The sequence below is a fragment of the Pelophylax lessonae genome (genome assembly GCF_965119305.1).
Source record: "Pelophylax lessonae genome assembly, chromosome: 9".
NCBI classification, from domain to species: Eukaryota; Metazoa; Chordata; class Amphibia; order Anura; family Ranidae; genus Pelophylax; species Pelophylax lessonae.
In genome coordinates this window covers 91646687-91900227 of record NC_138776.1, presented here as the reverse complement: position 1 = coordinate 91900227, position 253541 = coordinate 91646687, and the positions used below count along the sequence as shown (strand labels likewise).

At 41.7% G+C, this 253541-nt stretch overlaps 1 protein-coding gene across 1 annotated transcript; it reads left to right on the top strand.

Annotated features, from left to right (window-relative positions):
• The first annotated feature begins 65512 nt into the window (after positions 1 to 65512).
• Positions 65513 to 238538, top strand: GABRP (gamma-aminobutyric acid type A receptor subunit pi). Its single transcript, XM_082267513.1, has 10 exons — positions 65513 to 65738; positions 93871 to 93953; positions 131760 to 131872; positions 178079 to 178146; positions 181256 to 181473; positions 185411 to 185493; positions 207237 to 207374; positions 231333 to 231485; positions 232703 to 232896; positions 237944 to 238538. Exons 2-10 carry the CDS (start codon positions 93910 to 93912, stop codon positions 238211 to 238213), a joined length of 1281 nt encoding a protein of 426 aa, XP_082123639.1. The 5' UTR covers positions 65513 to 65738; positions 93871 to 93909; the 3' UTR covers positions 238214 to 238538.
• Positions 238539 to 253541: the final 15003 nt, after the last annotated feature.

Here is a 253541-nt window from a genome sequence, read left to right as displayed (position 1 = left end):
AAAGACACTGGCAGGGAAGGGGTTAACTTTATTAGTGATCAAGGGGTTAAGTGTGTCCCTAGGGGCGTGATTCTAACTGTAAAGGGGCGTGGCTTGTGATGTAACAACAGAGACATACGATCCTACATAACAGAATTGTACAGTCTCTGCTGTTACACCAGGGAGAATGACAGGCGGCTGTGTTTACATCAGCCGTCTGCCTTTCTCCCTCTCCAGCGGGAGATCGCGAGTGGCCGGCGGACATCGGAGCCGCAGGTCACTCGCGCGGGGATGTAAAGTGACGGAGCGGGAGCGTGCCTCCGGCGGCGTGCGCTCGCCCCCTACAGGCTCCTGGGCGAGTGACGTAGTACTACGTCGCTTTGCCCAGGAGGGGCTGACTGCCGCAGTAAATATACTGTGGGCGGTCGGGAAGCGGTTAATGAGGGTTTATGTGCATTGAAGTTTTTTTTTTTTTTAGCCCAAACATTTCTCTTCTGAAAGCGCAAGTGATGTTTTTTTTTTTCTGCCTCTATGGGACCCCTGGCTCTAAATTCCTATAAATGCCTACGTGTGCATGGGCACGTAGGATAACATAGTGGGGAATTTAGAGGCAGAATAAAAAAGTCAAATGCCCATACAAGCAACGCTTTTGATGCCCTGCGTGCATGAGGCCTAAATATAACTTTAATATAATGGCTTTAGATAAGCTTTAAATAAAAACTATGCAGACAACGTAGCCCTTTATAAGTTAAAAAATACAACTTTTTTTTTGTAAAACAATCTTACTTTGCGTGGCGTCTCCATAACTCTGTTTAATTGTTTATACTTTAGTAAGGCCACTTCTCCTTTTATTAACATTTAGGCTCTGTTCACATATTGGCCTCTTTCCCTGGGGGCACTGCTGTGTGCTCGCTCCTGAGCCCCTGCTCTATGCATCTATAAGACACATGGAGCAGTGTCTCAGCTGCAGCTTGGCCCCGCCCCCGCTCTTTCATTATTGGCTCACTGGCTGTGATTGACAGCAGTGGGTGCCAATGAGCGCCCGCTGCTGTCTCAGCTAACGAGGAGAGGGAGTCCCGGGATAGCCGAGTCTCTCCGATGTCCACCATTGCTGGATAGAAAGGAGGCTCAGGTGAGTAATAGGGGGGCAATGGGGGGAGCAGCACACAAAAGGTTTTTTTTTACCTTCATGCATTGAATGCACAAAGGTAAAAACCTTCAGCCTTTACAAGCACTTTAAGGCACTCCCTGTAAGCATCTTAAGATTTTATGTTCCAATATGACTAGAGTTCTCCATATTTTATTTACTTAATGAAACCTCACATTTTTAAATATCATAAATTTATGGATATAAAGCATACATTTTCAAATGTGCATTTTTAATGGTCATCATTTTTTAAACTGCTTTTGTTCCTTTCACTTAGGATACACCTACAATTAAAAATAAATACAAAAGCAAGCTCTGTCTGGCCTGAGCTTTGATTATGCAAACGTAAGCTGGCATCTAGCTTGATGGACTATGGAAAGAAGTGCGTTTTTCTTTTAGAATGGAACTGAAAGAAGAAAAGCGCTTTCAATTCAGATGTATGTAGCCAGAAGCTATATCCAGAGCTAGACATAGTTCATCAATTACAGGACAAGTCAAGGGATGTCATATGCAAGAATGTCAAATCTACACAATTTCACAACCAATCACTTATACACATTGAGGAGGAAGTATCCAAGCAAATGATTGGCAAAATAATTTTTTACATTATGTGTGACAGCATAAATTTATAGACAGGCAAGCTAAGTGTTGCCTTAAAATGTCCTTTAGGCATTAACTGGTTCTGGTTCATTATATTATATGTGAGTAGAGAAACAAAGCATACTTTAACTCTGCACAACGAAACCTACTGGCCAGTGCGGAGTTCCCCCAAAATTGTCATTTTGTACATTGCTAAAATACCAACTACCTACTGCCAGGTGATAAATAACAAATGTGTGTTCTTCAGTGAATTGAATGTATCTCTTTTTTTATGGTATTTACCTCACATTCAATATTTTACTTTGGTGAATTGACTCTCTTATTATCTCATGCGATATTTCTGAATAATTTGTTATGTGACCTTCATATTGCATTCAGAATCCTTTATTGAATTTACCCCATTTATACTGTGTCTGTCTATCTGTCTATCTATCTAGTCTGTCTGTCTATTTTGTCTGTCTGTCTAGCTTGTCTGCCTGTCCGTCTGTCTGTCTGTCTATCTATCTATCTATCTAGTCTGTCTGTCTTTCTAGCTTGTATGTCTGTCTATCCTGTCTGTCTATCTTGTCTGTCTATCGTGTCTATCTATCTTGTCTGTCTGTATATTCTGTCTGTATACCCTGTCTGTCTGTCTGTCTATCTTGTCTGTCTATCCTGTCTGTTTGTCTATCTTGTCTGTCTATCCTGTCTGTCTATCCTGTCTGTCTATCGTATCTGTCTATCCTGTCTGTCTATCGTGTCTGTCTATCTTGTCTGTCTGTATATCCTGTCTGTCTGTCTATCTTGTCTGTCTGTATATCCTGTCTGTCTATCCTGTCTGTCTGTATATCCTGTCTGTCTATCGTGTCTGTCTATCCTGTCTGTCTATCGTATCTGTCTATCCTGTCTGTCTATCGTGTCTATCTATCTTGTCTGTCTGTATATCCTGTCTGTCTTTCTATCTTGTATGTCTGTATATCTTGTCTGTCTATCCTGTCTGTCTATCCTGTCTGTCTATCCTGTCTGTCTGTCTATCCTGTCTGTCTATCCTGTCTGTCTATCCTGTCTGTCTATCTTGTCTGTCTGTATATCCTGTCTGTCTGTCTATCGTATCTGTCTATCCTGTCTGTCTATCGTGTCTGTCTATCTTGTCTGTCTGTATATCCTGTCTGTCTGTCTATCTTGTCTGTCTGTATATCCTGTCTGTCTATCGTGTCTGTCTGTCTTGTCTGTCTATCTTGTCTGTCTATCTTGTCTGTCTATCCTGTCTGTCTATCGTGTCTATCTATCTTGTCTGTCTGTATATCCTGTCTGTCTATCTATCTTGTATGTCTGTATATCTTGTCTGTCTATCCTGTCTGTCTATCCTGTCTGTCTGTATATCCTGTCTGTCTATCCTGTCTGTCTATCCTGTCTGTCTATCTTGTCTGTCTGTATATCCTGTCTGTCTGTCTATCTTGTCTGTCTGTATATCGTGTCTGTCTGTCTTGTCTGTCTATCTTGTCTGTCTATCTTGTCTGTCTATCTTGTCTGTCTATCTTGTCTGTCTATCCTGTCTGTCTATCCTGTCTGTCTATCCTGTCTATCTATCTTGTATGTCTGTATATCTTGTCTGTCTATCTTGTCTGTCTATCCTGTCTGTCTATCCTGTCTGTCTATCCTGTCTGTCTATCCTGTCTGTCTATCCTGTCTGTCTGTCTATCCTGTCTGTCTATCCTGTCTGTCTATCCTGTCTGTCTATCTTGTCTGTCTATCGTGTCTATCTATCTTGTCTGTCTGTATATTCTGTCTGTATACCCTGTCTGTCTGTCTGTCTATCTTGTCTGTCTATCCTGTCTGTCTGTCTATCTTGTCTGTCTATCCTGTCTGTCTATCCTGTCTGTCTGTATATCCTGTCTGTCTATCGTGTCTGTCTATCCTGTCTGTCTATCGTATCTGTCTATCCTGTCTGTCTATCGTGTCTGTCTATCTTGTCTGTCTGTATATCCTGTCTGTCTGTCTATCTTGTCTGTCTGTATATCCTGTCTGTCTATCGTGTCTGTCTGTCTTGTCTGTCTATCTTGTCTGTCTATCTTGTCTGTCTATCTTGTCTGTCTATCCTGTCTGTCTATCGTGTCTATCTATCTTGTCTGTCTGTATATCCTGTCTGTCTATCTATCTTGTATGTCTGTATATCTTGTCTGTCTATCCTGTCTGTCTATCCTGTCTGTCTATCCTGTCTGTCTGTCTATCCTGTCTGTCTATCCTGTCTGTCTATCTTGTCTGTCTGTATATCCTGTCTGTCTGTCTATCGTATCTGTCTATCCTGTCTGTCTATCGTGTCTGTCTATCTTGTCTGTCTGTATAACCTGTCTGTCTGTCTATCTTGTCTGTCTGTATATCCTGTCTGTCTATCGTGTCTGTCTGTCTTGTCTGTCTATCTTGTCTGTCTATCTTGTCTGTCTATCTTGTCTGTCTATCCTGTCTGTCTATCGTGTCTATCTATCTTGTCTGTCTGTATATCCTGTCTGTCTATCTATCTTGTATGTCTGTATATCTTGTCTGTCTATCCTGTCTGTCTATCCTGTCTGTCTGTATATCCTGTCTGTCTATCCTGTCTGTCTATCCTGTCTGTCTATCCTGTCTGTCTATCTTGTCTGTCTGTATATCCTGTCTGTCTGTCTATCTTGTCTGTCTGTATATCGTGTCTGTCTGTCTTGTCTGTCTATCTTGTCTGTCTATCTTGTCTGTCTATCTTGTCTGTCTATCCTGTCTGTCTATCCTGTCTGTCTATCGTGTCTATCTATCTTGTATGTCTGTATATCTTGTCTGTCTATCTTGTCTGTCTATCCTGTCTGTCTATCCTGTCTGTCTATCCTGTCTGTCTATCCTGTCTGTCTATCCTGTCTGTCTGTCTATCCTGTCTGTCTATCCTGTCTGTCTATCCTGTCTGTCTATCTTGTCTGTCTATCGTGTCTATCTATCTTGTCTGTCTGTATATTCTGTCTGTATACCCTGTCTGTCTGTCTGTCTATCTTGTCTGTCTATCCTGTCTGTCTGTCTATCTTGTCTGTCTATCCTGTCTGTCTATCCTGTCTGTCTGTATATCCTGTCTGTCTATCGTGTCTGTCTATCCTGTCTGTCTATCGTATCTGTCTATCCTGTCTGTCTATCGTGTCTGTCTATCTTGTCTGTCTGTATATCCTGTCTGTCTGTCTATCTTGTCTGTCTGTATATCCTGTCTGTCTATCGTGTCTGTCTGTCTTGTCTGTCTATCTTGTCTGTCTATCTTGTCTGTCTATCTTGTCTGTCTATCCTGTCTGTCTATCGTGTCTATCTATCTTGTCTGTCTGTATATCCTGTCTGTCTATCTATCTTGTATGTCTGTATATCTTGTCTGTCTATCCTGTCTGTCTATCCTGTCTGTCTGTCTATCCTGTCTGTCTATCCTGTCTGTCTATCCTGTCTGTCTATCCTGTCTGTCTGTCTATCCTGTCTGTCTATCCTGTCTGTCTATCCTGTCTGTCTATCTTGTCTGTCTGTATATCCTGTCTGTCTGTCTATCGTATCTGTCTATCCTGTCTGTCTATCGTGTCTGTCTATCTTGTCTGTCTATCTTGTCTGTCTGTATAACCTGTCTGTCTGTCTATCTTGTCTGTCTGTATATCCTGTCTGTCTATCGTGTCTGTCTGTCTTGTCTGTCTATCTTGTCTGTCTATCTTGTCTGTCTATCCTGTCTGTCTATCGTGTCTATCTATCTTGTCTGTCTGTATATCCTGTCTGTCTATCTATCTTGTATGTCTGTATATTTTGTCTGTCTATCCTGTCTGTCTATCCTGTCTGTCTGTATATCCTGTCTGTCTATCCTGTCTGTCTATCCTGTCTGTCTATCTTGTCTGTCTGTATATCCTGTCTGTCTGTCTATCTTGTCTGTCTGTATATCGTGTCTGTCTGTCTTGTCTGTCTATCTTGTCTGTCTATCTTGTCTGTCTATCTTGTCTGTCTATCCTGTCTGTCTATCCTGTCTGTCTATCGTGTCTATCTATCTTGTATGTCTGTATATCTTGTCTGTCTATCTTGTCTGTCTATCCTGTCTGTCTATCCTGTCTGTCTATCCTGTCTGTCTGTCTATCCTGTCTGTCTATCCTGTCTGTCTATCTTGTCTGTCTGTATATCCTGTCTGTCTGTCTATCGTATCTGTCTATCCTGTCTGTCTATCGTGTCTGTCTATCTTGTCTGTCTGTATATCCTGTCTGTCTGTCTATCTTGTCTGTCTGTATATCCTGTCTGTCTATCGTGTCTGTCTGTCTTGTCTGTCTATCTTGTCTGTCTATCTTGTCTGTCTATCCTGTCTGTCTATCGTGTCTATCTATCTTGTCTGTCTGTATATCCTGTCTGTCTATCTTGTATGTCTGTATATCTTGTCTGTCTATCCTGTCTGTCTATCCTGTCTGTCTATCCTGTCTGTCTGTATATCCTGTCTGTCTATCCTGTCTGTCTATCCTGTCTGTCTGTATATCCTGTCTGTCTATCCTGTCTGTCTATCCTGTCTGTCTATCTTGTCTGTCTGTATATCCTGTCTGTCTGTCTATCTTGTCTGTCTGTATATCGTGTCTGTCTGTCTTGTCTGTCTATCTTGTCTGTCTATCTTGTCTGTCTATCTTGTCTGTCTATCTTGTCTGTCTATCCTGTCTGTCTATCCTGTCTGTCTATCCTGTCTATCTATCTTGTATGTCTGTATATCTTGTCTGTCTATCTTGTCTGTCTATCCTGTCTGTCTATCCTGTCTGTCTATCCTGTCTGTCTATCCTGTCTGTCTATCCTGTCTGTCTGTCTATCCTGTCTGTCTATCCTGTCTGTCTATCCTGTCTGTCTATCTTGTCTGTCTATCGTGTCTATCTATCTTGTCTGTCTGTATATTCTGTCTGTATACCCTGTCTGTCTGTCTGTCTATCTTGTCTGTCTATCCTGTCTGTCTGTCTATCTTGTCTGTCTATCCTGTCTGTCTATCCTGTCTGTCTGTATATCCTGTCTGTCTATCGTGTCTGTCTATCCTGTCTGTCTATCGTATCTGTCTATCCTGTCTGTCTATCGTGTCTGTCTATCTTGTCTGTCTGTATATCCTGTCTGTCTGTCTATCTTGTCTGTCTGTATATCCTGTCTGTCTATCGTGTCTGTCTGTCTTGTCTGTCTATCTTGTCTGTCTATCTTGTCTGTCTATCTTGTCTGTCTATCCTGTCTGTCTATCGTGTCTATCTATCTTGTCTGTCTGTATATCCTGTCTGTCTATCTATCTTGTATGTCTGTATATCTTGTCTGTCTATCCTGTCTGTCTATCCTGTCTGTCTATCCTGTCTGTCTGTCTATCCTGTCTGTCTATCCTGTCTGTCTATCTTGTCTGTCTGTATATCCTGTCTGTCTGTCTATCGTATCTGTCTATCCTGTCTGTCTATCGTGTCTGTCTATCTTGTCTGTCTGTATAACCTGTCTGTCTGTCTATCTTGTCTGTCTGTATATCCTGTCTGTCTATCGTGTCTGTCTGTCTTGTCTGTCTATCTTGTCTGTCTATCTTGTCTGTCTATCTTGTCTGTCTATCCTGTCTGTCTATCGTGTCTATCTATCTTGTCTGTCTGTATATCCTGTCTGTCTATCTATCTTGTATGTCTGTATATCTTGTCTGTCTATCCTGTCTGTCTATCCTGTCTGTCTGTATATCCTGTCTGTCTATCCTGTCTGTCTATCCTGTCTGTCTATCCTGTCTGTCTATCTTGTCTGTCTGTATATCCTGTCTGTCTGTCTATCTTGTCTGTCTGTATATCGTGTCTGTCTGTCTTGTCTGTCTATCTTGTCTGTCTATCTTGTCTGTCTATCTTGTCTGTCTATCCTGTCTGTCTATCCTGTCTGTCTATCGTGTCTATCTATCTTGTATGTCTGTATATCTTGTCTGTCTATCTTGTCTGTCTATCCTGTCTGTCTATCCTGTCTGTCTATCCTGTCTGTCTATCCTGTCTGTCTATCCTGTCTGTCTGTCTATCCTGTCTGTCTATCCTGTCTGTCTATCCTGTCTGTCTATCTTGTCTGTCTATCGTGTCTATCTATCTTGTCTGTCTGTATATTCTGTCTGTATACCCTGTCTGTCTGTCTGTCTATCTTGTCTGTCTATCCTGTCTGTCTGTCTATCTTGTCTGTCTATCCTGTCTGTCTATCCTGTCTGTCTGTATATCCTGTCTGTCTATCGTGTCTGTCTATCCTGTCTGTCTATCGTATCTGTCTATCCTGTCTGTCTATCGTGTCTGTCTATCTTGTCTGTCTGTATATCCTGTCTGTCTGTCTATCTTGTCTGTCTGTATATCCTGTCTGTCTATCGTGTCTGTCTGTCTTGTCTGTCTATCTTGTCTGTCTATCTTGTCTGTCTATCTTGTCTGTCTATCCTGTCTGTCTATCGTGTCTATCTATCTTGTCTGTCTGTATATCCTGTCTGTCTATCTATCTTGTATGTCTGTATATCTTGTCTGTCTATCCTGTCTGTCTATCCTGTCTGTCTGTCTATCCTGTCTGTCTATCCTGTCTGTCTATCCTGTCTGTCTATCCTGTCTGTCTGTCTATCCTGTCTGTCTATCCTGTCTGTCTATCCTGTCTGTCTATCTTGTCTGTCTGTATATCCTGTCTGTCTGTCTATCGTATCTGTCTATCCTGTCTGTCTATCGTGTCTGTCTATCTTGTCTGTCTATCTTGTCTGTCTGTATAACCTGTCTGTCTGTCTATCTTGTCTGTCTGTATATCCTGTCTGTCTATCGTGTCTGTCTGTCTTGTCTGTCTATCTTGTCTGTCTATCTTGTCTGTCTATCCTGTCTGTCTATCGTGTCTATCTATCTTGTCTGTCTGTATATCCTGTCTGTCTATCTATCTTGTATGTCTGTATATTTTGTCTGTCTATCCTGTCTGTCTATCCTGTCTGTCTGTATATCCTGTCTGTCTATCCTGTCTGTCTATCCTGTCTGTCTATCTTGTCTGTCTGTATATCCTGTCTGTCTGTCTATCTTGTCTGTCTGTATATCGTGTCTGTCTGTCTTGTCTGTCTATCTTGTCTGTCTATCTTGTCTGTCTATCTTGTCTGTCTATCCTGTCTGTCTATCCTGTCTGTCTATCGTGTCTATCTATCTTGTATGTCTGTATATCTTGTCTGTCTATCTTGTCTGTCTATCCTGTCTGTCTATCCTGTCTGTCTATCCTGTCTGTCTGTCTATCCTGTCTGTCTATCCTGTCTGTCTATCTTGTCTGTCTGTATATCCTGTCTGTCTGTCTATCGTATCTGTCTATCCTGTCTGTCTATCGTGTCTGTCTATCTTGTCTGTCTGTATATCCTGTCTGTCTGTCTATCTTGTCTGTCTGTATATCCTGTCTGTCTATCGTGTCTGTCTGTCTTGTCTGTCTATCTTGTCTGTCTATCTTGTCTGTCTATCCTGTCTGTCTATCGTGTCTATCTATCTTGTCTGTCTGTATATCCTGTCTGTCTATCTTGTATGTCTGTATATCTTGTCTGTCTATCCTGTCTGTCTATCCTGTCTGTCTATCCTGTCTGTCTGTATATCCTGTCTGTCTATCCTGTCTGTCTATCCTGTCTGTCTGTATATCCTGTCTGTCTATCCTGTCTGTCTATCCTGTCTGTCTATCTTGTCTGTCTGTATATCCTGTCTGTCTGTATATTCTGTCTGTCTATCTTGTCTGTCTGTATATTCTGTCTGTATATCCTGTCTGTCTGTCTATCGTGTCTGTCTGTCTATCTTGTCTGTCTATCCCGTCTGTCTATCCTGTCTGTCTATCGTGTCTGTCTGTATATTCTGTCTGTCTATCTTGTCTGTCTGTCTATCCTGTCTGTCTATCCTGTCTGTCTATCCTGTCTGTCTGTCTATCCTGTCTGTCTATCTTGTCTATCTGTCCATCTGTCTATATTGTCTGTCTATGCTGTCTGTCTATCCTGTCTGTCTGTCTATCCTGTCTGTTTACGCTATCTGTCTATTCTGTCTGTCTGTCTGTCTATACACTACTGTGCAAAAGTTTTAGGCAGGTGTAAAAAAAAGTTGTAAATTAACCACTTGACCTTCGGAAGATTTACCCCCCCCCCCCTTCATGAACATGCCCTTTTTTTGAGATACAGCACTGTGTTACTTTAGCTGACAATTGTTCAGTCAGGCAACGCCTTACCCAAATCCAATTTATGTCATTTTTTTCCCCCCACAAATAGAGATTTCTTTTGGTGGTATTTGATTACCACTGCGTTTTTTTAATTTTTTTGTGCTATAATTCAAGAAATACAGATGATTTTAAGAAAAAAACAACAATATGTTTTACTTTCTGCTAAAAAACATATCTAATATAAAAAAATGTAAAAAAAGTCTAATTTCATCATAAATTTAGGCCAATATGTATTTTGCTACAAATTTTTAGTAATAAAAAATCCCAATAAGTGTATATTGATTGGTTTGTGCAAAAGTTATATCGCCTACAAACTAGGTATACATACTGGAATTTGTATTTATTTTTTGTACTAATAATAGCTGCAATCGGTGACTTAAAGCGGGACTGCGATATTGCGGCAGACAATCTGACACTAGTTTACATTTTTGACACTTTGTTGGAATCAGTGACACAAATACAGTGATCAGTAATTATATATATATATATATATATATATATATATATATATATATATATATATCACAGAATAGGAGCCAACCACTTCGGAAGGTAAGCCATAGGCATACAGAAACCGCACAGACCCAAAAATATCACTGCAACCATATATAGAAAAAAGGGAGGTGTAAAACACATAAATAAGGACATAAAGATCTATGAATAGCTGCGCTAACCAATACATGAACTATGTTTACCCAAATGTTTACCCTCAGTAATCTCCTCCAGTTAGTCCCCCGATCACTTGTTCTCCAGCCATTTCAAGTCAGCACTGCTCTAAATTGAATTGTCAAATCTCTCTTGAATAGTTGGGATAATTGAGCAATATTGCATTCCCTCTCTCTCAGAGGAAGGAGGATGTTTTTCCTCCCTTTCCAATCAAAGGGGAGCAAGATGGCACCTGTCATTGCAGTTCCTGGCATTCCGGAAGACTGCATGTGTACCATAATGAGGTCACATGCAGAGACGCCACTTTCAGTCCCAGAAAACATCTTAAAATATGAAAATAGCACGTGTACAGATAGCAGTGCAGGCATTGCCATTGGTGGACTGGACAACATTGTATAGTATTTTAACTCACTTTTCAATTGCTTTTTATTATTTTCAGAAAGTCTTGTATGGGGGACCTTAAATATTGCTGTTCTTCCCTATCTTGCTTCTTCCCTGATGGGGAAGGAAAGACAGTCCATCTTCCCCTGAGAGGGTAGGATTGCAATATTGCCTAATTATAGCAACTATTTAACATTGATTGCACAATTCAGGTTAGAGCATTGCTGACTTGGTATGACTGGAGACAAGTGATTGGGAGACTAACTGGAGGAGATTCCTGAAGGCTGACACCTTTTTGATGATCCCTGTAGAATTATTAAGGCTGCCATCATTTGAATTATCCCAGTCAGTACCAGTCAGGCTTTTGTAAGTTTCAGGCTGGGTTCACATGAAAGTGTTACAACTTCCGACCTGACTTTTCCCCGGCAAAATCGGTCAGACATTGGTCAGACTTTAATGAACAGGATCCAACTTGAGATGAGTGCAACTTGGGTCTGGTATGGATTTGTGGTTTTTTTTTTTTTCAATACATTTTGCAGTGCTAACATTACCTTTGAGCACAAGTCGCATGTCAAAAGTCGGATCAGTTAAGATGCTGATCCGACTTAGATACAACTTCAATGATATTTAATGGGCTGTAATCAGACCAAAGTCAGACCACAGTAGTGCAGGAACCTTTTCCAAAGTAGGACCGACACAAGTCAAACCACTTAAGATGGATCTCATAGGGAGATGAGACATGTGCTCTTAAAGCGTATGTCGCACCAGTGTAAACCGGGCCTGAAGGAACCATGAAATATGTCAACATCCACGAGAAGGAAAACATTATATCTGGGCAACCTAAACGTCAAAAGATATACATGTGGAACAGAATCCTTTACTATGGTGTTGATACTTTAGGGAAAATGGTCTTTTTGGGTAGTAAATAGCATTTGTAAATAGGGGGGTTATTTACTAAAGGCAAATCCACTGTGCACTACAAGTGCTTGGAAGTGCAGTCGCTTTAGATCTGAGAGGAAAGGAAAATAAAAAAAACAGCATTTTTGCTTGCACATGATTAGATGATAGAAATCAACAGAGCTTTTTGTATAGTTTTCCACACAGAGGGGGTATGGGGTTGCCTTCATCCCTAATTTCTAGTAGCTAGTTGAGACCCTCTTTTGTTTGGGACTATAATGGAAACTATCTGATTAATATTAGTACAAGTGAGGCCAAAAAGGTATATTCTTAAATAACGTACCACTGGCTGCAACTTTGCATGTAGCACGGATAAGTTTATATGTATCTGCACAAATTAATTGATGTGATGTCATTTTTCTTGTACTCTTCATAAATTGTAAGATTTTGTGGTATTTTTTTAAATAAGATGTTAAAAACATTTTAAGGGAACAACGTACCACTGGCTGCAACTTTGCATGTACCGCGAATACGTTTATATGTATCTACACAAATGAATTGATGTGATGTAATTTTTCTTGTATTCTTCGTAAATTGGAAGATTTTATGGTGTTTTGCTAAATAGAATGTTACATTTTTTTTTAAGAAAAGACCTTTTTGACCTCACTTGTACTTATATTAATCAGATAGTTGCCATTATATTCCCAAACAAAAGAGGGTCTCAACTAGCTACTAGAAATCAGCAGAGCTTCCCCTCATTTCAGATCTTCCCCTCATTTCAGATCTTCCTCTCAAATCTATAACAACTGCACTTCCAAGTGCACTTGTGGATTTTCCTTTAGTAAATCAACCCCAATTTCTTTTTGGCTAGTAAATAGAAATTATATTTTAACTGATGCCATGCAAGATTTTTTTGTCTGCTTTTTGTCAACTCAGCGTGAAAGCCAAAGCATTATTCTATTTCTTGTCAGGATAGGTTGTTTTTTTATATGTGAAATTTTTAAATAAGAAAATAAAAAATATGTCTGTGTTTTTTGCTGAATTATTGAGTTAGCCACCTCTATAAAAAATCTACAGATGTTAAAATCTGGGCAATCGGTGAACTAACACAGTATGCAAACACTGTCACTAACATACCTTTAAACTGACATAAATCAATCCTTGCTGCTTGCAATGTTTCTTAAGTAGTGTGATAGCAATTTTGTGTCTACCTATAGCACACTACTAATAGAGGAATTTTGCAATTACAGGTAGTTAATAATGATGACATTACGACATTGAGAATAGCTATAATGTACTGTGACTTTTGGTGGCATTAGGCAGTACTAAGAGGAAGTGTCCAGACTCAGTGCACTCAGAAAATGTCAACCACCATGCTAACGATCACACAACGTCCTCTGTCTGTAGGAGCTTACAAAGATCACCAGCAGGGGAATATCTACAGATCACGAAGCCCCATAGAAAAAATTCTGATGCTGCCCCCTGGCAACCTCCCTCTATGGCACCTAGCAATGCCAATTATAACAATACTGTCCCATATCCTAACATTCTACATGGACCTTTCTCTGAGCCTGTCTAATTACTGATAACCTCTCTGCTCTCTTATGAATGGCCCCCCAACACATGATATTTATATGCATTAAGAACGCCACACTTCCGACCCGACTAGAGAGTAAATACCTCTATGGCTAAGCCCCAGTTGGTGATGCATTATAGTTATATAATACATCTTTACCAAATGGCCACCAAATCTCAGGGGCAATCTTGTGTCTTTAAAAGACACAGGCTTATCCTAGGTGGCCACCTGGAGCCATTTTTCTGCAGGAATCTCTCTAGTGCTCAGAGTAGATATGACCACTCTGCTCCCTGTGTAACGAGCAATAGTCCCACCTGGCATCACCTGGTATTGTATCTCGGGGGTGAGATAGGGGTTATAATGCACTAAAAAGTGCCGTACTGGAACCCACCTTCCCCTGATATAAGTTTATCATATCTCATATCTCGGGGACTTGCAAATTCTAAGTTCTTCCATTCACAATTACAACCATCAGTTGCTGAAAGAGGTAGTCTAATAGTCACTGCCCTCAGGAAGCTTACAATCGAAGGTTAATCTCACATACATACTAGTGGCATTTTAGTCAGAAGTCAAATAACCACCATGTCTTTGGATTGTGGAAGGAAACCAGGGTATCCGAAGAAAACATTCAAACTCCATAGGGATTGACTTACTAAAACTGGAGAGTGCAAAGTCTGGTGCAGCTGTGCATTTTAGCCAATCGGCTTCCAACTTCAGCTTGTTCAATTAAGCTTTGACAAGAAAACCTGGAAGATGACTGGTTTCTATGCAGAGCTGCAGCACATTTCTCTCCAATTTTAGTAAATTAACCTCATAATGTTCTGGCCAGGATTCAAACAAGGCAAGGCAAGGCAGAAATGCAAACCACAAAGCCACTGTGCTGCCCCATAACCCAAATACACATTCCTCTTTTTTTTTTTTTTTTGCAGAATTACAAACCTCAGTTGCCTTAGGAGATTTTATTAACTTTTTGCCTATAAAATATACAATATTTTTCTTTCTATCTGAGATGAGGGTGAAGGTTCTGTACATTGCCCACTACAAACCACATTCAGACAAAAATATATACCACTATAATGAATTTGGGAGGTATTAAAGTAACTACCCAGTAAATAAAAACCTACAGCAACTTAATTTCAGACTCCCTTACAAAACCATTTCTTTTATATAAAAATTCAGATGAACTGCAATGTATCTGCATGATGACAATATTATCCATACAAAGCACAGAAAAACATAACCCACCAGAGGATAGAGACAATAAACACATAATGGTACGAAATTGCATTGTTGTCTCTCCTGTAACATAATGTCAAATAATTTAATTCAAGATAATTAAAGCCATTTTTCAATGTTTAGTAACAAACAAGTGTGAATGAATATTTAGGGAGTCCGATTATCACTCTCCAAATAGCTCTTACAACTGTTATTCTTTTTAAACAATAAAAGAAGATTAAAAACATTTCCTTTAGGTATTCCTTGAGAATGTTCCAATCAGACGCATGGATTCTAATGGAAATTGCTACTTAATTTGCAGGAAGTGGTATTCATTAGCTGGTGGGTGTAGAACGGTGTTAGCTTGACATTGATGAAATATACCTGTTGCGTGTTCTTTCTGTATAAACTGCCATCAGAATATTTATGCCTGTACTCAGGGGTGGCTGCACATTCAGATTTTTATTTTGGATGTTCAAATCTGCACATTCACATCATTCAGACATTCAGACATTCAGGTCTTCAGATCTGCCAATACTGACTGTTGCTAGAAAGTCAACTATTTGACTTGCCTCCTACATCCAATTATTAGTTCATGGGACTGCACATAGCATTAGAGACCCAATAGGGAGGCAGCAAAGGCTCCCTTTCCTTAGTAATATTGTCTGTTCTGTTAAGGTTCCAGGGGGAAACTCAAAGGAAACTGGAGGTGAGAGAAAATGGTGACTTCCATTACTGACCTCTCCCTCTGAAACGGTTGATTCAGTGCATTTGCTATTTTCTCAGGCACTGCCCTGTAATAGGGAAGATCAAACTTTTGAAAAGTTCGGTTCGACCAGAACACCCGAACTTCCCGAAAGTTAGGGTCCGGATTCCAGAACCCCATTGAAATCAATGGGACCCGAACTTTGGTAATCAAAAAACACCATTTTGAAGCCCTAAAACCCAATAAATGCCCCTAAAAAGTGCCTAGGGTTCTGGGTCATGCCCCAGGGACTATTATCACACACACAAAATCATATCACACAAAAAAAGTTCTTAAAAATTGTCATTTTTGATAGAGAGCCAATTATTGAAAAAATTATTGGAAAAAAAAAAGAGATTTCTTTGGATTTAGTGTCTGATGGGTCTCAAAAGTGTACATGTGAAGTTTCAGCTCTGTAGCATGTCCAGAACCAGAAAAAAAAGATAATTTTTCTTAGAATTTTTATTAGCGCAGGGATGTGGCTCCGCTCCTATCACACCTATATGTGTGTATGTGTATATATACATATATGTGTGTGTATGTATATACCCCTATAGAGAAGTTCAGATGTTATGCCTGCCTCCAAAGACGCCAAAAAAATGCCCAAAAAAACGTCTGCAACAACACACCAGGGCGTTTTTGTTGCAGGCGTTTTTTGGGCATTTTTTGGGCGTCTTTGGAGGCAAGCATAACATCTGAACTTTACACCCACCTAGATGCACTTGACTAACACATTGAAGCTGAACTCGATCTAACACTTTATAAGCAGTTACAGTAAACATGTTTCCCTCTGGGATAAAAGTGTTGCATAATGTTATAAAAGCTGACCATTGTAAGCCCCCTGGACAGCTTGGTCTGTTAAAGTAAGTTGAAAAATATCAGATATACTGGATGGACCACCAGATGAAAATAAAGGAAAAAGCCTAAAAAGATAGACCTAATGCAGCCACCATATCTGAGAATTGGAAAGATTAAATTTAATACATTGTTGGTTTTGGGTTTAATATCGCTTTAATTGTTGCATGTGTAATTAACAAATTCTTGGTTGCAGCTAGCTTGCTTCCACATTTCTTAGATCTCCATACATGTTACAATTTTACTGTACAATGTTTTTGTACAATTAACTTTAGATTTTCCAAAGATATGTCATTTGAGGACATTCATAAAGCATTTTGTATCAGACAAGTCCTTGTATTACAAAGTTGTTGGTAGAACTATTGGGGATTTTGCAGTCAGATTTTAATGTGTTTGGTAAGCGTTACATGTGACTCTCTCTCATCTGTATAACTCCTTCCCTTGCCACAGGAATAACCTAAGGCTCACACATGGGAGCTACTGCGGAACTCAAACTTTACTTAGCTTTCTCCTCAACTGTCTATTATTCAACAGAGGAGCAAAGTGGCCTTTAACATGTGAAGATGCTGTCATCTTGGTAGCACTTATTCCTTTCCTTTTCAGATGGCATTGGAGCTCATAAATCACTCAGGTGGTACCTGGCACTCATGCGAGTTTCCCAGTGAATGGCTTATCTTCTGTCCAAACTAAAACTTAAAGTGTATTTCCACTTTTGCAGCAAAATTAGGTTATCCCTTCTTCATACTTGCTACTTGTTATCATTCACATAGTATATTAAAAACATAATAATTGCTGCTTTTGATTTTAGATGCTCTGTTATGAAAATTTCAGAACTAAAAAATCCTATATTTGTTTTTGATGGGGCTGGGGAACTATGTTTGCCACAATTAACCCTGTGCTGTCCTGACAGATCTCATTATCAGCTGTAAATTGGATTTTAACACTGTCTGTCTGAACAAAAGGTTAAAGATTTAGAAACTGGCCTTCTGTAATGGTAACACCCTGGTCTGTCTTGTGCTTTTCTTTTGGGGCAGACTCATTCTGAACTTATTCAGAAATGCTTGCAGTCTGCCATGACTAATGTAGAGATCTGCTGCAGTCTAAAGTCTGTAAATGGCTATTCTACAGAATTATGTATAATTATGTATCAGCACTTTTAGTCTCTGAGAGGTTGAAGAAACCCCACATGTTTGTTTCATTGAAAATCTGCTGCTAAACCAGACCAGAAGGAATTAATAGGCAAGTGCTTCTATGTTTGATAGTTTATTATTAAACATTTTTTAGTCAGAATATAGCATCAAGTCAATAAAATCCCTGGGATACTGATCTGGTCAGTTAAGTAGCAGAGGAGGTTGTTTATCAGTTTCAGCTGCATTGGTGTTAATGACAATAATAACATGTGCACTAGATGGGCAACAATGAGACAACCTCCAAAACAGGAATGGTTTTACACATGGAGGCCACTGACATTTATTTTCCCTACTCATTTTTTCTGACTGTTTTGCACTATTTTTGCATTTGGCTAGGGTCAGTGTCACTACTAGTAGCATGAGGCCACACCTGGACCCTGTAAAGGTTGCACAGGCAGTTCAACTCCAGGATGGCACATCAATACGTGCCATTGTCAGAAGGTTTGCTGTGTCTCCCAGCACAGTCTCAAGAGCATGGAGGAGATTCCAGAGGACAGACAGTTACTCTAGGCGAGCTGGACAAGGCCATAGAAGGTCCTTAACCCATCAGCAGGACTAGTATCAGCTATTTGTGCAAGGAGGAACAGGATGAGCACTGCCAGAGCCCTACAAAATGACATCCAGCAGGCCACTGGTGTGAATATTTCTGACCAAACAATCAGAAACAGACTTTATGAGGGTGGCCTGAAGGGCCGAATGTCCTTTAGTGGGCCCTGTGCTCACTGCCCCGCACCGTGGAGCTCGATCGGCATTTGCCATTGAACACCAGAATTGGCAGGTCCTGCCAAAGGCTCCTAGCACCTATGGTTCTGGAGATACAGGGCTCCTTGCGCAGCCTGTCAGAAGCTACCTACAGTGCGGCCAGTTTAAATACAAGTTGACACACGCTGTTTGCAGCAGACTGAGAGGATGAGATCACACTGCCTCTGACTTAATGTCAGAGGCACTGAGCTTAATGGACAGCTTGGAGCCTTGGACCAATGGTAAAGCATCATTGGTCCAAGCTGTCCAATAAAAATGCTACAGTGGAAGCTGTCCTTTCACTGCAGTGTCATAAAAGGGGGCATGTGTCTAAAAGACAATTGCTCCCTTCCAGCTCAGCGCTCTTAACTACAAGGAAAAACAAGGGTTTATGGGTATAAGGTTTACCGATAATCCCATGTTTTTCTCACACAGTTAAAGTGATTGTAGGGTCTCGTATTTTATTTTTATTTTTTTAATAACAAACATTTTATACTTACCTGCTCTATTCAGTCGGTTTTGCACAGAGCAGCCTGGATCCTCCTCTTCCCGGTTCCCTCTTTGGCTCTCCTGGCCCCTTCCTCCTGTTGAGTGCCCCCACAGCCAACAGCTTGTTATGGGGGCACCCGAGCCGAGTCACAGCTCCGTGTCTATTCAGACACGGAGCTGCGACCTGCTCCTGTCCCCTCTCTCTCCTGATTGGCTGAATGATTTTGATTGAAAGCAGCTGAAGACAATCACGCCATGCTGCTGTCTCAGCCAATAAGAAGGGGAGTCCCAAGCTCTTCCCATGGTCTGGCTCCTGCTGTGTCTAATCACAGCGGGAGCGTGTGCCGCCGAATCCACGTGCACATGATCATGCAGATCTATGGGATTATGCGCAGCCGAGCCGCCCTGCCGCAGTAAATCTTCCTGGGGCGGTCAGTAAGTGGTTAAAATAAAAGGGAAACATAACCACTGACTGACTCCTATTCATCTGCAAGCTCCTGATTGGCCAGGAGAAAGCATGAAGCGATTTCCTCTCAGAGAAGTCCAACAATTGTTGACAGGTCATAGAAAGTCTTTAGCATTCTCAAGAGTTATTCTGTTTAGAAAATATAAAGTTCACCCCATTTGCCTCTTACATCTGTTACAAATATATCCCTCTGGTATCAAATGATCCCGGCACTTCTCTGTTGTCTTCTTAGCCATCAGAAAGTCTAGCGCCAGACTGCATATTAGCGGCTTACCCTTTGCATGAAAAGCAGGCAAAAGTCTTACTTGGTTACGCTGTATTTAGCAATTTCATTTTTTTTTAACTCATTTCATTTTTGTTTGTGTAAAACTATGGTCTAATTAAAACTTTTAATGATAATAATAATAACAAAAGAATGAAAGCCGCCAAAGTACAATTAGTTTGCCAAAAGGGTGTCAACTTGCCCTGACTAGGGAAGCATCCTATAATTTGTACAGATTTAACCTACGGCATCAGTCAGCAAGCCAGAAAGTTTAATGAAAGGATTCTACCTTATGACAGTAACGTGTTCTAACAGCTTGAACAGATGGAAGGCTCTGCAGGGATGTCTTAGACGTCAGCTCATCAGTGTATTAGTCATGGCTTAACTGTGATGCAGCACAAGTGTTACTTTCACAAAGAGTTTAGGGCTTTTTATTGTTTTTTTTTTTATTATTTTGAAAATGTCATTTGTTTGAAAAGGTGCAGTATATGTGAGACTGGAGAAGATATAATCACTAAGGTCAGACAGGTCTCATCTGATTATCTAGAACACCATACTGGTCCAACCATAAACTATGTACATTGACCATTGCCTCGTCTGCCTTTTTTAGGGTTTAAAATGCATCCCGAACACAAAGGAATTAACGATGTTACATAGTTACATAGTAGTTGAGGTTGAATAAAGATAATAGTCCCTCCAGTTCAACCTGTGTAGGTGTGTGTGGCCGTAATCATTTTACATACCCGTCAATGTTTTGATCCTTGAGATGTATGTCCAAGAGTCTTTTAAAAGTAGCCATACTGCCCGCAGTTACTACCATTTGTGGTAGAGAATTCCACAATCTTGTAGCCCTTACTGTAAAGAACCCCCTGCGTAGCCTGAGGTTAAAACGCTTCTCCTCTAATCGCATTGTATATGTGTTTCAACTTTAGATATGTGAATGTGGTCATGTGTTATTTTTTATTTCTTTTGTCGTCCTCCTAATAAACTGTGGGTATAGTATTGTTTACTATACCTGCGCCCCCTTCCTGCCCCTGCCATGCCACCCCCCTTCCGGAAGAAGACAATGGTTCGGCAGGAGGGATTCCCGGCATCAACACTGTCTGTGTTGATGGGGGAATCAAGCAGATTTCTTTACTGCAACCTGTGGTTGCAGGAAAGAAATTTGCTCTGTGTATGGCCAGCCTTAGTAGCATGCAGAGAAGCTAATGACATACCAATGACTTACATACAGTAAGTTAATTCAGCTGAGTTTGTCATCTTTTTCGCAGGTGGCTATTCAAGGTTCAGTTTGGAAAGGCCCATTTTCTTGTTCTTACACTTTTTCTGAGCAGGTTACCTTTGGTGTTTAACATAGTTTTTTCCTTGGGTCTTCCTGCCCTGCCTATCCTCTACTGGGTGGTCCTTGCACTTCTGACATGTGAGCCTCATCATTCCTTTTTCAATTCAGTCACTTTATTTGAAAAATTAACAAAGTAGGACATTTTGAGTAGTAAAACATGCCCTAGAGCAATGGGGTACAATGGCATTGCTTTCATAAATGACAAAAGGTATGAAAGTACACCAAGAACACCAAGATATCTTTGTTGCATGCACCATCCTAATAAAATCAACTGGGCAGGGGGAAAAAATATAAAGGGAAACAACAGTGTTAAAAAAAAAAAAAAAAGGAAAACAGAAAAAAGGGAACAAGATAGAAGGGAGGAGAGTCCAAGGTTTGGTGGAGCCAGACATCTCCAATATTAGCATTCATTGGGATAATAGAGATGAAGAAGTCATTAACTGTTCATGGGGAAATAAAGCTGGGACAAAGGGGACCAGATATTTTCATAAAGCAATTTATCATTTAAAACAGTCATCATTTAATCAATGGACATCATCCAGGAAACTCGGTTCTTAAAGTGTTTGTTACCCCAACATTTCATATTCCTGATAAGTACAAACAGCAAAAGATTCCTCTTAATTCAGCGCTGGGAGGTAATGGCTACAAACCACTTGAGGCAAAACTCAGAAAAGTCATAAAAATGTCTATAAATAAACAAAATGTATTGCGCTAGAGAGTGAAAATTAAGGTGATGAAATCCAATAAGGAGAAAAGTACAAATAGCGTGATACCGTAATAAAATATCAATTTATTTAAAAGATTGCACTTACTAAAAACAAATGAGCAAGCAGGCAGGGAACAATATTGCAGTACACATGTATCCAAATAGCGGCGTCCCGCGTGTAACAGTAAGAGATCTCCGCCGCTATTTGGATACATGTGTACTGGAATATTGTTCCCTGCCTGCTTGCTCATTTGTTTTTAGTAAGTGCAATCTTTTAAATAAATTAATCTTTTATTACGGTATCACGCTATGTGTACTTTTCTCCTTATTGGATTACTTCCCATAGACTTTACCCTTCATATGTGAGGATTGGCATCTCAATATCTGCTCCAGCCCTTTCTGGATCTGCTATTAAGGGAGTGCCCTGCGAGATTATTGGGATTGGCCCTTACAGATAAGTGCCTATGTGGTCTATCTATGAAAGTAGATGACCATATAAATCTGGTAAGCAGCCTATTTTATATCTTCCTTGGTCACAGGTGCCATTCAGCGGAAGCACTGTAGGATTTTCCACCACTGCTGGGACTTGTGGTTCCTCTCATCTGGGACTCACCACTTTTTCTTTTTCACCCAAAGACTTTTATGTTAATATAGTAAAGTTTTCATACATTATTATATATATTTTATATTTTTCACTTCACAGGTTGGAATTAAATATCCCCTCTCACTATGTGCCAGAAAGAGAAATCAGAATAGTTGCTGTCGTCACTTTCCATACCTGATGACGAATTTTCCCACGAACCGCTATCGCTCAGTTCTTCAAGTAACTCCGTTTCGCTGACACTGTTTTCCAGTTCGTCTAAAAGCGATTTTGCGCAAAAAGATGGTCGTTCAAAATTTTCCAGGCACAAAGCACTGGAAAAGCACAGGCAGGGCACTGGAAAAGTCACCAGGTGCAATCCTGTGCTGAAATTGCATGATACAGTGTGATCTGTTAGGATCACAGCTTTGTATCATGTCATTTGTGTTTTTACACTTTTGAATTTGCCGCCGGTTCCACTCCCCTGCATCGCAATGCTCGCAAGGAAGGGAACTGGAAGGCAAGTGCCGGCAATCGGCCGTGCACAGAGCGGGGAGAGACTGTCCGGATGCTGGGGAGGACAGTGGGGGAGCACAAGGAAGGTGAGTAACATTGCGGGGTAATCCCGAGTGTGGCTCGGGGTTACTGCTTTTGGTACTGAAAGTTAACCCCAAGCCATACTCGGGAATACCGCTAGGGGGGTTAAGAAGCTACCTGCCGTATGCCCAATCTTCAGCTTTGACCGTTCTTTTATAGGTAAGGGGCGGGGGCACCAGGCCATGTCACCCGGTGGCACAGCCCCCTTTTGATGTCACACAACATTAATATGACATCAGAAGGGGCAGTGTCTCTGGGTAATGTAACTCGTTGGCCCCGCCCCTTGCCTATAAAAGAACTGTCAAAGCTGAAGATCTGGCATACGGCGGGTAGCCTCTTAAGAGGCAAAGCATTTTTTTAAATTGATTTTGGGAAATATTGGTCAGCTTGACATGGTACTGCTCACAAACCATAGCTGACAGGGGCACCAAACTTGGGAACCCAGGACTACAACATATCCATACATTTTAAAAGTGGAGTATGCCTGTACACTACACTACACTAACTGCACTAAACTGACCAAACACACTATCCACTAACTACGTGCCCGATGTCACACACTATACACGACTGCCATGTTAGCAGCAGACTTATATAGTGTGGGGGGTGGACTAAGCCCCTGAGCCATAATTGCCTAAAGGCACCTTGCCTTTGGCCAATCATGGCTCTGACAGGACATTGTGCTGTTATGAGCCAAAGCATACAGGTCAGGTGCATGCTTTGGCCAAATAACAAGGACTTAATGCACTGCGATAGCGCAGTGCATTATGGGGCGCTCGTCGGTAGGCGCTCTTCCCACCAAGCACCACGGGTGTTTATGTTGAAAGAACACCCGATGTTCGATTCGAAAGTACGTTCGACTGGAACATAGAACCCATCCTTATTTACAATCACTTTAACATGTAAGGAATCTAACAGGGGAGTTTTCTATGCTTTCTTAATAGATTGTTTTGCGGCTATCAAAATATATGTCATTAGCTTAAACCAAGTGTGTGTAACAGCTGTATCTGGTTTCTTGAGAAGGAGCACCTCTATTGGGTTTACAGTTCATTATTCCTTTTTACACTTCAGTGTGATGTGGACACAATCATATGCAAAAGCGTGCCTTCTGTTTGGTCAGACTGTTATTTATTGGGCAACATGATGTTCCACCCTCACATTGTCCACTGTAGAGTTAGGTAGCTTGTGGCTGTGATTGTTTGATGATTTTTTTTGGATTGACTTTTGCTTCTCACTGTACCAACTCTGACCTCCATTTTACACCATCTGCTTTGATGTTTTGATTCAAGGTTTTGGTTACCCCTGGAAACGCCCTGGTGCTAAAGGTCTGACTATTTTACTCTATCTTCCTTTGCTAGTCATGCTCATCTTGATGAAACTGGCTTTCTGGAAGTTCTGTGCACCACATAGGAGACAGCTGTTTGATTGAGTAGGGGTGTCAAACACAATCTAAGACAGGCAGTTCAAAGCATTTGAAACTCTTTTCTGGTAGTTTGGTATCTTTACAAAGTCCTGCACCCTAAATTCATGAAAGCCTTGCAACCGTTTTGTAAAGAGTACCGACATGTGTGATAAAAGTAGTTTATATTTTGGGTGACATTCACAAAGGGTCACTATTGCTGCAATAAAAAATAAAAATGCCTCCCAATTCCTAGATAAGGAACCTTTTTAAAACCAACTCTAAACTGGCATACAGAAATAGGCAGAGTGCTCAGAGTGAGGCTCAGAGTGTATACATTTTTGCATGTGCCATCCTACATGTCCCCCCCACACCTGATACTGGTGGCTAGGACGATGTTGGCTACACAGCATCCCTGGTTGCTAAGACAAAGTCAGCTGTCAGATATGTGCTGGTCAGCCTGATCTGACATGGATATTAAAACTGGTAGATTAATGCACTGCTCATCTTCGGTCAAGGAAGATAGTAAAGGTTCACAAATGAATAGTAAACTGCATTAGCAAAGAATTTCCACAACAAACCCACAGCACACAAATATGAACTCTTCTGCTTGCAAAAAGAGTTTAAATAGGAGACTATTTAACCAGTTGCTGACCACCCCACATACATATACTGCGGGGCAGTGGCTTCTACAGGTGAAATCATGCACTGGTACGTGGCAACCAGCTCTCACTGTGATTGGACACAGCGGGATCCAATTAGTGGGTCCGGCAGACCCGATGTCCGCCGGGACCCTCCCATCCTTCCCGAAAGAGGCAGAACGTGGTCTGCCTATGTAAACAAGGCAGATCGCCGTTCTGTGACAAGGGAAGACAGCGATCCTGTGTTTATGCTAAGCAGGAACACAGATCTCTGTCTTCCCATAGTACAAGCACCTCCCCCACACAGTTAGCAAGCACTCCCTAGGGACACATTTAACCCTTTGATCCCCCCTGATGTTAACCTCTTCCCTGCCAGTGTCATTATTACAGTGTCAGTGCATATTTTTTAGCACTGATCACTGTATTAGTGTCACTGGTCCCCAAAAAGTGTCACTTAGTGTCTGATTTGTCAGCCACAAGGTCGCAGTCCCACTAGAAGCTTGTCGCCACTACTATTAAAAAAAAAAAAAAAATTCCATAAAAATATCTCATAGTTTGTAGACGCTATAACTTTTGCACAATCCAATCATAATATGCTTATTGGGATTTTTTTTAGCAAAAACATGTAGCAGATTTCATATTGGCCTAAACTGATGAAGAAATTAGATTTTTAAAAAAATTTTCTGTGTATTTTATAGCAAAAAGTAAAAAAATATTGTTTTTTTTTGATTATAGCACACAAAAAAAAAAAAAGCTGCAGGGGACCTGCAGGTGACCAAATACCGCCAAAATAAAGCTCTATTTGTGGAAAAAAAGGACATAAATTGAATTTGGGTACAGCATCTCACGACGCAATTGTCAGTTAAAGTAACGCAGTGCCATATCACAAAAAATTGCCAGGTCATGAAGGGGGGTAAACCTTGTAGAGCTGAAGTGGGTTAAAAGGGGAGCAGACACTCCCCAATACAATGGTGTTAGCACTGTGCCTACAAGTGTAGGTGCAAAGTATAAACTGCATGATGGTGGACAAGTCTATGAAAAACAAATCACTAGAAAACAATGTTTTTATGCATTTATCCATAAAAAAACATAATATTTAATCTCAGACACTGCATTTGTAATACCATTTACAATCACTTAGAATTCAATATAATTTATTCCTCATATTAATTAACTTGCTTTTTAATTGTTAATTTTAATCTCTTAGCCCACTAAATAGAACGATAAAACAGTTGTCTTTCGTGTTTCGCAAAATCCTCATTCCTACAACAACAAGGGATCAAAATGATTTGAAAGCTACCCGAAATCCTTTGCAGTAGTTATTTGCCACAGTACCAAGATTTGTACTTGTCCATTTGGTTTCCTTGCATCTGCATTTTGTCTTTATTCTTTCACATAAAGGAACAAAATCAGTCACATTGAGTCATCATACTCTGTGTGTGTGTGTGTCTGGGCAATAAAGATAATGCCGTCACGATACATAAAATTCATGATTAATATGAAGCTCATGCTTGACTGGTTAATAAACTCATCAGTCTTTTGATTTGGAAAAAAAGTAGAAGTCTGCTCATTTATTACTCTTGTACTTTCATAATTAGAGCCCATACTTTTCAATTATGACTTCAGTCGGGTTTTGTAATATTGATAGATGTGTAAATTGTAGACATTATATGAAAACTATCCTGTAATGCACCCGTATAACACGCTTAGACCTCAGATGAACTTGTGGGTATGAATTATACTAATGTGTGAGCAGAGATTAGTGGCAATGTTGCAGAATCATTCGTTAACCACAGCAGGGAAATAATTGCATATCGTTAGTCTTTGTTGTTCACTAATTGCATTTAAATATTTTAAATATATTGCTATAACGTCAGTTATTAATTAGCCTCAAGTAAAGCAACACTATTCAGAGTTTGTATCTAAATGTAAGATGTTCAAAATTTTCTTTAGCTGCCTTATTCAAAAAATAAACTCATGACTTTAACACAGAGAACATGACACTATGAGTTCAATTGAGCCAAAACTAAAAACTGAGCCTTCGGCAGAATATGACACATTAATGTCCACACATGAGTTTGTCTTCACTTTGAGACTTCACTGCCAAGATTCTGCACTTGGAGTTCCCAATCTGTTTCCACTGTGGCCATTACAGTTGTGTACAGATTGATGCAAGATGTTGAAGTCAGGATCTTACCACTTAATTCTCTAGCCATATGTGTAAAAAATGTACTAAGGAAGATTTTCACAAATCTTAAAAAGACGACCTGGCAACCCAGGGTGTGGGCTGTTCTTTGGAAAGGTACTATATCCAAACTGTCAAATTGGTAGTACCAAAAGTAACACCATAGCTGACTTTTAAGGTACCCACACATCACAGCATAAAGAATAAAAATTACTTTCAGTAAAGTTACTTACATACATACATACAATATGTTTAATTTATTTTTGCCCTAATAAGCCTTTGTACTTGTACATTGTCAGCGTCACCTGCAGGAGCAAGTGATGGGGATCACACCACAGAGGTTGTGATTGTGAACCCAACGGCTGACTGCTGAGGGTTGATGGTTCAGTGTAGTGATCGACCAATATGGTTTTTTGTTGCCAATGCATATCGGTATCGGCTGATATGGGCCGATATTTTTGTACATTTAAAAAATGTTTTTTTTGACAGGTCTAAAAGACCCCAAACCCCTCCTCTGCACTTAAAAGCATTCAAAACACCAAGTTTGGCTGTTCTGAATGCTGTCATTTTTTTGAATCTGGTGCCAGACAGTACCCGGAAGTGATGTCACTCATGACATCACTTTCCGGGTTTTTGCATGGAGACCTGATCAGAGCTGAATGCGGCTTTGATCGAGGCTTCGGCGGCCGTGCATAGTGGTTGCCCGGATCTCCTGGTGGGACGGGAGACCCGGGCGAGCCGCGGAAGGTGGCAGGAGCGGGGACGTCCCTTCCCGCTCCTTGTAGTGACAGCCGAGAGGCTTCTCAGTCACATCGGTTGTCATTACAAGACAGCCGACCGTCGGCTATGGACGCCGGTATCAGGGTGATGCCTCTAGCTGCAGGCATCCCTCCAATACAAGCAATTTCCCGAAATATCGGTAATATTGGTAACCTCTGGGGTTGATTCCGATATATCGGGAAAAGTGCATATCGGCTTTGCCGATAATCGGCCGATCCCTAGTTCAACCGGGGGTCCTAAGGAGGCTTGTAACTGTTTTTACTGTCTGCAGACTATGCCCTGCAGCTGATCATCGGGGGTAGAGGCACATCAGCCAGGTCCATGGCCCGAGCAAACTGTCAGCATCACCTGCAGGAGCAAGTGATGGGGAGCGCACCATGGAGGTTGTGAACCAATGGCTGACTGCTGAGGATTGGTGGTTAATAGAAGCAGCTACACAGGTTTGAAGCCAAGGTCCTGGACAGGGAACTAGAGCATAAGATTCCCCAGGGTGTGGAGTCTAAGAGCCATTAGGTTTTCACCAGAGCCTCTGATGGTGAGGATGGACTTGGCTGAAGCTCACTCCAGGTCGCGGCCCCCAGGGTCTCCCAGCTCACGATCGGCTCTGGTGGATGGAGAGGAAGCAGCAGTAAAGGGCCACAAGGGATAGTCAGGAGAACAAGCCAAAGGGGCAACAAGCAGACAGGGATGGTTAGAAGGACAACCCGAAGGTCGGGACAAAAAGGCAGACAGAGAACATCAGGTGAACAAGCCACAGTTGGCACACAGAGATCAGACATAGAGCACACGGAAAGAAACACTCAGGGAAGCCTTAACACAATTGTTGCTCGTGCAAAGATGGCTTGCAGTGTGTGGGTTAATATAGTGTTTCTTGTTAGAGGCTGGGGTGCAGCCATGCTGAGAGAAGATTACTTAAACACACAGGTGTGAGAGTACGGTCCCTAAAGCTGATACACAGACCAGAGAGGTAAGAAGACAGTCAGGCACATGAAACATTACTGCAGATTCATGACATACTTATTCTCCTTCAGGGCCAATTAGCTGTTTTGGTATTGGTAAGTTGAGTTTAGTGGTCCTACGACTCAATCCATCACTTTGTTATTAGAAATGTTAATGCGGCAGGGGAGGAGTGGCGATTTCTATTAACATGTTTCTTGGAAAATATTCAGCTTCTTTAGGAGCACAGTACAGGCTAATTCTTCATGCTTGTAATCTGCTTGTAACTGCAATATGGCCACTATAAAGACCCACTCAGGGCGAGTGCAAGGGCACATGAGAAGAGGAGCAAACCCAGCACAATGAGTTGATAGTAGACCCGAGTTCACCAGAGTATACAATGTGCCTGCCTATTGATTAGCTGTTATATGTAGATCCATAACCTCAGCAAGGGCTGTTTAACTCCTTCCTGCTGACCGACTCCTGGCCCTTTAAGGGTTCTAAAAGCTGGGAGGTGGAGGCGGAGGCGGGCATTCTGGTCATGTGACTGCTGTAAATGCCTGTCACAGCAGTCACATGATCGGAAAGGTCCTGATCGCTAGTATACATTGGGAGCTTTCCCGTAACAGCCGGCTACCATGCTGGAAGCACACACGGAGCGCGCTCTCAGCACGGTGAGTGGTTTACACAGGGCCGCATATATGCGGTTGCTCGTTGTATAGGCCTACACGCTTAAAGGCCCCATATATGTGTTCGGCCGGCGTGAAGAGGTTACACTTGAAGACAGGCATTTTTCTGAAATTTTTTGTTTACATTGAAAAATCTTTATATTTTGCTAGAAAATTATTTAAATCTCCAAAACATTATATATTTAAAGCAAGGGCCTTCAGAATAAAATAGTGGGTGTTGAAATTTGTTATGTCACATGATATTTGCGAAGCAGTTTTTCAAACGCAACTTTTTTGGAAAAAAAAACACTTTATTGAATTTTAATGCACAAAAACACAAAATAATACCCAATTGTTTGGCAAAATACAAAAGATTATGTTACACCAAGTAAATAGATACCAAACATGTCACACTTTAAAATTGAGTGTACCCGTGGAACGACAACAAACTACATACATTATATTATCCATAGGCGATGCTTTAAAAGCCTTTACTCAGTTTTGCACAGGAGGTCTGGTGCTAGAATTATTGCTCTCGATCTGACGTTCACATGATACATCACGTGTGGTGCGATCGCTGTTTACTTACCGACGCATGCATTCACCTTTGCGCATTAGCACGGGGGGTGGGGGCACTTACATTTTTTTTTTTTTTTTAATTTTTTACAATTTACCTTTACATTTTTTTTTTTGATCACTTTTATTGGTATCGCAAGGAATGTAAACATCCCTTGTGATAGCAATAGGTAATAATAGGTAATACTGAGACAACTGGGGTCTATAAGACCCAGATCTCTCCTCTGCCCTTAAAAGCTTTGACTCATACCAAGATCGTTATGATCCAATGCTTTTTGCATACCAGTAATGTTTTTTTACAATGGGTGAAACCGTTGTGAATACGCATCACTTATGGTTTCTTAGACCATAGTGATGATCAAGGCCGTTCAGAGCCCTGATCAGCTATATGGTCGGTTGGCAAAACCAACGGCTGCAGTCCTGGGTTCACGGGTGGAAAAAAAGAGACTGGGAGGCCAGTGGAAGGTGGATAAACCACTTTTAAACAGTAGTAAACTGCAGCAGTAAAAAAAAAAACAAAAAAAAAAACCACCTATACGTCAATTGCATAATGTGCTAGTATGCATCGCATACTAGCACACTATAAAATACTTACCTTAGAACCAAGCCCTCCAGCGGTGCACTGTCACCGCTGACAGGGCTTCCATCTTCCCTCCGGCTTTCTTATGGGTTTGCGGTCTTTGGCTGTATTAGTGGCCGGAGCCGCGATGACGACATTCCCGCACATGCGCGCGGGTTCGAACACAAAGCTCTAAAGGTCCAGCACAACATGCCTAACCTTCAGAGCGCATGTGCCGGTGATATTACCGGCTCCATCCAGGATGAATATCTCTTAAATGGTGCATGTTAAGGAGATATTTATTTTACCTACAGGTAAGCCTTATTATAGGCTTATCTGTAGGTAAAAAGCATAAAGTGGACTTTACTACGGCTTTTGTAAAACATTTTTAACTGCCCTAATTCAGTGAACTCTATTTTTTTTTTTTTGTCTGCATATATGACCTCGGAATATATACAAAGATAATCAAATTTGCATCAGTACTAGTGAAATGTAGTGATGAGCCGAACACTCCTCTAGCGAACATACGAACACGAAAAATCACAAGTCCTCATTTTAAAGACTTAAGTGTAAGTGACTATTAATCACCCACTGGCCAAGGATTCACACTCACAGCCTCTCACTTGCTAGCCTATCTATCAGCTATGCCACCGAGGCAGATGAGCAGCCTAAGAATCTCTCTGCCTAACAATTCTCTATCTGAGTTTGACAGCTCTTTTATAGGGCTCTGACATCACCAGCGCCCCATAACCCATTGCTCAGGTACAGTGAATAAAATACTGTCGTTACTTCAGAAGGGGCGGGACAATTAATAGGTTTTAATTAAAATCCATAATTCATTTTAATCACCCGCTGGCCTGGGGATTCAAAATCACAGCCTCTACGCTTACAAGCCTGTTGTTCTACCAGCTTAGCCACAAGCCAGCTGATTAACCTTTGACTCTCTCTGACTAACTAACTTCTATCTAAGTTTGACAGCTCTTTTATAGGGCTCTGACGTGGCCCCATAATCCATTGCTTTAGGTGCAGTGAATAAATTACTGACGTCAGTCATTTATTCACTGCACTTGAGCAGTGCATTGTGGGATGGCTTGTGACGTCAGGTCACTATATAAGAGCTGTCAAAATCAAAACTGCTCATTCTGCGGGAAGCGTCTGGAGAAGCAGGAGCTTTTTTTTCCATTTTTTGGGCAGACGGGCGACAGTATTTTTTTTTTTTTTAATAAAAGACTTTTCCAAAACTGGCTTTTGTCATTATCTTTTTTGTACACTTTTTTGGTGAATGGGTAGGGGTATAATGTACCGAATATCCATTCACATGGGGGGGGCCGGAATCTGGGGGTCCCCTTGTTAAAGTGGGCTTCCAGATTCCGATAAGCCTCCCTCCGTAGACCCCCACAACCACAGCCCAGGGTTGTGGGGAAGAGACCCCTGTCCCCATCAACATGGGGGCAAGGTGCATTGGGGTGGGGGGCTCTGCACCCATCCCCTCATGTTGAGGGCATGTGGCCTGGTTTGGTTCAGAAGGGGGGGGGGCGCTCGCTCGCCCCCACCCCCATCCTGGCCAGCCAGACTGTGTGCTCGGATAAGGGTCTGGTATGGATTTTAGGGGGAACCCCACGCCGGTTTTTTAGCAATACTGACATAAACTGATATAAACTGAAGTGCCTATATATATATATATATATATATATATAACTTTGAGCGCAACAAACTAAAAAGCAAAAATCTCTCTCCCTGCTAGCAATGTATTATTAATCATAGAAGTCCTCTCATAAATCACAAAGCCAAGGGATTCAATCTTACAACCATTGCAATTGCAAGTCTGGTATTCTATCAGCTACGCCACTGTCAAGTACAGTTAGATTAAATACACTTTCCCTGCTTGACTAACCAACTAACTAACTAACTAACTAACTAACTTCTATCTCACCCTACACATGGATGAGATAAAAGTTAGAGAGAGTGTATTCAGCCTAAGCAGGCTTGGTGGCCTAGCTGGTAGAATACCAGACTTGCAATAATGAGACCTGTGAGTTCAATTACCCCTGCCAGCCAGTGATTTATTTATTGGAAGTCAGAGAGTCCATGATAATGCGGGAACTCGAAGTTAGCACGAAGAAACCTATTTGTTCGTCATTCGACAAACGAGCGAACAGACAATGTTCGAGTCGAAATCGAAGCTCATCCCTAGTGAAATGCGGTATATTTGAAAATTGAATCACTTGCCGACCAGCTGCCATAGTTTTACTACGGCAGGTCAGCTCTATTATGTGAAACCACGTACCTGTATGTTCTTGCGTTTAATGCACAATTGTCAGTTAACGCAGTGCTGTATCGAAAAAAATGGCCTGTTCATTAGGGGGGTAAAACCTTCCGGTCCCTAGGTAGTTAAACAAAACCAGTTGCATGAACAGAAGCGAAAAAAGAAAATTGGTGGCTGCTGTTGCTGACATCCTTCTGAAGATGCAAGTTTCTTGACTCGTATTCTGACTCTTTGCTTTCAAAACATTTTAAGTCATGAAATCAGAACAGGTATGAAGATAGGGATGTCAGGAAAGTTATAGTCCCTCCTATGCCTTCTTATTTCAAGTTAGTGAAAATTTGCATAGCTCAGTAAATAGGGTGAAGATTTTTTAACTTTGAATATCCAATGTTGTGCAAGGGAACTTAACGTGTTACTAAACCCAAGAGTCTGCATTCACAATATCTGGTCTCCCACAGTACACAGAACATGAAAATTCAATTTTTTTTAGTAAATATAAATAGATAAATACCTTTTCTCATCAGCAGTATATAGCAGCCTTGTGACTTCTATCAGTTCTTAGTAAACCTTGTATGAAGAGTTTTCATTCTCCCCTGATCCTCTGTCTGGATAGGTCTGGACAGTGCTGATTGGCCCTGTGCTGATCACATGCACTCTCCCAAGAAAAAAAAAAAAACTCTCTAGTAATACACACTAAACTGAGCATGTGCAGCCTGCCCCCTGGCTCTGTAAAGACAGTGAAAGAGAGGAGGATAAGAGAGACATGATCAAACAGCCTTTAGACACAATGCAAAGAATTAACCCATTAGGTTTCACCATGAGTGTAACAAGCATGCTTTACTGCATATACAGTCTGATTTTACTGTTGAGGGTTAAGTAACACTTTAATCCTTAGCTGGCCAGGCCATTTTTGCAATTTTTCCATTGCTTTGTTATTTTTCCCTTACAGCTTTCAGAATTTGTTAAAGACCCCCCAAACTATATATTTTTTGAAAGAACATGACCATTAGAATACAAATAAGGTGCACAATTATATTTGCGTAAATCTTTATCAAAGTAATATTTTTGATAAAAAATACACTAAAATCATTATTAGCAGATAAAAACACAGCACAATATACAAAATTCCTACTAAATATAAAAGTTAACCGGTACCCTTCTCCTATCACAAACCCCTCCCCCCCTGTTTGGAGTCTTCACTCTTCATCTTTGTTTCTTCACTACCGTGCACATTGGGAACTCTATGTCCACTTTTGGACCATTATTCCCCCTTCACTCAAAAAAAGGAACTTTTTCATCTATCTAGGTCACACCTACACTTGATGTAGATGCTATCACTTATAGTTGTACGTTTATCCCTATCCAATCCATTTCATTTTCAGTTCATTCAAAAAAAAAATGAAAAAGAAAAAAAAACAAGCTAAAGTGTATTGATTTAATAAATAACCACTATTTGTAAATTTTAGATTGTGCCTTTTTGGGAACTGGTGAAAATCGAACATACGCAAAAATGGAAATGTCCAAATTTCTCAGAAAATCTAGAGGGTTTTATTGTTCTTTTACAGCTTTCAGAGTTTGTTTAAGACCCCCCAAAACCATATATTTTCTGAAAGCACATGACCTGTAGAATAAAAAGAAGGTGCTACTGATTTTAATGCCCTGCGATATTTGCGCAAATGTTTATCAAAACTATATATTCGCTAAAAATTCTCTAAATTCATTTTTAACAGCAAATTTCACAAAATTCCCACTAAATTCCTACTAAAAATAAAAGCTTAACCTGTACTGAGCTAATAAATAACAAAAATTTGTAATTTTTACATTACGCTTTTTTACAAAATGGTGAAAATTGAACATTTGCAAAAATGTAAATAACCACATTTCTCTAAAAATCTGGAGGTTTTTGATTTTAATTTTATGCTTTCAGAGTTTTTAAAAGACCCCCCAAACTATACATTTTCTGAAAGCAAAGGGCCAGTAGAATAAATGGAAGGTGCTACTGATTTTTAAGGCCCCGCGATATGTGCGTAAACAATATTTTCTCTAAAAATGCACTAAAATCTTTTTTAGCAGATACAAACACAGCAAAATTCCTGCTAAGTTCCTTCTAAATATAAAATCTAAACCTGTATTGAGTTAATAAATAACAAAAATTTGTACATTTTAAATTGCGCCTTTTTGAGAAATAGTGAATATTGGACGTACGCAAAAATGTCTCTAAAAATCTGGAGGTTTTCCTTTTTCACTTACAGCTTTCAGATTTTATAAAAGACCCTTCAAACCATATGTTTTCTGAAAGCACATGGCCAGTAGAATAGAAAAAAGCTGCTACTGATTTTTAAGGCACCGCAATATTTGCGCAAATGTTTATCAAACCAATATTTTCGCTAAAAATACACTAAAATTATTATTTCTAGTTTTATTTATTAGTATTATTATCAAAAGAAAATTCATACATCGCAAAAAGTACGAAATTCCTACTAAATATAAAAGTTCAAAACTGAGTTGAAAAATAACAAATATTTGAACAAATATTTGCACATTTTAATTTGCACCTTTTTGTAAAAATGGTGAAAACTGAAGGTACGCAAAACTGTAAATAAAAAAATTTACTCTAAAAATCCAGAGGTTACTATTTTTCACGTACAGCTTTCAGAATTTGTCCCCGCAGGCTCAGTTCACACTGGTGTGATGCGGAAAAACCCTGTGAATCCAGTGTGGGTTCCCGCATCGCACCTGAATCGCTGGCAGTTCACACTGCCCTCTTCAAACTGCTGTGAGTGTCAATACAAAGTTAATGACACCCCTAGATCGATTTGTAGATCACAGTGCGAACTGTGAATTCGGACAGTAATCAAATCCAATTCTGGTACAGACAAAAAAAGGGTCCTGCATGAGTTTGGTTCGAATGCGATGTAAATTCAGCCATACATTTTGTATGGCTGAATTCGCATCGCACAGATATCGCATGTGATCTGCACAGCAATGTGGTGTGAATCAAATGCAATGTCTGGCATTGCACAAGTCTGAATCGGCCCCCAAACCAGACATTTTCTGAAAGCACATGACCTGTAGAATAAAAAAAGTGCTGATGATTTTTTGGGCCCCGTAATAATTGTGCAAATGTTCATCATATTGCTATTTTCACTAAAAATACACTAAAATCAAATGTTCATGCAGTTGCTACATCCCAAATAACATCAATGGGACTGCCTGCACAGGGTTTAACTGACAGCAAAGAACTTAGTATTTGATGGCTAGAGGTACAGTAGGCATTCACAGGATACAGAAGTGTCGGCCTGTATAGGCCCCAAAAATTAGCTCACATGGGTTGAACTGACAGCAAAGAATGTAGTATTTGATGGCTAGAGGTACATTAGGCATTCACACAGTATACAGAAGTGTCGGCCTGTATAGGCTGCAAAAATTAGCTCACATGGGTTGAACTGACAGCAAAGAACGTAGTATTTGATGGCTAGAGGTACATTAGGCGTTCACAGGATACAGAAGTGTCGGCCTGTATAGGCCCCAAAAATTAGCTCACATGGGTTTAACTGACAGCAAAGAACATAGTATTTGATGGCTAGAGGTACATTAGGCATTCACAGTATACAGAAGTAAGTGTTGGCCTGTATAGGCCCCAAAAATTAGCCCACAAGGGTTTAACTGACAGCAAACAACGTAGTGTATTTGACGGCTGGAGGTACAGTAGGCCTTCACAGAGTACAGAAGTGTCGGCCTGTATAGGCCCCAAAAATTAGCTCACATGGGTTTAACTGACAGCGAAGAACGTAGTATTTGATGGCTGGAGGTACATTAGGCATTCACACAGTATACAGAAGTAAGTGTCGGCCTGTATAGGCTCCAAAAATTAGCTCGCATGGATTTAACTGACAGCAAAGAACGTAGTATTTGATGGCTGAAGGTACAGTAGGCATTCAGAGTATACAGAAGTAAGTGTCGGCCTGTATAGGCTGCAAAAAGTAGCTCACATGGGTTTAACTGACAGCAAAGAACTTAGTATTTGATGGCTAGAGGTACAGTAGGCGTTCACAGGATACAGAAGTGTCGGCCTGTATAGGCCCCAAAAATTAGCTCCCATGGGTTGAACTTACAGCAAAGAACGTAGTATTTGATGGCTAGAGGTACATTAGGCATTCACACAGTATACAGAAGTGTCGGCCTGTATAGGCCCCAAAAATAAGCTCACATGGGTTTAACCGACAGCAAAGAACGTAGTATTTGATGGCTGTAGGAAAATTAGGCATTCACACAGTATACAGAAGTAAGTGTCGGCCTGTATAGGCTCCAAAAATTAGCTCACATGAGTTTAACTGACAGCAAAGAACGTAGTGTATTTGATGGCTAGAGGTACATTAGGCGTTCACAGTATACAGAAGTAAGTGTTAGCCTGTATAGGCTCCAAAAATTAGCTCACATGGGTTTAACTGACAGCAAAGATTGTAGTGTATTTGATGGCTAGTGGTACATTAGGCGTTCACAGTATACAGAAGTAAGTGTCGGCCTGTATAGGCTCCAAAAATTAGCTCACATGGGTTTAACTGACAGCAAAGAACATAGTGTATTTGATGGCTAGAGGTACATTAGGCGTTCACAGTATACAGAAGTAAGTGTCGGCATGTATAGGCTCAAAAAATTAGCTCACATGGGTTTAACTGACAGCAAAGAACGTAGTGTATTTGATGGCTGGAGGTACATTAGGCATTCACAGTATACAGAACAGTAAGTGTCAGCCTATATAGGCCCCAAAAATTAGCCATTCAATGGACATGAAATGCCTTTTATGCTGCTGTATTGTAATGTTCCGGTACCTTTGGTACCCTAAATTACACTTTCCACAAGTGTATGCGCCCTACCATTTACTTTTGGAAAGGTGTGCATACACCTTTAAGACTGGAGCTGTCATCACTCAGCGCCGGACTAGATGGCTATTTAAGGCGTCGGTTCTCACTCACATGTGTTCGTTCAAACACCCTTATCTGGATGCTAACCTTGCTTGAAGCTTCCATGCTTGCAAGCTTACTTCGCTGACGGAACCTCGCTGCGCTGATCCCTGTATCCCGCTACTGGATCATCCGCCTCTCCTGAACCACCCTTCGGCTGTATCGCTAATAGTGCTAAGTACCCCACAGGGGAATTCTCTATAAACTTATACTAAGCTTACACTATCTAGCTCTGCATAGTAGAGACTGTTTATCACATCTGCATAAACTAGATTGCTAGCTCTTGAGACTACTGCTACTTTTCTGCACTGGGTTGATCTCTTTTGTATGTCCACCTGCTATTTTATCATCTGCTATCATACAACATTGCTAAACCTTCCTGCATCCAACTGCTACTGTCTCACCTTCAAGTGTCTATCACCTACCACCTCCACTCAACCTATCCCTCAAACTTCATCATTGTGTTACCACATGCATAAAGTCACTCTAAGAACCAGCTTGCTAATTGTGTGTATTTACTGGCTGAAATAAGACCTTCCACACATGATGAGTCATTGAGGTTGGGAATGGTATCTCAGCATATCTCTTACATGACTGCTGACGTGGAACTATTTCTGCAGCTGAAAATCCACACCATATAAAAACGCAGGAGCGTTACAGATTGAACGAACCCAAAAAATTGATTCAGCAGAAATAGTTCCAGAAATAACCACTCAGGTGACACAATTAAAACAGCAAGTATCTGCGTTAATACACGCACTTGCTGAATTAAAAGAAGACAATCAGGCTCTGTCGCAGCAGGTAATTAGACTGACACAACTTACCTCTGCTCAGTCCCCTGAACCCAAGATAAATCCCCCTTAGGTATTTACAGGCGATCGCAAAAAATTTCGCGAATTTAAAAACGCATGTGAGTTACTTTTTTTGCTAAAACCTCGTACCTACCTTACTGATCACATTAAGGTTTGTACTATTATTTCTTACCTATCAAGCGATCCTCGAGCCTGGGCAGATTCTCTTTTTGAGAAAAACGACCAGCTTCTCAACTCCTATGCCTTGTTCCTGGCAGAGCTCACTAGCCTATATGATGACCCCAATAGGCAGAGTACTGCTGATCTTCAGTTAAGATCCTTGAAACAAGGAAGGAGGCCTGTGGAAGACTTTGTCGCAGAGTTCAAGAGATGGACCCTTGATTCAGAATGGAATGATGCATCTCTGAAAACCCAATTTAGGCTTGGCCTATCAGAAGCCGTTAAGGACGAGCTCGCCCGAGCGGATCTGCCAAAAACCCTGGATGCATTAATACAACTCAGTATTACCATAGATAGAAGACTACGAGAAAGAAAGGCTGAAAAGATGGGAATGCCATTATCCGTTTCCTCTCGGAGTCTGGCCGTTCCTATGGAGGTAGGAACCATACGCCCACCGCTATCAACTATGGAAAAAGCCAAAAGACGAAATGAAAATCTCTGCTTGTACTGTGCATCCCCGGATCACAAGATAAACGTCTGTCCCCTAGTCAACAAAAAGAAGGGTGAGTGTTCACATGTCTCTCTAGGAGGATTGACAACTTCATTCACTAACCCCTACATTTCTGTTTTTTTGACATTACAGTGGGACCAGAACAGGATTACTACTAAGGCCATGATTGACACAGGATCTTGTGGAAATTATATGGATATATGTTTTGCTGCTTTAAATAAAATTCCTATTATTTCTAAACTCAAACCTGTCTCAGTAAGTCTTATTACCGGTGTTCCGTTATCCTCCGGTCCGATCAGCGATCAGACACAAGCACTTCTAGTCACTATTAACGAGTCTCATAGGGAGACTTCTACCTTCGATTTAATACCATCACCCCACTTTCCCATTGTGTTGGGACTTCCCTGGTTGCACACACACCAACCAACCATAGATTGGAAGAAACGGTCCTTGACCTTCCCTTCTTGTTATTGCGAGGAAACGTGTAACCTCCCGTTTTCCGGGAAGATTCTGTCTGTGGTGACAGATGAGATTGCACCACTATGTTATCAGGATCTTTCTGAGGTTTTTCTTGAGAAAAATGCTCAAGCATTACCTCCTCATCGAGACTATGATTGTAGCATTGATCTACTCCCAAATAGCAAATTGCCGTTCGGTCATGTTTATCCTCTTTCACAGGATGAACTTGCCCATCTCAAAACCTATTTGGATGAGAACTTGGAAAAAGGTTTTATTAGACCTTCCACTTCTTCCACAGCAGCAGGACTCTTTTTTGTTCGCAATAAAGATTCAAGTCTCAGACCTATCATCGACTACAGGAAATTGAATGCTATCACAATAAAAGATCGCTATCCTCTACCGCTTATCCCTGAGCTCATTGAGCAGGTGCGTGGAGCTACCTATTTTTCAAAATTAGACCTAAAAGGAGCATACAATCTCATTCGAATCCGTGATGGACACGAGTGGAAGACTGCGTTCAGAACCAGATACGGATTGTTCGAATATCTCGTGATGCCATTCGGCCTATGCAATGCCCCTGCAGTTTTCCAACGATTTATAAACGATATTTTTAAAGACTTACTAGATGTCTGTGTTGTGGTATATCTGGACGATATACTTATATATTCACGGACCCTGTCTGAACACATAAGACATGTAAGACTAGTATTATCGAGATTGCTTGCACATAATCTTTATGTGAAGCTGAAGAAATGCTTGTTCCATAAAGATGAGGTACTCTTTCTAGGCTACATCATATCCAAAACAGGAATCGAGATGGACATGAGTAAAATATCCTGCATTCAGGATTGGCCTACACCAACTACACGCAAGGCGCTACAGCGATTCCTGGGATTTTCAAATTTCTACAGGAAGTTCATAAAAAACTTTTCTGCTATTGTGAGACCCCTCAAACAGCTCACTAGCATAAAAATACCATTTAAATGGTCAGAAGAAGCAAATAAGGCTTTCCACTTGTTAAAGACAAGGTTTACTTCCGCTCCCATATTACGCCATACAGACCCATCCCTCCAATACATTCTGGAGGTAGATGCGTCAAACCTGGCAGTAGGAGCAATACTCTCCCAACGACCTACCCCCACTTCACCACTTCATCCAGTCGCCTTTTTTTCTAAATCCCTGAGCAGTCCCGAGATAAATTACCCCGTGGGTGAGAAGGAACTGCTTGCTATAAAATTGGCTCTGGAGAATTGGCGACATTTACTCGAAGGCACCCAATTACCAATAATTATATGCACGGACCATAAAAACCTCCAATATCTTCAGACTAGCAAAACTCTCTCGCATCGACAGGTACGATGGTCACTATTCTTTCTAAGGTTTAACTTCCTAGTGACCTACACACCTGCAGTTAAGAACAAAAAGGCGGATGCACTATCACGACTAACTGAAGAAAACTACTTTGAAATTCCTTCCGTTCCTATAATACCTCACAAACGCATTATTGGAGTTGTCCGTTCCTTGAAGGAAGAGGTTCTGCATGGTATAAGGTTGGATTCACCCCCACCACAACTAACTACCGATGCAGAAGGCTTCCTCTACTACAACGACAAACTTTACATACCACCTACCCTACGCACCAAGATCTAGGAATTATCGCATGATGTGCCTATGGCAGGACATATGGGTATGACAAAGACTTTCAATTTGATTTCTCGGCAATTCTGGTGGCCTGACATGAAAACATCTATACAAAAATTTGTCTCTTCATGCAATGTCTGTGCCAGGTCCAAAATTGACACTACGAGACCATCCGGTCTACTATGCAGTCTACCAATACCCCAAACTCCATGGGAGGTTCTGTCATTGGACTTCATCGTAGAATTGCCTCCTTCCAAAGGATTTAATACCATCTTGGTGTCAGTGGACCATCTGACAAAGATGGCACATTTCATTGCTATTCGCAGACTACCTTCGTCCAAACAAACGGCAGAACTCCTGATGAAACATGTCTTCAGATTACATGGTATCCCAAAAACTCTTTTGTCTGACCGTGGATCCCAATTTATTTCTAAATTCTGGCAAGAACTATGTCACATACTACGGATTGAGCGGAAGCTCACTTCTCCTTACCATCCGCAGACCAACGGACAGACTGAAAGAGTCAACCAATGCATCGAGCAGTATTTACGTTGTTACACTTCTTACCAACAGGATGATTGGTTGGATCTTCTCCCCCTGGCAGAATTTGCCTACAACAACGCAACTCACAGTACAACCAAGCAGAGTCCGTTCTACTTGAACTATGGGTTCCATCCCTCTATTCTCCCTCCACGCATCCTTCCTTCAAATAACCCAGTAGCCTCAGACTATCTTTCCCAAATAAAGGATTCTCTGGGTTTACTAAATACTACCATTGCACACGCTCACAGTCAACAAAAGAAGTACTATGATCTTCGTAGAAGACCTTCTCCACAGTATACTATCGGGGACCTCGTTTGGCTCTCAACAAAAAACTTGAGACTGAAGATCCCTAGCAAAAAGCTTGGACCTCTGTTCTTGGGACCTTTCCCAATCAAGAAACTTATTGGAAAAGCTGCAGTGCAGCTTACATTGCCAATGGACCTAAAAATCCATCCCATTTTCCATGTGTCGCTACTAAAACCCCATGTTCCGGACCAAGGAATAAGGCCTAATATTCCACCTCCCCCTCCTGTACAAGTTGAAGGTGGAGAAGAATACGAGATAAAAGAAATTCTGGATTCTCGTATCTACAGAAGAAGACTTCAGTACTTGGTTAGATGGAAGAACTATGGGCCCCAAGACGACACCTGGCTAAACACCTCTGACATACATGCCCCTAGATTAATCCGCAATTTTCATGCGAGATACCCAGACAAACCAGCTCCAGAGGCCTTCAGGAGCAGGCCTTAAGGGGGGGGGGTATTGTAATGTTCCGGTACCTTTGGTACCCTAAATTACACTTTCCACAAGTGTATGCGCCCTACCATTTACTTTTGGAAAGGTGCGCATACACCTTTAAGACTGGAGCTGTCATCACTCAGCGCCGGACTAGATGGCTATTTAAGGCGTCGGTTCTCACTCACATGTGTTCGTTCAAACACCCTTATCTGGATGCTAACCTTGCTTGAAGCTTCCATGCTTGCAAGCTTACTTCGCTGACGGAACCTCGCTGCGCTGATCCCTGTATCCCGCTACTGGATCATCCGCCTCTCCTGAACCACCCTTCGGCTGTATCGCTAATAGTGCTAAGTACCCCACAGGGGAATTCTCTATAAACTTATACTAAGCTTACACTATCTAGCTCTGCATAGTAGAGACTGTTTATCACATCTGCATAAACTAGATTGCTAGCTCTTGAGACTACTGCTACTTTTCTGCACTGGGTTGATCTCTTTTGTATGTCCACCTGCTATTCTATCATCTGCTATCATACAACATTGCTAAACCTTCCTGCATCCATCTGCTACTGTCTCACCTTCAAGTGTCTATCACCTACCACCTCCACTCAACCTATCCCTCAAACTTCATCATTGTGTTACCACATGCATAAAGTCACTCTAAGAACCAGCTTGCTAATTGTGTGTATTTACTGGCTGAAATAAGACCTTCCACACATGATGAGTCATTGAGGTTGGGAATGGTATCTCAGCATATCTCTTACATGACTGCTGACGTGGAACTATTTCTGCAGCTGAAAATCCACACCATATAAAAACGCAGGAGCGTTACATGTATTCAGCGAAGACAAGGACCAGGAATTGTTGTGGGTGGATGGCTGTCTGGCAGATATTTGTGGCCTGTGATGAGGAATTTCAATGAAACATGGTCTAATGGTCACATGTGTTGAATTCCTCAGAGATCCATGCCTCATTCATTTTTATAAATGTGAGGTAATCTACACTGTCATGAGCTAGGCGAGTGCGCCTATCGGTCACGATCCTCCCTGCTACGCTGAACGTCCTTTCGGACAGGACACTGGATGGGGGGCAAGCCAACAGTTCCATTGCACCTTTTTTTATGCTCCAACATTTGAGCCACAGAAGCCTTTTCCAGAACAACGTGACAACGGCATCATGGAAGGTGGAGTGTTGGACAACTGTGAGGAGACAGGAGAAGGAGAAGGAGAAGAGGCTGGACGGTGAGAGCCTGGAGTGTGGCTTTGTAGGTTCTGACGGTGTTGCTCCCACTGGGCTCGGTGATGGGATTTCAGGTGCCTTCTTAAGGCGGTGGTCCCTAGGTGAGTGTTGGGCTTACCGTGACTTATGCGTTGACTGCAAAGGCTGCAGATGGCAACACTGGTGTCAGCAACGGACACATTAAAAAAAGCCCACACTGCAGAGCCATTTGCCTGCGTCCTGGGAGCGCCAGATGTGACTGTACATGGTTGATGGCTCGCTCCTGATACATTTGCAGTCTGCTTTGTACCTCTTGTGTAATGCAAGTTCTGCCTGCCTCTCCTCCCTATGTGCCAGTCTGTCAGTCCGCCAGTTCTACAAATAATTGGCCAGTAACTGTTGTCACTGTGTGTAGCACAGTTAACACAGCAAAAGAGGCCAAATTTTTGCAGGACTAAAATACAATCTTAGAAAAGTATACTGTTAAATAACACCCCACTTCATTATGTGGTATTGGGGCCATTGGTATATCACACCAGTTCAAAAAATTGGCCAGTGAGTTTGGCACTGTGTGTACCAGACTTAACACAGCAAAAGAGGCAATATTGTTGCAGGACACAAATACACTTGTAAAAGTTTACTCAGATAACACCCCACTTTAACACGTGGTATTGGGGGGCCATTGGTGTATCACACCAGTTCAAAAAGTTGGTTAGTGAGTTTGGCACTGTGTGTACCAGACTTCACTCAGCAAAAGAGGCAATATTGTTGCAGGACACAAATACACTTGTAAAAGTATACTCGGATAACACCCCACTTCAATATGTGGTATTTGGGGGCCACAGGTTTATTGCACCAGTTCAACAAATAATTGGCCAGTAACTGTTTTCACTGTGTGTAGCACTGTTTACACAGCAAGTGGACAAACTTTTGCAGGACTAAAATACACTATTAGAAAATTATACTGTTAAATAACACCCCACTTCAATGTGTGGTATTGGGGGGGGGGGGGGCACAGGTTTATTACACCAGTTCTACAAATAATTGGCCAGTAACGGTTGTCACTGTGTGTAGCACTGTTTACACAGCAAGTGGCCAAATTTTTGCAGGACTAAAATACACTCTTAGAAAATTATACTGTTAATTAACACCCCACTTCAATATGTGGTATTGGGGGGCCACTGGTCTATCACAGCAGTTCAAATGTGGTATTGGGGGGCAATTGGTCTATCACACCAGTTATAATACATTATAAGTGCTTGTGTCACTGTGTGTAGTGTTGCTGCAGAAACGCTCAGTCACCACCACACCTGTCACAATGCTGCACAGTGCACAATAATACTACTAATCCACTATAATATGCTTTCTACAAAGTATATAATACTGTGGATTAACCGCAAGGCCATCTCTATTTACCAACAACCGTGGTATTTGTTGTAGAAGCAATCTGGGTGGCTTTAAAGGCTTTAAAGCCACTCAATCGCTTTTACAGGGTGGCAATGTGCAGCATGCTGCAATAATAAAGCCCGAATTTTCCATTAAAAGAGAACTATAGGGTTTGGCTTTTTTCCCCATTTATACTTACCTAGATGGACGCTGCATCAGTCCAATGCCGCATCTGTCCCCCAGCGCCTCTGAACTGAGAGATTGAACACTGCTGATCGTTTGGTTTTGACAGCTCCCTGTCAGTCAGCAGCTCTCTGCTCTGCCCCCTCATCGCTCATTGGAGCGCTGAGCTGTGGAGAGGCGGGGAACGGCCGGCTCAGGCTCTCAGCGGCCAGATTAGATCCTGACCCGGGTGTCACTCCAGGCACCTGAGGGATCCCGACTACGTGGTGCCTGGACTGACTTCTGTGACCAGGGCCGCCATCAGGGGGGTACAGGCAGTACTGGTGTAAGGGGCCCGAGCCTCTACAGGGGCCCGGGGACCGCTTCCCCTTTACACACTTTAAAAACAATGGCTCCCGATCTTCACCGCCGCAAGCCGACATCCCCCACACACGAGCGGGGGGGGGGGTCGAGCTGATATGTGCTATTGCTGTCTCTAGGGGCCCGGGCAGGGATCACTTCTCTGGGCACATTCCCCGCATATTCTCTGAGGACCGGGGCCGCTATGAACCCCTCTGTGACAGGTCCCGGCTGCTTATCACAACAGCACAACTAGCTGACGGAGTCTGGGCTCTTCCTCCATTCTGACCAGGGGCGAACTGAGGGTCCAGGGTAAGTGGAGGGATATACTTGCCACTGTGGGGACAGCAGCAGTGTTATTGCTTCTAAATACATACACTGTCTGCACCGGCGCTGTATGTATTTAGAATCTCCACAGCTCCTTTCTCTTCTCCACTCCCTTGTCTCCCGCACTGATCTTTGACTCAAACCCCTCCCCATCCCCCTCCTCCAATCAACAGTGCGGTATGCTGAAGAAGGGGCGGTGCTCACTGTAGCCACTGCTGGCTGGGATGGCTGCTCAAACTACAGGGAGAAGGTGACCACTGACCTGAAATTTTTCTTGGATGAAAAGCTGCCAAAGTTTCTGTTAGGATTTGTCTTGTAGGTATTGCAGGGATAAGGAGAGGAGGAGAATCAAGAAGAGACAGGGAGTGTGACAGATCTCTCCCAAGCTGGCACACAGCCCTATCTACATAAAAACATCCCCCAACCACTCAGTCCAGATAATGTGAAGGTAATGTATGATCGTTCATTTAACCCTTTGTTTATGTGGTTAGTTTACACTTCTGATTGTACAGACTCAGAACTTGGATAACACAGGGTTAAATGAATTGTCATAAATTCATTTGACATCATCTGGACATGAACAGAGTGCTGGAGGTGGATTACATAGCTATATATTTACAGCTTATAAAAGGAGGATTTTTTTTCTTTGGGTACCAATTTTGTATTATGTATTGTTGTTTGTATTATGTATTGTTGTATATTATTAGTGAGTGAGCACAATAGTTTATTTTTTTATTCTAAACACCACAATCTGACCACATTTCAGCCCCCTACTCCCCCCAGCTTGCATCACCCACATACCACTTCATACATCCAGCTGAAAGACACTTGGACCCTTATCTGCCCAACATCACTCCCTAGTCACCCCACAGACTGCCATTAAAATAAACTCTTCCCCATTCTGCCACTTTCATACCCTCCACACTCTTCTCTACCTACTGGAGGGATTACACTGGACTGGATCTGGGCTGTACTGACGGCGCAGAAGGGATAGAATGAACGACTACAGTGGGAGGACACTGAGAGAGGACTATCATAGAAGGGAGATGAGACTGGAGAAGGACGACATGGGATGGAGAAGGACATGGGGTGGAAGAGGAGGACATGGGATGGAGGAGGACATGGGATGGAGAAGGACATGGGATGGAAGAGGAGGACATGGGATGGAGGAGGACATGGGATGGAGGAGGACATGGGATGGAGAAGGACATGGGATGGAGGAGGACATGGGATGGAAGAGGAGGACATGGGATGGAAGAGGAGGACATGGGATGGAGGAGGAGGATGTGGGATGGAGGAGATGGGACTGGAGGAGCAGGAGGACATGGGATGGAGGAGATGGGACTGGGGAAAGAAGACATGGGATGGTGAAGATGGGACTGCAGAAGGAGGAGGATGTGGAAGATGGGACTGTAGGAGCAGGAGGACATGGGATGGAGGAGATGGGACTGGGGAAAGAAGACATGGGATGGTGAAGATGGGACTGCAGAAGGAGGAGGATGTGGAATATGGGACTGTAGGAGCAGGAAGACATGGGATGGAGGAGGAGGACATGGGATGGGGGAGATGGGACTGGAAGAGGAAAAGAAGCACATGGAATGGGGAAGGAGGAGGACATGGGATAGAGGATATATTAGGTTGTAAAAGTATTAAAATAAAAGTGGGTGCACTGAAGGACATGGTGGGATGGCCAGTGGGTGGATTTGGTGGGAGAGCCAGTGGGTGGGCCTTGAGGAATGTTTGTGGTCAGCCCCGGGGGGCCTAGACCTAAAGCTGTGTAAGGGGCCCCAAATTTTTTGATGGCTGCCCTGTCTGTGACATCAGCATAGAGCGGACTTCCGCACGCAATTGCAGACACAGTAGTACGGCAATTCGAGGTTTATATCAAGTGTGAGGAGAGGATACTGTGCCTGGTGATCTTTGACTTTTCCCATGTTTTTCAGGTAGATCTCCACCTGTGGTAAAACTAAAATTCAGCATCTACAAAAAGTGTAGCTGCTGCTCACCCCAGGCGGTCTCACCCGCTGTTTTTGGTTCCCGGCACCCCTCTGTGACAGCTCGCAGTTTCACAGCCAGGTACCCACTGCGCATGCGCGAGTCGCACTGTGCATTGTGAGTGGTGGATGCAGTCTTCTTGGACCTATCAGTGTCCCAGAAGACTGCAGGTGGGAGGGAGGAAGGAGAACTTCCCTTGCTGAGCGCCGCGGAACTTCCCCTTTTGGGTGGAGTCCCACTTTAAGGTTGCCTACTCCTGATGTAAATGGTGACTGAGTAAAACATATTAGCAGTGAGAGGAATAATTATTGTATATATAGTTACCTCTAAACTGATGAGCTGTTAAGGTTTTTAACCATTTCTGGACCGGAAAGGTTTTGCCCCCTTAATGACCAGGCCGTTTTTTGCGATTCGGCACTGCGTTATTTTAACTGACAATTGTGCGGTCGTGTGACGCTGTACCCAAATAAAATTGAAGTCCTTTTTTCCCCACAAACAGAGCTTTCTTTTGGTGGTATTTGATCACCTCTGCGATTTTTATTTTTGCGCTATAATCAAAAAAAGTGCGACAGTTCTGAAAAAAAACAATATTTTTTACTTTCTGCTATATAACATTCCCAATAAAAAAATTTAAAATCTAATTTTTTCATCATTTTAGTTCAATTTGTATTCTTTCTGCTACATATTTTTTGGTAAAAAAATCCCAATCAGTGTATATTGATTGGTTTGCACAAACGTTATCGTTTCTACAAACTAGAGGAAAGATTTATGTCATTTTTATTTATTTATTTTACTGAAAATGGAGGCAATCTGCAATTTTAGCGGGACTGCGACATTGCGGTGGACAGATCGAACACCTAACTGACATTTTTGACACTTTTGGGGGGACCAGTGACATTACTACAGTACTCAGAACTAAAAATATGCAACGTTACTGTAATAATGACATTGGCAGGGAAGGGGTTAACACCAGGGGCGATCAAAGGGTTAAATGTGTCCCTAGGGGGTGCTTAAGTTACACAGTGAGCATAACAAGCATGCTATTCTGCATCGGCAGACAGATTTTACTGTTGTGGGTTTAGTAACACCTTAAGGCCCCTTTCACACATCCGTTCAGTTAATCAGTTCAGTCACGTCAAAATGTATCAGTTTTTCATCCATTTTTGCATCTGTTTTTCATCCATTTTTCATCCATTTTTCATCCGTTTTTTTTACATTCACTACCAATGCAAAAATGGATGAATAACGGACCGTTTGTCTATTTACATCCGTTTTTCGTCCGACCTGTTTTTTTGACGGATGAAAAATAGGGCATTCATCCGGTCCAAAAAACGGACATTGACGAAAGCGGATGAAAACGGATGTTAACGGATGATCATCCGTTGTCATCCGTTTTTATATAGAGATGCATTGATGTCCATTTTTTATCCATCAACGGATGGATGAAAAACAGACAAACGGACCGTATGTGTGAAAGGGGCCTAAGTATGGTCTTTTTTTGCAATTGTTTGCAATTTTAATGGAATTGTAGGCCACACTCCCGCATAATCTCACTTAACTTAACTAGAATAATAACACTGACCCCAGTTTTGGCAAAGAAAAGGCCGCGGCACTCTTTATTGGTTTAAATAAATAAATTAAATCATAACAATTACTTGAATAGTTGAATCATTCAATTCAATTGAATCATCAATTACTTGCTTGTAAAAACACTCAAACTGAAATAACTTATAATTGCTCAGTTATAAAACAACTCGAGCAACAATAAACATAAAATACCATATGAAATACAATGTCCCCACCAGCCGGGCTTGAGCAACAAGGACGGCCCTACCCCACCACCGCGGCCCTTTCAATGCTACACTGCAGCCCTAGATTTAAAATATCAATCCCCACATCCGAAAGGTGAATGCCATCCTGGCGATAGAGCCCCTGGATGCCACCCTCCAGATCCACATGCCTATAGGACAAGCCGCCAATAGACGGCATAAACTTTTCCATTGCCCTATTTACCCTTTTCCTCATCCTCTCCATGACTTTCCTCTGCAATGAGGAAAGCCCAGGAAGCCGAGGAACTATTTCAGAAAATACCACCACTGTCCCTGGAGACGAGAGGGAAAATAAATGCAAATCTCTCTTAATCTTAAATAGTAAGTCCAAAGTTTTAATATCACCAAGGTCATTACCCCCAGCGTGAATAACCACGATGGACGGAGGAGACCAAACTTGGAACAATCTAGACAAATGAAAGTACAGCTGGTGCCACTGCAAGCCTCTAATTCCTTTCCAAAATAATTTAAACTCTGGAGGTAGTGCTAAATTTGTACTGTAAATACATTGTGAAGCTCTTTTCCTCGCCCAAAAAATGAATGAGTGGCCCAAGATCCAGACTGTTCGCTGAAAACCTGAAGGATTCAAATAAACAAGTTAGTCCTTACATACACTTTAAAACATTTCGATTTCCACCTTCCCATACTTTGCATTACCCTGTCTGAAAATCCCCTTCTAGCTGCCTCTGATGCTGCCCCTATCCTGAATGAATGTGAGGAAAACCTAAATTTTTTTAAGCCCAGCCGCTCTAAGCATTTCCGTAAAACAAAATCGAATTGATATTTTGTGAGTGGAGTGGAATCCATGTGGACCAAAAAACGCCCACCACCAACCGGTCTTACTTCCAAAAATTGATTGACCATGCCCAACGGGCAAACACCCTGATTATGCTGAGCCTTAATAGTAATTGCCACACCTCTGCCCAGAGTGTCCGACTTTTAGCGACGCAACCAAATCTGGACATCTTCCCTGCCTACCACTACCTGATCATATAAAAGGCCTCCCTCAGTCTTCTTTGACAAAGGTAGCAGCTCAGAGATGCGGAGCGCCTCAAAAAAGGTCAATACAAAAGCCATTCTGAACAACAGTGCTTCATAGTCAGAATTACACACTAATGAGGTCATACCGCAAATTTCCCCCAATAACTCAATAGAAATAAGTCTCCTGTCATCTGTTACCACCACCTTCCTCCTATAACCTTTCAATGCTTGCTGTACCGAAAAATAGGTCGTACAAGCCAGAAAACCTTTCAGGCGGCAGAAAAAAGAGATGCCCGCCAATCTCTTACGTAAATAACTATAAGACAGTTTCCGCTGCATCAAAGAACCCATAAACTCCAGAACCAGACATTCCTCCGGTCAACCCTCCATCTTGCCCTTTGCCTCCATGAAAGCCAATCAACTCCTCCAGGCAGCAGAATAACTCGCCCATGTTCTCGGGGCCACTGATCCCTCGATCAACCTCTCGACTAAATCCCAACAACTGTCCAAACTCGGCTCGGAATCTCGGTACCTTTTTCGTCCGCCTCCGGCAGCAGCTGGCGAAAACGGTCCATCTGAAACCGAGATAGAGCATCGGCCAGATTATTCAAGACACCCGATGTGTGTTTCGCCTTAAGCCATACATTGAGCTGTAAACACAAAAGGACAATCCTCCTGAGCACTCTAATCACACAAATGGACTTGGATGAGAGGCAGTTCACCGCGAACAAGACCCCTTTGTTGTCAGTTTCCACCAGAATCCTTCTATTCGCGAAACATGCACCCCACAGTTCCAACGCCACTAAGATCGGGAGCAGCTCCAACAAAACCACGTTTTTTGTCAGCTTTCCACTTTTCCATGACTCCGGCCAGCCTGCACAACACCAATGCGTCTGCCATATGGCCCCAAAGCCTCTAGAGCAAGCCGCATCTGTAAACAAACGAAAGTCAGGGGCAAAAATGAAATCCTCCTGAAAAAATGAACGACCATTAAACACCTTGAGAAATTCCGCCCAAACAGCCAAATCCTCCCGAAGGTCACTAGTCAATCTGATGTGGGAAAAGGGGGGCTTCAAGCCTGAAGTAGACAAGTAAAGGCGCCTTGAAAACACCCTACCCATGGGCATAATTCTGCATGCGAACGCTAACAAACCCAAGAAAGACTGCATCTCCTTCAATAGGACCTTCCTCCTCGACATAAACAACCGCACCAGAGATTTCAGCTTTGCCACCTTATCCACAGGTAAACAGAACTCCATACGATCCGTATCAATGTGAATGCCCAAAAAAAAATATTTTTGTAGTATTCAAGCAAGTTTTTTCCTCCGCCAGAGGAACCCCAAAATCTTCCGCCACTTCCCTAAAGATTTGCAACAAACTAAGACAATCCACAGAATCTGGTGGGCCCATGAACAAAAAATCGTCCAGGTAATGCAAAACTCCCACACTACCCGACTTAGCCGCTACCACCCAGTGCAAAAAAGAAGAGAACGCCTCAAAGTAGGCACATGACACAGAACATCTCATAGGGAGGCTTTTGTCAAAGAAGTACATACCTTCCAGCTTAAAGCCCAAAGAATTAAATGCCACAGGTGATATAGGCAAAAGACGAAACGCGGACTTTATGTCCGCCTTCGCTAACAATGCCCCTTGGCCAAACAGCCTTATCTTAGCAATGGCTTCTTCAAACGTGGCATATGACACTGAAGACAAATCTCCATCAATGTCGTCATTCAGTGAGCTTCCTTTCGGGTAAGAGAGGTGGTGTATGACACGGAATTCATTCAGCTCTTTTTTGGGGACCACTCCAAGCGGAGAAACACGAAAACTATCAAAAGGCGGATGCTCAAAAGGACCTGCCACCCTACCCAGCTCGGTTTCCTTAAAAATCTTGTATCTGTCCAACCACGGAAGCATTCTTTCCAGCCTCACAAGCGTGCAGGCTTTTTGGAAAAATATCCTTTGGAACTTGCTCCGACCCTACCGTAGCATTTTTTCAAAAGCACTTACTCACTGGATGTGGGCCAGAGCAAAATTAACATTTGTGCTTATAACGGCAAGCCGCATTCAACTACATTGACTTTCGTTGAATGCGAAACAACAACCTTTGCGATAAGCTGCATTCTGAGTGTTCACCACCGGCTGCCTAGCAGGATTCTGCGGGGACATCAAGTTCAGCCAAAGGCCGACATCCTTCATACCCCATCTTAAAGAGGGGTGGACTGACAGCTTCTGACGAAAAGATTTGTCGTAATAGTACCAGCCCAACCCCCCAAAGCTCTTGTAAGATTCCAAGATATAATCGAGGTGCCGAAATAGGCCCCCACACCTCTCAGGGTGCTTCTCAGCCATCACCCCCGCAAATATACAAAACGCCTGCAACCAGGTATGGAATGACCTAGGGGCCCCCCTGCACCGCTCCTCATCCTGTTTGTCGTCTCTTTTATCAGTCCTAACCGACAGCTCCTTATGAGCAGGTAACAGTGATAACAAGTTGACAAACTCGCCCTTCCATATTTTTTCCTTAACCCCAACACTCAAGTGGTAGCCCAGAGGTGACATCTCACATGGCATCGCGCCCTTCATACACACCTCAGGCACACCGCTACCTCCCAGCAATGGTGCATGCGCGGACAAAACATTATTTTCCTTAGATAAACTTTGCCTAATATTGCTATGAGCGAAATTATCACCATAAGGAATGGAGACAGTAGATACTGCAGGTGAGAAATTAAGTTCACAGCTTGGCTGCTGCTTTTTTAACAGACACAACAGGCTTAACAGGCACAGGAGAAACAGCAGGGGAGACACGAGAAAAAGATTGCACCAAAGAAGATAAAGAGTTAATTAATATAGACAGATTCTGTACATTGCTCAACTCACCAGCTGCTGGGGGGAGAACAGGCTGCTGCTCAGCTTCCTCCAGCACACTGTCAGATGCTCCTGTTGTCTCATGCTGCGCTGTAGCCACTCCCACAGCAGGTGTTCTTGAAACTACAGGGATAATTCTCTGTGGAGATGGCAGATGCCCTCTCTCCCTCTCTGGGTCCGCCTGGCAGTTTTCAGCCCGCCCTCCGCCGCCCCTTCTTGGAGACAGGGAGGCTCGTCTTCTTCTTTTAGATGCTCGGCGCTTGTGTGCCTGGGATGTCTTCACCGCCATGACACCGCATGGCGGCTCGCCTGCAGGTACACACGCCGGCTTCTCAGGCGTCTTCTCTCTCTCTGGGGGCCGTCTCCTGCCCTGGGCTAACTACCGGCCTCACTGCAGGCGCTTCTGCCTGTGAAGGAGCAGGGTGAACTTCAACCGCAACTTGCTCTGTAATTCCAGACATAGAGAGACAATGCCGCAGCCAGGCTTCTCCCCCCGCACTCTCTGCCTTCTCAATCAGCTGCTTCAACAAGGCCTCCATGACAGCAGGTAAGAAAAAACCTCCTGGACTACTTCTGCTGAACTTTCTTCTTTGTGCTCTTCGGTGCAAAAGGAAGCACCCCAGCCCAAACCAAGCTTATAAAGCCTCTGCCCCAGCTTGCTAGAACCTTCCCTGCACACCGATTGGCCGATACCGGCTGTATGCTCAGGTAAAATTAACCTCCTACTAGCCTAAACCTGTAAACCTATACCCCTATGCTTACCTGACAGAACTGCTAATGGTGGCCACAATCCCACACAAGTGGCCACATAATGTGCCCCCTTTTATAGGCTTGGCATATTTAGTATCTATTAACTCAAAACAGTCTCGTTTTAAAATTTTACCCCAAAAAATTGGAATTATTTTGAGCTTGTGTACTTAATTTTAGTGTATTTTATAATGAAAATATAGGTTTGCCATGGATAATCAAAAAAGAAAAAGGAATAAAAGAGAGTAAAATAAGAATAAATAAGATAAAGGGAAAAGAAAGTAAATAAGCAGGGGCAGGCTGTTTAATAGTGAGAGCTACTTTGTGGCAAATGGACTGTGCACTTTGCAAAGTGCAGTTGCTCCAGAGCTTAGTAACTGAGGTAAAGTTTCACTTTACAAAGAATACCCAATCACATGCAAGGAAAAAAAAAGCAGCATTTTTACTTGCACATGATTAGATAATGGAAGTCAGCAGAGCTTCTGTTCATTTACTAAGCTCTGGAGCAACTGCTCTAACAGAGTGCAACTTTGCTTACAAAGTGCACAGTCTGATCTTTTGTAAATCAACCCCATAGTCTACCTAAAGGGTTTGACAGGTTTATTTGTTATTATTTTTTCTTTCTTTTTCTATCATTATTGTATTGATTGGTTGTCTGTAAAATGGAAATCTTTAATAAAAAGAAAAGAAAAAAAGAAAAGAAAATAGAGGCTTGAAAAACAATTGTGTAAATTTGCAAGTATCATCTTTTTATTTTACAGGTTTTCATATGTATGTAAAAAATTAAATAAATAAAGAAATAAACAAATAAATAAATAAAAAAAACAGTTCTGACAGTGAAAGGGATACATGTTTTTTACTAGGCAATATAGGCAATGTCCAATGCAAATGTGTAATGGAACAAAAGAAGTAGTAAACAGTTTCCATGGAGCTGAAAATTTCTCTGAACTAATTATAGTATTAACTTAAATGAAAAAGGTTTTATTTGTCTGGGTGGACTATTTTTGATATATTGGGGTTAATTTTTTAAAGTAATAGCAACTGTTCCCTTAGAAAAGTGAAAATTAGTACATACGGTGAACCTGTGTTCACTTTGAATACCCAATCATATGCTGGAAAAAAAAAAAAATCTGTTTTTTGTAATTTCCCTTGCACATGATTGGATATTCAAAGTGTACGCATGTTCACCTTATTTACCAACATTCACTGAGCAGCCTTTGTTTAACTTAGTAAATCAACCCCAAGGCATGCCAATGATCACTCATGGTGATTTATGGTATTTTCCCCGAAAGTTGTTATTTCAAAGAATTAGGCAAGACAACTACATTGATTCCAGAAATGACCATTACAGATAAACTCTAGTTAAAAACTATTGTCTAATTTCAACACTTGTTCAATTATTTCTGTTTGATCAACATACATGTTTTGTAGTATAAAGACATAAATAAATTAATTAACAAATCATTCTGCATATAGAATTATATGTCTATTAGATGTATTCGTGATACTACCTCTCTTATTTCTAACTACGCGTATTACAGAACATTGTAGATTTTCTTTTGTTTATGCATTTTGCAGTACCAAGTTTTTATCCAGCTTATTTAGAAACCCATTCTTAAGCCCCGGTTCACACTAGGGCGACCTGTGAGGCGACCTGGTCGCCTCACAGGTCCCTGCAGGTCGCCTCCCATAGGAAAGCTGCGGACCCGTTCTAATAGGAGCGACACAAGTCGCTCCGACCTAGAAAAAGGGTCCGGAGCTTCTTTGGGGCGACCAGGAGGCGACCGCCATAGACTTCAATGTTATGAAGTCCGTGGCAGCCGCTCCGAGGTCGCGGCGCGCTGCTCGCACCGCGATCTCGGAGGTCGCCCCTGCAAGTAGCGTCGCTCATATGTGAACCGGCGCTAACTTATTTAATTATTTGTATTGTTGTGTATTTTTCAGTACATCGTCTTTACTGCATTATATAAATCTGTTTATAATATTGTTTCCTCTCCTTTTGAGATAATGTTATTGCAATCTATAAATTTTCTCTCTTGCCTTTTCTCTGCTCCCAAAAAATGTAAAAAAAGAAAACATACAAAAAAGGAAGCCAGCTGTTTGGAAAATCTCTGCTTTGTTATTTTGTTGTTACCAGAAAAGTGATACTATTATTAAAAGGGATGAGTAGAATGATTTCAGTAAAATTTTATGAAACTCAGTTTCACTCACTGAGCTGCTTAGGCAAAATTTCATGTTTCCGTAAAAAAAAATAATGAGGTTAATGATGGGCCGTTGTTTTTTTCAATATAATTGCATCCCTAAAAACCACACAAAAATGTACCATGGTTTTGCCTTTGTTTTGCCTTTGTTTGCTTTTGTTTGACTTGACTTTATTGCAATATGCAAAAATAAGAATTTTTACTTTTTTTTTCAGAGAAATAAAATCTGTCAAATTCATTCATCCCTACTTTTTAGGACTATGTGATCTGAGAAACGGGAGTTACGAGCTAATTTTATTTAGGCCCCTTTCACACACGGAGTCCGTTAGGCAGACTCCATTTTTCTCAGTAGGGGATCGATCCGCCGCAGCTGTCAAGTCCCCATGCATCTCTATGGGGGAATCAGATGGGAACAGACCATCTGTCCGTTCTCATCCTATCCAATCTGCCAGACGGATGGAAATAGGGTTTCCATCCGTTCGGTTTTGACGGATCTGATGTCAGCAGACATGTCTCCGCTGACATCCGATGCCCCATAGAGATGCATGGGGCGTCCATTCAGATCCGCCAAAAAAACTGACAGGCGGATCTGAACGGACTCCCTATGTGAAAGGGGCCTAACAGTGAGTAAAATCAGGCTATTCCTACTGGACCTATCAGTTCTAGCTCTATGTTTGCCTATAGCAGATATTATAGCTTCCACTCACTGATACTATTCTGCATTCAATCAGATTGTCCATTTCATTCTCTGTCACCAACCTCTACAATCACAGAGAACACATAGGCACAGCCACGTGATCTTGCTAGCAGCTACAGTAGGTTGTTAATTCAGGTCTAATATGTCTATTTAGATTATGCCCCATTTGCCCATATACCACTGAACACAGAATTATGAACAGATCTGTAATTTTATCATCCTACGTTATATATTATTATTTTTCAGGATTTATATAGCACCAGCAGTTTGTGCAGCGCTTTACAACATTCGAGTAGACAGTATAGTTACAATACAATTCAATACAGGAGGAATCAGAAATAATTTCCCCCTTTAAAAATTACACATGTTTGAGTCTAAACAGATCAGCTAATGCATGTTCACATAACATTCCACAAGGGGGGACAGACCATCAGAGTTACACAATTGCTCAATTGTTTTGCTGCATGTATAGAGGTACTTATGATGAAAGCAAGAATTGGCGTTGCTGCCAAAAATGCAAATGTTATGCACCTGGTTTTTGGGTGTATGTGGGTGTATGTGGGTGTATGTGGTGGCTAAACGTGCAGTAACGCACTGAAATATACAGCCTTAAACGAGCACTAACACACTGAAATATACTGCATTAAAGGTGGAGTAACGCACTGAAATATACTGCATTAAAGGTGCAGTAACGCACTAAAATATACTGCCTTAAACGTTCAGTAACGCACTTTAATGTGCAGTATTAAACGTGCAGTAACGCACTGAAAAATACATAGTCAAATGTGCAGTAATGCACTAAAATATAGTGTTAAACGTGCAGTAACACACTGAAATATACTGAATTAAACGCTCTGTAATATGCTGTGTTAAACATGCAGTAACGCACTGAAATATACTGAATTAAACTTGCAGTAACGCACTGAAATATACAGCAGGAAACCTGTCCTGACAAAATAAACTGACTCTAAAGTAAAAATGAATGGTCGCACTACACTCACACTGACTGAACTGTCACTAGATACATACTAAACTGATATTCTACACTGACAATAGAATCAGAATAGCACACTATAGAACACTAACTTGCTAGTAGCACTGAACAGAGCCCTGTTCTATCTTTCTTCAGGACAATATCACACTGGAAATAACCGCTTTGGGCAGAATATTTTTATAGTGTGGGGCGGGACTCAGAGCAATGAGCCATGATTGCATAGAGTCATCTATTTGCCCTGATTGGGCAAAACTTTCATTGCTTCAGCCAATCAGGCATTCCAATGCACTGTGTGGCAGGGCAGTGCATTGTGGTCAATCAGCAGGCTGAACAAACAGTCGAACGCCCTGATAATTTGTGTGTTCGTTGAATAGGCAAACAGCCATTGTTCAGTCCGAACTAATGTTTGGGCTGTACCTTTTGCCCAACTCTACCATTTACATATGTATGCAGGACCAACAAGTGTGTTCGCCTTTGCTGGCAAACATGGGAGGAGTGGGGCATTTTACATTTTTATTTATTTATTTTCATTTTTACACTGTCTGTTTACATTTTTTTGTTTGATCACTTTTATTGCTGTCACAAGGAATAGAAACATTTCTTGTGATACCAATGAGCAGTGACAGGTCCTCTTTATGGAGAGATCTGGGGTCTATTAGACTCAAGATGTCTCCTCTTCCCTTAAAAGCATCTGATCACACCAAGATCGTGTGATCAGATGCTTTCCCAATTTAAAAATGGCGCTGTTTACATCCAGTGAAACCGGAAGTAACTAAATACTTGTCGCTTATGGTTTCCTTTATCATAGAGATAATCAGGGACAATCTGGTTCCTGATCACCTCTATGGTAGATAGCCAGAGCAGGAGAGCCCAGAGAGGCAGCAGAAGGCGGAGGGGATGGGCAAACCCTCCGCCACTGCCTGTAAAAGCAATTCAGTGGCTAATTTGCTGCTAGGATTTCTTTCACAAGCAAAGAGAATCGCCTGATGAAAAAAACATTACCGGGATGATACCTGTAGCTGCTGGCATCATCCCAGTACACCTCTTGAAACTGCCAACGTAGCCAAGTCTTGGTTCTAGAGACCCATTACTGCCAGCCTGAGGCACAGTCATTCAACCCTTTGATTCTTCTCACATTTATCAAACAGTACCCTAAACGAGTCTTAGGGCCTCAGATGGAGATGTAGGCTCCAGTAGGGTTGAATCTGGTTCATAGTAAACTAGAAGCCAAACTACAAGCCCCAGCCCCCCAGTCTATGTTAACACATGCCTTGGTTACTCCCGGGATAATGGCACCAATACTTCAGTGAACACTACTGACCATAAATCCTATTAAATTCCTGTAAGAAAGTGTCTATATCACCATCTACAGTATGTCCATGATTAGGAACTTGAGCAGGGGAGTTTTTTTTTACTTTTTCCCTGTACTCCACAGAATTAGAAGGCCTCTATTGCTGCATCTGGAGTTAAGCTAGCTCCAGTTTGTATTGATGCTCCTCCTGTTGGTGGCAGAACTGTTTGTGCTGCTGAGCCCAGTAGCTGTAGGTCAGCCTTCAAGGATGTAATTTAGGGTTGCTACCTCATCCCTTTAAAACTGAATACATTCTGGGGCTAATTTAATTCGGGTAAGGCATAAAGCAAACCTAATTAACACCTAATCGGCCACAGAACCTGTGTAATTATTATGTGTTTGGTTTTAAAGGGATGAGGTGACAACCCTAATGGCATCCTATGGCGGGGAAAATCTTTTCCTGTGCGGTATTGTGGGTTGCATCCTGTGATGCCAAAGCATGAGCCTTTTCTGCCTGATCATGTTCATCCAGGGCACAGACCAAACGCTACTTCTTTAAGCCTCTGGTGGTCTGGATGCCTCTGACTTCACACAGGTAAATCGATCATTTCTGCTTTGCTTCTTCTAGCTGATCACTCACATTTTCCCAAAACAAGTGGGGGAGCATGTCTTTTACAAAAAAAAAAAAAAAAAAATTATGAACTGGATTTGGAATTTACTTTTGTAGGCCAGTTATTTTTTCCAACAAGCCCCAGGATTAGTACTTGGGTTATACCATGCACTAACATGCTAAGCAATAATCCTACTGCTGCCACTCAAAAAATGTCATGGATGATGGTACAGATATTACAGGGCCAAGGGAGGCAGGATGAAATCACTGTCTACCTTCATCATTGGAAATCAGCCAGCACACTAATAAATTATCACAAGAGTCCCTGCACAGACAAATGTTCTACTGCCCTCCCACACAAACACCACACACACACACAATTTAGGGTAGACTGCCACCACCTGTAGTTCGTCAACTGACTGGTCTGCTGGGCAACCAAAAACACACACACACACACAAGTCCCCTTTTCTGGCAATGAGACCTCTCTATCTATAGCAGATACATTAGCTTTGACACACTGACACTAATCTGCATGCAATTTTATTGGCTGCCTTGATCTCTGTCAGCCAACTGATGAAATTACACAGAACACAAGAGTGCGACCAAATGATGCAATCTTACATGAATTAGCAGCAGATTTACAACTAAGCATTTAAGCACTTGGAAATCCATCAGGAATGTCTCTTTAGAAGTTGTGAATTCTTTGCTTAGTACACAGAAGGACAATTTAATAATTTTATATTTATTATCCATAGGAAGGAAGTGCATAGAAATAAATACAGATGCAAAAATTACAGAAGACAAGAATGAAAACTCCATACAGAGACATTGGCTATTTGCTATACAATAAAAAGAGGAAAAAAACTGAAATAAACTATAGCATTTGGGCAGTATTCTTTCATCCTGTTGCAGGAAGCAAACGGGAAATTCAGTAACCACCTTGTTTCGAACAATCTCTAAAGTGTCCCAACAGGGCTCCTAAAACTTTTGTTAAAATAATAAAAAATGTAATTGTAAAATAAATAAATAAGTAAAATAAAATGGTAAAAACAACTGACGAGTAGTGGATCTACCAGGGTCACAAATGGCACACTTGCAACTGGGCCCTGGCGTACTGCCACGGGGCTTGGAGGGGAGGACTCCAGGCTCGGAGGGAAGAGCCCTTGCTGTGGGGCAGGGGGGCCATTCATGGTTTCTTGAACTAGGGCCCTGAAGGTTCTAGTTACACCTCTGGCAATTTGTAAGAATGACCACTGTGAGAATAATAGGAAGCAAAGGAAAAATAAGGTATTCAAAGTATTAAAAAGCCTGCGATGATTTTTAAAATGGAACTATAGGCAAATTTATTTTTTTCTTGTTTTGGATAGAGTGAGGGAGGGTATAACCCCTGTCAGATTTTCTTTCACCATCTGTGTCCCATTGCGGGAAATGTCCTTTCATTTCTTGACCCATAGCCAAACAGGAAGTAAGAAGAAATCCCTGCAAATTAAGGAAATTCCTTGTAGACCCCCAGGTTGCTACAACTAGTGTCCCCATTACTTTTCTGGGGACAGCCGGGAATTCGGTATTTTTTTTTACTTTCACTTTCAATGATAATGGTAAACAAGACAAATATAGAAGGCGAATCTCCTTAATAGGGGCCCAGACAGCAATACAAACTGACAAACGTTCTAATCCCTCTCCACTCTATCCAAAATTTAAAAAAAGTTTTGACTTTAGTTATACACTTTAAGTATCTGTTTGTAGATTGCCACTACCAAACATTTTGAAAGGTGCCTTTGTTGTAATTTTTTTATGATAAGGGGAAAGGTTTTCTTTAACCGTTTGGCGACCGTATAACATGGATATACAGCGGCAAGGCGGCTCTGCTGCTCCAGATACCGTACCTACTGTAGTACTCTGCTGACTCAGCTCCTCTGTGATTTTACACAAATGCCGATCAGCGGGTGCCGGCCAATGGATTACTGCCCTCACCCACTGATCGTCTGCAATACACACAGGACAGGGCTCAGACTACTAAAACAAGCAGAGCGGGGAAGTAACAGATTTACTTTCCCCGTAAAGCAGGGAATGAAATTGATTACTTCCCCTAGTAAAAGCACCACACACTGTACACATAAACACTGGCTAGGCACACATTTAACCCTATTATTGCCCTTGATGTTAAACCCCCTTCCCAGCCAGCGTCATTTGTACAGTGACAATGCATTTTTAAAGCACTGATCACTGTATTAGTGTCACTGGTTCCCAAAAAGTGCCAGTTAGTGTCAGAATGTCCACCGCAATATTGCAGTCCCACTATAAGTTGCTGATTGCCGCCATTACTAATAAAAATAAATGAATAAATAACCCATATTTTGTAAATGCTACAACTTTTGCGCAAACCAATCAATTTACGCTTATTGAGATTTTTTTTTTTACCAAAAACATGTAGCAGAATACATATTGCCCTAAAATTATGAAGAAATTTAGATTTTTTTCAAATTTTTTTATTGGATGTGTTTTATAGCAGTAAAAACATTTTTATAGAAGTAAAGAATATAGTTCATTTTTCAAAATTGTTTGTTTATAGTTCAAAAAACTAAAAACAAGATTTTTGTTTATAGTTCAAAAAACAAAAACAAAAAAATCAGTGGTGATCAAATACCACAAAAAAAAAAGCTCTATTTGTTGGAAATAATATATTTTGCATGTTATGAGAGATCAAACATATTCACATTGATCTTTGGAAAATGAGTGATGATTGCAGACAGTATGAAGCTCAGCAGTAATAGAGTCACATGCTAATTTCTTATAATTCAAAATCAATCTATCCCTACTGGGACTGTCAGTTATGCCTCTAGAAAGCTGGATGATGGTGGTGCACTCAATTCATCATAATGTAAGAGGAATAAATCATTGGTAGTTCCGCTACAAAAAAGAGGTATCTCTGTTCTGGCCTTCTGGAACCAGAAAATACACAAACTAGGGAAATCTTAAAGGCGAAGTTCTTACTGCTTCTATTTATACAACTGCCCTAGGTAACATCCATATATGATGCTTAGGGGTTGATTTACTACAGGCAAATCGACTGTGCACTCTACAATAGCAGTTTCTCCAGAGCTTAGTAAATGAGGTAAGGTTTCACTTTGCAAACAGTACCCAATCAGGGGCAAGGAAAACTAAAAAAACAGCCTTTTTGCTTCTACCTGATTGGATGATGGAAGTCAGCAGATCTGGAGCACTTGCTCTTGCAGAGTGCAACTGCACTTTGCAAAATGCACAGTTTATTTGTCTTTAGTAAATCAACCCCTGAGTGTCCAATCGGACAGCTGTTCAACTGGTAACCACAGGAAACCATACAGGAACCACGTTCCTCATGACTTCCTTCCCATTCTGCATTGCTGTTTCGGTGCAATGCCACCAAAACTGGGGAATACAGACTGTTTTTTGTGGCAACATATAAAGCGGACAGAGGTCCGCATCGGTCTATAGTCCTCGCTAATGAAGAAGGAGCGTCGCTGCATATGTCATCACAGCCTGCCAGCTCGGAAACGCGTTGCGCTTTTGTGACATCACTTCCTTCTCCAGCCCGGTGTTTGCGTTACAGGCCTCATTTTTGGCTTGTCCACCAACCAGCCAGCATTAGTCCAGAAGTCTCTGCACAGTCGGCCGTTACAACCTGGAGCACGGACCCCCTTTTCTGCAAACTGCCGTGGCCAGAGGACAAGTTGACGGTTCACACCGGACATCTTACAGGCCTTTTAACTTCTCAGATCTTGTGAGGGGTTTTAATGCGTATTTCCCAATAAATCTTGTATTATTACACTTAGAGGCGCCTCCTTTCTTCTCTTTTTCCTCTGCAGTATTTGGGACTTCTCTTCAGGTCCCCTTGGATGGCTGCCCTAATTTGTATGGACTTTTTGATTTATTGGACTCATTATCCACTGTTGCCTGTTATATTTTGCTCCTACATGTTCATGTTTGATGCTTTAGGGTTTGCATCATGGTCCTGAAATTGTGCTCTTTTCCTTGAGACTGCCGAGTGCCACCTACAGCGTGGAATATAGACTGCCGAGTGCCACCTACAGCGGGGAATACAGACTGCCAAGTGCCACCTACAGCGTGGAATACAGACTGCCGAGTGCCACCTACAGCATGGAATACAAGACTGCCGAGTGCCACCTACAGCGTGGAATATAGACTGCCGAGTGCCACCTACAGCGGGGAATACAGACTGCCAAGTGCCACCTACAACGTGGAATACAGATTGCCGAGTGCCACCTACAGCGGGGAATACAGACTGCCGAGTGCCACCTACAGCGGGGAATACAGACTGCCGAGTGCCACCTACTGTGGGGAATACAGACTGCCGTGTGCCACCTACAGCAGGGAATACAGACTGCCGAGTGCCACCTACAGCGGGGAATACAGACTGCCGAGTGCCACCTACAGCGGGGAATACAGACTGCCATGTGCCACCTACAGCGGGGAATACAGCCTGCTGTGTGCCACCTACAGCGGGGAATACAGACTGTCGTGTGCCACCTACAGCGGGGAATACAGCCTGCTGTGTGCCACCTACAGCGAGGAATAAAGCCTGTCGTGTGCCACTGACTTCGGGGAATACAGCCTGCCGTGTGCCACCTTCAGTGGGGAATACAGAATGCTGAGTGCCACCTACAGCGGGGAATACAGACTGCCGTGTGCCACCTACAGCGGGGAATACAGCCTGCTGTGTGCCACCGACAGCGGGGAATACAGCCTGCCATGTGCCACCTACAATGAGGAATACAGCCTGCTGTGTGCCACCTACTGTGGGGAATACAGAATGCTGAGTGCCACCTACAGCGGGGAATACAGCCTGCTGTGTGTCACCTACAGCGGGGAATACAGCCTGCCGTGTGTCACCTACAGCGGGGAATACAGACTGTCGAGTGCCACCTACAGCGGGGAATACAGCCTGCTGTGTGTCACCTACAGCGGGGAATACAGCCTGCCGTGTGAGCCATCAGAATTGAAAGCTGTATACTGCAAGTGCAGGGGTAATAAGTTTAGAAAAATGTTTACAGGGGATTTTTTTTTTGTTCATTGTGCTCAGTGTATTAAACTAAAAAAACTTTAAGGACTTAATACTACTTTAATAAAAAGAGAACTCTTCCAGCTATATAGAAGTGCAACCAGTGGTCACAAATGTAGCTAGGCTGGTATGAGATGTATTCTGCAAGATGTCTTTGCAGCTTTAGAAAATATTTAACAAAAGGAAAACTTATTCTAAGGCTCTGAAATTACAGTCATCTTAGTATTGCATTCTCAAAAACACAAGCCTGGAGCAAGAAACTACCTAGTGGGTCCTTATCCCATCATAGTTCTAGAGCACCACCCCTCCAGTCTGTCCTGTAGACTTCCATTGCTTCTATTATAGCACAGACTATCTCTTCTGACATAAGCCATCCCCCTTATCTCCTCCAGCTGTAAACCCTCCAGAGCCTGGCTCTTCTACACATCCAACACACTAACAACATGCACTGATCTGCACTAACCTCAGCAGACTGCCAGAATCTGGATCTCTATGTTACAACTTCTTACAAGATAAGCTTCTCAAGCATCCTCATCTCACTGCATCTGCCATGTAGAAGATATGTTTAAAATCTATTTCTTCTAGGTAACTATATGCCTATATGTTTATTGTCAGTTCTTTTTTTAATTTTTATTTTTACCGTCACTAATATTTAAACCTGCATGTGTAATATTCCGGAAAGATCTGCCTTTCCGCAGAGAATTTAGGTCAGTTTAGGATAGCAGGCAGAATCTGGACGAATTCTGAAGTCTGATTTATTTTCCAACAGACTTTTATTGCCACTGATAAGTCTATACTGTACATGCAAATCTGCGCAAGGAGACGGCAGATGGTTTGTCAGGGTAATGAACTATGGGACTGGGGGACATACATTTGTCTAATATCATGTTTTAGAAAATAAAAAAAATTTAATTAAACGGTTGTTCCCAATTTAAACAAGATTAAAATTGAAAAGAAATTTGATAGTAAACCTCGAGGGCAAGTTTAGGATACCTGGATCAAAGGACAAAAGGAGAAAAACTGGATCAAGGTAAAAAAGGAAACCCTTTACTATGCTTTGGTTTAATATTGTGGCAAATATCAAGTCAGTTTAGTTGCTTTGGGTAGCTGCATCACAATTATTTACTCCATTTTTCAGAAACCATACCTTCATTGCATTTGCAAGTAAAAATTACATTGTTGGGTATTGAATGAATTCTTTAGAAAGTTGCTCAAATACTAGGAAAATACACCTTCACATATGTTTTTTTATGTTCTTTTAAAAATGATGCACACAAAGATGATTTATGTTTTGTGCATCTATCTGTATTTGCAAAAAAAAAAAAAATATATATATATATATATATATATATACAGTATATATATTAAATGAACACATACATATATAATGAATAGATAGATAGATAGATAGATAGATAGATAGATAGATAGATAGATAGATAGATAGATAGATAGATAGATAGATAGATAGATAGATAGATAGATAAATAGATAGATATGGATATGGATATGGATCTAGATATTGATAGACATATATAAAAATAGAAAGAATATATATAGTTTTATCTTTAAAGGTATTCAGATTTGACAGCATTTAGAATCATTGCTGTAAATTATAAACATGTACATAGTGTAAAAAAAAAAATACCTTTAAACAATTAAATATAAAACATTTGTTCCTGATAATTGTTTTGCTGGTTAAATATTTTTTTGCCCCGACATTCAACAAATGTAGAAGAAAATAATTGTAGATAAGGAATACTTTTCACTTGTAATCTTGTAGTACAGTACGTGTGTAAACACCACACTATTCTTTGACCACTTTCTAATATTTATTGAAAAAAAATTAAAGTTACTGCATGTGACAGATCTGCTAAAAAAAAAAAAAAAAAAATCAAAAAGATTATTATAGCTGGAGAAAAAAAAAGGAGATATTTCATATTCTGGACCTTTCTGTGCAGACTGTTGTTCCAAGTTAGAGTGGATCTGTATGGTTAAAGGTGACAGTTCTGAGTAGCCTTGCATTGGATTGCTGGACAATAAGTCAGCTGTGTGGAGAAATGCGAATTTCTGCTGTTTTACCTTTATTTTCTATGTCCTAAGTTTTGATAAACTCCTGAAACGCATTGTCATCCGTGATCGCTGTTACAAAACTCTGTATGAACAGGTTGGTGGATTTGAATTGGGGGGTCACATGATCTGTCAACACACACATATATATATATATATACATCTATATATCTATCTATCTATCTATCTATCTATCTATCTATCTATCTATCTATCTATCTATCTATCTATCTATCTATCTATCTATCTATCTATCTATCTATCTATCTATCTATCTATCTATCTATCTATCTATCTATCTATCTATATATATATATATATATATAGATCTATCATTATATATATATATATATAATGCAGACCATATAAAACATTTGTTTATCATGCGCATTAATTAAATTAGACTAGCTATAGTGAAAAGCCTTGTTTAAGAATTTAAGATAAGCAGAAGGAAGATGATGTAGTTGGAGCTGACTTGTGCATGCTTTAAGTGCATTAGCTATTGCTGGTCTTCTTTTGAAAACACTACTTGCCTGGCCGTGTCTGACTTCAATACTCAGTCTCAAACATAATAAAAGTCAGGGAAAATTCTGAATTTCCTGCACATGTCTCAGGAAATTTACATTTTTCACCTATGACAACTGAACTTTTAGGGCTCATGCATACAGACACGTTCAGATGTACACTACTGTGCAAATGTTTTAGGCAGGTGTGAAAATGCTGTAAATTAAGATTGCTTTCAGAAATAGAAGTGTTAATAGTTTATTTTAATCAATGGAAAGTAAATGAACAGAAAAAAAAAAACGAAATCAAAAAATATTTGGTGTAATCACCCTTTTTCCTTCAAAACAGCATCAATTCCTCTAGGTACACTTGCACACAGTTTTTGAAGGAACTCGGCAGGTAGGTTGTTCCAAATATCTTGGAGAACTAACCACAGATCTTCTATGGATGTAGGCTGCCTCAAATCCTTCTGTCTCTTCATGTAATCCCAAACAGACTCCATGATGTTGAGATCAGGGCTCTGTGAGGGCCAAACCATCACTTCCAGGACTCCTTTGTTCTTTTTTACGCTGAAGATAGTTCCTAATGACATTGGCTGTATGTTTGAGGTCCTTGTCCTGCTGCAGATTAAATTTGGGGCCAATCACACACCTCCCTGATGGTATGTCATGATGGAAAAATATCTGCCTGCATTTATCAGCATTGAGGACACTATTGATCCTGGCCAAATGTCTTAGACTTGCTAGGAACCTCTACCATGCTTCACTGTTGCCTGCAGACACATATTATTGTACCGCTCTCCAGCACTTTGCGAACAAACTGCCTCCTGCTACAGCCAAATATTTAAGATTTTAACTCATCAGTCCGGAACATCTGCTGCCATTTTTTTGCTCCCCAGTTTCTATGTTTTCATGCATAGTTGAGTCACTTTCCACAACAGAGGTATGGCTTTTTGGCTGCAATTCTTCAATGAAGACCACTTCTGGCCAGATTTCTGCAGATAGTAGATGGGTGTAACTGGGTAGCACTGGTTTCTGCCAGTTTTGTGCTGATGGCACTGCTGGACATCTTCTGATGTCAAAGAGAAGTAAGCATGATGTGTCTTTCATCTGCTGCATTATCTTTCCATTGCTAACCACTATGTCTTTGTGCTTCTTCAAAAGAGTTTTAAGAGCACATCTTAAAACCCCAGGCATTGAAATCTTTGCCTGGGAGAGACATTGTTAATGCAGTATAACTACCTTGTGTCCTGTTGCTGTGCTCAGTCTTGCCATGGTGTATGACCAATGACATGAAACTGTCTTCAGCATCCTTACCTTAGGCTGGCCATACACTATACAATTTTCTTGTTCAACTTTCCTTTAGATTTACCAAAACCATATAATATAAGTTCAAACCTGAACACTTTCAATTTGTATGCAATCAGGCAGGCCCTTGCACTACATAGTTGAAGGTAAATCTAAAGGAAATTGAATAAGAAAATTGTATGGTGTATGGCCAGCCTTAGTATTAGAGTTTGGCTGTTCCTTACCCAATTTTAAACCTCCTACACAGCTGTTTCTGTTTCAGGTAATGACTTTGTTTCAGCCTCCATATAAATTTGATGATCATTAGCACCTGCTTGGTATAATTAATTAATCATACACCTTACTCTAATCCTACAAAATCCCTAGATTTGTGCAAGTGGACAAAGTATGCAAGTGTAAGAATGGATGTTGGTTTGAAGCCAAAGGGTAGTCACACCAAATATTAATTTGATTTAGATTTTCTTTTGTTTGCTCACTTTGCATTATGTACAGTATCTCACAAAAGTGAGTACACCCTTCACATTTTTGTAAATATTTTATTATGTCTTTTCATGTAACAACACTGAATAAATGACACTTTGGTACAATGTAAAGTAGTGAGTGTACAGCTTGACTAATAGTGTAAATTTGCTGTCCCCTCAAAATAACTCAACACACAGCCATTAATGTCCAAACTGCTGGCAACAAAAGTGAGTACACCCCTAAGTTAAAATGTCCAAATTGAGTCCAAAGTGTCAATATTTTGTGAGGCCACCATTATTTTCCAGCATTGCCTTAACCCTTTTGGGCTTGGAGTTTACCAGAGCTTCACAGGTTGCCACTGGAGTCCTCTTTCACTCCTCCATGATGACATCACGGAGCTGGTGGATGTTAGAGACTTTGGACTCCTCCACCTTCTGTTTGAGGATGCCCCACAGATGCTCAATAGGGTTTAGGTCTGTAGACATGCTTGGCCAGTCCATCACCTTTACCATCGCAAGGCAGTAGTCATCTTGGAGGTGTGTTTGAGGTCGTTATCATGTTGGAATACTGCCCTGTGGCCCAGTCTCAGAAGGGAGGGGATCATGCTCTGCTTCAGTATGTCACAGTACATGTTGGTATTCATGGTTCCCTCAATGATTTGTAGCTCCCCAGTGCCGGCAGCACTCATGCAGCTCCAGACCATGACACTCCCACTACCATGCTTGACTGTAGGCAAGACTCACTTGTCTTTGTACTCTTCTACCTGGTTGCAGCCACACACGCTTGACACCATCTGAACCAAATAAGTTTATATTGGTCTCATTAGACCACAGGACATGGTTCCAGTAATCCATGTCCTTAGTCTGCTTGTCTTCAGCAAACTGTTTGCAGGCTTTCTTGTGCATCATCTTTGAAGAGGTTTCCTTCTGGGACGACAGCCATGGAGACCGACTTGATGCAGTGTACGGTGTATGGTCTGAACACTGACAGGTTGACGCCCCACCCCTTCAACCTCTGCAGGAATGCTGGCAGCACTCATACCTCTATTTCCCAAAGACAACCTCTGGATATGATGCTGCACTCAACGTCTTTGGTCGACCAGTTCTGAGTGGAACCTGTCCTGTTAAACTGCTGTATGGTCTATGCTCAGTTTCAGGGTCCTAGCAATCTTCTTATAGCCTAGGCCATCTTTATGTAGAGCAACAGTTTTTTTTTTTAGATCCCCAGAGAGTTCTTTGCCATGAGGTGCCATGTTGAACTTCCAGTGACCAGTGTGAGAGAGTGACAGCGATAACACCAAGTTTAACACCTGCTCCCCATTCACACCTGAGACCTTGTAACATTCTTGTAAACGAGTCACATGACACCGGGGAGGGAAATAGTCTAATTGTGCCCAATTTGGACAATTTAACTTAGGGGTGTACTCACTTTTGTTACCAGTGGTTTAGACATTAATGGATGTGTGTCGAGTTATTTTGAGGGGACAGCAAATTTACACTGTTATACAAGCTGTACACTCACTACTTTACATTATAGCAAATTGTCATTTCTTCATTAGTCACATGAAAAGATATAATAAAATATTTACAAAAATGTGAGGGGTGTACTCACTTTTGTGAGATACTGTATATCAATTATATATAAACAATTAATATATATATATATATATATATCTTAAAGAATTCTTACTTTACATAATTTCTTCACATCTCCCTAAAATGTTTGCACAGTACAGTACAAAAATTCCATGTATTTCCGTGTCTTGGAGTCACAGGTGTTTGTGTACAGCTGCTGTATAAATCAATGACAGGCTGTCAGATGCCACTGCTTTATGCCTGTATTCCCACCTCTGAGTGGTTACATGTGTACTGGGGTGAATGAGCATCCATGGATGTTAATAATTCACTTGATTCACATGAAAATATGCTAATTTCTTGCTCTGTATATTAAAATGCATCTGTTTGCAGGAGCCTTAAGGAACTTTTGTAATGGGACTGAAAATCCTAAAAATGGCCCACCTCTGTGACACTTAGATAAATGCAGACAGTGATTAACTGAGTGTAGTAACACTCAGATAAACTGAGTGTAGTAACACTCAGTTAAACCGCCCCCTCTGTGAATCAACACTGAGATAAACCCTCTGTTTCGTAACATTTAAAGCAAGCTATAGGCTCCTGCTGCTGTCAGTCAAACTCCTGTGACGAGGGAGTGGGGCATGGCCTTCTGGTGCTGTGTGTGTCTATGGCTACATATAGCCATGTTCAGAACTGAGCGTGCACGGGTGCTGTGTGTGTCTATGGCTACATATAGCCATGTTCAGAACTGAGCGCGCACGGGTGCTGTGTGTGTCTATGGCTACATATAGCCATGTTCAGAACTGAGCGTGCACGGGTGCTGTGTGTGTCTATGGCTACATATAGCCATGTTCAGAACTGAGCGCGCACGGGTGCTGTGTGTGTCTATGGCTACATATAGCCATGTTCAGAACTGAGCGTGCACGGGTGCTGTGTGTGTCTATGGCTACATATAGCCATGTTCAGAACTGAGCGTGCACGGGTGCCCCCATAGCGCACGACTTGCTAAGGGGGCACCCAGAGCAAGAAGGAACACACATTGCCATTTGCCAGTGGAAGACTACCAACGAAGAGACAAGGGATCAGGTGAGTATAAAAATATTTTTAGTACCACAAAAATGTAACCTTTAATATCACTTTAAAAACTCCCCTGTTTAGTAACTCACCTGTGTATTAAAAATCAAGCTCTTAATTCTGTGTAATTCCACTCAGATAACCACCTCTGTGTAGAAACACTCCCATTCCCCACCCCCCATCCCTCTGTAGTAACATTCAGTTGCCCCATCTGTGCAATAACACTCAGATGGCTCTCTGGGTAGTAGCACTTCAATGACCCCCTCTTTGTAGCAACACTCAGATGACCCATTTTATATAATAACACTTAGATAACACTATCTGTGTAGTAAAATGTTGATTCTTCCCTAATGTAATACTACTCAGATGACCCCCTTTGTGTAATAGAACTTAGATGACCTTCTATGTGTAGTAACACTGAGACTCTTATCTCTGTGGTGTCCGTTTATGAAACCGAGATGAGCAGCGATCCTGATGATCGCAGTTTATCTCAGATCATTATCGGTTCATGAAACAAAGATGATCGGGGGAGAGTACATGTTCTCTGCTGATCATTTCCACACACTGAGAATCTGTCATTGACTGACACAGAAACAGCCAGTTTATGAAGCCGCAATCTCAGCACTTTAATGGTAATCTGTGCCAGAATTTGCACTCCCCTCTCAGAGTCACCAGCTCAGAGATGGAGAATCGGGGAGAGAATCCCAGGATAACTGAGGGGGAAGAAGGAAAATTATGGACTTTCTTCTTTCTCGATCAGACCCCCCAAGACAGTAAACATGTCGCCATATGTATGTATAAATATATATATATATATATATATATATATATATATATATATATATAAAAACATGTGTGTGTATGTATACATATATATATATATATATATATATATATATATATATATATATATATATATATATTTTGTGTAGGGAGACTAATTATTTTATTAACATGAGGTGGGGGTCTCCTCTGAGAATGCCCGTACTCAGCAGTGGTAATTTACCGCTGCTTAATAACCAGGCCTTAGAGTGTTTCAGTGATTTTCTCCTACTGTAATCTTGCTATGTCTCATGAGATTACAGGCATCCCACCCACTTTTACATGGATCACAGTAGTTTTCAGAGGAAAAACTTCTCTGTTCTCCCTGTGAGAACCAAAGTTTTCCGCTTCATATACAGGGTGCCAGAGGAGATCATTTTCCTCTGAGAACTGCCAAGAAGTGAACTGAGAAACAATTTTGAGTTTCATACACCTCAGTAGTAACACTAAAATGCCCTCTCTGTGTAATAACACTCAGATGACTCCCTCTGTGTAGCAACACTGAGATGCCTCCTCTGTCTAGTGTAGCACCCTCCTAGTTAGGTAGGTGCTAGGTAAAAGCATCTGTTGCTCCTGCTGCTTATCAGGGGTGCCTGATCTATTAGTTTGCCTGTCACATGTTTCCAGGTGTGATTCACTGGGTCTGAGGGAGTGTCCAGACTGTATCCAATGAGGGAGCTTGTTGGACAGTGGAGGAAACCCTCCCAGTGACACATAGTGTTTTATGGCAGCCCCAGTGGGAGGGCATTCCTGCAATGCATCCTGGGATTGACCGTAAATATGGAGGGGGCATGTGACAGGGCATCTTTGGTGGGAAGCTGAGTCCCAGGAGGAGGCAGACAGTTGGCCTCTCCTCCTGCAGGTGTGAGGAAGGTGGTTCAGGCAGTCGGCCTAATGAACCAGGTGTGTAGCTGAGCTGCAGAGGATCCAGAGTGCTGACCAGTGGAGTTGGTGGCAGACTCTCTCAGGAAAAACAGTATTGTGAGTAGTCGGGGGTTTGCTACAGGGTCTGCCTAGGAGAGGGGACCAGTCCAGAGAAGTCAGGGGATCAAGGAGCCAGCTCACACAGGAAGTTTAACAGTAAAGGGGGTGCTGTGTAGTTGACCCTGAAGAATAGGTACAAAGGGGGTGCCAGGAAGGGCCCTTAAGATTGTTCTGCAGAACAGTACAGTTTACCTCAGACAGTTCATTCAATTCTACTTCACTGCTTATGACAAGGTGAAGCAGCGGCCCAGCAGTGACTAGCATTGTACAGTGCTACTCAGTGTTAATCAACATTAATCAGTCGCCCCAGCTAATTGTGCAGTGTATAAAGTTGGAGTATCCCACTCATTCCCTTCTCCCATCCAAGTTCTCAATAAAAACACAAAAACCAAAGCTCCTAGACTGTTTCCTGACTGAGCCAAAATCATTTGGAGAATGTTGAACTGTCGTGTTGTTGCTAATGGTAACCCAGGGAAACCCGTAACCAGCAGCTCCCAAGGGAGTAGTGCTACAGTATTAACAATCACATGACTCCTCATGTCGTAAAACTCAGATAACCCCTAGTAACAGTCAGATGACCCCCTCAGGGTACTTGAAGTAAAAGTCAGATTTCCCCCTGTGTAGTAACACTGAGATGCCCCCTCCGTGTAGTAACTCTCAAATACCCCCACCATGTAGTAACACTCAGACGACCCCCTATGTGTAGTAACACTTAGATGCCCCTCTCCCTCCCCCCTATTCTGAGTGTTACACTCAGGTAACCACCTTCTCTGTGTATGTGTAGCCATTTGTAGCCAATGCTGACATTTTCCATGAAAAAAAATGGAGGGACAAACACCAAAATTTTTATCGTCCATCCCCAGACGACCAATTTTCATTTAATGTGTATGCAGTACGTCCACGAAAAATCAGATACAAAAGACTGCGCATGATCTGAAGTTGCTGACGACCCGGAAGTCTAGGAACAAATCTCCCAAAAAAAAAAAAAAATCGGACAAGAAATTTTGTGAACATTTATGCACTGTCAACTAAAAACGGTTATGAACGCTGAGCAACAGAGAGAAAAATCAGAGGATATTTAGTCCGATTTCCGTCAAGTGTGTACGGGCCTTAACACCTTACACAACCTCTCCTCCTCACACTACACAGACCCGAAATCACATTAATTTACTCACAGCAATGATCTTCACAGGGTGTATCTGGCTACTGCATCTACACTACCGTTCTGACCAGGGAATTTCACAGGTCAGAATGGCAACATAGCAGCTAGCTACACCCTGTGGAGATTGTGCCTGTAAGTAACAGAATGTGATTTCAGCTCTGTGTAGTGTGGGGAGGAGAGGCTGCGTACGGTGTTGGGATGGGAAAGGAGCTCCACCAAGTGCCGTACCAGAGGTGATCCCTGTCCTCTGACTCTCCAGTGGTGATCCCTGTCCTCTGACTCTCCAGTGGTGATCCCTGTCCTCTGACTCTCCAGTGGTGATCCCTGTCCTCTGACTCTCCAGTGGTGATCCCTGTCCTCTGACTCTCCAGTGGTGATCCCTGTCCTCTAAATCTTCAGCCGTGATCCCTGTCCTCTGCCTCTGCAGCCATGATCCCTGTCCTCTGACTCTCCAGCTATGATCCCTGTCCTCTGACTCTCCAGCCATGATCCCTGTCCTCGGATTCTCCAGCTGTGATCACTGTCCTCTTCCTCTCCAGCCGTGATCTCTATCCTCTGACTCTCCAGAGATAATCCCTGTCCTCTAACTTTCCAGCGATTCCTGCCCTCTGCCTCTCCAGTGGTTATCCCTGTCCTCTGCCTCTCCAGCTGTGATCCCTCTGCCTCTTCAGCTATGATCCCTGTCCAATGACTCTGCAGCTGTGATCCCAGTCCTCTGCCTCTCCAGCATTGGTTCCTGTCCTCTGCCTCTTCAGCTGTGATCCCTGTCCTACGCCTTTCGAGTGGTGATCCCGGTTTTCTCCCTCTCCAGTCATGATCCCTGTCCTCTAACTCTCCAGCGGTGATGCCTGTCCTCTGCCTCTCCAGCAGGGATCCCTGTCCTCTTCCCTGCCAGTGGTGTTCCCTGTCCACTGCCTCTCCCGTGGTGACCCCTGTCCTCTGTCTTGCCAATGGTGGCCCCTGTCCTCTGTTTCTGCAGCAGTGACCCTGTCATCTGCCTCTCCGGGCAGGTTAAACCAACATTACAACTATTCTCAGACAAGACTCAGGCCAAATATGTCCATGGAATAAGTAACTGGTGACTGTGGCAGTTTTGTCTGATGCTTCCATGTCAACAAGCTAACTCTTCTCTGTATAAAATGTTGCATTATGGTTCTTGTTAGACGCAGATTAAATAATGTAACTGAGCCTTGCTTGGTTCTCCAGTTTAACAGAAAAGGTGCAGTTTGCCTACTTTTCATGATCACTACATTTCAGCTGATACATTTTCTCCTATATTATTTACTACGCACCTTGTTTTATCTTTGTGGTCATGCCTTTTAGATTTTAATGTGATCAAAGTTTCAGTTTTTAATTTTAATGTGTATCATGCTGTTTGGTTTGGAGACAATTGTATGCTGTTATGCTAAAGTAACCTTAATCTATGTGTATGTTTAGGTACTGCAACTCTTTTTAGATGTAGCTTCCTTCTATCTTCCATTGGTGTAGCTAATAACTGTTGGGCTGCAGTGAAAGCCTTTTACTGAGCCTGGTAATAGTGGCGATGAGAATACTTACAGTGCATTACATACACGCTGCATATTACATTGCAAAAGTCATATTTATACTGCACTATGCACAATTTCTTTAAAGTTTTTAGTGCATTGCTTAAGTAGCAGTAATGTTTTCTATTGATGCCCATGATGTAGAGAGACACAACTCTAGTCCATGTGTGTAAGCAGCCTCCATTGGATGCTGAAAGGTGCCACCCTGAAATAGGAGACCTGGGGCAGCTGTCCTGGCAACGGCTTAACTTGAGCATAGACAAAATTAAAGAAGCTGCATACTCAGTGAGTGATCAATTCAGCTGCATAAAGAACTTAAATATGGTACTAAACTGGCGAAGGAACAGCAATGCATACCTTTCTAATGTTTTGATACACACTCCAGGATGCTTAATTGAACTATGCAGAGCTTAGAACAAAAGAACCAAATTCATATAGTAGTCCAACAAAATTTTAATGATTCACAACAGAGACGATGTGTTTTGGGGACAAAACACATCTCCCCTTCATCAGAGTACAAGACCAACACAAATACAAATATGTAAACATATAAAAATACAAAAATAACTGTGCAAACAACAGCTCCTTCGTGGCTGCCGCCTTCCACCTTCAAAACCTACTACTGGCCCACAACTGTAGTGGGCAGTATGATAGAAGTCCCTGCAGCCTTATTGAAAGCTATATAACATTTTATGTTTACTTGAAATTCTCATTATCCACTGCACACCATTGCTTCTGCTTTCATAAGTATCTTTTGCTAAGGACATGCCACTACAGGCCTTGCAGAATCTCTGGAACGCGCAGATCCCGGTATCTTAGGGCAGTAGAAGACCCTGGGAGAGGCTACTTCATCCTTCACATGGGTTGTATAAATGTGTACGGCTATCAGAGCTTGTGTTTATCCACATGGGAATGCATAGGTGTTTAGTTCATTCCCATGCAGGCAGTCTCATTGATGGCAGTTGGGATGCAGAGGCTATATAGACACAGCGCTGCTCCCAATTTGACATCCATGTGAATGTGGGTGTATGTAAGTGCTTGTCCCCGATCTCCTACAGTGTGCATTTAGTGCCACATACCCGCACTCAAACAGATGCCAAATTGGTGCTCAAGGTGCACTGATTCAAGAATAGGGCCAACTGCATATGGTCTCCATTTCTGATCTAAAGGAGGACTCTGATGAGGACCATGATGTAAGGGGGAACTCTGATGAGGACCGTGATGTAAGAGTAGACTCTGATGGGGGGGCCTGATGTTAGTGTAGGACTCTGATGGGAATTGTTTCAGTCACGGACATTTTCTAAAATATATGACGTGGCACTCACTGTTTTAAAGGGTATAGCAGTGTGCAAAGGATTCATCTATTATTTTAAATGATGTGGCACTCGTACTGAAAAGTTTGGAGACCCCTGGTCTAAAGCGATATAAAAGTGAGGAATACCTTAATTATTCCTCCTTTCCCAGCAGCTAGTGCTTTTCTCTGCATCAGTCCCGAAATATAGACAGGATCTTAATTTCTTCATATGATGGGGACCAGGGGGGGGGGGGGGGGTTGTGGTTATGCTGGCATTATATTTGTGGTATTTCATTAGAAAATTAGGGGGAGAAAGTATAAGATTTGCTTGTCTGACCATCCAATGCTGCTTTTATTGGCTTGACTAATTTTGATCAAATCTTTTTTTGATTACCGTACCCTTTTTTCGTACAACAAATGTTATATTTCCTGATTATCTTTGACAAGTGCATTCACATAAGACTAGTTACAACTTTTCTCAGCTGGGAGCAAATTCTACAATTAGAAGTTTGCCTGTCCCCTTTAGATTCAAAAAACATTTTTCATTCCTGTCCTTTGATTTTTTTTTTTTGCTCGCTTGGTTGCAACCGATTGTCAAACTGTTCCCTTAACCCTCAGATAATCTAATGAACGTTTTGAAAACAACAATTTTCTAACAAAATTCTACAAGTCGAAGGAAAGGTTAAGGAAAGGTTAAGTCTACCTTTAAAGCCTTAATTGAGATAGACAGACTTGCTACCCAATAAGCAGGCCTCACAAAGCAAAAAAGCGAGACTAAGCTGAACTTTTACAGGAAAAGGTTAGAATTACTTATACCTTCCACTGCTTTCTGAATCTTACTGATTATTCTGACATGAGGTTTTCACTGAAGGTAACCTTTTTTAATGCATTTTTTTCATCATATACTCAGTTTGAATTGTCCAGGTTTGTGACAGGTTTACTGAGGCATATGTACTTACTTTAATGCCATGGGATATGTCACAAAGCACTCTCTGGAGATAACCTAGTGCAAAGAGCAAAGCCAAACCTTACTGTAGCACAGACCAAAAGAAACCAACAAATCTAATCAAAAACATTTAAAGAACATAAAAATAATTAAAGCAACATTTAGAATAAGGTGTATAAAAGCCAACAGATTAGAGAAATTCAAAAAAGAAATCCAAGAAAAACCCCTTAGGTTTAATTTTCCAGCTTCCAACCTCATCTCCTATTAAAAGCCATTATTTTAATTTACTACATGAAATAAACAATGGTACATAATAAAAAAGGCTTTATTAAAAGAGAAAATGCTACATATTCAGAATAAGGTGTGTAAAAGCCAATAGATTAGAGAAATCCAAAGTCGGAAAACCCCTTTAGGTTTAATTGTCCAGCTTCCATCTCCAATTAAAAGCCATTATTTTAATTTACTACATGAAATAAACAATGATACACAATAAAATAAGGCTTTATTAGAAGGGATTCTGCAGGAAGCAGCTGCTTCTATGACTGGATGCATGCCATCCAGATGTGCCCTGCACGGTTAGCATGTTAATCCCCCTTCCTAAGTGCTTTTTTGTAGACAGTAATGGAAGCACATTGTCGCATGTTGTCACATATGCTGCCTATAAGTAAATCAAATGCTAAATGGCACGGAACTCATGTTATTGTCGGGTATTAATGTTCTACTGCATCATAAAAATATAGCATCTATTAATGGGCTCATTTCACGATGGCTTCATTTGTTTTCACACCATGGTAGACAGATAAATATAAGAAAAAAATCAGATTATATTTATAGGATCTGTTATGCAGAATTATTTAACCAAGATTTGAACTCCATTAAATGCACTGCCCAGCCATGGCTAATAGCAGAGATTAGTCACTGATCTATGCTTATGGCATGGCTACATGTTTACCTGTTACAGTTATGCAGGATTAAGGGCTGAAGGGAAGGGGTCACTCTCCTGGTATTGAGAGAAGAACCCATAAATGGAACACATGCCAAGTCACTTGATCCCCCATGTCTCATAGACCCTTGATGTTCAGTTGGGCCTACAGAGCTTCAGCCGGTAACCATGTGTATAATGCAAAGCCCTGCATAAGAGTGTGTGTACAAGGCATGAAGAGGAGTTAACATGGAAATGGATCGGGGGTGGAGTGGAAATGGATCTTAAACAAGCCTTCTGTGAATGTGTGTGCAGACATGAAGACCAGTGTGAGCTTTGTGGCAGATACCGTACAAAGAAGGTTTTGCCCAAATAGCCCTGCCTATAGAAAGCTTGCATCTCATCACAATTTTTTATGTTAATAAAAAAACCCGTGACATTAACTTGAGCTGCAATTGAACATCTACCCAATTTAAAAAAATCAAGGCCCCCTAATTACCTCCTTTGCCAGAACAAGCCATTGTGCTGCTGCATAACTACACTTACAACTTTACAGTTCCCAGTGTAAGGCATGACCCCACCAGTGCATTCAGTTTTCGAAATGTGCAGCAAGACCCTCCAGTGTCTGTTGTACAGCAATATGCACCAGGACCCTCTTAGTGCCTAGAGTGGAGAAGGACCCACCATGTCTGGTGTACATCAGTACCCCACAATGTCCATTGTGCAACAGGAACCCCCTCCCAGTGCCAGTGTGCAGCATGACCCTAGTTCCTAGTGCATATCAGGATCCCCCAGTGTCCATCATGCGTCGGGAACCCTATTAGTGCCCTGTGTAATGCAGGTAACCCCCAAGTGCCCAGTGTGTAGCATAAAAACAAAAAGCAGAGCGCCTATAAGTGTTATCAGTTTAATTAAAAAGATAAGACAGGTACAGGAAAACTGCTAACATTTAAAGCAGTATAAAAAAGCTCATCTGTTAGGTGGTCTGCGGGAACACTGGGGTCCATGGCTGGACGTTGTGGCTCCAAAATGGTGGTGCAGGGGATGGTGAAGGAGGGAGAAGCCTGGTGTGCCAAAGGACCGTTTGGTAGGATGGCCGGCGGCTTCAGGAAGGTGCTCAGTTCCTCAGTTCATCCGGTGCGGGCAAACATCGGCCACCTAACAGATGAGCTTTTTTATACTGTTTTAAATGTGAGCAGTTTTCTTGCACCTGCCTTATCTTTTTAATTAAACTGATAACACTTAGAGGCTCTCTGCTTTTTGTTTTTATTCCCATATTTCAGAGTTGACTTCCCTCTGCAGCTGAGCTGGCCCTGAGGGTCATCCATCCCAGCTATTACCTACACCAGACTAATTACTATGCATGAACTGCATACCCTTTGATGCTATAGGTATGTGTTATGTGCCAACTCTTAGCCTGCTTGTTCAGTGTGTAGCAGGACCTCCTCTGTGCCTAGTGTGTGGCAAGACCCCTCTCTGTGCCAAGTATATGGTGGTACCACCTGTCCCCACGTGCAATGACCATGGTTTGGCAGGACCCCCCATTACATTCCAGTATCCAATGTGCAGGAGGACATCCTCTTTTCAGTTTAACTGAAATTCCACATTTGTATTCTGCATCAGTGACTCACTAAGTACTCAAGCCACATGATAGACATGGCAGTCACAGAACAAGCATTAACTGTTAGTAAATACATCACCCATATTTATTCTCAGGATTACTTCAATTAGCCAGTAGCTACAGAAGAGTAAAATATCGGTTTTGGGCAAAACTGGCTTATGTCTTGTACTCTAATTGCTCTCAGTGAAATATAGAAAGCATACACAACACTGGCCTCCCTCTTAGATGGATTCTCTCTTTTCTCCTCTCTGGAGCTATTGTGAATCAGCATCCAAGGTCAGTCAGGTGTGAAATTAAGTAAATTTGAATAGTTTTGTTTATTTACATCTAAGTGATACTGTATGTTGGGTTAGTGCCAGATCACCGAGCCGTAGTGAAGGGCCCAGGGCGCAATACATTTTACTTGGGAATGTGATTTAACAATTACTTACAATGGAAGGCACATTGCCATTTTTTTAATACAATGTATGCAGAAAAATTATTTTACTGTGTAAATTTAACATATTCAAACACTATTAATGCATGAAAAAGTGAGCTACTCCCATGAATATACAAAATATTGACTATAAATATGCATACATTTAATTTTGACATTAGCAAAATTGTTCTGTGATAAAAGACTTTATAATAAAGTATTTGTCTATTATTAGACCATTTATCTGCTTTAGATTTAAACATATTAGATTCTGTTTTAAAAGATGTGGATTCTGGTTTTTGATTCTTGTTTCTCTACTTTTATTTAAATTATGAGTTCAGCTTTACAAAAAAAAATACATGGTTGCTGCCCTATATAGGTATAGCATACTATACTTCAAATCTTCAGTACTTAAATAGGATCTTCACCCTAGGAACAAATAATGAAATCTCAGCAGCTATCAAAACTAAATACCTGCTAGCCCCTCAAAAAATGTAAATTGCCAAAAGTTGTAGAGGAAGGGGGAGGAGTTAGAAAGGCAGAACTTTCCCTTTTGGGTGATGTTTTGCTTTAAGAATGAGGGACACTTTGGGATGACTGACCTGCTATGCGCTGTGTGTGTGGCCAAACTGCTAACAGTGGGAGGGGCTTAAGCATAAACAAAACCATGGCCTCCTTGTACCAATATAAATAATGCTTTGGTTGATGTGCAACAAGCAAACATCTTACAGACACATATAAACCTCAGCACAATCAATACAAATAATATGATTTTGTGCACATTGAAAATAGTCAGAGAGCTAACACTTTATTTGAACCTACTTTAGATCTTCATCATAGGTGTGCCCAGCCTAATGCATTAGGTTTGCACCCCAAAGCCCAAACACATATATGTGCGAGTGCATGAGTATATATACTAACAGTGTCAGTAGAGCAAAGGACAGTGTCAGTAGGGCAGTAGACGGTGTCAGTAGTTTTTATTATTTTTTTACAAGTTTATTTTTTTATTGTTTTTTTTTTTTTTTTTTTTTACAATTCGTTTAGGAGCCCTATTAGGGGGTTTTGGTATAACATCAGGCATCTAAACAGGGTGTCTGCATCACACAGGGGGATAAGGGTGTGCCAAGGCACACCCTGTGTGGACACACCTATGATCTTCATTAAAATAGTCAGGGACTGCTTAGCAACCAGCACTTGTTAAAATGGTGCTATTAATGTAAAATGGTGCTATTAATGGTGCTATTAATGTAAAATATAGTGTATATAGTCCAGGAGTCAGTAAGGCAGTGTGTAGTTGTCCAGGGAATGCAATACAGGAGTACACTGTCAGTTAGTGTCAGGTTAAGGAGTACATAACATACAGAGAGCAGGGTCAGGAGTGTGCAATGCACAGTAGGCATTGGGAGTACAAAACAAAGAGAATACGGGAGTAAGAGTTGTGAAACACATAATGAGAGAGCAAATTGTTCCCTGCAAGGAATGCTTTGCAAACTTTACCTTTGCAGCAAAAATCTCAACTTCCCAACTCTGAAAAAAAAAAAAAAAAACCTGGGACTAATTTGTACAGTCACCTCTCTCAGCACAAAGTCTCCCCCAATTGCCCCCTCCCAACACAAATCACCCCTACTCCAATTTTCCCTCCCAGAACAAATCCTCTTGCAACCAATTCAAGCCTCCAAGCACAAATCTTCCCTCCCTAGTAGGGATGAGCTGAACACCCCCCTGTTTGATTCGCAGCAGAACTCCCGAACAGGGGAAATGTTCAAACCTGAACGGCCAACTCCATTGAAGTCTATGGGAGCCAAACAGGAAAAACCAAAAGTGCCCATTTTGAAGGCTTATATGCAAGTAATTGGCCTTAAAGGGGGTATGAGGGTCTGGGTACTGCCCTGGGGGACATGTATCAATAAATTATAAAGAAATAAACAATTGTTTTTTTTTTTTTTTGAGGAACAGTGATTTTAATTATGCTTAAAGTGCAACATAAAAAAAAAAATATCTTTAAATATATTGCCTGGGGGGTCCCCTTAATGTGCCTGCAAAATGGCGCATCTGGAGCATGCAAAAAACATGCTACAGCAAAAATGACATTTCTGAAGACATTTCTGAGGAAAAAATCATCTAATCCTATTTAAAATGACTTGCTCTTACAATTGCTGGCATCCGGCTTTTGAAAAAGGTAAAAAAAATGGCATGGTGTCTACCCTAAAATCCATACCAAACCCTTATCAGAGCATGCAGCCTGACAGGTTAGGAAAGGGGGGGGGGGGGGAGCCATACCAGACCACATGCCCTCAACATGGGTGAGTGCATTTTGGCAGGGGGGCTCAGTCCCCCCCATCCCAAAGAACCTTGTCGATGGCGACAAGGCCCCCCCCATGTGAATGGGTATTGGGTACATAGTACCCCTACCCATTCACCAAGAAAGTGTACAAAAGTAATAAACACAGTAGAGAGTTTTTGACAAACACTTTATTAAAAAATAAAAATGAAAGAATTAGAAATGCCTAGTCACTGTATGCACTACACGCATATACCACAGTCCTTCTACCCACAAAATATTCCCACTTACTATGTCACAGGTGACAGTCTCGCACATACACATAAACCTTAAAACAAAGGATCATTTGTAAAAAAATGTAATGTTTCCACCACATATGCTTTTCTACACACAGAACGTGATCACTTTATCTTTCCGAGCCTACCTTAAAGAAGAACTCAATAAAATCAGCAACTGTTAGGATAATAGACACTTTGGTCAGAACAATTTAAGATCCTACATATTGTATAGAGTGCAGGCGTAAGCAACACAAAAAACAACATATAGAATGCCCTCATCAGAGCCAAGCCCCCTGTTCACATCAGAGTCCCCCCTTACTTTCCTAAATCCCTATCCGAGTACCCGTTACATCAGAGTTCCCCCTCTACATCAGAGCCCCCCTTTTCATCAGGTTCCGCAGAGTCCCCCATACATCAGGGTCCCCAGAGTCACCCCCTTCACATCATGGTCAACAGAACATCCTCCTTACATTAGGGTCCCCAAATCCCCTTACTTACATCAATGTGCCCACAGTCCCTTATACTTACATCAGGGTCCCTACTTCCCCTTTCATCAGGGCCTCCATAGTTCCATAGTCACCCCCTTTATGTACATCAGGATTACCATAACTCCCCCCCCTTAGATCCGGATCCCCAGAGCCCCCTCCCTTACATGAGGGTCCCCCCGTTACATCAGGGTCCCTAGAACCACCTCCTTTACATCAAGGTCCCCAGAGACACCCCCTTACATCAGGGTCCACAAAGCCACCCCCCCCTTACATCAGGGTTCTCAGAGCCACCCCCTTACATCAGGGCTCCAAAAGCCACCCATATATTTTTTTTGAAAAGCTAAACTTCCACTTTTAAGTGTTACTAAAGTTTTTTTTTTTTAGTTAAAATAACAAACATGCCTACACTTACCTGCTCTGTGCAATGGTTTTGCACAGAGCAGCCCAGATCCTCTTCTTTTGGGGTCACCTACTTGCATTCCAGGCCCCTCCTCTACAGCAGGTGCCCTCATGAAAAGCTACTTTCCATGGAGGCATCCGAGCATGCTCGCTCCCGAGTCCCACTGCTGCATCCATTGACACAGACAGCGGGACCCAGTCCCGCGCCCTGTTCCTGTGTCACAGCATTTGATTGACAGCTGCTATAAATCTGTTCAACAAGGAAGGAGACAGCGGCAGGAGCCATTGCACTCGTGCACGTAGCTGGAACAGATCGGGCTCATGTAGGGAAAAAGGGAAGTGAAAAACCTTAAAGGAGTTGTAAAATCGCATAGTTTTTCACCCTAATCAATTCTATGCATTAAGGTGCTTCAGCTGCCCCCCTGAGCCCCCCTTTTTTATACCTGAACCCGATCATTGCAGAGACGAGCACGAGCCCAGCAGCTCCAGCCGTTTTCTCAGGTCCTCATTGGATAGATTGAGAGCAGCAGGAGCCGTTGGTTCCTGCTACTGTTAATCAAATCCAGTAACAGGGGAGCCAGGGGTGGGGCTTAGTCGTGCTGTCTGTGTCAATGGACACAGCAGCGGGACTTGTGAGCACGCTCGCACAGGGCTTCCCGTGGGGGCACCAAGTGAAGAGGAGGAGCCAGGAGTGATGCCAGCCCCCCCTCCCTAGAAGAGGAGGATCAGGGCTGCTCTGTGCAAAAACCCTTGCACAGAGTAGGTAAGTATAACATGTTTGGTATTTAAAGGAACCTTTACAATCACATTAAGGCTTTAGAACTACTTTGAGTGTATCAAAACCCTGGAACAAAAAAAATCATATATTGCAGCTTACTGGTTCTTAGACAGGGAGGTTGCATTCATTTCCTTTTCTCAGGATTTAATTCCCTACATTTTCACCTAGTGATTCTGCCAGCAACTCACTTCATATCCTTGAATGATAACAGATTCTCTGTACTGTATTTATAGGCGAGTAGCATCACAGATTGGCACTGCTCCAAGTCTCCCAGGTTGCAGTCTAGGTACCGCCACACACTGCATTCTACTGCAGTGTAAGGTAAATGAAAGACAGGTTTTAGTTCAAATCCCTGACCATCTGTCACACCCGTTATGTTTCACCCAGATTGGACTTAACTAGTTCCGCTCTTTGGACGTACTATGTACGTATTAGCCATCAGCCTGTGCCCGTTTTGTTCAGCCAACTCCCGGCTTGAAAGTGATGAAGTGGCTATATAGGAAATATAGTATAGTATAGTATAGTATAGTATAGTATATATACAAAATTGTAGCTATCATCTTTTTATTCCTCAGGGCTTTTGCTTTCAGTAAAGAAAGCTCAATGTGGGTGAAACATGTCAGAGAGTGCGTAACCAATGGGTGGGGATTTAAGCTGAAGCCTGTCTTTCATTTACCTTACACTGGAGTTGAATGCAGTTTGTGCTGGAACCTGTATTGGTATGGTATAGGGGAGTAGTGTTCTCACTCTAGGGCAGGATAACCAGGTATGTTAGGATTACAGTTTGTCCAGTGTCAGTAAGGACGCCCCCAGTCCTAGAAGGCAGCAAGGCCAGGAACAGTATCCTCTGAGGAGTTGACTATTATTCATATTAGAGCTAGGCTACCATACTTTTGCGCAAGAGTGTTTTTGTCATTGTATGTTAGGACTTCAATCTCTCCTCGTCTTCCCTTTAACATGGGGGATCTGTTTGGGCTTAGCCTCTTTCATAACATTGTTAGAGATAACACTTCAGTGTGCACAGGGCACAGGACAGTACTGGGACAATACTAGGTTTTTGAAATGATCAAGACATTTTTTAATTTTTTTGCCCTTTGGAATGGATATAACAAAACGCTGGGAACAGTGTAACTGATAACAGTCAACACAGGCAGAAAGTGCAAGAAGTTATCAGCTTACAAGCTTTCTGGCAGGCTCAATGGGTATTTTTTTTTAATTATTAAACAGATGGACTGTGAAGCTGGCCACAGTGGATATTGGGAATTGAAGTCTGGACAGTAAGGATTATTGCAGGCCATTATTACCTAATAGGTTATATCTCCCACAAGGAGTTGGGACCAGGGAGGAGAGAAAAACAATATTTTCCTTGGCTGTCCTTGAAAACGTGTGATCTTTTGCTGAGGGAAGCAGGAGTGAACACATCCCCTGAGTCAGAACTGCTTGTGGCTAGAGCTTAGGCCTCAGGCATACCACTGTGAGACTGCAGAGAAAGAGAGCATTAAAGAGCGTGGAGAGTGTGACTGTGTTACCACCGCAAAGAGCTTACACCTTAACTAAAGCGGTACCATCGGGTGAGCTAAGGTCAAGATCCACAATGAATGAGGATTCCTTTCCACACAGGGAGATTTCCATGCAGGCTCGCTGAGTTTAGTGAAAGGGCATTGGGACCATAACCTTAAGCCAATAGAGAGACTACGCACTTAGGAACAACTGTCCTATAGCCGGTTGCTTTCTGCAGGCCTTACTGTAACTGTTTTAATGAGCACCAATGGTATGATTGGGCCCCTACATTAGCTGGCTGAAAATCCAGGACTAAGGACTGCCCATTTACAGTTGTCACATAAGACCTTTGCTAGTTGATTAGTGCAGAGGTACTGTTCTGTTAAAAAATAACAGACTTACTGGCTAGAGCAACAGGTACACATAAAGGAAAGAAATACTAAAAAAGCTAATGCAGCCATCACATATAAGAAATTGTGAGCTGAAATAGAATAAATGTTTTGCTTTTTAAAACCACTTTAAAAAGCTGCAAGAATAGTGGCATCTAATTTTTTGGATGAAATTACACATTTTCAGTAAAAATAAATAAATAAATAGGACATCTGATCCTTTATATATTATTTTTTTTTTTTTATATAGAATCACAAGCGGTGTATTTAATATTTCCACAGTCAAAAAGAGATTATAAGTTCCCTACCTAAGCATCTAGCTACCTTACTTTGGAAATTATATAACTGCAATCAGTTTACCTTTGTTTTGCTTGTGTATTTTGTTCACTTAAAGGGAATTGTAGGAAGGTAGGGCATGCAGGGAATATTGAGGGAATGTTGGGAGGAGTCAGAAATTTCACTGTAGTGCAAGTTTCTTTTATTTACACCCAGCGATTCTGTCAGCAACACACTGTATTCTGTCCTAGGGTGAAAACATTTGATCATTATTCTGTACGTATGTAGGAGCAGCATTATCATCTGAAGAAATTAAATGGGGGGGAGGAGTTAATCCCCTTAATTGTGTCAGCCCACCCTGTAGGCACAGAGTACCTCCCCCATTGTATATCAGGGATGGCAAGTACTAGAGTGTAGAAAGAGTTTGAAAAAAGGCAAAGCAAGGAAGCTGTAGGAGCTAGAGAGAGTGGGGTAATCAGCTTGAGGCGGACAGCCTTGGGCCTGATCATGGGAGAAAATAAGCTTTGCACAAAGGATTTTAGAATGGATGAGTAAGTAGCACAATATTCTCTTGTTACACCCTAATGCCCCTCTCACACAGGTGGCCAGGAGACAATAAAAACAGGTGGCTGAGCCCCCCGTTTACCCACCAAAAGTGTAAAACACAGCCAGGGGAGGCTGGTCACATGCAACATGGCAAATTTATTTCAACATGCCCAAAGTACAGCCTGTCAAACTTTATTCAAATGAATGGGACCAAGCTTAATGCTTGGTTCACAGTAGCAGTGCATTAGTCCCACTCTAAACTGCTCTTGACAAAAAAAAAATCAGACATTCAGGAAGTGAATCACCTGTCAGGCATTTGTTTCCTGAATGCCTAACAGCAGCTGCTTAGCCACCCTCTGAAAAATGATACACTGCTTTTTAAAGTATTGGCTATTGTGAACCTAGCCTAACTGGGAACAATCACATGGACTGAGGGATTGCTGAGTTACAAATTGCTCTTTACCATGTTTATGGAACTACTGTATGTTGCTATACCAATTATGTGGACTGTTCATGTTATATCTCAGTTAAACAAGTTATTTTACTATGACTCATGTCCCTATGTGAGTTATGTCTCTGCCTTATACAGTATATACAGTATCTCACAAAAGTGAGTACACCAATCACATTTTTGTAAATATTTTATTCTATCTTTTCATGTGACAACACTGAAGAAATGACACTTTGCTACAATGTAAAGTAGTGAGTGTACAGCTTGTATAATTGTGTAAATTTGCTGTCCCCTCAAAATAACTCAACACACAGCCATAAATGTCAAAACCGCTGGCAACAAAAGTGAGTACACCCCTAAGTTAAAATGTCAATGCTGGGCTCACTTAGCATTTTTGCCTCCCCGGTGTCATGTGACTCGTCAGGCCCCTTTCACACAGGCGGACCTGAACGGATGCCCCATGCATCTCTATGGGGCATCGGATGTCAGCGAAGACATGTCCGCTGACATCCGATCCGATCCATCAAGTCTGGACGGATGGAAACCCTATTTCCACCCATCTAGCGGATCAGATAGGATAAGATGAGAACAGGCAGATGGTCCCTTTCCCGTCCGATTCCCCCATAGAGAACAGCGGGACCTGACAGCTGTGTCTCCGCACTCAGCACGGAGACACAGCTGCCATACGCCTGCTTCTTAGCAGGGGATCGGTGAATCGATCCCCCGCTGAGAAAAACAGAGTCCACTTGACGGACTCCCTGTGTGAAAGGGGCCTAAGTGTTACAAGATCTCAGGTGTCAATGGGGAGCAGGTGTGTTACATTTGGTGTTGTCGCTCTCACTCTCTCATACTAATCACTGGAAGTTCAATGTGGCACCTCATAGCAAAAAACTCTCTGAGGATAAGAAAAAAAAAATTGTTGGTCTACATAAAGATGGCCTAGGCTATACGAAGATTGCCAAGACCCTGAAACTGAGCTGCAGCACAGTGGCCAAGACCATAACAGGACAGGTTCCACTCAGAACTGGCCTTGCCATGGTAGACCAAAGAAGTTGAGTGCACGTGCTCAACGTCATATCCAGAGGTTGTCTTTGGGAAATAGACGTATAAGTGCTGCCAGCATTGCTGCAGAGGTTGATGGGGTGGGGGGTCAGCCTGTCAGAGCTTAGACCAGTGATGGCGAACCTTGGCACCCCAGATGTTTTGAAACTACATTTCCCATGATGCTCATGCACTCTGCTGTGTAGTTGAGCATCATGGGAAATGTAGTTTCAAAACATCTGGGGTGCCAAGGTTTGTCATCACTGCTGCAGACAAGCAGACTAGGGATATGTATTACTGGAACCATTTCCTGTGGTCTGATGAGACTAAGATAAATGTATTTGGTTCAAATAGTGTCAAGCGTGTGTGGCAGCAACCAGGTGAGGAGTACAAAGATAAGTGTGTCTTGCCTACAGTCAAGCATGGTGGTTGGAGTGTCATAGCCTGCATGAGTGCTGCTGGCACTGGGGAGCTACAGTTCATTGAGGGAATTATGAATGCCAACATGTGACATACTGAAGCAGAGCATGATCTCCTTCCTTCAGAGACTGGGCAGCAGGGCAGTATTCCAACATGATAACGACCCCAAACACACCTCCAAGACATCCACTGCTAAAGAAGCTGAGGGTAAAGGTGATGGAATGGGCAAGCATGTCTCTAGACCTAAACCCTATTGAGCATCTATGGGGCATCCTCAAACAGGAGGTGGAGGGCCGCAAGTTCTCTAAAATTCACCAGCTCCATGATGTCGTCATGGAGGAGTGAAAAGGACTGCAGTGGCAACCTGTGAAGCTCTGGTGAACTCCATGCCCAAGAGGCTTAAGACAGTGCTGGAAAATAATGGTGGCCACAAAAAATATTGACACTTTGGGCCCAAGTTGGACATTTTAAATTAGGGGTGTACTCACTTTTGTTGCCAGTGGTTTAGACATTAATGGCTGTGTGTTGAGTTATTTTGAGGGGACAGCAAATTTACACAGTTATACAAGCTGTACACTCACTACTTTACATTGTAGCAAAGTGTTTTTTTTCTTCAGTGTTGTCACATGAAAAGATATAATAAAATGTTTACAAAAATGTGAGGGGTGTATTCACTTTTGTGAGATACTGTATCAAGTAGATGCATCTACTGCAAGGCTGCAGGTCACTTATTAGTCAAGACGATCTAGAGCAGGGGTTTCAAACTATGGCCCTCCAGTTGTTCAGGAACTACAATTCCCATCATGCCTAGTCATGTCTGTAAATGTTAGAGTTTTACAATGTCTTATGGGATGTGTAGTTCTGTAACAGCCGGAGGGCCGTAGTTTGAGGATCCCTGATCTAGAGTGATTCAGGATTGGTATAGCCATTTATTCACCTACAGCCAATAGCAGCTGAGAAGAGAAAGGAGTGGTACAGGATTGATATAGCCATTTATTCACCTACAGCCAATAGTAAGGGAGAGGAGTAAGGAGTGGTACAGGATTGATATAGCCATTTATTCACCTACAGCCAATAGCAAGGGAGAGGAGTAAGGAGTGGTACGGGATTGGTATAGCCATTTATTCACCTACAACCAATAGCAGTGGAGAGGAGAAAGGAGTGGTACAGGATTAGTATAGCCATTTATTCACCTACAGCCAATAGCAGGGGAGAAGAGAAAGCAGCTGGTTCTGGGGCAGGAGTTTTAGTGGTGTAATGGTGAAGGGATTAGACTGAGATGGTGGACAGTAGTCTTCCTTTGTTGTACCTCCCTTGTCAATGAACCTTCGTGTAACATTGGACTCTATGAGGACGCAATTCACTGCAGCCTGGAGCCATGTGTATGCTGAGGCCTCAGATTAGGTGAAAATGTACTCCTGCCCAGGCTTTGAGCCATTAGAGAAGCATAACTGTATGTGTGCGGTAGAATAGGTGGGGTGACAAACCTTTGGATCTCATCCCTGCAATGCTTTGGGCCCACAATACAGGATAACTGCCTTAATGACACCAGTTACTGGGAGAGGATCTTTTGACCACCTCTTTTTTTCCTCCTGCAGCAGCTGAAAGTCGGCTTCTCCTCCTCTCCCTCCCACCAGCTTTTTTCTGCTGCAGGAGGAAAATACAGAGGGTCGGTTCCAGTAAATGCCACTCCTTCTGTCAAGTTTCCCCTTCCTTCTGCTGCCTGAGCCCCCCTGTGTACTCTCCCAGTCCACTCCCTCGCAGCGCTGCCTGCTTCCCCTCCTACCCTCTCCAGCCTGTTTCTGCTGGGGGATCATTTCAGGATGGAGAGCAACAGAAGGGACCAGTAAATATGTCATGTCAAAATAATTAAGAATAAAATAATAAAAATAAAAAATTACTGGCACAGTCAACTGCCGTACTGACACCATCCACTGACCTACTGACAAAGTCCACTGCTCTACTGACTGACATCATTCACTGCTCTACTGACTGACACCATCCACTGCCCTACTGACACCAACTTCTGCCCTACTGACATGTCCACTGTTTTAAGGGCAGCGTCCACTGCTCTACTGACACTGTCCACTGCCCTATTGACACAATCTACTGTTTTGCTGACATCATTAATTGCCCTCCTGACATCATCCACTGCCCTACTGACACTGTTCACCGCTTTACTGACACCACCCACTGCTCTAATGACACCATCTACTGTTCCACCTCCCACTCTACTGACCCAGTCTACTGACCCGGTCTACTGCTCTACTGACACCACCCACTGCCCTACTGACATGATCCACTGATCTGCTGACACCAACAGCTGCCCTACTGATGTGGTCCACTGCTCTGCTAACACCATCCACTGCTCTAATGACACCATCTACTGTTCCACCTCCCGCTCTACTGACCCGGTCTACTGACCCGGTCTACTGCTCTACTGACACCACCCACTGCCCTACTGACATGGTCCACTGATCTGCTGACACCATCCACTGCCCTACTGACACTGTTCACTGCTTTACTGACACCATCCACTGCTCTAATGACACCATCTACTGTTCCACATCCCGCTCTACTGACCCGGTCTACTGACCCGGTCTACTGCTCTGCTGACACCATCCACTGCTCTACTGACACTGTCCACTTTCTGTTGACTGACATTATCCACTTTTAAGGTAGGCTAAGTTTAAATTGTTACAGTAACATTTGTTTTATTATACTTTTCAAAGTTTTCTTTACTATTTAGTAAGGCCTTGCTAGGTAATTTCTCAAAAAAATAAAAAGGGGCGCCGAAACCCCGGTGATCTTTGATCTCTTTCATGTTGTTTAGGTAAATCTCCACCTCTCAAAGGTTACCTATCCCTGATTTAAGGCACCAAAATGTCCATATACATTTTATTGAAGTACCACCTTTGCAGAAGTCATGGACTGTCTCATCCAAGTTTGTACTCTTGCCAGCTACATAGTGACACAACCTCTTTAAACTGTCTGTGGAAAGGTTAGATGAATCAATCATTCGGCAGATCTGAATTTTAACAAGGTATAAGAATTATTTTTCTGTTTTTGTTTCCAAACATTGTGCAATCTGTTACTGAGACTGTGGTTTGCTGTCAGGATCTAAGAGAGCTGACGCTAAGATATTAATAACTTTTATTTATCATTGTAGGAAATACTGTCACCTCTGCTTCTATTTCCAGTCCTAAGAATGGATTTTCTGGAGATCAAAACACTCGTATCAATCTTATGCAGGTAAATTTTATTATGCTAGAAGCAGTACACTTCCAAAGAAATTGGAAGATTGTTTTGGAAATTTTAATAAATGGCAGATTTTTCACAACTGGTGCATATAAATGTCTGAGAAACCAGATTCCAAGTATATTAGTGACCCTTCATTGTTTCTTAAAACTGGTAGGTTGCAATGGGCAACAGGTACTCAATTTTGTACATTTCCCAGAAACATAAATATAAGCAGAAGTTGCCATAGTATGTATCATGTTTATTTACCAGATAAATAAAAAAGAGCATTAACCCCTTTACCCCCCAGTAACCCATATGTGCAGCAGCAAAAATCTGGGCTTTAACGCACACAAGCAGCACATATGCGTTGCTGGGCATGCAATGTTTATGTGCTGGGTGCGGTGGGTTAAAGCAACCCTTCACCCTAAATTAAATCTTGTGCTTCCCAGCCTCTTCCTCCTCCCTCTCTTACAATGGGCATTTATTTTAACAAATTACTTTATTTGTGCTTACTTTTCTCACCTAGGAGAGCTGTTCTCCCAGCCCTCTGTGCATGAGCAGATGTGCTGCAAGGTTTGGTGCAGCACATGTGCACATGTGGTTTCCCTGCGCACACACAAAGATCGGCAACAAGGCAGTTCTAAATCTTCTCTGACTTTGTGCAGAAACTCCCTGCGCATTCACAGTACCCGACGGCCTGTGGGCGCATCTGCTCATGCACAAAACTGGCAGTGCTGAAGGTAGGGGAGAACCTGGCTAGAGCTGAACTGAAGATAGATTTCAACCAACTATCCGTTAATAGGGCATATCTATATGCTATGAGTCTAAAGCAAATTCATTCACTGGCGCTTTTAATGTACAACAAAAGTGCAAATAATTGAAGTATTGTTTGTAAATAATTGATTTTTATTCAGTACAAAAGGATAAAAAGAAGCACCAAAAAGAAGTATACTATATATATACTGTAGAGCAGTGGTCTCCAAACTGTGGCCCCTTGCTTGCTTTTATCAGGCCCTAGGGAACTTTTCCTCCCACTGATACAAGACACTATTCCTCCCACTGACCCCAACAATGGGGCACAATTCTTGCTACTGACAACAACAACGGGGCACTATTTCTCTTATTAATACCTACAATGGGGCATTATTCCTAAAACTAACACCAATGATGGGGTGCTATTCCTCCCACTGATACCAATGAGGTAGCATTATTCCTCCCACTGATACCAATGATGGGACAATATTCCTCCCATTGATTCCAAGGATAGGATATTATTCCTCCCACTGATACTAATAATGGGTCACTAATCCTCCCATTGACACCAAAGAAGCGTTGTTTACTTCCACTGCCGCTAAGACAATTTGTTTTCCTAATGGCCACAGTCTGGCCACCCTAAAGTCTGAAGGACATTAAACTGGCCCTTTGTTTAGACCTCTACTGTAGAGCATAATAACCTATTATAAGTATTTACCTGTCACCAATGGGAAGTCTGTTCCCACTAAGGGCAGACTGGCTTATCAGAACTTGGTAGCAGCAGCTGGGGCTGGGTGATAGCATAGGCCACAGAAGAGACACAACATAGGGTCTAAAGAGCCGCTTGGTCTCAACCAGAGGACTTTGCAAGGAGTGATGGGTTTTGCTGCTAACGATTCCCAGGTTGTGGCCCAGGGACCCAGGCAGGCAGCTATACAGGGATGGGTTTCTTGCAGTACTGTGGTGTTAATAACAAGTAGGGGAGTAAAGAAAAAGAAAACCAAGTCTCTTAAAACACTGGGATACTGCCCAAAAGACAAGTGTAGATATACAAGTGAAAAGAGATTGGATGCAGGCTGGAGCACTCAGAGGATCATAAAGATAATGGTAACAAGTTTCTGGTTGCAACTAATATGCGAATACACAGGTCCTGGATGCAGGTAGCAGACTGGAATACACAGTGAGTCACAGAAAATCGCTGGAATCAGGAATTTTGGGAACACATGCAAATCACAGAGGAGGCATGCTCAGGGAGTCACTGGAAAACACAGAAAGCTTGGCAACTAGCATTGAATTCTGAACTGTGCATGCAAATGGCCCTTTAATAGTCTGGCCACAGGTTGGCTGATGTCACAGATTAGCTCCCTGTACAACGCTAATCGCTTTGTACAGGGAAGAAGACCTATTGCTGGAGTATGGAACAGTTGACTTTGTCCTTACCAGAATTATATTTCTGGACTATTATATGTTGTAGGTAAAAGGAAAGTTACAATACCTTTCATACATATTAGGTGTATTTATTAAAGGCTGGAGATCAAAGTGCTGTGGGGCCACTCACCCTGCATGCGGGGGTACCTTTCGCTCCCAGTGACAGAATGGGATCCCGCCATGCACCTAGCACAGCCCTTAACTCTTTCACTTCCGTACCATGTGGCTTGGCTATGGGCCTCCATAATGCAGGCGTTGTCCCGGTTGATTCAGGAAACTGAACGCGGGGGGCGCCAGATCACTGACCCCCTCACTACCGGAGGACCTGTTACCTACACCAGTTTGCATGCTTTATGACCGGCTTCAATGTATCTTGCACTAGTTCTTGGCTAACCGTAGCAACTGCAAGACTTCTGCTTCCCTTGCTGATTAAACCTTCTGCAGTGGCTTTGTTTCATACCCCACATGTGCTTTACTGACCCTAATTCTTTTATACGCCTTCAACAATTATGCACCTTTTTTTAATGACTTCATACCAGGCTTAGAACAATTGATGCAACTTTACTGAACATTTTGCGTTACAGTTCAACATGAGCAATTACATTGGCAAATCTTTGCCTCCATGGTGTCCTCTGACGGACAGCTGGACGCAGAAGTCCCTCCCAGTGTTCCATGACAGTCACAGCATCTTCTTGACTGGGCAAAATGAGCCCTGAACCCAACCTTACCCCATAATTTATATAACAGGGCAGATAGACAGGGTCCAAAAAGCCTAGGAACCGAGGTGAAGAACATTAGCCCCTTCCCCAGCCTGGATCAGCTACTGGCTTACTAACAAATTGTAGGCAACCTGCCTACAAGCATGTGCAATTGGAACTGTATTATCAACAATTATGATTTCAACAAATCTATGTTTCAAATATTTATGACTTCAATGCTCATTGTAAAAAACACTTCACATCATTTATTTAAAAAACAGCATTTTAATTTCAGCAGTGTATAAAATTTCAGAAAAAGTAGTTTGGTTTTGGGGTTGAAAGGAATAAAGAATGTTGTATGTTTGCTTTGTAGAACAAAAGGTGTAATTGTATAGTGGAGGTATCCTGTGTGACAGTGCTGCTGCTATGATTGGCTCCTGCTGTGGGAAGTGCTGGATGAACAGGAGTGATCCATGCAGAGCAACAGCATGAATACAAATGCCCTCTCAGCCAATTACATGGAGTGGTGACCCTAAGCATGCTGAGTGCTTGTATTTATATTTGGTGAGCACATGGCATCTGGGTCTTCCTCCAAAGAGAGAGGTCCAGTTGGGGAGGGGGCCTGCTGCCCCTCCTCAGCACAGGTGACCTGAGGACCTGAACACTGAATGCTGAAACCCAGGGTTCTCCTGAGAGCTGACTGAAGGAGGATGTCCATGGATCCTGTCTGGTATAACAGGGGAAGGTGACCTGCGACTAAGGCCTTGTGAGTACGGACCCCACAAGGGATCCTAGAGACTTGTGTTGCTAAATCCCCCCTCTACTGGATGTAGGCAAAAAGGGGGACACCAGCTGGTAGCTTCTACTAGCAAGAGGCGTTGCTCCTATTTGTATAGTCTGCTACACATTTCTACTGAGAAAGCTGTCCTCAGTTGTGTATAGTTCATTTGGAGTATCCTACTATACCCTCTCTTCTATGCAAATTCCTAAACTAAAATAAAACAAAAATAAAAAAAAAAAAACACTTCAGCCCCTAGACTGATCATTGGAGGAATAAGTGAAAGTTGTGCACTTGGCTGTGGAAAATACTGCGTGCCTGACTGTGGGGGCTGCAACAAGGGAAGGTCCAGGAATGTACTAGCGGCTCCTACAGGGGTAGCACTTTATAAAAACTTAGCAAAACAAGCAAAACGTATTTTTAATTTTTGGATAGAGTAAGTCCCTGTCAGTTTTTTTTTTTTTTTTTTGCCATCTGTGACCCATGGGGGAAATTTTGCTTCACATCTTGTCCCATAGCCAAAATGGGAAGCAAAATTAAATCTCTCCAAACTGAATTCCTGACAGTTACAAGCATACCAGAACTAATGTTCCCATTGGAAGATTTCCAATCTATTAATATTCTGCAGACTTTTACTATGGAAAAAGAAGAATCCCTGTCAGGGTTTTACTGCTACCCAGGGACCTGTTGGAGACATTTCCACTTTCTGTACTGGTGACAACAGTTTTATCACACAGGAGGTGATGGAAAATCTCCAAGAGCAAAGCAGGTGAAAATAAAATAATAAAGAAAAGAAACCCAGCACTTAAATTTGTGATACCAAAAGTGCAACTCTATATCAAATCAATATCAAATTAAACATGCAATCATATAAAATCATTCGCCTTAAATCCTTATAAGAATATATGTTCATCAGTATGTGCACAATCATTCAAAACAGTAACATACTGTATATATATATAACCAAATAGTATAGTGAGTTTCAGAAAACAAAAAATGTATCACCAATTCATAGGGGGAGATTTACTAAAACTGGAGCATGAAAAATCTGGTGCAGCTCTGCACAGAAACCAGCTAGTTAGAAGCTGATTGGCTACCATGCACAGCTGCACCAGATTCTGAGTGTTCTAATTTTAGAAAACCTCCCTTATAGTGTTCATAGGCGTCCATGAAATATTCCCAAAAAAGTGCTTTAATAATCTACTCCTGGTAATAGTTCAAGTTAGAAAGTTAACCCAACAATCCACTCCTTGTAGTGACCCTATATTAGACAGCCATCAGGCATTACCCCCCTCAGTGAATGCATAGGACTATTATCAGATTCACTTCACAGGACCACTATTAAAAAGATTTTACAGAGAGCATAGGGAGTTAAATCATCCAGGTTGTAGTTATGTCACCACACACATATCCTGGGAAGTGTTTTTTTGAGTACCCTTCCTCAAGCTTTAGAATTAATCTTTGTAGAACTCTTGTTTCATTTAGGACTCTGTTGACAGAACAATACTGCTACAACCTTAGGACACAGGACCCAGAAACAGAGCACTATAGGACCTGACTGCTGGCCCGGGTGCAGACACGTCACAATTTTACACAACCTGACACTATCAGCTTCCAAAGATCTCCAGGCGAGAGAAAGAGCTTCCGAAGCTGATGGTGTCATGCTGTGTAGAACCATGATGTGTCTGTGCTGGGAGCTGCAGTCAAGTCCCATAGTGCTCTTTTTCTGGGTCCTGTGTCCTAAGGTTGTGGCAGCATTGTTCTGTTAAAAAAAAGAAAAAAGCTTAAAAATAGCTTGGGTTTTACATATACTTTAAAACTGAAGTTTGATCTGCTTAAATCTTGCCTTCCCAGGTTCCCCTTTTCCTTCCTCATCGACTTTTGAACATTTTTAAACTCTTTACAAGATGGGAGGCTGCTCTAATCAGTTATGGATATTTATATACAACCGCCAGGAGGTTTGTTGTAAGTGGTGGAGGCTGAGGGGGGATACAAATATTTAGGGGACCATGGGAAGTCAGTCTACGCTGAGACCTCCTGCCTGGGGTAGGGATGTAAATGGCTGTCTAATCCTCTTAGACCTGAGGAGGGTGACTGTGTGCCTGGATAGGAGCTTAGGTTGGAGGCCTGGTATGTCGTTCAAAGGAACTGAAGCCCCATGGAGGAAAGTCAACCTGACTGGGGTATCTGAGAAGCTGGGTGAAGCATAGTCCTCAACTGAAGTGTGATTTCCTCTCCCAAGGAGTCGGCTGAACAAAATAGTATCTTACAGTCAGGAGCTGATTTCATGGAATTTCAGCTTGGCTTAAGGCAACTCTCTCTCTGTAAAGACTGTAAATACTTTTTGACCCACATATTAGAGTCCATAGGTATTCTGTGCTCTAACCCTCGCTCCCAGGAGTGTTAAGTGGGAGTCAATAAACTTCATTTCTTGCATCACAAAGTGACTGGCAGATATCTGTTCACATTGGTCCACTATTGCCAAGAATTAGACCTTGAGGTGGAAAGTTAGCCCACTCTGCCTCTAGGGTACTTCACAAGCTTTGAGGTTCAGGGGTGTATGTCTTATGCAAAATATAAATATAGATCCATAAAACAAGGAGGAAGACGGATGAATCTCTTGAAGAACCTATTTTCAAAGTTAGAAAGGCCACAGTATGTCAAAACTTCACTGACTAAAAATTGTAATCCAAAGAAAACACAATAGGTCCATGTTTGTCCAGTTGAGTAAACACTGGTAACATATATTCAAAAGACCATAAGACAATGATGACATTCCAGAGGAAAGCTGGGGTCTTGATGAAAGAATGTAGCTAAATTGCAGATACAGATTCATTGATGAGAGAACTTGCTTGAGGTTGCAGCTGGTTATCTTTGAGCAACTTTGTAGCATTTACTGAAGTAGATAGTGATCCATGGAAAATGGCTTAAAAATCATTGCTTTTATAGGAGTTTTGTGTTTTGCAGCTCAATGTTAATCTATGTGTTCATTCACATTAGGATGATTAGAGGCATATGTTAGGCTCAACGTTTAGAGGTAGGAAAGAAAACCTTCTGGCTTGCGTTTCTGAATGGAGCTTTCAGCTATAAAAAAGCTAAACTCTCCTAAACTTGTCTAAACGGTGTACAAAAATGCTCTATATAAGCATTATTTTTCTGCCAAGGGAACTGCCGTCTTTTTTAACCCCACTGTGCATGGAGCCTAAGAGTCATTAGCAACACAGTCAGTGAACCAGTGAACATAAGCATGGTTGTACAGGATCTCAGTAATAAAGTGATTGTAAAGTCTCATTTTTTTAAAATTAAAAATAACAGACATGTAATACTTGCCTGCTCTGTTGCAGTGGAATTGCACAAAGCAGCCTGGATGCTGGCAAGCAGCTTGCTATGGGGGCATAGTCACAGCTCTGTGTGTCCATTCAGACACTGAACTGCGGCATGGCTCGGCCCAGCCCAGCCCAGCCCAGCCCCCTTTCTATTCTCATTGGCTGACTGACTTTGATTGACAGAAGCAGGACCCAATGGTGCCGCACTGCTGTCTCAGCCAATAAGGAGGGGAGTCCCGGGCGGCCGAGACATTCCTACATTGCTGGAGCTAAAGGGACCTCAGGTAAGTATTAGAGGGGATGAGGGGGGCTGCTGCACACAGAAAGCTTTTTATCTTAATGCATAGAATGCATTAAGACAAAAAACCTTCTGACTTTACAACTCCTTTAAAGAGGAAGTAAACCCTCCTCTGACACTTTTACCTATAGGTAAGCCTATGATAAATAATAATAAAAAATTCAGCGCAACTGTACAAAACAATAATAGAAAGCTGCTATGCACTAAAGGATCAATAAACTAAAAGTCCCAATAACAAATATATAACAAAAAGTGCAGCGCTATCAAAAAATGGATTATGAAGATGATATCAAGGAGAGCAGTCCACAAGTGCAAATTATGGTGAAGCATGCACAAGATATAAACATTCAGTGCTCTTCAATGTGCTGGTAATCCTCCACCCAGTCTCATTAGCCTCTCACCTCACACTTAGCCCCTGTGTTACCAGACGGGCTAGTAAGACATAAACTTTCTCCAAGGATATCACCAATACAGATCAGATCAGTATTCCTCTTCATCAGAAAATAAGGCTCACAGGTAACAGATCACAGGTCCATAAAGCGGGTCACAGGTCCATAGGAAAACAAAGGTCCGGACATAGTGCATTACCGCAATAAATTACTTTATTGAACATAGCATAAAATCATAAAATTACCTTGTAAAGCACTAGGTAATTTTATGATTTTATGCTATGTTCAATAAAGTAATTTATTGCGGTAATGCACTATGTCCGGACCTTTGTTTTCCTATGGACCTGTGACCCGCTTTATGGACCTGTGATCTGTTACCTGTGAGCCTTATTTTCTGATGAAGAGGAATACTGATCTAATCTGTATTGGTGATATCCTTGGAGAAAGTTTATGTCTTACTAGCCCGTCTGGTGACACAGGGGCTAAGTGTGAGGTGAGAGGCTAATGAGACTGGGTGGAGGATTACCAGCACATTGAAGAGCACTGAATGTTTATATCTTGTGCATGCTTCACCATAATTTGCACCTGTGGACTGCTCTCCTTGATATCATCTTCATAATCCATTTTTTGATAGCGCTGCACTTTCTGTTATATATAAGCCTATGATAAGGCTTACCTATAGGTACTGTAAATATCTCCTAAACATGTACCGTTTAGGAGATATTTACCTTACATGCAGCCAGTGACATCACTGGCGCATGCGCTCTGAAGGAACGGCCGCTGGTGCCGTTCCTTCAAAGCCCCGTGCCGTGACTGTCAGCTCCCGCGCGCGTGCGCAGGAGTGACATCACCGCGATGCATACTAGCTCATTATGTGTTTCTCTTTCAGCATGTAAAAAAAAAATGTAACTGAGTTTACAACCTCTTTAATATATTCCTAGTCATCTAATCAAGATTTAGGCTAGTTGCTGTTGGTGACAGTCTGGAGTGTAGACTTACCAGAGTTATCACAAAGCTGTTCTTTAATGTAGCCTTTAAATTCCTTGTATGATAATTTTTATTGGAGTGCAAATCATCTGATGTTTGTATGAAGGGTGGGCCTTCATACAAACCAAACCTAGTCTTTTAGGAAAAGGATCGTTGTTACAGCCATTGTGCTGCTGGCAAACCTTGTGTACTCTCAGGATGTCTCTTCCCAGCAGAAGCATAATTTTGGTATTGTTGTCAAGTGGTGAGATACAGTCAGAAAATGGCTTAGATGAGGCTGGGAAAATGCTTCTAGTGTAGAGATTATCGCTATACCATTAGGTATTTGATTACACTTAATCAGTTTAGGAAGAGGAATCAGATCCGTTCTTTCCAAAGGTTCAATCATGAAATCATTAGAACAAAAGTTTTTTTCCAGAATTTTGCACTGAGACAGTTTAGAACTAAACATTTCCCTCTATGTCGAACAAGTTGAAGAATTCTGAATCTATAAGTGAATTATTGCTTTGTTCATCCAAGACAATGTGCATCTTAATTGCTTTGCTAGGTGGTTTGTAGATAAACACCTTAACAAGACAAATTTTTTGCACACATTTTTCTCAAAATTCCTTGATGGTGGCTCTCCCTGCCATAGTCTAATGAGGCAAGAGAAGGATCTGCAGGAGAAGGGTTGTGCTCAAGTGGATAAAGCACTTGAACCTACAGTTTACATTACATTTGATCACTGCCTTACAGTTTACATGTTCTGTAGATGCACAACACTTAAAAAATATCCTGAATTGTTTTAACAGTTCCTTGCAGAGGTTTGTTTTGGAACTCAATACATTTCTTGAGAGGATGTGGCTTCTTATGAATTGAACATTTGCAATGGGGATTTTCTATCTACTCATTCTAGTCACCTTTGTCAGTTTGTGTGTCAAGATTGTATAGCATATTTGTCTTTTCATGGCTTGTGTCAAGGCTTGGTAGTCTTTTTCTAGGGAACCCTAGAGTCTCTGAATTTACTGTAAGCATATTTGTCCTTGGGAAAGTGCTGAGCTCACTCTATATGAAGCTCGGGTCATTTTAGTTTTGTAATATTCCAGATGAAGTCACAGAAAAAGAAAAATGGCCGAAAGGAAACTTAAGTCTTTGTTTTATACCTATAGTTGACCACTTATCCAGAATGATGTATGGCAGCTTGGAAACAATTTGATTCACACCATGATTGGTGTCTAGATAGCTAAAGGCCTGGTAGGTGAGGATTGGCATTAGCAAAATCTATTCCAAGCAAAAGTTAATTCAGTTCCTGAAATATTGTATTATCCTTACCAGATAGCTTACCAGAAGACTGTGGGGATAGCCACGTTATCAACATATAGAATTCTTCAACAGGCAGGATACCAAGCCACTGAAGGTTGCCTTAAATGTTAGACTTCCACCCTCTTTAGTTCTCAAACTGGTCATCAAACCTTGTTGTGAATGCAATACTTGTAAGTATATGGCTTACCTTTTTTTTTTTTTTTTTTTTCGATGTCTATTGACATGTATTTTTGCTAAATACATGTCAGAGCTTAGCTTAGGGACGCGTGAAGTAGCAAAGGCGCCTAAACCAGGAAAATGTTTGTAGTCAATTGCTATGACAGGATTATATTCTGGAGTATTGTTGCTGTGAGTCAGTAGATCACTATCCTGAAGGGGTAGTAGTGGTTGGGCTTGAATGCTAACACCTTAGTTGATAGTATGCCTTCAATGTAGATAGTCCAATATAGCATGAGGGTTCAAAACAGGTGTGTAATAATAGTTACAGAAAGCTGATACTCTGAAGAAATGTTAGGATCATCAGGGTCGACGGAAAATCTGGTGCTCTGGTTTAAAACATAGTTCTTTTTGCCTGTTCTGTTTCCAATGCCACTTGGCATGCCTTTATATACTGGACAGTATGGTCACCTGCTGACTTGGCACCATCCACAGGCAGCTCAATTTTTCAAAGAGACACAGATGTTGAAGTTCAGATATTGCAGTTCAGAGAATGTTTTTCCAGTCTTTTGAAGTGTAAGAAAACAATGACTTTTCTGAGCCCTGTCTCTGTGAATAAATACCACAGACTGAGGGAACATGGAAAACGTGAGGAGGGTTTAGCTAGGACTAAACAAACTCACACCAAATAGGAGGGTAGGACAGAGAAAGATACCCAAATCAAATTAGTAAACAAGTTAAGGTGACTCCAAACCACTACTAGATAATGGCGTACTACAAAAAATGATAACCTCATGCAGTTTAATACAAGATATAAAAAATACATGAAAGTGAGGCAGAACAGTAAGCTCTATGGGATCTTGCATGGTTGCAAGACTGACACTATCAAATTCACTCACAGTAGCAGCTTGTTCTAAAACAGTTAGCTTAGCCATAGCTGCCATTTCCCCCATTTCTGTTTGAAGTTCTTCCAACTCTGCTTCTGCTATAGCCTGCATTGCCTGGGCCTCTGCCTGTGCTCATGCTCCAGCTATTTGTGCTTGTCTTGTGTGGCTTGTACATGGGCCTGTGTCTCTGTGACTTTTGCCCTAATGTCTGCTTTCCTCTTTATGCGGTGAGCTTACCCCTTGCTGCTTTTTTTTCTCTATGAGCCCTTATAAGATGTTTGCTAAGTGTGGAACACTTTGAGCGAGATGATCCTTAAGATAATTTCTCCCAACTTTTTGAGATGGGAACGAGGGACACCTATTAGCAAAAGTATGTAGGCATAGAACACACCCCCTGCCATGCCCCATTAAAGGAGAAATATACACAAAAAATGAATAGTTAAACCCACAAGTGCTTTTTTTCTTTATGCTGGCTTTTGAAATTTACAAAGGCAGCAATTTAGAAATTGGATGAAAGGTTTAGCACTGGAAAACACTTTTTGAACAATAACTAGTGAATTTTATATACAGATATAAGGATCAGACAAAAGTGAAGGCCAAATGAGGAGGAAAGAGGGACAGAAGGACTTTGTTCCAAATAAGGGATAGTTTTTTGAAATCAGGGGCAGTTTGGAGCTATGTTACGCTCTCTTATTGTGTCTGGTAGATGTAGAGTGGCGAGATGTACAGTAGTTTCATGCAATTCAGATATTTTGTCCCCTACTTGTAACGTGGCCACTAAAAACGTGATGTATACTTTCCTTTGTTAAGAGCCCTGAGGTTTTTTAGTTCTTGAACAGACTCCTCTATGTTAATATTTAATAGAAGAGAATATTTTAGGTTTCATAAAACGTTTTTAGATTGAGAGCGCACTGCTTAGTGGTGCTGCATCATTACATGTTTCATCAGCATCAGTTATTCATTCCATAGACCTTTTCCACAGATCAAATTATCAGACATTTCTGCCAAGTTTATTTTATTCAAGGGAGGCCTCTTGTGAGTCCTCATCTTGAGCAATAGAAGCTTGATGCCTCTCTATCTGTAGTAAATACACAGATTTACTGTGAGGGCACACCAGCCTAGGGCATTATCTTTGCAACAATTTATTATAAAAAAGAAATTCTGTACATTATCCTCACAAACGAGATGACTTGTTCAAGTGTGATAAAAAAAAAAATATATATATATCCATACAACATGATCTACTGGTTAGAAACAGTTGTGGGATGTAAATTTCCAAATGAAGTTGACGCGTTTCGAGGGTGACCCCTCTTCTTCGGAGTTGGAGCCAGCTTTGAAGAAGAGGGGTCACCCTTGAAACATGCCATCTTCATTTGGAGATTTGCATCCCACAACTGTTTCTAACTAGGGATGATCGAACTTTTGAAAAGTTCGGTTCGACCAGAACACCCGAACTTCACGAAAGTTCGGTTCGGATTTCAGAACCCCATTGAAATCAATGGGACCCGAACTTCTGTAATCAAAAAACACCATTTTTAAGCCCTAAAACCCAATAAATGCCCCTAAAAAGTGCCTAGGGTTCTGGGTCATGCCCCAGGGACTATTAATCACACAAAAAAAAGTTCTTAAAAATTGTCGTTTTTGATAGATAGCCAATTATTGAAAAAATTAAAAAAAAAAAAAAAAAAAGAGATTTCTTTGGATTTAGTGTCTGGGGGGTCTAAAAGTTGTACCTGTGAAGTTTCAGCTCTGTAGCATGTCCAGAACCAGAATTACAGCATACCAAACCTTCAAAAATGACTTTTTTGCTTAACCGCACCTTTCTTTTGCTCCTAATCAACGGCTCAGCCAATGTGTATGATGGGGACATAATGCAGTGCACTGGGAACAAGATTAGAGGTTTTTTTGGAAAAAGGTGCTGTCTCTTTAAATGTGCATATAATTAACGGGTGTATTTCCACAATGGGGCTTTTATTACCAAATGTTTCAAGAAGTCCAAAGATGTATGTAATTGCACTTTATTTCATGTAAAATGGTGTTTGGTGCACTTTAACATGAAATCTCACAAGAAACAGACATATATGCACGGATACATTGAGGGTTAGGGGTAGGGGCCACAATGTAGTGCAGAGTGAACAAGATTAGAGATGTTTTGGATGAATACTGTTGTCTCTTGACTTTGAATAGAAGTAAAGGATGCTTAAAAATTGGGCATTTGGTGGTGCGGACGATGCCTTGACACCATATCCCTATGAAAGTGCTGGTAATGAAAGCAATAATTGCCTTTGTAAGGAAAAAAATTACAATGATATGCATCTGTGTGACAGGTGCGCAAAAATTGTTGTTTGGGTGTTGGCGGAGCCATACCACTGTAAGCCCAAAGAGCTGGTGTTGAAGAAGGCGTAAAAATTATGAAGGTGTGCACCTGTGGAACAGGTGCGCAAACATGGTAGTTTTGGTGTTGGCGGAGCCTCCCCACCATAACCCCAAAGAGCTGGCTTTGAAGGAGGCCCAAAAATTGTAAAGGTGTGCACCTGTGGAACAGGTTCGCAAACATGGTAGTTTTTGTTTAGCATAGCCTCCCCACCTTAACCCCAAAGAGCTGGTGTTGAAGGAGGCCCAAAAATTGTAAAGGTGTGCACCTGTGGAACAGGTGCGCAAACATTGTAGTTTTTGTTTTAGCATAGCCTCCCCACCTTAACCCCAAAGAGCTGGCGTTGAAGGAGGCCCAAAAATTGTAAAGGTGTGCACCTGTGGAACAGGTGCGCAAACATTGTAGTTTTTGTTTTAGCATAGCCTCCCCACCTTAACCCCAAAGAGCTGGTGTTGAAGGAGGCCCAAAAATTGTAAAGGTGTGCACCTGTGGAACAGGTGCGCAAACATTGTCGTTTTTGTTTTAGCATAGCCTCCCCACCTTAACCCCAAAGAGCTGGCGTTGAAGGAGGCCCAAAAATTGTAAAGGTGTGCACCTGTGGAACAGGTGCGCAAACATTGTAGTTTTTGTTTTAGCATAGCCTCCCCACCTTAACCCCAAAGAGCTGGTGTTGAAGGAGGCCCAAAAATTGTAAAGGTGTGCACCTGTGGAACAGGTGCGCAAACATTGTCGTTTTTGTTTTAGCATAGCCTCCCCACCTTAACCCCAAAGAGCTGGTGTTGAAGGAGGCCCAAAAATTGTAAAGGTGTGCACCTGTGGAACAGGTTCGCAAACATGGTAGTTTTTGTTTAGCATAGCCTCCCCACCTTAACCCCAAAGAGCTGGTGTTGAAGGAGGCCCAAAAATTGTAAAGGTGTGCACCTGTGGAACAGGTGCGCAAACATTGTCGTTTTTGTTTTAGCATAGCCTCCCCACCTTAACCCCAAAGAGCTGGCGTTGAAGGAGGCCCAAAAATTGTAAAGGTGTGCACCTGTGGAACAGGTGCGCAAACATTGTCGTTTTTGTTTTAGTATAGCCTCCCCACCTTAACCCCAAAGAGCTGGTGTTGAAGGAGGCCCAAAAATTGTAAAGGTGTGCACCTGTGGAACAGGTGCGCAAACATTGTCGTTTTTGTCATAACCAAAATGAGGTTCTGTGAACGTAAAGAGAATGAGAGGAGGGTTTGAGGGTGGCACCATGGTCCAGGCTTAAACTGAGGCTCAACTGCCACATCACAACGATAGCCTAGTCTACAAGGTCTGCATCAGGTGCATCAAAGCTTGATATCCACGACTGATTCATCTTAATGAATGTCAAACGGTCGACTGAGTCGGTGGAGAGTCTAGTTCGATGGTCTGTGACGAATCCTCCTGCTGCGCTGAATGCCCGTTCCGATAGGACACTGGAAGCAGGGCAGGCCAACAACTCCATGGCATACTGGGCCAGTTCTGGCCAGTGGTCTAATCTTAAGACCCAGTATGCCAGTGGATCGGATTCGTCACATGAAAAGCCCTCTGTGTCACTTTGTGCCCTCACGTAATCGTCCACCATGTGATGCAGACGGTGTCGATGCGATGTGGCAGCTGAGAGGCCTGGGCGGTGAGGACTAAAAAAAGACCGAAAGGCATCCGTCAACCGCACGCCTTCTCCAACGCTCCTCTCGTGACCACCAGTAGAATCCATGGTAGGTTGTCCCCGCCCCTGCACCCTACGGGAGTCGGGGAACATGTTCACCAGATTCCTCTTGAGACTGTCCTCAAGGGATTTGATCCTGTGGACTCTATGGGTGGATGGGAAAAGCTCCGAGACTTTACACTTGTACCGGGGGTCAAGTAGGGTGGCCAACCAATAGTGGTTAGTCTCTTTAATGGCCTTGATTCTGGGGTCCTTTCGCAGGCTCTGGAGCATGATGTTTCCCATGCGTCGCAAATTAGCGAAGGCCTGAGAAGCTGACTCCTCGGGGTCACTCATAACGACATTATCTTCAACGGGCTCCTCCTCCTCCCAGCCACGTACTACTCCAAAGTGTCCCGAGGGAGTCAAACTAGGCCTTGCAGATTGCCGCATGTCTTCCTCCTCCTCCTCCTCAAACCCTGCAAAAGTTCCCGCAGAATCGTCCTCCTCCTCCTCTTCCACCCCTGGATCCTGCTCGGGCCTCTGGGAGCTAGGCATAATGGGGTCAGGATTCTCAGGATAAAGGGGGCCTTGAGAGGCAAGGAAGTCCTCCTCTTCCTCCTGCTGCTCTGCCTCCAGTGCCCTGTCCATAATGCCACGCAGAGTGTGCTCCAACAAAAACAGTACCGGTAGGGTGTCACTGATGCATGCGCTGTCCCGGCTGACCATCCTTGTGGCCTCCTCAAATGGCGAGAGGACAGCGCATGCATCCTTAATCAAAAGCCACTGCCGTGGTGAAAAGAAGCCCAGGCGCGCAGAGCCAGTGCTGGTGCCGTACTCGCATAGGTATTCATTGAGGGCCCTCTGCTGCGTGTACAGGCGCTGCAGCATAGCCAAGGTGGAGTTCCAGCGGGTGGGCATGTCACAGATGAGGCGGTGTACCGGCAGGTGAAACTCGCGCTGCACTTCGGCCAAACGTGCAGTGGCACTGTACGACCGCCTGAAGTGACTGCACACCCTTCTTGCCATCCTTAGCACATCCTGCATTCCCGGGTACGAGTTCAAAAACCGCTGTACCACGAGATTCAGGACATGCGCCAGGCATGGCACATGGGTTAACTTTCCCTGACGAAGGGCGGCCAGGAGGTTTGACCCATTATCAGTAACCACCATCCCTGGCTGCAGCTGGCGTGGTGTCAACCACCTCTGGGCCTGTGCCTGCAGAGCCCCAAGAATCTGAGGGGCAGTGTGCTGCCTGTCCCCTAGACACACAAGCTGCAGCACTGCGTGACACCTTTTGGCCTGAGACATAGAATAGCCCTTTGAACGTTTACGTGGTATCTCATCATATTCAAAGGACCATTCTGCAGAGGAGGGCATGGAGGAGGTAGAGGAGGAGGAGCAGGAGGGGGTAGAAGTGATCGATCTACCCGGATCAGCGACACCACCAGCTGTTTGCAGACGTGGGGGCAACACTGGCTGCAGCACCGAGCCCTGGCTACAATCCCTTCCACTGGCAAGCAGTGTCACCCAGTGAGCAGTGACAGAAATGTACCGTCCCTGCCCATGTTTGCTTGACCAAGTGTCAGCCGTCAAGTGTATCTTACGGCTGACTGACTTGGCCAGGGATGACACTACATTGCCTTCCACATGTTGGTATAGGGATGGCAGGGCCTTACGGGAAAAGTAATGCCGACTTGGCACCTGCCACTGTGGAACTGCACATTTTGCGAAGTCACGGAAGGGAGCAGACTCTACCAGGTTAAATGGTAATAGTTGCAGAGCCAGTAGTTTAGCCAAACTACTGTTTAGACGCTGGGCATGTGGGTGGCGGGGAGTATACATTTTTTTTCGTTCCAGCATGTGTGGAATCGAAATTTGGCGTCTAGATGATACAGCTGGTGGTGTGCTGGAGGTAGATGCGACACTGCCTGCTATATCATCATCCCTGCCAGTGGAGGCTGCCAACAGGTGACGAGTGACTATAGCAGGGCCAGGAACAGACTGATGTGCAGGTGGAGCAGGTGGAGCAGATGGAGCATGAGGAGGAGCGCGAGGAGAACTAGGAGGCCGACTGACCAATCTTTGGCCCTTTTGTGGGTTCTTTAAATGCTCCTGCCAACGGGCCGAGTGGTGGGTTGTCAAATGCCTGTTTAGGCAGCTTGTACCCAGGTGGTTGACATTTTTGCCACGTTTTATACCCTTCTTACAAATCTTGCAGATCGCAACTGTTTTATCTGCATGGGATGTCTCAAAAAAGGCCCAGCAAGATGAGGTGTGTATAGTGGCCCGGGAGACAACAGGTGCGGCCTTAGATGGAGTAGGCCGTCTGCTCTCCCCTCTTGCTTGCTCTGCCTCCTCCTCAACCTCAGACCCAACATCTGACTCCATCAAAGACTGAGCATCAGGCCTGGCCTGGGAGACAACAGGTGCGGCCTTAGATGGAGCGGGCCGTCTGCTCTCCCCTCTTGTTTGCTCTGCCTCCTCCTCAACCTCAGACCCAACATCTGATTCTATCAAAGACTGAGCATCAGGCCTGGCCTGGGAGACAACAGGTGCGGCCTTAGATGGAGCGGGCCGTCTGCTCTCCCCTCTTGTTTGCTCTGCCTCCTCCTCAAACTCAGACCCAACATCAGACTCCATAAAGGACTGAGCATCAGGCTGGAGTAGATGGCCGACACTGTGGTCAAACAGCTCAGCTGACTCCTCTGCCATGTCTGAAATTGGGTCTAAGGGAGGACATGAGGTGGACATGGACTCATCTGTATTTGTTCTGACAACTGCAGAAGACTGACCACTTTTCTCTGCCTGGGTCACTGTAGTTGCAGATGATGCCGATGATGAGGGTTTGTTCATATAGTCCACCACCTCCTGTACATACTGTGGACGTATAGCTTGGCCACTGCCGGAGAACAATCCAAATGGTGGCCTGGCTGAGGACTGACCACCACGTCCACCCCTGCCTCTAGACACCCTAGAAGCTGTGCCCCTTTCCGCAGCAGGGCCACGTATGCCTTTTCTTGGTCTACCAGGCATATTTCTCAATGATGCGTTGGCAACTGTGTGCGGTGAAAAACGCACACTGCTATGCGACCCACAGTTGTCGCTGGATACAGCACAGCAGTTGTGGTTCACGCACAGTAGCAAAGCCTTTTGCACAGTGGACCTAACGCTTTGAACAACAGGCGTTAGGTTGTCACTGATGCGTTGGCAACTGTGTGCGGTGAAAAACGCACACTGCTATGCGACCCACAGTTGTCGCTGGATACAGCACAGCAGTTGCGTGTCACGCACAGTTGCAAAGGCTTTTGTACAGTGCACCTAACGCTTTGAACAACAGGCGTTAAGTTGTCACTGATGCGTTGGCAACTGTGTGCGGTGAAAAACGCACACTGCTATGCGACCCACAGTTGTCGCTGGATACAGCACAGCAGTTGCAGTTCACGCACAGTAGCAAAGCCTTTTGCACAGTGGACCTAACGCTTTGAACAACAGGCGTTAGGTTGTCACTGATGCGTTGGCAACTGTGTGCGGTGAAAAACGCACACTGCTATGCGACCCACAGTTGTCGCTGGATACAGCACAGCAGTTGCGTGTCACGCACAGTTGCAAAGGCTTTTGTACAGTGCACCTAACGCTTTGAACAACAGGCGTTAAGTTGTCACTGATGCGTTGGCAACTGTGTGCGGTGAAAAACGCACACTGCTATGCGACCCACAGTTGTCGCTGGATACAGCACAGCAGTTGCGGTTCACGCACAGTAGCAAAGCCTTTTGCACAGTGGACCTAACGCTTTGAACAACAGGCGTTAGGTTGTCACTGATGCGTTGGCAACTGTGTGCGGTGAAAAACGCACACTGCTATGCGACCCACAGTTGTCGCTGGATACAGCACAGCAGTTGCGTGTCACGCACAGTTGCAAAGGCTTTTGTACAGTGCACCTAACGCTTTGAACAACAGGCGTTAAGTTGTCACTGTATTTTGCTGCCTAGCAAGCACGTATACCTGCTGTGATACAGCAGCACTGTGCCACGTGCTCACTAAACAGAACCCTCACACTTTCCCTACAGAAACTAAATTTTCAAATCTAACTAATGTAGTACAAAGTTCCCTAACTACACTAGATATCCCTTTCCACTAAATAGAAAGCTCCATACAGCAGAAGACTGACACTGTCCCTTAAGTTTTTTTTTTTTTTTTTTTTTTAACTCTAAGAACCAGCACAATCGCTGTATCTAACTACACTGGCTGTAAGCTAAATACAATTCTGCTATATGGAGCTTTAGAACCACTCGATATGTAGGAAATGTAGTGTAGCAAGCAGGAGTCAGACAGAACTGCTTCAACTCTCTTCAACAGGCTCTGGATAACTGTGCTAGGGGTTAGGCGGGGCCATCTTATATAGTGTGGGGCGTATTCACTCCTGATTGGCCTCTGGTCCCCGTAGTCACTCCAATCACGTTCCTAGGAGACTCCTGCCCCCTCATTGGCTTTTGCAGACGTTTCTGGGCCAATCACGGGCTTTTAAAGCCCAGTTCCTGTCCCAGTGCATTTTGGGCGGTTCTGGTGGCCGAATACTGAACTTTTGCCGCAAAAAGTTCGGTATTCGGCCAAATATCGAACATCCAATGTTCGGGTCGAACCGATGGTCGACCCGAACCGTTCGATCATCCCTATTTCTAACCAGTAGATCATGCTGTATGGACATTTGGTGCATATATATATATTTTTTTTTTTATCATGCTTGAACAAGTCATTTGTGAGTATGATGTACAGAATTTCTTTTTTTTTTTTTTATAATAAATTGTTGCAAAGGTAATGCACTAGGCTGGTGCACCCTCTGTATTATTTTAGTTTTTAGAGCCTCTTGGGGTTTTCTTGACCTGTTTGGAGTAGCAGCACAGCCGGAATAGTGGCTAAATGAGTGGAGTCGCTCTTTTATAGATCAAGCTGCATAGCAACTCTCAAGTGCAGGAGCATTTATTTCTTCTTTCTTGCTGGGACATATTTGTGTGTAGACATGAAACCAATGGGTTTATGCAGGGCTGACACAACACAACAGCTCCAGCAGCAGGGATAATTTTAGAAACAACAGTTCTTGTACTTCCACATATAATTTCAATACATACAAGATACAGAGCTTGACATTAAATAATAAACCAATTGATAATGTATCAATACATAAAGTGTAACATACATACATATAAAATGAAACGTTATAATAGTGCAAATATGCATATAAAGTTTATCAGTGATCTTTAGAGCTAAGTCCAAAATCATGTTCAAATCATAATAAGAATAAGAAAATCCCCAGGTGTTTCTTTCACGCTGGCAATGCCTCAAAATGGAGGGCTCTTTCCTACATATTTTCTGGGACTGCCCAGTGTTGGCCAACTTCTGGTCTAGTATCCAGATTTCCATTAAAGATTTGACAAGCTGTCAAGTCTCTTCCGAATAAGCCAGACGCCTACCCTTTGCAGGACACGCAAATATCATTAAAACATTATAAAAACTCACTTTTCTAATGCGAAGGCTTGCATACCTGTGTAACGCTCCTGCGTTTTCTGAACAATGTGGATTTGCAGCTGCAGAAATACTCCACTCAGTAGTCATGTAGAGAAACGCTGAGATACCAATCCCAACTCCCAAGACTCATCACTGTGGATAGTCTCTGATTCAGCATACAAATATACACACTCAATAAGATGTTCCTGGAGTGATCTATGTATATAGTAGTATAGTGGTGATAGGCTGAAGAGACAGGTTTAAGTAGAGACAATAGTTGACAGACACTTGAGAGGAATGTTCTTGAGAATGAGATGGTAACAGGTAGGATGCAGATAGGTTAGCAAACATGTATGGTAGTAGATGATAGGATAGCAGATGACATACAGGAGAGACTAACCCAGTGCAAGGATAGATGTTAGTAGGCTCAAGAGCTAGCAATCTAGATAGTGCAGATGATAGTAACAGTCCTTAGTATGCAGAGCTAGATAGAGTAAGCTTTAGTATGAAGGTTTATGGAGGATTCACCTGCGGGGTACTTATCACTAGTAGCAAGCAGTAGTAGAGAGGTTCGGTATGAGCGGGTGATCCGGTAGCGGGATACAGGGATCAGTAGCGAGGTTCCGACAGCGAGGTATGCTTGCAAGCATGTGAGCTTCAAGGCAGGTTATGCGGCGTTGAACGAACAATGTTAGTGAGACCGCCGGCGGTTGAAATAGCCGCTCCTGCGGCGCTCAATGATGACAGCATCGGTCTTAAAGGTGTATGCGCACCTTACCAAAAGAGAATGGTGGGGCGCATACACTAAGGAAAGTGGAATTAGGGTACCAAAGGTACCAGAACATTACAGTACCCCCCCCTTAAGGCCGGCTCCTGAAGGCCTCTGGAGCTGTTTTTTCCGGGTATTTCGCGTGAAAATTGCGAATTAGTCTAGGGGCATGTATGTCAGAGGTATTTAGCCAGGTGTCGTCTTGGGGCCCATAGTTCTTCCATCGGACTAGATATTGGAGTCTTCTTCTGTGGATACGAGAATCCAGAATCTCTTTTATCTCATATTCTTCTCCACCTTCAACTTGTACAGGAGGTGGAGGTGGGATAGTAGGCCTTATTCCTTGGTCAGGAACATGGGGCTTCAGTAGCGACACATGGAAGATGGGATGTATTTTGAGGTCTGTTGGTAATGTGAGCTGTACTGCAGCTTTTCCAATAAGTTTCCTGATTGGGAAAGGTCCCAAGAACAGAGGCCCAAGCTTTTTGCTAGGGATCTTTAATCTTAAGTTTTTTGTTGAGAGCCAAACGAGGTCCCCAATAGCATACTGAGGAGAAGGTCTTCTACGAAGATCATAGTACTTCTTTTGTTGACTATGAGCGTGTGAGATGGTAGTATTAAGTAAACCCAGAGAGTCCTTTATTTGGGTAAGATAGTCTGAGGCTACTGGGTTATTTGAAGGAAGGATGCGTGGTGGAAGAATAGTGGGATAAAACCCATAGTTCAAGTAGAACGGACTCTGTTTGGTCGTACTGTGGGTTGCGTTGTTGTAGGCAAATTCTGCCAGAGGGAGGAGATCCACCCAATCATCCTGTTGGTATGATGTGTAACAACGTAAATATTGCTCGATGCACTGGTTGACTCTTTCAGTCTGTCCGTTGGTCTGAGGATGGTAGGGAGAAGTGAGCTTCTGCTCAATTCGTAGTATGTGACATAGTTCTTGCCAGAACTTGGAGATGAATTGCGATCCACGGTCAGACAAAAGAGTTTTCGGAATACCATGTAACTTAAAGACATGTTTCATCAGTAGTTCCGCTGTTTGTTTGGACGAAGGTAGTCTGCGAATAGCAACGAAATGTGCCATTTTTGTCAGATGGTCCACTGACACCAAGATGGTATTAAATCCTTTGGAAGGAGGTAGTTCTACTATAAAGTCCAAGGACACAACTTCCCATGGAGTCTGGGGTATTGGTAGACTGCATAGTAGACCGGATGGTTTTGTAGTGTCTATTTTGGACCTGGCAAAGACGTTGCATGAAGAGACGAATTTCTGTATAGATGTCTTCATGTCAGGCCACCAGAACTGCCTGGTAAGCAAATTAAGAGTCTTTGTCATACCCATATGTCCTGCCATAGGCACATCATGCGACAATTCCAAGATCTTGGTGCGCATGGTAGGGGGTATGTAAAGTTTGTCGTTGTAGTAGAGGAAGCCTTCTGCATCAGTACTTAGTTGTGGTGGGGGTGAATCCAAACCTATACTGTGCAGAACCTCTTCCTTCAAGGAACGGACAACCCCAATAATACGCTTGTAGGGTATTATAGGAACGGAAGGGATTTCGAAGTTATTATCTTCAGTTAGTCGTGATAGTGCATCCGCTTTTTTATTCTTGTCTGCAGGTGTATAGGTCACTAGAAAGTTAAACCTTAGGAAGAATAGTGACCATCGTACCTGCCGGTGGGAGAGGGTTTTGTTAGTCTGAAGATATTGAAGATTTTTATGATCTGTATATATGAGTATTGGTAATCGGGTGCCTTCAAGTAGATGTCGCCAATTCTCCAGAGCCAGTTTTATAGCAAGCAGTTCCTTTTCACCCACTGGGTAATTTACCTCTGGACTGCTTAAAGATTTAGAGAAGAAGGCGACTGGATGGAGTGGTGAAGTATTAGTTGGTCGTTGGGAGAGTATTGCTCCTACTGCCATGTTTGACGCATCTACTTCCAGAATGTATTGGAGGGATGGGTCTGGATGGCGTAGTATGGGAGCAGAGGTAAAACTTGCCTTTAACAAGTGAAAAGCTTCATTTGCTTCAGCTGACCATTTGAATGGTCTCTTAATACTCGTGAGTTGTGTGAGGGGTCTCACAATGGCAGAGAAGTTCTTGATGAACTTCCTATAGAAGTTTGAAAATCCAAGGAATCGCTGTAGTGCTTTGCGGGTGGTTGGTATAGGCCAATCCTGAATACAGGATATCTTACTCATATCCATCTTGATTCCTGTTTTGGATATGATGTATCCTAGGAATAGTACTTCTTCTTTATGAAATAAGCATTTTTTTAGTTTCACGTATAGGTTGTGTGCAAGCAATCTGGATAACACAAGTCTTACATGTTTTATATGTTCAGACAAGGATCGTGAATAAATAAGTATATCGTCCAGATATACCACAACACAGACATCAAGTAAGTCTCTAAAGATATCGTTTATAAATCGTTGGAAGGCTGCGGGAGCGTTACATAGCCCGAATGGCATTACAAGATATTCGAACAAACCGTATCTGGTTCTGAATGCTGTCTTCCACTCATCTCCATCACGGATTCGGATGAGATTGTATGCCCCTTTCAGGTCCAATTTTGAAAAATAGGTAGCTCCACGCACTTGCTCAATGAGCTCAGGGATAAGCGGTAGAGGATAGCGATCTTTTATTGTAATGGCGTTCAATTGCCTATAGTCGATAATAGGCCTGAGACTTGAGTCCTTATTGCGGACAAAAAAGAGTCCTGCTGCTGTGGAAGAAGTGGAAGGTCTAATAAAACCTTTTGTCAAATTCTCATCCAAGTATTCCTTGAGATGGGAAAGTTCATCCTGCGAAAGAGGATAAACATGACTAAACGGCAATTTGCTATTTGGGAGTAGATCAATAGTACAATCATAATCCCTATGGGAAGGCAGTACTTGAGCATTTTTCTCAAGAAAAACCTCGGACAGTTCCTGATAGCATAGTGGTGCAATCTCATCTGACACCACAGACAGCATCTTTCCATAAGACGGGAGGTTACACGTACCCTCGCAATAGCAAGAGAGGAAGGCCAGGGTCCGTTTCTTCCAATCTATGGTTGGTTGATGTGTGTGTAACCAGGGAAGTCCCAAAACAATGGGAAAGTGGGGTGAAGGTATTAGGTCGAAGGTGGTGGTCTCCATATGAGACTCGTTAGTGGTGACTAGAAGTGCTTGTGTCTGATCAGTGATCGGGCCAGAAGATAAAGGAATACCGTTAATAAGACTCACTGAGACAGGTTTAGGTTTAGAAATAATAGGGACTTTATTTAAAACAGCAAAACGTATGTCGATATAATTTCCACAAGATCCTGTGTCGATCATGGCCTTAGTAGTAATCCTGGTCTGGTCCCACTGCAATGTCAAGCGAACAAAAAGGTAAGGGTTAGTAATTGAAGTTGTCAATCCCCCTAGGAGGACATATGAACACTCATCCTTTTTTTTGTAGACAAGGGGACAGACGTTTATCATGTGATCCGGGGATGCACAGTACAAGCAGAGATTACTAGATCGTCTCCTGGCTCTTTCAGTAGTTCATAGAGGTGGGCGTATGGTTCCTACCTCCATAGGAGTAGGGTCAACGGCAGAAATCCGAGAAGAACTGGATAATGGCATTCCCATTTTTTCAGCCTTTCTTTCTCGTAGCCTTCTATCTATGGTGATACTGAGTTGTATCAAAGCATCCAGGGTTTTCGGCAAATCCGCTCGGGCGAGCTCGTCTTTAACGGCCTCTGATAGGCCAAGTCTAAATTGAGTTCTCAGAGATGCATCATTCCACCCTGAATCAAGGGTCCATCTCTTGAACTCCGCCACAAAGTCTTCCACAGGTCTCCTACCTTGTTTTAAGGACCTCAATTGAAGATCGGCAGTACTCTGCCTATTGGGGTCATCATATAGACTAGCAAGTTCCGCTAGAAATAAAGCGTAGGAGTTGAGAAGCTGATCGTTTTTCTCAAAGAGAGAGTCTGCCCAGGCCCATGGATCGCCTGTTAGGTAAGAAATAATAGTGCAAACCTTGATATGATCAGTAAGGTAGGTATGAGGTTTTAGCAAGAAAAGTAACTCACATGCGTTTTTGAATTCACTAAATTTTTTGCGATCGCCTGTAAATACTAAAGGAGGATTTATTTTGGGTTCAGGGTGCTGAGCAGCGGCAAGTTGTGACAGCCTGGTTACCTGCTGCGTCAGAGCCTGATTGTCTTCTTTTAATTCAGTAAGTGCGTGTATTAACACAGTTACTTGTTGTTTTAATTGTGTCACCTGAGTGGTTAATTCTGCTGAATCCATTTTAAGGTTCGTTCAATCTGTAACGCTCCTGTGTTTTCTGAACAATGTGGATTTGCAGCTGCAGAAATACTCCACTCAGTAGTCATGTAGAGAAACGCTGAGATACCAATCCCAACTCCCAAGACTCATCCCTGTGGATAGTCTCTGATTCAGCATACAAATATACACACTCAATAAGATGTTCCTGGAGTGATCTATGTATATAGTAGTATAGTGGTGATAGGCTGAAGAGACAGGTTTAAGTAGAGACAATAGTTGACAGACACTTGAGAGGAATGTTCTTGAGAATGACATGGTAACAGGTAGGATGCAGATAGGTTAGCAATCATGTATGGTAGTAGATGATAGGATAGCAGATGACATACAGGAGAGACTAACCCAGTGCAAGGATAGATGTTAGTAGGCTCAAGAGCTAGCAATCTAGATAGTGCAGATGATAGTAACAGTCCTTAGTATGCAGAGCTAGATAGTGTAAGCTTTAGTATGAAGGTTTATGGAGGATTCCCCTTATCACTAGTAGCAAGCAGTAGTAGAGAGGTTCGGTATGAGCGGGTGATCCGGTAGCGGGATACAGGGATCAGTAGCGAGGTTCCGACAGCGAGGTATGCTTGCAAGCATGTGAGCTTCAAGGCAGGTTATGCGGCGTTGAACGAACAATGTTAGTGAGACCGCCGGCGGTTGAAATAGCCGCTCCTGCGGCACTCAATGATGACAGCATCGGTCTTAAAGGTGTATGCGCACCTTACCAAAAGAGAATGGTGGGGCGCATACACTAAGGAAAGTGGAATTAGGGTACCAAAGGTACCAGAACATTACAACCTGCTCTCTGGAAAAAAAACAGACACACCAACCTTAGCACATTGGCATACAAGAGTTTCTGAAATGTAACTAATGGAACAACCTACAGCATTTATTAAGAACAATATTGTAAAAGGTAACTGATGCTAAAAAACGTCAACCACCCGCCCGGCGCTAAAATATATATATAAATCAGTGTAAGGTATAAAGAAATAAATATATCTACTCAAATCATGAATCAATAGTAAATAAAATCATGTAGATAAAATCATGTAAAACATGTCACTCTGTGCATCCTTTTAATGCACTAGCTGCCACTGTAAACGTAAAACTTGCAAAATCAAATGTATAATAATAGCCCAATCTGTGCGTCTCAGTTCGTTATATCATACATTCAGCGGCGCTTCAGCACACACAATGTATGTGTGCAAGTATATTAGTCAGTTCCTGCAGTGCTTCAGAGCCTGCAATTGCAAACTAGTCCCAACTCCACAGGATGTGCAGTCACAGCCAGCAAAAAGATTTCTCCTCTGATGTTCAGCACCAGTGATTGTACACACAGTATCACTAATCCTTCACCACACCGACTGTGCACCCCTATGAAGTGGCCACTCACCGAATTGCCCTTGAAATATCGCCTTTATGCATAAGCTGCATGAGCCCTTGCTTCTAGTCGGTCTGTCGTCGCTTAGGCACGTCCAGATCCTATCCGTCCACCAGGGGTCACTATCAGGCTGTATATCTCCTCAGTGCAATTTGTAAGCAAACGACATGAAGCAAGAGAGTAGTGTAATACTGTTTCGACTTTATTAATTAAATAAAACTTCCCTCCCCTTCAGCGTATATGCTTACATTTCAATCACCCTTTGCACGCATATCATAAACACAGAGGCTTTGAAAGGTACCGCCGCTCGCCGACCGCGAGCTAGTCCCTGCTGTGGATTACAGCGCTCCTGCGGCTAACAGGCGAGATCCAGAACAACAGCGGTATCCTCCCTTCGTCTCCTCAGCAGCAGCGTACGTGCATCCTGACCGGTTTCGTCTGGTAGACTTCAACAGAGGACTAACGTGCGCTGCTGCAATCAAGATTAATGTATGCAGCCGGAGGACCTCCCTCCCATCATGATTGGTTTACACCACTGATGGGTTCAAACACCTCTTCATTGCCATTACCTGGCCTGAAGGAAATTCAATATGGACATACCATAGAATCATTTTCTAAATACCGGAAAAACAAGATTAATCGATACAAAACAAAGTTTAATACCGCTATCAACTCTCTTATTACTGCAACCAGTATCTGAATGGGTATTCCCCGGGTTTGAATCACACAGAACCCCAGTTTTTTTCAGATTGGCCATCTTTGCCCGATCTGAGCATGTATGTTCAAAATTTCCAAACCTATCGATTTGTAAAAATTGGTCATGGAGTTCTTTCTACCCCTAATTCTACATGCCATCTTGCCCTATCCGGATGCATACATCTTAAGTACTACTAATATTTAAAACGGTTATGCTAAAATCGATATAACCAAAATTTGACACAAAAATAAACCTACAGCACCTGGTATTCCCAGGTGGTCTCCCATACAGGTACTAACCAGGCCCGACCCTGCTTAGCTTCTGAGATCAGATGAGATCGGGCATGTTCAGGGTGATGTGGCCATAGGTAAAATGTAAAGTGCATTCTAATGGTGAAACCATCATGTATGACCACTATCCTCAAGATGTCATACTTATTACATAATTAGCACATGTCATGTAATTTCTGATATGTTTTAAAACCAGTAAATGTCAAATCTTAAATAAATCATTTCATAAATAGTAGATACATAATAAATACATTAACTTCATAAATAATAGGTACAATTCATATGTTGAGATTACAAGAAAATGTTGTTCATAGAGGCCAAATCGCAAATATAATATATAAAATTCGCTCTAAAATATCTTAGTCCATAACCAATGGTACTAAAGGTTAAAATATATAAAAAATAAAGGCGTGTTGCCATAAGGAATCAATGGTCGAGGCATAATCGTAAATTCGAGTAAAATTGGAGAAGGATAAAAGTATATATAAAATGGAATCCATAAAACGTCCTGTCTAAAAAATATACTTAATAGTTGCTTAAAAAACAGTTCAGGTCAAGTTCTATATTTAACCCGTTGGGCGCCAAGGAGTTTGTCTTGTAAATCCATTCAGTTTCCTTTTTGGACAGTTCTCTTACTCTATTGCACCCTCTCCAGTTGCTTGGCATCTTTTCTATACCCCAAAATTTCAGTGCTGAGGGGTCTTTATCATGCTTTTCCCTGAAATGTAGTGGGACACTGTGTTCCTTGAAGCCTGTTGTTATTTTATAAATGTGCTCAGAAATCCTGATGCCCAATTTTCTCTTTGTTCTTCCTATATACAACATACCGCAAGGGCACTCCATTCCGTATACCACGTGGGTCGTGATACACGTGATACACTCCTTTATTTCAAAGGTCTTCCCATTTGCTCCTGAAGTGAACTCCGTTAGACCCCGAAAGTGTGTATTCACTTGTCTGCAAGCCTTACACCTTCTGCATGCGTGAAATCCAGACAAGTCCCAGAACATCTTTGGTGGTCTGGGAGGGTCCAAAACTTTCCTCACCACTCTGTCTCCAATAGTGGGAGCCTTTTTGTATATAAATATTGGGTTATCCGGAATCACGGGGCCCAGAACCTTATCAAGCTTCAATATTCCCCAGTGCTTTTTCATGATAGATTCAAATTCCCTGAACTGGACATTATAATTTGTTATGAAGCCCCATTGGTGCAATTCATTTGGAATCTTATTAGTTGGAGCCAGGCAGGACTCATGTGAAACCGCCAGTACTTCTTTCACTGTCTCCTCCAGTACCTCCGGTCTGTATCCCTTATCGGTAAATTTGTCTGTTATCACGCGTGATTGTTCCAAAAAATCCTCCTCCAAGGTGCAATTCCTCCTTATCCTCAGCAATTGCCCCTTGGGGATGTTCCTTAGCCAGCACGGGTGATGGCCACTGTATACTGGAAGATAGCCGTTTCTATCTGTAGGCTTAAAATATGCCTTAGTGATGATCCGTCTGTTTTCGATCCGCACAGATACATCTAGATAGTTAATTTCTTTTTTGTCCCATGTACATTCTAATTTGATGTTGTGTTTATTTATATTTAAATGCTCAGTGAACTCTGCTAGCGATGTCTCTGTACCAGCCCAAATAAAAAATAGGTCGTCGATGTATCTTTTGTAGAAGACCAGCTGCTCTTTTCTGTGGGCATATATACTCCTATCTTCCCACTCGCCCATAAATAGGTTGGCGAGGCTGGGTGCATATTTTGCACCCATCGCCACACCTTTCTGCTGCGTGAAGAATTGTCCCCCATACCAGAAATAGTTGTGGGTTAAGCAAAAGTCCATAACTATCCCCAAGAATTTTTTCTGGGTATGTGGTATGTCCTCTCTCTTACTCATTGCCCAATTGAGGGCTAGTAATGCATCCTCGTGCTGGATAATCGTGTAGAGAGATGCTACATCAGCTGTTACAAGATATATCTCAGGGGCATCAGGCAGAGTTAGATTGTCCAACAAGGTTAAAAATTCCTTCGTATCTTTCAAATACGCTTTTAATTCAACCACACTTTTTTGAAGGAATACATCCAAGTATTCCCCAATTCTTGAGGTCACTGATCCGATACTGTTTACTATCGGTCTTGCTGGAGGGCAAGACTGATTTTTGTGGATCTTCGGGAGCGTATATATGGTAGGTACGCGATTAAAACTAGGGAATAAATATTTTTTCTCCTTCATAGTTAAAATGCGTTCATTAAAACCAAATTCAACCAAATTGCACAAATCCCTTCTATACATCAATGTGGGGTCCTTAGGTAAAATCCTGTTCGTGGTGACATCATTAAGCATGCCTATCAGTTGCTCGTGATAGAATTCTTTCTTTAAAATAACCACTCCCCCTCCTTTATCTGCTGGTCTGATCACGACCTCTTTTCTGTTTTCTAGGGCCTCAATGCCCTCTTGTATGTATTTAGGATTGGCATTCCTTATTGGTTTTATTTTCTCCAAGTCTGTCGTTATTAATTGTTTAAAAACCTCGATGTTGTGGTTGGACGTCTGTGGAGGATTAAAAAGCGAATTGTTTTTGAGTCCACTATTAACACTTGTTGTTGCCGATGGGACAATATTCTCCCGATTTTTACCTGGGTTTATATTCAAGAAATACTTCTTCATATTCAATTTTCGTGTGTATTTTTGAATATCCATGTAGACATCAAATTTGTTTAGCGACTTTTTAATACCGCATTTGAGTCCCGCATTTAATACGTTGATTTCTTTTTGGTTCAGCTCTATTTCAGCCAAATTATAAATCCCTTTTAATCCTGTCCCAGCCTTCTTTTTTTGGATTTTTCGTCCAGCTCGGCAGCCCCTACTTGTTGATTGTTTGTTGGCATATACTGGTTTGTTGGTTGTGGGCCATAGTCCCTCATGTCTCTGGGCGCTAAACAAATTTGATGTCTACATGGATATTCAAAAATACACACGAAAATTGAATATGAAGAAGTATTTCTTGAATATAAACCCAGGTAAAAATCGGGAGAATATTGTCCCATCGGCAACAACAAGTGTTAATAGTGGACTCAAAAACAATTCGCTTTTTAATCCTCCACAGACGTCCAACCACAACATCGAGGTTTTTAAACAATTAATAACGACAGACTTGGAGAAAATAAAACCAATAAGGAATGCCAATCCTAAATACATACAAGAGGGCATTGAGGCCCTAGAAAACAGAAAAGAGGTCGTGATCAGACCAGCAGATAAAGGAGGTGGTTATTTTAAAGAAAGAATTCTATCACGAGCAACTGATAGGCATGCTTAATGATGTCACCACGTACAGGATTTTACCTAAGGACCCCACATTGATGTATAGAAGGGATTTGTGCAATTTGGTTGAATTTGGTTTTAATGAACGCATTTTAACTATGAAGGAGAAAAAATATTTATTCCCTAGTTTTAATCGCGTACCTACCATATATACGCTCCCGAAGATCCACAAAAATCAGTCTTGCCCTCCAGCAAGACCGATAGTAAACAGTATCGGATCAGTGACCTCAAGAATTGGGGAATACTTGGATGTATTCCTTCAAAAAAGTGTGGTTGAATTAAAAGCGTATTTGAAAGATACGAAGGAATTTTTAACCTTGTTGGACAATCTAACTCTGCCTGATGCCCCTGAGATATATCTTGTAACAGCTGATGTAGCATCTCTCTACACGATTATCCAGCACGAGGATGCATTACTAGCCCTCAATTGGGCAATGAGTAAGAGAGAGGACATACCACATACCCAGAAAAAATTCTTGGGGATAGTTATGGACTTTTGCTTAACCCACAACTATTTCTGGTATGGGGGACAATTCTTCACGCAGCAGAAAGGTGTGGCGATGGGTGCAAAATATGCACCCAGCCTCGCCAACCTATTTATGGGCGAGTGGGAAGATAGGAGTATATATGCCCACAGAAAAGAGCAGCTGGTCTTCTACAAAAGATACATCGACGACCTATTTTTTATTTGGGCTGGTACAGAGACATCGCTAGCAGAGTTCACTGAGCATTTAAATATAAATAAACACAACATCAAATTAGAATGTACATGGGACAAAAAAGAAATTAACTATCTAGATGTATCTGTGCGGATCGAAAACAGACGGATCATCACTAAGGCATATTTTAAGCCTACAGATAGAAACGGCTATCTTCCAGTATACAGTGGCCATCACCCGTGCTGGCTAAGGAACATCCCCAAGGGGCAATTGCTGAGGATAAGGAGGAATTGCACCTTGGAGGAGGATTTTTTGGAACAATCACGCGTGATAACAGACAAATTTACCGATAAGGGATACAGACCGGAGGTACTGGAGGAGACAGTGAAAGAAGTACTGGCGGTTTCACATGAGTCCTGCCTGGCTCCAACTAATAAGATTCCAAATGAATCGCACCAATGGGGCTTCATAACAAATTATAATGTCCAGTTCAGGGAATTTGAATCTATCATGAAAAAGCACTGGGGAATATTGAAGCTTGATAAGGTTCTGGGCCCCGTGATTCCGGATAACCCAATATTTATATACAAAAAGGCTCCCACTATTGGAGACAGAGTGGTGAGGAAAGTTTTGGACCCTCCCAGACCACCAAAGATGTTCTGGGACTTGTCTGGATTTCACGCATGCAGAAGGTGTAAGGCTTGCAGACAAGTGAATACACACTTTCGGGGTCTAACGGAGTTCACTTCAGGAGCAAATGGGAAGACCTTTGAAATAAAGGAGTGTATCACGTGTATCACGACCCACGTGGTATACGGAATGGAGTGCCCTTGCGGTATGTTGTATATAGGAAGAACAAAGAGAAAATTGGGCATCAGGATTTCTGAGCACATTTATAAAATAACAACAGGCTTCAAGGAACACAGTGTCCCACTACATTTCAGGGAAAAGCATGATAAAGACCCCTCAGCACTGAAATTTTGGGGTATAGAAAAGATGCCAAGCAACTGGAGAGGGTGCAATAGAGTAAGAGAACTGTCCAAAAAGGAAACTGAATGGATTTACAAGACAAACTCCTTGGCGCCCAACGGGTTAAATATAGAACTTGACCTGAACTGTTTTTTAAGCAACTATTAAGTATATTTTTTAGACAGGACGTTTTATGGATTCCATTTTATATATACTTTTATCCTTCTCCAATTTTACTCGAATTTACGATTATGCCTCGACCATTGATTCCTTATGGCAACACGCCTTTATTTTTTATATATTTTAACCTTTAGTACCATTGGTTATGGACTAAGATATTTTAGAGCGAATTTTATATATTATATTTGCGATTTGGCCTCTATGAACAACATTTTCTTGTAATCTCAACATATGAATTGTACCTATTATTTATGAAGTTAATGTATTTATTATGTATCTACTATTTATGAAATGATTTATTTAAGATTTGACATTTACTGGTTTTAAAACATATCAGAAATTACATGACATGTGCTAATTATGTAATAAGTATGACATCTTGAGGATAGTGGTCATACATGATGGTTTCACCATTAGAATGCACTTTACATTTTACCTATGGCCACATCACCCTGAACATGCCCGATCTCATCTGATCTCAGAAGCTAAGCAGGGTCGGGCCTGGTTAGTACCTGTATGGGAGACCACCTGGGAATACCAGGTGCTGTAGGTTTATTTTTGTGTCAAATTTTGGTTATATCGATTTTAGCATAACCGTTTTAAATATTAGTAGTACTTAAGATGTATGCATCCGGATAGGGCAAGATGGCATGTAGAATTAGGGGTAGAAAGAACTCCATGACCAATTTTTACAAATCGATAGGTTTGGAAATTTTGAACATACATGCTCAGATCGGGCAAAGATGGCCAATCTGAAAAAAACTGGGGTTCTGTGTGATTCAAACCCGGGGAATACCCATTCAGATACTGGTTGCAGTAATAAGAGAGTTGATAGCGGTATTAAACTTTGTTTTGTATCGATTAATCTTGTTTTTCCGGTATTTAGAAAATGATTCTATGGTATGTCCATATTGAATTTCCTTCAGGCCAGGTAATGGCAATGAAGAGGTGTTTGAACCCATCAGTGGTGTAAACCAATCATGATGGGAGGGAGGTCCTCCGGCTGCATACATTAATCTTGATTGCAGCAGCGCACGTTAGTCCTCTGTTGAAGTCTACCAGACGAAACCGGTCAGGATGCACGTACGCTGCTGCTGAGGAGACGAAGGGAGGATACCGCTGTTGTTCTGGATCTCGCCTGTTAGCCGCAGGAGCGCTGTAATCCACAGCAGGGACTAGCTCGCGGTCGGCGAGCGGCGGTACCTTTCAAAGCCTCTGTGTTTATGATATGCGTGCAAAGGGTGATTGAAATGTAAGCATATACGCTGAAGGGGAGGGAAGTTTTATTTAATTAATAAAGTCGAAACAGTATTACACTACTCTCTTGCTTCATGTCGTTTGCTTACAAATTGCACTGAGGAGATATACAGCCTGATAGTGACCCCTGGTGGACGGATAGGATCTGGACGTGCCTAAGCGACGACAGACCGACTAGAAGCAAGGGCTCATGCAGCTTATGCATAAAGGCGATATTTCAAGGGCAATTCGGTGAGTGGCCACTTCATAGGGGTGCACAGTCGGTGTGGTGAAGGATTAGTGATACTGTGTGTACAATCACTGGTGCTGAACATCAGAGGAGAAATCTTTTTGCTGGCTGTGACTGCACATCCTGTGGAGTTGGGACTAGTTTGCAATTGCAGGCTCTGAAGCACTGCAGGAACTGACTAATATACTTGCACACATACATTGTGTGTGCTGAAGCGCCGCTGAATGTATGATATAACGAACTGAGACGCACAGATTGGGCTATTATTATACATTTGATTTTGCATTTATTAAGAACAAGTCTGACAAACATTTTAAAACTTGGACACCATGGTTACTGTATAGGAAATCACTCCAAAATCTGACAACTTTGATAATTACTTTTTCCCCTCTCACAATTTCATACTACATTATATTTATTTAAAATAAATAAAAGTAAAATATAAAAATACAATAGCTGAGTGCTTGCCCCATACCACTAAAGGATATACTATTCAGAGATATAGAAAACCCTGCACACCACACCGTCAGTCCTGTGTGTGTATTCACTACTGTATATAATAGTGATCTTATATAGTAGCCCCACTCAACGCATTTCATCATTGGCTGACTTTTTCAAGTACAGACTACTTTGTTTTAAATATAATTTTGAAATAAATACAATTTTGGTGAATAACGCTCTGGGAAGGGCTTGAGTGTGGGGAGTGTTTCTCCCTTGGATGGAGGTCTCATAGAGTGAAATTGCAAGCAAACAAGAAAATAAAAAAAAGGGTTTGAAATTACCTGGATTTATATGATGGTAAGATTGCACTATATGAAGGACTTTTATTATTTAATTTTCACATGATTTAAACAAACTTATTTTTTCGATGAACTTTGCACTGAAGATTACTGGTGCACTTTTTTGTGTATTTTTTTCACTATAATAACTTTGCACTGTTTCATATATGTGTCTTACACTTTATGTTTCGATAAGTTATCAATTGGTTTATTATTATTTAATAATACAGAGTGTTGTATCTTTTTGTATATATATATATATATATATATATATATACAGCTGCTGCACAGGCATGGTTTAGGGGGTGAAAAGAGCACAGACCTTTACTGGAATTATATTCAATACATAGGAAACTAAAATCTGTGCATAGCTTTCCAAACCCTAGGAAGATTTGCTTCTAATAAGTGTGAACAGACACGAAGATAATGCAGCAGACTTTAAACTGATCCTAGTTGCTAGAAACAGTGTTATTGTAAACATAGCTCAGTCTGTAATGTAGCCACATGCTCATTCTGAGTGCTGTGGAAAGACTATGTGCTTTTGGAGGCACAGTTATTTACAGAAGACAAAGGTGTTTAAAAGGCTTCTTCTGTCGCAACTGCCACTTTATGCACTGTCATACCTTCCGAAATCTTGATCTATCTGGATAATATGGCCACTTGCTGACTCATCAGAATTCACAGACAGCCTAACTCTTCAATAGGACACAAAATTTGAGTCCAGCACAATTTTTTTCTTTGCAAAGTACAGTACACAGGATGTTTTGTTTTTGCCGTTTTTTGAAGTCTCTGTAGAAACAGAGGGGAAAAAAGATCTTACAGGGTTTGGGGACCTTTGGTTTACAGTAACATTAAATGCATAGGATGTTTGTTAAATTAAAGTGAACACGTCTACAAGAGTGTTATAGTGTTCTCTGTGTTCGTGTTCACAGCATGGTCACTCTGTCCTACTTCCTGAAAACCTGTACAGTTTGCTCTTTATCATCTGCTAAGTTAAGATATAGTTTGTCTAGTTTTTTTTTATTAATTTTTAATATTTTTCTAGGAGGCCTCCTGATGGGCTTTGGTGAAATATCAGGGGTCTAAACATACCTCTGATGTTTTACCATTGAAACAGAGAAAGGAGATTGAGGACACAGTCCTTACTTTCCATCGATGCAGCCTCAGTTGCACAGAATTAATGGATATGAATTGCTCTGTACAGAGCTTCCCATTCATTCACAAACACAGTTTACTATGCTTTAGTTTTGAATGAACAAAGTGAGTGATTGGTACCAATCATTCACTGTGCTCATTCAGAAAAAGAAGGGGCCAGTAAATGACATATTTATCGGCCCCTTCCTCACCTCTCAATCATGAGACCTCCTTCACAGCAGCTGACAGGAGGGGGACCAGGGGAGTGCACATGGGCTCAGGTGCAGCAGGAAACAAGTAACCTGGATAGGGTGAGTGGCGGCATATAGAGGAACCAATGCCCTCCATTTCACTCCTGCTGCCGCTGAAAGCTAGTGGAAGGGAGTGGAGGAAAAGCTGGCTTTTAGTGGCTGCAGGAGGTAAATGGAGGGCACCGGTTCCTTTATATGCTGTCCCTTCTATCCAAAGTGAATCCATTGCTGCTGATTAGCTGCCGTCAAGTTGTTATACCATGTGGAGAACTGAATGATTCTAATATAGATTTGAGAAGTCACTGTTTTCTCTGAAACCATCCAAGTTGTGCTTAACCCTGATAAAGGGAGAGTTGTGGTGTCTGCTAAACACTTTGGCTGTTTTTATATGATTTATTCACCAACAATTAAAATTATATTAGACTCTCAGTTTTGCTCTAGTGCTCCTTTCTGTTTTTCTTTGATTTGAGCTACTGTTGGGTGCCCATTGAGGGAAGCCTTGCTGGGCGCGAGCCGCCTTCCCAGGTCTATTGAGTTTGAAGTTTTCCTTCATATGATACGCATGTTTGAAAGTTCCCAGTACCTCTGACTATTCTGTTCTAGTTATCGCAAGTGGCACAGATATACTGTAATGCTTTTGAAAGTTGTTTTAGCATGTGTATTGTAGGTTTAGGCAAAACAACAGTTCAAAAAATGTACCTCTTTCCTAATCACAAAACCTTTTTGTTACTAGTACTAACATTCCAATGTACTTATTTGTCTGGGTTTGATACTTGTGTCCATAGCATCAGTTTAACATTACTTTGACCTTCAGTTGACCTTCTGAACTGCATTTGACCTGCTTCAATTGGGTTTTGCATACCCATAGAACTGAATGGGAATGCAAAACCTGCTTAACCTGAAAGAAAGCTCTTCTAAACAGGCTCTAACAATTCTGATATTTGTAAATAGAAAACTGATTTGTTGATTACCATGGGAAACTGCACTTTGTGGTGTTTAAGTAAATACGTCTGTTTATGTTTGTATAGAAAATAATGTGTGCACCTTTTTCTTTTTTCTCATTGCCGCCAGCATCTTGTGCAGCTCCACTGTTAAAGGTGATGGAAAGGAAGGAGAGATTCTTCCCCCAACAATTCATAAACTAATGAAAGGATACAACAAATATCTGCGCCCTTTCTTCGACGGTGAGTATTGCATGTTATCCATAGTATGGTATACAGAGATGTGTTCACAGAATGCAGAGGGATTCCAAAGGCATTGACCAGTTGTGGCATCTCTTCTTCTGAATGAAAACCAACTTTTAGGTGTCCTTCTACTAAATTATGTTAAACTTACAATCACACTTCTCACATTTCAGTGAATTCAGCCCTTTAATAAACTTTATTTTGACTTGTGAAAAGATGTGAAGTCCACTGGTTTTCAAATTTATTTTATGCTCTGATATAGTGTGAGATTGCAATTTTGCTGTGGTAATAGAAAAGTGCTGTCCATGGTCCTAAAACACAAATCTGAGCACCTCTTTTTTAATGATATTGGATTAGTATTAGTATTTGTTTTCTTCTTTTACATTTATTTTATTTAAAAACTGTGCCATAAAAAATTCAAACATTTGAAAGGTCATTAATCCATAAGGTGCTGTGGATCCTTTGTGCCACAATTATTCCTTGGAAAGTGCAATCCGTGCAATGAAATATGGCAAAATTATGAAAGTTCTGTGCTCTCCTTTCTCTCTTGCCCTCACTCACCAGATTTCCATAATAATATCGCCTGTAGTGAAATCTTGTGTGACTCTATTATTGATTCTTCGTAATTCCTCACGTGTCCAACGATTGAGCATTATCATGAGGGAAGAGTTAAACATTCATAGCGTGATAATATTGTAAAAGGCTTTTATTATAGTAAAAAAAATTACACTCAAATTGTGCATTCTTGTTAAAAAGCATAGAATACAACTGTACCACGGTTTGCGTTCCAAATCCCTGAAATGACGTCTCCGGAAGTCCCTGTCACCTAATGCATTTCGCTCCACCCAGGAAGTATCATCAGAGGCTGGAGTCTTCCGGTGCCATGTGTGTCTTTTATATCAATAACCCCTCCCACTACACCTAATCTTAATTTCTGCCGCCCCATACGTGACCTCTATTCATAATAAGTAAACAATGTTCATTCATAGATCGATCATTATGTTTTACTATGCTAATAGTATATAAGTACAATAAAAGTATTGGGCCGGAGGATGTTAGGACTGGGTGTAGTAGGAGGATAAGATGAAGTACTGGAAGGTGTTACTGATATAAAAGAAACACATGGCACTGGAAGACTCTAGCCTCCGGTGACGCTTCCTGGGTGGAGCGAAATGTATTAGAAAATTCCAGTGACGTCATTTCCGGGATTTGGAATGCAAACCGAGCAACAGCTGTATTCTATGCTTTTCAACATGAATGCACGATGTGAGTTTAATTTTTTTTACTATAATAAAAGCCTTTTTAAATGTTATCACGCTATGAATGTTTAAATCTCCTCCCATGATAATGCTCAATCCTTGGACATGTGAGGAACTACCTAGGAATCACTAATTAGAGGCACACAAGTGTTTTCACTACAGGCAAAATCATTATGGAAACCTGGTGAGTGAGGGCACGGGAGGAAGGGAAGCAAAGCAAAGCACTTTCGCCATTTTGCCATATTTCATTGCAAAGATTGCACTTTCTAAGGAATAATTGTGGCACAAAGGATCCACAGCACCTTATGGATTTATGAAATTTTACTTTCAAATGTTTGAATTTTTTATGCATAAGTTTTTTATACATACGTTTTGTTAACACTATATTTTTTTAAATTTCTTTATTGAGAGCAAAGCACCGTACAAAAAGGCAATAGGAGGACGAGAACAAAGTCACTCCAACCAACAGAGAAAGTCAACAGTTAAATACAGCAACAGTCAGGCACGAAAGTGCACATGGAGGCGACAGGCACGTAGTGACAGTGTACAGACATATTCAGGTGCTATATAAGAACAATTTTCAAAAATATAGCAAAGGAAGGTACACACTGTGCATATGCATGCCAGGGGAGGCAAGGAGACGTGCCGCCAGCCCATATCCATGGGCACCTTACACAGCGCCTAGGGGAGGCGGATCCTGATACACAAATGATATACAGGCAACATAGCTGGCAACAAATATAAAGCATTGTGAAAACAAAGGGGGAGGTGGGAAGACATGGGGGGGGGGGGGGTCGAAGAGAGAAGTTTTTATGTTTAACTACTTTCACAATTTTTTGTCACAAATAATATGTTGAACACGGACAGCGCAGGGTTTCATCATTTAATTTTAAAGGAACATCTTTTACCTAGCAGCAGTCTGATTGGTAATTACCACACTAATATACCACAGCGCTGGGATATTTATATCATTTAGTTACTCTGGGTTTATTTGACACAGATTCCCCTTGCAGCTATGGATTTATTTGATTTGATCAAACACAAAATTATTAACACGCAAGAAATTTTCACTCACTATAGTAGCAATGCAGACACCGAGCAACAATTTAAGAAGAGACATTGTCTGATAAAGCAGAGGTAGCAGGTTTCAATCTAGGCCCTGACATCAACTGCAGGTCAGATGCACCAGTGCAAATAATTCTGAATGATCACAGAAGTATGTCAAACTGTTTTCACCATCAGAAAACCAAGCCCATTGACACAGGCCCTAATACACATTGTTTAGACCAGGCAGCTGAAAAAAACTCTAAGACCTCTTTCACATGGAGCGGAGCGTATTGTGATCCGCTCCGGCACTTTATTTTTTTATTTTTTTACGGACACGGATGACACGGTCCGTATGTCCGAGTATCATCCCATCCATTTGCGGATGATATACGGACATAATGTATGTCTATGGGATTGCGGATGTCAGTGGATGACACCGCTGACTTCCGATTTTGCGTCCTTTCCGTTTTTTACTTGGAAAAAAAATAGGGTTCCGTTCCAAAAAACGGAACAGAACTGAAAGGACGCAAATCCGATGTCAGCGGATGGTCATCCGCTGACATCCACAATCCCATTGACATGCATTATGTTTGTATATCACCCGCAAACGGCATACAGAGCGCCCGTGTGAAAGAGGCCTAAATGACTTCATAGAATTATAAACAAATAAATCAAAAGTTTTTGGGTAAGAAAGAACAAAGAGGTTTTATAAAGATGACCTTGTCCAGAAATACCTTTAATGAAGAATGAAATAACTTACCTCTCCTAGTGCCTGCACTGCCAAACGCTGCTGCCCCAGGTAAAGTCTTCTTCAGAAGCTGACAATTGAATTAGTGTTTTTTCCTGATTCCCCAGTGGTTGGGGGATCAACCCTGATGCACAGTGGTTCGTCCTGTCAACCTCTATATCACTACAGAACCTAGTAGTGATAGGGAGTTGATTGAAGGAACTGTTGGGTGTTGCAGGGGACCAAGGAGATTGACACCTGCAGACTTGTCTATTTCTGAAGAAGAGTTCACCTGGGCATTTTTTTTAGATTGAAATGGCGCTTGACAGCATGAGAGGCATGGGAGGTAAGTATTCTTCTTCTTGGTTCCTCATATAGCTGAATGGTGATTCCTATCATTCTCCTCGTCACTACGGATCCCAGTAATGATGGGAAGGTTGACAGGAGGCACCATTGAGAGTTGCAGGTGACCAAGGATATGGACCCTCCCAGAAGTGTCAGTTTCTAATGATGAGTTCACCTAGGGGTTTTGTTCACTTCGGAGTGTTGTTCAGCAGCATGGGAGGTAAGTATTTTTTCATTTTTATAGTTACAGCATTTCTAGGAATTTTTAGTTTCTACACAGGATCATTTCTTTAGAGGTAAACATATATTTTTTGTTACTAAAAAGCAAGTACAGTCAGACTGGGATTGAAATACAAACGCCTTTTCATATCCATACACAATTGTAGAGATACAAGAAGAGATATAAGACTGCACTGAAACAGTAAACTGTAACAGGTACACTACCAGAAAGCATGTGCGAAATAACAATATGGTTTTGAAGAACAAATGGGCAACGTGAATAGGACAGCATGTCTGATACACCCAATCGTAAGTAATAAATTATAAGAAGCAAACAAAAAATTGAAAAGGAAAGGGTGATAGGCCCGAGCTCTTATAAAAGCTTAAGAAAACAAAAAAGGCAGAACAAGCAAGTAGAGAGAAAAGAAATAGAAAAGTAATCAAGAGTGTTCCAAGGGACATGGGTGTACAAGAAGACATAAAATCCATAAAAGAAGAGATAGTACAACAAAGAAAGTGGAAAAAAACACTGAGGTGGGTGTGGTATGATCATTGGTTGGGACTGCCAAGTGTCAATTGTCCAACTGCAGGGAATCAAGATTGATAAGAGGTTGCGGAAGATGAATGGTTCGAGACAAAGGTCTTCAAAACATCCAAAGGAAGCAAAATGCATCCATACATATCAGAGCAGTTTGAATTTGTCAAATGTGTAATTTTCTAAGGCTAACATCTCCTCCATGCTCATGATGTCATTAACCGTAGATACCCACTGTGAAAGGGGCACTTCTTTAAACCATCCCGGACATGTTCTCGTGCAAAAAAGGCTCATTATTAGCCTCATTTTTTATGTATTGTATACATTTTGAATTATCAGAAGCTGATCATATGTATGTTTACTATAAATGTTGTATTCTGACAATTGCAAGGCTGTGCAGTGAAAAGGGCAGAATTGGGAATTTAGAGATATAGGCAAAGTGTAATAAAAGGCAAATATACAAGTGAAATGATATTTCCATCATTGCAATTATTCTTCAAGACCTTCTAAAGGCAGAAGTCCACTTTAAATGAATGTTCCACTGTTACCTGACTGCACAAAGGCTACAGAGGACCAGATGGCCTGCAGGACTCATTCAGGCTGAGTGCTGACCATACCTATCAACAACGATGTTCCTAAAACTCTGTTGAGAATACATAACTCAGCAGTTAGGGTTCATATTATAAAACAAAGCTTGGCAGCATTTGTTTTACATCAAGTAAAGAAAACGGTATTTGAAATGTATTAAAAATATAGACTTCTACAGTAGGTTTTCGCTACAGATTGCTGAAAATGTCTATAAAAATGAAATATGCTTTGATAGGCTGCATTAATATTTCATTGGACAGAATAATATTTACAAGACTCTTTATGTTGCCGTGATTCTACATTACAATTCTGAAGTGAACAGTGTGACTTATTGGTTGGCAGGATTTATGCAGTTGGATATAATGCACCCAGATACCTTTTGGCTGCAGGGCCTATTTGTTCCAACAAGCATAAAAGTGGAGCTGTCATTTCCTCACAAAACCCCATCACCGTTAACTGAAGAATTGTCAAGAGGAATGTGAGTAAAGTGTAGGAAACTTTATGTCTTAATATTTCTTCCTGTTGGTAGGGTCACAAGTATACTGTACCTTGTGATTTAATGTGTAGTTAAACCAGAACCTCTTTGGTAAGGGGTTAGAGCCCTTTGTCCGGTACTTCATTGCTACCTGTGTCCCTGTTTGGGACATTCACCCTCTTTTTTTGCCCTGGTGACCTTTGTCACTGAGACTGAAGGTGAGGAGAAATCTAAATTGTGGAGATGTCACTAGAACTTTTTGTTGTGCCTAAAGGACAGGAAATGAAAGAAAATATCCTCAATGGTACATAGATAGCAAAAACTAATGGCACTTTTCCACTGCAAGTACCGGCTCGGCTCTACTCGGCCCTGCTTGGCCCGGTTTGCTTTTCCACTGCTGGTGCCGCATGGTACGGTGTTGGAATGGTTCGGTACGGTACGGTATGGTTTGCTTTTCCACTAAAGTAGTACTAAAGTTAAGTGGGTGGGATAACAACGGGGTGGGTGGGATTCTCTGACCAATCAGTGGCTAGTAGTGACTGCATGCAAAGGATTGTGGGATATGGTACCGGGTATGGTACCTCTTGGAATCACAATCGAGGTGGTACTGTTTTTGAGAGCCGTACCGTTCGGTTCCATGCAGTGGAAAAGTGCCGCTGTACCTTACCGATCCGTTCCTACACTATACCATGCGGTACCAGCAGTGAAAAAGCACAAAAGCGTGCCGAACTGTTCGGTTCCATGCAGTGGAAAAGCGCCATAATAGAAGTTGTAACCCTTCCCTATTTATTCAGCTATCTACATTAGAAAAATGTTTTGGCTTCAGATATACAGTACTTTAAACAAAAGCTCTTATTTCATTAAATGGTATAACATAGTGCAGGGGTGTCAAACTCAATTTCATCACGGGCCGCATCAGCATTATGGTTGCCCTCAAAGGACCAGTTGTATTTGTAAGACTATATAAATGTATCTATTATTTATCATAATAAATAATTGCCTCTGCATTCCATAATACTGGTTTTAGTAATAACTTAAGACTTAAGCTGTGAAGGGCAGATACAGACGGGCATGGAGCCTACTCATACTCCTGTAGAAAATTATGCAAATTTTAAAAGAAGGGTCGCACAACGCTGGTATTAACCACATGAAACTTTACTAGAGACTTCCCAAACAGAACTTGGTTCTGCCATAGTGTTCTGCCTGAGCAGCCTCCAATAAAGTTTCTTGTGAATGATACCAGCGGTGTGTGACCCTTGGAATTGCATGGAATTGTATTATTCTCATAATAAATATAGGCAGATATCAAGAGTATTCCACCTCCCCACATCAGATGTCAGGAGCCCCCTCCCACCATCCGAAGTCAAGAGTCCCCCACCATCCCATACATAATAGCGCACCCCCTTACCTTGTGCTGCTGCTGGGAAGAAGCTGGAGGCAGGGCTTGGAAGCAGAAAGTGCAGAGTCTGGAGGAGGATCAGAGGAGGACTGGAGTCAGCTGTAATAGTCTGCTGAATGCTGACACCAGGTGATGCAGAGACAAGGGGTTGCTGCAACTTCACAGAGAGGCACAGGATCTGTTGGAGGAGTTCTGTCCGCCTCTTTGCTGCTGAGGTAGGGGGGTGGGGAAAGGGGCAGAGACAAGCCGCATTGTGGTTGCATGGAGAAGCGCAGAATCTAATGGAGGAGTACTGTTCTCTTCTCTGCTGCCAACTACTTAGGCAAGGTGGGGGCGGAAATGAGGTGGGTGATGCAGCTGTGGGAGAGGTGTAAGGACCATATGAAATGGCCTTGTTTTTGACACATGTGACATACAGTATATTATTGTTATGCAAACTATTTTGCAATTGTAAATGATTGCTTCAATGTTTCAATATACAGCCAACTATTAATTTTTTTTTCATTGTGCAAGGCACGGCAAAGATACATGTGAGTTTAATATTTTATTAATTTTTGTTTTAACACCAATAAAAAAGTATTACATTATCAGTCCTTCTTTTTGTCCCTGGTGGAGTTTTTCCCACATCTCCAGCCTTTCCCTGAGGGAGTATCAGAATAGAAGGGTGCTAACCCAGGAACCAATCTGTTTTTCCCACAAGCACATTTTGGCCTTCTGTAATGAGAGGTCAAACACCTTTGGTGAGTTGCCATCTACCATATGAGCACTCATGGAGAAGCATTGGGAAGACACATCTTTCCATAAACACTTTTGATACAACAAACTATTCATTTTTTTTGGTGTTGGGTATTGTCACATTGGACTTTTATTTTCTGTATTGCATTTCTTGTCACATTTTTGCATTATGCACATTTTTTTAAATATACAACGTGGTATATAGATAATACTTGTTTATCACTAAATTATTGCACAAGATTTTTGTATGTTCAAACATCACCCCACACTGTGAGCGCCAACGCCTTTACCCATTGTCTTTACTTGATAAGTGAGTCTTTCATTTTTAAAGGGGCAGCTATACATTTTCCTTACACTTTTACATAAAAGGGCACCACCACCAGTGTTTATGTCACAAACGTATCCTTTAACCATCTTCAGCCCGTAGCCTTGGAGTGAAGCCACCGTATACGTTGTAAGGTCTTGTACTCTGTGGTTCCAGGCCGGGTCTCTAAGACCAGTTCTATTCTGCAGCAGGCCATAAATTAGGAGCTCAAATGTTCAGGAGGGAAAAATCACAGTTATTAATCTACCCCTTCTATGGTACATCATTTTCCCGACCACTACCACTTCCACTCCTGAGTTGGCTGCTCCTCCTTCGCGTAACTTCACTCACATCATCAACACCCAAAAGGTTATTCTAAAATTGTAAACCTTGTTCCCCAGGTATATTCCCTGTGCATTCACGCTCTTCTTCCATGAACCAGGCCAGACATTGTAACTTAAACAGTAACTGCTTTACTTGTTATTTTGTATCCTGTACAGACAGTTTCCAAAGGCATTACAATATAATTACACAAACAATGGTGCAACATCAGTGATACAAAGCATCCCCTCCCTCCCCCTTGTTTAAGTGCTGTGGTGCTGTAAAGTGACCCGTTCAGTAGTGCCCCCAAAAAGGTATTGTAGAGAAAGTCCAGTCTTTGGACACATGCTAGAGTCCCATTAAGGCTACTCAACTATTAGAACAGTAATTACATCTCAGTGTGTATGGTCACATCTCCAACTTCCCAAAAAGCCACAAGGCCCATCTTCCTCTTATATTTATTACTCCATTAAAGACAGGAAGTGACACATGCAAGGGAAAGCATACCCCAATATACTACAGCACCCACTACTAACCCACCAGGCACCAACAGGAGTTCTGAAGAAATCACCCAAAGTGAGTGAGATTTTCTTCTTAGATAGTTGTCTTTAGAACAGATTTCCCCATTGGAAGATTTCCCATTATCTCCTGTTTTGAAAATAAATCGAACATTTTGGACTGTTGTTCATTTATTTTTTCTGTGAAAGTGGTCACCATGCAAAATGGGGGGTGAATCTCCCCAGCGACCAAATGGAAAGCAGTAATAATTTGACAAAGGGTCTAACCCTTTCCCATACTATCCAAAACAAAAAAAAGAGTTTATCTAGAAATACGTTTTAAGGATTTTTCTTCCTTTTACTTTTTAAGGAGCTATTACCTAAATTTGTATTACATTTTTTTATTTATTTTTTATCTTTTACTTTAAATGAAGAAAATTAGACCTATTACTTTAAATATAAACTATTAGAGCTATTGCTTTACTATTTTTTCTCATATTTACTTTGAATTTACTAAGTGCATATGTTTGTATTAAAAATATATTTAATCAATATTTCATGTTTGTGAGTCTTATTAAGCGGATGTGGATACATATTTCTTCTTGAAGTAAAGACAGGCTATTAATACTTGTCAAGGACTTTATTGTATTATGTTCCTTTTGTTATGATTACTTTTTTGTATTGTTTTTTTCTTTTCTTCATTTTGTTTGCAGTGCTGAAAATTCAATAAAATATTACTAATACAGAAGTATCACCAACTTTATATTCTTAGGCATTTAATATAAATTCACAAACCGAAGTCAGACATGGTTACAGAATTTGAAAAAACTCCAGTGTAAGCTAAGGCATTTACAAAAAGTTAACAGACATGAAAGTCCATCTTAAACTGCACCAAGAAATTAGTATACTTCATTATCGCTGATCAGTTTTGGATTTAGCTGCTGGCACTCACAAAGCAGAGATTATTATTATTATTTTCATAATACAGGATTTACATAGTGCCAACAGTTTACGCAGAGTTTTAAAACATAGGGGCAGACAGTACAAATACAATACAGTTTAATACAGGAGGAATCAGAGGGCCCTGCTCGATAGAGCTTATAATCTAAGAGATGGTCTACTAATGCGTTTATACTTTGCAGTCGATTTTTATATAATTGTAACAGAGTTCTAAAAAAACATTTAGAATTGTTTTTTTCAGATATCCATATATATTATCATTTAGAAAATGAACGTACTAGATTAGGGTATGTTAATGTTTAAAGTGGAGGGATCTGGGGGTATCTGGAGGTGTTATCATAGTGGAGGGATCTGGGGGTGTCTGGAGGCGTGATCAGAGTGGAGGGATCGGGGGTATCTGGAGGTGTTCGAGTGGAGGGATGAGGGGTATCTGGAGGTGTGATCAGAGTGGAGGGATGGGGGTATCTGGAGGTGTGATCAGAGTGGAGGGATGGGGGGGTATCTGGAGGTGTTATCAGAGTGGAGGGATGGGGGGTATCTGGAGGTGTTCGAGTGGAGGGATGAGGGGTATCTGGAGGTGTGATCAGAGTGGAGGGATGGGGGCATCTGGAGGTGTTATCAGAGTGGAGGGATGGGGGTATCTGGAGGTGTTCGAGTGGAGGGATGAGGGGTATCTGGAGGTGTGATCAGAGTGGAAGGATGGGGGTATCTGGAGGTGTTATCAGAGTGGAGGGATGAGGGGTATCTGGAGGTGTTATCATAGTGAAGGGATGAGGGGAATCTGGAGGTGTGATCAGAGTGGAGGAATGGGGGGTATCTGGAGGTGTTATCAGAGTGGAGGGATGAGGGGTATCTGGAGGTGTTATCAGAGTGAAGGGATGAGGGGAATCTGGAGGTATTATCAGAGTGGAAGGATCTGGGGTTATCTGGAGTTCTGATCAGAGTGGAAGGATCTGGGGTTATCTGGAGGTCTGATCAGAGTGGAGGGATCTGGCGGTATCTGGAGGTGTGATCAAAGTGAAGAGATGGGGGGTAGGTATCTGGAGGTGTGATTAAAGTGGAGGGATGGGGGAGGGGATCTGGGAATGTGATCAGAGTGGGGGGATCTGGTGGGAAATCGGGGGGTGTGATCAAAGTGGAGAGAATCTGGGGTGGAAATATCTGGGGGTGTAAACAGAGTGGGGGTCTCTGGGGTGTGTGTTTAGGATACGGGTACTTCAGAGGAGTGATCAGGTTAGGGGTATCTAGGGGTGTGTAATTAGAGTGGGGGGGTATGGGGGTGTAGATAAGAGTGGGGGTATCTGAGGGGTGTGGTCAGGATGCGGCTATCTGGTGATCAGGGTGAGGGTATCTGGGGGGTGTGATCAGGGTGGGGATATCTGGGGGTGTGCTCAGGTTGGGGGTATATGTAAGTCCAGTGGTTAGGAGGCCCAAATTACTTTCCTTCCCCCGAGTGCTGACAACCCAGGCTATGCTACTGAATACATTCATAAATGGAACCCTAAAGTGTATCATCTCCTTTTACATACAGTATGAGCAGTAACTCATTCTTTTCCATGTTACTATGACATGCAAAGTTCCATGAAATGCAGTGATGTACGGTATTTACATATTGTCACTCAGACTTGTACATTACAGAGTCACGCCTGAGCACACAGGATAAAACAAATTTAACCTCTAACAAATGTGATGATTGCAAATAATCAAGTAGAGCTACACCAGAGCATTCCAAGATATTGTCCCCTGGAGAGGTTTTCTCAGATTATGCTAAACCACATCAGACAGTTTGGTATTTTATATATTTGCGTATTTATATTTCCCTCTGGTTATGTGTTCAAATCTCATCATTCTAAGCCATATATAATTTAATGCCTTATTTACAATTCTTTATAATAAAATGCAGCTAGAAAAATGTTTATGTTGTAGATTTATTTACTAAAAATATAGGAGTCCCATACAAATGCCAGTGAGTTTACTGCCCAAGAGTTTTTCACTCTTTCAACCCTTAACATTGTGTACATCTGCCAGTGTTTCCTTTCTAGAATAGCTTTTCCTAAGCTGCATAGAGCTGCTGACGAAAAGTGCATCAGGAACCATGCTATGACAAACCAGCTATGACAGACATCAGGCCCGGTATTCCTCCCTCTCTCAAGCAAAACATAGTCTGTAATGATGATACACCTTAGCCATTGATTAGCACCATGTCTTTATTTGACCTGTTGATCATGAATGGACGTTATAAATCATCAAAACCTATTGATAACCCCCAGGTTAAGCTAGTTGATTTCCATCATTAACCACTTCCATACAGAGCAGTTACACCCCCTTCCTGCCCAGACCAATTTTCACTTTTCGGCACTCTCACACTTTGAATGATAATTACTCAGTCATACAACGCTGTACCCAATCAAATTTTTTATCATTTTTTCACACAAATAGAGCTTTCTTTTGGAAGTATTTAATCACCACTGGGTTTTTTATTTTTTGCGATATAAGTGAAAAAAGAGCAAACATTTTGAAAAAAACACATTTTGTTTTCGTTTCTATTATACAATTTTGCAAATAAGCAATTTTTTTTCATAAATTTGGGCCAAAATGTATACTTCTACATATCTTTGGTAAAAATAATCCAAATTAGTGGTTATTATTTTGTCTGTGTGAAAGTTATAGAGTCTACAAGTTATGATGCCAATCATTGAACATTGATCACACCTGATGTACCGACGGCCTAACTCATTTCTTGAGGCCCTGAAATGTCAGGACAGTAAAAATACCCCCCAAATGACCCCTTTTTGGAAATAGACATTCCAGGGTATTTAGTAAGAGACATGGTGAGTTTTTTTAAGTTTTAATTTTTTCCCATAATTCTTGGGAAAATGAAGAAATAATTTTATTTTATTTTTTTTACACAAAATTGTCATAATAACAAGTTATTTCTCACACAGTATATGCATACTTGCAATTACACCCCAAAATACATTCTGCTACTCTTCCTGAGTATGGCAATACCACATGTGTGAGACTTTTACACAGCCTGGCCACATACAGAGGCCCAACATTCAAGGAGCACCGTCAGGTGTTCTAGGAGCATAAATTACACATATAATTTCCTAGAAGGCCCTGGAGCACCAGGCAGAGATGTATAGTAACGAAGTAGAACTACTTAAGTACTGTACTTAAGTACCGAAATGCGGTATCTGTACTTTCCTAGAGTAGAATTTTTTTCTCCTACTTCTACTTTTACTTCACTACATTTTTTCGATGATTTCGATACTTCTACTCAAGTATTTTTTTTTTGTGCTGCATAGTTACTCGTTACTTTTAAAAAAATTATCACTGCCAGAACAGTAGATGGCAGGTTGCATAAAGCTCAAAGAAATGTGTATAATGTCATTTGTAAATCAGCGCATACGAAAATAAAGGCTGTGTATAATAAAAGCTGCTATACCAAATCTCTCCAATAAAAAGAAAATATGAAACAAACAAATAAATGGTGCTACAGCGCTTAAAGTGCATCAAGAAACTACTAACAAACACAGGTTAATCATTTGAATAAATCATTTGAAATAATAAAAAACAATATGATGTTCAAACTTTTGACTTCTTTCTTTAATAACTACATAACACAGTACTTGTACTTCTACTTTCAGTACTTGAGTAGAATTTTTTTTTCAAAACTACTGGTACTTTTTACTTTTAGTACTTAAGTAGCAAATTTTTTGAAAAAACTACTTGCAATACTTAAGTAAAAAAAATGTTGAATACTTTAGTACTTCTACTTAAGTAACTTTTTCTGCGAGCACTTCCACTTCTACTCAAGTCACTTTTTGATCGAGCACTTGTACTTTTACTCAAGTAGAAATTTCGAGTACTTTATACAAGTCTGGCACCAGGACAATGGAATTACCCACAAAATGACCCCATTTTGGAAAGCAAACACCCCAACGTATATTCTATGAGGCACAATGAGTCTTTTGAACATGTCATTTTTTTCCACAAGTTTTTGGAAAACGTGGAAAGAAAACGAAAACGCATTTTTTTTTACCAAAAGTTGTCAATTTATAAGAAATTTCTAACACATAGCATGTACGTAGCAAAAATTACACCCCAAAATACATTCTACTACTCATCCTGAGTATAGCGATACCACATATGTGGGACTTTGTCACAGCATAGCCACATGCAGAGGCCCAACATGCAAGGAGTACCGTCAGGTGTTCTAGGAGCATAAATTACACATATAATTTCATTACAACCAATCACACTTTTGAAGGCCTCCACAAAATGACCCCATTTTGAAAAGCAAACACATAATCTAGGAGGCATGGGCTGCAGATAGGTACTCAGGTACTCTGATGGACTGCAGACAGGTACTCAGGTACACTGATCAGCTTCAGAAAGGTACTCGGGTACTCTGATGAGCTTCAGAGAAGTACTTGGGTATTCTGATGGGCTAGAGACAGGCACTCGGGTAATCTGATGGGGTGCAGATAGGTACTCGGGCACTCAGATGACAGGTACTCAAAGTACCTGAGTACCTGTCATCAGAGTACCCGAGTACCTGTCACCGGAGTACCCGAGTACCTGTCCATCAGAGTACCAGAGTACCTGTCACCAGCCCATCAGAGTACCCGAGTACCTGTCATCAGAGTACCCGAGTACCTGTCATCAGAGTAACCGAGTACCCGAGCACCTGTCATCAGAGTACCCAAGTAGCTGTCACCAGCCGATCAGAGTACCCGAGTACCTGTCACCAGCCCATCAGAGTACCCGAGTACCTGTCATCAGAGTACCTGATGGGCTGGTGACAGGTACTTGGGTACTCCGATGACATGTACTTGGGTACTCTGATGACAGGTACACGGGTACTCTGATGACAGGTACTCAAAGTACCCGAATATCTGTCATCAGAGTACCCAAGTACCTGTCATCAGAGTACCCGAATACCTGTCACCAGCCCATCAGAGTACCCGAGTACCGGTCATCAGAGTACCTGATGGGCTGGTGACAGGTACTCGGGTACTCTGATGGGCTGGTGACAGGTACTTTAATGGGCTGGTGACAGGTCCTCTTCATTGGGGGGGGGCAATCAGTGTGTTTTGGGCTGCACTGTAATCAGTAAATAGCTGTTACCACAATCTCCTCCTCACACAGGATCAGTGTGTGAGGAGGAGAACACGGTAACAGCTTGTTACCGTGTTCTCTGTTGACATTCTGTGACTGGCTGTGATTGACAGCCGGTCACATGGTAAAAAGCCAATTTCATTGGCTCTTTACCTAAATCGGGGATAGGCTCTGTCCGAGGGACGAGCCTCGTCCCCGATCGTTGAGTCCTGTTGGGGGGGGGGGAATTTTTTTTAGCTCACCTGTAGGGCTTGCCAGATGACTTTTTAATACAGCAATGGATTAATTGTGATCACCTGGGTCTCTTGCAGATTCTCATTTTCCCTGAGGAAGAAATACAATCTTTTTGAAACGCATTGGGAATGAAGATAATTGTTTAAAAAGAAGTGTGAAGATTGGTGGTGGCGCTACCTCTGAAATAAAAGCAACCATATATAAAATACCCCTTGTGAAGTGTAAGGGGAAGTATACTGGTAAAAATAACCCACAAATGGTGCAATATCTAAAAATAATAATAAATAGAAATGGATAACAAAGATATATTCAAATCAAACAATAAATGCGAAGAAAATATATATATATAAACCGATGTCGTGACAAAAGACCCACAACCGAAGATATGTGAGTGATTTCCAAATGAATGTGCCACGTGATCTGTATCAGCGTGAGTGAAAAAAATAAAATAAAAGAAAGTGGATAAGTGAAATTCCACGAGTGGCCACTAGGTGGCGCAAATAGCTTGGTACAACCTGTATGTTGGATATGGAAAGGTTGGGAGACAAGGATTTCGGGCACTAAATTTTCATAAAATTGCTTTTTATTAAACAAACATTTTAAAAACATCTAATGATACAAGCAGATGAAAGAAATCTACATTGAACATGAGACCAGAAAACGGTCGACAGTATCAGATATAATCTTGCATGAGGTGCTAGACCTTCATATAGTATAGGAACAGTTGTGTACAGAACAAGTTGTATTATGCATACATCCAATGTAATATACTTCAAAGCAGACAGAAGCTGCCGGTGGACACCTCGATGCTCAGGGTGCCAGTCAGCAGGGTCGGCCGAAGTTTACAGTAAATATATGGTATACATTACTCATGACAGTTTGCTCAACATGTTTCGCCTTCTCGGTGAAAGCTTCGTCTGGAGCTTAATAATTGTTTTGTCTGTGTAAAAACATAAGTAATTTTAAGGAAACAGAATATATTATTTACTACATATTCCATAAATGAGAATAATGCATTTTATATGTGATATACAATGTCAATGTAAAAGAAAAGGCATTTCACACATATGGTATTACTGTTCTAGCCATCAGGGGGGAGGGGGCTCGGTGGGTAGGCAAGAGGATAGCCATTGGGACACATGTGGGGACACACACCGTATGAAATAGATAACACTATTTTTTAGGCATCAGTATATATAAATGATAAAGAAAACATATCTGTATAGGATATGAACATACCTGTACAGTGTATATTCTGAACTTTTTTGGTACTGTAACGAGGAGGACTAAAAGACGGTCACTGAGCTCATAAATGGGGGAGCCGATGTTCACAAGGAGTGTAAATACAAACGCTCCTATGTGTTTGTATCTGGGTTGGATATAGAAAGTGCGCTAATTATAATATGTCAAACCATTATCGGTAGAAAATAGCCACACCCGGTGCATGTTGATACACAGATAGGTGAGGATAGAGTTGTTTGTATATAAAAAAGGAAGAAACCCATTGAAGAAAGATGCATGGACATATACCAATCACAGGGAGGGAGCTTCTACTTTATGTCATCATATACCGCAATAGTTAGAGGTTTTTATGAGAAGAGTTCCAAAAGAGTAATTGCCCAGGTATAGGTCGCTTGTATGGTCCCAAGTCTCCATACAAGCAAAAACATAGGATACATTGATTCCCTCATATGAGGTGCAACATTATTCAGCCTTGAGTGTATAGTGGATTAGAAGAATTGCTTCTAGTACCGCATTACTTTCAATGAGCCCAGCGGTGGTAGTCCATGCATGTTTCAAGATAGTTGGAAAATCACCAATAGTTACATACGAGTGTATTGGGGGCTCACTAATAATTAAACATGCTCACCGATCCTGCAGAATACTTTGTTAAGATAGAGGTAAATTAAACCTGCCTTGTAAGTGGCAGACACTGTTGAATTGAGAAAGGATTAAAGACAAAGTTGTAAGTAAAATGGTGTGCATAATCCAAAAGATAGCGAAGATATAAGTTTGTCGGCTTACCCTGTTGAGCCAAATTCCGTCATAGATGTCCTCCCCGGATGGGGAACCGCCGCCATACTCGGACGCTTGTATGGCGCCCTTTTATGGCGTGGGTCCCGGGCGGTTCGTCAGAACGACGTCGCCACCCCGGCCACACCCCCCGGAAATGACGATGCGGCGTAGACGGAAGTGACTCCGCTACGGCCACTCGTAACGCTCCGAGAGGTTAGGTCAGACTCTCAGAGCTGACAGGCTCCAGAAAGTCTGATCTGGTGCCACAGGAAACGATGCTCCTAGGAGCGGAAGTCCACTGTGGCTTACCAGGCCGCACATATATCACCGGATTGGCTGAAAACTCTAGCGTCCCACAGCGCCCCCAGAGGTTACTAGCATGGCACACTTAGATACAAAGCATCTGCAAACACATAATAACAAGAATACATTAATCTGAGTAGTAATTACAGAAAAAAAAATATATATACATCAATAGTTAACAAAGAGTGATGAAAACAAGAAGAACCAAGAATATAATAATATATTATATTCTAAAAGAAGAGAAAAGAGAAAAAAAAAGAAAAAAGGATAAACAGAATATGTTAATAAGGGAAAAAAAAAAAAAAAAAAAAAAAGAAAAATAGTAATAATGGTGTATCTAGCACCCAGGCAATTTGGTGCTTAAAAAATGGAAGGATTAGAGCTGTTAGGCCCAAAAATTGAAGACACTACCCTCAATAGCTTTTAAACATATGAAGAGCTGAGTTTGGAAATTATGATTCTCATACATATCGAAGAGGCATAGGGTCAGCACATGGACATTCATTGGGTTTCATATGATGCGATAGTAATTCTTCTAATGATTAGTAAAAGACAATTAGGGGTAAAAAGACACAAAGGGGGGGGGCCGGGGCTAAAAAAGAAAAAGAAACAGGGGGTGGAAAGATGGTTACGCCAGGCAAGCCGACACCCATCCCACCCTCCACAGATGACAAATAGTAACGACGGCGGAAAAGAGTTTTATCTTAAATCATTAAGAAATGCATAATTTACAAAAATGATTTATAAGATTGGGTTTCATTCAAACCCGGTCTAACGGTGGCATTGAGACGTTCAATCCAGATGGTTTCCCTCTGGAGAATTCTTTTGTCCCAGTTGCCCCCTCGTGGGTCCTGGGGAATCACATCCAGGACATAGAAGCGTGCTTTTTTTGGGTTGAATCTGTGGTAGAGGTCTAGGTGCCTGCTCACGGGCGTGACCATCTTTCCTCCCTCTGATATGTATATATGGTCATTTATCCTCTGACGGAGCTCTCTAATTGTTTTCCCAACATAGAACATGCCACATGTACAGTGCATGAGATACACCAACCCACGAGTGTCACAGTTGGCACGAAAGGTAGGGGAAAAATCTTCCCCATTGGGTAGAACAAAATGGGAACCCTCCTTAACCCATGGACACATGGCACAACCACGGCATCTATACGTACCCCTATTAGTTGTTTTGGAATTTTTTATGGGTTGGTAGTGGCTAGCTGTTAATTGATCTCGTAATGATCTAGTACGTTTAAATACAATTTGTGGGTATGGTCCCACATATTTGCTCGTGATTGGATCATGACTGAGTAAATGCCAGTGTCGTTCAAGGATGGTTCGGAGTACATTCTGGTGGCTTGAAAACTTCGTTATGAGTTTCACCGTGGGTAGTGTATCTCGATCTTTAACTCTAAAAATCAGACTATTCCGATCTTGTGAGAAGGCTCTATTGTATGCTGTACGTAAAAGGCGTTTACTGTAGCCTTTTACAGTCCTTACCCATCCGGGGAGGACATCTATGACGGAATTTGGCTCAACAGGGTAAGCCGACAAACTTATATCTTCGCTATCTTTTGGATTATGCACACCATTTTACTTACAACTTTGTCTTTAATCCTTTCTCAATTCAACAGTGTCTGCCACTTACAAGGCAGGTTTAATTTACCTCTATCTTAACAAAGTATTCTGCAGGATCGGTGAGCATGTTTAATTATTAGTGAGCCCCCAATACACTCGTATGTAACTATTGGTGATTTTCCAACTATCTTGAAACATGCATGGACTACCACCGCTGGGCTCATTGAAAGTAATGCGGTACTAGAAGCAATTCTTCTAATCCACTATACACTCAAGGCTGAATAATGTTGCACCTCATATGAGGGAATCAATGTATCCTATGTTTTTGCTTGTATGGAGACTTGGGACCATACAAGCGACCTATACCTGGGCAATTACTCTTTTGGAACTCTTCTCATAAAAACCTCTAACTATTGCGGTATATGATGACATAAAGTAGAAGCTCCCTCCCTGTGATTGGTATATGTCCATGCATCTTTCTTCAATGGGTTTCTTCCTTTTTTATATACAAACAACTCTATCCTCACCTATCTGTGTATCAACATGCACCGGGTGTGGCTATTTTCTACCGATAATGGTTTGACATATTATAATTAGCGCACTTTCTATATCCAACCCAGATACAAACACATAGGAGCGTTTGTATTTACACTCCTTGTGAACATCGGCTCCCCCATTTATGAGCTCAGTGACCGTCTTTTAGTCCTCCTCGTTACAGTACCAAAAAAGTTCAGAATATACACTGTACAGGTATGTTCATATCCTATACAGATATGTTTTCTTTATCATTTATATATACTGATGCCTAAAAAATAGTGTTATCTATTTCATACGGTGTGTGTCCCCACATGTGTCCCAATGGCTATCCTCTTGCCTACCCACCGAGCCCCCTCCCCCCTGATGGCTAGAACAGTAATACCATATGTGTGAAATGCCTTTTCTTTTACATTGACATTGTATATCACATATAAAATGCATTATTCTCATTTATGGAATATGTAGTAAATAATATATTCTGTTTCCTTAAAATTACTTATGTTTTTACACAGACAAAACAATTATTAAGCTCCAGACGAAGCTTTCACCGAGAAGGCGAAACATGTTGAGCAAACTGTCATGAGTAATGTATACCATATATTTACTGTAAACTTCGGCCGACCCTGCTGACTGGCACCCTGAGCATCGAGGTGTCCGCCGGCAGCTTCTGTCTGCTTTGAAGTATATTACATTGGATGTATGCATAATACAACTTGTTCTGTACACAACTGTTCCTATACTATATGAAGGTCTAGCACCTCATGCAAGATTATATCTGATACTGTCGACCGTTTTCTGGTCTCATGTTCAATGTAGATTTCTTTCATCTGCTTGTATCATTAGATGTTTTTAAAATGTTTGTTTAATAAAAAGCAATTTTATGAAAATTTAGTGCCCGAAATCCTTGTCTCCCAACCTTTCCATATCCAATAATTCAAATGTAGGATAGGGCCCTCTTCAGATGATATATATAATGACCCAGACTGCTGCTGTCTGGTGAGTCATGTGTTTTTGGAAACAACCTGTATGTTGATGTATGGAGATGTTCCTTTTCGAGATGAACGAGCAGTCAGAGAAGTCAGCGGCGGGTGCCCTGAGTGCTCACATGAAAGGAAAAAAACCCCATGGTGAATAATAGTAACACACAGTTATACATAAGAGGCGTAGTAGACTCACTCGTACAGTAGATCAGGATCAGAATAGTCGTGTTCGCCGGGAGGCTTCCGCGTTCCACGGCCGACAACCGGAAGTGACGTTTGACGTCGGAGACTCCGCCCTACGCGTTTCGTCACAATGACGTCAACTGGAGCGGCGTCAACATAGCGTACTCCCGGAATATTTATAGCTGCCCGTATCCAGGTAACGGAGGGGACGGAACAAACACCGCCATCTTGCTACTCCCTCTCCGGAAGCCATATTACTCAGCCACTAGCTTCATTATGGATGTGCAGGGGAACGGCCATCTTATCTTCGGTTGTGGGTCTTTTGTCACGACATCGGTTTATATATATATATTTTCTTCGCATTTATTGTTTGATTTGAATATATCTTTGTTATCCATTTCTATTTATTATTATTTTTAGATATTGCACCATTTGTGGGTTATTTTTACCAGTATACTTCCACTTACACTTCACAAGGGGTATTTTATATATGGTTGCTTTTATTTCAGAGGTAGCGCCACCACCAATCTTCACACTTCTTTTTAAACACTTGCACCTTACACCTAAGGTCTGATTGGGGCAGCTTACACCTCTATCTAATATATTTCTCTCCCAAACATCTAGTCCGTAGCGCTGGTCATATTTCTTTATTACTATCTGTGTCTACCACCTTTGGGGGTATACAACCAGACCTAGCAGCAATGGATATATTTAAATATATGACTGGGAGAAATGTTAATGTGGAAGAGATTTTTGACCAAGTCACGATAATTCAAAGACAAGATATGGAGGGCTCCTTCAAACAATTAAAACAAAACATGGAGAAGCAATTAAGGGTCTGGTGGGATATCGCCACCCTAGAAAAATACAGCCGAGAGGGCATAACACCTAGGAGACTAAGGTGGGATATATCTCCCAATGACCACATTACAGACACCGCTTTGCTGGAGGAATGGTATCACTTCTTCAACAAATGTGAAAAGGAACTGTTAGGTATCATTATTAAGAGGAGACAATACAAATTAAAGAAAATAGAAGCCACCATTGTCCAATTGAAGGAACAACTAGCCCCCCACGCAGAAACAACTGAGTACAAAAATAAGGAGAAGAGTTTACAAGAATCTATATTAAAATATGATAAAACGATACAGGCTAAGAAGCAAAAGAAATATAAGAGATATTTTGGATTATAGAAACCAAAACGTTTATAAATGGCAATTGGATGAACTCTATAATGGACAAGGCAGCAGTGTGGATCCCATTGATTTAACATCCAGGGACCCCTCTGAAATGGGAGATGATGAGAACGATCCCTGGTTGGAAATAGGCACCCCCAGGACACCCAGGACTCCAGGAACCGAAATTGAAGATAATATGGATACAGACTGGGAACCAGAACCATCAACGTCTAACTCTAGGTCCAACACACACACCAACACCAGAGCAAATAGAACTCCAGGAACAAACCAAGCCCGTGTTAGCACATCCAATAGATTTGCCCCGTTAAGTTACCGTCCAGAAGTCCGATACGAGGATCAAGACCCCAGAGATGGAAGTTTTTTTCCAAGGGGCAACCGGGGAAGGCCCCCGAGAGGAGGGGCCCCACCAAGACATTACAACGACTGGAGGAACCACGGATGGCAACAGGAACAAGGAAGACAAAATGGATGGCAACAGGACCGTGGGAGAAACCATGGGTGGCAACAACCTTGGAGACGAGAAGGACAATGGGGAGTGCAAAGAGGATACCAGGGGCCACCCAATGGCCGACACACTCCATGGAGGGGGGAACAGAGAGGTCCAAGACCCCAAGGATATCGAGGAGAAACATGGAGACCAGAAGGGTTCAATTCCAACAGGAGGGAAGAACCACCGAGGTACTTCGAATACGGAAGAAACGAAAACCAAGGGGAAAACGAGGAGGGACAAAGAAAAAGAAGAAGGGTTTACTAGGAAAAGGAATATTCAATCTCAGTGGTATAACGTTTGATGAGGAGGAATTAAAAATCTTGGATTTAGGCCTAAAATATGCCCCTGACAAGAATTTGGACAAGTTTGAAGCCTATATCGATCTTCAAAAATATATCAGAAAGATTAACATAAAGAAATTCTTTGAGATTAAGAAAAACAAAACCACCCCCCCCAGCACCCACCAAATTCAAACACACTGCTTTAAAAAACAAATCGACCTTCAATCCCAAAAATCCACAAAACGAAAATCTGGAAGTGTTCAAACGAATGGTAGAGGATGAAATTAGGAACTTGAAAATTGAGAGGAGGAAAGAGAAGAATATTTGGGACACAATAAGAAAACTTGAAAAAAAGAAGGGGATTGTCATCAGACCCGCTGACAAAGGGGGTGGTTTGGTCATTTTAAACCAAAAAGAATATGAGGAGGAGTTGGAAAGGCTATTAAGCGCAGAAGACACGTACAAGAAACTTCGTGGAAACCCTAAGATGAGACTACAAAAAGTTTTAAAGGATTTTATTGAAAAAGGAAAGAGGATGGGCATTTTAAACAGTAAGGAAGCGGAATATCTCCAGTTGGAAGAAGCAAGAACTCCTGTTATTTATTTTTTACCCAAGATTCATAAAGATGAAAAAAAGCCCCCAGGACGCCCCATAGTGAGTGGCATTAATTCAGTGCACTCACGTCTAGGGGAGTATTTAGATAAATTCTTGCAGCCCCTGGTCCCCAAGGGGAGATCGTATCTTAGGGATAGTAAACAACTACTAAATGAAATTAAAAATTTAACTGTCACAGAAGAAGACCTTCTGGTAACTATTGATGTAAATTCCCTATATACTAACATCATACAGAGTGATGGGTTAGATAGTGTTGAATGGGCGCTGCACAAATACACTGACCTCAGACAAGCACAGATGCACTTTATTTTTGAGGGCCTGCAAATGGCAATGAATTCAAATTATTTTTGGATTAAGGGGAAGTATTACGAACAAACCAGGGGCGTCGCGATGGGAGCCAAATATGCACCTAGTGTTGCAAATATTTTTATGCAGAAATGGGAGGAAGAACAGATTTTTAGTGTAGAAAGACCCAACTTGCAATACTATAAGAGATATATAGATGATATTATCCTGATTTGGCGAGGGGATGCTGAAAGTTTACAGACTTTCTTTGACGAAATTAGTGGAAACAGATATGGATTATCATTCACAGGCAACTGGGACAAACAAAAAATATCCTATCTGGACCTAGAGCTGTTCAAACAGGATGGAAATATTTTTAGTAAGACATTTTTTAAAAAGACCGATAAGAACGGCTACATACCAAAGAGGAGCTGCCACCATCCTAAATGGCTGGGGAATATCCCCAAAGGACAGTTGTTACGTATACGTAGGAACTGTAGTAATGCCCGGGATTATGACATACAAGCTGATCTCCTTATAGAGAGATTTATTGAGAAGGGATATAACAAGAAGGAAATGAAAAAACCTTAAGGAAATAGTGAGAGATATGAATAGGGAGGAACTCATTAGGGATAAAGATAAAAAAGAAAAGAAGAACGACTATGAATTTGCCTTCATCACCGGTTTTAATAGACAGCATAAAGGGGTGGAGAGAATAATTAAAAAACATTGGCCCATCCTTGCAGCAGACAAGACACTTAAGAAAATTCTACCAAAGAAACCTACCTTCATATACAGAAGAGCCCCAACTCTAAGAGACAAACTGGTGAAAAATGTGATTAACCCTCCAAAACGGATCACTCTTCCGACTAGCCTTAATGGCTTTTTTAGATGTAAGAAATGTCTACCGTGTAGAACGAATAAAAAGCAGCCGAGAAAGATCACCAACTTTACTTCCAGCACCACAGGAGAGTTGTTCAGGATAAAAGATACTATCACGTGTACCAGCTCCTATGTGACATATGTCATTGAGTGCCCATGTCACTTACAGTACATCGGAAGAACTACCCGACAGTTGTACGTCAGGATACGTGAACATGTCAAAAACATTAGAAAGGGGTTTGAGAAACACACTCTTTCCAGGCACTTTAAAGAGGCACATGGTCAAGATCCCTCGGGCCTTATATTCTATGGGATAGACAAGATCAAAGACGATTGGAGAGGTAGTAATAAACGCAGAATGGTTTCACGCAATGAAACCAAGTGGATTTACTTGATGAGATCTCTCCGGCCCGAAGGACTAAATACTGACATAGACCTGAACTGCTTTATTACGGATACATAAACATCCAACTCTTTTATCCTCCCTATTTTATACAATTTTTATACACTTTTTAAACATTTTTTAAAAAAAATATTTTTATATAACCAGTCCTTTTATATAGTCTCACTTCCGGTTGTCGGCCGTGGAACGCGGAAGCCTCCCGGCGAACACGACTATTCTGATCCTGATCTACTGTACGAGTGAGTCTACTACGCCGCTTATGTATAACTGTGTGTTACTATTATTCACCATGGGGTTTTTTTCCTTTCATGCGAGCACTCAGGGCACCCGCCGCTGACTTCTCTGACTGCTCGTTCATCTCGAAAAGGAACATCTCCATACATCAGCATACAGGTTGTACCAAGCTATTTGCGCCACCTAGTGGCCACTCGTGGAATTTCACTTATCCACTTTCTTTTATTTTATTTTTTTCACTCACGCTGATACAGATCACGTGGCACATTCATTTGGAAATCACTCACATATCTTCGGTTGTGGGTCTTTTGTCACGACATCGGTTTATATATATATATTTTCTTCGCATTTATTGTTTGATTTGAATATATCTTTGTTATCCATTTCTATTTATTATTATTTTTAGATATTGCACCATTTGTGGGTTATTTTTACCAGTATACTTCCCCTTACACTTCACAAGGGGTATTTTATATATGGTTGCTTTTATTTCAGAGGTAGCGCCACCACCAATCTTCACACTTCTTTTTAAACACTTGCACCTTACACCTAAGGTCTGATTGGGGCAGCTTACACCTCTATCTAATATATTTCTCTCCCAAACATCTAGTCCGTAGCGCTGGTCATATTTCTTTATTACAATGAAGATAATTGTACCCAATATGTCTTGATCACAACTGTGCCTGTATTGTTTTTATGTTTTTTGTATTTTGAATATGTTTTTAATAAAACACATTGTATAGATTTGCATGCGTGAACATGTGGATTGCCTGAAAAGTTCCACCTAAACATGGAACTTTATACTTGAAGATATAGGGATGTTTGCATTCAAGTAAAGAGTGTAACCACTTGGTTATTGTTTCTACCAAGTTAAAGGTGACTTGCCTTTGATTAAAGAAACATGAAAGCTGCAATTGCTAACCTGTCTCCAAAAATGCTTGGTTCCAGGCTGTCTTTATAGCACAGGAACTTCCCAAGTTACTGACCTGGAACACACATGCAAAAATATGAGCCCAGCTCAGAGCAAATGTTTTTTAAAAGTGTGACCTCAGCCCTTGAACAAAAAAAAAAAAAAAAAAAAAAAAGTCATTCAGGCTGCAGTATTTATCTTCAATCCAGAGCTGTTCCCCGCAATGCATGTTTTCACCATAAGATGTCCTCATTCTTTTAGCTTAACCACTTCAGCTCGGAAAGGTTTAACCCTTCCTGACCAGACTATTTTTTGCAATACGGCACTGTCTTGGTTTAACCGACAATTGCGCTGTCGTGCGATGTTGTACCCAAATAAAATTATTGTCTTTTTTTTCCCCACAAATAGAGCTTTCTTTTGGTGGTATTTGATCACCTGTACGGTTTTTATCTTTTGCACTATAAACGAAAATATAGACCAACAATTTTGAAAAAAAAAAACAATATTTTTTTACTTTCTGCTATAAAACATATCCATTAAAAAAAACTTAAATTTGAAGCAAATTTGTGTTCTGCTACATATTTTTGGTAAAAAAAAATCCCAAAAAGCGTACATTGATTGGTTTGAGCAATAGTTATATAGTGTCTTCAAACTATGAGATAGATTTATGAACTTTTTGTTTTTTAAATATTCTTATTAGTAATGGCGGCGATGAGCGATTTTTAGCAGGACTGGAACATTGCAGCGGACAAATCTGACACTAAGTGACACTTTTTGGGGACCTGTGACACCAATACAGTGATCAGTGCTAAATAAAATGCACTGTCACTGTATAAATGACACTGGCAGGGAAGAGGTTACCATCTGGGGTAATCAAAGGGTTAAGTGTGTTCATAAGGAGTGCTTTCTAACTGTGTGGGGGGTGACCTGACTGCAAGAAGAGAGATATCTGTGTTCCTGATTAGTAGGAACACAATATGTCTCCCTTCCTGTCTGACAGAACGACGGTCTGCCTTGTTTACACAGGCAGACCGCCTTTCTGTCGTTCTTCCGAATGATCGCGGGTAGCCGGCGGCCATCGCGGACGCCAGACCCACTTATTGGCTCCCGCTGTTCCCAATCACAGCGAAATGCAGCTCTAGTGGTGCGCGCGCGCCCCCTAGAGCCTTTGACACCTAAGGACCGCCTTGCTGCAGTAAATGTATGTGTGGGCAGTCCTTAAGTGGTTAATGATGCCCATTGTCATTCAGCCCTGGAGATTGAGGACATACTCATTGATGCCCAGGCCCTTTGGTCATAGTGAATTGATTGAGGGAGCTCAAGCCTGAAACTTAACCTTTAACCATAATTAGCTCTTTTAGCTTAATTATCAAGTGCAGTGAACAGAGAGGAAGTTTATATAGCCCCTATAGCAGGGGTCTGCAAACTTTCTAAATAAAAAGCCAGTTTACTGTCCTTCAGACTTTAGGGGCTGGACTGTGGACAGTGGGAGTAGAAATTGTCCTGGTGTCAGTGGGAGTAAACAATGCATCTTTAGTACTAGGGGGAGGAATAGTGCCCCATCATTGGTGTCAGTGGGAGGATTAGTGCTCCATCATTGGTGTCAGTGGGAGGATTAGTGCTCCATCATTGGTGTCAGTGAGAGGAATAGTGCCCCATCATTGGTGTCAGTGGGAGGATTAGTGCTCCATCATTGGTGTCAGTGAGAGGAATTGTGCCCCATCGTTTGTGTCAGTGGGAGAAATAGTGTCCCATCATTGGTGTCAGTGGGAGAAATAGTGCCCAATCGTTGGTGTCAGTGGGAGGAATAGAGCCCCATCATTGGTGCCAGTGGGAGAAATAGTGCCCAATCGTTGGTGTCAGTGGGAGGAATAGAGCACCATCATTGGTGTCAGTGGGAGAAATAGTGTCCCATCATTAGTGTCAGTGGGAGAAATAATGCCCAATCGTTGGTGTCACTTTAAAGCCCAAATCCAGCCAAATGGTTTTGATTTTTAGTTTTCAAATCCTCTGCCAGGATTTTTTTTCAGCCCAACTGGGGAGACTTTCCCCCACTTCCTGTCTAAGTGACAGGACCAGGAAGAGATGGGACACAGAGATTGCATTTTTTTTAGTTGAGTGAGGGAGTCTTAAGGCTCGTACACACTGAGCGAACAATTTCGTTCAAAGAATTGTCGTACGATTTTCGTATAGTGTGTACACAACTTTAGACAGCCTATTCTGAATTTTCGTGCGAAAATTCTCGAAGAGACAAAACAGCAAAATTTTTCTTGTATGGGAAAAAATGAACAATTTTCGTTTAATGTGTTTTCATAGGATTTTTGTATAAGAAACATCAGGAAAAAAAAAGAATGCGCATGATCAGAAACAATAAACAACAAAAAATAAAGCCTTTGTCGTACGAGAATTTTTGTACAAATTTTCTTTCATCGGTTCCGATTTGCTGTGAAACGAGGAAAATCGGACAATCGTTCACCCGATTTTCTTATAGTATGTACCCCACTTTAGAACCTTGCTTAGGTGTTTATGGGCTTTTGTATCTTTCTTTTCCGGTGAACCCTGTTCCTTTGATTACACATGTATAGGAAGTGAAATCTCCCCAGAAGTTCTAACTCAAAGCTACCCAAATCTAAATAATGCCCAATCGTTGGTGTCAGTGGAAGGAATAGAGCCGCATCATTGGTGTCAGTGGGAGAAATAGTGTCCCATCATTGGTGTCAGTGGGAGAAATAGTGTCCCATCATTGGTGTCAGTGGGAGAAATAGTGCCCAATTGTTGGTGTCAGTGGGAGGAATAGAGCCCCATCATTGGTGTCAGTGGGAGAAATAGTGCCCCATCGTTGGTGTCAGTGGGAGGAATAGAGCCCCATCATTGGTGTCAGTGGGAGAAATAGTGTCCCATCATTGGTGTCAGTGCCCCATTGTTGGTTTCAGTGGGAGGAATATTGCCCCATTGTTTGTGTCAGTGGGAGGAATAGTGCCCCATCATTGATATCAGTGGGAGGAATAGTGCCCCATCCTTGGTGTCAGTGGGAGGAATAGTGTCCCATCATTGATATCAGTGGTAGGATTAGTGCTCCATCATTGGTGTCAGTGAGATGAATAGTGCCTCATCATTGGTTTCAATGGGAGGAATAGTGCCCCATCGTTTGTGTAAGTGGGAGAAATAGTGCCCTATCGTTGGTGCCAGTGAGAGGAATAGTGCCCCATCAATTGTATCAGTGGGAGAAATAGTGTCCCATCATTGGTGTTAGTGGGAGGAATTGTTGGTGCCAGTGGGAGGTATAGTGCCCCACCATTGGTGTCAGTGAGAGGAATAGTGCCCCATCGTTGGCATCAATGGGAGAAATAGTGCACCATTGTTGATGTGAGTGGCAGAAATTAGTCCCGTTGTTGGTGTCAGTTGGGAACAATAGTGTCTTATATCAGTGGGTGGAACAGTGCCCCAAGGGCCAGATAAAGGCAGGTTAAGGCAGCAACCAGCATCCAGCATCCAGGCCGCTGTTTAGAGACCATTGGCATTTAGGAACCATCTAAATTGCCATTGCTTGCTATAAATTACTCCATAATCCCAATGATTTTTGTGTTATTTTAACAAATAAGGTTCACATATGTGCGTGCATTCATCTGCATAGCCTGCTGTACCCACGAGAAATGTGGGGAAAAAAGTTGCCGACCCTTTTTTAAAAACGCTCTGCTAAGAACCGCCTGGCGTTGTGGCATCATGCTGTTTCACGCACACGAAAAGGCGTGTGGGTGCCAATGTGTGGGGGTGCCAATCCACTGATGAGCAGTGTTTTTCTGTGTGGGACCGCTGCGATTATGCATGTACCTGCATGTATGTTAACTTAGCCTTAGTGCTTTACAAATTTGAATCAATGTAACATTCTTAGCCATGCTAAAAAGCAAAAACAAGTACAATTAGTACGCTGTCCTCAGTGCTAGTAACTTAAAGGGGATCTTCACTGCATCTAAGCACCACAAACCAAAAACACTATTTAATAAATTTTTAATATTCAAAGCTAACTTCCCCATTCATTCATGCCTCTATGCTTTATTTTGTTGAGAAATCACTTTGAAAAACAACCCTCTAGCATTTCTGGCTGTGGCCATCTTGAGTAAGGGCAGATGATTCATGTAGCATTTACTTCCTGGAATCAATCTTTCTTTAGCTCAAGCATGCAGGCAGGGGGTGTGCTAAGCTGAGAAAACCCCTCCTCCTCTCCTCCACTCTTGAAGATTAATGCTAGCAGCATAAGGATTATAAATAATGAATGTTGATTGGGAGAGTAAAGTTATTTTTTTTTAAGATAGAGTAAGGGAGAGTTATAACCCCTATCGATTTTTTGCCACCTGTGTCCCATAGAGGAGAATTCCCTTCAGTTCCTGTCCCATAGCCAAAACAGGAAGTGACAGGAAATCCCTCTAAATTGAAGGAATCCTGGGCTGTCACCAGGGTCACTAGAACTACGGTCCCCTCCACAACTGTTCTGTTTCTTTTACTTTTACTTTAAATGATAATGGAAAACAGGACAAATATAGAGCGTGCCCTAACAGGGGCACAGACAGCTATAAAGACTGGCACTCTCTATTCTATCTCCATTCTATCTAAAAAAGTATTACCTTTAGTTACACTTTAAAGCCCAAATCCAGCCAAATGGTTTTGTTTTTTAGTTTTCAAATCCTCTGCCAGGACTTTTCTTCAGCCCAACTGGGGAGACTTTCCCCCACTTCCTGTCTAAGTGACAGGACCAGGAAGAGATGGGACACAGAGATTGCATTTTTTTTTAGTTGAGTGAGGGAGTCTTAAGGCTCGTACACACTGAGCGAACAATTTCGTTCAAAGAATTTTCGTACGATTTTCGTATAGTGTGTACACAACTTTAGACAGCAGATTTTGAATTTACGTGCGTAAATTCTCAAAGAGACAAACGTCAAAATTTTTCTTATATGGGAGGCTGAGTGAAAATGGGTCACAGAAGTGCAGAACGAACTGCACTCCATAGGAGACATATAGCCCAAAAAATGTTGACTATACTTTTCAATTCACCCTCTTCCTGCCCAGGCTAATTTCATATTTCAGTGCTGTGGCACTTTGAATGACAATTGCGTGGTCATGCAACGCTGTACTCAAACTAATGTTTTATCATTTTTTGAGACAGATAGAGCTTTCTTTTGGTGGTATTTATTCCCCATTGGGTTTTTTATTTTTTACTAAACAAAGTGCAGTGATGGGCACTGATAGATGGCACTGATAGGCTGCACTGATGGACACTGATAGATGGCGCTGATAGGTGGCACTGATGAGGAGGCACTGATGGGCACTGATAGATGGCGCTGATAGGTGGCACTGATGAGGAGGCACGGATGGGCACTGACAGGCATCACTGATGGACACTAAAAGGCAGCACGGATGGGCACTGACAAGCATCACTGATGGGCATTGATTGACAGCACTGGTGGGCACTGAAGGGCAGCACTGATGGGCACTAATGGGGCTGCACTGATCAATAGGGCACTGATGATCAGTGCCCTGATTGTCAGTGCAGATGTCCCCATTGAGGAATGCTGCTTACCGGCTCTCCTCTCCTCACACACTGTAAGTGTGAGGAGAGGAATGCCGATAACCGACATTTCCTGTTTTCTCTGTGATCAGCTGTGATTGGACACAGCTGACAACATGGTAAAGAACCTACGTCATAGGCTCTTTACTGTGATCGGTGATGCGCTGTGTTGGAGGGACACAATGCACCGAACACCATGCTGTGCACCCTCACGGGAGCACATGCGTGGCAAGAATGGGAGGACGTCATATGATGTCCTCCCAGAACGAGAGTGCTCCCACCCGTCCATCATTTCACTATACGCTGGGCAGAAAGCAGCTGATAAAAATCATATATGCTTCGATTTTATTATCCAGTCAATGTGTGATTTGAGTAAAACAACTGAATCTGCACACAATTGAATAGCCCTAATCTCCCTTCCGAACAATTTAGACTCGATTCAAATCGTATTTACCACTTCAGCTCCAGAAGGTTTGACCAGGCCATTTTTTTGCAATACTACACTGCGTTACTTTAAGTGACAATTGCGCGGTCGTACAACACTGTACCCAATTAAAACTGTCACAAATAGAGTCTTCTTTTGGTGGTATTTGATCAACTCTGCCTTTTTTACTTTTTTAAGACAGACAATTAAAAAAAAAAAAAAAAAAAAAAACAATATTTTTTACTTTATGCTATAAAAAATATCCAATAAAAAAAATGTAAAACTTTGGTTTGCACAAAAGTTATAGCGTCTACAAACTATGGGATATTTTTATGGAATTTTTATTTATTTATTTATTTATTTTACTAGTAATGGTGACGATCAGCGATTTTTAGCAGGACTGCGGCATTGGGGCGGACAAATCAGACACTAACTTACACTTTTGACACTTTTTTGGAGACCAGTGACACTAATACAGTGATCAGTGCTAAAAATATTCACTGTCACTATACGAATGACACTGGCAGGGAAGGGGTTAACATCAGGGGTGATCAAAGGGTTAAATGTGTTCCCTGGGAGTGCTTGCTAACTGTGGGGGGGGGGGGAAGACAGAGATCTGTGTTCCTGCTTAGCAGAAACACAAAATCTCCATCTTCCCCTCTCACAGAATGGAGATCTGCCTTGTTTACATAGGGAGACAGCCTTTCTGCATCTTTCCCGAACGATCGTGAGGTGCCGGTGAACATCGGGTCTGCTGAACTTGCTGATTGGCTCCTGCTGTGTCCAAGCCCAGTGGGAGCGGGTCATCGGCAACACGCGCCCCAGACCCATTGCACAAAATCACATACAGGGACGTGATTTCATGCAGGAGGGCCGCCCTGCCGCAGTATATATGCGTGGGTGGTCCAGAAGAGGTTAATCAAATTGAGTTGATCGACCAGGGCAGAAAATGATTGATCATTTTGATGAAATTGGCAGCATCCAATTACTTTGAACGTTTTTGTATTTCGATTGATCAGATTATGAGATTATATGGTGGAAAGAGAGATGCGATTGATGTTTTACAATCATAAATTCTAATTGTATTTTAACTTTCTATCAAAATCCACTTGTTTACGCTGTCGCTTCATTATCTAGTTTTAGTGAATTTAAAGGTAATTGTACAGCAATTGTAAATGCAATCAGATTGTAACATTAGTTTAGTGGTGGATATACACTGTAATTTTTAGACAATTTCAATCACCTGTCAAGGCAACCTACAATTAGATTTGAGATTATTTCACAGTTTCAGTACAAATGGTTGATGGTGGGTTGTGTTTATCTATGTGACTGTTTATGTAGTAATACGTTGATTGCATTTTAGCTCTAAGACCCTGATACATCTCATTATAAGCAGATCATAAAGAAGATCTTCATACGAAAAATCCCCAGGATTTATCTTTCTACATAAGAAGTGCACACAGTAAAAACCCTCTACAGAGTCATGGTTGCTTTGACTGCTTGTTATCGGCAGGTATTAGTTTAATATTTCAGAATGCTCATCATGGCATATTCTGAGCCTCATCATATACAATACTCTTCACTGATAGCGGACACAGCTTGCTTGACATAACATGCTATGACAATCTGAACTGCAATGGATGGTAAACATTTGTCTGAACGGCTGACCCGGTTTTGATACAGATTAAAGCCCCCCTGACATTCAGCATTCAAGGAAATAATAATGTATATTTATTTCAGCAAATTAAATATTTAGCAACTCTTTATTACAAAACTTTAGTCCTGATTCGTCAAGCCACGGGATCACCTAAGACATGCTAAGTAGCTCTTAAGGTATTGTAAAATAACATGCAATAATATTGGTTGAAAGACCACTTTAGCACTCTTTTTTAAAGAGTCCATGGGGTTGATTTACTGAAAGCAAATAGACTGTGCACTTTGCAAGGGGCAGATGTACTCTGTAAGTGCAGTTGTTTCAGAGCTTAGTAAATGAGCAGAAGCTCTGCTGACTTCCATCATCCAATCTTGTGCTAGCAAAAATGCATTTTTTTTATTTTTTTTATTTTCCTTGCTCGTGATTGGGTATTCTTGCTTTATCTTATTTACTAAGCTTTGCAGCAACTGCACTTTGCAAAGTGCACAGTTGATTGGCTTTTTGTAAATCAACCCCTCTGTCTCTGTAATAAAGGGGATCGATGTACTTCAGGTATGGAATGCAGGCACTTGTAGATACCTACGTATTCTTACAGCAGCCTCCTGAACTTTCCTGTCAATGGCAAATCTCAACAAAAGGTTTCGTACTATTGTACCTGGCAGTCTCTGGATACAATAATTTCTGGGTCACTGGGGTTGATTAACGAAAGGCAAATAGATTGTTCACTTTGCAAGGGAAATTACACTTTGCAAGGGAATTTTCCCAAACACAATGCAAGGAAAATAATTCTTGCTCATCATTCACTAAGCTAACTGAAAATTCCCCTTCGCAAAGTGAACAGCCAATTTGCCTTTAGTAAATCAACCCCAGTGACTCAGAAATTATTGTATCCAGAAACTGCCAGGCAACTAAACTAATTAGGGGATTGGAGGAACTTAATTATGAGGAGCGATTACAAGCGCTTAATTTTTTCTCCTTGGAGAGGAGACGCCTGAGAGGGGGCATGATAGCGATCTACAATGGCGATCCTAGCATAGGCGGAAAACTATTTAGTCCCAAGCAGAGCAGGAAGACACGTGGCCACACAATGAGATTAGAGGAGAGGCGGTTTAACCTCGTGCTGTGTAAAGGATTCTTCACTGTAAGGGCAGTGAGAATGTGGAACTCTCTTCCACAATTGGTGGTAGCTGCAGGGAGTATGGCTACTTTTAAAAGACTCTTGGACGTGCATCTCACAGATCATAACATTCAGGGTTATGGGAAATAAGCACGCCACTGACACACACACACACACACACACACACCTATACAAGTTGAACTGGATGGACTGATGTCTTTATTCAACCTCATCTACTATGTAACTAGCTTTTTCAGAAGGGGGTCAGGAATATATTCAATATATTCCAGTATGTTTCCTTTCACAAATGGAGCTCCAAAAGAGTTGGAAAAAACTGAATCCAAACCAGCTGGTATTTAAGTGATTTACAAAGGTTTATTATTTTTCCTACAATAATAAAGATGTAATATTTACCTGCTCTGTGGTTTTGCACAGAGCGGCCCTGAATCTCCTCTTCTGGGTTCCCCTGCCAGCGCTCTTGGCTCCTCCTCTCTTCCAAGTGCCCCCATAGCAAACCACTTGCTAAAGGGGCACTCATTTCTCACAAGCATGCTCTCCTGCAATGGGATATATTCTCATGGGATTTTGAGTGCTTAGCTGTCCCAGAAGGCAGCAGTAAGGCATGGACTCCATGGATGAAGCTAGAATGGACTCCATTTTTGTCTTTTTTGTTAAATCTTTATTTTTAAAGGTTTCCTTTTTTTTCCATGCCAAATATGTTTTGGTGGGGTGGAGCTGGCAGGGAAGGGGACCTTCCATTTTTCATGGAAGGTCCACTATAACACTTACCCCCTGAAACCTTAACTTCACCTAATCCCCTGACCCTATCCCTATCCTAACCTAACCTTTAAATCTTTAATGTAGCTATTCTCAACCAAGGTTCCATGGAAGCCTAGGGTTCCTCCAGAGGTTGCTAGGGGTTCCTTGAGCTGTGACTGATTTACCTCCCATCTGTTGGTGCTGCATAGTTTTGTGGTCAACACCACTTGGCAGAGCCAACTGCATAAACCCAATGATCTTTTTAGCAGTTTGTAAGGCGAATATTTCCCCCATAACCGTTAATGTAAGTGTCATATTTACTAATGACCACCAATTAATTTGATTTAAGAAATTGGTATTTGATGATCATATATTTATTTATTTAGAAACACATTTGTATATATTGGTAGCTGACACACGGATGTGGTTGAACACTATCACAGTAATTGAACACATGTTTGGTTGATGTTCTCTGATCAGTTATTAGACTAGGTGCATTACTTCCCTGAAGCACGGTACTCCTCCCCCCCTAGTATATACTTTGCACTGTATGGTCTACAGTACCGGTATACGCAGCATCTAGGAAGTGTACACTAGATTCTCTCCAGACAGCGCGAGACTCACACCAATACATATTGATTTAAGAAATGTTCTCTGAAATTATTTCAAGGGCTCCTCAGGAATAAGGCCTTATGCACACTGGGCTCTTCGGAACACCTTTCTCCTGGCAGGAGAAAAGCAATGCTTAAAACGCACCTAAAGCCACATTTCTCAAACATGTTTAGGCGCGTTTAGATGCATTCAGGAGCGTTGAATGTTTGAGAATAATAGTTTATTCTGGCACTTGAAATAAATTAATGCTCAAGAGCTAAACACTCTTAATGTTTAGATGCGTTTACGGTAGTTTGGGCGCATCAGGTGTTTTTTCTGCCCAAATGCTCCTCTCCTGAATGCAATTTTTGTGGGATCACATGTCTGCCCCTAAACGCCTGTAAATGCTTACATGTGCATGGACATAAAGGCTAATATAGTGCCACCCCTGTAGGCCACTGGTAATAACTGATTCTTCCCAAATTATAAACAGGCTGCCCTTTCCCACAGGCATCAGCCATGCACACTAGCTCCAACAACTCAGTCTAGGGGATGTCTTTTTGATATTTATTGCTTGAAGAACTTAAAACAGAGGGGAGTAAGGGTGTGGGGTGTTCAAAAATGCTGCACAATAACATTAGGGATATTTTCTCCAGGCTCCCATTCAGAGATTTTGCTGCAGATACAGGTGAATGGCCAGTACACTGAGACCTTGTTACCCCTGGCACTTACATCCTAAAAGCACACATAGTCACCAGGGATCACAACTCAGGGTTAGTACTCACAAGTCTCCAGGACTTTCCAGCTTCCTCCAGATGCACCCCATTGAAGAAGACAATCCCTCTTCAGACCAGATCCCCTAAGGTGAAGTTCCATAGCCATATTGTCAGAAAGGATGATTTAGGTTTCCAGCCCTACCACCGCTGAGACCACAGAGAACAGCTACACAGGCTACATTAGGGGGAAGCAACCCCAGAGGCTTTGGAACCCTCCCTGATGTGGAATAGTTTGAAACCCTCTCTTCAGGGCTTCAATCTATTTATCACACCCTCAGCCACCTCCTGGACACTCCCCTCCAGTGATTGACTAGGGCATGATAAATATTCAGGCTGGTCATTTGCATTTCCCAGCCCCATATTCTGGAAACTTCTTTCAGTAGCAGAGGTAAGCAAACTCTCAGCCTGTGAAGCTCTGGACAGACCATAGCAAACAATCACTTCTCCATTGACTACAGAAGGAGCCAAGAACTAAATTTGCCTAGCATCTTACACTAGGAGGGTGCTACATCAACATAAAGGTGCATTTAGAAGAAGAAAAATGTCAAACAACTGTAAAATGGGCGTTTTTTAGCTGCAGTGTGCATAAGGCCTGAAAAGATTGAAAAAGTTGGCTTCAAGGTAAGCTAGACTTACCTCTTTGGTGCCAAAAGTATCTGAATGCCAAAAAGCCAGCTTTGAATCCAAATGCTTTGCATCTTTTTTTATTAATATGTAGCACTGCCCCTTGAGGACTGCTGGATTGTTCACCTTGGGATCCCCCTGGGTTACCGATAGCAACTGCAGCATGCACAATTTAACTCTTTACTCTCTGGCTCAGTCAATGAACAGTCTAGGGGATGTAGTTGTTTTTGTGGTTTTATTTAAATTAGGGATGGGAGAAGGGAAGAGAGGGAGATACTCCAACTTGAACTATTCACAGTATATGAGGACTCCTGTCTGAAGATGCAGCCAGGCTGTTGATTCACCTTGCCACTTAGATGAATTTAGGATTGAGCCTCTATGTAGATGAATTGTTAGGATGAATTATCTTTGGGATACACACCTAGTACCCCCTTTCACTCCACCTGCTGACACTCGTCCTCTGACTATCCTACAGCAGGGTGGCCCCCCTCAGGTCAGGCACCTAGACATGATCCCCTGTACTCACGATACTGTTTTTCAAGGGTCTCCAGTGTCTCTACCCCTTCAGTGAGCTCTCATGGACGTCTGGGTTCAGCTCCTTCCTTCTGGTCCCCAGGCCAACTGCCTGTGACCGCGTACCACTGCTGCAGAGGAGGAGGCAGCCGTCACCCTCCCTCCGGTACTCTGCTCACCAGCCAAAGACCCCGCAGCACATGTGCTCCTGGCTTTTATACCACACCCCGCAATGCACTGAGACAATCAGTCTGTGCCAATCACTGGGGCTGTATCAAAGCCTGTGTACTCTTTGGTCAAATTTCCTCCACTGTCCAATATGCCTCCCTTTTGGACTAGTGGGGACACTACCCTAGACCAGATGAATCACACACTGAGCACTATGAGCAGAAGTAACTCACAGATCCTGCCCCCTGGTGGGCAGAAAGCAATATAGATTTGCCTGCTGCTCCTCTGATAGGCAGACAGAGCCAAAAACTATACTCTCTCACTAGCACCTACCTAGGAGGGTGCTACAAATATATGTTAGAAAGTCATAGTTTAATCGTTTATTCATTTGTTTGGCAGCCGTTTTTCCCCCCCAAAGTTTGGCAGCCATTTTGGTAAAAGTTTAACCTCCCTTTTAAACATAGCTAAAATATGTGACTGATGAATATCGTTGCACTGAAAATTTGAATGCGGTGACACAACAGATAGTAAAATAACAGATAACACCCAGACAGATGAAGCAATGTGTCCCAGAAGAAGCATAAATTCCCTTTATATTGTTAAGTAAACTCATAATAAACACACTGGCAGTAAAATGTTTGCTGCATTTTATGTAGTTTAAAATGTAATATTAATTTTATTTCTTCCAAGTTGTAATGTTTTAATATAACAAGCAAATTAATGTAGATTCATGTTTTTGTTTTGTTTAGGCTGCTGTAAAATGCATATTATACTACAGAAGGCACACAACGTGATCTGATATTACTAAAATATAGTGCACCGTCTTTGTGTCTTTGCCAATGATGCTTTTACGACTATTTATCTATTAAGTCGTGACTTCCTGCAAGCGAGGTTTGATTTAAAAAAAAAAAAGTTGTGTTCTTATAACCCAGGGAAACTGTATTGTTTCCTCACTGGACTAGTATAGTAATCTAAAAAATTGTTTGAATGATAACAATCATTTTACTTTTCATTGTTACATTTTTTTAATGAGATGAGGACACAGGCTAGGGAAATGCATGCCTTAATTATAACGCTGTTTAACATGTTATGCAATGTATGGCATGCCAGCAGGTTTTGCACTTTACATCAATCCTATTTGTAAAGAATGGGAAAAAGATAAAGTTTCTCTTAGGTCTTTATTTTTGTATGTGACACCATTGGGGTATTTTTCCTCACTTTCTGACTTATGACACCATGACAAGAAATAGAGCAGTGGTTATCACGAGGACAGGGAGTTGCAACAGTAATATAAATATAAAAAATATATATATATATTGTCAGATATTCTAACCCTTTCATGCTGTCCTAAAATGTGTTTTTGCGTGCGCCCTTTACTGAGATTTTCTATCTCTTCGCGTCTCTCCAATGGAGCCATAGACTGCAATCTACACTTAAAGAAATGTGAATGTGAGGGTCTAGATCAAGGATCCTCAAACTGTGGCCCTTCAGCTGTTGCGGAACTACACAACCCATGAGGCATTGTAAAACTCTGACATTCACAGACATGACTAGGCATGATGGGAATTGTAGTTCCTGAACAACTGGAGGACCACAGTTTGAAAACCCCTGGTTTAGAGCTATTCTATGGGAACATTTAACCACTTTAATACAGGGCACTTCCCTCCCTTCCCGCCCAGGCCAATTTTCCCCTTTTAGCGCTGTTGCATTTTGAATGACAATTGCGCGGTCATGCAACACTGTACTTACACCAAATTTATATCATTTTCCCCCCACAAATAGAGCTTTCTTTTGAGGGCATTTGATCACCTGTGCGATTTTTACTTTTTGCTAAACAAATAAAAAAAGACAGAAAAGTTTGAAAAATAAAAAAAGTTTTTTGTTTATGTTATACAATTTTGTAAATAAATAAGTTTTTTCCTGCACTGATGAGCACTGATGAGACTGCACTGACAGGCACTGATGAGGAGGCAATGATGGGGTGGCACTGATGGGGTGGCACTGATGGGGTGGCACTGATAGGCAGCACTGATAGGCGGCACTGATAGGCGGCACTGATAGGCACTGATAGGTAGCACTGATATGCAGCATTGGTGGGCACTGATAGGCGGCACTGCTGGGCACTGATAGGCGGCATTGATGGGCACTGATAGGCGGCACTGACGGGCACTGATAGGTGGCACTGACGGGCACTAATGGGCACTGATAGGCAGCACTGGTGGGCACTGATAGGCGGCACTGATGGGAACTAATGGGCACTGATAGGCGGCACTGGTGGGCAATAATGGGCACTGGTGGGCGACACTAAAGGATGGCAATGATGGGCACTTGTGGGCAGCACTGATAGGGAGGACACTGGTGGGCATCACTGATGGGGAGGGCAATGGGGGGCTCCCTGAGCCCTGTTTGCCATCCCTGGTGGCCATAGTGGGCATCCCTGGGGTCATAGTGGGCATCCCTGGGGTCATAGTGGGCATCCCTGGTGGATCTAGTGGCATCCCCCCCCCCCGAGGGTCTGCACTGGTAATCAATGATCTGATTACCAGTGCTGACCCCCCCCCCCTGTCAGGGGAGCCGCCGATCGGCGCTCCTTTACTCGTGCCTGTCAGGCACGAACTAAGGAAAGCCGATCAATGGCTGTTCCTGTTTTACTATGTGACCAGCCGTGATTGGACATGGCTGATCACATGGTAAAGAGCCTCCGTCAGAGGCTCTTTACCGAGATCGGAGATGCAGGGTGTCAGACTGACACCTCGCATCACCGATCGCCGCTCTGCGCGCCCCGGGGGGCGCCCAGAGCGGTGTTATCCTGCCGCCATCATATGACGTCCGGTCAGGATAACTCAACCACATTCCCGCCGTCAATTTGTAATAGGGCGGGCGGGAAGTGGTTAAGGATTCATCCACATGGACAGTTAAATTCACTTTTTTATGCCTAATTTTTCGGCGCTTTCATGTAGCTCCATGTGCTACGCACAGCCTGCCATACAAGTCAATGGCTGTATGCTGTTATACTCTTGTATATTCCAATGCTTCTTTGCATCAGTGTTTTCCCACAGATGTGGCGTATTTCCTGAATGCGAATCTTCCACATTAGGGAAATACATTGGACATGCGCAGGTAAACGCCAATTCAAAGAAGCATTGGTGTTTACAAATGTATGGCCAGGTACAGCCATTCACTTGTATGGCATGCTGTAAGCGGTACATGCAGCTCCCCAGCTGTGAGAAAGTGCTGGAAATTTTACATTGAGCATAAAAATGCCTAAAACTGTCCATGTGCATGAACCCTAATTCAAGTAGCCTTTTGGTAAAATGGTAGGATGGCTACGAATAGGCTGCGATCACCACACATTACAGTCTGATTGTACAATCTTTTTTAGATCTACCAATAGGTATATAGCACAAGGATCTGCCTGATTGTATATATATAGATTGGTTGGATTAAGTGGGCCCCATAGTACTTCATTAGATATCTAATACCCATAGTATACAGTTTTCATAGATCTAAAGTTGATTCTAGTAAGATTGTACTGTAAAATTGTACTGTGTATGGTGAGCCTAAGGTACGAGACAGCTCATTGTAGCACCTTGGATAAAGCCCAGGTAAAACGAGAAAACAAGATGGCCAAACCAATTGTTCTATAGTCCACATTGCATCATAGAAATCCAGTATAAAAAGGCAATGCATTTTAGGGACTAAAACTGCAGCCCTTTCATCATGGCTTTCAATACTACGTCAAGTTGAGTAAAGAAGACTCAGCTGGAATAATCAATTCTGAAATAAAGCATCTGTTGGAAAGGCTTCAGCAGCTCCTGGTTTAAGGGCCCGTTACAATTAACCACATGCGGTGTCATCAGGTGCTGAAAATTGCCAGTCACCGCACATAGTGTGAACGAGCCCTTAGGCCCCTTTCACGCGGCTCTGTTCTGTCGACGGAGCCGTTCTACTCAGCGGGGGCTCGATCCGCCGATCCCCGCTGAGCAGGCGGATGACTGCTCCGTCTCCGCTCTGTGTGCGAGGACGGAGGTGTCAGATTCCCGCTGTCCTCTATGGGGGAATCGGATGAGAACGAACTAGCTGTCCGTTCTCATCTGATCCAATCCGCCAGACGGATGGAAAATAGGGTTTCCATCCGTCCGGATTTGACGGACAGGATCAGATCAGATGTCGGTGGACATGTCTCCGCTGACATCCGCTGCTCCATAGAGATGCATGGGGCATCCTTTCAGATCCGCCTGAAAAACTGACAGGCGGATCTGAACGGTCCGTTAGTGTGAAAGGGGCCTAAAGGACTAGAAGATTGAAACTGCAAACTGCTGAGGCGTCATCAGCCTTGTTTAAATTCTCACACCAGCGTACACAGGATATTCCTCCCAAAGCAACAAAGATATAAATCAATCACTACATATAATAGAGCAATCGGTTATATTTAAATATTCTATAGACTCTTTTTAAATAGGTTCAGTTATTATTAACCACTTCATTAGCGGACACTTTTACCCCTTTTCTGCCCAGGCCAATTTTCAGCTTTCAGCGCTGTTACACTTTGAATAACAATTGCGCGGCCATGCAAAACTGTACCCATATGACTTTTTTTATATTTTTTTTACACAAATAGAGCTTTTATTTGGTGGTATTTAATCGCCACTGGATTTTTTTTTTTATTTTTTTGCTAAATAAACGTGAAATAAGTGTAAACAAAATGCATTTTTCTTTGTTTCAGTTATAAAATTTTGCAAATCTTTCTTCATACATTTAGGCCAAAATGCATTCTGTCTAGTTCATGCTACCAACAGCGCTTGCACCATATAAATTACTAAAGTGAATAACTGTACATAATTAACAAATTCAATAATAATAATAATAAAAAAAAAAAACGTATTCATAAAGAAATCCAGTGAATAACTTTTCATAAAAATTAAATTCATAAAATAACCCAATGATCCTCATGCGTTATGCATGTCCATTCGCATACCCAATCCGCAGACGCGTTTGGGCAATAAATTACCAAAAGATATTACACTATGTGGAGTCCGCTCTCTGTTCTCGTCCCTGCATGATACACACACTTTGGAGTGTTAGCCAAGGAGACAGGAGGATAGGTCTGGGAATATCTCTCCCTGGTCAAGGTGACCACACAAGCCTAATTTGATCTTATTGCTATAAAGCAAGAATGAACAACGACATCTGGTGAGTTGGCAAAATGTACACTTCTCTGGCCTCACCAGGTGCCACGTGAGCTGCTTCATAATCACTCATTGGGAAGAATTTTGGTAGAAGGCTTTTTTCTTCTTTTCTTGAAATTCTACAATCTTTTCCGATGGACTACTTGTTAATTGGACTGTCATAAGTGCACTGCTGTTCATATATATTTTTTTGTTTTATATTTTGTATGTTGATTGGGTATATGGATGGACATGCATAACACATGAGGATCATTGGGTTCTTTTATGAATTTAATTTTTATGGAAAATTATTGACTGGATTTCTTTATGAATACATTTTTTTATATTATTGAATTAGTTTAATATGCACAGTTATTCACTTGCTATTTTTATCATCTATTTAGTCTTGTGTTCAGCGGCTGCCCCTTAACATTCATTGTTTCACAATATTTTTCCACACATATTTTTCACATTAGTAATTTTTGGAGCGAGTGGTTTATTTTCACTTTTTGCAAAATTTATTCTGCTACATTTCTTTAGAGAAAATAACCCAAATCACTGTATATTATTTAGCCTGTAGGAGAGTTATAGAGTCAACCAGCTATGTTATATACATCCGAAAACTGATCAATCCTGATATACTGACTGACTGAATGTATTGGCCTATCTCATTTCTTGAGGCCCGAAAATGCCAGAACAGTACAAATATTCTCCAAATGACCCCTTTCTGGAAAGTAGACAGTCCAAGATATTTAGTAAGAGGTAGGGCGCAGTTTTTGAACTTATAATTTTTTTTCACAATTTTTTGGAAAATTAAGAATGTTTTTTTGACATTTTTATTTTTATTTTCACGTACTATCTCCAGTGCAGTACAGCATCATCATATATAACTGGTGTGGCAGTAATCAGGGACACTGAGTGCCGGTTCACATTTGTGCGATCACAGAGATCGCATGTAATACGGAGCGAACTGCTCCTAAAATTATATGCAATGTCTGTGCGGTGCAAATTCAGCCATATAGTTTGTATGGCTGAATTCGCACCGCAATCACATTAAAGACGCACAGGACCCTTTTTTCGGTCCGTAGCAGAATCGGATCGCATGGTGGTTCACACTAGTGCGATCCGATTCTGTGCGAACTTACAGATCACACTGTGATATGCGATCTTATCTGGGGGTGTCGTTAACTTTTAATTGACACCCCCAGCGTATCGCATATGGCAGTGTGAACTGCCAGGGGTGCGGATGCGATGCGAGAACACGCTGTATATTCGCAGCATTCCCGCATCGCACAAATGTGAACCGGCACTAACTGGTGACAGTATGTAAATTAAAAAAATATATATATATTATTATTTTTACATTTTTTTAAATGTTTCTTCTCTTCTCCTTTTTTTTTGTACATATTGTGACCAGAGCAATACAATGTTACCATGCTAACACTGTACTACTCTTGGGAGGTGATCAGGATTTATTTATTTTTTACACACTATGATTGCTTAAAGCAGTTAATTTCACTGTTATAAGCAAGAATTTTTACTGAATGAAATAGATTTATTCAGTGTGTATTGTACTATGTAATCACTGTGACCAATCACAGCTAGCAGCACAATTGCACACAATGAATGGAATTAATTGAAGTCATTCATTATTTACCATGGTCATGTAATCTGCTGTGATTGGTCTCAGCGATCACAGGGTACCGGCAGTGGGCCAGTACACTGATCTGTCATCTGCTGTGTCCGTAGACATCCACCCAGAACAATAAGACTCCTGCTCTAGGGTCATTTTACAATAGCCCAGGCAAGAAGCAGTTAATGTGTATATAGGTTTTTAATATTATATAACCACGTTAATTATTTAACGCAACATTCAGGGAATGCAAAAGAAAATTTGATGTATGTTTTATTCAATGGTTGTTAGAGTGATCAATCTAAACCAGCCATTCTCAACCAGGGTTCCTCTAGAGCACATGTGTCAAACATAAGGCCCGGGGGCCGAATCCAGCCCTCCTGGCCCTCTCATGTGGCCCTCACACCTCTCCTGCAGCTGCAGGAGAGCTCCAGCCTTTCTCTGGTCCTCCTCCAGATCCTGCACTTTCTGCTTCCCAGCTCTTCCCCCAGCTTCTTCCCCAGAAGCAACACAAGGTAAGAGGGGAGCACTGTGATGTAAGGGAGGGTGGGGGATTCTAGACTGATGGTGGGTGTGCTCTTGACATCTGGTGTAATCAGAGTTGGGGTGCTCTGGACATCTGATCTTACAGATAAAACTGGCCCTTTGAGGGCAATCATAGTGCTGATGTGGCCCGGAATGAAATTGAGTTTGACACCCCTGCTCTAGAGATTGATAAGGGTTCCTTGAGCTGTGGCTACCTGACCTTCCATCTGATGTCTGGAGCGGAGTATTACTCTCAATGACACCCTGATGAATTCTTCTTAGCAGTTGTTTCCGGAGATCTGAAAATTATTTTAAGGATTCCTCTTGTGTAAAAAATGTTGAGAAAAGCTGATCTAAACAACTCTAATCTTGAAAACATTTTTTACACCAAATAATGTGGCCAAATTTGATTTGATTTTCCTTTATGACCAATTGTTCCTTTTGGACAAAAACAGTTACTGATCAAATTGTGCATTTTGTGATCCAGATTGAAGAACTTATTGTAGGGAAGAATTGTTCTGAAACACGTTTGGCCAGCATTGCACAACAAAAAGTCATACTCTTGCCGTTCTTCTATTTACATGTATTGGCACTTAAGGTAAAGTACAGCCAAGTACAAATTTATTAGTATCACAAGGATTACTGTACCAATGCATGCATTAAAACTGGGCATATTCTCAACATCCTTTTTGTTTTGTTCCACATTATTTATGTCAGGAAAACAGTTAATGAGGATCCAGCTGACAGTCACAGCTGCTTCTCTGCTGGCAGGATGGCATATGCTAATGTGGTGTGAAGCTAGGAACAATCTGAGGGCAAACTTAATGCACTTGGCAGTGACAATCCAGATAGGGACAGCCAAAGGAAAGTCACCCTTCTATACATATTTTATATGGAACTGTAGATTCATGCTTATGGTAATAGGGAAAATAAAATTCTGTTAGTGTCTCATGACAAATCTTAGTTTCTGGGTTAATACTGATAAAGAGAATACAGCCCATGTTCCTAATTCTTACTATGTTTCTGTTTCAGATGGGCCAGTAACAGTCGGAATGAGTTTGGATATTGCCAGCATTGATACAATATCAGAAATAAACATGGTAAGCTGACCAAATAGATAAGATCTTAGCCAGATCTGTGTACTGCTCTACTCATTTGACTGATCAAGGACAGAATTTTTAAGTGAAACTTTTGGGTTGAAGTTAAATATACAGTATATATTGTGTATATATATATATATATATATATATATATATATATATATAAGTACTATGCAAAAGTTTTAGACAGGTGTGAAGAAATGCTATAAAGTAAGAATAATTTTAAAAATAAATGTTTGAGCCTCGGTTCACACTAGGGCGACCTGTGAGGCGACCTGGTCGCCTCACAGGTCGCCGCAGGTCGCCTCCTATAGGGAAGCTGCGGACCCGTTCTAATAGGACCGACACAAGTCGCTCCGACCTAGAAAAAGGGTCCGGAGCTTCTTTGGGGCGACCAGGAGGCGACCGCCATAGACTTCAATGTTATGAAGTCCGTGGCGGCCGCTCCGAGGTCGCGGCGCGCTGCTCGCACCGCGATCTCGGAGGTCGCCCCGGGAAGTAGCGTTGCGGTAGTGTGAACCGGCGCTTAATTGTTTATTTGTTATTTACAAAATGCAAAATGAGCGAACAGAAGGAAAATCTAAATCAGATCAATATTTGGTGTGACAACCCTTTGGCTTCAAACCACCATCAATTCTTACACTTGGACACTTTGTACACTTGCACAAAGTCAGGGATTTTGTAGGATTAGAGTCAGGTGTATGATTAACCAATTACACTAAGCAAGAGCTAATGATCATCAATTTTATATGCAAGTTAAAACACAGTCATTAACTGAAACAGAACAGCTGTGTAGGAGGCTTAAAACCGAGTGAGGAACAGCCAAACTCTGCTACTAAAGTGAGAATGGGGAAGACAGTTTCATGTCACAGGTCCTACACCATGGCAAAACTGAAAACAGCAAAAAGACACAAGGTAGTTATACTGCATCAACAAGGTCTCTCCTAGGCAAAGATTTCAAAGCAGACTGGGGTTTCAAGATGTGCTGTTCAAGCTCTTTTAAAGAAGCACAAAGAAATGGACAATGTTGAGGACAGTAGATGCAGTGGTTGGCCAAGAAAACAACGCAGCAGATGAAGGGCACACCATGAAAATATAATGAAACGTTAATGGGTTATGGCGCTGCTATAAAAACTGATGGTTAATATCCCCACTACTGTGGTCCAGTTAATGTGTTGTAAAATTATAAAACTATATGAAATGTCCAAACAATAGGTAAATATCTATGGTTATTATACTGTATAGGTCAATTCTTTTATGCAGTGCTATTATAATTAAACCCAAAGGTTCCTAGTGCTTGAGTATATTTGTAAGTGCTACGTGCGCTAAAGTGCTATACGTGAAAAAGTGCTAAATATAATACATATTATTCTATGTAAAGTGACTGAGTGCTTATGTGACAAAAAATGTTTTAAATGGTTTACCAGTGTTTGGAAATCTCACCACTCAGAGATTTTCTGGAGGTTCTCGAGATCTAGAGAACCTCCAGGAATTTTCTAATGAGTGGTGAAATTTCCAAACACTAGTATAATATTTAAAAAAACTTTTTCACAAAAGCACTCAGTCACTTTACATAGAATAACAGTGGCGGCTGGTGCATTGGGGGCACAGGGGGGCCGCCCCCCCTGTCCATGCGTCCGGCCCCCTAATCTACATACGGGGCGCCGGACGCATGGACTTCAATGGGATTTTATTATAGCCATTTGATTAGAGCCATTGGCTCGAATAGGCTAAAAAAAGGGTGGGGATATTAACCATCAGTTTTTATAGCAGCGCCATAACCCATTAACTTTTTATTTTACTATTATACTTCCTTTTGGGGAAGTAGACGGGTGGGCAGCAGCTTTATTTTATGCACATTTCCACACCCATACCTTTTGCGTGGGATTAAACTCAATTAATTATTGAAGGACATATCATGCTTGCTTTTCTTCCACATTGGAAGATGTTCAGCAGGGCCATCAGCACAAAACTGTCGGAAATCAGTGAGACCCAGGTACATTCATCTACTGTCTGGAGAAGTCTGGACAAAATGTATTCTGCAGCAGAACTACGACCCCAAACAAACAACCATGTCATTAAGAACTATCTTCAGTGTAAGCTAGAACAAGGAGTCCTGGAAGTGATGGTTTGGCCCCCACAGACCCATGATCTCAACATCATCGAGCCTGTCTGGAATGACATAAAGAGATAGAAAGATTAGAGGTGGCCTACATCCAGAATATATGTGGTTAGTTCTTCAGGATGTTTGGAACAACCTACCTGCTGAGGTTGATCAAAAACTGTGTTCAAGTGTACCTAGAAGAATTGATGCTGTTTTAAAGGCAAACGGGGGTCACCAAATATTGATTTGATTTGGATTTCTTGTCTGTTCGTTTACTTTTCATTTTGATTATTGAAAAAAATAAACTATTAACACTTCTATTTGTAAAAGCATTCTTAATTTACAGCATTTTTTCACACCTGCCCAAAAACATTTGCAAAGTACTGTACATCTAAATGTGTCCATATGCATGAGCCCTAAAAGTAAATATGATATTGATAAACCTTGGTTTTTATTTGGTATATGTGCAAATATAAACTTGGGTGTTTCTACCTTATCATGTTTCTATCTATCTATCTATCTATCTATCTATCTATCTATCTATCTATCTATCTATCTATCTATCTATCTATCTATCTATCTATCTATCTATCTATCTATCTATCTATCTATCTATCTATCTATCTATCTATCTACACAAACACTTTGTAAAATCTTGTTTTTGCAATTAAACATTTATCACATGACAAAGAACCCACAGAGCAATATGGGCTATCCAAAGAGATGAACAGAAGAAACTCCCTGCCATCAATCAGAGGCTTCTCCTGTCTGATTTAATCATCTGGCATAGTCATATGGAAGGTGAAGAGGAGTCTGATTTTTGAACTTTCACTAACAATTAAGACAACTCTGTAAGATTGGTTAAATAACATACCCAAATAACAAATATGCATTTTTTAAATTATTACTGCACATAATTAGTTTGTTACTTTGTACTGTATAGAGAATATTTTATATTAACCTTTACACTGCACAGTGCCTCAGTATAGATTTTTTTTACTTCAGGATTATACTGCGACCATCTTTTTGAGGCAGCGCTGGACAGATGAAAGACTCATCTTCGAAGGCAACAAGAGTCTAAGTCTAGATGGCCGTCTGGTGGAATTATTGTGGGTCCCTGATACATTTATAGTGGATTCAAAAAAGTCATTTCTTCATGACATCACTGTAGAAAACCGCCTCATCCGGATTTACCCTAACGGAACGGTTCTTTACGCTTTAAGGTACACACTTAGTATTAGTACTTTGTAAACTGACCTACACAGGTAAGCATACAGGACAAAAATAAGGAAAAAACATAAAAATGGTGAAAACATTCTACAGCAGCCATTCTCAAAAAGGGTCCGGTGGAACCCTAACGTTCCTCTAGAAGTTGCCAGGGGTTCCTTGAGCTGTGGTTGATTGACCTCCCATCTAATGATGCCTGCATAATTCCAGGTCTAATGGCACTTAACAGAGCCAGCTGCATGACACCAATTATTTGTTTAGCTGTCTGTAAATGTGGTATCCCAACCACTACTCCCCCTGACCATTGATGAAATTTTTTTAGCACAGATTCTCTGAGATTTGGCAATTTTTTCAAAGGTGGAGAAAAGCTGTTCTCCAGTGTGCCTGGAGCACAGAGTAGAATGTATATTTCTGACGGTCATGTGAATATATTATGGAAATCATTTTTTAAATATTTCTGTTTAGCATGATTTGTATCTAATATAGCTATACAACATAACTTTGTTTGAAATTTTTCTTCTTATAGACAGAAAGAGCTAAACCAAAAACAAGATGTGCTTTCAGTCAAATAATGTGCTGGAAGGAAAGTAGAAAAGATGTTGAATTTGTGAATGTATACTACAGGTTCTTTACATGGCAAGCAAGAAGACATTTTAAAACTGTGGGTTATTTTAGTGAGATTGATGGTGCATCATTGCAAACCATTATACTGGAGGCAGGTTCTTTACAGTATCATGCATAACCGCCTATTCCAGACATTTGACAAATTTGATAAGGCGAGACAGGAAATTGAGATAAGCTCTGTAAATATTATTTATTACACATTGTATTTAGCTATGGCAGCACAGGATGATGAATATCCATTGTGCCCAATTATATATTGAAATGTGGTTTATCTACAGCAGTTTGCAGGTGACAAAGTATGTAATGTCAATGATTCTCACAGCAAATTCCCACTATAAAGACATTTGTCACTCTTCATATTAGCACCTGAGCAGCAAATGTATAAAAGTGCTTACATGTCTCCTGATAGAGTAGGGAAGGGCTAGAAACTCTCCCCATGCACACTTGTGCATTAAGGCAACACATGCTAAAAAACTTGCATTTAAGTAGAACTATAAGCAAAAATGTTTTTTTCATTTTGAATAGAGCAAGGGAGGGTTATGACCTCTGTCATATTTGTTATGGCCATCTGTGTCCCATTGCAGAGATTTCCCTTCACTTCCTGTCCCATAAACAACCGGAGTGAGAGGAAATACATGCAAATTAGGGAATTCATTGGGGACCCCCAGGTCACCAGAACTAGTGTTCCCATTGGAAGATTTCCCCTCTATTACTGTTCTGGGGACAGCCCAAAATATGGGATTTTCTCTTACTTTGACTTTCAAAATGATGGTAAACAGGACAAGGAGAGGCTGAATCTCCTTAACCCCTTGGGGCCGGCTATAGGCAAATATGCTGTCTCTCGGCACCTGGTCCTTAGTGCCGAGGGGGCACAAATTTTCGTGACTTGCTGCCAATACACATGTGGCGAGAGCACAGGTGTGGGGTGCATTGCAGTACCATTCATTTTGAAACACCCAATGCATTAGACGGTAGAGGCTGATGCATAATGCATCACAATGCAATGCACAGTGTGTTGTGGTGTGCTGTGTTTTGAAAACTCTTTTTTCAAATTGTTGTACTTTTTTTCACCCGTTGTGGTGTTTTGGCAGCCCATTATAAATGAATGGGCTGCATTAATGCAAATTTGAGTTGTCATCAAATCAGGAATAGAGAGGGCTTCCGATGGGAACACCTGTTATGGTGACAACTGTATTAGAGAGGATTTCCTTCACATTGGAGCTTTTTCTTCCAACTTGATTTTGTGTATACTCAACAGGAAACTGAACAGGAAGTGATGAGGAGTGTCTAAAAACAGGACATTGACAGGGTTTTAACTCATACTTGTGCTATCAAAAATAAAGAAAAAAATATGAGACTTTATTTTTACATTTGTGAGCCTGTTCACACTATGTGCGGTGAGAGGTGTTTTTCTGCACTTGATTAGCGCCAGTTACCACAAGGGTACATACATACTTAAGTTGAAAAAAAACACAAGTCCATCTGGCTCAACCAATGAAAAACAAAAAACAGTAAAGAAAACCCAACACTACAATTCCATATACACAATCCTATACCCACAGTTGATCCAGAAGAAGGCGAAAAATCCCAGCAAAACACGATCCAATTTGCTACAGCAGGGGAAAAAAATCCTTCCTGATCCCCGGGAGGCAGTCGGATATTCCCTGGATCAACTTTACCTATAAATATTAATACCAGCTTATATTATGTACACCTAGGAAAGAATCCAGGCATTTTTTAAAGCAATCTTGTAAGCTAGCCAGAACCACCTCTGGAGGGAGTCTCTTCCACATTTGCACAGCTCATATGGTGAAGAAACCTTTCTGTATTTGGAGACAAAATCTGTTTTCCTCTAGAGGTAAAAAGTGCCCCCTTGTCCTCTGCGTTGACCTTAAATTGAATAACTCCACACCAAGTTCACTATATGGACCCCTTATGTATTTATACATGTTAATCATATCCCCCCATACAGTAGATAACAGTTGTATTCTAAGTGCCTTCTTCACACTGCAATGCTGCCTGCAGATGAATTTCAGTGCATTGCAGAAAAAAGAAGATATGCTTCCTTTTTCAGCAATGCATCACAGTTCACCTGAAGGCACTGTCCGTTTTAACTAGAATGAGGCCCCATTCAAACCTTGGTGTTCCATGAACGCATGCACAAATGTGCAATTCTGTGCACTTTTCCGTAAACGTGCAAAACACATTCCAAAGTGCGCATCCTCAAATTCAGATAGCAGTTGTGCATTTTGTGGCACGACGAAATACCTGAGGCTCACTGCAAAAAAAAAAACAGTACAGGAGCTACTTTGGCGTGTTTGGTGCACGTAAGGCAGCTCATTTAAGTGAATGGGCTGCCCTGTGCTGCTGCGTGATAAACTATCAAGAAAGCATGAAAAATCACGACACATCACACAGGTGTGAATGGGGCCTAAATGGAATGTAATTTTGACATTTCAATAGAGTTTTCAAAAAGCAGAAAAAAAGGTAAAGCACGCCTTGCTTTGTAAAAACATAAGTCAACCCCCCCCCCCCCCCCCCTGACACTGATTAATAGCCTGTACACTAAAATTACTTTTGTGTATGGGTCAGTGTGAACAAGCCCACAAAGCATTTTTTTTTTGCAGGCAGAGTTTTTAAACTTTTTACATTTTTACTGACATGGTTGCTTTATTGTAAAACTTTTGGCTTACCCTGCATAGACAAAGGACAGGGTCACCTAAAAGAAAAAAAGAAAAAAAAAAGTCAGCAATGGCAGCTCCCATGTTTCTATCTTGACAGGTTTCTTTTCATTTTATCCTATATATTTCCCAAATTCTGCTGCCGTCTGCACAAATCATTACGCAGTCAGCCAGGGGTAGCCTTTTATACCTGACGTTCTTTGTTTACAGGCCCCCCGTGCTGGGAGCTCCGGAGCAGATATGACTTTAGTTCTGCATTCCCTCCCAAAATTTATTTACAGATCTTCCCCGGCTGCTCTAAGTGCCTATACTGTCACGCTGTACTGTTTATACATAAAATAAAGTGAGATATTTCTGAGCTTTTCCTGCCTGGCTGCTGGAACACAACTGTCAATCTCACCGAGTTCGGGGATCTCTCTGTTGTGTTCTGGATCTCTTTTATTCTGTCAGATTCATTTGCACCACCTGAAATCTGTCAGCTGTTATTACCATGGAGAAATATAAAGAAATATACATTTTGGGGACGTTTCCTTATGACACGGAGAGTACACAGTCTTCCATCAGCATTGTAATTTAATTTGGTGTATCATCCCAGTGCAGTTCAGTCATGGTGATTTATTTCTTGCAGGATAACGACCACTGTAGCATGCAGCATGGATTTAACCAAATATCCCATGGATAAGCAGACCTGCACTCTGCAACTTGAAAGCTGTAAGTGCTTATTTTATTATACTTCTAATCATATAACTACCACAATTAATTCTGTTTACAGAGTCTATGTAAAGGGAACCCTCTACATCAGGGGTCTCAAACTATAGCCATCCAGTTGTTCAGGAACTACAATTCCCATCATGCCTAGTCATGTCTGTGAATGTCAGAGTTTTACAATGCCTCATAGGATGGATGTGTAGTTCCGCAACAGAGGGCCGTAGTTTGAGGATCCCTTCTCTACATAGACGTGTAGGTGAGAGTAAGTGGCTCCGAATGCACACTGTCTGTGTTTGGGGCCACCCACCCTTCACCCATACCCCGGTGAAATTAAAATGAGCGCCTGGCGGCTCCAAACAATCCGCCAATTCATAATGTACAGGCCTCAGCTGATGTGTGAATGAGGCTCAATGTGCTTTGTATGTTTCTTACGTGACTGCTGAGGAGCATAGGCCTTAAGTTATATTTAGCTATATCTACCAATAACCTTGCCCAATAAACAATGCTCAAACAGGTTAAATTGGAAAGGGCAAGGCCGCAGCTTTATTAAAATTTTCCACATAGGCAATTTTCCAACATTAAACCCATGCCAGTCACAGTTGTACTGTGAGCACCTCCAACTCTTCTTTCTGCTACTCCAAGGGTGAGTGAAGATTTTACCTCAGAGAGGAACTTTTATAGAGTTCAGGCTCAGCCCCTCATCCCCTGCCCAGCTAGCCATACATTTTGACCCGTTTGAATTTATATCTCTTGACCATGCCCCTGTCACTAGGCCATGCTCCCTGAAGTCAAGGCTCCCTTTTCGCTATGGGGTCAAGAGGCCTTCATCAGTATGCTTTCATAGCTCCTAACTGTTCCTGATTTCGAGGGACTATCCCTGTTTTGGAACAAAGTCCCTCTGTCCCTCTTTCCTCCTCATTTGTCCCTCATTTTGGTCTGATCTATATAGTTGTATATAAAATGCATTATTTATCTTTTAAAAAGTGTTTTCCAGTGCTAAAACTTTCAACCATTTTTTTATTTTAAATTGCTGCATTTGCAAATTTTAAAGACATGCCCGGCACTAGGAGGAACAAACTAAGTAGAGGGCATACATGACTGGGTGGAAGGAGAACTGAGCTGCAGGGGTTAACTGTAAAAAAGTAGGTGGTCGGTGCTTGACCCTTACCTTATTGGTCAGTTGATTGGGTGGAGCTGTAGAAGTATAGCTGCTGGGTAGGAGTGGTTTGGGTCACTCTCTGGGGAGAAATTGTGGAAGAACGTCCCTCCCTCCCGCCCTTTTCTACTGAGGAACTCCGATTGTTGCAGTATTTAAGTTTCTTCTCTGCTTTATGAGTTGTGGCGGTTTGGGGTCCTTGACAGGGGTCTAAAAGCTGGTTTTGGGTGGGGACCCATCCGAGGTATGGCGTCCTCTAATTGGTACAGGTGGGTATCTGAGGTCGGCTGTGTTAGTCCCCAAGGCGGTGCTTAGCGGCTGGGAGCATAACGAGGCCAAAATGGGGACACAGGCACAAAGTTGGTGGTAATATGGTACTGTCAAGGACCTACAACTAAGTTTAAACTGAATTATGTTATGTTTCTGTTAAAAAGATTTGTTGTTTAATAAAAGGCCATGTCGGCCATTTTAACTCCACGTGTAGTGTTATCATTTAATAAGGTGGGAATGTTACAGGAGGTTAGAGTTGGTAGCAGTTGATGTAGAATATGTTCAGGGCAACACGGGAGCTCTGACCTACCCTGGTCATGTCACTTAAATTGGCCTTAAATAAATTTGTGTCAATTTTGTTTTTTTATGCCGTTATTCCTGAATGTATGTGCTGCCTGCTAATTTTCATTGTTACAGTCTGAATATTTATTAACCTAGCACAACTAAATTTGTTACAAAAAAAAAGGGGGACACCTTTTAGCACAGATTTTTTAGGCAATGGATGCACCCTTGCCACATCCCTGATCACCTGCATTATGACAAAATTAATGTACAAGAATGATCACTAAGGATCCATGCACAACAGGCTTAAAAAATGTCTGCTTCTACAGGAGTTTTGTGTTTTGTCTGTAGAAGCAGCTCAATGTTATCCTATGTGTCCATGCACATTAGGACGTTAAGAGGCATATTTTAAGCTCAGCAGTTTAGAAAAAAAAAAACCCTTCTGGTTTGCATTTTTTGAGAAGAGTTTCTAAATACGCCTAAATACATGTAGAAAATTGCTCTATATTGCTCTTTTCTGCCTAGGGCGCATAGATCCCAGTGTGCATAGATCCAAAGTCCCTATTTGAACTTGCAGTTTGAGGACAGCAAAAATGGACAGTTGGGGCGGGTTTTTGCTGCCCACCAACCGCCCCCCTTAAGTTGCAATAGGCAGCGGGCGATAGGGTTTACATGCTGCCGCCGTGATGCTTTGCGCCCACGGCAAAGGTGGCCTAACTTGTAGCGATCGGCAGGCAGCACACATTAAAGTCAATGGGGAAGTGCCTCAAATGCCCCGCAACCATGTGAAGCTTATGCAGTTGTGACACGTTTGTTGGCAAAAATGAGGTTAAAACTGGCAATGAGAAGGCGTTACATCGCACAGTTCGTTCTTCAGAGGCAAGGGAGATTTAGATGCATCTAAAGCCATTTTTTTTCCAGGTTCTTAGCAGCCACTGAAACAGGTGTCCCTACTAAAAAATTTCCGGTGAGAACTGTAAAAAAAAAAATAAAAAATTCACATTTTTGTTCAATTGTGAGCTTAAAAAAAAAAAAAAGGAAGAAAAAGAAAAACAGGTCAGGCTTTTTTTTTTTAAATTGAAAAGTATAGCAAAAAAAAAAAAAAAAAGCCTTATATTTCTTGTATAGAATTGTAAAAATGATTTAGGTAGGCAAATTGGGTTAATAGTCAAATTCACTGAAGTACTAATGCTGCTGAATTTGGCCTGGGCATCTAGGCTAAGATGACCTCTGGCCATCAAAGGTTTAAGTATCCTCATCACAGATTGGTACAGGGTAAATATATTTAGTTTTCGAGTCAAAGAAAACATCTCCAAAAAAAAAAAAAAAAAAAAAGTTTAGTATTCTAATGGGTCATTTGACCTCTACAACTCGATAATTTTTGTCGTAATGAATAATACTTTTTTTTTTTCACAAAGAAAAAATCATCTTCAAATTAAGTGTGTATTGTAAATATTTTATGAACTTGTCAGTTGTGGCTGCTCAGGGCTGGAAATCAGTCTTTGTCAAATAACTATTAGACATCATTAATTATATATAGATGTATGAACTTTATATAGCCATGCTTTTTACGTATCCCTCTCTGAAATGTGGCTGAGAGGGAGAAGCAGCAGTCCACAGACTGCAGAGGATAATTCATGAGAGCAACTGTGATTTTGCCCACAAAAATCAAATCAATTTAACCACTTGCTGACTGCCTACTGCATATTAACTGTGGCAGGTCGGGTCTATTGCACAAAATCACGTACCTGTGTGTGATTTTGTGCAATAGCCACTGGATGGCATGCATCTGCTGCTGGAGGCACGAGCTGGTGCTAACTAGACACAGGAGATACCAATCAGCAGGTCCTGCAGACCCAATGTCTGCCACCCACCCACGATCGTTCCCCAGAGAGGCAGAAAGGCATTCTGCCTATGTAAATAAGGCAGATCACTGCTCTGACAGGAAGAAGATGGAGATCTTGTGTTCCTACTAAGCAGGAACGCCGATCTCTGTCTTAATCCAGTCAGAGCAACCGCCACACAGTTAGCAAGCACCCCATAGGGACACACTTAACCACTTTGATCGCCCCTGATGTTGATTCCTTCCCTGCCAGTGTCATTAGTACAGTAACAGTGCATTTGCTTAGTACTGATCACTGTATTGGTGTCACTGGTCCCCAAAAAAGTATCAAAAGTGTCAGTTAGATGTCCGATTTGTCCGCCGCAATGTCACATTCCCACTAAAAATCACTGATCGCTGCCATTACTAGTAAAAACATAAAAAATAAAAATTCCATAAAAATATCACATCGTTATAACGTTATAACTTTTGCGCAAACCAATCCATATACACTTACTGGAATTTTGTTTTCCAAAAATATGTAGCAGAATACATATTGGCAAAAATTGATGAAGAAATTCGATGTTTTTTTACATTTTTGATTGGATGTGTTTTATAGCAGACATTAAATTATTATTATTTATTTTTTTTAATTTTGCTCTTTTTTTGTTTATAGCGCAAAAAAAAAAAAAAAAAAAAACGCAGACGTGATCAAATACCACCAAAAGAAAGCTCTATTTGTGGGGAAAAAAAGGGCATCAATTTTATTTGGGTACAGCGTCGCACAACTGCGCAATTGTCAGTTAAAATAATGCAGTGCCTTATTGCAAAAAATGGCCTGGTCATTAAGGGGGTAAATCCTTCCGGAGCTAAAGTGGTTAAAGATACACTCCAGGCACATATATGAGGCTGGCCGTACATTATACAAATTTTCTTATCCAATATTCCTTAAGATTTGCCAAAACCATATAATATGAGATAAAACCTAAACACTTTCAATGTGTATGCAGTCAGGCAGTACATAGTTGAAAGTAAAAAAGAAAATTGAATAAGAAAATTGTATAGTGTATGGCCAGCCTTAGACACAAATGAATGTAGCTGTGTATTCATCAATTTATCATTTTGTAGAAAAAAGGGACGAGAGGAGGCACCTCCAAGTTTAGTAATACAGGATTTATTGGAAATTAAGCATTAAAACCACTCACAAAATCTGAGGAGTAAAAAGGCCTGGAATAGGTGTCCTATGAGAATCGTCAGATTTCCTCTGGCAATGACAGGAAGCGAAGGAGGGGATCCGTACTCCGTGATGTGACTGCCGGCTGAATGGTAGCAGACTGACACTGGCTGGTTGAAAGACGAGCCGAGATCGAGGCCTATTCCAGGCTTTTTTTACACCTCAGATTTTGTGAGTGGTTTTAATGCTTAATTTCCAATAAATCCTGCACTACTACACTTAGAGGCGCCTCCTCTCTTCCCTTTTTTCTTCACAGAATTTGGGACTTCACTTCAGGTCCCCTCGCATGGCTGCCCTAATTTGTATGGGCTACTGATTTTTTGTTGCCTCATTTTTGTATTTTTTATCTCTGTTTTCATAAATGTATTTTTGATGCCTTAGGGCAGTGGTCCTCAACTCCGGTCCTCAGGGCCCACTAACAGGCCAGATTTTAAGTATTACCTTGGAGAGATGCAGACTAGAGTACTGCAATCACTGAGCAGCAAATGATATCACCTGGGATGTATATCAGTTATCTTGCAAACCTGGCCTGTTAGTGGGCCCTGAGGGCCAGGGTTGAGGACCACTGCCTTAGGGTACATATCATGGTCCTGAGCACCAGCGCTCTTGATCTTGTGTCTGTCAATATATCATTTTGTAGATGCAAGCTTTGTAAGTACCTGGATTTAACTTGATATCAGCCTCTTGCAATCCTTGTACAGCAAAGCTCAAATTGGGAGAGGGAGAAACAGCATAAAGAGCCATTTAGTTGTACATAATTGCTAAGTGCTTTCTAACCCTAGGTAAAATGTCTGCCTTCCCCCTTCCTCCCTTCATGGTCGATCCAACAACAGTAATGATGGAGATGGTTGCTTCATAGTTGCAGTTTATCTCAGCTAAGCACTTTACCGACACAGGCAATGGTAAGAAGAATCTAGAGGCTGACACTCCCCCCAAGCTCTGCAGCAACAAATCAGCCGCCTCCTTTATAGCTGTTGTTGGATTGGCTAGGGCAGGAGAGGGGCAGGTCGGACTTCATAACTAGGGTTAGAAAGCACTTAGAAATATGGGACAATGTACTACGTTTTCTTTGTCCCATAGGGGACAGAACTGTAAACTATGAATTAAAATGAAGCCTCTTCTTTAACTTGCAGCAAAGAAAAATCAGGTCTCCTCCCCTGACAGGCAGGGCTGTGCTAAGTGGCAGAGCTGTGTAAGTGCCGGTTCACACTAATACGACTTGTCAGGCGACTTGGTCAGCCTGGCAAGTCGTGCACTGTCGCGGTCATTGAGTAGTACAGGACCGGTTCTAATAGGAGCGACACAAGTCGCTCCGACTTAGAAAAAGGGTCCTGTACTACTTCGGGGCGACCTGGAGGCGACTTGCATTGACATTAATTTTATGAAGTCCGTGCAAGTCGCGCCGAAGTCGCGCTGCACGTGACTTCACAGGTCGCCCCCTAAGTCAGAGCGACCTAGTGTGAACCGGCAAATCTCTCGGTTGTTTATTTTGCACTAAACATTTTTCAGAATATTGCATGACTGCTGATGAGCTTAGGCATATTCTGACTAGGTATTACCAACACAAGACCTTGCCCCCCCCCCCCCCCAGAAAAGACACACAGACTTGTTTAAGTTGGAATTAGGGCAAGGCCACAGCCTATTGAACTTATCAACTGTAACAATATTAAATTACCACATAACCATGCCAGTCACGGTGTATAACGTGAGCATCATAACAAACATAGATAGTCTAATAGGCCTGTCAACACCATCAGTGGGAGACATGGATTAAACTGATCACAGACTTAAACTTGAGGGCATGGCCCATAAAGGAAAATCCATCGCTGGCAAGGTAAAACCACCAATAAAGCTGTGAAAACTTCTCAAAATGCCATATAGCATATGAGTAAATCAGCTTGTTGTACAATGGATGGATAATCCGAAGGGATGACTGAGGTCACTGATGTTGAGGTGAAGAGGTAATAGCAGATATGAACCGTCACACCAGAGAGGCTCTCACTCCGTCAAATGGCCAGAAAGGAACCAAATAACACAAAAATAGTACAAAATAGTATAACACTGCTAAAATTTGTATTAAATAAAAATACACCAAATTGCACTTACAAACATCTCGTGGTAAAGAGCGTATACAGATGAAAAGGTAGGCTGTCAGCAACGTGGCCTTGACGCGTTTCAGCATAAATGCTTTTTTCAAAAGGTAGTGCCAGCCAAACACCCACAAAGGCCACTTATTTTTTTATCTAAGTAGTAATAAGTCACCCAATGAGAAGATGCCTACTGTGCAGACAAACTGAGCCCAAAATGGCGTCCGCTTGCACTCCAAGCCTCGTTTTCAATGTGGCTATGGAAGCCTATTGTACAGAAAAAGCGAGCACAAAATGGAGTCAGTGTGTGCTCCCTTTCCCTAGATGATGGGGTCAAGGGGCCTTCATTGATCATTTGTACTGTTAAAGCTAATATAAAGGAAAACAGCCATTAAAAGCCACAGTTATGGTCTACAAAAGCCGGAGGGAAGGGCCGTAGATCATTTTTTTTCCTGAGGGGAGTTCAGTCTTGGGTACCTAGAATACAAAAATTAGCAAACCTGCCATGATGTGGCAAATAGAGGGTGTTGCAAATTGCGCAGTTGGAGGCGCTAAAAACTTGACTCTACTTACTGTGTACATATAAGTAACACATAAGTAACATATGCCGCAGCCTTAGTATCTAAAATTATGCTTTATTTACCTGTGCTACAAGTGAGAAACTAGAAGACACGTACAAACCTCAGCACAAGAATACTGCATGTCCTCCTCATAGTGATCAATCTCGCTTACTCTTTCCGAACCAAGTGGGAGATAGCCAGCAATGCTCTGGGCCTCTCTTTCAAACCTGGCATCCACATAGTCCTCTGGCTTAGTAGCAGTCCATTCCCTAATGGCATGTTCTGTAGGCTGGATGGAGGTGGATGACCAGATCCCACTGTCCCTGTGGCACAGTAGCATACCTCTCAACTTTTGAACTCAGAATGAGGGAGATTGGAAGGAGGGAGTGACCTGTGGCGTGCGTAGCATGCTGTGACCAAATGTAAATGTGGCCAAACTCTTAGCAGCAGGAGGGGCTTAAGGGCGAGGGGTGCGCTGTGTACAAACTGCAGGGTTGAAGAGTGCGCTGTGTACAGAGTGTAGGGTTGAGGGGTGTGCTATGTACAAAGTGCAGTGTTGAGGGGTGCGCTATGTACTGAGTGCAGTGTTAAGGAATGCGCTACATAAAGAGTGCAGGGTTAAAGGGTGCGCTACGTACTGAGTGCATGGTTGAAGATTGAAGAGTGTGCTATGTACAGAGTGCAGGGCTGAGGGATGCGCTACATACAGATTGCAGGGTTGAAGGGTAAGCTACGTACAGAGTGCAGGGTTGGGGGGTGCTCTATGTACAGAGTGCAGGATTTAGGGGTGCACTACAAACTGAATGTGGGGCTCAGGGATGTGCTGCATACAGAGTGCAGGGTTGAGAGGTGGCTACGTACTGAATGCAGGGCTGAGGGATGTGCTGTGTACAGAGTGCAGGGTTGAGGGGTGCGCTACGTACTGAATGCTTGACTGAGGGATGTGCTGTGTAAAGAGTGCAGGGCTGAGGGGTGCGCTACATACTGAATGCAGGACTGAGGGATGTGCTGTGTACAGAGTGCAGGGCTGAGGGGTGCGCTACATACTGAATGCAGGACTGAGGGATGTGCTGTGTACAGAGTGCAGGGTTAAGGGGTGCGGCTGTGGCACTGTGAAAAATACAGGGATATGGCTGGCATTACAGTTATTGTTATTAAAGAGGGACATAGGCTATGTTCTCTCCTCCCCCACCTTATTGATCATTGTGGGACCCTTGCTGCTTGTAGTTCCATTACTCTGACATGGTGCAGGCCAGGACACCTCTTCTCCTCCTGCTCCCCCTCCTTGCAGGGTATTTTAAATTCATGGAAAAGGCGGCAAGCACCTTTATGTGAATGAGCAGTGTGCATCAGGACAGCGGCTCGTCCCCCTCCCTGCCCGAGCTGAGCTGAGCCGAGCCAGCCCACCTCCCCACCTGAGCCAAGCAGACCTGTCCCCCCGGTCCTACTTTTCCATCTTATAAGTTGGTAGGTATACCATAGCAATGAACTCCTCTTATTTGCTCCCTGTGGTCTGCTAAATATACTATTTTCAATAAGTGCAAAAAATACCTGTTGCAAAAAATTGTTGTAAACTTCAAAGAAAAAAACAAAAAACATTCTCTCTGCAAGGCAAAGCCATAATGTACTAGTATGCATCGCATACTAGCACATTATGAAAAACTTACCTTGAAACAAAGCCCTCCAGGGGCACACTGTCACTGCTGCAGTGGCTTCTATTTTCACCCCGTCTTCCTTCATGGTTCGCGGGCTGCGGCCCACTTGAATGGCAGCGAATGGCCGTGCCACAATGATCTCTAGGCCGCGGCACACAGCTCTGAAGGAATGGCATGGGTATGTGGTTCCTTTAGAGCGCATACGCCCGTGACGTCACCGGCTTCTGCTTACTGGAATATCTCCTAAATGGTGCACATTTAGGAGATATTCATTTTACCCACAGGCAGTGGCGGCTGGTGCTCAAAATTTTTGGGGGGGGGGGGGCGCAAACAGAAAAATGTAATAGGCATTGCTTTGCAGCAAAAAACGCTGTAAAAAATTGCGTGACATTGAGGTCGCAAAAGTGTGAAAGGGGCCTTCAGTAAATAAGGTATAGTGTGCCCCCTTTCAATGCAGAGAGACAAGCGTGCCCCCTTTCAATGCAGAGAGACCATCGTGCCCCCTTTCAATGCAGAGAGACCAGCGTGCCCCCTTTCAATGCAGTGACCAGCATACATTCCCCCAATGCAGAGATCAGCCTGCGTGCCCCCAATGCAGTGACCAGCATACATGCCCCCAATGCAGAGATCAGCGTGCGTGCCCCCAATGTAGTGACTAGCATGTGTGCCCCCAATGCAGAGATCAGCATGTGTGCCCCCAATGCAGTGACCAGCATACATGCCCCCAATGCAGAGATCAGCGTGCGTGCCCCCTTACTTACCTGGAGCAGCAGTGGCGAAGGGCGGCTTCTCATCAGTGTCGCCCGCGCGTCTCCTCCAGTCCTCCCGCCTCCTCCTCGGCCAATGGCATGGGGTTTACCTTGAGCCAATCAGGAAGCGCGTTTCGGATGCACTTCCTGATTGGCCAGGAGGAGGATCGGTGTGGCAATAGTGAATTTTCATTCGCTATTGTCACACAATGGGTGGGCTCGGGGCGCACTGCTCTGTGCCCCGGCTCCACCCTTTGCATCACCCTATTAGAGCCTCTGGCTCTAATCAGGTGATTTAAAAAAAAAAAAAAAAACATTAAGCTCCATGCGTCCGGCGCTCCTGCATGCAGATTAGGGGACCGGACACATGGATGGGGGGGGGCCTCAATAGACCGGCCGCCACTGCCCACAGGTAAGCTATATTATAAGCTTACCTGCAGGCAAAAATGCCATTCAGGAGTTTACTACCACTTTAACTTCCTGTGACCTCTGCCTATCGGTTATGGAGAGGAGGAGGAGGGAGGAGATGATGAGAAGTCTGTGTTTATTAGAACTAGGGATCGACCGATTATCGGCACCACCGATGTATCGGTGGCCGATATGCACTTTCTCCGATATATTGGAATCAGCCCCTGAGGTTACCGATATTGCCGATATTTAGGGAAAGTGCATGTTCTGGGGTAATGCCTGCAGCTAGAGGCATCACCCCGGTATCGGCGTCCATAGCCGAAGGTCGGCTTTCTTGTAATGACAATCGATGCGGTTGAGAAGCCGCTCGGCTGTCATTACAAGGAGGGGATGTCCCCCCCCTCTCGCGGCTCGCCCGGGTCTCCCATCCCACCGGGAGACCCGGGCATCCTACCTGCACGGCCGCCAAAGACCCGATCAAAGCTGCATTCGACTCTGATCAGGTCTCCATTTAAAAAACCCGGAAGTGATATCATGACATCACTTCCGTGTACTCGGCACCAAATTCAAAAACCTGACAGCATTCAAAACAGCCAAACTTGGCGTTTTAAATGCTTTTCATTGCCGAGGAGGGGTTTAGGGTCTTTTAGACCCCTAGATCCCTCCACAAGGAGTACCTGTAAAAAAAAAATAAATAAAATAAAAAACAATTTTTTACATGTCCGAAAACATCGGTCGATATCGGCCGTTACCGATATTCGATAACCAAAATATCGGTATCGGTATTAAAAAAAAGATATTGGTCGATCACTAGTTAGAACCAATTAGAAATAAATTTGGCAGGGCTAACAGCACGTATTTAGGAATTCAGAGGTGTGCGGTCATGTTAAAAAAGGGTAAGAGCACACAATATTTCTAGCATGTTAACAGTAATATTCTGAACTGTACGCATGTTTAAAGAGAAAAAACATGAGGAAATGTGCACGTGTTTTCTTTTTTTATGTCACCTAGACATCTGCTTTAAAATGCATTTAAATATCTAGATGGGTACATTAATCAATCCTGTCACATGGCAAAGCAATGCTAAACAGAAGCCATGAGACCCACTGTGAGACAGATTTATTACAAGGTTAGAGCCTGAGTCATAAATTCCTTCTTTGGCTGGGATCCACTTTTTTTCTAACACTTTTTGTTTACATTTAAAAATCAGCATTTTTGATAGAAAAATGATTTAGAACCCCTAAACATTATATATTTTATTAAGCAGAGGTCCTAAAGAATAAAATGGCGTGTGTTGCGATTTTTTTATATCACACGGTATTTGCGCAGCTGTTTTCTCCAACGCAATTTTTAGGGGAAAAAGTACACTTTAATTAATTTGAATGCATAAAAACACAATATATTACCCAATTGTTTGGTAAAAAAAAAACAACAGATGATGTTACTGAGTAAATAGATACTTAACATGTCATGCTTTAAAATTTTCCACGCTGGCTGAATGGCGACAAACTACGTTACTTAACCACTTTACCACCGGAGGATTTTGCTGTCTTACGTCCAGGCCACTTTTTGCGATTCCGCACTGTATGACTTTAACTGACAATTGCGCGGTCATGCAACGCCGTACCCAAACTAAATTTACGTCCTTTTTTTCCACAAACAGAGCTTTCTTTTGGTGGTATTTGATCACCTCTGCGCTTTTTTTTTTTTTTGCGATATTAATAAAAAAATTGGAAATTTTGAAAAAATAACAATATTTTTCTAACTTGACAGTTAGAAAATATCCAATATATTAAATTTTTTGTCATATATTTAGGCCAAAATGTATTTAGCTACATGTCTTTGACAAAAAAATTCTCAATGAGCGTATTTTTAACCGCTTTAAGACCGGAAGATTTTACCCCATTCCTGACCAGGCCATATTTTGCGATTCGGCACTGTATTATTTTAACGGACAATTGCACGATTGTGCAATGCTGTACCCAAATTAAATTTATGTTCTTTTTTTCCCCACAAATAGAGCTTTCTTTTGGTGGTATTTGATCACCTGTGCAATTTTTACTTTTTGCGCTTTATACAAAAAAAAGCGACAATTTTGAAAAAAGAACAATATTTTTCAAATTTTTTTATATGAAATTCCCCCCCCCCCCCCCAAAAAAAAAAATGTAAAAATCAACATTTTTAAACTTTTTTTACCAATTTGTTTTCTGCTACATATTTTTGGTAAAAAAAATCGCAATAAGCGTATTTTGATTGGTTTGCGCAAAAGTTATCGCAGCTACTAACTACGGGAAATGTATGTAATTTTTATTGTTTTTTTTTTTAAACTAGTAATGGCGGCGATCTGCGATTTTTTTTTGCGGGACTGCGGCATTGCGGAGGACAGATCGGACCCTTGACTGACATTTTTGACACTTTTGGGGCTACCAGTGACATTACTACAGTAATCAGTGCTATAAATATTCACTGTTACTGTAAAAAGGACACTGGCAGGGAAGGGGTTAATTTTTATTGGTGATCAAGGGGTTAATGTATGCCTGGTGCTTACTGACGTGTGTGGGGGGAGGGGACTGTGTGACACAGGGTCAGATCGCAGGTTCAGCTATACTGAATCTTGCAATCTGTCCCTGCCTGTCACTTAGGAGATCCGCCTGCTTTGTTTACACAAGTGGGTGGATCTCCACACTCGATTCCCCGACAAACGGGGAAGAGCGGCGGTGATCACCGCCGCTCCTCCCCTGGCCCGACTCCCGCTGTAACTGAATACAGCGGGAGCGAGCCTCCGGCGCCGCACGCTTCGCCCACAAGGGGAGGAGTCCAGCGACATAGGAATCTAACCACTTTGCCGCAGTAGCACCAATGTGAGCGGTCGGCAAGTGGTTAAAAATCTCCATAAGCGTCGGTTTAAAAACCTTTACAGGTTACTAGCTTAGATGTACATAGGAAGTCTGGTGCTAGAATTATTGCTCTCTCTATAATTTGCGACAATACCTCACATGTGTGGTGCAAACACCATTTACATATGTGTGTGAAAACTATGTCTGCATTCGCCTTTGCATATAAGCACGAAGGGAAGGGGGCAATTAACCACTTAACGACCAGCCACGTAGACCTACGTCGGCTGACTTTGAGTGGTTATACCGGGATGATGCCTCTAGCTAGAGGCATCATCCCGGTACCGTTGTTTGAAGCCGACGGTCGGCTTTCCGTCGGTAACGATCGATGCGGCTCGGGAGCCGCTCGATCGTTACCCGGGGGGGCGGGAGGGGACGTCCCCCCCCCTCCCGCCGCCTTCCGCGGCTTTGCTCGGGGCTCCCGTCCCACCGGTAGCCCCGAGCACCCAGCCGGCGCGTCCGCCGGCTGGATGGAGTCCCGATGAATGCCGGAAACAGCATCGATCGGGGCTCCGATGACGTAACCCGGAGGCGGCGTCCATGACATCACATCCGGGTTACTGTGCTGCAAAAGGCGGCAGATTTGAAAAACGGCTGTATGCAAAAATGCCGTTTTCGGCGTTTTGCATACAGGGAAGTGTAGTGGAGGGGTCTAGGGTCTTTTAGACCCTCGATCCCTCCATAAAGTGTACCTGTCACTACATATTGGTGTCACAAGGGATGTTTACATTGATTGTGACAGCAATAAAAGTGATCAGATTTTTTTTTTTTTTTAAAAAAAACCTGTAATAAAGTTAAAAAAAAAGAAGAAATAAATAGGAAAAAAAAAAATAAAATTTAGCCGCCCCCGTCACCGTTAGCTCGCGCACAAAAAAAAACGTATACGCAAGTGGAGCCGCAAATGAAATCTCTGTTCAAACCACACATGTGAGGTATCGCCGCGATCGCCAGAGCGTGGGCAATAATTTACAAAAAAGAGCTACACTCTAACTCTAAACTGGTAACCGTTAAATAAATTTAAAGCGTCGCAGATTGAGATCTCTATTGACCGTAGTTTGTCGCCATCCCACGGGGGGGGCGCAATTTTAAACCGTAACATGTTTGGTATCTATTTACTCGGCGTGACATCATCTTTCACAATATACAAAAAAAATGGGCTAACTTTACTGTTTAGTATTTTTTAAATGCAGTGAAATGTGATTTTTCAAATTTTTTCCAAAAAAATGGCGTTTTAAACACCGCTGCGCAAATACCACATGACAAAAAATTTTGCAATGACCGACATTTTATTCTCCAGAGTCTTTGCTAAAAAAATATATATAATGTTTGGGGGTTCTAAGTAGTTTTCTAGGAAAAAATACTGGTTTTAACTTGTGAACAAAAAGTGCCTGAAATAGGGCTGGGGGTAAAGTGGTTAAATGTTTTTAAATTGTTATTTATTTTATTTTTATTTTTTTACATTGTCCATTTACAGTGCCCATTAGTACCACCTATCAGTGCCCATCAGTGCCACCTATCAGTGTCCATCAGTTCCACCTCATCAGTGCCTATCAGTGCCCATAAGTGCAGCCTCATCAGCGCACATCAGTGAAGGAGAAAAATTACATTGATTGTGACAGCAATAAAAGTGATCAGATTTTTTTTTTTTTTAAAAAAAAACCTGTAATAAAGTTAAAAAAAAAGAAGAAATAAATAGGAAAAAAAAAAAAAAATTTAGCCGCCCCCGTCACCGTTAGCTCGCGCACAAAAAAAAACGTATACGCAAGTGGAGCCGCAAATGAAATCTCTGTTCAAACCACACATGTGAGGTATCGCCGCGATCGCCAGAGCGTGGGCAATAATTTACAAAAAAGAGCTACACTCTAACTCTAAACTGGTAACCGTTAAATAAATTTAAAGCGTCGCAGATTGAGATCTCTATTGACCGTAGTTTGTCGCCATCCCACGGGGGGGGCGCAATTTTAAACCGTAACATGTTTGGTATCTATTTACTCGGCGTGACATCATCTTTCACAATATACAAAAAAAATGGGCTAACTTTACTGTTTAGTATTTTTTAAATGCAGTGAAATGTGATTTTTCAAATTTTTTCCAAAAAAATGGCGTTTTAAACACCGCTGCGCAAATACCACATGACAAAAAATTTTGCAATGACCGACATTTTATTCTCCAGAGTCTTTGCTAAAAAAATATATATAATGTTTGGGGGTTCTAAGTAGTTTTCTAGGAAAAAATACTGGTTTTAACTTGTGAACAAAAAGTGCCTGAAATAGGGCTGGGGGTAAAGTGGTTAAATGTTTTTAAATTGTTATTTATTTTATTTTTATTTTTTTACATTGTCCCTATTTTTTATTTTGTTTTTATCACTATCAAAGGGTTAAATGTGTTCCCTATTGTGCTTACTAACTGTGTGGGGGGATGGGTTGGACAGAGGCAGAGAGAGATCGGTGATTCAGCTTAGCTTAGCTGAATCACGCGATATTTCCCGGCTTCTTTGACAGAAGAGCTGCCTGCTTTGTTTACATAGGCAGGCGGCTCTTCTGTCATTCTAGCCGAAGATTGAGGGAGGCCAGCGGCGATCGAGCCCGCTCCTCCCATGGTCTGGCTCCCGCTGTGTCTAATCGCAACCGCATGCACATAATCACGTAGACCTACATGAATTTGCGTAGCCGAACCGCCCTGCCGCAGTAAATCTGTGTGGGGCGGTGGGCAAGTGGTTAAAGCAGAACTTTCACCATAACATGTTGATTAAAAATTATGTTCTTTCTCAAGGAGCATACGTTTCACATGATTAGTTATGTTACCAAAATGAGCGTGTTCCGTAAATTGCCACCAGTATTGTTCCTGTTTCTTCTTGCTGGAGGCTGCCATTTTGTTGAAGCCCAGAGCAGTCATTTCCTTATTGAGAACTCTCCCTCCTCTCAAAAACGATATTTCCCTTTCTGTAATTAAAGCGGTAGTATCCCGCTTTTTTCACTTTTACCTACAGGTAAGCCTATAATAAGGCTTACCTGTAGGTACAAATAATATCTCCTAAACCGGCACGGTTTAGGAGCTATTTACAGTGCATGCAGCCGCTCGCGCGAGCGGCGCATGCGCTCTGAAGGTCCGGGGGGACCGGGAGATTCCCGGGAGCTTGCCGGAAAAATCACTCCCGCGCGCATGCGCGGGAGTGACGTCATCGCGGCTCCGGCCAATCAGCGCGCCGGAGCCGTCTCTTCCGGCCAATCAGCGCGCCGGAGCCGCCAAACCCGGAAGAGACGACGAGGGATCATGGCAGCGCCCGCATCGATGTCCGGGGGTCCGTGTCGGGGCTTCGTTTTAAGGTAAGTTACACATAACGGGCTAGTATGCGATGCATACTAGCTCATTCTGCCTTTGTCTTGCAGGTTTTTTTTTTTATTTTTTTTTTATAGGGTTTACAACCGCTTTAAAACAGTATTAAACTCAAAAGCAGCCAATAATTATATTGCAGCTTACCAATCCTTAGATGTGATGGCTGCATTTGTTTCCTTTTTTAGGCTTTCTTTCTTCTATTTTCATCTGGTGATCCAGCTTGCATGTCTGTGGTTTTTCACAAGCTCAAGCTCTCCAGCAGAATGTACCAATTTACATGGATGAGACAAACCGCATAACACTGACAGGGGTGATTAAAATGATCAGCTTTTATTTCTTCATGTAAAACCTTTATACTAAAAGGCCACTATGGATCATGGCAGGTGATGGGTAGATGACGTCCCTTCCTTGCCAACCTTTGGACGTTTTTTTTAACATTGTCTTCAATAGTACAGTTATCCCTAAGGAACTGAGAGGTGGGCTAAGTCAGCCCTTGGCTTCTCATACATCTTGGATCCTCAGACAGTGAGATCTCCAAGCCATGATTCCTAATTCTGTTCCTGTTGACCTGAGACTTTTAGGTGACACTGCCCACCAGCTTCATCTTATTTTCACATGCACTCTTGTCTTGCAGCACTTGGGTTCTTGGTTTAACCACTTGCCGCCCCCTGCTACAGCCAAAAGACGGCTACAGCGAGGGCTTATTAAAATGTCCTCGGAACTCAGTTGATCACAGATCAGGGTAAAGGGCCAATCACAGTGGCCCTTTACCATGTGATCAGTTGTCAGCCAATGACAGCTGATCTTGAGAGGAAACAGAAGCTGTTTTTTTTTCCCTCACACTGACAGCCTATCAGTGCCGCCCACTCAGTACCACCTCTCAGTGTCCTTCAGTGCCGCCTATCAGTGCCCATCAGTGCCACCTATCAGTGCCATCCTTCAGTACAGCCTCATCAGTGCTTCTTGATCAGTGCCCACCAGTGCCGCCCCATCAGTGCCCATTAGTACCACCTATCAGTGCCCATCAGTGCCACCTATCAGTGTCCATCAGTTCCACCTCATCAGTGCCTATCAGTGCCCATAAGTGCAGCCTCATCAGCGCACATCAGTGAAGGAGAAAAATTACCTGTGTGCAAAATTTTCTAACAAACTATAAAAAATTTTTTTTTTTTTTTATTTGTATAGAAAAAGATAAAACACCCAGTGGTGGTTAAATACCACCAAAAATAAGCCCTGTGAGAAAAAAATTATAAAAATGTCATATGGGTAAAGTGTTGCATGACCGCGCAATTGTCATTCAAAATGTGACAGTGCTAAAAGCTGAAAATTGGCCTGGTCAGGAAGGGGGTATACGTGCCCAGTAAGCAAGTGGTTAAATCCTACACAGGAAACTATCTGCATGGAGTTTGCATGTTCTCCCTGGATTTCCTCCCACACTCCAAAGACATGCTGGCAGAAATAATTGCCTCCTGCCGAAACTGGCACCAGTATGCATGTCAGATAGGGACCTTAGCATGTAAACTAACTGAGGCCAGAGACTGATATGAATGTTCAGTATGTAAAGAGTTGTGTAAATTGTTTGTGATATATAAATACTTCTAATAAATAAATACATAGTTGAAGCACTTGTCGCCATCCAGTCGCAAAATACTGCGGGTGAGCGGCCGCTGTAGGTGAAACGACATAACTGTACGTTGCTGCCTACTTCCGGGTTTAGAGCGTGTGCAAGGGCACCACCTGGCATGGCTGTGATTGTACACAGCAGGAGCCTGTCAGCAAGTCCCAGCCAATGATTCATGGCCGGGACCTGCTGATCGGATGTGTCCAATCACAGCCCAGAGCTCTGTGTTAGTAAACAATACAGAGCTCTGTACAGAGGGAGTGATCTGTCAGTTACAAATCCCTGCAAAGCAGAGATGTGAGACTGAGAGATCTAATAGTAAAATCAGCACACTGTACACACATTACACAAAGTTAGGCACAAAGTTAGGCACACATTTAACCCCTTGATCGCCCTAGATGTTAACGCCTTCCCAGCCACAGCCAGTGTCATTAGTACAGTGACATTGTAGCACTGATCACTGTATAAAATGAGTTGAAAAGTCAGAAGGTCTTTTTATCCTAATGCATTCTATATATAAATATATATAATATATATATATATATATATTTTTGATTTTTGAGGGGACTTTTGCACTGTATTTGTCAACTCTTTATTTACAGTTGATTTATCATGTTTTTATGCAAGCGCTGTGTTAATTTGGTTATATTTGTTTTCTGAGTTTTTTTACTTGGTGAGCAGCAGCTGCAATATTCACTTATATATTTATCACTACACCCCTTTTTTTAGTTTTGCGCAGGTTTAATATCACTTTATATCATCTAATGCATTCTATGCATCAAGATAAAAAAGCCTTCGGTGGGTAGCAGCCTCCTCAGCACCCCCTAATACTTACCTGAGCCCCTTCTCTGTCCAACGATGTCCACAAGTCCCTCGGCCATGCAGGACTCTCCCTCCTAATTGGCTGAGACACAGCCATGGCACCATTGGCTCCTACAGCTGTCAATCAAAGTCAGTCAGCCAATCAGGAGAGAGAGGGGGCAGGGCCGAATGGCAGCTCCATGTCTGAAAAGACACACAGAGCTGCAGCTCGGCTCAGATGCCCCCATAGCAAGCTGTGTGCTGTGAAGTGAGGGATAAAACAAGTGTACAAAAAACAAAACAAAGTCCCCTACACATCCCCCTACTTAAAGAGGAAGTAAACTCAGCTATGAAAATCAAACTTTTACAATGTATTAAACGTACATGCAATATAATTACATTTCACATTAAATATTCACATCATAACTGTCTAGAAATACCTTTATTTTAAAGTTTATCTTTTTCCTCTTCCTTGGTGTAGGCAGCGCCATGTCTAGTCCTGTTTTATGCTCCCCCTGCTGCCGTCATTTCCGCCCTTACTGTAGTTGTAAGACTCTCTGTGTAAGACGTGCTCTCTCAGTCTCTCACACTGTCTTGGAATGCTTGGAATTTTCACTCACTCGCTCCCTCCTCCCCCCTCCCCCCTCCCCTTGTGTAAACTGTCATGCTCACTCCCCCTGTGAGATGACAGGAAGCTGGAAAGAACGGCATAGCTAATCGCGAGACTTAGCTGTGCCCTGACAGAACAGGGAGAGTTCAGAAACGGCATGCAGACGTGCCGTGGATTAGATAACACACTGGGCATGCGCAGATGACGTCAGAAAAAATTACAGGAAGGATTACAGGAAGAATAAACAAGTAAGAAATCTTTTACAGGCATCTATCAACTGCTTTGTTTCTGCAGATTAGAATAAGCTAAAGTGAAAATTATGAGTTTACAACCTCTTTAATATATCCAAACTATGGGTTACAAACCTCTTTTATTCCCAACCATACTGTGAAATGAGACAGATTTGTCTATGATAACTATTGTGGCTAGGACTTTTATTAATGCTTGTTTTGAATTGTATTGTAACTTTATTGTCTTCCCTCACATTGTAAAGCGCTGTGCAAACAGTTGGCGCTATATAAATCCTGTATAATAATAATGCAGCCATTGAGAGTTTTATTTGCTATCAGATACAAAGTAACGGTTTCTATATATTTACCAATGTGTGTGCAGGCATACTTTGAATCTTTTATATGTTAGTAGGATAAGTCCAGTTGCTTTTTCTTGTACCCATCCCCCTAGACGAAAAATAAATATTTAACCCTTGTAGTGCTGGGGAACCCTACATTTGACTGATCCTTAACCCTCTGTTCACTTTCTTGCCTGCTAAATATATCTATTTTTATATATTTTTTTATGTAATATGGATTTTATGATTTGAATGCACTGATGGATATTTATTAATATTATATTTAATTATTTATTTATTCACCCAGAATTGAATGGTTATCACATTAGTATATATTGGAGTTATTATCTGATTGTGATATCAGATCATCTGAAACTACTTTACTGCGATTACTATCGCTTGATACTGTGATTTGGCGTTGTATGCCTGTGAGTAGAAGCTGGATATATATTGCATAAGTTACTGTAGAACCCCCTTACTAAAGATCTATACATTATCTGGCCTTGTTTTAGGATTTGGATATGTACATGGTCTAGGATTTAGACATATATTTAAGCAGCTCCTTGTATATGTTGTATGATTCGGATACATACTTGTCACGATTCGGATTTTACTATTATTGATCTATTTATTGAAGACGGATACACCATTGGTTTTAGGATTTGGATACATACCTTTTTATAACTTTCATCAGAAATATTTCTGTTGGTAAGATACGTATGTATATGTTGTATGATTCGGATACATACTTGTCACGATTCGGATTTTACTATTATTGATCTATTTATTGAAGACGGATACACCATTGGTTTTAGGATTTGGATACATACCTTTCTATAACTTTTATCAGAAATATTTCTGTTGGTAAAATACGTATGTATATGTTGTATGATTCGGATACATACTTGTCACGATTCGGATTTTACTATTATTGATCTATTTATTGAAGACGGATACCCCATTGGTTTTAGGATTTGGATACATACCTTTTTATAACTTTCATCAGAAATATTTCTGTTGGTAAGATACGTATGTATATGTTGTATGATTCGGATACATACTTGTCACGATTCGGATTTTACTATTATTGATCTATTTATTGAAGACGGATACACCATTGGTTTTAGGATTTGGATACATACCTTTCTATAACTTTTATCAGAAATATTTCTGTTGGTAAAATACGTATGTATATGTTGTATGATTCGGATACATACTTGTCACGATTCGGATTTTACTACTATTGATCTATTTATTGAAGACGGATACACCATTAGTTTTAGGATTTGGATACATACCTTTTTATAACTTTCATCAGAAATATTTTTGTTTGTAAGTGTTGGACACATATTTTAGGATTCAGAATTGTATCTGTATATTTATATTGAAGATACATACACCATTTGTTTTAGGATCTGGATACTAAGCCTTTATGATTTGGAATTTACTAGACTTTTTCACAGTCGGATTTACTTTGTCATTTTAGCAGTTTTTATATATTCTCACAATTTTTACAGAATTGTGTACATGATAATTCCCACCATATTTTATCAGAAGAAGATTGTACTACACGTATGCGAATAGGGAACTCACTTTTGAGCCCATTCTGAGATTGTTTCCCACCAGCGCCGACTCACTTTTGCGATTAAATATATCTATTATTGCTTCTACATAACCTGTTTTCGTTCCACAGGGGGCTACAACATTAATGACGTCATGTTCTACTGGACGCGAGGAAATGACTCGGTGCGAGGTCTGAACACGCTTCGCCTGGCGCAGTATACCGTAGAAGATCACTACACCTCGGTATCGGAAGCCGTCTATGAAACCGGTAGGAGCGGCAGTGTCATTCATACCATATCAAACTCTTTTAGATCAAGCTGTCATGGGAACTCCCTTACAAAGCTGTCACAGCCTGGGGCACCCCCGGCCTGCTGCACCTGTCAGGCCAATACTCTAGTACACAATGGGCAAGGTGGAATGCAGCAACTATAATCAAGATTTACTTGCAAGTTGCAAATCTTTCACATTTCATACTGTGCCTGCTGCCAGAATCAGGTGCTACTGTCATAGTAAAAGATTCATAAAAAAAAAAATCAGGATGCTAGAAACTGAGAAGCTGTAACTATAGCCAATTAAAGAGAGTCACTTTGCCTATTGGGAGGTCGGCTTTAACCACCTCTGGACCGGAAGGATTTGCCCCCTTAATGACCAGTTCATTTTTTTCAATTTTGCACTGCGTTAATTTAACAGACAATTGCACAGTCATGCAAAGCTGTACATAAATTAGGTTGATGTCCTTTTTTTCCCCACAAATAGAGCTTTCTTTTTGCGGTATTTGATCACCTCTGCAATTTTTATTTTTTGCGCTATAAACAAAAAAAGAGCAAAACTTCTGAAAAAAAATATATTTATTTTTTTCACAATCTGCTATATAACATTCCCCCCCAAAAATTTAAAAATATTTTTTTTTTCTTCCTTATAGGCCAATTTGTTTTCTGCTACATATTTTTGGTAAATAAAAATCCCAGTAAGCGTATTTTGATTGGTTTGCGTAAAAGGTATCCCGTCTACAAACAAGGGGAAAGATTTATGTCATTTTTTTTTTTTTACTAGTAATGGCAGCGATCTGCATTTTTAGCGGGACTGCGACATTGCGGCAGACAGATCGGACCCCTAACTGACATTTTTGATACTTTTGTGGGGACCAGTGACATTACTACAGTAATCAGTGCTAAAAATATGCACTATTACTGTAATAATGGCATTGGCAGGGAAGGGGTTAACCTAGGAGTGATCAAAGGGTTAAGTGTGAGCCTAGGGGGTGTTTTCTAACTGTGGGGGGAGAGACTTGTATAATAAACACAGAGACCTGTGATCCTATATACAGTCAGGTCCATAAATATTGGGACATTGACACAATTATAATCTTTTTGGCTCTATACACCACCACAATGGATTTGAAATGAAACAAACAAGATGTGCTTTAACTGCAGACTTTCAGCTTTAATTTGAGAGTATTTACATCCAAATCAGATGAACGTTGTAGGAATTACAACAGTTTGTATATGTGCCTCCCACTTTTTAAGGGACCAAAAGTAATGGGACAGATTAACAATCATAAATCAAACTTTCACTTTTTAATACTTGGATGCAAATCCTTTGCAGTCAATTACAGCCTGAAGTCTGGAATGCATAGACATCACCAGACGCTGGGTTTCATCCCTGGTGATGCTCTGCCTGGCCTCTACTGCAACTGTCTTCAGTTCCTGCTTGTTCTTGGGGCATTTTCCCTTCAGTTTTGTCTTCAGCAAGTGAAATGCATGCTCAATCGGATTCAGGGCAGGGATTGACTTGGCCATTGCATAACATTCCACTTCTTTCCCTTAAAAAACTCTTTGGTTGCTTTCGCAGTATGCTTCGGGTCATTGTCCATCTGCACTGTGAAGCGCCGTCCAATGAGTTCTGAAGCATTTGGCTGAACATGAGCAGATAATATTGCCCAAAACACTTCAGAATTCATCCTGCTGCTTTTGTCAGCAGTCACATCATCAATACATACAAGAGAACCAGTTCCATTGGCAGCCATACATGCCCACGCCATGACACTACCACCACCATGCTTCACTGATGAGGTGGTATGCTTTGGATCATGAGCAGTTCCTTTCCTTCTCCATACTCTTCTCTTCCCATCACTCTGGTACAAGTTGATCTTGGTCTCATCTGCCCATAGGATGTTGTTCCAGAACTGTGAAGGCTTTTTTAGATGTTGTTTGGCAAACTCTAATCTGGCCTTCCTGTTTTTGAGGCTCACCAATGGTTTACATCATGTGGTTGTCTCTCTGTATTCACTCTGGTGAAGTCTTCTCTTGATTGTTGACTTTGACACACATACACCTACCTCCTGGAGAGTGTTCTTGATCTGGCCAACTGTTGTGAAGGGTGTTTTCTTTACCAGGGAAAGAATTCTTCGGTCATCCACCACAGTCGTTTTCCGTGGTCTTCCAGGTTTTTTGGTGTTGCTGATCTCACCGGTGCGTTCTTTCTTTTTAAGGATGTTCCAAACAGTTGATTTGGCCACACCTAATGTTTTTGCTATCTCTCTGATGGGTTTGTTTTGTTTTTTCCGCCTAATGATGGCTTGCTTCACTGATAGTGACAGCTCTTTGGATCTCATATTGAGAGTTGACAGCAACAGATTCCAAATGCAAATAGCACACTTGAAATGAACTCTGGACCTTTTATCTACTCCTTGTAAATGGGTTAATGAGGGAATAACACACACCTGGCCATGGAACAGCTGAGCAGCCAATTGTCCCATTACTTTTGGTCCCTTAAAAAGTGGGAGGCACATATACAAACTGTTGTAATTCCTACACCTTTCACCTGATTTGGATGTAAATAGCCTCAAATTAAAGCTGAAAGTCTGCAGTTAAAGCACATCTTGTTTGTTTCATTTCAAATCCATTGTGGTGGTGTATAGAGCCCAAAAGATTGGAATTGTGTCAATGTCCCAATATTTAAGGACCTGACTGTAGAAGGATCACAGGCGTTCTGTGATCATTTCAGAGAGAACAATGGTCAGCTGTTTACATCAGCAGACCGTCATTTTCTCTCAGCAGGGAGCGACCGAGGGTGCCCAGCGGCAATCAGTGCCACCAGTCCCGTGGATCAGCATTCCCGCTGCCTAGTGGGGGTGGGCGCACACCGCCGGCTGCGTGCGCTCGCCCCCAGGAGTGCTTCCACTAACCACCATACAGGTACGGCGATTCGCGCAGCCGAGCCAGCCTGCTGCAATATATATGTGGCGGGCGGGCGGCAAGCGGTTAAAGAGACTCTGACACTTTGGTCTTTTTACTTACCTAATTTTCAATGGGAGAAAATATTATGCAAATCTAGTGCCAGACACTCTGACAGCATGCTCAACAGTATTACCACTCATGCAGTAACAAAGCAGGGAAACTTTCTACAGGAGGAGACATTTAACCAGTTTGGACCTCCTCAGCTATGACCTGCCAAGAATAAGGAGAAGACCACACTTAGAAATAACAGTCACATTTCTGTACATGTGTTTACCAGGTTAAAGTGATTCTAAAGGCAGAAGGTTTTTTTATCTTAATGCATTCTCTGTATTAGGATAAAAAACCTTCTGTGTGCAGCAGCCCCCATAATACTTACCAGAGCCCCATCTCGATCCATCAATTTTGCACGGAAGCCTTGGTTGTCCAGGACTCTCCCTCCTGATTGGCTGAGACACAGCACCATTGGCTCCCACTGCTGTCAATCAAAGTCAGTGAGCCAATGAGGAGAGCGGAGGGCAGGACGCAGCACTCAGCAGGAGGAAGAAGCCATAAGTGCCGGCGAGGGACCCGAGAAGGGGACGATCTGGGCTGCTCTGTGCAAAACCATTGCACAGAGCAGGTAAGTATAAAATGTTTGTTATTTTTAAACCAAAAAAAACCAAGACTTTAAAATAATTTTACAGCAGGGGTGTCAAACTCAATTTCCTTGTGGGCCGCATCAGAATAATGGTTGCCATTAAAGGGCCCATTGTATCTGAAAGAATAGATGTCCAGAGCACCCCACCCCTAGTGGATCAGATGTCAAGAGTCCCCCCACCATCAGAAGTCCCCCACCCTCCCTTACATCACAGTCCACCTCCCTTACCTTGTGCTGCTGGAAGAAGCTGGGGCAGAGCTGGGAGGCAGAAAGTGCAGGGCCTAGAAGGACCAGAGGAGGGCTGCAGTCAGCTTCCAGAGTCTGATCAATGCTGAAAGCAGGGAGACGAGGGAGTGCTGTGGCTGCACAGAGAGGTGCAGGATCTGTAGGAAGAGTTCTGTCCTCCCCTCTACTGCTGACTGCTGAGACGGGGGGCAGAGACAAGCCTCTCTACAGGTGCATGGAGAAGCACAGGATCTAGGGGAGGAGCTCTGTTCTCCTTTTTTGCTGCCAACCACTGAGAAAAGGTGGGGCAAAGATGAGGGGGGTGCCGCAGCTGCAGGAGAGGTGCGAGGGCCACGTGAAATGGCCTGGCGGGCAGAATTCGGCCGATGGGCCTCGTGTTTGACACATGTGGTTTAAGGCATGTGATCTCCATAAAAAAAAAAGGAAATGGAAATTCAGGAAACACATCACTTTTTTTTCGGTGAAGATATTGTATCTCAAACATACACACTCCTTGCTCATACATTTTTACTAAACTAACTTAGAAAATATACAACTCTAATTCTCCATGCACGCTAGCATTTTTTAAGCTCCTAGAAGCTATTGTGAACATTTTATTTTTCTGCTCCTAGAAGTTAAAGAATTTAGCAGCAGAAAAAAAAATTGTTTTTGGGAGCATTTTCCTGGCAGAAAAAAATGCTGAACGCTCCTAAAATGCTCCTGACAGCTTTTTTGAGCGTTTTTGTTTTCTTAATCGACTGTAAAAACGCTAACACTCCTAAGAGCTTCTAAAAGCTACTAAAATGCTACTACAAACCAGCACAAAAAAGGCTATTATCAGCTATTTTCATCCAGCATTTTCTAGAGTTTTTTTGAGCTTATAAAAAATGCTGGTGTACACGGAGCCTAAAGGAATTTACCTCATTTGTTTGGACATATTTAAAGAGACAAAGGGTAAGATTTACTAAAACTAGTGCACTGAGAATCTGATACAGATATGCATGGTAGCCAATCAGCTTCTTTTTTCAGTTTGTTCAATTAACCACTTGCCGACCGCTCACTGAGCTGGTACTGCGGCAAAGTGGCTCGTTCCAGTCCAGCGATGTAGACCTACGTCGCTGGACTCCTCCCCTTGTGGGCGGCGCACGCGCGCCGCCGAAGGCTCGCTCTCGCTGTATTCAGTTACAGTGGGAGTCGGGCCAGGGGAGGAGCGGCGGTGATCACCGCTGCTCTTCCCCGATCGTCGGAGAATCGAGTTTGGAGATCTGCCCGCTTGTGTAAACAAAGTGGGCGGATTTTCCTAAGTGACAGACAGTGACAGATTGCAGTGTTCAGCATAGCTGAACCTGCGATCTGTCCCTGTGTCACTCAGTCACCTCCCCCCACACACGTTAGTAAGCACCAGGCATACATTAACCCCTCCCTCTCCAATAAAATTAATCCCTTCCCTGCCAGTGTCATTTTTACAGTAACAGTGCATATATATAGAACTGATTACTAATGTCACTGGTACCCCAAAAAGTGTCAAAAATGTCAGTCAAGGGCCCAAATCTGTCCACCGCAATGTCGCAGTCCCGCAAAAAAAAAAAAAAAACGCAGATCGCCGCCATTAATTGTTAAAAAAAAACAACACCAGAAATGACAGAAATCTTTCCCTTAGTTAGTAAACGCAATAACTTTTGCGCAAACCAATCAAAATACGCTTATTGTGATTTTTTTTACCAAACATAGGTAGCAGAAAACAAATTGGCCAAAAATTTTAGAAAATTTAGATTTTTACATTTTTTGGGGGGGAATTTCATATAAAAATGTGAAAAATATTGTTATTTTTTCAAAATGTATGCTCTTTTTTTGTTTATAGCGCAAAAAGTAAAAATCGCACAGGTGATCAAATACCACCAAAAGAAAGCTCTGTTTGTGGGAAAAAAAGGACGTAAATTTCGTTTGGATACGGCGTTGCACGACCGCGCAATTGTCAGTTAAATTCGCACAGTGCCGAATCGCAAAAAGTGGCCTGGACGTAAAACAGCAAAATCCTCCGGTGGTAAAGTGGTTAAGCTTTGACACTAAAACCTGGAAGCTGATTGGTGTCAAGGAAGAGCTGCACAACATTATGCATCAGGCAGTTTTAGTAAATAACCCCTAAACTGTTTAAAAGCCCAGTTGAACTTTCAGTTAAAATCAGCTAAATACATTCCAGGTGCATCAAAACGAAAGTGTTCAATGACTTACAGTTCATTTTCTTTGCAAAGCAGCCACAGCAGTAGTAGAATAGAACAGTTATCACCTGCCAGCAGCTTCAAAGGTGAACACTTGCTTTATGTGGGTATGGTCTCTCTGCAGAACCCAAAGACCCTTCCAATTGGAGAGCTCTGGCCGTTACTCAACAAGGGGCATGTCGGAAAGCAAAAAAAGATCACTTCTTCCTCGCAGTCCCACTCTGCAGCTACTAGCAAGGGACAGACTTTTCTACGCAGACTGTGGCTGCCTTTTAAAGGAAATTAATTGTAAGACTTTGCTTTGTCCTAAAGCACCTGGAATGTATTTGGAGGATTTCAAGTGTTACTAAACCCAGGACCCTGCATTCACTATATCTGGTCTCCCACAGTACACAGAACATGGAAATGCAATTATTTTAGTAAATATAAACTGCTAAATATCTTTTTTCATCAGCAGTATATAGCAGTCTTGTGACTTCTAACAGTGTACGGTGGAGCACTGGTTAAAGTAGGAGAAGTTTTCATTCTCTTCTGTCCCTTGAGGCTGCAGGACCCCTAACCCTCTGTCTGGACAGTGATGATTGACCCTGTGCTGATCACATGCACCCTCCCAAACAAACAAACAAACAAAAAAAAAAAACAACTCTCTAGCAATACACACCAAACTGAGCAGAACAAGGCTCTTTACTATCAGCAGATGGATTGGGGATAGTAAAAGAAGGGGAGGATCAGAGAAGACATGATCAAACAGCATTTTTACACAATGCAATGGATTAACCCCTTAGGTTCCACAGTGAGTATAACAAGCATGCTTTACTGCGTATACAGTACAGACTGATTTTGCTGTTATGGCTTTAGTCAGTAAACAGGTCAGAGGTTAGAAGTGTGGCATTTGTTGGCCTTTCAACTATTTGATTTCACTCAGTCTCTTTCTTTTTCTGAATGTGCAGAGTGGAAAGTCAGACAGTTGACAGGTCAGCAGCTGTCCCTGATACTCCGTCTAAAGTAATATTCCAGGAATAAGTAAAGGTAAATAATGAGAGCATGGATACATCAATCATATGCAAGTCTGAACATCTGTAGCAATGATTTATATTAAGCCGAATTATGGAATAAAAAGACCACATGTTTTCCATTTGGGAAGTAAAACTAATTTCTGCATTGTTTTAGTTTGCTCTATAACACACAGGGTTTGATTTACTAAAACTGGAGAGTGCAAATTCTGGTGCACACCAATCAGCTTCCAGGTTTTTTTTGTCAAAACCTAAAGTGGTTGTAAACCCTCACATATACCCATATATGAAACAAATCCTCCTACATAGGCTTTACTTGTTTATCTGCAGTCTTTTCCTCTCTACACGCTTTCAAAATGGCAGACTCATGTTAAAATCCTTCCCCATCTGTTAGTATCACATAGGAGGGGGTGGAGAGCTCCAGTTACAATGTGTAAGGGCTTATTAGAGGAAAGGTACACCCAGCAAACAGGAGCGAATAAAGGCTAGAAAGCTGTGTTCTGAATAGACAAGCTGTTGTGGGGAGCTTTCTCCTCCGTCACAAATTTATCTCATGTGTGAGACATGATGATAACAGAGGAACAAAGCACCAGAGAGAAACTACACTTAGAGCTTTGGGGAAAGATAAGTAAATACTACAGATATACAGTAAGTACTTTGCTCAGATTATAAGACTGAGGTTTACAACCACTTTAATTGAACAAGCTGCAGTTAAACGCTGATTAGCTACTATGCATACCCACTGGGCACCCCCTTCCAAACCAGACCAATTTTCAGCTTTCAGTGCTCTCACATTTTGAATGACAATTACTCAGTCATGCTACACTGTATCCATATGACATTGTCATCCTTTTTTTTTCCACACAAATAGAGTTTTCTTTTGGTGGTATTTAGTCATCATTGCGTTTTTAATTTTTTTTGCGCTATAAATAAAAAAACACCGAAAATGTTGCAAAAAATGCATTTTTCTTCGTTTCAGTTTTGAAATTTTGCAAACGTAGTAATTTTTCTTCATAAATTTTGGCCAAAAGTTATACTGCTACATATCTTTGGTAAAACCCAAATAAGTATATATATATATACTTGGTCTTTGTGAAGGTTATAGAGTCTACAAGATATGGTGCCAATCATTGAAAATTGATCACACCTGATGTACTGACGACCTCATTGACAATCTCATTTCTTGAGACACTAACAAGCCAGCAAAGTACAAATACCCCCCAAAGGACCCTTTTTGGAAAGTACACATTCCAAGGTATTTAGTAAGAGGCATGGTGAGTTTTTTGAAGTTGGAATTTCTTCCCACAATTCTTTACAAAAGAAGATTTTTTTTTTTTTTTTTTTTTTACAAAATTGTCATATCACCAAGTTATTTCTCACACACTGTATATGCATACTTGCAACTATACCCCAAAATACAACCTGCTACTCCTCTTGAGTATGGCGATACCATGTGTGTGAGACTTTTACATCCAAGTAGCACCTCCAGGTGTTCTAGGAGCAAAAATTACACATATCATTTCCTGACAACCTATCACACTTTTGAAGGCCCTGGAGCACCTGGAAACACCCACAAAATGACCCCATTTTGGAAAGCAAACACCCCAACACATAATCTAGGAGGCATTATGAGTCTTTTGAATATGTCATTTTTTCCCACAAGTTTTTGGAAAACGTGGAAAGAAAATGAAAACTGATTTTTTTTTTTTTTTACACAAAGCTGTCCATTTATAAGATATTTCTAACACATAGCATGTACATAGCAAAGATTACACCTCAAAATACATTCTGCTACTCCTCCTGAGTATGGTGATACCACGTGTGAGACTTTTACACAGCCTGGCCACATACAGAGGCCCAACATGCAGGGAGCACTGTCATTTTCTGACTACCCATTACACTTTTGTGAGGCACTGTAGGGCACTAAAAAGCACTGATGTTGCATGGATGAGCACTGAGGTGGCATGGATGGGGCACAGATGAGCCCTGATGTGGCATGCATGTGGCACAGATGAGCCCTGATGTGGCACGGATGAGCACTGACATGGTATGGATGTGGCATGGATGAGCACTGATTTGGCACAGAAGGGCACTGAGGTGGCATGGATGAGCACTGACATGGCATGGATGTGGCACAGATGAGCACTGACGTGGCATGGATGTGGCACAGGTGAGCACTGAGGTGGCATGGATGAGCACTGACATGGCATGGATGTGGCACAGATGAGCACTGATGTGGCATGGATGAGCACTGACGTGGCATGAATGTGGTACCGATAAGCACTGATGTGGCACGGGTGAGCACTGATATGGCATTGATGTGGCATGGATAAGCACTGACGTGGCATATATGTGGCACGGATAAGCACTGATGTGGCATTGATGTGGCAAGAATGAGCACTGATGTGGCACGGGTGGGCACTGATGTGGCATGTATGTGGCATGGATGAGGCACGGATGTGGCATGGATGAACCACTGATGAGCACTGAGGCAGCATGGGTGGGCACAGATGAGGCATGGATGTGGCATGGGTGGGCATGAAGGAGGCATGATTGAGGCAAGGCTAGGCATGATTGAGGCACGGATGGGCATGAATAAGTCATGGATGGGCTTGATTGAGGCATGGATGAGCATGACTGAGGTATGATTGAGGCATGGATGGTTGTGATTGAGGCATGACTGAGGTATGATTGAGGCATGAATGAGGTTTGTTTGAGGCATGAAGGAGGCAGGGGACGAGCGGTGCTGCAGCCTCCCTCCTCTCTTCGTACGCTGTACCGATCGCTGTGTACAGCGTGCAAGGAGAGAACTGAACTGGACATGCGCCGGTTTGTTGATAACTGATAGCTCTGTCATTGGACAGAGCGATTACGTGGTAAAGGGCTGCTGTTATTGGCCCTTTACCACAATCCGCGATGCGCCAGGTCCTTTGGACCCAGGTGAGCCTGGACACTTCTGTGTGCGCGCCCCAAGGGCTCTCTCCCAGAATAAGTTGACCGCGCTGAAGCAATCATTTGGCTATAGCCCGATCGGTGAGTGGTTAAAGTGTAACTCCACTTTTGTTGAGAAAAAAAACGTTCTCTGTACATTACAAGGATTTTAACAAACGTCATTGCAGAGTCCCACCTTTCATTATTCTGAAGTACTAGCTGTTTGTTTGTCTGTGCCCATGTGGAAAGTGAATCTTCATGGGAGTGGTTTTGTAATGATCAATCAGCTGCTGTACCTGCAGGGCTCTAATAGAGAAAATTGCAGGGTCTGCATCCCTTTAGACATGATTTCCCTTTAAGATTATCTCACCAAAAATGACATTTTTGCTGCAGGGAATGCTCAAAAATCGAATTTGTATCTAAGTGGGAAACTCAATAAGCCATTCACACAAGCAGGAAATGACATATCTGGGGATTGTTCTGTACACCATCTGTGTACAGAACACCTCCAGGTAGCATTGTTGCATTGAATTTTACAGAAAACCACAGCGCTGCAGATTGAAAAGGAAAGATACATTTTAATAACATTTAATTACATTATGACTTGTTCTCGCAATTGTATGCTCTGTTCTTTTTTTTTCTCATTTATTTTCCCCACTAAAGTGGAGTTACTTTTTAAAATGGTTCTAAAGGCTCAAGGTTTGTTTTACCTTCTAGCATTCTATAAATGAAGGTAAAAAACCTTCTGTGTGCAGCAGCCCCCTTAGCTTACAGTGAGGAAAATAATTGTTTTACTTACAAAGAAATGAAGGGTCTATTATTTTTATCATAGGTGTAAAAGGATAGAGACAGAATATTAAAAAAAAAAAAAAAACACACACGATACAAATGTTATAAATTGAGTTGCAGTTCAGTGATTAAAATAAGTATTTGATCCCCTACCAACCAACACTAATTCTGGCTCCCACAGACTGGCTACAGTATGTGCTCATGTGGTACACACATTAGTCCTGTCAATATAAGAAAGTGCTCCTAATGACAACTCATTATGTGCATAAAATACACCTATCTACAGAATTTTTCTTTCATTCATACCTCACAATTGTGAGCAAGACCAAAGAGCTGTCAAAGGACATCAGGGACAGGATTGAACCTGCACAAGGCTGGAATGGGCTACAAGACCATCAGCAAGAAGCTTGGTGAGAAGGAGAAAAAACTGTTGGAGTGATTATTCGCAAAAATGGAAGAAATACAAAATAGCAATCAATTGCCTTCAGTCTAGCGCTCCATGCAAGAATTCGCCTCATGGGGTAAGGATGATCATGAGAAAAGTGAGGGATCAGCCTAAAACTACATGGGAGGAGCTTGTAAATGATCTCAAGGCAGTCGGGACCACAGTGAAAAAAAAAAAACATTGGTAACACAATACGCCACCATAGATTGAAATCCCGCAGCACCTGCAGGATCCCCCTCCTCAAGAAGGCACATGTACAGGCTCATTTGAAGTTTGCCAATAAACATCGAAATTATTCAGAGAAGGAATGTTTGTACCTATAGGTGAGCCTATAATAAAGGCTTACCTATAGGTACTGTAAATATCTCCCTAACCTGCACCGTTAAGAAGATATTTACTGTATACTGAGCTGATGATGTCATTGGCACATGCACTCTGAAGGAACAACCGCCCATGCCATTTCTTCAGAGCCCTGTGCCGTGACCATGCGTGTGGGGGTGATGTGGCTCTGGCCAGTAGCACATCCGGAGTCCGCAGACTCGGAAGGAAGACAGGTGGCCTCCAGCGGGGACGAGGGCTTCGTTTGGAGGTGTTACATAATGTGCTGATATGCGATGAATACTAGCACATTATGCCTTACCTTTCCAGGTTAACTCAACTTGTCCTTTTTGGAAGAGGGAAAAATGCTGACTATGACCCTAAGAACACCATCAATACAGCCAAGCACGGAGGTGGAAACATTATGCTTTGGGGCTGTTTCTGTGCTAAAGGTACAGGTTGACTTTGTCGCATTGAGGGGCCAATGGACGGGCCATGTATTGTAAAATCTTGGATGAGAACCTTCTTACCTCAGCCAGAACTCTGAAGATGGGTCAAAACATACTGCCAAGGCAACAAACGAGTGGCTCAAGAATAAACACTTTAACCACTTAAACCCCGGAAGATTTTACCCCCTTCCTGACCAGGGTCTATTTTGCGATTCGGCACTGCGTGACTTTAACGGACAATTGCGCGGTCGTGCGACGATGTACCTAAACGAAATTGACGTCCATTTTTTCCCCACAAACAGAGCTTTCTTTTGGTGGTATTTGATCACCTGTGCAATTTTTTGATCATGCGCTATAAACAAAAAAAGAGCGTCGATTTTGCAAAAATAACAATATTTTTCACATTTTTTTATATGAAATTCCCCCCCCAAAAAAATGTAAAAATCAAAATTTTTTAACATTTTCTGTCAATTTGTTTTATGCTACATATGTTTGGTAAAACAAATTGCAAAAAGCGTATTTTGATTGGTTTGCACAAAAGTTATCGCGTTTACTAACAAAAGGAAAGATTTTTGTCATTTTTGTTGTTTTTTTTTTTAACGAGTAATGGCGGCGATCTGTGGTTTTTTTTGCGGGACTGCAACATTGCGGCAGACAGATTGGACACTTGACTGACATTTTTGACACTTTTGGGGTTACCAGTGACATTACTGCAGTAATCAGTGCTATACATATTCACTGTTACTGTAAAAATGACACTGGCAGTGAAGGAGTTAACTGTATTGGAGAGGGAGGGGTTAAGTGTGTCCTAGGGGCGTGCTTCTAACTGTGATTGGACATGGCTACTGGTGTAAGAACAGAGATCAACGGTCAGACAGTTCTACCTACATAGTAGAACTGTCTGATCTCCATTCTTACACAGGGAAGAATGACAGGCGGCTTTGTTTACATCAGCCGCCTGCCTTTCTTCCGGTGTAACGGACGATCGCGAGTGCCCAGCGGACATCGTGTCCGCCGGGCACACGTGTCCGTGACCGCGCGGGAGCGCGCCTCTGGCGGCGCGTGCTCGCTCCCTAGAAGCCTCACAGGCTAGCGACGTAGTACTATGTCGCTTTGCCTGTGAGGGGCTGACCGCCGCAGTAGATAGTTGTGCGGCGGTCGGCAAGTGGTTAAGGTCATAGAGTAGCCTAGCCAGTCTCCAGACATACTACAGAAAATGTATGGAGAGAGCTGAAAATTTGAGTTGCTAAGTGAGATCTGTAAAGAGTGGACCAAAATTCCTCCTGAAATGTGTGCATCCTGATAACCAACTACAAGAAATGGCTTACCTCCGTGCTTGCCAACCAGGGTTTCTCCACCAAGTACTTAATTATGTTTTGCTTGGGAATCAAATACTTATTTTACTCACTGAACTGCAACTCAATTTTTAACATTTGTATTATGTGTTTTTTTCTGGAGTTTTCTCTATCATTTAAAATACACTTATATAAAAAAATGATTGACCCTTAATTTCTTTGCCATTGGCTCCCGCTGCTGTCAATCACAGCTAGTGAGGAGAGAGGGGGGCAGGGCTAAGCCATGGCTCTGTGTGTGAATGGACACGAAAAGCAGCGACTTGGTAATGAGCCTGCTTGGGTGCCCCTATTGCAAGCTGCTTGCTCTGGGGGCACTTGACAGGAGGGAGGGGCCAAGAGTTCCGGCGAGGGACATGAGAAGAGGAGGATGCAGGCTTCTCTATGCAAACTCACGGCACAGAGTAAGTAATTATAACATGCTTGTTATTTTAAAATAAAGAAAGCCTTTAATATCATTTCAATTCACACTGGGTGTTTAGCCCCCAGTGCATGGGGCTCAGGCGTTTATTTGAAGGATGCCAGTGCACCATCAAGCCCTGCTCTGGGCAGCGTGTCAAGCTCTTTCAGAGACTGACAGCTGCTATGGTTGGATGGTACATCTAGCGGGACTTATGTTTAGGGAAGTATGCAATTTAAGACTGAAGTCCTGGAACGCAAGCACAGTAAAAAAAAAGTGGGTGCTTTTTCCACTGCCTCCTTGCCTTGCCACTGGGATCTGCCGCCAGAGCCAAACAAATCCATTGTATGTCTTAATGAGGTGCTCATTCAGTATATACAGCAATTCTTAGTGCCTGAATGGCCAACTGCCAGGCCTGAGAACTGTCAAGGGGAAGGAAGGGGGTGCAGAGGAGCTTGCTGAGTTTGGTCCAGCTGGGATCATACATGCAATTAGTGGTAAAATGATCACACTACAAAAATCACTAGTAATCGATTGCTAACTAGAGCAAATGATTGCTAAATATTTGTAACGAATGGCTTTTTATGGAGAGGAAACACAAGTAGCATATTGTAGAAATGAATTACTAATGATACGAATGATTGCACAATACTCTAAACATGCAATTAATTACTACTACTTACTACAAGTACTTTACTGCATGGGGAGCCATTTGTTAAAGAACTGTAGCATTGATTACATTACTGAAAATCGTCCATGCACTCTCAGCCTTTGAGTTTCAACTTCTTGTGGTCAAAACTTGTACTGGAAATTCAGGGCTTCCAATGGGGCATTCTAATGTGAGAACAGTAGGGCACAGATAAGAGTCAACGTTTAATGGTGCCTACTATGTAGTGATTCTCTATTTTATTTTGTCCTTTTTTCTGCTACAGAGTCACTTTAACCACTTGTCGACCCCTCCTGGGCAAAAGTGACGTACCGGTACGTCACTCGCCCACGAGCCAATAGGGGGCGAGCCCGCGCCGCCAGAGGCGCACTCCCGCCCCCGCTGGTTCACAGGGATCCCAGCACGAGTGATCGGCGGCTCCGATGTCCGCCGGTCACTCGCGATCTCCCGCTGGAGAGGGAGAAAGGCAGGCGGCTGATGTAAACAAAGCCGCCTGTCATTCTCCCTGGTGTAACTGCATCCTGCTATGTAGGATCGTATCACTCTGTGGTTACATCAAAAGCCACGCCCCTTGACAGTTAGAAGCATGCCCCTAGGAACACACTTAACCCCTGGATCTCTAATAAAGTTAACCCCTTCCCTGCCAGTGTCATTTTTACAGTAACAGTGCATATGTATAGCACTGATTACTATAGTAATGTCACTGGTACTCCCAAAAGTGTCAAAAATGTCAGTCAGGGGTCCGATCTGTCCGCCGCAATGTCGCAATGTCGCAGTCCCGCAAAAAAAAAAAAATCACAGATCGCCGCCATTAATAGTTAAAAACAAAAACAATAAAAATGACATAAATCTTTCCCTTAGTTAGTAAACGCAATAACTTTTGCGCAAACCAATCAAAATACGCTTATTGCGATTTAAATATGTAGCAGAAAACAAATTGGCCTAAAATGTAAAAAAATTTTGATTTTTACATTTTTTTGGGGGGGAATTTCATATAAAAAAAAAATGTGAAAAATATAATTTTTTCAAAATTGACGCTGGTTTTTTGTTTATAGCGCAAAAAATAAATATCACACAGGTGATCAAATACCACAAAAAGAAAGCCCTGTTTGTGGGAAAAAAAGGATGTCAATTTCATTTGGGTACAGTGTCGTATGACCGCGCAATTGTCCGTTAAAGTCACGCAGTGCAGAATAGCAAAATAGGCCCTGGTCTTTGAGTGGTTAAAAAGAATGTAAAATAAGTGTTCTATTGCTTTATTTGTACCTGTGTCAGTTCAGCTAAAGGAAAAAAAGAGATGTAGCACACTGCAGACCTGGCTTCCTCAGCACTAATCTATACCGTGACTTATGTAACCTGCATCTGCTTCTCTCCTGTTGCCCCCAGCATGCTAGACGGCATCAAAGGCACTCAGAGGGAATAATACTTTTTAGCTGGTCTGTCTGACAGTGCAGGGTAATGAGACAAGTTCACTGGCCAAGTACAGTATTAGGTTTGATCGGTATGGTAAGAAACAGGATTTTACAAATCTCTGTCCGTTGACCTTTTTTTGACAGTATGGACATGGCAGGTCATTGTCCCTAACAGAAAACCTGGCCGTTATATTAACTGGCTGCTGGGGAGACAGGAAAAAAACTGTGCTACTTCTTATCATTTCTTCATCACAAATCATGTTGTGTCGTGGGACAAATACATGAAAAATTGAATTGAATTATTATTTATTGACAGCTGAAAATGAGTAACTATTAAAATGTCCTATTGATATATTTTAATAACCTCGATGGACAGATTTGGTACAATTTCCATTTGTTTTTGGTATGTATCTCTTGATCTGATGCTTTGTTTCCATTGCATTTGCTATTTATGTTCCAATGGAAACTGCCTTTCTCTCGTAAATAAAAAAAAAAAAAAATAATAATAATAATTTATTGACAGCTATTATAAATTTTTAAAAAACTGTAACAAATAAAATAAAATATTTCAAAATCTGATGGCAAATTATGGTGGCATCTAAGCAAAACTAAAAGAACAATGCAAAATGAATGTGAGTGGAGCCTGAAGAAAAATAAATCTTTTAGTTTTAAATGGTAACAGCCAGGCATGGAAGTTAATGTTTTAGCAACTTCAGCTCCAGGAGGTTTACCCCCCTTCATGGCCATTTTTTGCAATATGCTATTTTAACTGACAGTTGCGCGGTCTTGCGACACTGTACCTAAATAAAATTGTCCTTTTTTTTTCTTTTGTTATTTGATCACCATTGCGGTGTTTATTTTTTGTGCTGTAAACAAAAAAAGACCTACAATTTTGAAAAAAAAAAAAACGTTTTTTACTTTCTGCTATAAAACATATTCAATAAAAAATAATTTCTTCATCAGTTTAGGCCAATATGTATTTTGCTATATGTTTTTGGTAAAAAAAATTCCCAATAAGCGCATATCGATTGGTTTGCGCAAAAGTTATAACGTCTACAAACGATGGGATATATTTTTGGAATTTTTTTTTTTTTTTTTTACTAGTAATGGCAGCGATCAGCGATTTTTAGTGGGACTGCAACTTTGCGGTGAACAAATCTGACACTAATTGACACTTTTTGGGGACCAGTGACACCAATACAGAAAATAAAATAAATGCACTGTCACAATCGGTTTACATATTCTGAGACTTTGTTCAGGAGCTGCTGTCAGATCAGAGTGACAGAACAGAGAGTCGAAAAAAAAACCCAATGTGTCAGACTTTTCTATTTATTCTGATACCTAGTTTAAAAATAATATCATTGCCCAGGGGGTGCAATAGTAATTCTAAGTAAACTCTATAACCTTAACTTATAAAAAGACACAGGAGTTTACAGTTTAGTAAGGTAAAAACCAACAACCAATAACTCATGGTTCCCAATTAAAGAGTAACTTTCATCGATTTCATTGAACTTTATTTGATCCGTCTGCAGTAATATGAAACTTGACTGACTGATATTCAGAGAATGATTCAGAACTGACTAACTATATTTTTTAACGGGGCCTGGTGTATGAAAAGAAGATGCTGCCAACAGCTAGCATTTCCTACCTGTAATGATTAGTTGCTAAGGTCAATACTTAATCTTCAATTTTCTCCACTTTGCATACTCTAGATACATGAGGCTGATGCACTAAGGGCCTTTGTCAATGCCTGCAGGGTTTAACACTCCCTTACAAGTCTATGGGAAAGCAAAATCCACTTGAGGCAGTTGAAAATCAGGTCATAAGGAGGTTTGAAAGTCAAACGCAACTGTCAATAAATTCTGAATAATCTCAGAAGTATCTCAAATTGATGACACCAATATAAGCCCAATGTCCATTGACACAAGCCCCAAAACTGTCTGGCCACTCCACTGCCTTAAAGCCCTAGGTTCATTGTTTTGAAATCCAGCCAGGATACTATCTGCATGAAGTTTGCATGTTCTCCTTGTGTTTTCATGAATTTCCTCAGGGTACTCAGGTTTCCAACCACACTCCAAAGACATGCTGGTATGTAAAGCCCCGTACACACGTCCCGAATGTTGGCCGAACGACCGGCCGTCTTTTGTCCGGTGCTGTCCTGTCGGCTGAAAACTGCAAAAGACTGCACATGAATTTTGTCGGCCAACAACAGCCGACTGCAGAAGTGATGTCATGCGATGGTTAACTTTCCGTGTCTTTTTTGTTCTCTGAGCATGCCCAGTCTTGCTAATCGGCTGTTTGTCAGCCGAATTCTGTACTGACTGGCGAACAATCGGCCGTTCTGGTGTCAGCCAACAAAAATTTTAATGCCTGCACACCCGATTCTGTTCAGCCGAAAAGTAGCTGTCGGTTGTCGGAAGCATCATACTAACAAGCCGACAATCGGCCGATCGTTCGGTGGCCGAATATTTACGGCCGACAATCGCTACGTGTGTACGGGGCTTTAATTGGCTTCTGTCCACATTGGCCCTAGTATGTGTGCGTGTGTCTGTATGCTTGTGTGTGTGTTTGTGTGTATGTATGCATGTGAAAGGGCAAGGGCAAGGACTAATGTAAATGTACAATATGCAAAGCATCGCGTAAATTTGCAGCGCTATATAAACACCTATAATAAATAAATCATAAAAGAAAAAGAACACAGCCATTGCTACCAAACAAAATTCATGTTTCATTTTTCCATTCTCATTTTCTATTAACCGGTTCCGGACCGCTCACAGCATATATACTGCGGCAGGCTGGCCCTCCTGCGCGAACGGACGTAGGGCTATGTCGGTTGCGTGCAAGCCGCTAGGGGGCGAGCGAGCACCGCCGGCGGCGAGCTCCCACCCCCACTCGGCAGCGGGGACTCCGATGCATGGGCAGGTGGCTCCGATTGCCACCTGGCACCCGCGATCGCTCCCCGCCGTTGTAAACACAGCTCACCGTTCTTCTCTCTGGAATGATCACAGAGCGCCTGTGATCCTTCTATATAGGATCGCATGTCTCTATGGTCATTCCATAAGCCCCGACCCCATACAGTTAGTAAACACTCCCCTAGGCTCACATGTAACCCATTGATCACCCACAGTTTTAACCTCTTCCCTGCCAGTGTCATTATTACAGTAACAGTGCATATTTTTAGCACTGATTACAGTACTGTAGTAATGTCACTGGTCTTCATATAAGTGTCAAAAATGTCAGTTAGGGGTCCGATCTGTCCCCCGTAATGTCGCAGTCCTGCAAAAAAATTGCAGATCACTTCCTTTACTAGTAAAAAAAAAAAAAACAATAAAAATGACATAGATCTTTCCTGTAGTTAGTAGACGCAATAACTTTTGTGCAAACCAATCAAAATACGCTTATTGCGATTTTTTTTTTTTTTTTTTACCAAAAATATGTAGCAGAAAACAAATTGGCCTGAAATGTTAAAAAATTTTGATTTTTTAATGTTTTTTTTTTGGGAATGTTATATAGCAGAAAGTGAAAAATATAGTTTTTTTTCTCAGAATCTTCGCTCTTTTTTTGTTTATAGCGAAAAAAATAAAAATCACAGAGTTGATCAAATACCACCAAAAGCTCTATTTGTGGGGAAAAAAAGGACATCAATTTTATTTGGGTACAGCGTCTCACGACCGCGCAATTGTCCGTTACAGTAACGCAGTGCCGAATCTCAAAATATGGCCTGGTCATTAAAGTGGTTGTAAACCCGCTTTAAAGACTTTTGCCTATAGGTAAGCCTATATTAACCACTTAAGCCCCGGAAGATTTTACCCCCTTCCTGACCAGGGCCTATTTTGCGATTCGGCACTGCGTGAGTTTAACGGACAATTGCGCGGTCGTGCGACGCTGTACCTAAACGAATTTGACATCCTTTTTTTCCCACAAACAGAGCTTTCTTATGGTGGTATTTTATCACCTGTGCAATTTTTTGATCATGCGCTATAAACAAAAAAAGAGCGTCAATTTTGCAAAAATAACAATATTTTTCACATTTTTTTATATGAAATTCCCAAATAAAAAATGTAAAAATCTAAATTTAACATTTTAGGCTAAATTGTTTTATGCTACATATGTTTGGTAAAAAAAAAAAAAAAAAATCGCAAAAAGCGTATTTTGATTGGTTTGCGCAAAAATTATTGCGTTTACTAACTAAGGGAAAGATTTTTGTCATTTTTGTTGTTTTTTTTTTTTTAACGAGTAATGGCGGCGATCTGCAATGTTTTTTGCGGGACTGCGACATTGCGGCAGCCAGATCGGACCCTTGACTGACATTTTTGACACTTTTGGGGTTACCAGTGACATTACTGCAGTAATCACTGCTATACATATGCACCGTTACTGTAAAAATGACACTGGCAGTGAAGGAGTTAACTTTATTGGAGAGGGAGAGGTTAAGTGTGTCCCTAGCGGCGTGTTTCTAACTGTGATTGGCTGTGGCTACTAGTGTAAGAACAGAGATCAAAGGTCCTACATAGTAGAACCGTCTGATCTCCATTCTTACACAGGGGAGAATGACAGGCGGCTTTGTTTACATTAGCCGCCTGCCTTTCTTCCGGTGTAACCGACAATCGCGAGTGCCCAGCAGACATCGGGTCTGCCGGGCACACGCGCGGGGGGGGGTCCATGACCGCGCGGGAGCGTGCCTCCGGCGGCGCGCGCCCGCTCGCTCGCTCCCTCCCTAGAGCCTTACAGGCTAGCGATGTAGCCCTACGTCGTTTTGCCTGTGAGGGGCTGACCGCCGCAGTAAATAGACGTGCGGCGGTCGGCAAGTGGTTAAGGCTTACCTATAGGTGCTATAAATATCTCCTAAACTTGCACCGTGGCTAATTTTAATGTCAACATTTTTCAGTCTTTGTAAACATTTTGGTAAAAGAATGGCCAGTGATTGAGGCATGAATAATTTTCTTCAGGATTTTCAAAGAAACATAGAAACCAAATGGCCCCCCCTCATTATTTTTTAACCTTTTTGTTTGAGGTTTGAGTATGCATCTGTGTTGATCCCAAACATTTTTAAGTTCACACAGATAGTTTGAGGATGAAAAATGCACTAGCTTAAAATCCCAGTGGTTTCTATGCCCAGAGAGCTGTAGGTGGCATGTGCAGTATGCAAAAGATATTGCTCTAACTGCCTATAACCACTTTGCCACTGAGTACTGGAATAGTACTGCGGCAAAGTGGCTCGTTCCCGTCTGACGACGTAGACCTACGTCGCCAGACTCCTCCCCTGTAGGCGGCGCTCGCGCGCTGCCGGAGGCGCGCTCCCGCTGTTTTCATTCACAGCGGGAGTCGGGCCAGGGGAGGAGCAGCGGCGATCGCCACTGCTCTGCCCCGATCGTCGGGGATCTAGTGTGGAGATCCGCCCGCCTGTGTAAACACAAGCGGGCGGATCTCCTCAGTGACAGGGAGTGACAGATCGGACTGTTCAGCACAGCTGGACATCCGATCTGTCCTTGTCTCACACAGTCACCTCCCCCCCCACACGTCAGTAAGCACCAGGCATACATTAACCCCTCCCTCTCCAATAAAATTAACCCCTTCCCTGCCAGTGTCATTTTTACAGTAACAGTGCATATTTATAGCACTGATTACTGCAGTAATGTCACTGGTACCCCCAAAAGTGTCAAAAATGTCAGTCAGGGGTCCGATCTGTCCGCCGCAATGTCGCAGTCCCGCAAAAAAAAATCGCAGATCGCCGCCATTACTCGTTAAAAAAAAAACACCAAAAATTACAAAAATCTTTCCCTTTGTTAGTAAACGCAATAACTTTTGCGCAAACCAATCAAAATACGCTTTTTGCGATTTTTTTTTACCAAACATGGGTATCAGAAAACAAATTGGCCAAAAATTTTAAAACAAAATTGGTTTTTACATTTTTTTGGGGGGAATTTCATATAAAAAAAATGTTAAAAATATTGTTATTTTTTCAAAATAAACGCTCTTTTTTTGTTTATAGCGCAAAAAGTAAAAATTGCACAGGTGATCAAATACCACCAAAAGAAAGCTCTGTTTGTGGGAAAAAAAGGACGTCAATTTAGTTTGGGTACGGCGTCGCACGACCGCGCAATTGTCAGTTAAAGTCGCACAGCGCCGAATCGCAAAAAGTGGCCCAGACGTAAGACAGCAAAATGCTCTAGTGGTAAAGTGGTTAAAGTTTTAGCTGGAGTTTGACTTATATTACTATACTAATGTTTTTGGCCTCAAGCACACTGGGCGTTTTCCCTGCTCTTCTGAACCCATTTTATAAATACGTTTTATTGTGTTCAGGCGCATCAAGCGTTTTGGCATTCAATCATTTAATTGGCCTGAATATTAATTTATCTTGGCCGCTAAAAGGAATGAATGCCCAAACGTTAAATACACCTAGCGTTTAGGCACATTAACATGTGTTTTCACACATCTGGTGTTTTTAGAGCAAATGCTTTTCTCCTGAATGCGCAAATGATATTTTTTATATTTGTGACTCTAAACACTGCTGCTTATGGATGCAAGGAAACACAGGCTAAGAGGGGCATTTAGAGGCAGAACTAAACATTTAAATGCCTCTACCTTCCATGTTTTTAGCGCCCAGTGTGCATGAGGCCTTAACACATCTATAAAGAAAAAAAGGAGGCGCCAACTAAGTGCAGTATGTAAAAGACTTTTATTAAAAAGACAAATGGCAACTTACTCATTAAAAAATGATAATGCTGTCTTGGTGATGCTAATTGTATATAATAAATCATACTGCGTTAACTGACATGTAACAAAAGCTGCCAGCACATCAAGCGGCATATAATTGTCCAAACGTTCATACAAAAAAAGTGCAGCTCTATAATTTTAATATTAAAATTATATTTATAAAAATTATAGCACTGCAATTTTTCTGTCTTGGTGATGGTAAACCTTGTGGCGTGCTGTCATGGGATATTAACACTACTGTGGATGGAACGGTGAACCTCTGTGGAGCATATGGAGGGCACAGAACCTGAAATGGCATGGCGTCATACCTGGGAGGACCGTAACGGAGGGGTGTGGCTACATGTTTCTGAGCGTCACTGCTCCTTTCTCAAGCCATAGAGATGTATTGGGAGGACCGTATGCCAAGCAAAGGAGGAACTTTGTGGCTCGGCCTGACTATTACCAAACTGCATGCAGCCTATCTTGTACAGGTTAATCATCAAAAAAAGCTCCAGAAAATATTAAAAGTAAAAAACAACATGAAACAGACAGTTTTGACATACTGAATAAGTAAGCATCCGTTTAATCCTTCTGAGACCATAATGCTCAATTAACCCTATATATTCATATTGTGTCCATAAACCATTTTTTTTTTCCATGGGAAAAAAGAGGATGAAGAAAGAAAAGAAGGAAAAAACAGTAATCTCTAACTCACCATTAACTGTACCTTAGTGCTGCTGTCCATACCTTAGTGCTGCTGTCCATACCTTAGTGCTGCTGTCCATACCTTAGTGCTGCTGTCCATACCTTAGTGCTGCTGTCCATACCTTAGTGCTGCTGTCCAAAGGTGTCTCTGTGCCCGTACCAGAATGGAGGCACTCAAATACAGGAGGTGTATTAGTGGCCAGATCACCAGGTGAAAACAGAAGGGAAAAAAGCCTAAAAGAAAAAACTAAAAAAAATACTAAACTAATGCAGTCACCACTTCTAATGTTTCCTAAGCTTCAATATATTACTTTCTTGTTTTTGGGTTTATTAACCACTTTCAATTCAGCAGGCTACTGAAACAACATTCTAGATAAAAGTGCTATCTTTACTAAACCATTGCAGACCACTTTACAGACGCAGAATGCTTGTGCTTTCATGAAGATTTTGAATGCTGATCTCTTTTCAAAGCCCTAATGAACCTATTGCTGTATAAACACTGTACACTGGGTATGTGGACTTACTCAATAAGGCGATATACAAAGTGCAGTGCCCTTTAGCAATGAGAATACACCTTCTGCTGATCTGACTGCAGGAAACTCAGATGTGGTTCTTGCGGCTTACTGCACATTCTCATTTCTCTTTTAACTGTTTCTCTGTGTATGCCAGGGAGTGTCACAACACTTTAGATCATGGCAAATCTAATTTTCTCTTGATTTTCCTCTACAGGGCGATACCCGAAGCTGGTATTTCATTTTGATCTGAAAAGAAACATCCTGTATTTTATTCTGGAGACCTATGTACCATCAATCCTTCTGGTTGTACTCTCATGGGTATCATTTTGGATCAGCCAATCATCTGTACCTGCAAGAATTTGCATAGGTAACATTTCTCTTGCTTGCTTGCTGCATTCTCCAATAAGGTTTACTGTGACTGACTGAAGGTTTTTGAAGCAAGGTCAAGAATACTAACCATCACCTGCAAAGCTATTACTTTTGTGTCAGTGGATGATGTCAGCATGCAAACATCTTTATACTAATCACTGCAGCACTGATGTGAAGATTCAGGCTTCTTAAGCTCTAAACATAGGAATAATTTAATCTTAGGAAAAGCTCATTTGAACTACATCAGCTTTATCGTGCCTTTCGGTTTGAGCAGATTTCTTGACACCCTTAAAGCACCAATTAGCTTCACCCTGTGAGGGCTGGACACAGCTTCTATTGGGAGTGATGGCTGTCATTCAGGGAAAAGGGAAAATGACAGTAGGTTATACAGGCGGTCCCCAGGTTACAAACCTCCGACTTACAAACGGAGGGAGACAATAGGAAGTGAGAGGAAATCTTCCCCCTAGGAAGGGCAATTCGCTCCTGTAAGAGTTCTCATGGGAAAATGGTGTCCACTGAAGCTTTACCACCAATCCTTGTTTCCACAACATCCCAAAATTTTAGCTTTTAAGTGTAGATTTTGCTTTTAAGTGTAGATGTGAGATCTGAGATTTTTTGACCCCGGATCTTACAATAAAGAGGGCCTGTCCTGCTTATTTCTATTACAAGGGATGTTTGCATTCCTTGTAATAGGAACAATAATTCTAGCCCTAGACCTCCTCTAACTCTGAACTGGTAACCTGTAGAAATTTTTAAAGTGTCGCCATAGAGATTTTTAAGTACCAATGTTTGTCGCCTTTCCAAGAGCGTGCGCAATTTTGAAGCATGACATGTTAGGTATCAATTTACATTAACATTATCTTTCACATTATAGAAATAAATTGGGCTAACATTACTGTTTTCTAATTTTTTCATTCAAAAAAGTGTATTTTTTTCCAAATAAATTGCGTTTGTAAGACTGCTGCACAAATACAGTGTGACATAAAGTATTGTAACAATCTCCATTTTACTCTCCAGGGTCTTTGCAAAGAAAAAATATATAATGTTTGGGGGTTCTAAGTAATTTTCTACAAGAATTACTGATTTTAACTTTTAAACAACAAGTATCAGAAATAGTCCTGATCCTTAAGTGGTTATTGGCTCAGGTTTAAAATGTATGATTATTTATATATGTAAATTTGATGTGAAACACTTGGTGTTTTATGATTCCTCTAGGAGTGACTACTGTTCTTACAATGACCACACTCATGATGGGTGCCAGGACTTCTCTCCCCAATGCCAACTGTTTCATAAAAGCCATTGACGTCTACCTTGGAATTTGCTTCAGCTTTATATTTGGTGCACTTCTGGAGTACGCAATTGCACATTTTTTTACTCTTCATCGCCCAGATCAAAAGAAACATGTTCAGGTAATGTATCATCTACAATGCGTTCATGATGTAATAGATTTGACTAAATGTTTGTGGACACCTTACCACCACTTATGAACTTATTGGACATCCCTTTTTAAAATTAAAGCCAATAATATGGAGTCCACCCACCTCTTTGTTACTGGAACAGCCTCCGATCTTCTGTGAAGGCTTTCCACAAGATTTCGGCACATGTTTCCGGGAATTTTTGCCCATTCAGACAAAAAAACATTCAGACAAAAAAAAAAAAAAAAGACATTTGTAAGGGCAAGTACTTATGTTGGACAAGACAGTATGGCTCTCATTCCGATTGCAGTTAATTCCAAAGCTATCGAATTGTCCAGAAGTCTATTCTCTGTGCAGTCCTCCCCACGCCAAACTGGTCAAACTTTGTCTTTATGGACATGGCTTTGTGCACAGGGGTTTCCAAAAAACAATAATATCTCTCCTGCGCTCGAGTGGTATGCGAGAAGGTGAATCTTCTAGGCGGTTTTATGACACAAATGAAGAGGTCTTGCTGCCCCCCTCAGGACCAAGGGTATCCAAAAGGCACTACAAGAAAACAACAAGAGAAGGGCGCACCGACCTTGTGCATTACCACTTAAAAGTTTATTAAAGTCAAAGAAGGGTAGCGTACAATATACTCACAAACGTAGCATATGAACAAGCATATAGGAAATGGGCACCGCTCGCTTCCAGGACACTTCTCTACTGCTGGATAGCGTGATGGCGTCCTCAAAACCTGATGTGGCTTACGTGTTTCGAAGGGGGGACGCAGGTTTTGAGGACGCCATCACGTTATCCAGCAGTAGAGAAGTGTCCTGGAAGTGAGCGGTGCCCATTTCCTATATGCTTGTTCATATGCTACGTTTGTGAGTATATTGTACGCTACCCTTCTTTGATTTTAATAAACTTTTAAGTGATAATGCACAAGGTCGGTGCGCCCTTCTCTTGTTGTTTTCTTTGTGCACAGGGGCACAGTCATGCTTTACCAGAATACGTATTGCCCAAACCTGGCACTGTACATGCTGTAGTATTAACAGTACCCTTCACCGACCGCCATATATTGGAGGGATTTTTGCTTGCTTTTGGCCATTTAATGTGTCTGAAAATGTATGCAAGCAAAAAACTCTGTTTTACAGACGTATTATAAACACTCAAATGTATACAGGCATAGATAAAGACAGTGTTGAACATTTGTGTGTAGTGTTGTAACATTGCAGACGTTAATCAGTCTCTTGTTATATGGCAACAGTCTTTATCAGTCTCCTATAACTAACCCTTAAAGATGACCTGAGCCAAGGAAGCTGTGCCCCAAAACGGGAAAGGACTAGTCACTAGCATTGCCTAAAGGCTACCCCAGCTGATCTTGTTTCTATTACTGCCTTACAATGCCTTGGTAACGCTGTGTCTCTGTGGCAGTAGCCATCTTTGCAGAGGAGCAAGGCTGTGCTTCCTAACCTCAGAGTTGTCCACCTGATGACTAGTGATCTGATGACTGGTGGGGTAATGATCAAGAATCAGCAGGAGAGATGGAGTAAGAACAGATCCACAGAAACAATAAGCAGAAGTAGGCAGATGCAAGTACTTCAGGTCTTCAGGTACAGCTTCCTCTCCAGCAAGCTCTCAGGAGAACAGTGAGCAGTATATTAGTGACATTAAGAATTCTATCTAGACTGGCAGTCAGAAGCATAGTGCCCAAGACATAGGTGTGCACAGCCTATTGCATGAGGGTGTGCACCCCAAAGCTGCACAGGGCAGTGAATGAACGGGATATTGCTCTGTGCTGAGCAGCTTCCTGTTCATTTACAAACCGAAGCATAGTAAACAAAGTTTACTATGCTTCAGTTATGAATATACAAAGTGAGTGAGTTTGTGTTCACCATGTCTATTTAAGGAAAAGGGTCAGTAAATGAGATATTTACTAGCCCCTTCCCCCCCATCTCCATTCTGAAACATCCCCTGCAGCAGCCAGGGGGAGAGGAGAGGAGCGAAGTCAGTAGCACTGGGGGGCACAAAATAGGGGAAGCCGTGGCAATAGGGGGAATCTGCACCGCACAAAGTGATTTGGACCTGGCACACCTATGGCCTCACGCCTATGATCTCAAACTGTAGATAAACAGTTATGAGGCTGATAAAACACTTTTTGAATTCCAGTCCATGTTCAATCTTATACTAGTCTTGTATGCTGTGCAATACCTGTGGTAGTATACAGCCTGCTCCTGTCCAACATTAGTCTTTGGTTACATGATAGTTGCAAAAAACAGGTTTTGGGTCGATTTGTGGTTACAAACTCTGCTAACTGTGTTGCTGGTTCAAGTGGATTGAAAAGTAGGATGTGGTCGGTGTTTCCACTATAACTTGGGTACAGTTCTTTAGAATGAAACCCATGGATAGCAATACTATACACTCTACTATCTCCTGTAGATTCTATGCAGCCAATATATGAAACACTCACTTCAGTGTCATTACTTCCCGTGGCATGGATACAATTCTTCTTTAATATCTGTTGATCCAGAACTTTTCATTTTAAGGAAGTAAGGAAGTAAAATACTTTAAAAGTGCTTGCAAGCTATTAAATGTATACTCATCTCAAACTATAAAACATAATCTACTGGCAGCTGTGTGAATTGTTCCTCACCGCTGCACATTGGTTTACTTCTACGCTTTATTACCCTTCTATATATTTTCTAATCTTAATTAATACAGCCAAGAACAAGTGTAAAGATCAACATCTTAGTAGGAGCCTCCTAAAAATAATTGCTCATTTTCTGCCTCTCAGAACAATAACTGCTCTGTGCAAACCGCAGCCGGCTTTCTACTTTGCTTGTCAGAGAACAAAATTGTCTTTTTTTCTTTAGAAGCTATTCCTTCAAGTTATATACTAAACCAATTATGACTTTCCAGTTGAAATGACCTTTTTTTAACACGCTAGAATGTGGAAACTTTTTGCAAGGATCATGGATGTACAGTATTTTACACTGGATGAAACCTTGCATGACATGTTACGTTTTCTTTAGTAGAATTCGGTAAAATGAGCAACAGTTCAGTCATTCATGTTTGACATTAAAGAAAACTCTACTTTTAATTCATTTTTTTCTATAACCTATCCCAAACCTTACACTTTCCAAAATTGTATGCTTGTAGTCATTAGCGACGGTTTACCTATTATTCTTTATATTGTATGCCTGCTGCCTCTGCCTTGGCAAAAAATTTAAGTCTGACTTTGTCTTGAGTTGTAACTGTAACTGCCAAGTGTGCACAAAGGGACATAGTAGGTAAGCTGTGATATACTGGAGACAAGGGGATGGGCTGTTGAACATAGGGCAGTAGAGTCATACTGGTTACAGATTAAAGAAGAAAAAGTTTGGTAAAAAGAAAAAAAAAATTATGCTTGAGGTACAAAATCTGAGCTCCAGGTATAATCTTTATTGGCCCAGCTTGGACCAATTATAAGTATGAATAGGGATGGTCCGAACACCCCCCTGTTTGGTTCGCAGCAGAACTCCCAAACAGGAGAAATGTTCTAACCTGAATGGTGAACCCCATTGAAGTCTATAGGAACCGAACAGCAAAAACTCAAAAGTGCCCATTTTGAAGGCTTATATGCAAGTGATTGGCCATAAAAGGGGTATGGGGGTCTGGGTACTGCCCTGGGGCATATGTATCAATAAAAAAAACAACAACATAAAAAAACATTCGTTTTTTTCAGGAACAGTGATTTTAATTATGCTTAAAGTGCAACAATAAAAATAAAAAATTCCTTTAAAAATAGAGCCTGAGGGGCCCCCTTAATGTGTCCCTAAAGTGGTGCATCTGTAGCATGCATTAAACATTCTACAGCAAAAATGACATTTCTAAAAAAAAAAAAAAAAAAAAAAGTCTAATTCATTTAAAATAACTCGTGGTTACAGTTGCTGGCACCTGGCTATTAAAAAAAATAAAGAAAAAAACAGTATAACCCCCCCCCCCCGAAGGGCCTGGTATGGTAATTAGGGGAACCCCACACCAGAAAAAAAAACTGCGTGGGGTCCCCCCAAAATCCATACCACACCCTTATACGGGCATGCAGCCTGGCAGGTCAGGAAAGGTGGGGGGGGAGTTGAGCAAGCGCCCCCCCCCCCTGAACCCTACCAATCCACATGCCCTCAACATGGTGGCTGGGTGCTTTGGGGGGACTCTGTCTCCCCACCCCAAAGCACCTTGTTGATGGGGACTAGGTCCTCTTCCAGACAACCCTAGGTTGTGGTTGTCGGGGTCTGCGGGCTTATCGAAATCTGGAAGCCCCCTTTAACAGGGGGCCTCCAGATCCCAGCCCCCCCTCTACGTGAATGGGTATCGGGTGCATAGTACCCCTTACCCATTCACCAAAAAAGTGTACAAAAGTAAAAACCACCAGTGAATTTTCTTCTAATTGTTTTATTATCTATTAGAGACAGAGTAAAGTAGTGCAAAATAGTTACATTTTTTTAAATATATTAAAGCTGTGCAGTTTTGTGGAAGGTTCATGTAATGTTTAAGGCAAATCTGTGTATTGTCCATTCCAGAGAAAACAATAATTTTACTTTGATGCCACCTCCTCCCCCCACATACCCAAATGAGAACAGCCTCACCTTAACTTTGTTCCCGCCACTCTGTTCAGGTGCCAAGAGCAAGGAAAGGACTGAGCTTACACAGTGCTGAGGACTCTTATGTCCCACGTGCCCGCTCTTGGCCAAGCAGCACAAAACAGTGGTGGTACATGAGAAGAAGAGGAATGAGGAACATGCTCATCCACGTTCAGAAGTATTGCATATTTTTTTCACTTGTGGCACCAGAAATTTTTAATGATGGAGCAAGGGAAAAGTGCTGCTGGGGAGGGAGACATTAACACAAATTTGTTGCTTTGTGCTAAATGGGCAAATCCTAGCCGACCGCTGTGCTGTTTACCACTTGCCACTCACAACCCTTATCCCAAAAGGGGGGGATTACCATTTATATTTGCTTCCCATGACCTTGTAGGCCTAGGTCAAGTGACGTTTAATACCGTCTGATTTATTTTTTACAGAATGACCCAGAAGAAGAGGAGATAGATATGAATGGAACCATTGCAGCAGTTTCTAGAAGAGAAAATGACCAAACTGAAGTTAACAGCAACAGAAAAAAAAGGAGCAAAGGCAGCCACTACGCCATGTCCACTATGAAGAGACTCCTGTGTATTTTCTATTGTTTCCAAGTTGAAAACCCACATCAGATAGACAATTATTCCAGACTCTCCTTTCCTCTGAGCTTTATAATAGTAAATGTTTTTTACTGGGTGTACTATCTGTATTTCTAAACTGTTTTGTCTGATTCAAATCAATGGGGATGGCAATATTGAAGGACAGAAATTATGCCCATGCCCCAAAGCATCTTGAAGCCATGTGAACTTGATGCAGGAAAGATAAGTGATGCTTTTACTCATAAATTGTCCCCTAAATTGCCAAGCTCTGAACATGCAATGTCATTGTGGAAATCCTTAACACGCCAGATCATTCTTAGGTTTTGACATGATTTTGTACCCTTCTCTGATCCTGTCACCCTATGCAGAGGTCTTGTTATTTTTAGGCTTTGTTAATCTTTGGCAAAAAAAAGTTGATCTAAGGGATTACCAGATTATTATTAGAAATCTAATACAGAAACTGCATTAGACCCCTTTCACATGGCTGTTCTAATCAAGTCCGACGGTATGTTTTCTAGGCAGATCTATACAGATTTTTAGTGTTAGTCAATGGACAGTTTGTATTAGTCTATGTACATCTGATTAGCTCTAAATCTATCTAGGTTTAAAAAAAAAAAAAAAAAATACAGAAAAGGTTTGCGACCTCTTCCATTTTTTAGCATCTAAACATGACGGATATAAATGAATGCATATTCTTTTACATCTGCCTTTCCATAGACCTAATATGTGTCCATTAAGCTCTATTTTTTACTTTATTACAAGATCAAGTTAAAAACTGAACAGACACAAAAGTGACATCCATTCCGTTCTGCTGTATTTCAGCAGGGAATCTGTACATAGATCCCCTGCTAATCACAATGGACTCAGTTCGTGTGAAAGAACCATTTCACACCACCAATACTAAGTGGTCCATCTGATCTTTTTTTTTTTTTGGGGGGGGGGATGTATGATGGTTTTGTATATAAATTCGTTCTTTCGTTATTTATTATGGTCAGGGATAAATAAATATATGTCTAAAAATATATATACAGTATATTTTATAAGTCCGGTAAATATAGAATATTGCACTTTAAATTTTGCATTCGTCTTTGAAATAAGCAGGTGATGCTTGGGACTCATTTTCACATTAACCTAGGCTATCACTTTGCTGTAAAGCCTATTATTTTCACACAGATGCTTATGACTCTTCAACATTGACTCATCTCTTACTGATTTGGCTCAGTTCAAAGTTTCAATCAAAGCGAAACGGGAAGCAGCTACTGCTGGGGTGCCTATTTAGCTATCCCACAGTTCTTTGGGAATCCATTTTCATTTAATAAATGTTAATTTATTAAACAAATTTGTATATACAGTAGCTAGTGAAAAGAGATTTCTAAACTGTGGACCAAAATCCAGTATATGTTTCCTTTAAATGACAACTTTTGTGTAAGGCAGTGGAGGGCATTGGGATCTGTGATGCCCCTGGGTACCCATTAACTAGTAGACAACACCAGCAGTGCAATGTACACCAGCAATAAAACCCAGAAGTAGGCACAACACAACCCTAATGAAGATTTTGATTTCATTAATTTCATCTTAGATTCACTGAAGTGTTTATTTGAAGATAAGGAATAAAATGTATCTCTAAACACATTTTTATAAAGTGTTTATCTTTCTTCTGTTCAAGGTCCACCCTAGTTTTCTAAGGATAAACAGCAGGGAAGGACACAACTCTTCAGTAATGCTTATTACTATAGTATACGCTCAATCAGGATCTGTGCAATGTATGGTACATGAACCCATGGAGGGCACAGACGTTTTCATGAAGTCCGTATACAGTTTATTTACCCTAAGCATGACATTATGAGTTTTGCTGATTATAACTAACTGGTTATGCCAAATGCTGGTTGCCTTGATATTGACAATCATGCAGCTGATTTTTATATCACCGTAACACTGTCCATTCAAATACAGCTAACATAACATTAGAAAAGAAATGAAAGCTGTTAATGTTTGCTGTTATTCTGTGAGAAATACAGAAAGAGTAATAAAAAGCCTGAAACACAGTATTTAGCCATCCTATAGAATCTGCTATTTCAGGCTCCTTGGTGGCGCCTCATATGACCAAATGCTCAGCCAAATGCAGGCTCAATTATGTGATCTTGGCTGAAGAAGCATAAGAGAGTGATGTTCAGAATGAGATGGCCAATCAGCATTAGCCCTCAAGCCCCTTCAAATAAAATCACATCACAAAATGCTGCCCATAGCAGTAGTTTCTTTAGAATTGGTAACATTTTCAGCCTATTAATCTTCCTTTTTTTCCCCAAGAAAGCCAGTTACTATACATTTATCTTAATAGAAATCTGTAATAAAAGAAATACATAAAGCTGCCTTTGATGACTTTGTTCTAAGAACACCAGTTGCCTGGATGCACTGGCTTCAATACTTTTGAGTCACTGACCTTGAAAAAGCCTGACAGTTGGGAAGTCAGAACTCCTGATCCATACATGCATTCCAAATCAATGAAATACAGTAGAATGTACTGAAGCCAATGGAACACCTTGATACCCAGCAAATATATATAGAAAAAAGGTCAACATTAACAGCTTCCAGTAGTTCTATATTAAGTGAAATTTGGGTGTGGTGGGGAAAGTGATGGGAAAGTTTGATATTCCTTCTACAGTACAAGGTTCTCTAATACTGCACCCACCTGCAGCCAAAAGCCATAACAGCAGCCCCAAGTACTTGTGGTAAAGCATTCAGTGTGTTGTAGATCCATTTTACTCTGGATTTTCTCATCACAACCTCTGGCAGCCTCTGTAAATGGAGGTATCAGCTGGTGGACTTTCTAAGGCAGCCTTTCCCAGTTAGGGTTCCTCCAGAGGTTGCTGTGTTCCTTGAGCAGTAAGCAACGTCTGCCTCTCAGATGGGTAACCATCGACAACTATATTTTTAGATATCTGTAAGAAGGGAGCTGTCAGGTCACCTGTGGCCAGGTGACAACTGCACCCTATTGGAGGCAGGGGTGCACCACAAGGTAGTAAACCCAGTAGCTGACTGCTGCGGATGGACAGAAACGTGAACCCAAGATTCCCCAGGGCGTGGAGTCTAAGACCCAGCAGGTGTTCACCAGAGCCTCTAGTTGTGAGGATGGACTTGGCTGCAGCTGGGCCAAGGTCGCAAACCCCTGGGGTCCCCCGGGTCACGCTCCGTAGGGAGAGAGGGGAAGCAGCCGCTCAGGACACAAGGGATAGTGATGGGTAAGCCGAGGTCGGGACAACAGGCAGACGAGGGAAACCAAGGGACAGGCCAAAGGTCGGGGTCACAGGCAAACAGGAGTAGTCAGAGACAAGCCAAAGTCAGTAAACAGAAAGGTAGATCAAGCACACGGCAGACAGGAAACAACTAAAAAACACTATTGAACAGCAAAGCAGACCTGCAGTGCACTGGTTAATATAGTCTTCCTGGAATGGCCTGGGGTGGAGCCAAACAGGGAGGAGAGATGATAAAAAGCAGCCAGAAGTAGAGTCTGGCCTCTAATGCAGTATGCAGACATGAAGGAAAAGGTAAGCTGCAGACACTATTGCATGTCCATGACAGGAGTTCTTTCCAATGACCACAAATGTAAGGACCGTTCTTCACAGTGACCTTCACAATAATGTACTGTGGGCTGTAAACATTGCATTAGCATAGCTATTAGAAGGGATTCCCTGAGCAAAGTTATTTTAAAGGTACCTCACTGTTAAATAGTTTGAGAAAGTTATTTCATTGGTTCTTCCATATTAACAAAGGTTGAGAAAGGCTGCTCTGGTGTCTTCCCAGACAGTCTAAGAAGGCAAAAAAGCATACTATTGTGGAAGTAATGGTATATTTAATGAAGCAATATAAAGCAGCATTTGTATGTAAGACACACTGGTGTTACCATTCCTGCTCCACAGCAACCAATCAGAAATTTTCCTTTTAACAAAAAGGATATAAAAGTAAACAAAAAAAATTAAATAAATAAATAAATAAATAAACAGACATATGGGATTTAGTGCAAGTTGAGGTCACGTATCTCAAACCTGACAACATAAGTCTACGAATTCTATTTTCCCTGGTTCCCAAACAAATGGCAGAATTAAAGTAAACCTGTACTTAGAGAAAAATAGGGGCTGTGATTGTTGGCTTTTTTGTGAAAATTCCCCCCTTGTTATGCTGACCCATCTGCAACTGCAGCCTATATTACTCTTTCAGGAGAGGTATACTTTATTTCACTCACTAATTTACTTTACATTTTTTGAACAAAGTGCAAGGAACTATGACTACGTGTGTAAACTATAGCAACTAATTGGTTCTCAGTTTACATGATTACATGGGGATATTACATGATTTCTGATTGGTTGCCAATAGCTATACAGTAGGTTATTGTGCTTTGTCCAATACCATTATCGCTGGTGTGCTCAACATTCGTCTTCAAGTCACACTACCACCAACTGACAGTGCATGTTTTCTCGACTGTCTGAAATTGTTAAAGTGGCACAAATAGATAGCATGTGAAAGCTTTGTGTGCTTTTCTGACGTGTTTGATCATTTCTATACAGGACTAATGGACCTTTCCAACACTGCTGATTAGTGTTCATTCCATTTGCATCTAGCCACTTTAAATGTGGAAGCACTGAAGCTTAAAGTAGTCCTTTCTTTGGCCAACCCAAAGTCAAAGAGAAGGGTCACTTCTTTCCCCCTCCCCAGTAGCATATACAGTAAACCCCCGCTCCATCGCGGTTCACTTTTTGCGGTCCCGGTATATTGCGTTTTTTTCTGTAATGTTATTTTACTATATAATTCATTAAAAATTAAATATTTTTGTGTTTTCCATAGCTCTTGCTATGTCTCTCAGTATCTTTTGTGTGTTTAAATGCGTTTCTATTGTTTTAAAAGTGTGTTTAAAGACCTTAAAATGCTTTTAAAAGTACAGTGACAGTAAAAAAAACATGCCTACAATGCATTTTAATAGGGTTTTTCTATTTCGCGGATTTTCACTTTTCGCGGCTGGGTCCGGAACGTAACCCCTGCAATGGTGGGGGGTTTACTGTATTCATCTTTTCTTGCCAGTGCTGGCTCTGTATATGTTCATAGGATTTTGTTTTTCATTTTATGGTTCAGCATCTGTCTTACTCTCCTTCTTATGTCTCTTGTTGGCCCAATGCCAAGACATGGGAACAGGGAAGGAGACCACAGCCCTTTGTAAGCTGTGTAATGTGGGGCATAATACACTATATTATGGGGCATAATACACTACCTGTGTAAGCCCCAATGTGGGGCTTACACAGGTAGTTCTTTCCATATCAGCAGAACAGAATGTTTCAGGAAAAAATAAAGTTTAGTAAATGCTATTGGCGAGGTAGCTAGCTAAATGTCAATTTTACTTTGTCCTGCATGAGCAAAGGAATGATCACTAAAGCAAACTTAGAGCACCTTGCCCCATTTGTTTGCACTGAGCTTAAATCAGCAACCAGAGTATAAATAGCATTTTACATATGTGTAACAATGGTGAAAATTACATCCTATTTACTAAAAGGTGCGATCAGCTGACATAAAGCAGATCTATCAAAACTGGAAAGAGAAGCAAAAGCCAAAAAGAATGCCAATACCTACACTTCCTGTTAAGATAACTGAAAAATATGCACTGTTGGCCTGGAGGACTGGTGATGAGCACCACCACCTTAATCAATAACCTTGCAGGGTGTGAGTATTTATTTAAGTGTGTGCCTCATGTAGTGCCTGTGTGATGTCACTAGCTTTCTTTGAATGCATAGACAGCATTTTAAGGTTTCATCCAAAATATGGCTGTCACCATATACTGGTAACAAAGCACAGGCAATTTGCATATAAGCATTTTTAATTTATTGTATAATGTATATAGGATATTTATTAAGATGTATTTAATTACTGAAAGAAGTGCAGTCATGTCCTCTGCATCCGTTCTTTGCATGTAAAATAACTTTCAGTAATTAGTGTTTCCTTAGGTTGGATTATTTAATGTTCATGTACTGTATATACACAGGCAATTGTAATACAGTAAACCCCCCTCCATTGCGGGGGTTACGTTCCGGACCCAGCCGCGAAAAGTGAAATTCCGCGAAATAGAAAAACCCTATTAAAATGCATTGTAGGCATGTTTTTTTACTGTCACTGTACGTGTAGAAGCATTTTAAGGTCTTTAAACACACTTTTAAAACAATAGAAACTCATTTAAACACATAAAAGATACTTAGAGACAGAGCAAGAGCTATGAAAAACACAAAAATCTTTCATTTTTAATGATTTATATAGTAAAATAACATTACAAAAAAAACCGCGAATTACCGGGACCGCAAAAACTGAACCGCGATGTAGCGGGGGATTACTGTATACATTTTTATTTGTATGTACTTATAGCTGATTGCATTATTAATACAGCATTGTATATACTTATTAAATAGACCTCGTTCTTGTTATTTATATGGAATATGGCAAAGCACGGGTTTTCTTTGGAGTTCATTAATTTCAAAAGAAAATGACACAGTATTTCAATCAGTACACATTGTGGGTCATTGGTTTAACATTGACCTGCAAAACGCAAAATTGTATACTTACCTGATGGTAATTTTCCTTTCCTGATGCATAAGCATGACAGCATACATCATGTATGGGTATAGGCTCCGCCCCTTGCCCAATCGGGACTGGTTATACTATATAAATGAATCGCATCCCCTATGGCGGCATTCTTATAAATATATTCAAATCCGAAGCCCCTAAGGGAGAGACCTGTATGCTGTCATGCTTATGCATCAGGAAAAGAAAATTTTCGTCAGGTAAGTATACAATTTTACGTTTTCCTGACACAAGCATGACAGCATACACGTATGGGATGTAACACACCAACAAAAAAACCATGAGGGAGGGCTATGCTGAAGTGTTTTAATCATCATATCCTTAGATTAATTTGGAACTGAAGTCTGCAACCAATGTTGCTTGATTAACTTTTTAATAGGCTAAAAATGGTTTGTAGTATATGAACCTAGTTGGTATCCTGTAAAATAATTCTGGACCTCTGAATTCTGCCCATGAGCATGCCCCCCCCCCATCTGGTAAAGTGGGCTCAGCAATAGATTGATGGATTTGTCTTCGCCATATAAGTACCCAATGCTATTTTGACCCGAGATAATGCCATTGTCCTAGTGGACAGTGAACAGTCTTCTTCTGATACAGCCAGGCTTAAAGAGGTTACTGTCTGACCTTCTAGAGAAGAGCCACTTCCATGTATTTCTTCCACATCAAGTCCACTACCCAAGCTTGGGGGGAATCAGACATTTCAGTTTGGACATGCTGGAAGGGCATTGTCCTAACCCAGATGCGAGGATGCAGACCTTTGTGTGGTGCTGGAGAAGAAGAAACTAGAGCTATTCTTTTTGATGATGGTAGCAATAAGGTAGTCTACCACTTGACGCTTGGTTATCTGAAATCCTTCTCCCAGATATGATAGCCTTAATAAATACTGCTTCAGTGTCATAGAAAATCTTGGGGAAGTCTTGCTGAAGAGAATGGAGGAGTGAGACAACCTTTCCAAAAATAGTTGCACTTAAAGTCCTAAGGGGAAAGAACGAACTGTGCAGGCCTTTTGGAATTAGTTTACCAATATGTGTATCAGTCAATGGATCTCAGAAAGTGAGGATCTGACCAAGACTTAACTACCACTTAATCCCTTATCTCGGCTTACTTGCAGACATCTTAAGGTTTACATCCGTGAGCAGAGAATCCATCCTTAAATTCTAGTATACCTGAAGTTTGTAGCAGGTGCCCTGGGTTCTACAGGATTTCAAATACTGAAGGTGAAACCCCTAGATGAGCCTTCCCTACTTGATCTCCCAGCTGATAGATCTAACTTGGCTATATTTGGATACACTTGGCACCGCTGTGTAAGTTCTGAAATCTCAGGAAGGAGAATAGGAGGTTCTTGGGCCAAAGACTGTACTTGAGGACAGCACGGCCTGCAAGGCCACCGTGACATTATTGTCCTCATCACAGCTGGATGACTACAGATCCTGATAAGGTTGGGTCTGGTGGCTATCAGTGTTGGGGGTAACTAGTTACAAAGTAACAGACTACAGTAACTACATTACTTTTTTTGGTAACGAAGTAACGTAACTAGTTACAATACTAATATTGGTAACTACACTACTTTACTAGGCTATAGGAACGCGCTTTCCTGCGTTACCCAAGCCGTGCGATACAATCGTTATTTCGAAGAATAGAGAGGGATGACGTTTATGACTTTTTGTTGCACTTTATGTTTTATTCTGTTTTTTCAGGTTTTGTTCTCATGTTTCTTAAAGCCTGTGTTTATACAATAAACTCTTTGCAGAAAGAGTGCCATGTATCTTCTTCTACACGGTCAATTAAGAAAGAGGGAAGTAAAGTAATAAGTAGTGAAGTTACTTTTCAAATGCAGTAACTAGTAAAGTAATCTCGTTACAATTTACAGAAGTAACTAGTAACTAGTTACATTTTTTGAGTAACTACCCCAACACTGGTGGCTATATAGGCTAGTCTGCTGACCCAGCTAGATGTTAGTAGATCCACTGCTTCAACTTCTGGGAAGCTCCTTCTTGCAGGAATACCTTCCATTCATGACCATAGAGGTTATTGTCAGGTCCAGTTTCAGTGAAATGCTGGTTGGTCTAGGGACCCACACTTGACACCCAAGGCTTTGTATCTGACAGGAAGTTCTGAGAAGCCAGAACACAAAGAACGAGGAGATGAGACAGGTTCTACTGCTAGCAAACCTGAATGGGAGATACCTCTGACATAAATGTAATAATCTTTTATTCCTTCTTGCCATGCAGATAGAAGAATACCATTGCCATCTGTTTGGAGTATAACTGAGGCCTCCTTGGCTGTGTTGGCCAAACGACTTCAACCCTTGGGAATCACTGATCATCCCTGATGTTAGACACATCGTCCCCCATTGGCATATGTCATTGACCTTGAGCAAGGAGGTCACTGAGGTCAATAAAAAGAAAGTAAAATAGATTGTGATGACTGATCTGCAAGGAATTTGAAAAGTTTAACTATCTTTTGCCACCATCATTGGGACTTGTCTCATATGTGTGTTCATCTTCTCAGGAGTAGGAATTAAATCTTCCATTACCTTAGAAGGCCAGAATTTAATGTTCTTAATCTTCCAGTGAGTCCAACCGACTGCATGGATTACTGCAGACTACTTCTCGAACAGTTGGGATAGCGCTATGACTTTCCCCAAGTGAGAACCTAATACTGTTACCTGTGAGGGCAACGCTACAGTATTCTCCTAAGTGTACAAATGCCATTATTATAATGAGTTTAGTTGGCCTTCCCCAGCTAATGATTCGTCCAAATTTGATCTGAGTCTGAATCAGAATTTGCCAGGACCTGGAGGATGTTGAGCCACCCACAGGCTGTTGTCTAGCTAAGGAACCTGCAGCCCTTGCATCCGCAAGATGTCCACTGCTGGAAGCAATGTTCTGGAAAATGTCTTAAGTATGTGGAAAGGCCAAAAGTTGTTGAATGAACCTGAAGTGAAATTCTCAGAAGCATGGGTGTACCGAAATGCGTATATACACATAATCTAAATCTAGAGAAAAACTACAGCTGCTTTATCTGATGGTTTGTGTGATTGTTCTCAATGACTCCATATGAAGTTTTGGATTTTGATTTTTCGTTCCATTGCGATCATTCCTGCAATACTGGGCTAATTAAGTGAAAGGAACTCCGCTGCTCCTAGGGAGAAACAGACTTAGATTTAGGTGACCAAAGAAAGACGATTATGGATCTTTCAATCTCTTCTATAGCTCTTCTCAGGCCCTGTCACCAACTCTTTGTTCTGGGCCTAGGTGACTAGCCTAAGGAATTAGTCTCAAATCTAGACATCACTGATTCCATCTTGAATAGCAGTCAATTCACTTTAGAAGAGGTAAGTGCAGTCAGTGGGTAAAAACCATAGGGCTTGACTAACCACACAGGATACTAAAGGAACAGCATACTGAATCTATAGTGGTTGTTCAGCAGCACTGGTCATTTTAATTTCACTCAGGGATCACACACCGCAGACTTATTACTGGCCAAGTTTGCCTTCAGCTTGTCTGCTGAGTACCAAATAGCCTTGGCTACTGATGTGAACTCCAACACACACAACACTACCTAATGGTAGTATAAACCTTCAATACCAAAACCATATTGCTGTTCCCATGCCTCTGCGAAGGATATTGCATCATCCACTGGCAGACTAGCACTTCTCAAAAATAAGGTATGTAGCGCCAAAGGATATACTCTAAACAACAAAATCAAGTGCAATATCAATAAATATCAAGTGAATAATAGTATCATTCAAAATGAATAAATAAAAATAAAATGATCACAATAAAGTGCTTGTGCTAATGAATAATGTGATAATCAGATAATCCCTGTGATAAACAATGGTTAGAAAGTGTAGTTCAAATAAATCCTTATATCTATGAACATATATATATATATATATATATATATATATATATATATATATATATATATATATATATATATATATATATATATGACTCAATATATAAATAAATAGGTGTCACAATAAAGTGCTCGTGCTAATAAATAATATAACATTAGCATACAAAAGTGATAAATAATCAATTAATGTGCAAAGTCCATAAAGAGTGGGGGATCTCTTCTGTGCTATGCTGATATCAGGTAATCAATTGCTGGTGCTTCAGTGTGATAAAGTGACTTGGTGCATTTAGGCTCCTTTCACACACTCCGTCCCTTGGACGGAGTCCGTTTTTCTCAGCGGGGGATCGAGCCGCCGATCCCCCGCTGAGCAGCAGGAGGACAGCTGTGTCTCCGCGCTGTGTGCGGAGACACAGCTGACAGTTCCCCATGCATCTCTATGGGGGAAATCGGATGTCAACGGACCGTCAGTCCGTTCTCACCCGATCCCATCCGATCCGATCCGCTGGACGGATGGAAAATAGGGTTTCCATCCGTCCAGATTTGACGGATCGGATCGGGTCGGATGTCAGCGGACATGTCTCCGCTGACATCCGATGCCCCATAGGAATGCATGGGGGGACCGTTCAGATCCGCCAAAAAAACGGACAGGCGGATCTGAACGGTCCGCCTGTGTGAAAGGGGCCTAATAGTAATGCTGGCCGCTCACCACCTGGTTTGGCTCACAAATTATAATGAGCCAAACCCGCTTTGTGCACACACAGGTGCTAATAGGTAATAGGTACGTTGCTTCCTCCTGTCCTCCCTCTGGGTAAAGGTACCTCAGATAGGATATACTGGCCAGACCCGCTGTGTTGATATACTGGCTGCCGCTGTGTTGAGTGACTATAGTTACTTTAGTAATGTCACTGGTCCCCCCAAAAGTGTCAAAAATGTCGGTTAGGGGTTCAATCTGTCCACCGCAATGTCGCAGTCCTGCTAAAAAAAAAAAAAAATCGCATATCGCTGCCATTATTAGTAAAATAAATAAATAAAAATGACATAAATCTTTCCCCTAGTTTGTAGACGTGATAACTTTTGTGCACACTAATCAAAATAAGCTTATTGTGATTTTTTCACCAAAAATATGTAGCAAAATACAAATTAGCCTAAAAGTATGAAAAATTTTAAATTTTTTTTTTTTTGGGGGAATGTTATATAGCAGAATGTGAAAAATATTGTTTTTTTTTTTCAGGAATTGTCGCTCTTTTTTGTTTATAGCGCAAAAAATAAAAACCGCGGAGGTGATCAGATACCATCAAAAGAAACCACAATTTGTAGGAAAAAAAGGACATCATGTTAATTTCGGTATAGTGTCGCATGACCGCGCAATTTCCGTTAAAGTAACGCAGTGCCAAATCGCAAAAAATGGCCTGGTCATTAAGGGTGCAAATCCTTACGGTCCAGAACTGGTTAAACAAACCTTGTTGTTTAATTAGCTTAGTACCTGAGTGTTAGCGACTAGAGATCCACCCAATCAGTTTGAAGAGCGCCAAAACATGTCTTTTTGTTTACGGTCGTCTGGTATGCAACTTGGCATATTATCTTGGCGGGCATGTCAGATAACAACACACCCCTTACCGCCCAGGATGATCCTTATTGTGATTTCCTTTAGTCTCCCCCTCCTGGCAGCACCTTGAATATATAGCGGTTTTCTTCAAAGCCAAAGACGTTGAAGGAACAGGTTGCCTCTTTTCCTTTGGGAAGTGGTTCTGGTATTAAGGGCCTAAGAATTTTACCATCCATACTGCCCATGCAGTCTTTTTTTTTTTTTAGGATAGTTAACCTATCAGTCCCTCACCTTAATGATCATAGCTGGTCTCTGGGTAAGTTCATGGCTGAGGATATGAGCTGCAGGTTTGTGGTCATAATAAATACCTGGAAGTACAGGCTAGGACATTAGCATTAATACACCATCAGTGGCCATCCACACATCCATCTGCAGACATTGAAGCATCAAATGGACCTATATGCTATTGTGAGCCAGGATTAACCCCTCAGAAAAAGTGATTACCAATAGGGATGATCGAACGGTTCGGGTCCACCATCGGTTCGGCCCGAACATTAGGTGTTCGAGGTTCGGCCGAATTTAGAACTTTTTTCCCAAAAAGTTCGGAATTTGGCAACCAGAACCGACCAAAATGCAATGCTTCAGGAAATGGGCTTTAAAAGCCCGTGATTGGACCAGAATCATTAGCAAAAGCCAATTGAGGGGGCAGGAGAATGCTAGGAATGTGATTGGAGTGACTAGGGGGTCCCTAGACCAATCATTAGTGAATACGCCCCCCAGTATATAAGATCGCCCCGGCCATATTCCTAGCATTGTTATACTGGACATGGAAGAGAGTGGAAGCAGTTCTGTTAATTTTACTTTAAAAGTGTCATTTAGCATTTATTAGTGTGAGGAAAGGGATATCTAGTGTAGTTAGAGTGCTCCTTTACACTTAAGTTAGCTTCAAAAATTTAGTTTCTGTAGGGAAAGTGTTAAGTGTAAAGGGGCCGTAGTGTAGTGTAGGGTTAACTGACAGTGACTGCTATGGAAGGGTGACAAAACCCTTCCATAGCAGGGTGACCGCTATAGAGAAATGATCATTTCTCTGAATTGCTTCGGGACAGGCATATGGCTTCTCACCAGCCAAGCATTTTTCATGCTGCAGGGGCTGCCACTGCCAGTGCTTTTTTTAGGACATGTTTGATGTCAGACATGACATCTGAACATGTGTATAGGGGGTATATATACACATATATGTCTGTATATATACCCCTAGACATATATAGGTGTGATAGTAGCAGAAATATATGCTTGCGCTAATGAAATCATTTACAGTAATATATTTCTGCTACTATCACACCTATATATGGCTAGGTGTCTATATACATATAATTATGTGTGTATATATACCACTATACACAAGTTCAGATGTTTTGCCTGCCTCAAAAGAACCCCAAAAAATGCCAAAAAAAAACCCTAGCGTCAAAAAAGAAATGCCCAGGTGTGTTTTTGCTGGCATTTTTTGGGAGTTTTTGGAGGCAGGCAAAACATCAGAACTTGTACACAGTACCACTATACACAAGTTCAGATGTTTTTCCTGACTGCAAAGAACCCAAAAAAATGCCTGCTTTGAAACCGGCAAGGTGTGAAAACCGAGGAGAGAAGCTAACCCCCTGAGCTGAAAGTTTTCTAATACAAGCAATCCTTTTTTTTTTCTGGTTCTGGACATGCTACAGAGCTGAAACTTCACAGGTACACCTTTTAGACCCCCCAGACACAAAATCACACAAAAAAAGTTCTTAAAAATTGTCATTTTTGATAAAAAAGCCAATTATTGAAAAAAAAAAAAAAAGAGATTTTTTGATTTTTACTTTGGATTTCAGATCTAGGGGGTCTAAAAAGTGTACATGTGAAGTTTCAGCTCTGTAGCATGTCCAGAACCATAAAAAAAAGATTGTTTGTATTAGAAAACTTTCAGCACAGGAGTATGACTTCGCTGCTGTAACACCTTGCCGGTTTAATAGAAGGCATTTTTTTGGGTTCTTTGCAGTCAGGAAAAACATCTGAACTTGTGTATAGTGGTACTGTGCACAAGTTCTGGTGTTTTGCCTGCCTCCAAAAACCCCCAAAAAATGCCAGCAAAAACACACCTGGGCAATTTTTTTTTTGACGCTAGCGTTTTTTTTGGCATTTTTTTGAGGCAGGCAAAACATCTGAACTTGTGTATAGTGGTGTATATACAAACATACATATATTTATATACACACCTAGACATATATAGGTGTGATAGTAGCAGAAATATATTACTGTAAATGATTTCATTAGCGCAAGCATATATTTCTGCTACTATCACACCTATATATGTCTAGGTGTGTATATAAATATATGTATGTTTGTATATACACCACTATACACAAGTTCAGATGTTTTGCCTGCCTCCAAAGAACCCCAAAAAATGCCAAAAAAACGCTAGCGTCAAAAAAAAAAATGCCCAGGTGTGTTTTTGCTGGCATTTTTTGGGGGTTTTTGGAGGCAGGCAAAACATCAGAACTTGTGCACAGTACCACTATACACAAGTTCAGATGTTTTTCCTGACTGCAAAGAACCCAAAAAAATGCCTGCTATTAAACCGGCAAGGTGTTACAGCAGCGAAGCCAACCTCCTGTGCTGAAAGTTTTCTAATACAAGCAATCTTTTTTTTTATGGTTCTGGACATGCTACAGAGCTGAAACTTCACATGTACACTTTTTAGACCCCCCAGATATGAAATCCAAAGTAAAAATCAAAAAATCTCTTTTTTTTTTTTTTTAATTTTTCAATAATTGGCTTTTTTATCAAAAATGACAATTTTTAAGAACTTTTTTTGTGTGATTTTGTGTCTGGGGGGGTCTAAAAGGTGTACCTGTGAAGTTCCAGCTCTGTAGCATGTCCAGAACCAGAAAAAAAGATCATATAGGTGTAAAAGGAGGGTCCCACATCCCTGTTCTACTGAAAATTATCTTTTTTTTTCATGGTTCTGGACATGCTACAGAGCTGAAACTTCACATGTACACTTTTTAGACCCACCCAGATACTAAATCCAATTATTTTTTTTCAATAATTTGCTTTTTTATCAAAAATGACAATTTTTAAGAACTTTTTTTTGTGTGATTAATAGTTAATGGGGCATGACCCAGAACCCTAGGCACATTTTAGGGGCATTTATTGGGTTTTAGGGCTTAAAAATGGTGTTTTTTGATTACCGAAGTTCGGGTCCCATTGATTTCAATGGGGTTCTGAAATCCGGGCCGAACTTTCGGGAAGTTCGGATGTTCTGGCCGAACCGAACTTTTCAAAAGTTCGATCATCCCTAATTACCAATAGATGTGAAATAGACAAATTACCTAAGGCACTGTAAACTTAATGCGGAGTTCCACTCAAAAGTGGAACTCCGCTGAT

What these genes read in the sequence shown, in the direction of transcription:
- GABRP (XM_082267513.1), top strand. Translation starts at nt 93,910, where the DNA reads ATGGATTTTCTGGAGATCAAAACACTCGTATCAATCTTATGCAG. An exon ending in CACTCTGCAACTTGAAAGCT is followed by an intron (nt 185,494 to 207,236) that starts GTAAGTGCTTAT and finishes TTCGTTCCACAG; the next exon opens with GGGGCTACAACATTAATGAC. An exon ending in ATCAAAAGAAACATGTTCAG is followed by an intron (nt 232,897 to 237,943) that starts GTAATGTATCAT and finishes TATTTTTTACAG; the next exon opens with AATGACCCAGAAGAAGAGGA.